This window comes from Colletotrichum higginsianum, chromosome 4 (assembly GCF_001672515.1).
Source record: "Colletotrichum higginsianum IMI 349063 chromosome 4, whole genome shotgun sequence".
In the NCBI taxonomy this organism is placed as follows: domain Eukaryota; kingdom Fungi; phylum Ascomycota; class Sordariomycetes; order Glomerellales; family Glomerellaceae; genus Colletotrichum; species Colletotrichum higginsianum.
Genome location: NC_030957.1, coordinates 1,710,907 through 1,924,321, shown reverse-complemented (window position 1 = coordinate 1,924,321; position 213,415 = coordinate 1,710,907). Strand labels below are relative to the sequence as shown.

The 213,415-nt window shown below is 55.0% G+C and overlaps 65 protein-coding genes across 65 annotated transcripts; 30 read left to right on the top strand and 35 right to left on the bottom strand.

Moving 5' to 3' along the window:
* Window positions 1-837: 837 nt before the first annotated feature.
* Window positions 838-4,073, top strand: CH63R_05885 (uncharacterized protein; the record flags this gene model as incomplete). The annotated part of the gene is made up of 2 exons (XM_018300860.1): window positions 838-942; window positions 1,044-4,073. The coding sequence occupies 2 exons, from the start codon at window positions 838-840 to the stop codon at window positions 4,071-4,073; spliced, it is 3,135 nt and encodes a 1,044-aa protein (XP_018158710.1).
* A 1,127-nt stretch (window positions 4,074-5,200) lies between these two features.
* CH63R_05884 (uncharacterized protein) lies at window positions 5,201-5,908 on the top strand (the record flags this gene model as incomplete). Its single annotated transcript, XM_018300859.1, has 3 exons — window positions 5,201-5,213; window positions 5,528-5,668; window positions 5,694-5,908. 3 exons carry the CDS (start codon window positions 5,201-5,203, stop codon window positions 5,906-5,908), a joined length of 369 nt encoding a protein of 122 aa, XP_018158709.1.
* A 229-nt stretch (window positions 5,909-6,137) lies between these two features.
* Window positions 6,138-10,260, bottom strand: CH63R_05883 (Glycosyltransferase family 28 domain-containing protein; the record flags this gene model as incomplete). Its single annotated transcript, XM_018300858.1, has 4 exons — window positions 6,138-7,312; window positions 7,362-8,212; window positions 8,268-9,942; window positions 10,020-10,260. The coding sequence occupies 4 exons, from the start codon at window positions 10,258-10,260 to the stop codon at window positions 6,138-6,140; spliced, it is 3,942 nt and encodes a 1,313-aa protein (XP_018158708.1).
* A 3,310-nt stretch (window positions 10,261-13,570) lies between these two features.
* CH63R_05882 (Sec61beta family protein) lies at window positions 13,571-14,308 on the bottom strand (the record flags this gene model as incomplete). The annotated part of the gene is made up of 4 exons (XM_018300857.1): window positions 13,571-13,605; window positions 13,678-13,773; window positions 13,907-14,117; window positions 14,306-14,308. The coding sequence occupies 4 exons, from the start codon at window positions 14,306-14,308 to the stop codon at window positions 13,571-13,573; spliced, it is 345 nt and encodes a 114-aa protein (XP_018158707.1).
* A 1,795-nt stretch (window positions 14,309-16,103) lies between these two features.
* Window positions 16,104-17,767, bottom strand: CH63R_05881 (NLI interacting factor-like phosphatase; the record flags this gene model as incomplete). The annotated part of the gene is made up of 3 exons (XM_018300856.1): window positions 16,104-16,415; window positions 16,466-16,615; window positions 16,670-17,767. 3 exons carry the CDS (start codon window positions 17,765-17,767, stop codon window positions 16,104-16,106), a joined length of 1,560 nt encoding a protein of 519 aa, XP_018158706.1.
* A 5,493-nt stretch (window positions 17,768-23,260) lies between these two features.
* CH63R_05880 (uncharacterized protein) lies at window positions 23,261-24,304 on the bottom strand (the record flags this gene model as incomplete). Its single annotated transcript, XM_018300855.1, has 2 exons — window positions 23,261-23,832; window positions 24,157-24,304. The coding sequence occupies 2 exons, from the start codon at window positions 24,302-24,304 to the stop codon at window positions 23,261-23,263; spliced, it is 720 nt and encodes a 239-aa protein (XP_018158705.1).
* A 1,341-nt stretch (window positions 24,305-25,645) lies between these two features.
* Window positions 25,646-28,279, top strand: CH63R_05879 (ABC transporter transmembrane region 2; the record flags this gene model as incomplete). The annotated part of the gene is made up of 4 exons (XM_018300854.1): window positions 25,646-26,275; window positions 26,329-27,384; window positions 27,435-27,888; window positions 27,939-28,279. 4 exons carry the CDS (start codon window positions 25,646-25,648, stop codon window positions 28,277-28,279), a joined length of 2,481 nt encoding a protein of 826 aa, XP_018158704.1.
* A 1,801-nt stretch (window positions 28,280-30,080) lies between these two features.
* On the top strand, window positions 30,081-31,470 carry CH63R_05878 (tat pathway signal sequence; the record flags this gene model as incomplete). The annotated part of the gene is made up of 3 exons (XM_018300853.1): window positions 30,081-30,598; window positions 30,662-31,329; window positions 31,442-31,470. The coding sequence occupies 3 exons, from the start codon at window positions 30,081-30,083 to the stop codon at window positions 31,468-31,470; spliced, it is 1,215 nt and encodes a 404-aa protein (XP_018158703.1).
* A 463-nt stretch (window positions 31,471-31,933) lies between these two features.
* CH63R_05877 (uncharacterized protein) lies at window positions 31,934-34,432 on the bottom strand (the record flags this gene model as incomplete). Its single annotated transcript, XM_018300852.1, has 8 exons — window positions 31,934-32,863; window positions 32,919-33,071; window positions 33,132-33,186; window positions 33,254-33,315; window positions 33,371-33,417; window positions 33,476-33,646; window positions 33,715-34,015; window positions 34,070-34,432. The coding sequence occupies 8 exons, from the start codon at window positions 34,430-34,432 to the stop codon at window positions 31,934-31,936; spliced, it is 2,082 nt and encodes a 693-aa protein (XP_018158702.1).
* A 2,652-nt stretch (window positions 34,433-37,084) lies between these two features.
* On the top strand, window positions 37,085-38,694 carry CH63R_05876 (NAD(P)H-dependent D-xylose reductase xyl1; the record flags this gene model as incomplete). Its single annotated transcript, XM_018300851.1, has 3 exons — window positions 37,085-37,229; window positions 37,785-38,575; window positions 38,659-38,694. The coding sequence occupies 3 exons, from the start codon at window positions 37,085-37,087 to the stop codon at window positions 38,692-38,694; spliced, it is 972 nt and encodes a 323-aa protein (XP_018158701.1).
* A 547-nt stretch (window positions 38,695-39,241) lies between these two features.
* On the bottom strand, window positions 39,242-40,526 carry CH63R_05875 (Protein phosphatase 1 regulatory subunit SDS22; the record flags this gene model as incomplete). The annotated part of the gene is made up of 3 exons (XM_018300850.1): window positions 39,242-39,258; window positions 39,316-40,194; window positions 40,271-40,526. The coding sequence occupies 3 exons, from the start codon at window positions 40,524-40,526 to the stop codon at window positions 39,242-39,244; spliced, it is 1,152 nt and encodes a 383-aa protein (XP_018158700.1).
* A 1,474-nt stretch (window positions 40,527-42,000) lies between these two features.
* On the top strand, window positions 42,001-43,282 carry CH63R_05874 (Alpha beta superfamily; the record flags this gene model as incomplete). Its single annotated transcript, XM_018300849.1, has 2 exons — window positions 42,001-42,475; window positions 42,579-43,282. 2 exons carry the CDS (start codon window positions 42,001-42,003, stop codon window positions 43,280-43,282), a joined length of 1,179 nt encoding a protein of 392 aa, XP_018158699.1.
* Window positions 43,283-44,810: 1,528 nt separating this feature from the next.
* Window positions 44,811-45,809, top strand: CH63R_05873 (Btb poz-like protein; the record flags this gene model as incomplete). The annotated part of the gene is made up of 3 exons (XM_018300848.1): window positions 44,811-45,004; window positions 45,095-45,516; window positions 45,577-45,809. 3 exons carry the CDS (start codon window positions 44,811-44,813, stop codon window positions 45,807-45,809), a joined length of 849 nt encoding a protein of 282 aa, XP_018158698.1.
* Window positions 45,810-47,743: 1,934 nt separating this feature from the next.
* Window positions 47,744-49,677, bottom strand: CH63R_05872 (PCI domain-containing protein; the record flags this gene model as incomplete). Its single annotated transcript, XM_018300847.1, is given in 6 exon segments — window positions 47,744-47,827; window positions 47,914-48,057; window positions 48,143-48,630; window positions 48,647-48,951; window positions 49,014-49,303; window positions 49,372-49,677. 6 exon segments carry the CDS (start codon window positions 49,675-49,677, stop codon window positions 47,744-47,746), a joined length of 1,617 nt encoding a protein of 538 aa, XP_018158697.1.
* A 648-nt stretch (window positions 49,678-50,325) lies between these two features.
* On the top strand, window positions 50,326-51,412 carry CH63R_05871 (60S ribosomal protein L20; the record flags this gene model as incomplete). Its single annotated transcript, XM_018300846.1, has 4 exons — window positions 50,326-50,329; window positions 50,760-50,944; window positions 51,009-51,185; window positions 51,254-51,412. 4 exons carry the CDS (start codon window positions 50,326-50,328, stop codon window positions 51,410-51,412), a joined length of 525 nt encoding a protein of 174 aa, XP_018158696.1.
* An 875-nt stretch (window positions 51,413-52,287) lies between these two features.
* CH63R_05870 (fungal specific transcription factor domain-containing protein) lies at window positions 52,288-54,958 on the bottom strand (the record flags this gene model as incomplete). The annotated part of the gene is made up of 3 exons (XM_018300845.1): window positions 52,288-53,010; window positions 53,031-53,861; window positions 53,948-54,958. 3 exons carry the CDS (start codon window positions 54,956-54,958, stop codon window positions 52,288-52,290), a joined length of 2,565 nt encoding a protein of 854 aa, XP_018158695.1.
* Window positions 54,959-56,003: 1,045 nt separating this feature from the next.
* Window positions 56,004-56,681, top strand: CH63R_05869 (Acetyltransferase; the record flags this gene model as incomplete). The annotated part of the gene is made up of 1 exon (XM_018300844.1): window positions 56,004-56,681. The coding sequence occupies one exon, from the start codon at window positions 56,004-56,006 to the stop codon at window positions 56,679-56,681; it is 678 nt and encodes a 225-aa protein (XP_018158694.1).
* Window positions 56,682-57,251: 570 nt separating this feature from the next.
* Window positions 57,252-57,838, top strand: CH63R_05868 (putative N-acetyltransferase, GNAT family; the record flags this gene model as incomplete). Its single annotated transcript, XM_018300843.1, has 2 exons — window positions 57,252-57,321; window positions 57,420-57,838. The coding sequence occupies 2 exons, from the start codon at window positions 57,252-57,254 to the stop codon at window positions 57,836-57,838; spliced, it is 489 nt and encodes a 162-aa protein (XP_018158693.1).
* A 2,523-nt stretch (window positions 57,839-60,361) lies between these two features.
* CH63R_05867 (uncharacterized protein) lies at window positions 60,362-62,375 on the top strand (the record flags this gene model as incomplete). The annotated part of the gene is made up of 3 exons (XM_018300842.1): window positions 60,362-60,538; window positions 60,623-60,710; window positions 60,778-62,375. 3 exons carry the CDS (start codon window positions 60,362-60,364, stop codon window positions 62,373-62,375), a joined length of 1,863 nt encoding a protein of 620 aa, XP_018158692.1.
* Window positions 62,376-62,730: 355 nt separating this feature from the next.
* CH63R_05866 (uncharacterized protein) lies at window positions 62,731-63,345 on the bottom strand (the record flags this gene model as incomplete). The annotated part of the gene is made up of 1 exon (XM_018300841.1): window positions 62,731-63,345. The coding sequence occupies one exon, from the start codon at window positions 63,343-63,345 to the stop codon at window positions 62,731-62,733; it is 615 nt and encodes a 204-aa protein (XP_018158691.1).
* A 1,213-nt stretch (window positions 63,346-64,558) lies between these two features.
* On the bottom strand, window positions 64,559-66,317 carry CH63R_05865 (Major facilitator superfamily transporter; the record flags this gene model as incomplete). The annotated part of the gene is made up of 2 exons (XM_018300840.1): window positions 64,559-65,274; window positions 65,354-66,317. The coding sequence occupies 2 exons, from the start codon at window positions 66,315-66,317 to the stop codon at window positions 64,559-64,561; spliced, it is 1,680 nt and encodes a 559-aa protein (XP_018158690.1).
* Window positions 66,318-70,030: 3,713 nt separating this feature from the next.
* Window positions 70,031-71,804, top strand: CH63R_05864 (Negative acting factor; the record flags this gene model as incomplete). Its single annotated transcript, XM_018300839.1, has 2 exons — window positions 70,031-70,726; window positions 70,794-71,804. The coding sequence occupies 2 exons, from the start codon at window positions 70,031-70,033 to the stop codon at window positions 71,802-71,804; spliced, it is 1,707 nt and encodes a 568-aa protein (XP_018158689.1).
* Window positions 71,805-72,664: 860 nt separating this feature from the next.
* On the bottom strand, window positions 72,665-73,198 carry CH63R_05863 (uncharacterized protein; the record flags this gene model as incomplete). The annotated part of the gene is made up of 1 exon (XM_018300838.1): window positions 72,665-73,198. The coding sequence occupies one exon, from the start codon at window positions 73,196-73,198 to the stop codon at window positions 72,665-72,667; it is 534 nt and encodes a 177-aa protein (XP_018158688.1).
* A 1,037-nt stretch (window positions 73,199-74,235) lies between these two features.
* CH63R_05862 (uncharacterized protein) lies at window positions 74,236-76,437 on the bottom strand (the record flags this gene model as incomplete). The annotated part of the gene is made up of 1 exon (XM_018300837.1): window positions 74,236-76,437. One exon carries the CDS (start codon window positions 76,435-76,437, stop codon window positions 74,236-74,238), a length of 2,202 nt encoding a protein of 733 aa, XP_018158687.1.
* Window positions 76,438-78,939: 2,502 nt separating this feature from the next.
* On the top strand, window positions 78,940-79,502 carry CH63R_05861 (uncharacterized protein; the record flags this gene model as incomplete). The annotated part of the gene is made up of 3 exons (XM_018300836.1): window positions 78,940-78,956; window positions 79,021-79,119; window positions 79,397-79,502. 3 exons carry the CDS (start codon window positions 78,940-78,942, stop codon window positions 79,500-79,502), a joined length of 222 nt encoding a protein of 73 aa, XP_018158686.1.
* Window positions 79,503-80,293: 791 nt separating this feature from the next.
* Window positions 80,294-80,638, bottom strand: CH63R_05860 (uncharacterized protein; the record flags this gene model as incomplete). Its single annotated transcript, XM_018300835.1, has 1 exon — window positions 80,294-80,638. One exon carries the CDS (start codon window positions 80,636-80,638, stop codon window positions 80,294-80,296), a length of 345 nt encoding a protein of 114 aa, XP_018158685.1.
* Window positions 80,639-81,773: 1,135 nt separating this feature from the next.
* On the bottom strand, window positions 81,774-82,795 carry CH63R_05859 (Repair protein Rad1/Rec1/Rad17; the record flags this gene model as incomplete). Its single annotated transcript, XM_018300834.1, has 2 exons — window positions 81,774-82,564; window positions 82,618-82,795. The coding sequence occupies 2 exons, from the start codon at window positions 82,793-82,795 to the stop codon at window positions 81,774-81,776; spliced, it is 969 nt and encodes a 322-aa protein (XP_018158684.1).
* A 231-nt stretch (window positions 82,796-83,026) lies between these two features.
* CH63R_05858 (DNA repair protein) lies at window positions 83,027-83,279 on the bottom strand (the record flags this gene model as incomplete). The annotated part of the gene is made up of 2 exons (XM_018300833.1): window positions 83,027-83,085; window positions 83,141-83,279. The coding sequence occupies 2 exons, from the start codon at window positions 83,277-83,279 to the stop codon at window positions 83,027-83,029; spliced, it is 198 nt and encodes a 65-aa protein (XP_018158683.1).
* Window positions 83,280-83,703: 424 nt separating this feature from the next.
* CH63R_05857 (Histone acetyltransferase GCN5) lies at window positions 83,704-85,059 on the top strand (the record flags this gene model as incomplete). Its single annotated transcript, XM_018300832.1, has 3 exons — window positions 83,704-83,716; window positions 83,778-83,899; window positions 84,013-85,059. The coding sequence occupies 3 exons, from the start codon at window positions 83,704-83,706 to the stop codon at window positions 85,057-85,059; spliced, it is 1,182 nt and encodes a 393-aa protein (XP_018158682.1).
* A 1,064-nt stretch (window positions 85,060-86,123) lies between these two features.
* Window positions 86,124-87,134, bottom strand: CH63R_05856 (uncharacterized protein; the record flags this gene model as incomplete). The annotated part of the gene is made up of 1 exon (XM_018300831.1): window positions 86,124-87,134. One exon carries the CDS (start codon window positions 87,132-87,134, stop codon window positions 86,124-86,126), a length of 1,011 nt encoding a protein of 336 aa, XP_018158681.1.
* Window positions 87,135-88,366: 1,232 nt separating this feature from the next.
* On the top strand, window positions 88,367-89,119 carry CH63R_05855 (uncharacterized protein; the record flags this gene model as incomplete). Its single annotated transcript, XM_018300830.1, has 1 exon — window positions 88,367-89,119. One exon carries the CDS (start codon window positions 88,367-88,369, stop codon window positions 89,117-89,119), a length of 753 nt encoding a protein of 250 aa, XP_018158680.1.
* Window positions 89,120-91,581: 2,462 nt separating this feature from the next.
* CH63R_05854 (YSIRK family gram-positive signal peptide) lies at window positions 91,582-94,188 on the bottom strand (the record flags this gene model as incomplete). The annotated part of the gene is made up of 1 exon (XM_018300829.1): window positions 91,582-94,188. The coding sequence occupies one exon, from the start codon at window positions 94,186-94,188 to the stop codon at window positions 91,582-91,584; it is 2,607 nt and encodes an 868-aa protein (XP_018158679.1).
* A 665-nt stretch (window positions 94,189-94,853) lies between these two features.
* CH63R_05853 (Noc2p family protein) lies at window positions 94,854-97,214 on the bottom strand (the record flags this gene model as incomplete). Its single annotated transcript, XM_018300828.1, has 1 exon — window positions 94,854-97,214. The coding sequence occupies one exon, from the start codon at window positions 97,212-97,214 to the stop codon at window positions 94,854-94,856; it is 2,361 nt and encodes a 786-aa protein (XP_018158678.1).
* Window positions 97,215-97,580: 366 nt separating this feature from the next.
* CH63R_05852 (VPS28 protein) lies at window positions 97,581-98,495 on the top strand (the record flags this gene model as incomplete). Its single annotated transcript, XM_018300827.1, has 2 exons — window positions 97,581-97,664; window positions 97,794-98,495. The coding sequence occupies 2 exons, from the start codon at window positions 97,581-97,583 to the stop codon at window positions 98,493-98,495; spliced, it is 786 nt and encodes a 261-aa protein (XP_018158677.1).
* Window positions 98,496-98,705: 210 nt separating this feature from the next.
* Window positions 98,706-99,959, bottom strand: CH63R_05851 (Mitochondrial distribution and morphology protein 12; the record flags this gene model as incomplete). Its single annotated transcript, XM_018300826.1, has 1 exon — window positions 98,706-99,959. One exon carries the CDS (start codon window positions 99,957-99,959, stop codon window positions 98,706-98,708), a length of 1,254 nt encoding a protein of 417 aa, XP_018158676.1.
* A 614-nt stretch (window positions 99,960-100,573) lies between these two features.
* CH63R_05850 (phosphatidylinositol-4-phosphate 5-Kinase) lies at window positions 100,574-108,283 on the bottom strand (the record flags this gene model as incomplete). The annotated part of the gene is made up of 4 exons (XM_018300825.1): window positions 100,574-100,673; window positions 100,731-100,972; window positions 101,025-101,387; window positions 101,471-108,283. The coding sequence occupies 4 exons, from the start codon at window positions 108,281-108,283 to the stop codon at window positions 100,574-100,576; spliced, it is 7,518 nt and encodes a 2,505-aa protein (XP_018158675.1).
* A 2,865-nt stretch (window positions 108,284-111,148) lies between these two features.
* CH63R_05849 (uncharacterized protein) lies at window positions 111,149-112,774 on the top strand (the record flags this gene model as incomplete). The annotated part of the gene is made up of 1 exon (XM_018300824.1): window positions 111,149-112,774. The coding sequence occupies one exon, from the start codon at window positions 111,149-111,151 to the stop codon at window positions 112,772-112,774; it is 1,626 nt and encodes a 541-aa protein (XP_018158674.1).
* Window positions 112,775-113,586: 812 nt separating this feature from the next.
* CH63R_05848 (BolA-like protein) lies at window positions 113,587-114,197 on the bottom strand (the record flags this gene model as incomplete). Its single annotated transcript, XM_018300823.1, has 3 exons — window positions 113,587-113,785; window positions 113,849-113,955; window positions 114,024-114,197. 3 exons carry the CDS (start codon window positions 114,195-114,197, stop codon window positions 113,587-113,589), a joined length of 480 nt encoding a protein of 159 aa, XP_018158673.1.
* Window positions 114,198-116,413: 2,216 nt separating this feature from the next.
* On the top strand, window positions 116,414-118,536 carry CH63R_05847 (AMP-binding enzyme; the record flags this gene model as incomplete). Its single annotated transcript, XM_018300822.1, has 3 exons — window positions 116,414-116,834; window positions 116,936-117,231; window positions 117,289-118,536. The coding sequence occupies 3 exons, from the start codon at window positions 116,414-116,416 to the stop codon at window positions 118,534-118,536; spliced, it is 1,965 nt and encodes a 654-aa protein (XP_018158672.1).
* Window positions 118,537-119,105: 569 nt separating this feature from the next.
* On the bottom strand, window positions 119,106-119,988 carry CH63R_05846 (Eukaryotic initiation factor 4E; the record flags this gene model as incomplete). Its single annotated transcript, XM_018300821.1, has 3 exons — window positions 119,106-119,594; window positions 119,651-119,722; window positions 119,776-119,988. 3 exons carry the CDS (start codon window positions 119,986-119,988, stop codon window positions 119,106-119,108), a joined length of 774 nt encoding a protein of 257 aa, XP_018158671.1.
* A 2,458-nt stretch (window positions 119,989-122,446) lies between these two features.
* Window positions 122,447-123,861, top strand: CH63R_05845 (uncharacterized protein; the record flags this gene model as incomplete). Its single annotated transcript, XM_018300820.1, has 2 exons — window positions 122,447-123,002; window positions 123,062-123,861. 2 exons carry the CDS (start codon window positions 122,447-122,449, stop codon window positions 123,859-123,861), a joined length of 1,356 nt encoding a protein of 451 aa, XP_018158670.1.
* Window positions 123,862-125,430: 1,569 nt separating this feature from the next.
* Window positions 125,431-128,049, top strand: CH63R_05844 (Hsp70-like protein; the record flags this gene model as incomplete). The annotated part of the gene is made up of 6 exons (XM_018300819.1): window positions 125,431-125,473; window positions 125,703-125,880; window positions 126,052-126,217; window positions 126,309-127,208; window positions 127,436-127,724; window positions 127,781-128,049. The coding sequence occupies 6 exons, from the start codon at window positions 125,431-125,433 to the stop codon at window positions 128,047-128,049; spliced, it is 1,845 nt and encodes a 614-aa protein (XP_018158669.1).
* Window positions 128,050-129,972: 1,923 nt separating this feature from the next.
* On the top strand, window positions 129,973-130,722 carry CH63R_05843 (uncharacterized protein; the record flags this gene model as incomplete). Its single annotated transcript, XM_018300818.1, has 1 exon — window positions 129,973-130,722. The coding sequence occupies one exon, from the start codon at window positions 129,973-129,975 to the stop codon at window positions 130,720-130,722; it is 750 nt and encodes a 249-aa protein (XP_018158668.1).
* A 322-nt stretch (window positions 130,723-131,044) lies between these two features.
* Window positions 131,045-131,487, top strand: CH63R_05842 (uncharacterized protein; the record flags this gene model as incomplete). Its single annotated transcript, XM_018300817.1, has 2 exons — window positions 131,045-131,222; window positions 131,294-131,487. 2 exons carry the CDS (start codon window positions 131,045-131,047, stop codon window positions 131,485-131,487), a joined length of 372 nt encoding a protein of 123 aa, XP_018158667.1.
* Window positions 131,488-135,461: 3,974 nt separating this feature from the next.
* Window positions 135,462-135,734, bottom strand: CH63R_05841 (uncharacterized protein; the record flags this gene model as incomplete). The annotated part of the gene is made up of 1 exon (XM_018300816.1): window positions 135,462-135,734. The coding sequence occupies one exon, from the start codon at window positions 135,732-135,734 to the stop codon at window positions 135,462-135,464; it is 273 nt and encodes a 90-aa protein (XP_018158666.1).
* Window positions 135,735-137,469: 1,735 nt separating this feature from the next.
* CH63R_05840 (uncharacterized protein) lies at window positions 137,470-137,820 on the top strand (the record flags this gene model as incomplete). Its single annotated transcript, XM_018300815.1, has 1 exon — window positions 137,470-137,820. The coding sequence occupies one exon, from the start codon at window positions 137,470-137,472 to the stop codon at window positions 137,818-137,820; it is 351 nt and encodes a 116-aa protein (XP_018158665.1).
* A 3,481-nt stretch (window positions 137,821-141,301) lies between these two features.
* On the bottom strand, window positions 141,302-141,632 carry CH63R_05839 (uncharacterized protein; the record flags this gene model as incomplete). The annotated part of the gene is made up of 2 exons (XM_018300814.1): window positions 141,302-141,458; window positions 141,559-141,632. 2 exons carry the CDS (start codon window positions 141,630-141,632, stop codon window positions 141,302-141,304), a joined length of 231 nt encoding a protein of 76 aa, XP_018158664.1.
* A 6,215-nt stretch (window positions 141,633-147,847) lies between these two features.
* CH63R_05838 (uncharacterized protein) lies at window positions 147,848-148,278 on the top strand (the record flags this gene model as incomplete). Its single annotated transcript, XM_018300813.1, has 3 exons — window positions 147,848-147,899; window positions 148,020-148,099; window positions 148,159-148,278. 3 exons carry the CDS (start codon window positions 147,848-147,850, stop codon window positions 148,276-148,278), a joined length of 252 nt encoding a protein of 83 aa, XP_018158663.1.
* Window positions 148,279-153,880: 5,602 nt separating this feature from the next.
* On the bottom strand, window positions 153,881-159,256 carry CH63R_05837 (DNA-directed RNA polymerase II subunit RPB1; the record flags this gene model as incomplete). The annotated part of the gene is made up of 3 exons (XM_018300812.1): window positions 153,881-153,931; window positions 153,983-158,836; window positions 158,900-159,256. 3 exons carry the CDS (start codon window positions 159,254-159,256, stop codon window positions 153,881-153,883), a joined length of 5,262 nt encoding a protein of 1,753 aa, XP_018158662.1.
* Window positions 159,257-160,300: 1,044 nt separating this feature from the next.
* On the bottom strand, window positions 160,301-161,782 carry CH63R_05836 (WD repeat domain-containing protein; the record flags this gene model as incomplete). The annotated part of the gene is made up of 2 exons (XM_018300811.1): window positions 160,301-161,351; window positions 161,406-161,782. 2 exons carry the CDS (start codon window positions 161,780-161,782, stop codon window positions 160,301-160,303), a joined length of 1,428 nt encoding a protein of 475 aa, XP_018158661.1.
* A 645-nt stretch (window positions 161,783-162,427) lies between these two features.
* CH63R_05835 (tRNA(His) guanylyltransferase) lies at window positions 162,428-163,682 on the top strand (the record flags this gene model as incomplete). The annotated part of the gene is made up of 7 exons (XM_018300810.1): window positions 162,428-162,441; window positions 162,496-162,585; window positions 162,640-162,816; window positions 162,875-163,047; window positions 163,110-163,211; window positions 163,234-163,358; window positions 163,464-163,682. 7 exons carry the CDS (start codon window positions 162,428-162,430, stop codon window positions 163,680-163,682), a joined length of 900 nt encoding a protein of 299 aa, XP_018158660.1.
* A 488-nt stretch (window positions 163,683-164,170) lies between these two features.
* Window positions 164,171-164,863, bottom strand: CH63R_05834 (DNA-directed RNA polymerase ii subunit rpb1; the record flags this gene model as incomplete). Its single annotated transcript, XM_018300809.1, has 1 exon — window positions 164,171-164,863. One exon carries the CDS (start codon window positions 164,861-164,863, stop codon window positions 164,171-164,173), a length of 693 nt encoding a protein of 230 aa, XP_018158659.1.
* A 673-nt stretch (window positions 164,864-165,536) lies between these two features.
* Window positions 165,537-167,395, bottom strand: CH63R_05833 (Homocitrate synthase; the record flags this gene model as incomplete). The annotated part of the gene is made up of 8 exons (XM_018300808.1): window positions 165,537-165,910; window positions 165,967-166,224; window positions 166,282-166,348; window positions 166,399-166,749; window positions 166,803-167,011; window positions 167,068-167,140; window positions 167,208-167,233; window positions 167,296-167,395. The coding sequence occupies 8 exons, from the start codon at window positions 167,393-167,395 to the stop codon at window positions 165,537-165,539; spliced, it is 1,458 nt and encodes a 485-aa protein (XP_018158658.1).
* A 3,113-nt stretch (window positions 167,396-170,508) lies between these two features.
* CH63R_05832 (Bromodomain containing protein) lies at window positions 170,509-173,183 on the bottom strand (the record flags this gene model as incomplete). The annotated part of the gene is made up of 6 exons (XM_018300807.1): window positions 170,509-170,936; window positions 170,988-171,540; window positions 171,598-171,859; window positions 171,911-172,648; window positions 172,721-172,812; window positions 173,100-173,183. The coding sequence occupies 6 exons, from the start codon at window positions 173,181-173,183 to the stop codon at window positions 170,509-170,511; spliced, it is 2,157 nt and encodes a 718-aa protein (XP_018158657.1).
* Window positions 173,184-174,629: 1,446 nt separating this feature from the next.
* Window positions 174,630-175,165, top strand: CH63R_05831 (Cyclin-dependent kinases regulatory subunit; the record flags this gene model as incomplete). The annotated part of the gene is made up of 3 exons (XM_018300806.1): window positions 174,630-174,962; window positions 175,018-175,076; window positions 175,135-175,165. 3 exons carry the CDS (start codon window positions 174,630-174,632, stop codon window positions 175,163-175,165), a joined length of 423 nt encoding a protein of 140 aa, XP_018158656.1.
* Window positions 175,166-177,407: 2,242 nt separating this feature from the next.
* On the top strand, window positions 177,408-179,306 carry CH63R_05830 (Endoplasmic oxidoreductin-1; the record flags this gene model as incomplete). Its single annotated transcript, XM_018300805.1, has 2 exons — window positions 177,408-179,131; window positions 179,198-179,306. 2 exons carry the CDS (start codon window positions 177,408-177,410, stop codon window positions 179,304-179,306), a joined length of 1,833 nt encoding a protein of 610 aa, XP_018158655.1.
* A 287-nt stretch (window positions 179,307-179,593) lies between these two features.
* On the bottom strand, window positions 179,594-180,658 carry CH63R_05829 (U6 snRNA phosphodiesterase; the record flags this gene model as incomplete). Its single annotated transcript, XM_018300804.1, has 2 exons — window positions 179,594-180,258; window positions 180,316-180,658. The coding sequence occupies 2 exons, from the start codon at window positions 180,656-180,658 to the stop codon at window positions 179,594-179,596; spliced, it is 1,008 nt and encodes a 335-aa protein (XP_018158654.1).
* A 3,948-nt stretch (window positions 180,659-184,606) lies between these two features.
* Window positions 184,607-185,417, top strand: CH63R_05828 (Protein kinase; the record flags this gene model as incomplete). The annotated part of the gene is made up of 2 exons (XM_018300803.1): window positions 184,607-185,020; window positions 185,073-185,417. 2 exons carry the CDS (start codon window positions 184,607-184,609, stop codon window positions 185,415-185,417), a joined length of 759 nt encoding a protein of 252 aa, XP_018158653.1.
* Window positions 185,418-186,146: 729 nt separating this feature from the next.
* CH63R_05827 (CPSF A subunit region) lies at window positions 186,147-190,692 on the bottom strand (the record flags this gene model as incomplete). The annotated part of the gene is made up of 5 exons (XM_018300802.1): window positions 186,147-186,634; window positions 186,700-187,945; window positions 188,002-188,175; window positions 188,226-188,542; window positions 188,598-190,692. 5 exons carry the CDS (start codon window positions 190,690-190,692, stop codon window positions 186,147-186,149), a joined length of 4,320 nt encoding a protein of 1,439 aa, XP_018158652.1.
* Window positions 190,693-191,307: 615 nt separating this feature from the next.
* On the top strand, window positions 191,308-193,095 carry CH63R_05826 (LMBR1 domain containing 1; the record flags this gene model as incomplete). Its single annotated transcript, XM_018300801.1, has 1 exon — window positions 191,308-193,095. One exon carries the CDS (start codon window positions 191,308-191,310, stop codon window positions 193,093-193,095), a length of 1,788 nt encoding a protein of 595 aa, XP_018158651.1.
* A 214-nt stretch (window positions 193,096-193,309) lies between these two features.
* CH63R_05825 (Zinc fyve domain containing protein) lies at window positions 193,310-194,723 on the bottom strand (the record flags this gene model as incomplete). Its single annotated transcript, XM_018300800.1, has 2 exons — window positions 193,310-194,549; window positions 194,632-194,723. The coding sequence occupies 2 exons, from the start codon at window positions 194,721-194,723 to the stop codon at window positions 193,310-193,312; spliced, it is 1,332 nt and encodes a 443-aa protein (XP_018158650.1).
* Window positions 194,724-196,667: 1,944 nt separating this feature from the next.
* CH63R_05824 (glycine-rich protein) lies at window positions 196,668-197,672 on the top strand (the record flags this gene model as incomplete). Its single annotated transcript, XM_018300799.1, has 1 exon — window positions 196,668-197,672. One exon carries the CDS (start codon window positions 196,668-196,670, stop codon window positions 197,670-197,672), a length of 1,005 nt encoding a protein of 334 aa, XP_018158649.1.
* A 333-nt stretch (window positions 197,673-198,005) lies between these two features.
* Window positions 198,006-199,121, bottom strand: CH63R_05823 (Mismatch-specific thymine-DNA glycosylate; the record flags this gene model as incomplete). Its single annotated transcript, XM_018300798.1, has 1 exon — window positions 198,006-199,121. One exon carries the CDS (start codon window positions 199,119-199,121, stop codon window positions 198,006-198,008), a length of 1,116 nt encoding a protein of 371 aa, XP_018158648.1.
* An 875-nt stretch (window positions 199,122-199,996) lies between these two features.
* CH63R_05822 (alpha-1,2-Mannosidase) lies at window positions 199,997-203,257 on the bottom strand (the record flags this gene model as incomplete). The annotated part of the gene is made up of 2 exons (XM_018300797.1): window positions 199,997-203,038; window positions 203,096-203,257. 2 exons carry the CDS (start codon window positions 203,255-203,257, stop codon window positions 199,997-199,999), a joined length of 3,204 nt encoding a protein of 1,067 aa, XP_018158647.1.
* A 6,682-nt stretch (window positions 203,258-209,939) lies between these two features.
* CH63R_05821 (uncharacterized protein) lies at window positions 209,940-211,978 on the bottom strand (the record flags this gene model as incomplete). The annotated part of the gene is made up of 2 exons (XM_018300796.1): window positions 209,940-211,649; window positions 211,715-211,978. The coding sequence occupies 2 exons, from the start codon at window positions 211,976-211,978 to the stop codon at window positions 209,940-209,942; spliced, it is 1,974 nt and encodes a 657-aa protein (XP_018158646.1).
* Window positions 211,979-213,415: the final 1,437 nt, after the last annotated feature.

The window sequence follows — 213,415 nt, the reverse complement described above, 5'->3', positions numbered from 1 at the left end:
CTCCTCTCGCCTTGCCTTGTAATAAGCTCTGTCCTCTGCATGTGGTCAATGTTGTACACAACTACCTACAACTGCAGGCGCAAAGACAGAAGGGCCAGTAGGTAGATCCATTTTCCAGGTACGAAGCTGCATCCCCATCTGTGGTTCCTTCCCTCGTTCGAGAGTTCTTCTTAGTCTCGCCGGACCCCAGTCCCAATTCCCAACCTGCCTTACTTACTACCTGTTTCCCTGCTTGCTCTTCCCTCTCTTCGAAATCGCTTCCCCCTCCTCTTTCCTTCACCAAGACTGCTGCAGCCGTTCTCATTGACCATTGTACTCTTTTTTTCTTCTTCCTTTCTTTTTTTTCTTCCTCCTCCTATTGTTTTTCTCTCCATTCCACAGCCACGTTGCCTACCTCTACCTGCCTTACCTGCTCTGTCTTACTTTCACTCACTCGTTGGCTCTTGCTCCGCCAACAGGTAACTAATTCGACTCGTCGTCTCTGTGTGGCCCTTTTCATTCACCGTCTTTTCCCGTCGCACCTCTCGCTATTCATTCACCCACTACGAAGAAACTCGCAACGCCCCCGATTCACCATTCCCTGCCACGTTCTGCTGGCCGCCATCACTGCTCTGTTCACAAACTGTTTATGCCGCCACTATTGAGCCACCTTCTCTTAGCAAACGCCTTACGAAACTCCCAGCATCAAGATTATGACAATACAAGGACGGCTTTCTTAGCATCGCCCCCTCCTCTTTCCACACTTAGGACCGCTGATCGGCCGTTATCCCCCGTTCTGGACGCCACTACCCCACCCACGACATCACCAATCCCTCTCCGAGAGCTCAATACCCGACAATGACGGCCACCGCTGCCGCTCAGCATGACTCTAACTCGCCGCAAAGGGGAAGACCACGGTCTGACAGCCTTCAGAAGATGTTGGATCTGGAACACGCCCGGAAGGTACGCCCATCCCACCCTAACCTGACGCCTCCGCCCCGCGTAGCATCCACCTCAATTTGACTACCGTACCTTCCCACCCACTAACACGCTTCATCTTCCAGCTCGAGCGTCTTCAGGGGCACCACCAGTCCATGCCCGTCTACACCCATCCCTCTCACCTGGCGTTTCAGCAAGTTCTTCAACGACATTCAAATCAGCCCCGTCTGCCCCAGTCTCCCCCGAGACTGAGCCCTTTTCCCACCGTCCATCCTCCGCCCCAGGTGAAGCCCACCGTCCCGTTGCAGTCTCGCCGAAGGGAGTCATCTGTTCAACTTCCCGTCAAGAAGACAGACCTGCTGCCTTCTGCCATGAAATCCGCGCGCCGAGCCACTGCCTTGCCTTCTCTCTCCATCTCCGTGCCGCCTCCCCCATCCAACACAAAAGCCCAAATCGACCGCGAAGTCGAGCGCAACGAGTCTGCCGAGCACGACCACAAGCATAAGACGGTCACCTTTTTGGACGTCGACGTCTGCGAGGAGCCGACCGCCGACGACGCCTCTTCCATCTGTCACTCTCCAAGCTGGGAGTCATTTGGCCAGAACAAGAAGAGGGATAAGAAGAACGAGGCCAAGATGCGCAAGAAGGAGAAGGAACTTTTGGAGAAGCAGACTGAGAAGGAGGCCAAGTCTGTAAAAAAGATGCTGGCAGCCAAACTCAGCAAAGCTCCCCCGACGAGACCCCCGAACGCCTCGAGATCCATCTCCAGTCCGACCGTGTTGGCCGATGACAGGCTGAGGTCGAACAGTGCTCAAGCCTTCTATGACCCGCCTCCGCCAATCCGTCCCCACCACATCAGGCAGCGATCCGACTCGGTCGCGATGCAGCTCAAGGCCGCCTTGACGGGTAACAAGACACCCAGTCACCATCAGCTCAATGATGAGCAGGGCTTCATCGGCGGATTGAAACTTGAGAAGAAGAGACAGGAGGCTGCCGGCATGCCTTTCAGAAAGCCTGTTCCCCCGCCCTCTCTGACAAACCAGCGGGCGAATTCATTTGGGCCCGACGTGACGGTTACGCCACCAGCATTCACGCCTCCGGGTCTCCCGCGATCGTCCTCGTTCAGCCCGCAGCTCGAAGCATACAATGATCGGGCGGGTACCGCCCTTGACCCAAGACCACCACGGGTCGCTTCTATGCATGTTCCGTCATGGTGCCAGCCCTTGGTGTCTCCGACCGCACCGCCCGTGCCGGATATCAGCAACCTAAAGCAGTGGAAAAACAACGCCTCAAAACAGCGCGACGATGCTGTCGATGACGATTTGTTGGAACCTCCCAACGCCTTGAGCGAGTTTGTGCTAGAACAAGAGAGAGGCCGGCGTAGGGAGAGCTACGTACACCAATCCCGCCAGCAAAGCAGAGAACGATCGATCCACGGCTTCAAGGACGAGGTTCGTGTCTCATCTGCCAAGTCACATTACCCTCCCCAGGCCAACCGACAGCATCAATCTCGAGCGCAACCGTCGTCTTCCGAGAGCAGTCCTCTGGGTGGCAACTTCCAGCTGCGTAATGGCTCTCTCAGTAGCCTCAACGTCCATGACGATCAGCCGCCCCACGGCGACGACTTTACTCTCACCTTTCGTCTTCCCTACACGCCTCCGGCACATGGCAGTCCCCTCCAAGGCTCGTTTGACCGTTCGACCTCCCAGGGACCACCGGCATCCAGGATGACACCCAGGGAGATACCTCTCCCCGCCGAAAGGTCAACATCGCGTGACAGGCTTCCGCCCACTCCTGGGGCCGCACTTAAGAGCTTCAGGGATGCTGCCAAAGCAGCTTTCTACAAGGTTTCATCGCCAAGTTCTTCCAAGCCTCCGGTCTCGAGCTATTTCACGCGGCCCGCACGAGACACAACCATGACACCTGACTCGGCAACAAGCTCTCGGTATTCAACTGACGAGCCTTTACATTTCTCAGGCGTGGCTGTACGGCCATTTGCCGAGTCTGCCGAGTCCGGCATGCCGTCAAGGGAATCGTCGGCTCGTCCAACCAATAGGTCATCCATGTCTTCGTGTGAAGAGGGCTTGCCTTCTCCGTCGCCAGCCACCACTCCTGATTCATCGAGACCCCAGTCGGAGAAGGGACTGCCATCGGTTGATGGAGAGATTGGAAGAGTGGACAACGAGACTGTGGTCGTCTCGGACGATACGAGATCGTATAGGCAATCCCACACGGCGATGCTGACATCTTCGCCGACCATCATAAACCCAAGGATCAGTCTCCCACCTCAGATTCCGGTCCAAAACCACGAGTCCCATCTAAATGAGCTAGAAGCCCTTGTGACGGAAAGGTTCGGTAGGAAAGCTAGCGTTGCCGACGCCGAGGACAGCGACTCGTCCCAGAGCTACCCCACTCCCACGCACACGGAGAGTTCCAAAACGTCGACTATGGCCTCGCCGCTGACGTCGGCATCTCTCACCAGTCCTCAGGAGTACGGACAGAAGCAACAGAGCCAGGCCGGTAACGCCCCTTTGCCGGCACCGGCGTCGGTGCTGGATGAGTCTTCGTGCATAGCCCAGCGTCGCCTGAGCTTGACTAAGAGTCGCTCAAGCCCAGACCTCGCCTTAGATACCAGTTTCCTCCCCAAGCTCAAGCACCAACCTCTGGTTCCCCGACCTCTCGTTCCGCAGCCCCCGCCGCGCTCGTCTAAGCGTGGATCTGTTAGCAATCTAGCCTCCAAGGCAGCGGCACAGGCTTCGCAGCCGCCCGACATGTCGGCGAGGAAGTCGATCGTGTCTCTCAAGACGCCGGCGAGCCCATCGAGCTACCTCGAGGAGGCTCGCAAGTCTATGCAAGGCCCTCTAGGCCCGCGATCCAATCGCTTGTCGCGCCCGTCCATCGTTCCACCCAACGGCACCCCTGAACCGGTTGCCAAGATGCTGGTGGAGTGCTGCAGCTGCAAGTTTTTGCATGACATGCCGAGCAAGGTCTACGAGTGCATGGCCAATCCGGACGCCAAAGTCGAGGACCGAAGGCTAGGGGTCAGTGGTGTTATTTCAACGGCGGTGAAGTGCCCGTGGTGCTCTCACGGAATGACGACGCGATGCTGCGCAGGATACGCGGCAGTTATCTATCTCAAGGAGAAGCTGCACTAGGCTGGAGAGAGAACAGAGCCCAAAGCAAAGCAAGATTCATGGGGATGATAGCACAGTTTGCGATCTTGGCTCTGAGATTTGAGCTTTAGTTTTTGAGCTCTCGTTTGGCTTGTCAAAATAACGAAAATGAACGAACGAAATGGTACAATACAACAAAACTGGTTACGCCGCTCACACGGCGGCGTTGCGTGTATAAACATGTATTAGTAGTAGCATACATATCAACTGACTGACTATTTGGATGCAGACTTGGCCAAGAAACAACGCATTCACCAGCTATTGAGACTGCTTGCAATGAGCAATTTGATCACAGGGGGAGAATGGTGATGGCCAACCCGACGGTAAGGAGGTTGATCCCTGCCCCTGCTTCCCCGGACCAACGAGCCAATCACGTTTATCAATTGTCAACTTTGGCTTCCCGATTGGGCGCTGCCCCCAGTGAACAAAGTATTTCGCACGGTAGAGGTAGAGGGTTCCTCCTGCGGGGCTTTGGGCTTGTATGTCGGAAAGAATATGTCTCCCTTGAAGCTGACTCTGGCGTCTTTGATCGTCAAAGATGAAAAGTGGCGAGTTTCAATGGATCCAGGAAGTTTGGCATAGCTAAGCTCCGCGCGCGAAGAGGTGCGGTTGGCGGTGTTTAGCGACCCGGAGTTTAGCGTCTCGCAGAAGGTGGGAGTTGTGGGAGTGAGATTCATCTTTCGTTTAGTTGTTTTCCTGTGTTCCTTCGCGGCTTGACGGGAGTTTACTAGGAGAGGAGGGCTCCGGAGACCATGATGGCGAGTTTCTCGTCGGATCTGGTAGAACGAGACGTCGTCTGCAGGCGAGGAAGAAGGCGGTTTCTTTGAAAGCTGGTCTCGACCTTGGCGGTGGATGCGTGGGCGCGTGTTTGTAAGTCGACTGAGCTACGATGTGCTAAGATTATTCAGCCCGGCGGCGGCAGTCTGACGCAGCACCAGAGACCCCGAAGTCAAGATGGGACCGCGAGAGAGAGAGAGAGAGAGAGAGAGAGAGAGAGGGACAACGGCAAAGTCACATCATCGTCTCACACACCCAGAAGCTGCCCGACGCCCGACAAGCCGTACGACGTCCAGACGTACCTACTCGACAGAGCCAACAATCATAACACCATGGTCAAGCTCGGTAGCAATAAACATCACTCTTCTGACCCCTATCTTCTCTCTTTCTCTCTTTCTCTCTTTCTCTCTTTCTCTCTTTCTCTCTTTCTCTCTTTCTCTCTTTCTCTCTTTCTCTCTTTCTCTCTTTCTCTCTTTCTCTCTTTCTCTCTTTCTCTCTTTCTCTCTTTCTCTCTTTCTCTCTTTCTCTCTTTCTCTCTTTCTCTCTTTCTCTCTTTCTCTCTTTCTCTCTTTCTCTCTTTCTCTCTTTCTCTCTTTCTCTCTTTCTCTCTTTCTCTCTTTCTCTCTACTTACCCTTTGCCCCAACGCTTACCCTACCAGTAATCACAAACTACAGTGCCACGCCTACGAACACGTCCTCCGCCGCGACCCTCACCTCCGAAGTCTATGCCCCGGAGGTCAAGCTCGACTACGCCGCCTTTTCCGACCCGGAAGGCCCTGCGTGGTCCCTCCCTCTCTGTCGTCGATGTTCTCCGATCCATGACAGCGACACAGCACCTTCTCGCCGGCGTCATCGTCGACTCCTTTCACCACCCCGGCTGCTGCAACGCCGTTGTCACTGTCTTCGCCTCCCTCGTCCGCGTCGCCGCCCTCGAGGACGAGGACCGTAACCCCTGCCGCATCCGGTCTTACATCACCATCTTCTACCCGCCTGACTTCTCCCGCCCATTGTCACAGAGGAGAAGAAACAAACAGCGGTGACGGAGTAGGTTTCGGCGCTTCCTTCTTCAATAACATTCATGCACGCGGCGTCACGCAGAACACACCCTGGATTGGCAAAGAATATCAACGGTTTTGGGATACGGGAAAAGAGGTAAGATCAGATTATAATATCAAAAAGCTTAAAAAAAAAAAAAAAGGAAAGGAAAGATGTGAAAAACTCAAATGGTATCTCGGATGTGCCATCTATCCCGTGGTCCTCTTGCTGAAATCATTGAAAAGAGCTCGATCCCCCCTGCCGCCCGGTCAGCTTCAAACTCTCCTCCATTGCCTTTTTGAGATCTTCGTCTTCGTCTTCGTCTTCGTCCGTAACCTCTCGCTCCTTCCCCTTGGACGCGCTCCGCCGAAACTCCTCCTCCGCTAGGCTCTGCTTCTTCACGTACTCCATCACAATGTCTTCCTCCGACCGCGCTGCCGCGGCCTTGCTCAGCTGCTCCCGGTGCGCGACCTCAGAAGCCTCGATCGCCCTCTTCAGTTCCTCCTCGTCATCCGCCGGGCCCTTAGTATGGTATTGCTTTGATTCCTCCAGTATGCGCTTCAGCTCCTCATCATCTTCGGGTGCCCGGTGCTGAGCAATCTTGGATTGCTCGAGAGCACGCTGGAATTCTTCGTCGTCCCCTTGCGAGCCTTGTCCCGGGTGCACACCGGCAGCCTGCAGCGACATACTCTGCTGGATCGCCTTCTCGATAAGCTGCTGGTACTCCTCGTCCGTAATTTCCAATTCGGCACTTGAAAAGGGGTCCTGGTCATGGTTCTTCGCGTCTCTGTCGTTCGACATGGGCTTCTCACGCTGAACGTCCGGGATCCCTGTGCCGCTGCTACGAAAGTGGTTGACACTGGCCCTGATGGCCTGCTCGACCGCGACGTCTTCTTCTGGATTGCCACGTGAGGTCTCGGCAACAGACGCGCGGATAGCGCGCTCGAATTCCTCGTCTTCGGCAACACTGGTCGTGGTGCTCTCGGGAAGTGACAGATCAGACCTCGACGCAGGTACGAGAGCCTCAACGTGTCCCTTCTTCCACGCCTCTTTACGCGCGTGCAGCTGCTTCCTGTCCTCAAAGGACAGCTTTCTTGTGTGAGACCAACCGGTAACTGGGGGCGTGAGGCTCTTTTCTGATTGGCCCTGCATGTAAGGGTTTTCACCGTCTGCTCTCTGCTTCTCGCGCTGCTCCTTCAGCTTCATGGCCTGGAAGTTCTTCAAATCGAACTTGACGTTATTCCACCGAGCAACGACGTCTTCACGTTCGGCCATGCCTGCGGCTTCCATTTCCATCTGTCCCTGCTTCATGCGGGATGCAATTATATAGTTCTGGACGCTGGTAGAGAACGCATTGCGCAGCGTCGCGTGGACGCCTTGCATGGTGTACGCCGGCACAGACCATACAGCTGTGAGAGTTAGATATCGTTCCAGTCGCCTGTCAATTGGAGCACTCACCGGATGCGGGCTTGAAGATCAAACCACCGATGCCCTTGCCGAATCCTTTGATGAGACCTGGGACACCCTCCTTCTCGGCCCCCTTCAGAGGCTGCGTCACCAGCCCACCAATTCCATCGAACATGCCATAGCCAAATTCCTTTGCCGCGATTCTGACGCCGCTGGCAAAGTCTGTCACTTTCTCGGGCGGCCGAACTGTGTCGTCGTTGTACAGGCGAGGAGCATTCCGGAAGCCCCTGGCCAGGCCGAGACAAACGTTCATCGGCGTCTTCACGCCGGTGGTAACGATGCGGCTGACGCTGGTGCCAGCTGCCACGGCGGCATCGACCCCTACGACTGCAGGTGAGGAGTCTCTGAAGGACCGTTTCCCTGGGTTGTTGGGCGGCCTCGCAGACTGCGCTGTCGATGGGTTTTCTGACGGTGCCGTCTCACTAGGAGCTATCGACCCGGCGTCTGCCGGGCTGAAAGTCATCGAGAGCGAGGTGGAATTCGTGTGTGAAGGCGCAAAGGATGATGTGTCGGGTTGCGGTGAAAGCGGAAGCGTCGGCGTAGAGCCGCCCGTTTCCATGAAGCCCAGCTGTGTGGACGACTCCGAAGCGTGCGTGCTCGGGGCGAGCGATGCGCCGTCACTTTCATGAATTGACTTCTTACTAGAACTCGATCCGCCCGGAAACGATGGCGTCGCAGGAGGTTCGGGCGTCTTGTCCCCTTTGCTTCGGGCTTTAAACAGCTCTCGAGGAAAATCCGCCACGGCCATGCCAATGTTGCTGAGGTCTGCCACAAGAGAGGTTGCCACCGCGGAAACGGGATCCCACGGTTGGCCCTCCGTGATGTACTCTTTGGGTCGGTAACTGCAAAGCATCAGTTAGACGACTTGTCACTCGTTTCATCGGCGAGAGAACTTACAGCTTGAGGTCAGAGTATTTGATGAGACCCCTGTCTACGAGAACTGCAGCGGCCATGGGACTCAGTCGAACTTTCGTCCGCCTGACGCGCCAAGCGGCTGCTCGACTGGGTTCGATGGAGCATCTTAGCTCATCAGTGTCCAAATGATCGTGAAAACTCTTTCCACCCAAATCAGTTCCCTTCTCCTCGCGGATCTTGTGACCGAGCTCTTGCGCCCTTGCCTGGGTTTCGGGCTTAATGGCAAAGTTGATGGCCTCGGCAAGCTTGTCTCCCGTGAGTTCCTTGTAGGGAATCGGATCCGGCCCAGCGCCAGCCCTCGAAACCATGGCTCCCCAGAATGGCTGATCGCCAAAGAAGGGTACGATGATGGTGGGCTTGCCAGCTTGGATACCCGCTGCCGTCGTGCCGGCGCCGCCGTGGTGACATACGGCCGACACATGCTTGAAAAGCCAGTCATGCGGTACATTGCCCAGCATAAAGACGCCTTCGGGGAGTCCAACATCCTCAGCGCCGAGACCGCCCCAGCCCTTGGACACCAGTGCCCGTACACTAGTGCGATGCACGGCGTCGAAGATCATACGGGTCAGAGCATTCGGGTCGTCCACCACGATGGAGCCGAACCCGATGTAAACAGGAGGAGGGCCGGCGGCCAAAAAAGCAGCCAGATCAGGGTCAGGTGTGAACGCCGAGGCCAGGTTCAAGAAGTAGAAGCCGGAAATGTCAATCTCACGCCCCCAATCGTTGGGCTTCGGAATGAGTGCCGGCGACCAGCAGTATGTGTACGGAATTCTGAGTCTCGTCAACACGCCAGGGGCCCAGATCAGCGACATGGGCTCCAAGTCCAGCGCCTTCTCTCGGAAGCGGTTGATGACGTCGCCCAGGCCCTGCCAGGTCATCATCTCGACCAAGGCGTACGAAACGTAATTGGTCATGACGGTATCAGTGTTTGTTGACTGAATGTTGGCCAGAGGGTGCGGGAAAGCGCGCGTCGGCGTCCAAGGCATGGTGAACATAAGATGCAGCGGGATGCCCATCTTCTCGGCGATGTGTATGTGCGCAAAACTCGGGGGGTTCGCAATGATGGCATCCGCCACGAAGGGTTTTTGGGCCGGGTCTCCAGGTATCCCATACTGCTCATCCAGGGGCTCGTTCTTAGCATGCGGCTTCGGCGGCGGTCCAAGCCCGTTACCAGCCTCGATACACGATCGCCAGCATCCGAGGAGGATCTCCTGGATGCCCCTCCGACGCTTGCTGACCTCGCCGCTCTTGAGCGTATCGAAGCCGGGCATCAATCCCGGGTTTTTGACCATGAAGGCCATAAGCTCGGCGGGATCACCGCCGATGCAGAAGAACTCAAGACCGTTCTCTTCAACGAAATTTTGGAATGTGGCGTGCGTGGCTATGCGCACGCGATGGCCGTAAGTGTCTTTGAGGACCTTGCCAAGAGCGACGAAGGGCTGTACATCGCCGCGCGAGCCAACGATTTGTATGACGAGATTGAGCTGTGGCGGAGGGGTCTGACCCGGCTGGCCTCCCAGACTCGGGGGAATGTAGGCGGGTGGGAGGGGGCCTTGGGGGCGCTTGTCGTCGAGGAGCTGGCTGCGTAGCGTCGGGGCGAGGATCTCGGCGAGGCGGCTGCCGCTTTGATTGATGTTGATATTGACTCGACCGTCCCCTAGCATTATATATTAGCGAGTTCTGAGGTCTAGGTGTCGGCAGAGGATGTGGTGGGTGCAGTGGGTGTGCATATACCGGTGACGTTGGCGCCAGCTTCAAAGCCGGCCTGGTTGAACTGCAGCTGGTTGGGAAGATCGCCATAGGCAGGCGGAGCCATGGTCTCGGACTCCAAAGAAGGCAGACTGAAGCCATCGGACACGAGGGCGTCGGGAACCTCCTGGCTGTCGACTTGATCGAGGTTCAGATCGCTGTGTCGCGGAGGCGGGGGAGGGGCAGAGAAGCTGGCGCCCGCTTCCGCATTCTTGACGACCGTCATTGCTGGGGAACCCGGTTTGTTGACTCGTTAACTCGTTAAGTGAGGGTGAAAAAACCAGCGACGGCGTCAGAATACTAGTGAGATGGTCAAGAAGATCAGGTCATCACGATAAGTTGTTGCAAGTGGTGACGGCGTCGCGGGAGTGAGTGTCCGAGAAGAAGCTGGGGAAAGTTGGTGTGCAAATAGGCTGGGGGAAGACACCGTCCGAAGACCGCACGAAGCTTCGTTGTACGGACGAGCAAACAACAATGGCGAAGCAAAGGATGCGCTCTTTAGTGACGTGGCCAAGAGGGGGGTAGTCAATCCGATGATCAAATTTGGGAAGCCCAGAGTGAATGGTGTTGTAGAGATGCATGAAAGAGAGAAACGACCGTCCTAAGTATTCAGCCCCCGTTTCATCATCGGAGGAAGAAGTTCAAAGCTCAAGGTGCAAGACCCTGGAGCTACAGTGGAGGGACGGAATGACGAGTGGTGGGGAGGGGGTAAGGATAAGGGGCCACAGGCGTGGAGGATCCCTATCCGTACAGAGTCTTCAAAGCACCGCCGCGAATCAATCTGTACCGCAGCAGCAGCAGGCTTGGGCGAGCACACTGGGGAGGGCAAGTTATGACGTCCACCTCCTCGACAGGTCGTCCAATAGAACGGAGGAAGCGATGGAAGGGGGCTGCCTTATTGGGCCAAATTGACAATGATGGGGTGTGTCAATGGGACGATTCAAGGGCCGCTGCCGCACAGCCACAGACGAGGAGCGAACGGGAACCAAGGACTGGGGCAGAGTAGAGAGGTCCGCCAATACGCGTCTCAGACACTTGACGATGGAGCTTTTATTTAACGACTTCAAGGCAACAACAAAAGCCAAACGTTGGTTGGTTCGCTGTCGTTGTCTTGTCACTTTTATTTTTAGGATGCCACCACTCAGAGCCGCGTGGAGCCTTAATATGCCCCTCGATTAGCAGTGCTGACGGTGTATCTCGTCACGGCAACCAGGACGGACAGTATCGCCAAGGACCGACGGGGGTTTATCAAAAATGGCCGACTAGAAGCTAGTTGTCGAGAACCTTCATCAAATTGTGACAAGTGAGTCCTCCGTATGTTGCAGTTACGGCTACCAGCAACTCCACCAGGTATGGTCACAGCAACTGCCCGCTGTTTGATTGAAACTCTCTTCTCTATCTATGAAGTGCCACCAAAACTGTTCCTCTTGCAAGGAAGGTAGACCAAACGACCGAGTCTCAAGATGACTTCGATACCATCGGAACGAGAGGCAGCTTTGCTTCTGCTTGGAGCACTAGAAGCGAAGATTGAGGACAAGAAGTAAAACTAAGAATAAAGAAGCTTATCTATAAAAATACTTATATGCTTAATTGCATATATCTCTATAACTAAAAGAGATATAAGTAAACGGGTTTTATATTTAGAATCCTTATAATTTTAGCTATAGAATGGTGTATAATTTATCTGCATATCTTGTATATAAGGATTTACAGACATACTAGTCTACATACAGACTAGTAGAAGCATTCCAGGCCAGCCCTTCATACCAAGGACTTCAGCCCTACATACCAGATAAATACACTATACTATAAGCGTATTTTTACATATAATAATATGTATTAATAATCTAGGATTTTATCCCTTAGGCAGAATTATAAATAGAGGGAATTTCCCCCTCTATTTACCTTAGACTTTAGACCTTATGCATGCAAGTAATATACAACCTTTCTGCCTACTTTTTATCTTATCCTTATTTAAGATATTCTATCTTATATTCCTACCCTAATCTTAATGTAAACACATGCAGCAGTAGAAACAAGACAATGAAAATGAGAAGTTGGGATTACTTCTGATGTTGGGGAATGGGGGGAGGGGGCTGGAGCCTCAAAATCTTAGAAATAGACGAGCACAGGAAACAGAGGAACAGAAGCACCAGGTATGGCAGCAACCTATAAGCAGACACAAAGATGGGCAACGGCAAGGAAAAGCATACGTGGGTTTCAAAACACCAAAAAGACTGTGAAAGCAAAAGATGAAGACCTCTCCCCTTCCAGAATCGAACTAGAGACCTTTCGATGACAACGTAACCATTACAGTCGAACGTGATGAACCAACTACACCAAGGGGAGATAAGACAGCTAAGCTGCTCTCGGTGGATTGTTGAGATGACGTGGGGAATAGGTAAATATGAATGATCAATCCCCTGCAGGTTTGTGTGAGGGGGTGGTCGGACGAGGCGGGACTTTGCAATGATTGGCCAAACAAAACAGGAACAGAATAGGGGAAGCCATTTTATGGATACCCAATATTCCGCCAATAGCAAAGCACGGCGCGAGTGCCATGGGCTTACCTTGCCGCTCTTCAATTCAATCGTCTGCCACACTTGGCTTCGTTTTTTGTCGGCTACGAACGGAAGCTCATTTGGGTCATTTGTGAAGGGAGGTAAATTTCTATTGTCTCCGGTTGAGGGTTGGTTGTCCCAGCTCTCAGTGCCTGTTACCAAAAAAAAGCTCTGATTGTATGTTGCCTGCGCGCCTGAGTTCGCGGAATGAACCAACCCTGATGAGAACCCCACATTGTCAAATGGTGCCACCGTTGTGTGGGACTGTGGAACACTTCTTAAGCACCTTCCTATTAAGCAGCCCAGGGTTGCCACAGGGGTCGTGAGCTTCCAGGCCATCGAGGTGTTCGGGGTTTGACGCGGATAGCTACCCTCGTTTTTTTACTCGATAGGCACCTGAACAACTTTGGAACGGTGAGTTATACAGCTACTTGACCAGGGCCCACGTGCCTCGCAATGGGATTGTAGTCTGTGCATTCTGGCTCTTGAGTTATGCACCCAGCGTCAGACCTAAGCTGTCATATGCCAAGGTAATGTCACATCAACAACAAAGACGCAAAAACGAGCCATATCTTGGTCTCCAAAAGTCGCATTCGACAGCATAGAACTAGAGCTGTAATAGAAAAAGGAGGTATAATACAGCGGCGCACATCAGTCATGCTCTTCTCTTTCTCTCTCTTCCTCTCCTCAATCAGGCGCCCGCGTCCCTCGAGTAAAAGCACGCGCCTACAGTCCATTATCGTCAAAAGTTGCTTTTGTGTTGGTTTGATTACAGATGCCACACTTCCACGCGTTCAAAGAGCAGATCTGTGTCTACGGACACAAGCTTCATGTCCGTGGCAATGCTCGACCAGTCTCGGTTCAACAAGGTGCAAGCATCACGTATTTCCCTTCTTCATCTCTGGGCTTCGTCGAGCATTCATGCCCCGAAGCTGGGTTTCGTAACCACCTTTCTCGGTCCTTTCCATTTGCTTTTTAAGACGAGAACTTGCGGGTAATCTTGGCAATGACTGCGACGGATGTGTCAGATCATTGGGCGCCCTCGAGGATAAAAAGTGCTGGATAAGAAGAGGACGACTTACTGTGAAGAGCAACAACGCTGAAAATGAAAACAAGGGAAAGAACCAGAACAACGACGGGGTCGACCTTGAGACCAGGAGACTCGTCGGTGTAGAGTCCTACATCGCCAACACGTTAGCGACCAAATCCGAATAAAACTGGGTGTCTTTAATCGAGACGCCTGTCTCCTCATCTCCCACAACTGCTCCGATTCTCTTCCTTCTGCCATAAGACGCCAGGGGGCAAACGTACTCAGCATGGTGCTGCTGCTGCCACCGGCACCGGCAGCTCTCGTGCTGTTCGGCCGCGCATTCGCAATCTTCTCCTTCTGATCGGCGGCGGCGCGGCGACGAATGGCAGTGCGGGGGCCACCGGGGGGAGTAGGTGACGAAGGGCGCGCAACGCTCGCGCCGGAGGCGGCGGCGCCGGGCGCGTTAACGGGCGAGGAAGGGCGAGGGGAAGACTGTCGCGTAGAGTCACCGTCAGCAGTTGTTCCATCATAGTATTCCGATGAGTTTGATGGACCAGCGCAAGAGAGTCGCAGCAAATTCAATTGGCAAAAGTGATTCATATGTGACACAAAGCCATAGGTAATGCGATGGAAGCTCGAGCAGCTGTCACAAGGGGGAGGAGGCAGAACCAGCTACGAACCATTGTAAAGGAGTGTGACGAGAAACAGATCCAAGAATCACTGCAGGATTACTTAGAGATTGGCGGTTGAACCGTGAAGAAGCGGCGCGGAGAGAAGGATCGAGATTCGGGAGTTTGTTGGTGGTCGGAGGGCGTGATGGGAAACTCGGGCTTCTGGATGGTGCACCTGCGCTCAAAAGTGGCAGAGTTGAGGCCACAGTTTTGGAAAGGGGACCGCGCTGCCGAGCCGCGGTGGCCAGTGGCCAGTGGGATTATCCGACCCGACGTTCCAGTCCCGTCCCTGGGCAGCCTAGCGGGGCGGCGAACCTCCTTGAACAGGCCTGTCACTCAGCACCCAGCGGGGATAACGCCTATCCAAGAGCAAACTCCACAAGCTCGCCTATCCCGGGGTGAGTGACCACTCAGGTTCACGGTACGCAGACATGGTCATCCTGTCATGTAATGCCACCAGTTCATCATGCACATGCTTTTTGGCACCAGGCAAGACAAATAACGTACACGCATAGCGAGTCGGCCAACATAGCGAGCCGGCCACTCCTTATCGCTAGAAAAAGCCCCTTTTCTAACTATTTATTAAAAAGTAGATTCTTAACTAATAAAGACCTAGTTTTTAGTATTAGATAACGATAAGAGTTAGATTTTAAGAAATAATATTGTAGAAATTATTGTCTCTTCCTAACCCTAGGTTCTTAGTAATCCTCTTATCTAGAGGCCTAGATAAGAGGTAAGCTTAGTAATATAGGCTAGAAAGAGATAATAATTTTAATACTATTATTTCTTAAAATCTAACTCTTATCGTTATCTAATGCTAAAAACTAGGTCTTTATTAGTTAAGAATCTACTTTTTAATAAATAGTTAGAAAAGGGGCTTTTTCTAGCGATAAGGAGTGGCCGGCTCGCTATGTTGGCCGACTCGCTATGCGTGTACGTTAACCTTTTTTGAACCATTTCAATTGAATTTGGGGATACTGTATGTATATCTACGAAGTCGCCGCTTTCTGCAGCAGAGCCCTTGCACCTGATCGCGCCAGCTCATGCACCATTTTGGGAAAACCAGCACACAACGCGAAGCTGTTCCACAATTGTGCTCGGCTCTCTTGCTCGCTCGCTCGCTCGCTTTCTTTCTCTTCCCGCTCAACGGTTGCCTACTATACTGGCAGTGAAATAAAACGTCTGCTTGCAGACTTCAAGGGATGGGTAAGAAGGTGATGATGGTGATGGTGATGGCGGCGGTGGTGTGGTGTGGTGTGTACGATTCAAACAACATAGAGAATAAACAAAGGGAAATCAATAGCCTGCCACGTAGAGGGCATCCCCTTCCAATTCCAACACATGGACCCATGGTATCCCTAGCCGCCTTTTGTTTTCATGATGACCGGTCCTCGACAGACAGGTATCTTTCGTTGTTGGGGTCTTCGAGCGCATGTCCTAAGCAATGTCGTCGAGGAAATACCCAGTGAACGGACGAGCGCAGCAGCAGCTCCTCGACCGACCGTTCCAACCTCCAAGATGCCCTGCTTTCCTTCCCCTTTCGATCCCAGGTTCCTTGATGAACTTGTCATCCTTGCGGTCCTTTGAATGCGGCCTTGAAGCATGCTGCGTGATAGCCGCCGTGAGCTGACTCAGTGGTCTGGTACCTCCGCCAGTGCTCATTATAAGGTATGATTAGACAGTGATACATCTACACCTGCTGGAAACGAATCATCGCAACCTAAACGCCTTCCGCTATGATGGGACCGCGGTCCTGCAAATTTCTTCGGAGGTGATGAACGAAGAAAAGAAATTGGTATCTTCAGTTTCAAAGTGTAACATCGAGGACCAGGCTGACGTCCTGGACATCCGACTTTGCGAGGTCTTCTAGAACGGGAATCAAGTCCAGCAGCTCGTTGTCGTGCGCGTCCGAGAACCAACTACTGATGGGAACGGCGTGCTGGGGGTGGAAAATGTACGAAGTGGGAGAGTTGTCGATGATGATGGTGTCCTTCAAGTCTCTCCCCACCTGGGAAAGATCCTTGACGTAGTTCCCTTGATGGTTGTAGCAACTCTCGCGGAAGAGTCTGTGGTGAACGACCTTGTGGATGTCGAGTTGATCCAGCAGGGGATCTCCATACTTTGGTCCGTGAGCATGCATTCGGGAGGAAAGGATGATAGATAACATACCTTGGATACGGACGCGGTGAACACTACCACTTCATAAAGCTCACCCACGCGCTTCATGAACTGATCGACGCCCGGTCGCTTGATAACATACACATTATGATAATTGCCCTCGATTTCTACGGGGATGGTGAAATCGGCTTGATGAAGGATCTGCAGGCCAATCAGCGATGTTACTCGTGAAGATTCACGAGGCATTATTGTTACCTTGAAAGAACTATGGACCAGCGTCTCGTCCAGGTCGAGAACAAGACACTTTTTGCCCTTGAACTCGGGGGCGATTGGGGGCAGCAGGAACTTCTGCTCGGGTTCGGAGGCGGTATCGATGGGTGCCGAGGCATTTGGGGCTGGTCCAGGTGGAGGCGGCGGCAGTTGTTGACTCGTCGGCGCATCTTCGACAGGCGGCGGGATTTGCTGCCTGTCTTCAGGCTCTGGCGTCGCATCCGGCATCGTCTCGTCTCCCTCCGCGTCCTTACTGCCCGTCTCCGGGATTGGTGCCTCCTCGGTCTTCTGGCCGGTGGTGGATTCAACGGTGATGGCCGGCGCGGCAGCACTACCAGTGGCAGCGCTAGTGGTGACAGGGCTGATGATAGCAGCGGCGTGTTTGGAATCTCCAGCATCGCCGCCAACGATGGTGTCGTCAGCTGTGGTTGCGCCGGAGACACGCTTGCCTTTTGCCTCGGTTATGGTCATCGGCTGCTCGGGCTGAGGTTGTTTTTCCTGGATTTGGGGTTTGTTGGATGATGACGGCTGCTGTTGCTCCTGTGGGGTCGGCTGTCGGGACTTGGCAGTGGTCGGCCTCGCAGGCAGCTTGTCGAGCTTGTGCACGGCGTCGTCGCCGTTCTCAATTGCGTTGGCGTTGTCGGGGACACCGCAACACCCAAGTAGCGCAAAGAGCCCGCCCTTCTTCTTCTTCTGCGGGGGGTTCACGGGAGAGTTCGGTTGGGTGTTGCCGGGGGTGTTGGTGGGTTCGGTTTCGATGCCGGATCGATGGCTTCCGACACTGCCATTTCGATGCCGTCCCAGAATGCTACCCTTGGACTCCTTGGAGCGTCCGCCGATGCTGTTTCTCGAGTCGCTGACTGTTGCTCCGCTCAGCCCCGTTGACGTGGGAGAGGATTGATTGCGCTGCGAGGAAGACCGGGACGGCACATGCAGCAGGCTCCTACCCTTCTTTGAGTTACCACCCTCCTCTGGTGCCAGGAGCACCTTTTCCTTGGACATTTCTTGGCTTGACTGGCCGTTCTCTCGGACTTCGGGTGTGATTTCGTCGGCTTGGTTAGATGATTGTGGCCTCTCGGACATGATGCTGTCGAACTGAGTAGGTCGCAGGCCGTTAGCTAAGGCGTCCAGGCGAGGGCGAGGCAGATGAATGCAAACGTCGAGCGGCGATGCTCAGGAGGGGCTGGCACAAGTACCAGTGGGCACATCTAGATCATCCGTGACACCGCCGCCTCCTTGCCCTCATTCCAAGGTCTCAGACATAACCGAGGTGGTATTGGTGGTCCTGAGGCCCTCGACACAACCAACGTCGGTAGCGCGTGCAAATGAGCCAGACCAATCGTTGGGCATGCCGCCTGCCTCTCCTCCAGCAAGGCAGTATCGCGCAAGCACGGGACAAATGAACGATGCGTGCGGGTATGCTGAAAGCCAAAATACAGACGGGAGTTAGGAAAAGACCATCATCACTCACCTCCTTTCTTGATGGGTCCGGCAAGCCTTCCCAGAATCCTCAACCCCTAAGCTCGGCTGATGTCGGCCGTAGGAGGCCGATTCGCAGTGCTCGTTGCGCGGTCCAGGGTGAAGACAATTGTCGGGAATCAAGCAATCGACGCGGTGAACGATGGAATGAATGAGGTGGGAGGGGAGAGAAAGAGAGAAAAGGCGGCGACGGGTCCTGTGAGGTTGTTGGTCGAACGCGGAGAATGGGAGATGGTTTGGGCTCTCGGTCGCGCAGGAAGCGGCGCCAATGGAATGACTGAGTGGGCGAGGCGAAAGTGGCTGGGCCTCTCTGGGGGGGGGAGGATGTATGGTTACGGCGGTCAAGCTCAGTTATTGGAGTCAAGTCAGTTCCCCCAGGTCGTACTATGGTTAGCTAGGTACGTAGGTAGTGGTTGACTGGTGGTCGAATCAAACGGGAAGAAAAGTGGGTGGGAAAAGAGCGAGCGGTTACAGGGGACAGCAACTATAGGCGTCGGCGTGGGGGAAAATTAAGGTTGGCAGTGATAACAAATGAGTGGTTTTGTTTTCAAAGGTATCGAGAATTGCTCGAATATTGTTTTTTGAGACGAGGCCGCGGCCGAGGCGGTTGACGTCGAGGTCGAGACTTGTGCGTGAAAGAGAACAACGGGAAGTAAGAAATGGAGCAGCGACGGGCGTGCAACAAGATTGATAATGGGGTGGGATGAGAGGGGGATGGGGGGGGACCACAGTTGAAAGACAGAAACGCAACCAAGGCCAGTGAAAGACAAGGCGCAAATGAGGAAGAGAGCCAGAGAGAGAGAGAAGAAGCAGCAGGAGAGAGACCTAGAGGGGAGAGTGAGAGGCTTGAGAGAATAGGAAGAAGGGCAGGACGGCAGGACGACGACGTATGAGAGGCTGAAAGACCGTGAAAGGCGCAAGCGAGATGATTTGCCTTTGAAAGCAACACTTGGATGGGCGGGGGACATTCAGGAGCCAGGGGCTGATCCGTGTACCCAGACAGATAGGTGCATAGAACCGGGGTGTTCGTAGCCGGGTTGGGCGAACGGGGACAGACTGCTTGGTAGACATGAGCGAAACGGGGGGGCACAAGGCAGCCAGGCGACAGAAAGAAGAGACAGAACCCAGGGCTGCGAGAGCGTAGACTTGAAATGGGTGTGGGTGGATTTCCCGGTGAGATTAGCCCGTCCCGTCCTGGTTAAGCAAAAGGCCGAGCTCGTGAGATGGGGCGCGGTAGGGGGGCTGTCCATGATCACAGTTGGTAGAAGGAAGTTTGTACTGTCTAACCTTGTGCAGCGGGTAGTGTAAAATAATGCAATTTCCCCAAGGGCAGCATTGGCAAGCGTCCTGTCTCTCTGCAGGTGCAGACATCGATATCTCAAGTGGAGCCCTGTCAGCACGGACGAGGCGGAAGAGAGTGCGCACTGTGCCCGACACCAGACGACTATCGCGCCGCATCAGACGCCATGTCTCATCTCCTATTTCTCAATCTCGTGGGCTTGTTCCCGCCAAGCTCATATTACAGAAATCTCCATGGTGGGAACACATGAGAGGTTGCATCCTGGTCGCCCATCAGTGCCATCACACCCTTTGCAGAGCAACAGAAGAGCTAGACCCCGAATCGGCCCAGTTGGTAAGAGTGCGATGGACGACACAATGCTGACGAGCTACGAGGAGGCGGGCAGCTTGGCTGTGTGTGGCCTGTGGAAGCTATCCGCACAGAGTACAGTATCCGGCTCGACAACCGGATTAGTCGAGCTCACTCAGAATCAACGGCAGTGGAAAATGGGACTGGATGGATGGTCCATTACTTGCGGCGACGAGATGCGTTCCTGTCCTGGGAACACCCAGGCTGTCAAATAGCTGCGCGAATGTGTCCGGAGAATGAGATTGCCTCGTGTGTCCTAGCTCTTTGTTGAGCCCATCACTCGGCATCCCGGTTCCGTCATTTCCTTTTCCTTCTGGTTTTCTATTCTTCAACCCGCCCCGCCCTTCGTATCAATTCCAACGACGAAGGGCAAGACAACAAAGACAGCCACCGCCCACAACCCGGCCGGTCCAGTCTAGAGGGAGCTGGAGAGGGGGGGAGGGACAGAGAGACATTCTGAGGCGGAGTTGTCTGAGTCTGCATTCGACCCGAGTCTGGTGCCTGCTATGCTGTCCAGAATCCAAAATGAACGAAGGCGCACCCGTCGTCGTATCCGATGCCCTCCCCGTCCCAAATTCAATGTACCCTCTAGCTGGTTCCAAGAGTAAGCCCGCGAGGCGTGAGAGTGGATGCTGTCGCTGCCGCCGCCCCTCTTCTGTCTGTGTACAGGTGAGCTTTCTAGGTCTGACGTTGCGTCAGAATGGCAGAAACAGGCGCTTTCTCCTTGAATGCGCTACGGGCCCCCATAACAAGAGTCTCGTCCCGGCCGCGGCGATAATAATTGGCAACCCTGGCCAGCTTGCCGTTTTTTTGTTATTGGTTTTTTAAAAAGGGGGGGGGGGGGGGGGGGGGGGGGGTTGAAGTGGTGACGACTCGGGCGGGTAAGAGATGAAGGGCACCCCTACTTGCTACGCTAGAGGAGTGATCGAGGATCGGGATAGCGCATGAGATGTTGGGCGGTTCGGATTTGCCTCATCCATGTCCGTCGTGTCACGGTTGCTCTCAATCTCACTCAATCTCGCCATCATCCTTCGTCTACGGATACGCGGCCGAGTGTGTGAGTTTGTACTCCTCCCCATTGTCGGTTCTCTCACAACACCTCATACCACACTCAATTCCTATCGAACTTCGACAGCCTCGGTTTCGGGCGACCACTCGAACCGCTCATCCCAAGTCCACAGGAACTTCACCCTCCCCAGAAGCCGCAAGAGACAACGGCGCCCTCCCGATCCCCTGTCGACCAACCAGCGGACAGGTGGGACAGGCTCAAACTCTCGCAACCAGTGGGGATCCCTGCCACCCTTCCTCATTGGCCATGTTACCGCCCGGGTGAGTGACGGGGTCTGGTTGGGCAACACTCGCACACACACACTCTCTCTCTCACTCATACTCTCCCATGCAACACTCAATCAATCCCCCATCCCATTTACCTTGCAAAGAAACCAATTGAGAGAGAGCTACACTCGGGGACGCGCACCCGACAAGTATAGGGGCAAAAGTCAACCGCCCGCCCGTCATGCAAAAGGAAACTATCACCGCAGTCGAAGACCCTCCCGATCCCGCACCCCAGGAATTGTCCAGGATGGTGGCCCAAAACACGTTTGCCCAACGTGGATGTCTTGCATCGGTTCCTGTTCATGGGGAGGGTTGTTTTTCTTCTTTTCCATACCACAATCGGAACAGCTTTCTTCATCCCGTCGTGCGAGGACACCCACAGCGAATGAATGTGGCCTTGCTGTGATGTACGACTCCCCCCAGCGGCTGGGAGAGTCAAGTGAACCGTTGGACAGTCTAGAGGGGGGGAAAAGGCCTAACCAAGCAACGGGGGGTGGCATATGGCTTTGGCGGAATGCAGTCTCGGGCCTGCATATCCGGGCCGCCACCTTGCGCAACATTGGATGACAGACCAGCTTCCCCCCTCTCAAGCTCCAAAAATTCAGGCACAATACCTGGGGGCGTCATGGTTATAGGGTGTTCCCGAAAACTCTCCAGAAACTAGAAACTCCAAGGGCGGTGATACCCTGCCTCCGCCTCTGGCTAATCTGCCGCCAAATGTGGCTGGGATCCTCCACCGACTCCGATCCCGTACTTTCGCTGCTGGCAAGTCCACCCCAACATTCGGATTTCGCGTCTGCTGCCAACTCTCGCGTACACGCATGCCTATTACTATTATCCTTGTCGTCGCCGTCGTTAATTGAAGCTATTCACAAGATGTCGCAAGATACCTGTACGCCTATGCCTAATTACGTCGAAAATACTCGAGTGCCTTACGCCTGTCCACTTATTGGCAAGATCTTTCCGACTCTTGAGGCTGCTGAAAAGGCACTTGCTGCCTCCTGCTACAACGACGGCTTTAATATTTGCACCTGTTGAAAAAGGCCTTTAGCTGCTAACCTAACGGCTGTTATATTTGAGTGTACGCAAGGGCTGCATTAAGATGCAGTACGCTAATAAGTAATTGCAGATACTTATAAGTTAAAGTAATAGTAATGCTTAAGTTTTGCATACAGCTGTTGCTAGAGAATTGCTGCTAACTAAAGTCTTAAAGGATAGGTCTTTTGTAGTATTAGAGGCGTAAATTGCGTTTGCTGTAATTACCTTCTTAAGTATGCAATAGCCTTTGCTTAATATTACTATAAGGTGCTTAAGGGTAAGGCTAAAGCTATTGTTGATGCATAGAACAGCAGTATTTGACTACACTAAATTCTTATAGACCTTTACTCTGAAGGCAGCGAGTACGAGGTTATCACCATTTGCGATATCCTTAATTTACTTGCTGTTCATCGAACAGAACAACTTGGCGACAATCTAGAGCACGCACCCGAGAGAGAGAGAGAGAGAGAGAGAGAGAGAGAGAGGGGAAGAGAGAGCAGCCACTGTGCCCTGTTCCCTGATCGCACGAGCATCGTGGCCGAACTGATCCGCAACCGTTAGGCCGGGTCGCCAATCAGACGCACTACTCATCTCGACGTCTCCATATGAGTAAACTGTTTCTCTCCTCTGACAATGTCATCCGGGTCTCCGAAAACAAACGGTAAACGCCAAGCCGTGTAACGATTCCATATTACTCTCGAGCCCACCACACTCACCGCCTTCTGTCTCTCCTAGAGTTTCTGGTCTGGTCTACTTCTGTTGTAGAATACTTCCCATTCAAAGCTCTGGGGAACAACCCCTCCCCAGCTGTTTCGAGACACCGAAAAGTGCAAACAAAGTTTGAACCGCCTCCATCCCTCGCATTTGCGGGAAACCACCTCACAACACCCGAGGCTTGTCACTTATCCTCGCTCAACGACTTTCCGAGAAGAATTTGAATATTATCTAAAGCCTCCAAGCACTCCACGAGAAAGTGACAAGACGTGCATTCCTCCTGTTTCATTCTCCGTGTGCATGTTGAATCGATCTCATTACACCAGGGGCTGTGTGCCACTCTGTCAGCTCATACTCTGGATTCAGTTCGTGGGCAATATGAAATATACCCATGTTTCGTTGTCACCGTGCTTCACAAGAACCCAACCCCGTCCCCCATCCCTAGGCAACATAGTGACCCAGATGGTAATGGCCGCCCTAGCCAGGTCCGCAATGATTTGCTTGACGGGTATGCCTGAAGAGACACTAAAGACCAGCGTCAAATCGTCGGCATCGATAAACCCCTGTGAGTCATTAATGGCCACGATTATTGCGGCTCCTGAGAGATTTGATGGTGTCTTGTGTTCTGACTGGGGCTTGCAGGTAGCAGCGAACTTCCCAACCAGTCGCTCTTTAAGGACTCGTGCCATCGTCAAGACGGCTTCGTGCTGGTTTCGGTTTCGCCTGTCATCTTGACACTGTTCAAATTTGGCATGTTCGTCATCAGAGAGGTCGCCCAGACCGAAGGAGACGATCTTGTTCATCCCGCTGGCGGTCGGGGCGAGGACAGAATATTTTTGAGTGTCCCAGATTGCAGACTTGCCTCCTACGCCGTCTTTTGCCCCTCGAAACCCGCACGTGTCTTCACAACGTCCACGGCGTCTTGGGCTGAGGTCTGTGGACAAGGCAGTACTGCGAGCTCCAAGTCGACAGAGCAAGAGAGTTTCGGAAGGCTATATGTACCAGCCGACGGGGGTTAGAGGACAAGGCGCTGTATTGGTGAAGGTTTCGCTGTCAAACAACAGCCCTTAGTCACCAAGTCGCGACCTGGGTCTATTTCACATTCATGTTCAAGTTGCTCCCTAAAACACTACTTTAGATCATCATAGTCCTCGGTCATCTTGCTATTCATAATCATGATCCGACAAGGTGTGGTCTTGTTGGCTATCTGCTTCATCAGACTGGTCAGTTGCTCCTTGGTATAAAGAGCTTGTTTGACCGGCACCGTAGCGTTCTTGGATCTTCTCCGAGAGCTCAATACGCTCCTGTTTCCCAAGTGAGTTTTCCCTGCTCTGTATCTGCTCCAATAGTGCGGGAGTGTTATTGGTTTCCTGTTGACACTGTTCGGAGTCGTCTAGCTCCGGCATCTTTGTCATCAGACTTGCGACGTCCTAAGTCGTCACGGTGATTACAGTTGAGCATCCAAGCCAAGTATCCGCCTCTCCTTCGCCTCTCCTTCGCCTCTCCTTCGCCTCTCCTTCGCCTCTCCTGTCTCGCATAAGTCCATTCCGACCCTGTTCTTCAAAGACGAAATACAGGGGCACACTAGTTTGTATTTACGGGCCAAAACTCTTGAGGCCTTTGTAAGTGACCATTTTATCAACCTCTCTTTACTGTCCACGGTGTTTGGCAACTGCTAGCCAATGTTCACATTCGATACTCGGAACCAGCCATTCGGTCATGGTAGTTACAGCACAGATGCGTTGCTAAAAAAAAGACGGTTCTTCCACACCTTTTCAACAAGCGGCTTCAGCTTCTAGCGAGCTATTACCGTGTCGTTGAGTTGTGGCCCCTCCGTCCTCATTGAAACGTCGCCCGATTACACCGGGTCGCTCGCCATACAGACAGCTACGTCGCTGGATGATCACTCACACCCTTGGTTTTAGGGTCGCAGAACCCTATTATCGCTCACATGGCGAACGATAGACATCAACAGTTCGTCCAGAAAATGTCTACTGATCAGTAATAGGTAGGGCACGGTTCATCAGAATGGCCGCCGTTGTATGCCGCAAGTGATCGGTCCATACATTTAGGTAGGTAGGTACCCCGGACCCTTTGAGTTCGGGCCAAAGACGCCATCATGTGACCAACCAGACTCACCGCCGCAGTCCTTCCCCCCACACACTCTGGGGTCGTCGTCTTGCATGCCATTCGTCCAAATTCCCAAGATCCTGGCGAAGTTAGCGTCATGGCCACCGGAAACAGCCACTCAAGGCTTCGGCTCCCGGCGGGCGGCTGGGGCCCCCTCTTTTCTCTTCCAGTGCTTCCTTCAGTGGGGACTCGGGGTGCCCAAAGCAACCTGTCCGCCCAGCGTTTCCCCAAGTTATCCACCGGTTCGGGTGCTGCGCAGTGCCTCGGAACTCCACTGCCCACCCGGCATTCACATGTCGTAATGCGATCACGAGCCAGCGGCCACCCCAACTGTTCTCTTCTCCAACAACAATCGACTCGGACTGCCATTGCGACCACGTGCTGCTTAGCTGAACCTTTCTCACCCATCCACCGCCCTGGTCATCAGCAACCAAGAAACGAGAAGCAGAACATCCTCCACCCGTCCGTCGGCAATAGAGCCGCGTATCCTGCAGAGTCGAATTGCCATCCGGTGATGGCTGCGCATTCGTAACAGCATCATACCCGCGGCCAGCCTGCGCGACTCGGTCCCCAGCATCACCTGCCACGTATCGTAACCACTGTCATCGTCGTTCGCAATGGCCGAACAATCAACGCTGCGCCAATCGGCCGCAGAAGAGGCCATCGCTGCCTTCTTCGAGAAATACTCGACCCTTATTCGTACCCGCCTCCGGAATACGTCCCGCACAACCCGTCTGCTCGGCACCCTCGCCTTCGCCGCCTCCATCATTCTCAGCGCTGCGGGAGGCAGACGCTGGTGGAGGCAGCGCCGGGAGGAGAAGGAACAGGGCCGCAAACTCGTCCGCACGAACTCGTGGTTGCACAACAAAGATGGCTCGCGCACGATATACGTCCCTTATAAAGACGGCACCTCCAAAGTTGTCATCCAGACGACAAAGCCGCTGACTTTCGAGGCGCATCGCCGACTCTTCCTTAACCCGCCGCGGGTGTCCGGGCTCGGCGATGGCACCGTGCCCTCGGCGCAGACGAAACCCGGGCTGAACCTGGCCTTCCTGCACCAGTTCCTTAGTTTGATGAGCATCATGATCCCGAGATGGTCGAGCAAGGAGGCCGGCCTGCTTTTGAGTCACAGTGTATTCTTGATGCTCCGGACATATCTGTCCCTTGTCGTCGCCCGGCTTGATGGTGAGATCGTGCGCGACCTTGTCGCTGGGCAGGGGAGGGCGTTCCTCTGGGGACTCGTAAAGGTGAGTGATGGCAAAGGCTTCCAAGTATCTACCCGCACTAATCATAACCCCAGTGGTGCGGTCTCGGCGGGTTTGCATCATACACCAATGCGATGATCAAGTTCCTCGAGTCCAAGGTGTCCATCGCTTTCAGGACCCGCCTCACCCGGTACATCCACGACCTCTACTTGAATAACAATCTGAACTATTACAAGCTGTCTAATTTGGACGGCGGCGTCGGCCAGGGCGCTGATCAGTTCATCACGCAAGATCTGACACTGTTTTGCGCTGCGGCCGCGAACCTGTACTCGTCGCTGGGCAAGCCGTTTGTCGACCTTTGCGTGTTCAACTACCAGCTCTTCCGCTCCCTCGGTCCGCTGGCTCTCACCGGCCTGCTGAGCAACTATTTCCTGACAGCGAGCATTCTGCGTCGGCTTTCGCCGCCCTTCGGCAAGCTCAAGGCGGTGGAGGGCCGTAAGGAGGGTGACTTCAGGAGCCTGCACGCGCGCCTGATCGCCAATGCCGAGGAGATTGCGTTTTACGGTGGTGCCGACATGGAGAAGCAATTCCTCAACAAGGAATTCAAGTCTCTCAAGAACTGGATGGAGGGCATCTACATGCTCAAGATCCGCTATAACATGCTCGAGGACTTCATCCTCAAATACAGCTGGAGTGCCTACGGTTACCTGCTGTCGTCGCTGCCGGTGTTCCTTCCGGCGTGGGGTGGCCTGGGTGGCGCTGCCGAGCTGGCACAGAATGCCCCCAAGGGCAGCCGAGAGCGCGGTCGTATGAAGGAGTTCATCACCAACAAACGTCTCATGCTCTCGCTGGCAGATGCCGGCGGCAGGATGATGTACTCCATCAAGGACCTGTCCGAGCTGGCCGGCTACACCAGCCGAGTCTACACGCTGATCTCGACGCTTCACAGAGTTCACGCCGATGCCTACTTCCTTCGTGGACAACAAAATGAGCTGTACTCGCTTTCGGATGTTCAGGGAACTATCCAGAAGGGATTTGACGGCGTCCGGTTCGAAAATGTGCCTGTTGTTGCTCCAGCGCTGTGGCCCACGGGCGGCGAGGAGCTGATGGAGTCGCTCTCTATGGTGGTCAGGAGAGGAGAGCACCTTCTCGTAAGCTTCTCCGAGCGGTAGAAAAGCATACAGCACGCTGACATTCTTAGATCTCCGGCCCCAATGGTGTGGGAAAGACGGCAATTGCTCGCATTCTTGCAGGGCTGTGGCCAGTGTATCGGGGTCTTGTCAGTCGGCCCAAGGACATCGGCCAGGACGGCATCATGTTCTTGCCGCAAAGACCATACCTCAGTATTGGTACGCTCCGTGACCAGGTCATCTACCCAGATGGCCATCACGACATGCGTGAGAAGCGGAAGTCCGAAGACGACCTCAAGCGCATCTTGGAGGACGCTCGCCTCGGCTACCTCCCTGATCGCGAAGGCGGCTGGGACACCCGCAAGGAGTGGAAAGACGTCCTTAGTGGTGGCGAGAAGCAGCGCATGGGCTTTGCTCGTGTGCTGTACCACGAGCCACAGTTTGCCATTCTCGACGAGGGAACCAGCGCCGTGTCTCAGGACGTCGAGGGCTTGCTTTACGAGGTGTGCAAGGAGAAGGGCATCAGTAAGTTTGGCCGTTGCCCGTCACACTTTGCATTTTCTAACACGGGACAGCCCTCATCACCATATCGACACGCGCTTCGCTCAAAAAGTACCACACGTACAACCTTATCCTCGGAGGGGGCGAGCGCGGTGACGAGTGGGAGTTTGAGAGAATCGGAACGGAGCGAGAGAAGATGCAAGTCGAGAAGGAGCTCCAGGATCTCCGAGAACGCCTCGAGCAGGTGGAGACGTGGAAGGCAAGACGGCAGGAAATTGAGGAAGAGCTCTCTCGTGTGTGGGTGGCTGGCGGCGACGATTTGGACCCCCCTTCATATGCCGCCAGTGAGAGCGACTCGGCGAAGAGCAAGGGTAAGGAGACGGCATCGCTACAAGACTTGCAGGGTGATGCTTGAAGCGAGAGGTCCGGTTGATGCTGCATCTGTACGACTACCATATGCACTCTATCTATCTGGCTTTCTGGGAAGGGTGTGGTTTGCATCCGGATTTTTAACGCGAGAGACACAGAGAGAGAAGGAGAGAGAGAGAGAGAGAGAGAGCCAAATGTCAGCAATGTGTTCATAGAAATCTGCCATGTCAGTTCTGGGCTTCTGCACCAAATACGCCTCCACACAAGTACATCTCGCCGCCACGAATCAATTTGCACAACTGCACGCCGTGTAGATCTCCATTTCGACATCATGATGGTAACCAAGCCTCGCCATCAGCCCCCCACGACATTCATCCTCTCCCGCTCGGGCTTCCGGGCACCACCCGGATAACGGCTCTCTCTCTTTCTCTCTTCTCTCTCTATCTACAGTTGCTGCTGAGTCGTCAAACGCATACCATCGACAGCCCCCACCCCAGTTTGACTAAAGATTCGGAGGCTTTGCGCCACCGAGTGGTTCCTGAGAGTTTCCTTGTCCCTCACAGCTCAAAGCGGTTAGCAGTGTCTCACTCTCTCTATGTCGACCAATGAAGGCCCCGGCCAGATCTGACGCTATCGTCTAGGCTATTTGCTCGGCCGCCGCGGGCTTGACTTGCCCCGACGTCAAGCATTTTCCCATTTCCTTTCGTCTGTTGCTGAATATCCCAGACTTTGACTGCCGTAGTGCCGGCCTGCAAACCCCTCATCTAGGCTCCTCGGCCTGCTTCATCCTAGCGTCAGGTTGTCTATGGAAGCTCGAAACTCTTTCCGATTGTTGATGGCCGCCGACATATTCCATTTCGAGGTGCCCTGTTACATCGCGCCCCGTCGTCGCCCTTACTAAGTATGATTCTCTTCCCGTCTCCAACCCTAGTATGGCGTAATGCTCCAGACCTGTTAGCCTGGCGAGTGCGGGCGGGGGACTCAGCTGAAGGGACAACACGTGGCATCGCCATACGTCGTGCGCCCATTCCGCATGTACAGCACTCGTCCTCCAAGCCAGCCATGTGAAGGAGGAACCGCCAGACGGTGTCCCCGTTTCCGAGGGAGTCTAAACGGCGTGGTTTATCGTCCGCAGAACAAAGTGGCCCCCGCCACGGCGAAAAGAGGCTCCTTATCAGGGCCATGCTAAAGCGAGCTTAACACGAGGCACGAAAACCTCAAACGCAGCCTTCCTTTGGCCTTTCACTGCCTCTCGGACCACTGGTCCTTTGTCTGTGTAAGCTGGGCCGCGAGTCGCCGACCATCACCCCGTAAACCGCCCGGCATCCTTTGTTCGTCGACGTTTGGCCGAGGTGAGGAATAAACAACGACTCCCGCCTCGCCGCGTGGTCGGGGCCTCGCGATCCGAGACTCTTCGAGGGTTTATATCAAGCTTGATGTCTGAGATATCTGCATTGAAACCCCTCCCCGCAAATCCAGACCTCGACAGCTACTGCGAACCCAAGGCCCAGCCCGCCACCTCGGTATTGACACCCGCCCGCCCGCCAGCCCATTTCGCCAACCTCGATAGACAAGAGTCCGTGTGTTATTGATTCTACATACTTATGCTTGGATTCGAACGGCCCATTCACCCTCATTTAGCAGCAAGGCGGCCAAGACGGAAGTGACGACATTGTAATCTTTACTTGGGTCCTGCCCCCCTATTCCGGTATAGACGGGATTCTGTAGGACCTCGGATCATAGAAACCGCCCTCTCCCACTCGCCGGTTTATCAACTCTACGGGGCTGCTGCAGACACAAAAAACAGTCGCCTCATCGCACTTCGCTCATATTCAGATCTTGACACGATGCCCAAATCCCCCTCCGGCCGCACCACCCTGACGACGGTCGGCCGCATGCCCGTCATCGCGGAAGACGACTCTCTCCCAGCCTTCACGCACCCATCCGTCGCCTTACTCCCTCCGCCACCGCCGCCATGCCGAAGCACAAAACCAAAGAACTACGGTCGCTCGCCCTTGGCACGACCTGTTCACCCGCACCCGTCCTATCCGCCTCCCGCCTACTCCCGCAGCTCATCACGGGACAGCACCCTGAGCACCATCAGCACCCGCAGTCTCCTCAGCGTCAATGAGAACGGCAGCCGCCCGGGCTCGGGTGCCTCAAATTCTCGGGGGCCACACAAGGAAAAGTCCCGGCTCCTGCCCATCACCACACCCATGACCCCGCCTTCGGAGGCGGGGGAAAGGAAGGGTTCCATGCGGGTCGCCCGCCGTAGAAGCTGGTACCGTATCTTCCTCATCGGCATCCTCGTCATCGGCCTCTCCGTGGGCTTGTCGGTCGGTCTCACGGTCGGAGCACGAAAGTCGTACGTCTCACATCCTCCTCCTCCCGCCCTCGTCCCACTTACACGAGACTGACACCGCGCCAGATACCCCGCAGCGCCCGCCGACGCCTCCAACTACACAAACCTCTTCCCTTCGGGCTCCTTCGCCTTCAACACGGCTCTCCTGGTATCCGACGCCGGGTGCACCTCGGAGCCCTCGACCTGGCGCTGCTTCCCCGACCAGACCTACCAGCAGTCCCCCAACGGCTCCCTCGCGACCTTCTTCTGGACCATCGCGGCGAGCAACTCGTACACCTACCAGATCTCGTCGTCGCCGAACCCCTTCGCGCCGCAATTCACCAACGAGACCATGGTCCTGCTCGAGGGCAACTCGTATAACGAGCGCCTCGTCTTCGACTTCTCCCTGCCCAAGACCGTGGTCCCGTCCGAGCCAGTCGCGGCGGACGGCCGCGCGGTGACGTGCACGTTCCGGGACACGGAGTTCCGCGCGACGTTGTGGACGCGACGTCACGCCATGGTGGCGCTCGCGAGGTCGGGAGCCGCGAACGCAACGGCGATGGCGACGATTGCTGCGGACGCCGACGCCGGTGTCAAGTGGGGACAGTGGCCCGGGCAGGTGGAGATTGTGCAGACCAAGCAGGGAGGGCCGATGTGCAAGGACTCCGCGGGGAACGCGGTCGAGGTCGCGGCGGGCAACAACCAGTGCAGTTGCCAATACGCCAACTTCGACCTCGTCGTGCAGGAGAAACGAAGTAGGGAATGGCAGGCATGACGGGGAAGGAGTCGATCGCGATGAACACGCTGGGGGTTGGGGAGGGGGGGTGTCATGGTATTGGGCCGGGGATTTTGCATATGAGTTCGGAGTTATCAAGGACGCCATGGGTGTAGCGTAGCATCAACCCGGAAGAGTGATACCCTTAGTTGTGGAAGAATTGAAAAGTCGATTGATTGTTCACATCATCAATTCCATCGATAGCTTCGAACATCCCTCCACAAAGGTATTGGGGGGAAAGAGACATGGGATGTGGCTCGGCAAATGCTCTGCGACGATGAATTGAATCAACTGGCATGATCGTTAATTGATATAGACGTCTAACCCCAGCCTAACGTGGTCGTATTGAAATGTTTCTGCAAAGGAAATCCCAGGAGCGTCGCCGAACCTATCTATTACGCAAACAATGAAACAGGATACCTTTTCTTCCTTGCATGGCCTGACAAATCCACATGAGTTTTGATCCGAGATCGTAGGCTTCGTGAGCCAGCAGCAGTACCAGTCCGCAGTCGCTCTTCGTCAAGTTCCTGTGTCAGACAGGCGCCCTCGGCGGTTGGCCATCACCTCCGCCGCGTCTACACATATTACCAAAGATCACCTTCGGGCAGCCCTTGGTTTTGATCCGCCCCAAAGGACTGCTGTTGCTGTGGTTGCAGCCTAAGCTGTTGCGGTTGATTCTGTTGGGGTTGGATCGGCTGGTTGAAAGGGACCATGTACAGCATCGGGTCAAACAGCATCGGCTGTTGTTGCATCTGTTGTTGTGGTTGTTGTTGCTGCATCGGCGGCTGGAAGGGATTTTCCCCATACTGTGCGTTCACGTTGAAGTATCCGCCCGGCTGGAAATTTGCCGCAGTCATGTTCTGCTGCATCTGGTTACCCCCGAAGGTGAAGGTATCAACCTGCTGCACGCCGAACGCCGGAATCGGTGGTGGCATATGTCTCCTCGGAGAGATCTGGAGGATCCTGGGATCGATGGCGGGGGTATTGTTCACAACAAAAGGGCCCGGGTAGTCAGCCGCCGCGGGCTGCAGGGTCACTGCGCCTTGCTGGGTACCGACGGGCTGGTTGAGCAGGCTGAGCGCGTGCGCGGGCTCCTGGAATACGTTTTGATTCATGGGCTGGGCTTCGGTCCTGGGCCGGGGTGCGTATCTCTTGGCATCCTCCTCGTCGCCGTCCCCATCGCCGCCAGGAAACTCCCTCTTCAGCCCGCTGTTTCTGGCAGACTGGGGCGAGGAGAAGAAATTATGCGCCCAGTAGGCCACGGCCACTTCGGACTCAAGGTCGTTGCCACCAAGCCGGTCCTCGATGGTGCGCATGAGCACGCCGAGGGAGGGACGGTTGGCGGGTTCTTCTGCCATACAGTGCTGCACGAGACATTTGAGCTGCTTATCGACGTTGTTGAACCGCTCGTGCTGGAGGGCTCCCCCCCAGGTAACGACTTCACGGCCGTTGGGCAAGGTGAACGTCGTGGCCGTGAGGGGTTGGAACGCGCAGAGAGTAATGGCGCACCATATCTGTTATTGCGGTCAGCTTACATGGAAGATATAGCAAGACTATGTTGATACTTACAATCACACCGACCTGGAAGACGTTTGAGTGCATGCCGTAGTTACCTGCGAGTGGAGGTTTGGTCCCGTCTTCAGCCACGAACGGGTTGGGGGCATTATCGTCAGCCAGGTGTGTTTGCACATTCAAGAAGTCCCACTGCCTAGTGAATTGTTCCTGCGAAATGTCAGCTATGAAACAGGCGATGTAATAGTCCCAAAATGGCGGTTCACTTACAGGAGCGAAGTAGTTGCCCTTCCCGCTGAAGCGACATTTCCAGAAGAGCTCCTTGCTGTAAGGAGACTACGAGTCAGTTTGGCGGTCACATATAAAAGATGAAAGGGTAGAGAAAGACTTACTCAAAGTACTGCTTATGCATCGCAATCTGGCTGAAGAACTGCACGGATCCGAAATCGGCGATCTGTGTTGGTTTAGTATGAAGGACTCGGGCGGGTGAGAGGGGATGCCACACATACCTTGAAGACTGGCATACTGCCGTTTATCATACTGCTGCTTGCCAGGACTATTGTACCAGTTAGCCTTCTGCGACATGGTTGAAAACGGACAACATGCAGGCTTACCATTTCTCGGCTCGAGATCGAAGTGAGTCGTCGATTGGGGCTGATACATCTCGCTCATGGGGAAGTCGTCCGGGAGGTTCTCTTCGATGCTATCGTTAGGGTCCCATTCCGAGCGGGATCCGTCGAAGCTTTCTTGCAGAGGATATCCCATTCCGGCGAGTCCCTGTGCAACTGTAGGAAGGTCAGGTCAGCAGAATCAACGGCAGAAGGTGTTTCTAAAAGCTTGCTCGGCGACTTACGGCTCTTGAAAAGCATCCAGATCGCTCTTACGGGCCAGCGAGTCCCGCTACGGCTGGCTTTACTCAGCCACATGTTCAGATCTCCCTGAGCCGCATGCTCGACAAAGATGAAGTTACGAATGGGCTGATGCGCGAAGTTCTCGAGGTGCCACACCTTGTCCCGTTCCTCGTCACCGGGTCCGCGCCCTGATTGCCGGCCAACCTGGCCTGCCGCGTACAGCTTGGAGTCATCGAATCTCTCCTCCTTGACTTTCTCCGTGAGGTCCAAGATTTTCAGAATGTGCTTTGCGCCTTTGAATTTCTGTGATTGTTAGCAAATGGGCTCAGCATGGCATGTCGATGCAGGGACCCTTACCTTTAGGGCAAACTCCTCCCGTGCAAGTGTCCCGTGGACATGATGCCTGTGTTTTTCCAGCTTCAACACGCACGGAACTATGGTCCCACCCTCTCTGAGGCAGTGTACGAGGGCAATGATTCCGAAACGACCTGCTCCGATGATCTTCTGCACCACGACACCGTAGCCTTTGTAGGGAGTTTCTCCCCATTGACCATATTTTCTTATGGCAGCGTCAAGATCGGCGGCGCTGAAATTCTGTGACTCATATGGCTGCGCCAATCCGTGAGGTTCTGTGTCCAAGACGACGCTCCCAAAACGCTTGTCGGTCATTCTTCCGTTGTCTTTGACCTTGTTGTATTTCTCTCCTCTCACCGCGGCCATTCTGGCTGAGCTCTCATTTCTCAGCCGGCGCCTATACGTCAATAGATCCTCCCCTGGCCCCCGACAAGGACAGTCGGGCTGGTGAGGGCCATTTTGGTGCTCTAGCTGTTGTTGAAAGACGGAACGTGACATGTTGATGAAGTTGACCCCTGCTGGAAGTTAGTGCACCAGCTGGTTGTTTGGTTTCGACTAGTGAGTGTCCTGAGAGTTGGTTTTTGGTGTTGTTGGCGAAAGCGATGTACAGCGTGGGATCTATTTCAAATCTGAGTGTTGAATTCTTGTTTGCAATTATGCTGCTTCAATTGTTGTCTTGCTTTGGGGAAATCTTAATCCAAGCGACACACCGGCGGAAATGGCGCATATTAATGTACTTCACGATAAGTCTAGATGTTCAAGACACAAAGAACACTCTAATACCAAAAGCAACCGACTATTGGTAAAGGCACTCTATTTCGAGGGTAGCATCGGAAGCAAAGCAGGGTGGCTCGTCGAGATATGACGCCTTTGAGGGCTCGCGAGAGCAAAGGGGTGCCTCTTTTGTCACATTGTTGCTTGGCGTAGCAATGATCGAAAGCCTTTGGCCCATTGTGTCCTCGACGTGGTCTCGTTAAACAAAACCTTCTCGAGTTGAGCAGGAACATTGGTGTTGGTGAGTGTTTTACCCAGGTCAGAGGTCGAATAAAACTACCTGACCTAGGTCCCGGTAGGCGATAAACGCTGTGGCGTCCAAAGGGTCAATGTTCTCGACTGTCCTGGTTACAAAGCCACTGAATACTCGGACAATAGTCATTGATTTGTGAAGCAAAATCAGGGCGTTGTTCGAGGTTCCTGTAGAGCGTATCGTCGCCAGTCACCGCTTGGTGACAGGAGGAAGAACTCGAGCGGAGTCTAGCTGTCTAACTTGAGGTGTAGAGTGAGGTTTGGTTGGTCCACCCGGATGAAGTGTAAGGGTAGGTGGTGACCCATGCAGCGGTCCACGTGGGGCGAGTTGCCCCGGTCAATGCGCCGGCGATGCATCTATGGGATGGGAGACTGTGGGATGTGCGACATTCCGCGTGAAGATTCGAACCGGCGTCCGAACTACCGAGTGTTGCCTGACTGACTTTCATTTCATGCCTGGGCGAACCAGAAATACAATGCCGAGGCCTGCTGCGTTGGCGAAGGGGGATGCGTGCGAGGTGCCCGCCCATTGTAACTCAAGCATATGCACATGAACATGTTCTAATCCCTCTCGCTCGGAGAGACCTGCGTGCATGCGTGCGTGCGTGCCGGTCTTAATGAATCGAAGTCCCTCAGAGAAAGAAGCATTGATGTTGGCGATGGAAGCCAATTAACCGCGCGAGATGGTATTTAGGCTAAATGTGAATAAAGCGGGTATTTGGCAAAATCCCTTCCCCCTACGGCTGGTAATCTGGAGGTACGTGCCTGCTACAGTACCTAGGTACCTAGGTAGGTAGTTAGGTACTGACAAAACGCTGACCGAAACAACCAGACGAGGAGCAAGTGGTTACGCGGTTGACACAAGAAGAGAGGAAGAGGAGGAAGTTAACAAAGAAAGACAAGGAAACAGGGAAATCTTCATTCATCCATGTAGGGAAACGGACTTTTCCACGTACTGCAATCTGCCTGTGCCAAAGTGATTACCCCACGCCATCTTTCCGACAGGTCTTGGTCTCTGTTGGACAGCACTCACCAGACACCCTTCCTGGCATCAAAAGAGCCAGTAACAGAGCACGAAAGCCGCCCACGGCCAACCCAAAAGGTCAGTCGCCAAGCGCATCGCCGACGCTGCGAAGAGAAACTCCATGGCTTGCTTACCTAATGTTTGACTTCTTCACCACCTCGTCGCTTCCACGAAACCATCGCTGAAGCCATAACGGCAAAGAGTAGCAGTAAACTCCAAATACTCGTACCTACCTACCCCAAGTAGCGGGTTTCTTCCGAGCCCTCAGTCTGATTTAAACGCACAAATGGGCGTGTCGCGTTCTGCGGCTGACACACACACACACACACACACACACACACACACCCCACTCTCCACCACACCCCTCCAGTACTTAGGTATAGCTACCTGGCTATCATCGCTTTCACCTATCCATCTCATTTTTGCCCGTGGCATATTACCCGGTCGTCTCATGTCGATGCACCGTTGGGTTCCCTCCAATTGTCCAATGTTGAGTGGCCTGTCCAAGCTAGCACTCCCTACTCCAGCGGCCACCCCTGGCCGGTTGGTCGGCTTTCGGGTAGACGATTCTGTGTGTCCCTTTTTCCCAACGGGTCCCTTTCACCCCGCTGCCGCCTGAGCTGTATTGTGACGGCACCATGGACTGTCTGGATCTGTAAAGCCGGCAGGTGGAGGTTGTCGTCGCGCCGGGTCAGAGAATGACCAGGAAGGCGTGTCTTCTTCGCTATCCATGTCCTTTACCCTTCCTTTCCATCTGGACGGGAGGGCAGCTGCCTGTTCGAGCAGACCTGGCGTACGACTGCTATAAATACCTACATCGTCCCCCGACTTGCTTCCAAGCAACACTTCTCTCTGCCCTTTTCTCCTTCTCCCTCTCCCTCCCTCTCTTCCCTCCACAAGTCTCGCATTGACCTTTGATACCCCAATCTTCTCTTTCTTGTGCGCAAAAAACACACAGAGTCGTCAACATGGCTGTCCCCAACATCAAGCTGAATAGCGGCTTCGACATGCCCCAAGTGGGCTTCGGTCTGTGGAAGGTCGACAACGCCATCGCTGCCGACACTGTTTACGAGGCCATCAAGGCCGGCTACCGTCTGTTTGACGGCGCCTGCGGTAAGTGAACCGAACACCCCGCAACCACAGCACCCAGCCGAAGCGGGCTCCAGAGACGGGGAGAGCGAGGGAGCGGCTACGAGCAGAGTTTCGATGACGACGGCGACGGTGACAATGGCAGCGGTCATACAACGGCGAAAAATAAATTGACGGCATGACTTTCTCTCGGGAAACAACGCTGCCCGCTGCCATCGGCCCTGTGTGTCTGTTGGAGGTCTGTTTGGCCTCTCGCCCCCTCGACGGCTTCTGGACGGCTTGAACTACCCCTCCTAACCCCACCATGCATGAGGGATGGATGCGACTTTCTGGAGAGCATCGATTTTCCACATGCGCTGCCATTTCACCCGGAAAGCTCTCCACAACCATACCCCCTGCTCATCCAATCGGGCCTCGCACATCCCCCCTACCCCCTGTCACTTGCTCACTTACACTCGGGGCCGCGCTCCCTTCATCCCCGATCACACACACACTCATCTTTCGCCATGTGTTATACATGCTCATGGTTATACCGCTCTGTCGCTAGAGCTTGATACTGACGTCGCATCTCCTATCTAGACTACGGCAACGAGGTCGAGTGTGGCGAGGGCGTCGCCCGCGCCATCAAGGAGGGCATCGTCAAGCGCGAGGAGCTCTTCATCGTCTCTAAGCTCTGGAACACCTTCCACGATGGCCCCCGCGTAGAGCCCATCGTCAAGAAGCAGCTCGCCGACTGGGGCGTCGACTACTTCGACCTTTACCTCATCCACTTCCCGGTCGCCCTCGAGTACGTCGACCCCTCGGTCCGATACCCTCCCGGCTGGCACTACGACGGCAAGTCCGAGATCCGCCCCTCTAAGGCTTCCATCCAGGAGACCTGGACCGCCTTCGAGAGCCTTGTCGAGAAGGGCCTCACCAGGAGCATCGGCGTCTCCAACTTCCAGGGCCAGCTGCTCTATGACCTCCTCCGCTACGCCAAGATCCCCCCCGCCACCCTTCAGATCGAGCACCACCCCTACCTCGTCCAGCCTGACCTGGTCAAGCTGGCCGCCAACGAGGGTATCGCCGTCACAGCCTACTCCTCCTTTGGCCCCGCTTCCTTCAAGGAGTTCAACATGGAGCACGCCACCGACTTCGTCCCCCTCTTCGAAGAGCCTACCATCACCGCTATTGCCAAGAAGCACAACAAGGAGCCTTCTCAGGTCCTCCTCCGCTGGGCCACCCAGCGCGGCCTCGCCGTCATCCCTAAGACCAGCCGCAAGAACATCCTGGCCCAGAACCTGGCCGTCACCGACTTCGACCTCGAGCAGACCGACATTGATAAGATCAGCGCCCTCGACAGGAAGACTCGCTTCAACCAGCCCGCCAACGTAAGCCCTTTCCTCTATGTCTGTCCCTGACGCAAGGTAGTGAAAGGTGAGGAAGAAAGAAACAAAGCTGACACTCGTCCTAGTACTTCTCCACTGAGAAGCTTTGGATCTTTGGTTAAATGGTTCGCCCATGACGTATTGTCAATTTTGCCTCGTTTTCTGTACCTGCAAACGTAACAACAACCCCCCTCGCCTGCGAAAGTGACCTTGTTGTACGCCCGCAGCCGGTGGGGTGATAAACGGGAGGAATGTCCGACGTGTGCCAAACAGCTTACGACGCAAACCGATTGTATCTAGATACCCTCTCCCTCGGCAAGACTGCGATCTGCCGCTAAAATACAACCAAGAGCCATGACCCATGACAAGATGTTGTTGAGCCCGCTCGCACAGGCATGCAGTGTATTTTCCTTTTTCGTTGAAAGCCAGAAGAGCCGCCCGCCCATTGAACAATGCTTCCTACCACGTCCCCCGTGCTCCCCGAACGAGCGCGGCTACGTCGTGCTGAAGAGGTATCCCGAGTATTGAAAATTCCCATATATGTCCGCCGATTTCAGTTCACCCACCTCGCCAGACCCGCGCCCTAATATAAAATCCGTGTAACGCCATGCCAGCCTCGTAAGGCCAGGCTCGTAAGAATCATGCCAGAGTGCAGACTTTCCATAATCATCATGTCTTGACGTAGGCTGCGAAGGGATCATTAGCAATCGTTCTAAGCGGTCCAGGGCTGGGAATCCACTCACTTGCGTCAATCTGGGATAGTTGAGGCAGGGCCAGACGGACTTTGTTTCGGTACACGGCGGGGCCTCTGAGTTGCAGCGGGTTGCCTTCGAAGTAGACGGTCGTGAGGTGCTCCTTGTCGCGCAGCTCCTTCTCGACCTCGTTAAAGTCGGCAATCTGGTTGTAGCTTGCCCAGAGCTCCTCCAGGTTCTTGAGGGGGCCGAGGCCTTTGATGCTGGTGACAGCGTTGTTGGAAATGTCCACGACGCGCAGCTTCTCGTTGCGCTCGATGCCGGCGAGGGAGGTGAGGGCGTTGTGGGACATGTAGAGTTCTTCGAGGCTGGGGACGTCAGCGAGCGGGGCGAGGTCGCGGATGCGGTTTGACTGAATGCTGAGGATGCGCAGGTTTGAGAGGCCACCGAGACCGGTGAGCTCGGTGATCTTGTTCTTGGCAACCCAGAGCTCCTCGAGGTTCTTGAGAGAGTCGAGGTTCTGCAGAACTCGGATGCGGTTGGAGCCGAGCTCGAGGGAAGTGAGGTTGTCGAGGCCCTCCAGGTTCTCGATAGTGCTGATCTTGTTGGCGACGAGGAAAAGCTCCTTGAGCTTCGTCAGGTGATTAACGCGCTTGATGTGCTTGATCTTGTTGAAGCTGAGGTCGAGCGAGGTGAGGTTGACGAGGTCGTCGAGGCCGCGGATGTGGGAGATGAGGTTGTCGTAGAAGTCGAGGTCCTCGAGAGTTGAGGCGAGGGGCGAGAGGCCATCGATGGACTGGATCGAGTTCTGGCGGAGACAAAGGCGGACGACCTTTTGGAAGCGCTCCAGGCGGAGGGCGGTGATGGAGGAGACGCGGGCATGGGAAACAATGAGCTCGTCGGTTTCTGGGTCTTCACCGTCGAGGAGATCTGCGACGTGGGCGGCGGGTTAGTCTCGATGTTCACTGAGAAGGGAGGAGTCTGCACCGAGTGCGGGCTTGCTTACCTTCGTCGGCGGGGAGCTCCTCGCCGGGGATGACATTCTCGTCATCCGATTCAGGATCCGAGAGGACCTCGGGGTTGGCGAGTACGGCGGTGCGCTGGACTCTTAGCTTTCCGTCCCATCCTTTACTGTTCCTTAACCCGGGGCTGGTCTGGCCGTCCGTCCGCAGGGAGGTCTCTTCTTCCTCGGGGAGTTCGATGCGAGGCGATTGCCTCGGCGAGGATTCTGTCGGCGTCTTTGGGTCTACGGGGCCAGGCATGGTGGGCTATTGTTGTGGAGTGTGAGGACTCGTGGGCGGCGGCAGTGGTGGTGGTTAGGTTCGCAGCCGTATGTGATGTCGATTGTTCGATTTTCAAATTGGCGGGGATGCGAATAACAAGGCGGTCGGTCGGTCGGTCGAATTTGGTGTTGATTCCTCAGCGGGATTGCGGGGCGGGCTGGATTAGAATGGTGGGATGTCGAAGGGAAGAACGGAGACTTTGGGGTTCTACAAGTTGGAGGGGGTCGTTGCGAGAAGATCAAGATCGCGTGTTGCACATGCCAGGATACGGGGGAGGGGGTTATAGATATCTTGGGCTGCTGATTCTTTATTTATCATGGCGGCGCTTACACTCGACATTTCTCTCGTCGGGCCTGCTTGCCTGCAGAGAGGGGTAACAATCAGAAGGGGAACAACACACGCACACACACCCGTGGCACATGTTCCCCAGAGCCAAACCTGCAAACCGCAAACCGCAGGGAGGTAAGGTGAGAAGTGACGGAATGGCTGGACCGTCGGGCTGTCCCTCCTGAACTGGCGGGACTGGGTAGGTACAGTAGAGGTTTGGAGGCACAGGATTGGCGGATTGGTTCCAGAACCCTTCAAGGACCGTTTGACGCTAGAGTATGACGTCCCAATGGGTCGGTCGCCCACAATCGGCCAGGTTCTTCTCCCGTCCTGCAGCGAGAAACACGCCGTGGAATGAGCTCGCCTTCCATCTCAATGAATGGAAGCATCCGAACCGAAGGCAGCATCATCTTGGTCATTACAGAGTTGTGTAGTCGTAACTCACTGATACGCCGCTAAAAACCCATTGTCGCAGACTGACTTCAGCGCCATCAAAGAAGCTCTGCGCCGTCTTGGTGTCACAGAGTGTCTCATCTCAGCGCATGTCTTTCCCAGAGAGAGAAAGAGGCAAGAGCACTCAATGACACGCCGCCACGGTCAATCTGTCACGGGCTTGATGACGGTAACGCAGCACCGGGATTGCCGGCTGGCGAGAGTACAATGCCGAACACTCTCCCAACATCGAGAAAACGGCACATCCCATATCGATGAATGCAGACCGCCAGCGATTGGGCTGGAATCCTGCGCAATTTCACAAGTCCGTCTTCGTTGCTGTCCACGCCGAATTCGAACCTTCCTCCCGAGAATCCTCTGCATGGGGATAGATCCGGCCGCATGCCGGCCACAACGAGCCCAGTAGCGTTCGAACACATGCGCGCCCGCCATGTCATGACCCCCCCGTCGGTCCACGAGAAATCGAGAGCGCTGGTTGTTGTTGTTTTTTTATTTGTGGTTTTTGATCCCAGTCTCTCCCGCGTCTGTTATCAGAAATGGAAGTTAGAGTACAGAGTACTCCGTCTTCTCCTTCCCCCGTGACAGTCCCAGGGTCCTCCGTTAACCTAACACCACCCAACTCACCCCCTCCAAAAGGCTCATCTCACGCCTCCATGTTTCGCACACAATTGTAATGCATGCTATCCGCGCAAACTCGATTGGGCAGTCCCTGTGTCGTTCTCGCCGTCTGCAAGCGCTTCCCGCTGCAGCAACATGGCGAGCCACGTCTCCGCGACCGCTGCCGCACCTCGGCCTCTTCCTCAAGAGGCAGTTCCAAGCCGAGGCGCTGTATCTGCCGCCGCTGTTCTTCGCGGGCCTTCTGATCGCTCTGTGGACGCAGAAATGCATCGCAATGGTCCTCTTCCAGAACAAGATCATCTACATGCCTGGCCTGCCACCCAACGCGCGCAGAGAGCGCATCCAAGACTACGCGAAGCAGTGCTGGGGCATGCAGTGGGAGGAGAAAAGGACCCAGGCCGCCGACGGGACGAATCTAGCCCTCTGCGTGGCCTCGGCGACATCGACTGGTGGCAAGAAGACCACGTCGCGCGACGACGCCGACGATGACACTCTATCGATGCCGGCCGTCTACGTCCTCTACTTCCAGGGTCCGCCCCATTCCCCCGCCCCCGCCCTCGCAGGCGCATAGCCTTTTCTCTACTTCTCCTTCTGGCCAACCCGACGAACACAAGCTCACGCCTGGGAGAACAGGAAACGCCTCGTCCATTCCCCCACGATTGCCCGACCTATCATGGGTCCTTCGATCGCTGCAGCAGGGCAAGCGGCCTGCGCGATACACAATCGTGTGCCTGAGCTATCGCGGCTACTGGACCTCGAGGGGCCGCCCCTCCGAGAAGGGTATCAACCTGGACGCGCAAGCGGCTCTACACTGGATTGAGCGGGTGCACGGGGAGCACGACGCTCACAGGCACCAGCCACTGCCGGAGGTGATCCTCTGGGGTCAGAGCATCGGCGCTGGGGTGGCCACCAACCTCGCGGCCTGGGAGGCGTTCCCCTCCACGGTGCGGCTTCGGTCGCTGATCCTCGAGACGCCCTTCACATCCATCAAGGACATGCTGGCGGTGCTGTACCCCCAGAGATGGGTGCCGTACCGTCATCTCTGGCCGTTCCTCCGGAACCAACTGGACAGCTGGACGAACCTAGAGGCGGTTGCCAGGAATCGGTCTGGGCCGGGTGCGCATGGAAAGCCTCATGTTACGATCATCGAAGCCGGCAGGGACGAGCTAGTGCCGGCCCAACACGGCGCGAAGCTGGTCCAGCGCTGCGAGGAGGTCGGATTGACGGTCGAGAAGTTGACGGTGCGCGGTGCGTTCCATAACGATGCCGTCATCAAACTAGAGGGGCGCAAAGCTGTTGCCGACGCTATCGCGCAAGTTGCAGCTGAAATGCAATAGTAGAGATGACATCAGGTGAAGTCTAGCAATTCATCTACGAGACTAGACTAGGCCAACATCATGGACGTGGGCGTGCGCAACCAAAAGAGGGCAGCTGTAATTGGCGAATTGAAAAGAAGCGTGAGGGTCTGCCGAGAGCTGCCTCGGCGTTCAAGTTCGCAGCCAACTTAACTTCAGGACCCTTGGGGCCTCGGAACGGTTCCCCGGCATACTGGTGCAAGCTTTGCAGCAATAAGTGATTGCCAGGGGCTGGTGAAATGCCGTGACTCTTGGTTGGAACCAAACCTGGCTGACGGTGGCATCTATTGCGGACAACCCCCTTATGTATGCATTATTGGGATGCTCAAAAGTCAGGCTTGTAGGATCAAGCAAAGCGACTCCTTGATGATATACGAATTAACATCGTCTCATTCAATGAGATCAAAAATGCCAACAGCTGGACTCGCAACTTCACACAATTGCACCCGTTTGCTTCCGTGGAATATCGCAGTTCTGTGTGACAGGATCCAAGCCCCGCGTAAAGTGGTTGCTCCTGCATTTCTTCTTCCGGTCTGGTAGTGGCAGAGCTTGGGCGCCACGCCGCCTTAACATGCACCTCTTTTCCCATCCTCCCTACCTACCAACAGATACCAACAGACAGCTTCGTGAATACTCGGGCCACCATGCTGTGGCTTGGCTGTCAGCGAGCTCTCATACAGAGGTACTTTCGCGCACCAGCACCACCTTATAGGTACCTGCCTAGCGGAGTGAGGGAACACCGACCCCCCTGGATTCATCACCATGGAACTAAACCAACTTCACCTGTCGACGGACACACACGGTCTCACACTGACTCGGCCGTGTTTTTATCCCTGCGGATGGTTGTGGTCAAGTTTGGTCTTTGACCAGACTTGGCCGGGTCCCACCTGGCACTCAGTGCCTGCCAGTGGCCCACACGGGCGCCTCAGAAGCAAATGAAGGAGGCAACCAAAAAGTCATACGGTGCGCCAACTCTCTCGCCGTACTGAAGGGAGGGAACCCCCTGCTGGACTCGCACGTGACACCGCTCATCATTCGTGTTTGGGTTCTTGGTGGGTCCAGTCGCGTCCCTGGTGCCGACGCGTCCAATTAACGACGCTCTCACCATCTTTTTCACCCCAGCACACTCTCAATCTGGTGCAAAGGCAGCGAGGCCCAAGGCAATCACTCCAGCACGGGTGATGTATGCTTTTTTTTTTTTCACGCGGGGCCGTGCAAGGTTTAATCACGTTGTATATAATGGTCCTAACTCCCTGACCCAACTGGCAGTTCCAGCTTCCCTCTCTTTTTTGTATTCATGCATCTCGGGACGGCGCCTTAGGTAGGTCAAGCGAACTTCTTCATAGATACTTGCTTTTCATCCATCGAAGCGACAGCCAACCGATTGCTAAACCCATCTCTTTTCATCAATTAAACATTCCCAAACGCAGGGCAAACCGAGCTGTGATCTTTCTGTTTCATCTGGCTATTCCTTCTTTTCATCCCCACCAGCACCCAGCAAGCCGCCACAATGTTCAGTCGACGCTTCGAACCCCCTCAAACAGCGAACAAGAGCTTTTCGAAAAGCCACAAGGCATCCAAGTCCAGCTCGTCATTCAGCAAATCCAGCGGCGTTTCGAAACATCGTCATGAGTCCCGCCACAGCCGCCGGCCGACGACCGCCACCACCTCAAGCACAGCAACTGAGGACACATCGATGAGCAAGTAAGTGTTCTTATCATTTTAGAACCACGCATCATCTGATAAAGTGTCGCCCTTGCAACCCATGATCGCTGACTTGCTCGTTTCCGATAGCAACCTCACCTCCGCTATTGTAACCCTCGTCGTCGGCACCGAACAGCGGCTCTTCGCTGCCCACGAAGATGTTCTTTGCGCTTCTCCCTTTTTTCAGCATGCTCTCCGCGGCATTTATTCCCCCGACTGTGGCGCCGCGGCCAAGCGCGTCGCCCTTCCCGACGAGGAGCCTGAGATATTCTCTTCAGTGCTCGAGTATCTCTACAAGGGTGACTACTACCCGCGCCTTGTGCACAACAAGCGCCGCAACTCCTGGGAGATTGAGGCGCTCAACGCAGACAACGGTCGCGGCGGCGTCGAATCGACGGTGTATCATCACGGCGTCGACGGTGAATTGCTCAAGGACACCGTCATCTATTGTGCCGCAGAGAAGTACGGACTCGACGAGTTGAAGCGGGTTTCTTTGCGGAAGCAAGGTCTTCGTGAGTTCATTCACTCTTCGACCCTCTCTTTTCGTCACCTTTACTGACAGCCAAAAACAGAATCCGGTATCCAGTGCAGCACGATTCTGGCTTCGGCCCGGTACGCCTATGCAAACACCCCCGATAGCGATTCCAAGCTGCGGGCTCACTACCTCGCCCTCATCATCCGCAGCCGGAGCACCTTCAAACGCAGCGGCACCATGCAGCTTGAGATGTACAACGGCGGCACCCAGCTCTTCTTCGACCTCTTTGTCGCCCTCTGCAACCATGTCGACGATATTTCGACTGTGTAAGTCGTCCACACTCGAACGTTTGTGGTCGTCCTTAATTCCAACCATCAACAGAAACTCCCCTCGCACTCCTCGCGGAAGCCGTCCTTTCTAGGGATTGCCGGTCTCATTCTCGCACTCGTCACCACTTACCGACTCGGTCGAGGACGAAATATACGTCTTATATCTAACGACTTGACGTTCTCACGCAATCATCTTCTCATCCCATCTCCTGTTTCCTTCTCCTTAATCATGAATTGGTTGGGGCAGCTTCTACTTTGGATTTGCAAAAAAACGCAAAATACCATAAACATCTGGCGTTTTAGATCCCCAAGGGTTGGGGCGGTTTTGGCGTTCAGGAGTCATATGTATTATCTCTATTATCCCTCTTGCGGCTTCGTTGTCTTTCTTTTGATTCAACCTCTTAACTTCTCATGAGAAATCCTTGTATTTTTACATCTGCGTTTCATTTAATAACACCATCGTTCCCCGGGAGTGGAGACTCTGGGGACTGTTTCTTCCCAGACGCTCGGAGAACGGCCCGTATGTAGGCCATCAAGCCTCGTTTTCCGGTCACACTCAAGCGGCAAAGAGAAGAATGAGAAAACAAGAACAAATGGCAACTTCATTTGTTTTTCCGCCTCAAGGAAACGAATCAAAGTTGTAATATTACCATTCTATACTCTCGCTCTGACACGTTCAAATTTACAGGAGTTGCTGTTGTAATTCAAAGTCTTTGTATTTTTTACCGGACGAGGCTATTCGCACACCAGAACTGGGTTGATCATCTTGATGAAGCTACATCTGCCGTTGACTTTCCCCGTTTTCTCCCAACACTTGAGACTGAACCCCCGGGCCCAATATCAAACCCGACCGCGCGGGAACAGGTCTTCGTGAACAAACGTGAATGCCAAGGGCACGCCGACCCGCAAGACCAGACCCGGCGAACACTACTTATCCTGTCTACCCCTTGTCCGCCCTTCCGCCTGCCTCCTCTGCCCGCGGAACAGCCTCCCGGTTCCTGGTCTGCCGCACCAACAGCTCGCCCCGAGCGGAGGCGGCCGTAATTCCCTATGTAGTGTGGAATGGTTTCGCCCAAACACGCTAGATTGTCGCTGGCATGCAACCCCCCCCCCTGACCCCCGTTGCCTCGCGCAATGTGAGTCATATGGTAGTGTCACCGAGTCCGACTCATAGCCAAGACTACCACCCATTCACCACATACCACTGTCTCTTGATGACTACTCAACCGCACACACCCCGGAAGCAGCCCCGCTGTTTTACCGGACGCCACGGCTGCACACACTTTAATCCACCTCACCATGCAAGCCTTGGGAGAGGAGCGATGGCCTGGTGAAACGTTAGTCGTTATGTGCGGTTACGTACCGGCTGAATGGTTGAGTCGTGCGGGATGAAGTTCCAGAGAGGGAAAAGTCTGGGTTTGCTTTTTCGTTATCCTTGACTTGGAAAAGGGGACATAAGCTTCATTTGTGTTCAAGGTTCTTGCTGGGCAAGCTCAGGTTCTCGTAAATCTATTGCGATTGTCTCGGAGCTGCCTTGCTTCACTTGTGTTCTAGGCATCACTTGATGACGACGTCGAGGATCAGGAGGGCGGAGTCATGGACGGGTACAAGTTATGAACAATATGTATTCACCTGCCGGCGCGAGCAACCAGTGTCGAGTTAGACTTTATGAGTCTGATAACGCGCACCCACACCACCGATGTGTGAGCCGAAGTGCATACCTCTCTATGCACGACGGCGCGACGCCGAGCACCTTCTCTCGAACAAGTCCGCCCGCTGACCATGCAAGATGTGCGATCGATGTCCCCAGTAAGAGAACCGTCGCTGCTTCACGCTCCTATCACTGTGTGGTATCGAGGTAGTATCTTAATTCTGCCGGTAAAAATGTCACGCAGTGAAGTGATTGGTTTTGTGGTATCTCCACACCACCACTTTCTATACCCCTGTTCCGGGGAACGCTCCGTTCTTGGACAGGACGACAATCCCGCGTTCGCGGGCGATATAGCCTTTCATGAGGTTCTGCGTGAGAAGACAACGTTAGTGAGTTGGCTTCAATGATGAAGATGGCCTTCTGCCAATCACATGGTCTTTGAAGAAGTCAAGACGATGCTCAGCTGCCCAAGTTGCACTTCATCATCCTCGTAATGATGTTGCCTAAATGGCAGCTGAAGAAATTCATGACGGCATGAAATGCGGACAGAATGTGAATTCCCAAGCCCCCTTTTCGCCCGACTGGCCGCGCGAGGCGACTGGTATCGGCTGCGGACGGCAGGCTGCCACCATTCCGGCACACAAGCTCAATATCAAGACAGCGAAAGAAATGGCGCCACGTACCTTGTAAATCATGTTGGCAAGCAGACACTCGACCTCGTCCGGATCCACGCTCTCCTGGCTGCCTAGGCTAATCGCAGCCGCAAACTCGGCGACAGGGACTCTGGTCCGACGGACTGGGGCCGCGCCGGCCTCTTTGGCCTCTTCGAAGCCGCCGGCGATGAAGACCTTGCGCAAGAGGTTGCGCAGGGCGATGTCACGACCGCGTTCTAGGGTGAGATAGATCCTGCGGCGTACGAACTCTTCCTCGCCTTCCTGGAGAGCCAGGTCGAAATTGCGCAGGTCGCCCGTGCGGATACAACGCGACAGCGGAAGGAAGAGCTTCTGCAGGCGAGGGAAAGGTTCCAGGAGTTTGCTGCTCGGGAGGGTGTGAGTGGTGAGAAGATGGCAGGGGATCAAGTAGGTGAGGATTCTCCTGCGGCGGGTGTTAGTGATTGTCTTAGTGATACGGGAATCATCTGGATGACTAGCTCTTGATTGCTCTTGGCGTCCTTGTGGCAGAGAGACCATGCCTCGGTGAGATGTTTCTCAGCCTGTACATTGTCAGATTTCTATTTGAGAGGGCCTGGTCACTTGGTAACATCACCTCGACGTAGTTCTCCTCAAGAAAGAAAAGCACGCCTTCGTAAAACTTGAACGTAACCCGCTGGGACTTGGGAAACGCCTCCAACGGGGGCATGTCCCCGCGGTTGGTAGACAAAGCCTTGAGAATCGTCCGGCTAAGACTGGCGGAGTTGAGTTTGAAGTATGTCTTGAACAGAAGGTTGATGACGAAGTAGATGGCCCACTTTCTCGAATCTTCAAGAGGTGCTCTGGTGATGGTTAGCCCCTGTATTTCTCTGAGGGGGGGGGAGGGGTGCAGGTGCCAAAATACCTGTCACTCAAGCACAATGTGAAAATGCGCTTGAGTTGTTGCTCGCAGTCACGGAGCTGCTTCTGCTTCTCCAGATCTGGGTCGAAGTCGTCACCCAGCTCCATAGCATTGGCGGCAGCGTCCGTCGTGTTGCGCTCCTCGTCCGAGCTGATGGCGAAAAGTCGCAGGTGCTTGCCTGCAGTGTAGAGACAAGGGATGGTCCAGGCCTCGAATCCATAGTTCGTGTAGCCCCGGATGAGAGCAGTGGTGAGCTCTTTCCACGCCTCATACACTTTTGTCCATGATGATGACTGCATTGAGTGTTAGCGGCGAAAAACCACGTGCGGAGCGAAGCAAAGCATATTGCGCATGAGCTCACCCTACCTCCAGCACTGGAGTCGCCTTCCACTTTAAGGATCTCGCCAATGGCCTTCCAGTACGCCGTGTAGACTTCCACCCAGCCGTTGGTCTCCTCGTGGTCGAGCTTGAGTTTCTTAGACCCTGAGCCGCGACCCAAGAGCATGTACTTGACGTCCGCCTTGGCTTCTTGGATGTTGGTGCTCAGGTAGATGGACCGAAGCTTGTCGGGCTTGTTGACTGGGCTGAAGGGCTGGAGCGTTTGTGCAAGAGAGTAGCCAGACCTGGCTTTGTAGGCATTGCGGAACTCCTCGAAAAGACCTTCCATTATGACTGCCACCAGGTGCTATTGGAAGAATGAGGCGTGATGAGGGTAAAACCGGGCGGTTGGTTCACCACTGCGAATGTCCGTGGCCGACAAATCGTGTGACTTGATCAATTGGCGTTGTGGTCAAGATAGGCATATGAGCATTTCTAATTGGTTGAAGATGCTCAACAAAGTGTCATCCCTCTCGCTCTGTCTCCTTCTGGGATGCGTCGTCTTCTCTGTGATGCTGGTTGTCTGGGGTTTGGGCTACAATGTGATTGGCCCGAATACAACAACCACCAGCATCGGTTTCCGTCAGGCACCAATAGTTTAAGCCATCATCCTCAGGCATCATTGCATCGGGTCCTTTCTTGAGTTTCCAGTATTGACAGGTAAGTGGGGCATTCATCAGCCACAACACCAGCCCCGAGTGGCTCGACCGGGTGCGCTTAGCAAAAAGCCCCACCCACAGGTCCCAGCCCTGGAAACCGTTCCCTCGTCTCACACAGAATCCTTTTTGCTCCTGGCGCGCCAAATTCTTCTCGTTTTTCGACCGCGCAACCACCACGATATCGGATAATCGACGACCATCGGCCAGCTCTTCACAGTAAGTCAACAGCCTTACGCGCCAACACACGACAGTATCATTTGTTTCTAACAGTCTTTCAGATGGGTAAGCACAATTTCCCCTTCCCTCTACTGGACCTTGGATGCGAATGCGGCGACTTGGACGAATTCCTGCGACCCCCGACGACAAAACTTTTTCTTTTCGATCATGACGTGTGATCTACCGACGGCGACTACGGCGAGACAAGATGGCAGTCAAACGCCATGAACCACGATCTGATTGGAACCTGGCCTATCAGTATGCCTGGCCAGAAGTGTTAAATTGAACATCAAGAGGGATCACTTTTGTTTGCACTGAGGGGGGAAACGAGGGCTAGACCACTCGTGCACCGCGACTACGATAGTAGCAAACGATGGATATCTACCGAAAGGTCCCGAACGCTCCGGAGACTATCGAACCGAAACGACGATTCGCATCCATGGACTGGGAACTTGTGTGGCATTGGGACGACGCATAACTAACAGACTCTGTTCAGGTCGTCTCACGGAATACGAGGTCATTGGGCGCCACTTGCCCACCGAGTCCAACCCGACTCCCGCCCTGTACCGCATGACCATCTTCGCTCCCAATGTCACGGTTGCGAAGTCCCGTTACTGGTACTTCTTGCGTGGCCTGAAGAAGGTCAAGAAGGCCACCGGTGAGATCGTCAGCGTCAAGGAGGTACGTCGTCTTGGTCTGAGAAACTTGGAGAAGAGAGCCGAGAAACTGACCCTGTACGCTACAGATCCACGAGAAGCACCCCCTCAAGGTCAAGAACTTCGGTGTCTGGCTCCGCTACGACTCTCGCTCCGGTACCCACAACATGTACAAGGAGTACCGCGAGATGTCCCGCACCGACGCCGTCGAGGCCCTCTACTCCGACATGGCCGCCCGTCACCGTGCCCGCTTCAGGTCCATCCACGTACGTGCCTCCCACGAACAAACGCTGTGCAGCTGCCCAGACCGGTCCACTAACCAACGAGCAAATAGATCCTCAAGGTCGTCGAGCTCGAGAAGGGCGACGATGTCAAGCGTCCCTACATCAAGCAGCTCATCTCCAAGAACCTGAGCTTCCCCCTCCCCCACCGCGTCGCCAAGATCAACAACCAGAAGATCTTCAGCGCGAAGCGCCCTACCACCTTCGCATAGAGCGGTTGTTGGACGCGGCGTTGTTTCTCTGGTTTTCGACAAATGGAGGGGCGGGCTACTACTACTGGCAGGTGTTCATTAGGTCTCATTGAACTATCACGTGCATTTGCTCTCTGAAAGGCAGGCGGGAAGGCCGAACCAAAAAGAAATGGAATTCAATTCAAAACATCTTTCGAGCATGGCCAGCATTGGAGAAAGAAAAGGCACCAATCCTTCTTGGTAGACGAGGAGGGGGGGTGGGCGAATGATGACCTGCGTACGAAGCCTGTGAATTATGACTTCTTGATGAGACGATGCGCGGTACAGCAACCCCTTGGAATCAGCTCGGCCAGAAGAGGGATGTCATGACGTCCGGCGCCGTCTAGGTAGACAGACCAATGCCAACCCAACCTCCTTTAGTCGTCGATTACGAGTTTTTTCTGTGCTTGTTCCATGACGGAGTGGCTTCGGAAGTTGTTGCTTCGTGATTCAGATACCTGAAAACATCTGTTCCTTATGCGAGAACCATACTGAGTTTCGGCAAGTCTATGGGTAGAGACGGTGACAAGGCGCCTACGTCTTCAGCCTCCACAACTCTAGAAAGTGACATGCTGGCCGCAACTTGAAAAAAAATCCGGGTCTCTGGTGGCTGCAAATGCAACCTCGGTCCATTCTCGCCCCGGTTTTACGTTTTGGGTGGCTCTGGAAATCGGAGCAGATATCAAGCGGCATCATAGTCGACGCCTGTTCGCAGACATTAGCATCACACGCCCTCCACCGGTAGCCAGAGTCAAGATTGTGTGTCTCATTCGAGTATCAAAGACTGATCGGCGTGATTCATCAGGTATATCGTACATTCATCCACCGTCACAACCCCCCCTATCTCGTCGAGGTCGTCAATCGTCCCCTGGCGACCTCTCCAAGTTCGCGTCGGTGACAAAATCGTTCCACGTGCTCGTGTCCCAAGAGAAATCCCCGGCGTTCATCTGGATCCCGAAGTGGTTGATTAGGTACTGCGGGTGGTCCCACAGCGGCGGGCCACTTGCGAACATGTCCATGTCCTCGGGCACCAGCCCGTACGGCACGCTCGGCATGTTCGCATGGCCCGCCGGCGGCAGCGACGGCGGCGATTGTTCATCGATCGTCATCGGTGTTCCCTGGCCGATGGCGTTTGTGGTCGTCGTCATGAAGGTGGTCTGGGGGTCCGTGTTCGGGCCGGGACCGACCATGCTGCCGCCACCGTCGTCGACGCTTCCGATGCCGATGCAGTCCGTTCGGAGGGCCGGATGCAGCACCGGCCCATTCGAACCCTGCTGAAAGCCACCGCCGATATGTCCATGTCCATCTCCATCTCCATGTCCGTCTTTGTTGTTACCGTCAACATCGACGTCAGCATCCTCATCTTCCCTGCCATCGTCCATCTCCTCCTCCTCCTCCTCCTCCTCCTCCTCCTCATCTTCCCCTCTTTTGTCCTTCCAACAGCCGGCGGTGCGGAAGGCTTCTCCAACTTCATATCCCCCATCAACGCCTCGGCCCTCGCCGCCCTTGCCTTCCTCAGCAACTTTCTCAACGGCCTCCACAGTGTGCCCCTTCTCGTATCCGCTATCCGCTCTCTCATGCTATGAAAGTTGCGGTCTACAACCTTCCACGCCCTGTCCACCAGCTCCCCGCGCGTCTGGACGCACAACTCTGCCAGAGCGACCGCGAGCGGGTGCCACTGCACGTAACTGTCGATCCACCACCCGAAGCGCTCGCTGTACGTCGCCGTGCTAAGCTCAACGAGCTCGATCGTGTTGACGGCCGTGCGGAGCATCGTCTCTCGCGCAACGCGAGGCTTCGCCGCCGCCGTCGACGCCCGCGGCGTGAAGGGATACTGTGCCGAGAGCCACATCTTTAGGATGATGATGCGCACCGTCACTGCGGCGTGGCTAGCGGGGAGGTTGCGAACGTCTTCTTGTTGCTGCTCCTGGGACGGTGAGGCTGGAGTTTTGGGCGGTGCCGTGCCGAAGAGGGCCTCGAGGCGTTGCGCGTGCGCCATGATTTCGTCCTCCGACGTCGCCAGCTCCGAGGATCCGTCGGCATCCAAGGCGAGCTGCGGGTGCTTCGGCCGCAAGTTGGCGAAGATGCCCGACGACATGGACGTGCAGAGACAGAACGTCATCTCGGTGGGCCCCGTTCGGTCTTCGAGGGGTGTCGTCATTGACGGGTTTAAGTCGTCGTCGTTTAAATTGAATGGTAGCCTGGTGTTGTAAGATTGCCGGGGGATGGAGGCTTCGGTGCCGCGGTCCTCGGCGGCACGGATGTCGAGCACGACAATCATCCACCACAGGCGGCGCCGCATCTCGGCCTCAAAGGGCGGTAGTGGGGGCGAGGGGCCGTCGCGGTGGAGATGCAGAGCCTGAGCGAGGCGGACAACGAGTGGGATGAGGGCCCACGAGGCTCGGCTGGCATTGTGACTGCGTAGAAAACACTGTTGTCGGTCATGAGCTTTCTTTCTTTGTCTTCTTTACTTTTGGGGGGATAAATTTCGCGTGAGACGAGTGATGATAAACTTACAACATAATACGTCAGCGCCTGGAGAGTCCTGAGTTCGGTGCTGTTGAGAAAGTCCGCCTTTTGCAACGCCTTCTCGACGCCCTCCCTGTACCTCTGGGCGAGAACGCGTCTCTCCTCGCCCAGGTTGGCGAGGCAAGCCTCATGAGATAGCCCTGTGATGGCACCAAAATACATGGAAAAGAACAAGGCATCGGTGGCGACGTCGACGCGCTTGTTTGGCGAGTTGGCAAAGGCCTCCAGCTCGGCCGAGATGGTTGGCCGGTGGATGACCTTGAACGCCGGGTCGATGTTGGAGAAGAAGACGTTGCACATATACAGTATGTGCTCGCGCGGCGGGTGCTTCAACTCCTCGGTACTGTGGCAATCGATACTGGAGAGCAAGCCCGGCAGCGCTGGCGGGGTCTGACTCTGGCCCTGGCTCTGGCCTTGTGGTCTGACGGCAACAGAGCCGGGGCTCGCCGTCGACACCGGGTCCTCATCTTCGGATGCTTCGCTCTCCGAGGGCTGGTCCAGGGCTTGTCTCATACCTTCAACCTCCGAGCATAGGTTCTCCCAGAACTCAGCGCTCATGTAGTTGGTCGGCGGGGCCGGCTGAGGGTCCCACCCTTCCGAAGGCGACGGCGCGGCGTCGTTCATATCAACCACGGGGCCGGCGCTTCTCCTGCCGGTGGACGCGGCTCCAGCGACGGCCGGCTTGGAGGGCCTGGAGGGCCCATCGAGACTGCCCGATTCGACCTTACTAACGATGCTCTCCAGACGTGTGATGCGGTTCAGCAGCTCGTTCTGCCTGGCCTGGCGAGGCTTGCGGTTCCGCTTCCGCGAGGGGAAAACGCAGTCGAGGTCAGAGCGCTTGCACTGCTCGCAGCGCGGCTGCAGCTTGTCGCATTTGATTTTACGGTGGCGGCAGTTGGCGCAACTGAGTTGTTGTTTGCTGCCGCTGCCGATGCCGCTCCCGCTGCCGGGGTCGGGCTGCTGTCGGGCGGTCGTGGCCGAAGATGCCGGCGGCGTCATTGTTTGTTTAGTGAATTTGAGCGAGTGTGATGAGTGTTTGCTGACGTTGACGAATGTGGATATGTCTCCGCTGGCTAGCTCGGATTAGGTTCGCAAATTCCCCTCTCATCTACCTCTCTCACCTCTCAAGTGATGACAGCGAGGAGTCACTCCAGGGAAACCCAGCTGGGGTCGGTACAATGCATCGATAAAGTAGAACGGGTTTCCTGGACCGTGAGACAAGAAGCAAAGGAAGTAAATTAGAGTACGGACAACCAGGGCTGGTGGTGGCTTGGAAGAAGGTAGTCTGGAGGGTTGACTTTCTCTCGCTCAGTGTCATGAACAACTCTTGGCACAGTGTGAGACGAAGTGAATGGATTGGGGCATGTGTTGTGTGTTTGTTTGTGTGCATGTGTGTTCTGGGTAGGCTGTGAGGGTCCCAGAAGGCTGGAAATGGATGGTGGTCCGAGAGCTGCATTCGGCACACTGGGAACATTCCTAGGGGGGGAGGGGCACTGGTACAGCTAGTTACCTGCGCCGAAAACCCCACCTCAGCCTGTGCGGAAACCTCGACGATATTGACAGAAGAAAAGTTTAAACCCAGAGAATGGGGCTGCCCGGTATTCCTTTGCCACAGGCCTACATTAGAAGGGTAGATACATCCTCTGCGCAGCACTATAAACAGGTACATACAGTGAGCAGTGTAGTGGGTATGAAAATGCTGCTGGACGTTCGTCCCTCGGTCGTCCTCCGCTCCTACGACTCATTTGCGGAGCCTTTCTACAGTTTCGTCGCCGCTCAAGCGCCGAGGCTCTCAGTCAGCAATAGTCATGGGCGTTTTGGGGACCTTTGTCCGATGAGATGACTCAATGCCGATGACTTAATCCCAAGACCAGATAAAATAGGCAATGGGCATGGTGCTGGGACGAAGAAGAAAAGAGAAATGGGAAGGGGGGAAAAAACCACCTGCAGGTTCTGCAATCTAGAACAGTAAACAACCTCACAACACAGCCAACTCAACAGCATGACGGAAGAACACACGCCATGGGGGGAAACGAAAGTGAACATGACCGACGTCCAACCTCTCGACTTCGTGACGGTAAAAGCCGTCCTGCCGACGATACCCCTGCCGCCTCACGCCTCGCGGCAACCCATCGTCACCGAGCGTCTCGTCCTGCGGCCCATCTCCCCAGATGATTTGCAGCCGCTGCACGTCCTGCGCACGCAGCCAGAGGTCATGAGGTGGTCGGCGGCCGGCCGCGTTGACGCGGACGTGGACGAGACGTGGGCCAAGCTGGCCCAGTGCCTGCCACCAAACGACGCCGACAACTACGACTTCTCCATCTGCCTGCGGTCGACAGGCGAGTGGATCGGCATCGGCGGCTGCAAGCATCTCTCTGGCGGCGAGCTTGGCTGGCCCGAGATCGGTTACATGCTTCGTAAAGACTTCTGGGGCAGTGGCTACGCCACCGAGTTCGTCCAGGCCTTCCTCGACGCCTGGTGGTCTCTGCCCCGCTCGGAGCGCGAACTCAGCGTCGACCGGGCCACCGTCCGGGGGTGGAGCGGCGGCGAGGCTGCTGTGGACGAGATCATGACCGCCGTGACGGAGCCGGACAACGTTGCCAGCCAGAAGATCCTGGGCAAGTGGGGGTTCCGGAAGCTCAAGGTGTGGAAGGAAACTAGCGAAGACGGGGGAAAGGAGACGATACTCATTGGCCACGGCATCGGACGGCCGAAGCAATAGCCCAGAAATACCACAGTTTGTTGCGAACGGGGATGAGGGTAAGTTTCTCAACCTCAAACGAACGGCCAAACGAACGGGCTCATCCCGGACTTTTGAACCTCGCCCCCTTCCCGCCCTCCGGAGCTTGTACGACCGACATGGAAGGCAGGTGTGGTAATTGGGTCCCGAACACATTGAGGGCAGGCTCAAGAAGTTACTCTCGGCTGGCCATGCTCGGCCTTTTCTGAATGTTCCAAGCCGCTTAAGAAGGGGTGCCGCAGACGGCGGCAGCGGTGCCACCGGACCGGGGCAGACGGCGATATTCGGACATTTCGCATCGTCCGCCATTTCCCCGACATGGTCGGCGAGGGCTCCCGAAGGGCCCCAAGTGACCTTTAAGGGAACGAATGCAGAACATAGAAGAGATAAACAATCGTCCTAAAAAGCAGAACTTGACACATTCCCGTGAAGACCCTATCGCATGAAAGTTTGGTTGACTCCGAGTTCTGTACTGGTCACCGCATCAGCCGTTAAATCGTTACCCCCTTCGGCGTTCACAGCCTGCCTAACAAACATCCTATCGAGACCAACATGTCGCAACTCGGTTTAGCCAACACAATCACGACTGCAACCGGCATCCTTGGGTGTGCCTGGTATGCTGGTAAGCAGGCTGCCTCCCCCCTCCCCCCTCCAGGTCGCTATTCGTAGCCCTTGCTTATGTCATTGGGGGCCAACGCTGGTTGCTGACGTCGAGTCCAGGCGTAACGGCATCGTTATCCATTTTCAGCGTCCCCGCCATCCTCCAAACCGGCTCGGAGCCAGCCCATGCACTGAGGCTGTGGCAACACCTCTTTCTGACCGGCCACTCGACCGGCCCCAAAGTAGCGCTCGTTACCTTTCTGTCATTGGCCTACTCGGCGTATGACCGTTTCCACCAGAGTGTCGCGTGGAAGCCGTACGCCGCCGCCGGAGCCCTGAGCCTCGCCATCGTGCCCTTCACCCTCACCGTCATGTCGTCGACGAACAACGCACTCTTGGCTGGTGCGCAGGGCGCCAGTACGCTTGGGCTGTCCGAGACCACAGAGCTGCTGACGAGGTGGCGGGCGCTCAACGTCGTCAGGAGCTTCATCTCTCTCGCCGCCGCCGCCGTCGGGTTTTGGTATGCGGCTTTTCAATAAGCACGCGGCAGGTCTGCTTCTCGTCGAAGCATGTCGATCGTCACCGTGATGGGGGGGGGGGGGGGGGGGGGGGGCGATAGCCCGGAGGGGGGTAAGGCGAAGGAAGGCACGGAACCAGATTCACGTTCGATCAAGATGGCGCTGAAGACGAGCCTATGTGCAGTCCGTAATGTTCGAATACTGCCATCGTGTGTCACCAAGCGGTGCCAATAGAAATGATTATACATGGCAGACGTAATGTACAACAGGGGTTTCCTCCCTGCAAGCCTTGTTCGTTCATCTTTGCTCATCTTGCTCACCGCCAGATGAGCCTGTCCCAAAACCCTGGCTCCGACTGCATCTTACGCGGCTGCCACAGTGGCTAGGACGGAGACGTGGGGTTGCCAGAGTGAAGCACAGTTGCAGTGCTATGTTGTGTCAGGCCTCGTGCAAAATGCGCCGTCGTAGCTCACTATCCGGTAGCCAGCAGTTCCTCCGGAGCATGGGGGCGAGGGTTGTCAACAGACCGGATGTACCTTGAATTCATTCCCTCGGCTTCCTGGGAAGAATTGGAATGGAATGAAAGCAGTCTTCCACTGCGTGCTCAGCGTTGAATCCTTTGGGTCATCGTCTGCAAGTCGATCCTTTTGGCCTGTCGGCTTGTTCGGGCGACCTCAGTCGAGGATATGTTGTGCGCTGTTAGGGTTGTTGTTCTCTACAGAGACTTTCCGCTGCTGCGATTCTCGCGTCGCCGTCCAGGCAATCCCCGTAACGGCGGCTGAGCGGCCAGCAGCCTCGGCAACGAGGCACATTGCGGCAGACCGTCTCCCAGTAGACGGCTTGGCCTGGGCAGACTTCCAGGCTGCATCCCAGGGGTTGGCCGGGCTGGGCACCCATCGTCGACCGGCGTCTTCGGCCCTCTACCGTGCGTATGGATACACGCAAGTACATCTCGGGGTCTTGGTTGCTGCCCAGCCTCATTTTGCCTCACTTTTCAATTCTTTCGTGGGGTACTGTAGAATTGTCCAAAGTCAAGGGTGGCAGAGACCGAACCGAGTCGATTTATGGGTTAATTGGTTGGGGCTGCAAGTCAAACTTCTCTAAAAGTGTCATTTGTGTGTAGACACTATGAACCCAAGACAAGATAATCAGTCAAATGTTGGGCAAGCCGAGTTGCCAGTAAGGATGCCGGCATGCAAGTCAGAGGGCAATTGAGAGCAGTGAGATTGCCATGAAGGAGAAGATACTAATTACTGGAGGTACCTACCCACTACCTAGGTACCTAATGTACTATGTTGGTAAGGTGGTAGAGTGGGTTCTTAGGAGTACTTGGAGATTGCGTACAGATTCAGCGCAGATAGAAGTACCCAGACGCAACTATGGGCACGATTATGTCCGTCAGGGAAGCTGCTGCGCCAGGGTGCACGTGTCAATCCAACAGCCAAACGTTTTTTTCCCTGTTTAATCGCTATTCTTACACACACAGGTACCTACCTACCTAGGTAGGCGTTACATGCCTTGCCTGCCACCCACCGCTGACGCTGCCCTGCCCTGTCAGTCTGCCTGTCACTAGATACCTATGTGCGAGTATTGTGTTCCTTCCCGTTTCTTTCCCTACCTTTCTTTGCCTGCATCCTGCGCGTCTGCATGGGGCAGGGAGAGAAGTCAAAAGTGCTGCCGCTCTTTTAACTTCTGCCTGACGGGAACTCGTCCAACAGTCCTCCACACCAACCCCAAAAGCCCCATCGTGTGTACACTATCCATCCATCTCTTGAGTCTGACCCCCCCAACCTCCAGGTGAGTCGTCCAAACAACAAGGCGCAGGTACCCTGCCTGCCCAGAGTTGTAGTCCGAGTACTTCAGTTACATCATCAGCTCCCGCCCGTCGCATCCTCATCAACCAGTCGCATCCTCATCACCCTTCGTCTTCCGCTCCTTCATTCGCCCACTCATCATCCGCCAATCCTCCTCACCACCACCACCACCAGAAACATATCAGCCGTCTCCTAGCGTACACCCCTCCCCCCCCCGGCGCGCTTTCTTTCGGTCTCTCTCTCTCTCTCTCTCTCTCTTGCGTATCCATCCGGCCTTGACTCACGCCTTGGCTTCAGCAGCCTAGATCTTTCTGCCTTGAGTCTCGTTCTCGTATGATGATGTTTTGGCGGCGGCTCGCACCCAAGATACCCTAGAGTATTAGTAGTTGTCGATACCCCCCAACCCGACCGCTGCTTTGCATCCCAGCGCTAGCCAGCCATCTGTCTGAACCCTTACTTTGGGCCACACGACAGACTCTCTTCAACGGCCGCAGCTTGCCATTTGGCCATCCATCCATTCAACCCATCCATCTGTTACCTGTCTGGCCTTGCCGTTCGCATTACCCACCGAGTCGATGCTCACCGTGCTCGACACAACACGCCTGTTGTCCGTCAGCACGCGCCACATCCGTTATACTTCTCCGACCCATCCCATCTCCACACTGTCGTCCCGGAACCTTCCTGCCCACAAAAACACCCCCGTTGGATGTAGTGTAGACTTCGGCTCCGAATGGCGACGGCGACCGCAGAGGCCGACTCGAAAGAGTCCTCTGCTCGACCTCAACCCCAGCCCCAGACTCGGCCTTCCGACCCGAAACCCTCAAACTACTATGGCTATCTGTTTAGCCCAGAAAAGGCACCGACGCCCATACTCGACTCGCTCCTGCGCGCCATCGCCCTCCATATTGTACGTCTGCCGCCCTCGCCCCGTCCTCGCCCACCCCGCTTTCCCCTTCTCTGGCTGGATACACACTGACATCCCCCCGTCTAGATCACCGACATTGGCGACAAACATGTCCAGGCCTTAACACCTCAGAAGCTGGCTGCCTTCTACAAGGCCGTTGGCGGCGACTATGACTGTGAGCAGGCACCGCCACTCCCATCTCCCTGCGCAATGGATTGCGTGCTAACCGCATGTTATCGTAGCCCTTTTCATCGAAATGCCCCACCCCGCCATATCATACATCTGGCAGGTTACAGGCTGTCAACACTCGATGCAGCCCTCCGACAACGACTTCGATGCCCCTTCCGTCCCGGCGTTGACATTGCGTGGCTTCGTTCGATGGGAGTCGATAGAGATTCTGCTGAGCCCCGAGGAGCATGTGCCTTTCATCCAGCAAGCCGTCAGGAGCTGGAACTTGAAGCATCCCGAAACTGGCGAGCCCTTCCCTCCGGATCTACCTGCAGAGGCTCTTCCTAGCCTGCCGGATGCTGGGATAGAGAAATGGCACAAGGAATGTGCCGAAAAGTTGAGGAAGGCTGCGTCGCCAAAGGACGAGCCTGCATCTCCCAAGACTGCACCCGCCCGCCCTGTAGAGAGAGACGAGCCGAGGTTCAAGTCAGCCTATGTGCACGTCCGCAACCCCTATCCCAAGGCATCACCTAAGCCGTCGCCCCCTCCTCGCGGCCCGCAGACAGACTATTTTGCACCGCCCACTCGGCCTCCTGTAGCTTACAGCCATGTCCCAGGCCATCCTGCGAATAGGTACCCCCCTTCGCGCCTAAACATCCCGAGGACCCCCGAGCAAGATCGATCCCGCGGCCAGAACTCTCCGGACGACCGTCGTCGCCGTAGCTTCTCTGACTTCCCATCTCCTCCGCAGGAAGCCGCCCACGCCGCCTCCGAGCACCTGCATCCCAGCAGGCCCTCTATGCAGCCCCGCAGACATAGCCAGCCTCGACACTACTCGTCATCGTCGACGTCCGATTCCGACGAGCCGGCGAGTCCTCGAAGCAAGCGGAGGCCTCACACGCATCATTCCAACGAGCCGCCGCCGCCGAGCTTCCGGCGCATGGGTCCAGCGTCGGTGCCCCAGCCGCCACCAGCACCGCATGGTCCGCCCCCAGGAACTCGTATTCATCGTGCCGATCTAAGACCAGAGGATGCGCGTCGTCGTAGCATACCCATCGTGGATGGCCTGAGGGAAAAGATCACCGAAAAAGTGACGTCCATCCTTCCCAATGGCCGGTCACCGGAACGTCACCGAAGCACCTCTGGTCGCCGAAGCGACCCGCCGTCGCGCCGTAGCAAGGAGAATCTTCCATCATCCAAGCTCCACCGTAGTTGGCCTGACATCGGGTCGGATGACTCTCAAGCGTCGGATTCCGAGGAGGAGCGGCGGCGTCGGTTCAAAGCTCGAGAACGTAAAGAGATGGAAGAGAGAGAACAGAGAGAGAGAGAAAGAGCACGTGAGAGAGACCGTGAGAGAGATCGTGGCCGAGATCGAGATCGCAGGCGCGACCGGGAGCGAGACAGAGACCGAGAACGCGTTGTGAACTGGGAGAGGGAAGAGGACATTGAAGCACGCCGACGGAGGGAGCGACACCTTGTGCGGCCCGAGGCGCAACGCCGAACAAGCAGCCATGCTGACGTGGACCGGATGCGAGGAAGGGGCGAGCCCCCATGGGACGCTCGTGACCGTGAGTTTAGGGATGATAGACAGCGGTGGAAGGAACGCGGGAGCAGCCCCGTCATCTCTGGTGTAGGGGGACGACAATACCCAACCGGGCCGATTCGGAGCTAAGCTCGGCATGAAGCGGCGTATCGACCATAGTGAGTGGGTGATTTTTAGTGATTTGGCCAACATGGGCTTGAATATACGGCTGGGCGTGAGGGCGTTTACATTCCATAGGTAGGTAGGTTTATATGGGGGAGGGGGGTTGGAAAACTGCACATAAGAGTTGAGGCACAAGAAGCACACGTCTACAACACTAAATCCAGCATTCATGATTTGAATTGGGGTATCAACGCTAGCCTGTGGAATAAATAAAGCCATGTCCCAAATGCCACGGTCAACCAAATGCTGAGAGGTCCAACCCATCTTGATGGCTGACCCCTGAGCAACGCAACCAATTGTTTGTATCGATAACCCTCGGCCATTATCTGGTAGAAGTGTGATTATGTCGGAAGCCGGTCATGTACTTGAGCTTCGCTGTCCATTCGACACCCGTAGGCGGCCAAATTTCCTCATTCTGCGACGAGTCCTCCTTGTTTGCGCCACCAGAATTGTCGTCGTCCTCGGCTTGCCCCATGCCACCACCCTGGTCCACCCCGTCTACGTCCATGGCATCGCTTGCTCCCCCTATCGCCTCCGAAGGCACTATCGGCTCTGCTCCCTCGCTGTAGAAAGTGGTCTCCATGGCGTCAGGGTCCGCCTCGCTGGTCTCGGCGCACAGATTGTCGTCATCCCACGCGGAACTCAGGGACTCGTCGCTTGGATCGAAGAGGGCTTCCTTCTGGACGGTGGTGAGAAAGTCGTCACGTAGACGGGCTCGTGCTTTCTGCTGAGCTATGTCTCCCTCCGTCAAGTCGGTGTTCTCGCCGGGGTGGTGGCCCATAAACTCCGTTCCGTCAAACTGTCTTGAAAACACCACAGCTCCGCCTCTAGGCACCGGCTTGGGATCACCTCGGTAGGAGCCTTTGATGCCCTTGGCTTTGAAGTGATCGAGACGCTCCTGCATGTCAAGATTTCGAAGATAGTCCAGCTTTGCCATGGCTATTTCCTTGTCTGTGACACCTGGACCGGAAGGCTGACGGAAGCGCGGCTTGCGAGACTGGTCAGGAGCATGGCGATTCTGCTTAGTGAGGTGGGTATGGTAGAGACACTCCTCGCCCTGGCGTTTGACAATTCCGACTTTATGGTGAGGGCCACATAGGGGCGAAGCTGGACCATGGCTGCACTTGTGAAGGGAAGTTTGGGTTGCAAGGAGGCAGCCGCATACAGTGTAGTGTCGGTAGACTCGGATACACATTTTGTTGCCGGTCGGAGTACGTATGCTGGATAGCTATTATTAGAGTTGACCTTTCAACCTTTCTTCCTTTGATAGGTTATGGTTTCTGTTCACAATCCTTTCAGGAAGTGGCGTTCTTGTGTGATGTGCTTTATTTTAGATAGGGAATGTGGATGAGTATGATGCTGTTTAGACACGCTCAAAGTCAGTAGGTACAGAGCTGGCTAGAGGTTTATTTCAATAAAGGGTTGAGTTTTTACGCAAGACTGGACTCACCTTGTCCACAAAGGGGTGAGGGCATGAGGGAATAGTGAGCAAAGTGAACTTGAGTTGAGTTTTGTGTGAATTGAAACTGGTGAGGTAGATTGCCTGATTGGCAAGGTAGGAAAGGCTGGTGGTTGTTTTGAGGTTGAGGTTAACTGGAGGTTGTTAGTGAGAAGAAGCAAAGATAGTGCTCATTTAAGAAGAGTCCGGCGGAGGCAGGAGTGTTATATTCACAGAAGACAGCGGAGGTGATGAGAGAGATGCTTTAAGATTGAGGTTGACTGGAGCAAGCTGATGAGTGAGAGGAAGCTTAGGTAGGGAAAGTTCGATGGAAAGAATTCGGCGGCAGGGGTTCTGTAGGCAGGGAAAATAAAGGAAGGCACAGATATGATATGAGTACTCATTACGCCAGGAGCGAGTCGGATTCAATACAGAATCCAGTCAAAGGAGGAAACCGCGAATGAGAACTCTTGCCGGAGTGCATTTATAAGAGAAAAGAGGCAAAATGTCACAGTTATCTGCGGCCATACATATTTAAATTCGAGACTTTTTTTGGAAGTCTTGATATTTCTAGTAAATGTCGTTAATCCAAACTCCATGCCCAGCTTAAGGTACCCAACACTCAAAAAATGGTCCCAGCCGCTAGAGAAATATCATCGGACTCTTTCCTTCTGGCAGAAACTTCTACTTTACATCTCAACACCACACCGCCTCAATGCCCGTTCCGGACCCCCTTTTCCACATCCTCTCTGCTCGTACCGTCGCTTGTTGCGAGTCCTTGCTTGGTGACATGCTCCTGATCCAAGCTGTATTTCTTTACCGTGACGCTGATGAGCAAAGAGAACCCGGCGAACGCAATCAAGCTAATCCAGATCGCCCGCAGTGCGTCGGAGTACGCCTCCACCAGCTCCGCACGCGTTGCGTCCCCTTCCGGCATCCGTTTGATGACGTCCACGACGATGGTTGCGTCGCGCGAGTACTCCTCGGCCGCGTGCGCGAGGGCTGGGATCTTCTCCAATCTTATCCGGAACGCGTTTTGGAAAATGACACCCGAGACGGCGACGCCTACCGACTGTCCGAACGTGCGGAGGAACGAATAGAACGCCGCGGCCTGCCCGTTGAGCGCCGGCTCGCAGGCCGCCTGTATCGAGAGTGCCATGGCAGGAAAGAGCATGCCCGTGCCAATCCCGATCGGAATGTTAAGCCATATCCATTGGGGAATGGTGGTGGATGGCCGCATGAGGCACATGAGTCCGGCACCGAGAGTGGTAATGACCCAACCGGACCAGAGGGACCAGCGATAACGGCCCGTGACGCCCGAGACGAGGCCGACAGCCATGGCAGCAGGCGCGACGGTAAGGGACTCTGGGAGGGAAGCCACAGCAGATGTAATTACGGAGTAGTCCTTGACGGCTTGGTAGTAGAGTACTTTTGAGAATGTCAGCTCCAATCGTGGTAAAAGAAGGTTGAAATGGGAAACGGGGAGGGGGGGTGCTAGGTGTCTTACCGAGGAAGTACAGAATGGACCAAAGAATCATGCCGTGAAACACCGTCATGATGTAATTGGCGATCATGGTCCAGTTGTTGAATATCCCCTTGTCGATAAGGGGCTCGTCTGCAAACTTGAGCTCCCAGAATCCAAACCCGACGATGATAAAGACCCCCAAAATCATCGGCAGCAGACATCTGAAGGAGGACCACTCGTACATGACGCCGCCCGTCGACATGCCAAACAAGAAGCTCGTTGAGCCCGTCGTGAACAGGAAGCTGCCGAGCCAGTCGAACCTCTTGAGCTTAGCGCCGACGCCGCCGGGGACACTGACCTGCTTGAGGAAGAAGAATATCATGACGACGCCCAACGCAATGATTGGTAAATTGATCCAAAAGATCCAGCGCCACGAGACATTCTGGGCGAAGCCGGCGCCAATCAGGGGGCCCGTGACGGTGCCTACGGACCACACGGCCGAGAGTAGCGAAAACCACTGGCCGCGCACGGCGAGCGGGACGAGATCGGTGATGATGACCTCGGTGAGTGCCAGGATCCCGCCGCCGCCGATGCCCTGGATCGTCCGGCCGGCGATCACGACGGCGAAGTTGTTTGCGATGGCGCCGACGATGGAGCCCACGGCAAAAAGGAGCGCCGAGGCGTAAACCAGCGGCTTGCGCCCGAATATGCCGCTAAGCCCGGCGACGGTAGGCTGCAGCACCGTGCTGGCTAGCAGGAAGCTGGTGCCGGACCAGAAGGCCTCGAGGGCGGTGCCGCCAAGTGCCAGTGACATTGTCGGCAGGGCGACGGAGAGGGTCGTGGCGTCGAGGGCAACGGCCAGGGCGATGGTGCAGAGGGCGCTGAAGGCGAGGAGGAATTCTCGCGAGGGCTTGAAGACGGCTGTGCCATGTTGGTCTACGTGCGTGGTTTGTTTATCTAGCACGGTCATTGGTGGCCTTTTCGGTTCTGTTTCGCTGACAGACATTACGCACGATAATCGGGGTGTGTATGTATGCCAGAATAGAATGGCTGCTTGCTTATTGCCTTCTATTGATCTCCAGCGTCGATGGCGTTATGTATTGTTTTGGACCAGGCTTTGATGTAGAGATGGGATGGCTAAAGTCTTATACTTGGTCTCTGACAAAAACTTTTTAAGTATAGGTTGCTGGGAACCGCATGCAACCTCAGCCCGCTTCGATATGGGAAGATGAATGCTGATGTGCGCTTCATCACCATCAAGCCTCGTAATGAAGCAGCCTAGTGAACAACAAACAACATGGCATTACGACCGGGCGAAGGTGATTCATGTTGCCGACGGAGCTTACAACCTACAAGCCGCCCTCCCTCCCTCCAGGAGCGGAGCTGAGCCCTGGTTGTTGGCAAACGGCATCGTGAACAACAAACCCCGAATCGGGCGGTACATGGATGAACGATGATTCATCGAGGCACTGAGCGGGCTTTGCTACGATGCTGCAGCGCTGTCTATGGGCTACTGCCCGTAAGCGTTGGTCGGAGCATACTTAGGCAGAGTGAGTACTGCTACTGATGCAGCAGTTGGCCTTATGTCTTACTCCGAGACGTTGGGCTATCGAGGCCCAGCGGACAGGTCGGACGAACTGTCGTGCCGAAGGAAGCGGCCTGACGGGCCTGCGTCTCGGGGTATTGTGGAGCCCTTTCCGGCCGATCCTTCGGCCCCATCGTCGCATTTTAAGCGAGTGCGGGCCTAGGTACACAAACGGCGGTCCAGGAGCCAAAACTTGGCAATTTTGAAAACGCCGTTGACGAGTCGATTTTCGTGAGGGGCCACCAACCAGCGTTATGGAAATGAACAGAATGTCTTGGAGGGTTCGTACCCATGACCCAGCTAATAGCGAATTCGGGTGATGACATCCCGCTTCAGCTTTTTTTCTTCTTTGCGGGGCCACCCGAGTTGTTGCTCAAGAAAAACCATGGCGTTGGTTCAGGCATACGTGGATAAGCGGCGGTGATCGTCGTTCCGTTCAGGCTACCTGGCCATCCAAGAAAACATATGAGGCCCAAGAACAAAAAAGACAAAACGAGGGAGAGAAGTAAGGAAAAGAAGAGCGATACTCGGCGGCCATCCGTATCTCAAACATACTTAGCGTCGCCGTGTAGTGCGACTGGGGCCGGCTTGTCTCCCTCTAACCCTGTGCTTGCGTGCAGTTAGATTGGTTCAGAAGATCAATGACAAGCTTGGGGTTTAGGTGGGGCTTGACCGAGCGTCCGAAAGCCACTTCAGAGCAATGGTTCCTGTCTAACGGAAAGTTTCTGGATTTGGAAACGTCGGCCAGGGATCTCGACAACAACAAAAAGCTACCATATTACCGGTATAAGAAATGGCAGCCATCCCGCCATACCCAACCGGCCCTAAAGTTCGAGAGAACACACTCTAAGCGGCCATATCAAACGCAGCAGCGCTAATTCCCGCAAAATCTGGTAGTATTTCGTAGGCTGACGCTGGTAGTCAACACTGGTAGCTTGGATAGCGGACAAGAAGACCGTAATCTTTTGCCGTCGCATAAAGTTACAGAGGCTTTTCCCTCTTGTTCTGCGTAGCATTAATAGTCCTGATCATATGGGTGTGGGGAACAACCGTAACAAACCTCAGCTGTGGTCACAGTCAAGACCGGCGGTTCCTTGCGCTTCTGACAGACGCCGACAGAACCGTACCGTAAACCCTATCTGCAATTAATATTATCGTGCGCGAGCAAAGTATTTGCGATCCTCATGGCCTCGCGCTGAAAACCAAGAGTGTGGCGTTGGTGTCTGGCCGGGCGGGGCGTGCCTCCTAACTACGGTCGTGAACGGGAACCAGACAACATTCTGCTGCTTACGTGCACCCAAGAATTTCTGTGTGTAGCTAACTCGTAAGAGCGAGTGGATGCCTTGCAATCCTGTCTGACTCATGTCATAATCAGTAGGATACAGAGTAGACAAACGCCAGGTTTGATGAAGTCGAAGTTAAGCTCGCTTCCGTGCGGATAATGTTGAATACGAGTGGGCCCAATGGCGATCAGTACCGTATATCGTACGCAGGTCCACTCAAAACAAGCGGACAGGTGGTACGATGAGTAAGCAAGAACCCCACTTCCTATATTCGCAATTCACATCCGTGACACTGTCCAAAACACAGCACTCGATAAACTACTAGCCCAAAGCATGGCAACGCCGAAACGCTCCTGACATTTCACCTCTAACCATGCGCTGCGACGCAAAACACGGTTCTGTATGCTCAACAGACCTAGGCACGCTAGGCTGTCATGTGGCTGTGTACTGTGAGAACGACTCTCACGATCTGATTCCTCGACTGAGAAAGGAAATAATGGGATGAAACGGGTTTAACGGCCGTGATGACGTACGAAAAGAGCTGATCTATGCCATCTAGTGTCTCATGTGTGCGGGCGAGCACCCAGCACTACATGTGTAGCAACTGACCGTTGGGAGCTGGCAAATCAGCAAACGCCATCTCCCTCCAAGGAATGTGACTTAATCGCAACGACCTTGCTGGCTGACGAAGAGTGCATCATTTTGCGCCTGCTTACTTCTTTTATGAACCGTTAAAGAGAGCAACCTGCAAATCAAATTCGAGCCCTGCTGGCATAACTTCCTGTTCAGCAACGGGAATATGAACGATCCGACAGACTCCATGTTGGCGATGTACTGTTTTTTTTACCTTGTGTTTTTCTCCCCCTGTCGTTCCCCAGGCCTGGGGGCCAGAAGCTGAACCGAAAAACAGGTACCAAAGTCTGCCGATTCTGCAGAACAGTGCGCGCTGATATGATCCAACGGCATGCACCTTGTGGCCAGATTGGCGACCCTTCGATTTCAACCAAACGCCTGTGTTCGGCTGCGAGCCGGGGTTGTTTGATTTGTAGACTTTTTGTGGACGGCCGACGAAGCCTCGAAGGGGCCCGTGGCACAAGGCCACCACCACCACAGAACACACTTACACATAGCTGTACATACGGCTGACACCTGTCTGAGTCGAGTTGCCATTTGACGATCGGCTAGTTAAAGAGCCGGGTTGTTCCCTCTAGAGTTTTAGCCAGGATTCTACCTGTTGCCTTCCTCCCCCACCCCCGTGAAATTTGTTTGCCATCTCAAACGATATGCGCACGAGCCGAGAGGACCACCACCCTTGATCACCACGGCCGGCGGGATGTCACGGTTCAGCGGCGCATGAAACAAACCTTCGGAAATACCAGACTGCATGGGCTACATACTGCCCAATGACAAGGCCATCTGAGATAGTCACTAAGCAACAGCAAGATCCCTTATGGTTATTCGAGCCCCTCCTATTTGCTCACACAGCGTCTCACGGTAGTTGCGACAGAGTTCTTCACAGGCGTCCCATCTGTGACGCGACCCTTTCGTTCTCGCGCGATCGCCGAGCTATGGAGCTTGTCAACTCAGCCCAGGCGTCGGTTTCCCACCACAACGCATGTGGTTCATCGCTATGACTCGGAAGTCTGGCCCCCTCCATCCTGTTTGGTTCCTCGGCCGCCGTCTCTGGGTAGACTAGGTGGGACTCGATGGACAGCCTCGGAACCCAACGCTTGCGCTGTGAATGCTTCTGAAAAGGAGCCCGGTCCCTCCCACCTTTCCGGAGCCTCCTGTTGCGTTCCATTCCATGGTTCTGCTCCACGACATCATCGGCCCCTTACCCTCACAGCAACAATGGTGAACACAGGGAAGCCATCGGGTGGCTGTAAGTTGTGCAGAGCACGAAGAATCAAGTGCGACGAGGGCAAGCCGTTCTGCATGCGATGCAGGAAGTCGCGGCGGCAGTGTCCTGGCTACCGCGATCCATTCGAGGCCAACATACGTGACGAAACCGAGGCCACCATCAAGAGATTCAAGAAATCCAGGGGAGAAGACGACTCGGAGGACGAAGGCAAGGATATCGTGCCCATTTGCAACAAGCAGTGCCTGAAGACCGTTGCCGGCCCGAAGTACAAAACGCTCGACTACTCGAACCCCGCTGCCTTCCCCTATCATGACGATGATGATACCACCGACGAGGATAAAGACATCCCCGCGTCCATGTTCGACTCGCTAGACGAACAGGCCTCCTGTTACTTCCTGTCAGAGTTCATTATTGTTCCTTGTACGCCGGCGGCCCGGGGTTACTACCGGTTCCTCCCTCGATTTTTGAGCGGACCAAAGGTCTCCAAGTGTCTCTCCCAAGCTTACAAGGCCGTCTCGCTCGCAGCCCTGGCAAGTCGCCGTTCTGTCGACGCCGGTGCCGCCATGTTCCACGCCCAAGGGCACTACGTCCGTGCTGTCCGGGCCGTCAACAAAGCGATCATGGACCCACAGGAGGTGCTGAACGACCAGACTCTCGGAGCGGTGCTGATGCTGGCGTTTTACGAGGTGGGTTGTCCAACGGATTTTGTTCCGGGAAACCTCGGCTAACACCAAAAAAAACCAAAAACTCCAGATGTTGACGTCGTCCCGAGATTCCATTACCGAATACATAAACCACATGAAAGGCGCTGCCATCATGGTCAAGCTCAGAGGCCAAAACGGACTCGAGACGCCCGAAGGCGAGGAAATGTTTGCGATAACCCGAAACCAGTGCCTCTCCATCCACTGCCTTCCCAACTCCCCCGAGGTGTCCGAGTTCACCTGGCTCCTACACCACGAGTGCCGCGGCCGCATGCAGCACGCGATAGCCAGTATGGATATCCAGAGCAGCAAGATCAGGCAGGACGTCGATCGCCTTCTGAAAGCCGGGGACCGCAAGCCCGAAACGACCCAGAAGGTTCTCAACGCTCTCAGGCGCGCCCAGGCCCTGGAGGCCAAGTTCCGCAGGCTCAACAACGACCCCAGCCCGCAGTGGAAGGTTGACACGATTGAGCTGATTCCCGAACTGTCCGAAGAGAAGCTCGACGCGGCGGAGTGCTTTACCGGCCCCGTGTACGGGTTCTTCAATCTTCCTCTGGCCATCCTCCACGTGGCCACCTGGTGCTGCCATCTCATGCTCACGACCACGATCCTCCGATGTATGGCCTGGCTCGTGTCGCCCAACGACTATCGCCTCGGCGAGGAATACGAAGAGCTCAAGCGCTCGGCCCAACTGCGCATCCAGGACACTATCGCGTCGACGCCCTACTTCTGCAAGTGGAACGGCTATGGTGTCGTCGTCGCACAGTTTCCGGTCGGCACCACCAGGCCCGACGATCCTCTGAAGGGTGCCGCCGGCTTGATGATCTTGTGCCCGTTGTTCACTGCGTGCAGCAGCGATTTCGCGACCCACCAACAAAGACGCTTCCTGAGAGGCCGCCTCAAGTACCTGGCCGAGCTGGCCGGCATCAAGCAGGCCAATGTTTTCTACAACGTCAGTGCCCGGATACAGCTTACCCCCCTCCCCCAAATCTGGCCCTTGACTCCTGGAGACGCTGACACCGGTCTAGATGAAAGACGTATCGTCCCCGTCTCGGGAGATTGAACGAGATCGCATGCAGGATGCCAGCTCGCCAACATATCCCTTCTGATCGAGGCTGCTTACTTTTCGTTCGTTCGCATTTCCTTGGGGCCCAGACAACGGCGGATGGTTGATCGCCCCTCCCCTTTCTTATACTATACTTTGGTTTTTATCCTCTCGAGTCATACATTTCTCAGCGTCTAGCGATCTCCACGCTTTCTGGTTTGCTTGTATAGAACTGCCGTGACTTCTGTGTACGAACCACCGACCTGGATGCAGGCTTTAGTGTGGCGCGTATACCGAGAGACGTTCTCTGGAAGCCCCCCCGTCTCCCGCGTGATGCCACGAGCCCAGCGAGCCATGTCGGCCGTTGCTTTTGGACAAGCAGGTGTCTCATCACAACAAAGTGCTCATTTATACGCCCATTTCTCTTTCTTTCGGGGGGGGGGGGGGGGGGGGGCTTAGCTTGCGGTTGGGGTTGGGTTTGCTTGTTGATATCTTCTGGCAAAGTTAGTTGGCCGAGCGAGAAAATCAATGTCATTTAGACGATTCGGGCACGACGTTAAGACCGACATGGATCTGGAGGGTGCGAGTATTTGGCCCCTGTTCAGGATGACTGAGGTTCCTCGGGAGAATACAGACGACTGGTTTGGCTGAGGGCCATACCCGACACGGGAGGAGAGGAGACTTGATTAAGCGTGGTCCAACGTAGCTAGCAAGAATGAGATGTAAAAACCCAGCCAAAAAAGGATTCCGAGATTCCATGTGACCCCCGCGCGGAAGAGCAACCCAAGAGCCAGAATTCTATTTTGGTCAAGATACTCAACCCCGCCCTAAAAAGAAAAGTAAAGAAGAAGAAAAAAACCCCCCATCATCTGAGATCTTCACCTCCCGCGTCGCCCGACGCCAATCCTCTCCTCCCTCGTCCGCCCTCCTCGTCCGCCGTCACCCGGCGTGGGCGTCGTCTGTAGACCGCCGATTCTCCCGTGCTGCTGCTGCCCCCTCTGCGCCCTCATCATCTCTTGCTGCCGCCTCAGCAGCTCGTACTCATCCAGGCTCTCGTCCTCGTCATCGCCCTCGGCGGTGAGCATGCTCTCGTCTTCGAGCTGTTGCTGCTGCTGCTGAAGCCTCTGCATCTGTTGAAGCTGCGCTTGTGTGTACCGTTGCTGCTGCTGCTGCGGCTGCTGATGAAGCGGTTGCGGCGAAGAGAAGGGTTGCTGTTGTGATTGGGGTTGCTGCCGGAGGATCCGCTGCTGCTGAGCGGCGAGGGCGGCTTGTTGCTGTTGCTGTTGCTGCTGCTGCTGGGCCTGCACGAGGACCTGACGCTCACGTAGCATGGACTCACGCGCGCGGCGGTCCTCGTAGGCGGCGATGTCCTCGGCCGTGATGCCGAGGGTTGTCGCGGGGCGACGGAGCATGGTTTCGAGAGGTCGTGTGGAGAAGGGCGAAGGGTGGACCTCGATGGGGGTTGCCTAGAGGATGCGTCGTCGATCAAGACGGTGATTCGAGTTCGAGCAGGGATGAGTTTTGGGCGGCCTGATGAGACAGAGTGGGATGGGGGGGTGATGAGGGTTGAGACGAGGTGAGGAGGCGAGGCTCGATGAGTGAGCGAGTTGTAACCTGGATAGGAGGGGCCCGCTTCTCTTCCGCCCGGGCTGAAGGCAACAAGATAAAAGAATCAAGGCTGAGTGAGGGTGATGAGACGATATCCCTCAGGGGGCAGTCCGTTGGGGGCGATGGCAAGAGGCGCGATGCTCGCTCGCGTAATGAGTGCTGGTGTCGTTGCCCTAGCGCGGCACAGCAGCTGAAGACAGAAAAGAATGAAGGCAATCGCAGGAACCGGGCACGAATCGCTGCGGCGTGATGCGAGTACGGTTTTCTTCAAGGAAATGGGTGGCTGTGTTGATTGATATCTGGAAGATCGCGCGGGGGGCGGAGCTGAACTTCGGTCGGGACGGTTCCTGTCGAGTTGTTGGTTCATGGGCCTGGGTTAGGTGCCTACCTACCTACCTTACTTCAGGTAGTCTGCACAAGAAAAGACATAAGAAGAACAGAAAAAGAAATAAAACCATTCCGCACATGGATGGTGCATGTGGGTCTTGCCGGGGCGATCCGTGACGGGGTTCATTGTGTGGAGGGGGGGGCGGCTAGCGGGGCGTTGAACGGCCATGTGAGTTGGTGGGCGGCGGCCACATCATACGGGAAGTCAGTCAGCCCTAGCCGATGCAACGGATGCATAGTGATCCCACCGTCCACATCGAGGTTGCAGTTGGGCATGGTCAATAGGAATTTGCTTTATGGTATTGCTGCTGTTGACTCAACGTTCAAATACCCATGGGCTTTGAACATCATTGGCCGCTAAAATCATCATTTCTTTCCATTCACTCGATATAGCTACACCATTGATCCATGGCCCCAGGCGCATACCCGATCGTGAAAGCACCCCACTCCCCTGTCAGCTCAGTGTACCCCCCGCAGCGTAGACATTTTCCGCCTCCCACTTCAGAAAGTCCCCGAGGTCGTGTCCCAGATTGTATCCCATCGGCACCACCTCGGGCTTGCCATCGGAGCCCTTCATCATGACGAGGTCCATCATCGGGCTGGGGGGCAGACTCTCGACGCTCTCGCGGTTGTACCGCTTGGGATGCCCCTCCATCGTCCACCGCCGGATGCCGCACCCCGTCGTCAGGAACTTGGATGCGTTGACGGTGCCCTCGTTCCAGAACCCTGTGGGATGTTCGGCCCCTACAGGTATGGGAAGATCACTGTCCGCAGGGGCCCTAACATACGGCCTGAGGGGGGGATTTGGGGGAGTGGCGGGATAATTCTCCGGTAGGTGCTTTGGTTTGTCGCCGGTGGCGAGGATGCCGTGACTGTCAAAGCCGAAGCCATCGAACCAGGCGGCCAGACCGTCAATCTCTTCGGCCTCTGATAGCTGCGAGAAGTCCGTAGTGTCCGAGAATAGATCCCCCGCACCGCCGAGGATGGCCATCTGGAAGGCGGTCCAGTCAAGCGTGTCGTCGGGGTCGAACTTCAATCCCTTGACGACTTTCGACTTGTCAAAGCGGACCGGCCCATGTCGGAAGGTGGGTTGGCTAAAAGTGTAGTTTGTGGACTGGAAAAAGATGAAGTCCTCGTCATCCACAGGTGTGAAGCATCGTCCCACCGTTCCGTTGCTTCTGCGAGTCGGGGTTCCCCCGATTTCTGGTGTCGTGACGACGACTTCAGGTATTGTCGGCAAAAGAGGTGCTTGAGGACGGACTAGAAACCTTGCCGGGTTTTTCGCCGGCGGAGGTGGCACGTTGACCTCCCCGTTTGCCGAGGGGTCTTCGGCTTCGTACTCTTCCTTTGTAACCGGCTTTTTCCTCCGAGGTGACTTCTCCTTAAAGAAGCTTTTCGATCGCACCGTCGGGTCCACCGTGTTGGGTGGCACCACCTTGTCAGCAGACGACGCCGCCGTCTGGACCCCCGCCGCTCCTATCCGAGAGGGGAGGTCTTGGAGGTGGAATGGCTCCACAGGCGTCTCGCTACCGTCGGTGCTAATGGTCCTGAGAGTGTCGCTCGACCGGCGTGGTTGCGGCTGAGACTCTCTCTCAGTTCGTAACGCACGGAGACGATCCGGCGTCAGAAGCTCTTCAACTTCCACTCTGCGGAAGAATTGCCCGCTGATGATATTGGCAACGTCCCCCCCCAGTTGCCAACGGGTTGCCTTCTTCGCCCTTGTCCTAAACCTCTGAGATTTCTTTGACTTCCTTCTTGGCTTGGATGCTGGCGACATTGGAGCGTCGAATACCGGAGGAGGAAGCGCCGGGGTGCTGTTCCGAATCTGCAGCCTTATGAGAGGAAGGCTTGGCGAGTTCGACTGAAGCGGAGTAGGAGCTGAAGATGTGGACGAGCGACCGGCATTGGAAGGCGAAGGGAAGATCGATACGGCCATCTTGGCCTCTTCGATGGCTGTCCGTACAGCTTTGAACGCGTCGTCTGTCTCTTGCATGAGCTGTTGGAAGTCAAGTGACCAGCGGCCCAGGGAGTCTTCTTCTTTTTCTTCTTTTCTCTCTTCTTCCTCGCCCTCTTCGTCTCCTTCCTCAGAAGATGGTGGAGGGGTTGATCTATTTCTGAGCGCGGGGTGACACGACAAGTCTATCTCACCAGCTTCAAAAGCTCTGATCTCAGCCTCTGTCGGGCTAGACGTAGACATACCATCACCTGACAGCGGCAGAGGAGAGACGTAAAGACATCTGCGTTCTGCAAGACGTTTTGGCGCCACAGATTGAGAGAGTCTCCCATGTGTTTGAGTGGGACAAATGGCGCCATCGTTATTGGCGGCCGAGGCTGTGTCTGTATGACACTTGCAACTACACAAAGAACTTGAGGATGAATGCGGTGATCCCCGGGGGCAGAAAGACTCCTCGACCTGGGCCCTATTGATGCTTTGTGATCTTCGTACGAGGGCCTCCTCCCTCGAAGGTCTCCTTGGTGTAGGATTGGATGGGCGTCTAACCGGCGTCCAAGACTTTGATGTGTGCTGCTTCCGTCGGGGCTTGAAAAGAAAAAGGTCATCGCTCCTGGTAGAGTCTCCCGAGCGACGGCGCTCTCCGGTAGTCTGTGATCGGCGAGGGGAGATAAGCCTCCGTATGCTGAAGCCCGACCGAGACATCCTGTTGAAGAGTTGGGCGCACAGTAGGGACCACGCGAAATCAAGGAAGATATCATGTACGGACCAACAAGGCTGATACAAGAGATTAATGGGGATACGATTGGGAGGCGGGACCTCTTGGAGTCCCTAACGAATGGAAGGATTGAGAGGGAGAAGCACAACCGGGTAGGACAACACACGAACAAAAGGCAAGGGGAAGGAATAGGTGCCATCTGGGATGCTGGCCAAAGTTCGAGAGATGGCTGTATGTATGTTGTTCTGGGGTTGCTTGTAGCACAAATAAAAGCAAGCGGGCTGGGGCCATCTTGGACCAGCTGATAGTGGTGTCCGTAGGAGATACAGTTCCTAGCGAGATGGTTTGGGGGTGTTGGTCAGGGAGACCATCGGCTTGGATGGGCAGATCCGGCCACCCATTGACAATCGCTGATGGAGGGTGGTCATGGAAGCCGTCGCGTGTCTGCTGGTGCGGTGCGGTTCTGTGTATACAAATTGCGGCGGTGCAAAAAGCCAACAGAATCCCTGCTGGTCGTGCAGGCAAACAAGCTACTGCGTGAGGGCGGAGGCCATAGAGTCATATCTCATCAGTCCGGCATGAGGGTGGTCAACTGCCTAGCTTTGTCGTTCTGGTATATGCTCATTGGCTACCCTCTGCAGTTGCTATTACTGGCTTCCTGTGCGATTCGAATGGCCCCTTTCTTTCGCCGAAGAGGGGGCGGGAGACATCTTTGGGGTGGTTTTGGGGTGGGCAGCCCCAATGGGGAGGGTGACATTGCATGCGTTCATCGCCCGCCATGCCCCATATGGGATACGATTGTTACGAACAGATTAAATCCACACTTCTCTTCGATGATGTTTGGAACCCCCCCCTCGGTTTGATTGCCCTCGCTGATGTTTCCTTCCAGTTCCATAAGGTCTTGTGCATTCGGCCTTATGAATTGATGGACGCCGTAGCTGTCCAGGAAACATGGAATTTGATGGCCGGTGTGGATGATGGGTTCTGACAGAATTCGCTCCATCCGACTATTGGAGCTGGAAGTTGCACCTCACGGGAGACCATCGGCCAGCCACAGACGCGAGCGAGATGCGACTCGATAGAAGTCGTTGTGCGACGACGCAGGCGGCGACGTGCAGAGGCGCGCGACCAGTTGGATTCAACCCGGCCCGTCTCGCTGGCACCGAACTCGCCAGCCACGGGCGCGGACTTGCGATAGTGTCGGGGAGGGGCGGTCCATGTTGGGTCACGACATTTCGCCCGGCAGAGAATGCCCAAAAGAAGAAAGCCCCATAAAGATCACGGAGCCAGGAAGCACCCTTAAACTGTCCGGCATTGGTCGACAATGCTGCCGATGCTGAGAATGATTGCCTACCGCCGGTGTGCACAATGACCGGTGACGGACTCGTCTCCGAGATAGGGCTCCTAGTTGCCGAATCTCACTCTCAACAAGCGGTCAACACTTGTTTGACCTCCGTTGAGACAAAAGAAGCCTCTTCAAGTCAGTCGATGGGGTTTCCTGTGTCCTCCTGGTTGATGCAACCAAGGAAGCCCTCGGGAGCAAGCTGCAGGGGATGGTGCAATGCCTGACTTGGGCCTTGGTGAAAGAGCCTTAGGGTCCGAACGAAAAGCTAGACGGGAGATAGACCCAGGCGTGTGCATCTCGAGCATCCGGCACTATCCGGACCCATCAGTCCTGGGAAGCGATGCAGAGCTTCTAGTACCGAACGAGGGGTAGGAAGCTAGCCAACTTTGTTGCGATACGCCCCGGGAGCAGAGAACCGGACAACCGGCCACGTTCTCCTGCGTGTTGCCGCCGGCACACATGTACTAGAATTGTGGAGAGCGGTGCTTGTTTCATTTACCGTACTCGAAGCATGAATAGAGGGCAGAGACTTTACCTATGGCCAGGTTGACCAGTGACGAGGGGGATGGCCGGAAGACTGCATCCTCTCCCCCGCCGGCCGTAAAACGGCTGGGCAGAAGATCGCCCGATGACGTTCATAATCTGCAGTGCGTCGTCGGCTGTTGTTCGTATCCAAGACTGTCGGTAAGTTGTTGGTGGTGTGGTATTGTTGAAGAAGAAGCAATGTGTGTTCGTGTTCGATGTGTGCCCCAGATGTGTGCCCCAGATGTGTGCTCAGGAAGTTGTTACAAAGTTGAATGTGGCTAAGATTCGGGGCTGATGTGGATAAGTTGAGCCTGGCCACCCAGCGGCCCGCCGATTGTTAGCTGCTGACTTGCCCCCACAGTTGCCCGCCAGTTGACACTCCCAGGCTGGCTCGGCTCTGCCAGGCTCAGCGACTCGGTCAGCGTGCATGGCCCTTGCATGAACAGCGACTTTTCCATTCTTGCCCGTATTGGCACGTGGGGTTGGGCTGAAGCGGGCTGAAGCGGGCTGAGAGGCATGATGGCATCGATCATTGGCGTTGAACCGTCATTGGAATTAATTACACCTCTCAACACAGTATCCGCACAAGGCGTCTACCTCCCCAACCCAGACAACCTCTATGTGCACTTACCTTAGGTGAGTACTTGATCCTTCGTGAATCAGGCAGGCAATCCCATTGACTCTTCAACTAATCAACCAGTCACTGCAACATGTTTGAACAAAGGACCGGCTACACAGTTTGCTTGCTTCTTCATCTCATCTCAACCTCATCCTTCCTTCCAGATATTATAAACCCCGGGTACGTACCGAACTTATGTGTTTCCTCCCTATTTGAACCGTTTCTCTCCCTCCCTGATCTTCGTCAGAGTGACCCTATTAGCGCTGAAATTGCTCAATAAACACTCCCATTCAGCTACACCAAAGTACCTTGGCCGTATCCCAATTTCTCTAATTTTCTATTAACTGGGACTGGTTTCCCAGGACAGCCTTCCGGCGCTGGTCGTTCTATTTTGGACCTCGCGAATGCCACCTTAGCCCTGCCGCCGCACTAAATCCCTGACTGTCGCCTGCAACAGCGTTACATCAACATTGCCCCAACGGTCTTGCGGTTCGCATCCACTGTTCTTTCAGGCCGGTGCATCCGGCTTGTCAGTTATGGAGTCTCGGTCTGTACGCACGTGAAAGCACAATCTTTCATAGCCAAATCTAACATCAATGTTTACCGCACCCCTGGACATTACAGAGCGTGCCGAGGGAGGCCCACGATAAGCCGTCGTCATAAGGCACCTGCCACTCCTACCAAGTATCTCGGTATACCTCATTCATAATCGATGCTGGTCAGCCAGTCGTGCATCAATGGTATCTTGGGCCAAGTATGGAAATGTTGTTCTCTTAAGCCATTGGTATTGGGTTAATATTAGTTCGATTAACTTAGGCTGTAGGGCCTATTTTTGCTTTTATACCTAGTGTAAAAGGTTGCGCTCCCAAAATCCATCCTTTGCCATTTGTACCAACCAAATGACTTATAACCACGCCTTTACTGGCGGATATAATGGTTTTTTTCGCTACAAAAGAGATACCGCCCCTCGAAGATCCATTCCTGGGAAGTCCTTCCTCGCCCGGTTTCCTGCCAAATGTCAAGCTATGTGGGCGAGCAGGCGCTGAGATGACAGCATCTGAGGTGCGCCGACGATCCCCATCGGCGATGGTGCTGTGTTGAGGGCTCGTCTATTTGTGTGAAGGTTTGAATATTTTGAGCTCGAAGGGACAAGCGTAATGGCTGTCAATGGCGGGGTGGTATTGTCGTAGTTGTTTCGGCGGGCTCTGTTTGGTCTTCATGGACTGAGGGGTGGTTTGTTGGCCCTGAACGGAGCCAATTGATGAGAGCGAGTTTTCCGGGTTTCGATGAATTTTCCGGGGGATGGGGGTTTCTCTCTTTATTTTGCCGCTTCGTTGCAGAGACCCGAGAAACTTCACAGGATCTCACCGTTCTTGCGAATTTCTTTGGAAGTCGCCGTCTTCATGAAGGACTTGGCCGCGTGCTGCGGCACGTATGCGGGCCTTTTTGGCTGCTCAGCCATGAGGTGCTCCTGCTCCTCTACCGTGCCCATCGACATCAGGGAAGCCAAGGAGCCATTCCGGCTGCTGGGACCTGACCGCGAGGACGTGGAAAATGAAGAGGTTCGGGATGATGATGTCGAAGAAGAAGAGGTTGACGAGCGGCGGGGCTTAAAGGCGTCGAGCCACGAGCCGACGTGCTTCTTGGACCACATTGGGAAAGAGTAATCGACGATTCCGAAAGATCCAGGAGTGTTCATTGGATGGAGGAGGAAGTTAAAAAAGCTTCCCTAGTGCTGCTTTATGTCGTGTGCTTTGTGTGATGAGAGCGTTGGGTCGCCGAGAACAGGAATGGGAAGGGATAGACCACGAGGTTTTAAGGGAAAGGAAGCAAAGAGAAACAATCGTTGGCTTTTGGGATGGGTTATCGGTCAGAGAAAGAAAACCACGCGAGTTTGTAATAGTCCGTCGATGGACACGAGATCGGAGCCAAGATGCCGGGGCTTTGGAAGGCGTTCAGAAACCAAGGTGGTATAATTGTGATATGGAAAGATTGAGTTCGAGCTATAAAGTCTACAAACCAGAGAATAGGAAAGTTGAGTTTCGTTAAGTTGGGTGGCGGTTCGCAATAATACGTCGGCAGAGCCAGAGTCTTCCGCAAACAGACGACTGATGCATCATTCTCAGCGGGGGTCCAACTGCCAGAGGCGTGATGGGGAGGTGACTGTCAGCACAGTCTAGCAAGAAGACAAAGATTCCAGCCGATGTAGCTTCGCAATCTCTTCGCGTTCTCTCTTCTCGACCGAGACATCAACAAGTCCTTTCGAACGCCTCGGCAACAACGCCCTTGCCGTTTGCGAACAAATTCCTAATCGAGCCGCGCCGCCCCTCCTGTCAGCCCACCCGTGTAAGCACCAGGCCCCACCGACCCGGGAAGAGCGCGGTCCAGTCAGCTCTCTCGGAGGCTTGACCCGATGGCGTTGGAATGTTGCCTTAGGAATGGGCGCTCACTAAACACCAGCCGCCTAGACCCATTTTCCCCCTTCCTCTTCGTCTCGTTGACGGCCGCCTCTCATTCTCTAGAGTTTGGGTTGCGGAAGCCTCCGTGCCAGCTCGGGTTCTGCTAAATGTCGAGCCGTCGTTCCTAGGGAGGTGACGAGGCGCTCTGCGGCCTCGAAGCCAAATTCTCCAGAGAGAAGCTAGCGGGCTACATTGTTCGCTCTTACTTCGGGAATGGTACACGGTTCACGGTCAGACTCGACGCAAGCGGAAGGCATACCAGGGGCACAGGTAATGCATTGATCAGACGTAGTATCCTTCTTCTTCCAAGGTTGAAGAAGAGCCTTCCTAGCGGGACTCGCCAACATACCATATGGAACCTCGAACCATTTCGCATCATCTATCCTCATCTTGACCCTCTTCATCCTCGTCATCCTCGTGGGTAATGTAAGGCACGAACCGGAAGTCTAAAAAGCTTACCCCGCCACCCTCCACCTCCACCATAAACTGCAAGCTCAGAACGCCCTGGTCATCGCCGCGAAAACTAATTTTGCTAGCGATCCGCATTGCCTCGCTCGAAGACTTGATGAGATCGAACTTGTAGCTCTGGGTCCAACGATCCTGGATCGCGAAGGTCTCCAGCAACTCGCGGCCCTTGGCGAAGTCCACACTGGACAAGCCGAGGTCGCCAACGCCGGAAAGGGTAAGGTAAGGCTGTGTTTTTGACGCTGTAATGGTAAGGCGGCTGGGACCGATGGGCGCTAACTCCGCCAGCGCGTCAAGAAGGTAGCGCGCCTGCATGATGATTTTGAAAGACAGGTTCTCTCGGTCAAAGGGTATCTCCTCTGGGATTTCCGGCAGATATGTTGTGAGGCTGGCGGTGGTTTTGACACCGCTTTCCTCGATGACGACATTGAAGTGGCCGCCCTCCTCGGTATAGACCAGGCTACAGGTCCCACCAATTCCCAGAGTTTGATTACTAAATGCATCTGGTCGGTAATTACGGAGGTTGCTGCGATACGGGTCCTGCTCGGCCTTTTGTGTGCGTGTTGCGACGTCGACGGCGCCGAAGATTTGGAGTGTTTCCAGAAGCGCCGGTAGGGTGATCTGAAAATTTGGCAGAGCCTCGCCTTCGTCGAGATTCAAAGAGTACGAGGTGAAGAGCTTCTTGTCGAGGAAGGCAGTGCCTGATCGACGGTCAATTCTCTATCACGTGCTCACCAGCCGCCGTCGTACTCACCTTGCATAACTCTCGATAGGTCGGCCGCGAATCTAATGCCATCATCTTGAAGTTGTACATGGACCTTGTTGGAAAAGTTGATGGTCCTCAGCAGCTGGTACAGGGGTCTTGTCGAGCTGGCGACGGCGCGAAATAGCGGTTGCGGCGCCGTTCCGGGCTGAGGAAGAGTATCCGACATGGCTCCTAGTGACGCTACAGCTCTTTGTATGAGAATGGTCACCTGGTATTGAGAGAATGGTGATATGGATGGTCTTCTTGGTTGCTTCTAAAGTACAAGGTAGCCGCCGACTTGGAAAAACTTCTTGGGGTATCTTAGACGTAGACTCCGACCGCGCAGAACATGTAAACCGTGCCGAATCTGTAGTTTCCATCAGTAATCGTCTTCGTAGAAAGCGAGAAGTGGGTTGGCTTACGCGATCGTGGCAGAGGCAGGTATACCTAGCGCCAAGATATTGGTGATGGATCGGTCTGTATCGAAGGTCAGCTGTCATATCTGGCTGTAGAATGCTACCTCATAGCTTACTCAGAGCGAAGACACCGGTGATACCGACACCAATGAGCAGAAGAAGGAAGGCAATAAAGAACTGGGAGTCTTTGCCGACAGCAGGGTTGAAAGGCGTGCTAGCAGCAGCTTGCCAGACCTCAAGCAACGAGGAGTCCATCTGCTGATCGAAGGGAAACAATTGGTTCTTTGGATAGGTATGATAAAATGGACTGTATCGGTTGCGAAGAAATGGCCCCAACGGTTGAAAGTGTGTGCGCAAGGAATCGTGAATTCCCAATAGGTCCTAGAGAGGTGCTGGCCGGCCGTTGCTTGGGGAGAATCGCGAAGTGTAAGGTTAAGGCTGTAGCTTCCCCAAACGTGTTCTGAGCTCCAAAAGGGTCCACCGTGAACTGTGGCCTGAGCCAAAAGAGGGACTAGTGTCTTCCCGCTTCCCCCCTGCTTTGCCCCACTCGGCGTCATCCGGCGACGGAGAAACGGCAGAGCCTAGCGCGGCATGTCATCAACCTCCCAGGAACCACGACAACATCCATCGACAAGGTTCATCGAAAATAGGCCTGCAAAGGCTCGCGATCGAGGACAACATGAAGGAAGAGAGTGAGTCGCATAGTTTTAATGATTCTAGCGGTACAATATTTGATCTAACTCGATGGTGTAGCCGCGAAGCGCAAGGCTGAGGAGGAGCCGTCCTCGCCGACCGCGACAAAACGGGTCAAGCACAATGAATCGGCCGAGCCAGAGAAGAAACCTGCGATGAAGCCTATCCCCTTCCCCGAAAAGGTGAGTTTTTACATTAAAGAGATCTAGGGACACTGCGCGCACCTGAAGCTGTCACACAACTCCCCCCTTCCCCCCCTTATCGTCCACTCCCAAGCTAACGTCCACTTGCGCAGCCCGCCGTCATCGAAGAGCGCACCGGCGAGATCGAGTTCCGAGTGGTCAACAACGACAACGAGCGCGAATCCCTCATCATTCTTACCGGCCTCAAATGCATCTTCCAGAAACAGCTTCCTAAGATGCCGAAGGACTACATCGCGCGTCTCGTCTACGACCGGACCCACTTATCGATAGCAATCGTCAAAAAGCCCCTCGAAGTCGTTGGCGGTATTACGTACCGCCCCTTCAAGGGCCGTCAATTTGCAGAAATCGTATTCTGTGCCATCAGCTCCGACCAGCAGGTCAAGGGATATGGTGCGCATCTTATGTCCCATCTGAAGGACTATGTCAAGGCCACCAGTGACGTGATGCACTTCCTCACCTACGCCGACAATTACGCCATCGGATATTTTAAGAAGCAAGGGTTCACTAAGGAGATCACACTTGACAAGAGCGTATGGATGGGTTACATAAAGGACTACGAGGGCGGAACAATCATGCAATGCTCGATGCTGCCACGGATCCGATATCTTGAAATGGGCCGCATGCTGCTCAAACAAAAGGAGTGCGTCCAGGCCAAGATCCGCGCGTACTCAAAATCGCACATCGTCCATACCCCTCCCAGAGAGTGGAAATCCGGCGCGAAGCCCATTGATCCGCTGAGCATAGACGCCATCCGCGCATCGGGCTGGTCCCCGGACATGGACGAGCTCGCGCGACAGCCCCGCCACGGGCCCAACTACAACCAGCTCCTCCACCTGCTCAACGACCTTCAGAACCACCAGTCAGCATGGCCTTTTCTTGTGCCTGTCAACAAGGATGATGTTGCCGACTACTACGAGGTCATCAAGGAACCCATGGACCTCAGCACCATGGAGACCAAACTCGAGGCGGACCAGTACTCCACGCCCGAGGACTTCATCCGCGATGCCAAGCTCGTCTTCGACAACTGCCGCAAGTACAATAACGAGTCTACGCCGTACGCGAAGAGCGCAAACAAGCTGGAGAAGTACATGTGGCAGCAGATCAAGGCCATCCCCGAGTGGTCTCACCTCGAGCCGTAGAAGGGCAACAGGAGAGGCGACAAGAGTGGACCGAGGAAGACGTGGCCGACGGAGGGTCCAAAGAAAAGAGTGTCACGACGGCGGTCGTCTAGAGCGCGCGGAATGTCGTAGACTTGTTTTGGTCACGAAGTTTTTGACGAAAATCCAGGGTTGGATGGGCTTCGGGCCCCATGAGAATTGGCGTTGGTTGGCGACTGTTTTCCTTTCTACCCGAGGGGGGTTATTACATGGTGCTATGGGAAGGTTATCAACATCAACAGTGCGTAGGTCGTCGGGATGTACAGTCGCGGAGTTCTAAGGGGATCGGCGCTCCCCTTGTTATGGTATGGTATGGCGGAGGCTGGAAAATTGCAACAAAATGAAAAACACCCTTTTCACGCAGTATTACTTGAAACATGGCATGTTGGTCACTTTGTCAGGGGGAAGAAGTACATGCCACGTCCTCATGGACCCGACGATCAGACATATAAAATTAGCACTTTTGTGGCTAAGGGCTCTCGACTAGATACAGGTGGTCGCTCGTTGGAAGCGAGCCCTGAAATGCGTAGAGTTCTCGTTTCCTCGTAATCCCTTGTACTCGCTGATCCAGTACTTGCAAAAACTGCCAAAAAGGAAAGAGAAATGAAAATCCCGAAAAAGGAATCCGTCTGACGCCGTGTGTAGGGTAATAACTGAGTTATGCGAAGAGTCTGCCGCGCTGTTGGTGTTTTTGGAGCGAACCTCCCTTCTCGTGCCCAGCAAAATCAAACAGGAAGTAGGAAAAGGGAGGGAGAAGAGAGTCTAGTTTTTTATTTTAGAAATCGAACCAGACCAGAAGATTCCGTAGCCGACAACCTAGCGAGCGACAAAGCGGGACAGACTTGGGCCGAGACGTGTTCGTGATCGTCTGTACTCTAGGAAGCCGATAATGAGATGTCCCAGGGGTCATCGGGAAGGAGACCCGGGGGGTAGGCGAAGGTTATGTTATGGGGAGTTAGTATGCCTCTAAGCGCAAAAGCTTCTAGCTCCAGGGAGGTCGAAAGAAGCCGATCAACAACGGAGAGGGTGTCAGGTGGCCGAACCTCCTAGGCGCCGGGTGCCTGTGCTGTCCGCTGCAACGTCGAGCTTGTCGCGCTGTCGCCGACTGGGAGACGCAGGTCCGAATACGTGCGCCGCCAGTTTGTGATGCCGCCAATGTGGTGCTCGTCAGTGCCTCTTCGCTCTCGTGCTACATTGGAGCTGGCAAGAGTGGGCAGACGAGCAGGTGGCACAACAACCTCCCCTATGCTCGATCCAGTCTCAAGAGTGCGGCGAATGATGTCGTGGAGAAAATCGGGAATGTCCTGCCACTGGCCGGCTTGAGCAGCAATCAGCATACGAGGAGGGAAAAGTGCCTGCGGCACAACAGCATCCGGGGTGTCAGTTGTTGATGTTGCGATTCCGTTGGAAATGTACGGCAGTTCGCCGCTCTCGATGACATTCTTCAGCCATTGCTCCCATTCCTCGTCCAGCACTGTCGACATGTCTCCGGCCTCTCGTCGGGCAGCCCTTTCTCTGAGACGCTGGTTCAGAGCCACCCCCACACTCTCGAGTTCTTCTTCGCTCTCTTCGCCGTCCATGTCCTCGTCGGCAGGGTCTGTTGCGTCGTCCGTCTCGACAGAGCGTGATCTGGCGGTCCGAACCGGGGGCGTGGGACGGTCTTCGGGTTCGACCCAATCGGGGAAGCCATCACCAGCAGTGTCCCGAATGATGATGCCCTGCTCCTTTTCGTAGCGCTCCTTGGCCCATCTTGTGCCCTCCCATTTGGTCAAGCCGGCGATCTCGTTGGGAGTAAGGCGAAGGTTGTCAAACGCTCGGAACAGACGACGGTGCCAAGTCCAACGGCTCAGGCGAATGCGGTGGATGGGGTTGCAGTAATCCAACCCGGGGTATTTTGCTTCTTGTGTGTCGAGGTGGCCGTAGAAGGAGTGAACCTCTTGTCGAACCTCGAGGATCAGGCTGCGTTGCAGAAGGGCGTGGAAGTTCTGGGGATCGCTGGCGCGAGGTTTGGGGAACATATGCTCGTAAACGAGCTGGTCGATGGGACGGCCCTTCATGATGGGAATCGCAGTCAGGTGTGAGACAGTCGCTAGACCTTACGCACGAGGCGTAGCACTGAGAGAAGGGGGATTGTGGCTGTCCACGACGAGGACACAGAGCGTTGGTGACACAGTCTTGATCAAGTGTCGCTGGTTTGTTTAGGTTAACTACGATGTGCAAGGCGAATTAAGCTGCGATGTCGGCCGTGGAGACAAGAAGAGTCGTTTCGAGACGAGCTGGGAGAGATGGTCGAAATTCCTAGCAATCAGTCTCCCAGGCAGGTGTCAGGACCAGAGGAAGAGGGGGTTCGGGGAGGAGCTAGGGGCCGATATGCCGCTATGCCGCTATGTCGTCCGAAGAAGCGGGTTTGAAAGGTAGGGCGGCGGTCTGCGCTTTTTGTCGCTTTCCCTTTTGGTCGTCGGTCGTCGTCGCGTTTGTGGAAAGGTTAAGACGACAGGAGGTTGAAGGGGACGGTTAGAGGGGAAGTCGGTGGTGAACGAACGAGGCCAGGGAGGAGTCGGAAGACAGCGGCAAGAGGAGGGCGGGAAGAAAGGTAAGGGTGTCAGGTGTGGGTGTTGGTGTTGGTGTTGGTGAGTTGTGATGGGGAACCCAGGCGCACAGGGTGTGGATATTTGATCGTGGACCGCCCTGTAGGTTGGGTGTGGACGGAGATTCGGACCCCTTCTCAAGGCTCGGAGGGGAAGTACCTGGGTAGGGAGGTACCTTTGTTGTTGACGGAGGGTTTATTCTCTCATACACAACACAATACAACACAATACATCGTGCACACACAGTCCCTCTCTCTCTCTCTCTCTCTGTTGTAGGGCGTGCACGCGTTGAAAATGGGACAGGATGGGGAATGCCTTGGCCAACCAAGATAAAACAGGAGGGGCCACCCTTCTCACCCATCTCACCTATCGGACCAAAACGACCAGCACCTTCCATCCTCTGACTCTGACGGATTGATCACTCGATACTACTGGGCCGCACTAGTTAGATACTGTGCCTTCCCACCGTGCGTCCTAGATACAATGTACGATGGTACCTTTCTTTGCCGTCGCGCTTCTGCTCTTAGATTCCTAATTACCGGATTAGCCTAATCTGAACCTAACCTACATCGTATTACTACCCAGCTATCTACCTACTGTAAGGAACAAGATGTAGTGCCTGAACGCACGTACCTTACCTTCTCCTCCCCGGTTAGCAGCTTCGTTGATTGACTTCTCAAGATGCCCTCAGACGTCTTCGAATGTCCAAGCTCGGGGTGTCGAAGCATCACGGACTGGAAGACAGCCCCGCACTCCCGACTGACGCCTGCCTGGCCTCCCACCCTAGCGCAGGCCAGCATCAGTCCAGAAGTCAGAAGTCAGAAGTGCAGCCGCAACGTGCTCTCGGTACTTGGACCCCTACACTACAGGGCTTCCTACTTTTCCTCCTGCCGCCTTTCCTCCAAAGAGGTACCTACCTAACCTACCTTTACGCTGCTCTAGCGCCGGGCGATGTACATCTTGTCCCGACTCGAGTAAAATACTCTAATCCAGAATCAAACAATTGCTGCAAACCTCCCAGACCTTCCTCCGCCTTGCAGGGCCTGGAACACACCATCGTCGAGCTCAATTCCGCTCTTGAGCTGTCGTGCACCACCTCTCCTCGTCCTCGGCCGCGTCTCCCAAGTTTCACACCGTCTATCCCGTCAAATATCGAGGAGAAAGAAAGTCAAAACAAGGCAATCCGTCCCCTCTCCATTTGCCCTGGGGCCTTCGAACAGGGGCAACCCGAGTCAGTCCCATCGCCCGCTTCAGCGGCCAACCTTGGCTTACGACATCCGGCTGACCCTGAAGACGTCAATCTGACCGGCCGAGATGACGGAATGGCCATCTCGGGCGGTTACTATACTTTGGCAATTCGCCATTGCCCCTCTTCAAGACTGTCTTCTCCTACGCGTGTCCGTGTGCGTGAACACCCAGACCAGAAGACCCTGACTTGGTCCTGCGGAGCCTGAAGCGATGGAGGGGCAAACGACGGCTAAGAAGAATGCAAGCCAACAGCGGCCTCTGCATCCATCCGTCGCAAACAAGTCTGTTCAACGACCAGCGGCCAGCCCGTTTCCGACATTCCTAAGCCTCTTTGTAAGGCCGCTTGCCTCATGGTCAAACCCCCTCCGACCCTGAGCTCATCTGACCTCGACTGACCGCCTCAACTGCTCAACCCGACAGCCGCCCTACAGCCCCATACCCTGCCGTCTCAGGAACAGGGGTCTTTTTCGTCGGAGCCAATCAGACTACGAAATCCGCCCATCCTTGCGAACATCCCGCCTCTTCCCTGTCTCTGCCTTCATGCACCAAGTCCAAAATCTTCTCCTCAGCCCCATTCGCGACCATCCGTAATCTTAAAAGGTCCATTCTTTCTTCAACGTGCCCGCGACTCTTGGGTCATGGTATGTTCGGCGCAGTCCGATGCACAACCGCACAGTTAGCCATGTTTGGGCAACAACGAAGCCAAATCATATCCGTCAGTGCCTGCATCGCGGAGTCAGCCCCGTTCAGCTGCATGTCACTTCCGAACGACGAATGACGAATGACGCTACATCTCCGAACGGGGTTCCCGCTTGCCGGCAGAGGTTCTCGGCTTTGGCAGCACGCAGCACGGTCCGGATCTGATCTCGGCCACTTCAGCATTCACTTGCACTTGCTAAGGTGCCCATCCTTTTCGGGATAGTACGATGTAGACCTGGTCAAGTCTCAAAAGGAGTCTCAAGATCCAATTAACTGCCTCCTTTCAAAAAGCCTCTGCCCCTTCAACTTCTCCGATCCTTGATCCAAGCACAGACTCCGGAAGGCAACAAACCATAGTGCCATGACGTTTGGCAGCGAACCCTTCGGTCGGAACCGTTTCTTCGACTGCGATCCGCACATGTCATACGAGGTGGCTTCGTCGGAACTTCAGAGGGGAAGCAGCAGGCGAACCCGGAGGTTGAGATCCAATCGCGTTGCGAGAAGGCGTCTCGATCGCCAGAGTGCCGACCTACTCAACTAAGGTTCACATGCTGTGAACCGTAAACCGTTCAATGCAGGTTTCGCCTCGGGCTTGACATGCCAGCATGGCTTATCTACACACGATCACACTGGCCTTTGTCTGGTGTGGGTGCTGTTCTCTACCGGGCCGGTATATCTCATTCGTTACGCGATGGCGTTGAATATCGTACCCTGCCTATTGCTGGTTGTTCCTGGCTGATTGCTCGGCTTAGCGCCAGCTTACCTACACTGCCAACATGTACATACGACCTCAGACTTCTGAGCGTCTGGTTCGTATAAAGTGGTTGTTGATGTGTCGGTCTAGCTTAATGCGCTGGATTGCCCATGTGCATTTCGTGTCTCATGTTCACTCGATCCGGCTATGCGCATCATCGAGATCGTGCTGGATTCGGTCTCTACGAGACCGTGCTCGCCCGTTTGTTATTTAGCGCGGCAACCACACGAACCGGAAGTAAAGCCGCGTCACGGTAGGTGGTCTCAGTGATCAGACGAACCAGAAGTTGGACGACATGGTAGGGTGCATTCGTGAACCGGCCAGCCAGCCGTGCTCGCGCGTTTCCATTCTGCTATTTTGCTGAGCATGACGCCCTATCTGTGTCCACCGTCTGTGGGGTTATCTCAAATATCAACTTGGAGAAGAATACAAGCGTGCTTGTGCGGTTTCGGTTCATGGGTTATGCGGGTGGGTAGTAACCCAGTTGAAACCGTGCGAGTACCAAGAATTTGCAATTGGATTCTCCAGGTAGATCCTAAAATCTTTGTGCTGCGTCGCGAAGACAGACCATGCCCCTAGATGATAGACGCCTGCCTTTAGAAGTATTGGGATTAAACGCAATACGAAAGTCATGAATGCATTTAGGCTGAAGTCTGGATATCTTTGTGTACAGGGGAAGCCATCTCAGTTCCTATGAGCCTGAATTGTGTATTGTTTTATCAATTTGTACCCTGTGGAGGAAACCTAACGAAACAAGGCTGATGTCATCTTTGAGGCCAGATTCTTAGTGTTGGTAGTCTAAATCACAAGCCAAAAGGTGGTACACCAGTCTCTATAATCGAAAACATCAGGGTTGACCCACGTACGTCAACAATCTATATATTCCAACCAGAGTATACCGAGGAGTATGACGTAGCGCATCGGACGACCACCGTCGTTGCTGTGAAGATTCGGTTCATAAAAAGGGAGATGGCCTTGATGCTCTGAACGAGGGAGAGAGAGAGAGAGAGAGACAGAGAGAGAGAAAGAGAGAGAGAAAGAGAGAGAGAAAGCAACAGCTCGAGTCTGGCAGTCAGGGTCTGAATACATCTTCAGAAAGTGTCTAGGCACGTTTCTAGGCATACACAGCAACAGTTAGAACAACTGTATCCTGAAGCTGGTCATGTTCTAGGACCTAGACACCGCCATCAGCGCGCACATGCTCTGCAATCTACTCTAGGCATCGGCCCTCGGCGGCTCCGAACAACTCGTTGAGTCTCCCGGGCCTTCGTTATCGATCAACTGAATCCCCTTGAAACTCTCGTCGTCGCTATCAGAATCCTCCTGGACTGGGACCGGGAACGTTTTGGGTCTAATAGGTAGCTCTGGACGACGGTGGTGTGGATCGAGGGCGCCGTCGCTTTGGAATGAATGAATTGCAGTAGGGCGAGGAGGGAGTTCCGGCTTCTTCTGTGGCCCCTCGTCCTTGCCGCCAGCTGCAGAAATGAAACATGCATCGTTCCTCTGGCTAAGGGAGCCCAGGTTTAGGGGATCAGCTACCTTGGGGCTACTCGGCTCCTCCTTCTTCAGAGGCGGAGAGCTCAGACTAAGGAGATCCTCGTGATGAGGCGAAGCTGTCTTCTGCCTGCTCTGGCCCAGAGAGCCTAGTTTCAACGGGTCACTCCCAGCAGCCCCCAAAGGATCAAAAGACTGCGAGACTGAAGTCGTGTCGTCCCTCGACACCTTGTTACGAGTTTGCACCTTCTTCCGCAGGGGCGGGTCAGGATGCAACGGATGACGCAGCTCGTTCGGAAACCTCGCTGTCTGCTTGGACTTGATCGGCTGCGGTTCTGCCTCGGGATCCGGCTGGGCCTCCAGCTGAATAAGCTCGCCCATCTGCGATCCTGCCTCCTGGTCAGTAATCTTGATGTCTTCGTCCTTCTCGATAGCACCGTCGCCGCCCTTAACGTTGGGGAAGCCGCATCGCGTCAGGATCTTGGCGATCAAGCTAGGATAGCGGAGATGACCGCTGACTTCCGAGCTCAGGTTCAGGTTCTCGACTCTTTCGATGTCTTTCACCTCTTGGAGACCCGCGATTCCCAGCTGGAGGGATGTTGCGCGATACAAGAACCCGAGAATGTAGTCCGTCTCTGAGTACACGTTCACAATGCGACCAGATACGACGGACCGTAGAACCTGCCAGTGCTCCCTATTGGAGGGCACAGGGGCGCCGATGAGGACCACAGTATCCACCAAGCCAAAGGCCTGGCGCTCAGCTAGAGAACGTAGGCACGAATAGATGACGCGCGCACCGAGCGAGTAGCCGACCAGCGTGACGGGTCGTTCTCCCTGCACTTTGGCGATGAGAGCATCAGCAAGCACTCGGCCAGCCTTGTCGGAGCGATTGCGGGCTAGGTTGAAGGGATTGTCGATCTGTGAAGCAGCTTTGATGAGATAGGCGGGCCAAAGTGCAGCCCAGAGAGAAGCCAGGACGGTTCGCTTGAGGATTTCCACCTTGACAAAGCTCCAGGCGTACGACGAAACAAGACTGTCCAGCTCTCGACCGAGGGCGAGTAAGGATTTCATCTCGTAGCGCAAAGCAAAGACCTCGGACTCGTCACCGAGGCTGCGCCAAGGCTTCGTCACATCACTCTCCTCATTCAGCCATCCGTTGATACCGATGGTCACACGAAGCCGTGCCCCTTGCTTGCCGTCGGGGTCGGCTCGTTTATAGTCTTGGCCCCATTCGTCCTTGAGTGGGAGAAAGCGGAAATCTTCGACCTCCTTGGCGTAGGTGTCCATCATTTCGCCCGTCATCTTGGCCCCGAAGGCGCCGAAGAGCGTGCCAACGAGAGCGCCGTTCATCCAGAAGACGCCTAAAAAACTGGCAACGCCACCAAGCCCGACGCTTCCCATGATGCCGCCGATCGCCCCAGCAACGACCGGAGCTGCCAGGCCACCCGTGATTCCAATCACAGCGGCGCCAGCCACCGAAGCCAGACCGACCTTCCAAAATCGGCTCTTCTGGTTCTCCTGGCGCCGTTTCGCGGCCTCGGCCTCGGCTGACATGCTAGCCTTCTGGCCCTCGGTCGAAGTCGAGGATTCGACGAGAGACTTGGCAATCTCCGTCTCCTCTGTGATGAGGGCCGAAAGGGGAAGCTCAAACGCGGATGTGAGGTACAGAGCCAAAACCCTGGAGTGCGCAGAGTAACTCCCGGTAGACAGAATGAGGACTAAAAGGCAGCTGAGCACCTCCTTCCGGTCCTCCGCCGGGATGGTGGTGAATCTGTTCGGAATCGGATGATAGTGCTCTTGCAGAATGGCCACCTCCTTTTCGACACCAGTCGACGCAGCATTTGGCGCGTCTCCAAAATTGATCAAATCCTCACCCACACCCGGAGACTCATGTTTTAGTTTCTCCATCTCATCATGCCGCTTCTTCCGGGCCTCGAGGATCTTGTCGTCGTCTCTCACAGAGGCAACCTCCTTGACTTTCTCCAGGACGTCCTTTCGCCACTCATCAAAGTGCTTCAGCGCCGCCCTCCTCAAGGCGCGGAGCTGAGCGCTGTACACGCCAGAGCCCCCGCGATCTGGGTGGCTGGGGCTGCTGCTGCGTCCGCCATGGCCCTGACCGGCGTCAGGGACGAAGAGCGGGGCGTTACGGTCTTGGATCGGTGGCGAGGTCGGGTTGGTGGTTGACGAGATAATCTGGTCGCCGTCTTTGAGCTCAAGCTGGGATCGCATGTAGCCTGTGATGTCGTGCAGAAGGGTGTATAGCACTTTGCGGCGGGCAGGGTTGAGCACCACCACGAGCTGGCGGGGATCTGCCGCAAGGGGAGCCATAGCTGGAATTGGCTCACCGCATCCAATACGATCTCGTGAGTAGGATGTCCGAACTCTGAAGATGTTCCGATACAGCAATATGTGTGGTGTTTTTTAGGGAGAAAAAAAGATCTGACGAGCGAGGATGAGTGAAACAAGTCGTGGTTGAGTCACGGGGTGAGATGGATGTTGATCAGGTGGTGTTGGATGTTGTTCAGGCAGACGTTTGCCGGAAGGATCACCAGGGGACGAGGTTCAGCGGCGTGGGTGCGTGCATTAACAGAACCCCTGTAAACTTCTGCTCCCGAACTACCTAGGTAGGTAGGTGCTGATATACCTAAGCTCCCTCTACCAGGTAGTCTCCGTTAGCAGGCCGTGCCACACCTCAGTCTTCATCTTGCATTATTGCCCTCCTCTGCAAACGGCATCAACATGCTCGAACGCCGTAGCGTAACAGGCAGCCGACTAACGACACCATTTCGGCACAGGCAAGAAACTCGGACAGCATTTGTTCACCTATCGAAACGCCACCTATCACAATGAAGAAGCTTGTATTGAGGGCTGCAGCTTCCAGAAATTATGTCGCATCAGCCTCCATGATATATACCTGAACACCAGCATACTCGGACGACGCCGTAAAAAACACTTTTTATATATCTTGATCATCTCTCCACGGCCGCACGATTCTACTCGTCATCGTCTTCCACATCATCGTCCTCTTCTTCGTCATCATCTTCCTCCGCCTCCTCCGCCTCGTCATCCATCAGCTCGTCGGCGTACTCCTCCTCAGAGTCGTCTTCGGCATTCGCGGCGAGCGCATCCTTCTCCTCCTCCTTTCGCTTCTTCTCGTCTTCCTTCCTCGCGTCCTCGAGCGCCTTGGCCTTCTGCTCCCTAATCTTGCGCTGCACGACGACGAAGGCGCCGAGAGGCGTTTTCTCCCAGTCAAAGTCACGCAGGAACGCGTCCACCTGCGCGCGGTCCTTGGGCGCAAAGTCGACCTTGGCACGCTTCTCCTCAATAAACTTGGCGTTAGCCTCGAGCTTCTGCACCAGCAGCACGATCTGCGAGATGACTTTGTTGTTCTTGTTGCCCGTGCTGATCTTGCGCGCCTGCTTGACCCAGCGCTTCAGCTGGATGAGAACAGGCAGCGTGAACTCGGGGAACGCGATGTTCTTGGCCCATATGGTGAAGTACTCGCTGAAGAGCTCAACAACCTGCTCGCCAACGCCGTCTTGGTAAACACGCGTACGGAGGTACGACTTGGGCGCCTTGTACGCAACGTTGAAGTCGAGGGGCTTGATCGACGACGCCTTGGGGAAACGTCTCATGTCGGCTGACTCGAGGACCTCGATGAGAGCGGATGCGAGAGGGATGTAGGTGTTGGTCGCACGAGACAAGCGGAGGATGGAGCGGATCAGGTGGAAGCGGAGGGGGAAGAATGTGGGCGAGGGAATGAGGCGCATCGCACCCAGCGTGACTTGCACCAGCGGGTAGATCAGGAGCTTCAGCTGGCTTTCCTTGCCCGCCTCCGCCTCCTTCAAGGAGCTGCAGTGCTCGGAAAGCACGCATGACCAGAAGTCGAGCGAGTGGGTGTACTGCCAATTGTAGACGATCTTGTGGGCGTCCTTTTCCTTCTTGACAATGCTGTTTCTAAGGTGGATGGCCAGTTGGCGGATGAACGTGAAGGCGGTGGTGTAGCCAACGGTTTGGTCGATACCCCACAACTCTGCGGCCGAGTTCTTCATCAGATTGATACCCTGGATGGTATTGATGTTTGTTGCTCTGCAGCTAGAGACGAGCCCTTGGTACACAGCCTTGAGAACTGTCTCGCGGATACCCTTGTCACCGATGACGACGAGTCTCCGCAAGACAAGGAAGGACGTGATCTTGGTGGTTTCTGAGCTGGCCGGTCTGGCCCAGTAGTTGACAACAGTTTTGATGAGGGCCTTGAGGAGCTTCCGGAAAGACATCAGGTAGGGAACCAAGGGCTCTAGTGAACCGATGGTGAGCTTGAGGGTCGAGTCGTCGGACAGCGTGCTGAGAAGGTGGATAATAGAGGCGGTAAAGGTCTTGATCATGATGGACAGCGTGTGGAACTTCTTCGAGTCGGTAGGCACGTAGATTTTGCCGGACGCCGATTCTTTGATGGGAAGGTGGTGCGAGATAATCTCGGGGATCTGCTTGAGGGCAACGATCAGGATGTCGTGGAAGACCTCGGGGCTGGAGATGGTGTATCTCTGCGTCTTCTCGTCATCGGCGTCGTCCTCGTTGAGGTGAGCCGCACAGCGGAAGGCCAGAACAACCTGTCTCGCGGCGCGCAAGCTCTGCTTCTCCTCAATCAGCTTCTTCCACTTGGCCACCATCTCGCGCGTTAGCTCGTTGTCGACGAGGACTTCTTCCTCCTCCGGAGCGGCCTTCTTCTTGGCGTCCTTCTTGCGCTTCTTTTTCGGTTGCTCGTCGTCGTCCGAGTGGTCGCTACCGGCGCTGAGCTCGTCTACCTCGGCAAGGTCGGCGTTCTCGTCAAAGTCAAGGGCTTCCGGATCGTTCTCCTTGAGGAACTTGTAGAATTCGGGGTCGTTCTGGGCGAGCTTGTCCATGGCCTCCTTGGTCATACCGAGGTTCTCGTCATCGTCGCTACCACCGTCCTCGCTATCGCTGGCGACGGGCTCATCCTCGCCGGAGAAGTCGCCCGCGTCCGAGTCCGATCCCTCCTCTCCCGCGGGCGCATCGCGCTTCCGCTTGCCAAGCTTCTTCGCCGACTTCTTGTCCTTCTTGTCGATGATGTCCTCGAAGCCGCCCTGGAAGAAGTCGTCGACGCTCATGGCGCTGACCTTGGCGTCCTTCTGGTGGCCATTGGCCTTTGCCTTGGCAGCGGCCTCATCCTTCTTGAAGAATTCGGAATCCTTAGTGTTCTTGGACTGCTTCTTGGCCTTGACCTGCATGCGCTGCTTGACCTTTGCCGTCTCCTTCCTCTTGTCCAGAACACCCTTCAGGTGGTTCTTCTCGAACTTCTTCGTCGCCTTGAGGTTTTTCTTCTGGGAACCCATGGTGAACGGTATGAAGGGGGAGGTTCCGTTCTGTTGAGGGGGTCTCCTGCGGTGGATGATGGAGGAAGATTTGGCTGCAGGGACCGTAACTTTCAAACTTTCCCTCCACGCAGAGAACCGCTTGCTCTCGCCCAAAAATTTTCTGGCTTATCGGTGCTTATCGATACAGGCGCTAATCCCGGTTTGGACTGGTTTCTCGAAAGCTGCCCCATTTCTTAGTGGGGGGGCTGCTGGAAGCACCGCTGCGGCCGCCCATACCGTCAAACGTTCCTTGGCTCTAAGCGATACGCGTTCACTGGAAGCTCGACAGCTCGGAAGCTGCTGATCGACCATGACGCCGGCCGCGATCCCAACACAGTCGCGAAGATGATGCCCCGGCAACCCTATGCGCCTACACCGCATAGCTATATTCCAAATACGACGCTCTCAGCGACCATCAATCTCGATGAGGTATGCCATTCAAAGTCCCGAGTCCTCTGGGGAACGCCTGTCGCATCATCAGTCCCTCCTCCCTCCAGCTGCCCCGCCCCCCACAACACCGACTACCAGCCCAGCTAACAAGATGATGCATCGCGACAGGAGGTAAAGTTAGCCGACACTCGCGCCGAGCGCGACCTGCAGGATTCTCTCGCCGAGATCTTCAGCATCATCGTCACTCTCGACGAGCTCGAAAAGGCCTTCCTCAAAGACGCCATCCCCGAAGCCGACTACACCGAGATTTGCGAGCGGTCCCTAAAGCAGTACAAGTCTATCCTGGCCGACGAGACTGTGGCCAAGGCATTTCGTGGCCTAGAGGAATTCAAGGCAGAGTGGGATGTTCGTATTGTCGTTTTTCTACCATCACCCCCCGCTTTACTCTCGAGACTGATCTCGTTACCAAAACAACAACAGCTCGAAGTCCCCCGCGCAACGGAGCGCATCCGAGTCGGCATGCCTTCAACAACCGTCACCGCCTCCTCGAGCGCCGCCCCGGCCCCGTCAGCCGCCGGTAACACGAGCGGCACGCTTATCCTAGAGGCGACGCAGGAGTTCATCACCTTCCTCGATGCCGTCAAGCTGGGCCTACTTTCTAAGGACCAGCTGCACCCCCTGCTATCCGACGTCATCCAGTCGGTCAACAAGGTGACGGACCGTGACTTCGACAGCAGGGGCAAGATCGTGCAGTGGCTCATCACGCTAAACCAGATGAAGGCCACGGACGAGCTGAGTGAGCAACAGGCTCGCGAGCTCGAGATGGATATCCAGCAGGCCTACCAGGGGTTCAAGAGTACTCTGACGTAGGAAGACGGAGCTATCGAGCGGGAATGTTTTGTTGCTCTGTTGAGATGGGGATGAATGTCAAAGTAAAGCGAATTCGCATCATCTGCTTTCCTTACTTTTGTTTTCTTTTCCCTGCCGTATTTGCCTGCCCTTGAAGCCCCTAATGACCAACCATGCTTTTCATGCCTCGTGAAGTGTACCGCAGTGAAGCCCAGAGCATTCGTCGGCTTCTCAGACCAAAAATGTCCAGAAGCTGGGATACACGAACTCGTTCTCGAATATCCTCCTCACCTGCTCCAGCACGAACCTCTCCACCTTGCCCACGTTCTTAAGACTCTGCTTCCCGCCATCTCTGAGCCCAATCTCGCTCTCGACCTGGATCTCCTGCAACAGCCCGCCAAACCTTTTCCCCGGCTCGCTGGGACCCGCGTCGTCCGCGCCCACCGCCGTGGCCGCGTCCTCGGGGCTCAAGAAGCAGAAGTGTACCCTCTTGCGAATGTGTGCCATCACCCCAACCCCGTCGAACGTCAGACCCGTAACACTCAGCTGTACCGGGATCCCCACAAAGCTCGGCATCGGATAGTCCAGTAAAATCTCCGCCGTCAGCCGCAGCCGTACATCCCCGGCATATCGGATCCGAAACACCGCCTGCAAGTCCTCCGGCCTCGGCTCCCTGAACCGCGGCGCGTCCCCTTCCTCCTCCCCCTCCCCGTGCTCCTGCCCATCTTCGTCCTCCTCCTGGATCGCCGACCCGGCTAGGTGCGTATCCCTAGTTGGTGGCCTCGAGGCCCCTGCCGATGTCGGGGCCAGCGTCGACACGCTCGACTTCTCGCGCAGCTGCGCCAGTGTCGGGTTGAAATCGCTCACGGAGATGGAGCTCTGCGAGGGGTTCCGGCTGTGGCTCGGCGGCGGCGGTGAACCCGCGGGCGACATGATGGCCGACGAGTCGAGCCTGCTGCCCATGTGCGCCCCGGCCACCGCCGCGAGTGGTGTCTGCGTTCCCGACCACCCCGTGCCGAGGTGCGACTGGAAATAGTGGAGGTTCGACGTGCCACCCAAGATGCCCGGCGTAGAGACACCCAGGAACGGGCTGGGAAAGTCCCCGGACTGGCCCCTGAGGGCGTGCATGCTGAGCCTCGGCGGCATCGACGCTTCCTCGCGCTGTCTCCTCCTCTCACCGGCGCTCAGCTCGCTCTTGGGGAAGTGTTGCAACTGAGGCGGCTCGTCGAGAGCCTGCTCTTCGTCCTCGTCATCCTCAATGTCGGAGTTGTCTTCGTAAAAGTCCGGCAAGGGGTCGGTGATGTCTTTAAGCTCCAGCTCCGGAGCGATAGCGCCGAACTCGAAGTCGTGTACTTTGACCGACTTGATGAAGCGCGGCAAGGGTACGGCCTGAAACTTTGTGTGGATGAAATCGCGGATACGGAGAGCCAGGGCCTCCCCATCTGGCCCGGTCGTGAGCGTCTCCCAGTTTAGGTCTATTGACATTACAACTGTGTTGTGTGAGTGAAGAAAATGTACGTAAAGTTCAAACCCCGTCGAGTTGGTGTAAGGCGGACAGGGTTGAGTGAGTGTCGAATCTAAGCAAGTTCAGTACCGAGCAGAAGAGGTACCTACCTAGGTAGGTTGGTAGGTGCCGGTCCGGTAGGTATTCAATAGGCTGGCCCTGAGGACCACTTCCAAGTGGGCCATTGCTCCGTGCACACCTGCTGTGTAAGGTACCTACCTACCTTATCTACGTTTACCAAGCGAGACAGCTGTTGATGATGGTGTACGGTTCTCGAGGCAACCAAGCTTCATCTCGGATCAGTTCCATCACACAACTAGTGTATTTCAGCGGTCATTGATTCATTACCGGGTATCTGAAATCCAAGGCCGTTATTCGTCAACGTCGCACGCTAATATACTTTGTTACGGTGACATTCAATGAGCCAACCGTTGCTGAAACTCGACCTACTCCATGCATGCCTAATCCATACCCATCCGGTTTATTCTGTGTCAAACGCCAGCAATGCAATGTAACTCTCCTTCCTTGCTATATCCAGCAGCTGTCAGGCTTGAACACATCTTGTGGCTTTCGCTGCCAGTGGGCAGTGGCGCGACTACTCAGCCTTCGCATCTGATTCGAACCGCGTCCTCATAGTGTTGTTGAGTTGGGGCACGCCGAACTGGTGCCAGCAATTTGGCGCCTGGAGAATGTATCTGACATCGTGTTAGCTGATACTCCTCGGGACGCAAGTAAGTCCCGTAGATACATACCTGGCCATCGCCTCCCGGAAACGTGACTTGTACTCCTTGGGACTCGTCACCGTCGGACGATTTCTGCCACCGCCCGCAAACCCACGATCCTTGATCCAGCTTTCGAGCTTCTTGTCCCATGTGTACGTCCGGATACAATCGATAATACCAACGACCAGCTCCTTTCTGGCCTCGTCTACAGCAATCATCAAGGAGTAATCCATGACGTTCTGCCTTGCGAGGAACAGAGTATCGTTCCAGACCTGGACAAACGTCAGTATTTTTGTTGCCCGCATTTTGATACTAGCGACTTACGGATGCTCTCAGAAGCTTTTTGGAATGCTCGCGAGCAAACAAAGGAGATTCGTAGATGAACTCCACCATGTTTTCATCCAGGAGAACCTCGTTCTGCTCGCCCGTGGACTGAATCTTGCGATTGCGCATAGAACCCTTAAGGTCAAAGAGCCGTGTCGGGCCGCGATCATAGAATAGGTTTTCCATGAGTAGCAGGTCCAGCTTAATCTCGACGCCGGTGACTGGGTTCTTGATAATTAGCTGGAAGAAACCCAGCATCTTGGCAATGACAGAGGGCAAGTCATGAAACAGAGCCTCTGCCATGATGCTAAAGTAAGCTGGTGCAAATCGCAGGAAAGCCGATGTCTCAATCGGTGATAGGCCCTGCGTTGATGGTCAGTTATCAATTATAGATTAGACAGGACACACGGGACTTGGTAGGGACCAAATAGGACATTACGTCTCACCTTGAGAACTAAGCGGTCGTCGAGGGTCTTGAGGAAGACCGACTTTGTCTTACCGCCCTTGGAGTCCCACTTCAAACACCGAGAGAGGGATTCGACGATTCGATCTGCAACGCCGCATTTGCGACGCAGCGCATCAAACTGTTCGGCATAGAAGATCTTGCAGAGCATGGTTGCAGACCCTTCCTTGAACTGGTATTTCAGATGTGTGCCTGTTGCTCTGAGCAGACTCTTCTCCAGCTCGCCCTCTTCCATCATGAATTCGCCACCAGTGTCAGACAGCCCTGAAGACCTGCCGTCAAAGTTGGGCTCGTAATCCTTTTGCATCGCCATGCGTTCTTGGCGGCGGATGTCGGTCAACTTTGTGCGGTAGTCATCGGAACTTAGGGCGAATGCGATCACGGAGCTAGGTTCGTCCTCCCTGACAATCACATCGGAATCCAGGAAGATGTGATCGCTTGCGTTGACTGGATAGTCCAGCTGGGGCCAACCACTCGCAGACCGTTCAGCCCAGAAGTTGGTGAGCATCTTCATCAAGCTGGTCTTTTGATGCTTTGGCAGCTCCAGGGGAATTTCCGTGCTGGGCTCAAGAGAGTCGGCCAATTCTTTGACGTCGGGCAGCAGATCATCCAGAATGGACTGCTCAGTATCGCTCTGCCCCTCGTCATCGGATCCACCGTGGCTAGCAGTGACGGTCGCGGTATCGTCAGTCTCCCCGCCGACATGATGCTCTTCAGTCAGAGGAGGAGCCTCTGGTGCGGGGTGCGACTCTTCCATGGGTGGCATCATGTCGGGTTCCGTTTGCACAGTCCCCAAAGGTGCTGGGGTGACTGGCGCTGTCTTGGGCTCGAGAATCTTGATCTCGCTGCTATTCGACGGCCCAGGTTCTTGTACGGCATTGTCGATATTGTGGTAGACTTCCACAATGGCCTTGGTGGCTGAGCGTGGCAAACCTGCACGAGGTTGATGGCCCTTGGCAAGGCGCTTCCTGCGGTCCTCCCGTTGCCTTTCTTTCTCAAACTCGCGACTCAACTGTTCAAAATGCCGTGCGATCCGAGATACCTGAGACGACACGTGGGTATCTTTCTTCTTGGTGATAAGCCGAGGGATGGAAGAGGGGCCAGCCTTCCTATGACTTTTCATTCCCAATGCCAACCGGTCAAACGGTTTTTTATCTACCTTGAATGACGTTTCACTCGAGGCATCGTTGGCTCCCATAGTATCCTTCGGCACGATTGATTTGGCAAAGCTAGACTGGGACCTCGGTAACGTTTGCGCCGGCTGCGATAGGGTCCTAACCATCGGAGCCCTGCGAGCCAAAGCTCGTTCCAGATTTGCTTTTGACGCCTCAGATGGCTCACCGCCTTGGGATGTTTCGGCACCCATGATCTGTTGCTCACGGCGAAGTTGCTCGACCTTCTCGGAAAGGGAGATGTTGGTTGATGCTGTCGAAAGCGGTGGCCTAGCCACGATAGGGGACGTCGGCTCGGCATTGCTAGCAGTTGCTGACGTCTCCCCAACCGGGTTGATGGGGGCCAAGGGAAAGAGCCCCTTGGCTTTCGGCGAATTCGGAGTGGTGGCCAAGTCTAGGGATTCCACTCTGTGCAGCGCAGTGTCGTTCGGTGTGTCACTTTTGCTAGCTTCCGAAGACAATTCAGGAACCTCCCTGCCAGCGGTGTCCTCCTTTGTTTCGACTTGCTCAGCTTCCTTTTCAGGCTCTGACGACAGACAGGCTTCTTTTTCTTCCAGACCCTCCTGCCCGGGCTCTACCTGTTTCCCATGCTCTTCCTCGGCTGGCCCTGTAGCCCCTTCTTGGTTCGGCTCTGTTGGATCCGTGGGTTGGGTTGAAACTTTCTCGTCTGCGTCAGAGAATGTCTGAGAGGGGGGCTCCCCGGAATCAACAGTTGAGTTGCCATCTATTGAGGGAAGAGACTCCCTCGACTCATTGTCGGTAAAGATTTTCTTAAGTTGAATCATCGTCAACTGCCGCAAGTCCTTGTCGGGCAGGAAATCAGTCTCGAACTTTGTGAACGAGGCGTCCCAGTCACCAGCCTTCTCCAGCATCTCCCTCACAATGGCATTGAACGGGATGACCTCGTAGTACTTGGAATTGACGTATGTCTCCTGAAGTTTGCGTATCAAGGCGACTTGATCGTCATGTGCCTTTTTGGCGAGTCTGTCGACCTCGGCTTTACACGCATCCGCCTTCTCGGGCAAGACGCTGTCAATGCGTATGCTCTTGAGTCTAAGTTTGACGGAATTAATGAAACGAGCCCAACGCTCCTCAATCTTGTTGAAAATCTCGTTTTTGAGCTTGAGATCGTTCTCAACCTTCCAGGTGATACGAGCTCTTGGGACGATGATTTCGAGGAGATCGATAGGGTCGTAGTGGATCCGGACCCAAGTGTCGCGGAAGTGAAAGTATCGAATGTGGTCGCGATGATGATCATGAGGGCAGCCAGTGATCTCATGGAGCCGCAGGCCCCTGCTCCAAAAGAGGAGCTCGAGGTATTTGCCAAAAGAGTACTTCCACGTGCTGTCAGACATGCCCATCTCAGGAGAGTCCTTTTTACACGTTTTGCAGTAGCTCCACATTGTGATGCCGTCCAAGTTGCGCCTTTTGGCTGCTGGCTCAACGAATATAGTGACTCGCGACTCATCGTGCACATAAGTACGATGATGCCCTGTCATCTTTCGGTCGCACCCGTTGGAGGTACAGATCGAGTCCTTGCTAATGCACAAGTCTTCGATATATTGGCCGAGAGTGCAGTCCGGATCCATGCTGCCGCTTTCGTCAACGTGCTCATCGTAAAATGCGATTGCAATTAGCCCTGGTTCGGAGCAGGGGATCTTTGTCTCTGAGCAGATGACCGAATACAGCACGACGATATTCTGGTGGGAATAGGGATCGAACAGATCAAGGTTGCCCTGAATGTAGTTCTCCCACTGCCTTGTTTGGGTCTGGTAATTGTACAGAGCCTTGTCGTATTCGGCATCGTGGACGGCATGTAAGATCTCCATGACCTGCCGTGGCGCCTTCTGACCAATGGCGTGGACCATTTCAGGTTTGATGAGCTGGAACTTCTGCGACTTGGACTTTTCAGCGTCGATCTGCTCTTCTACTACGTCCTGGTCCCGCAAACGCTTCAGGTAAACGAGCCTCCGCTCCTGCTCTCTTGCCTTCATGAGCAAGTAAGGCTGAGCGAACTTGACGAACGGGGACGCCGACAAAATCTTTGTCTCGTATCTCGCCACCATATCGCTATAGTATGTCGGCATCGGCACGTCTTCTGGCACTTGAGACTCGGGAGACGTGGGCGGAACATGAGACGCGTGAAGAGATAAAAGAGTGGGCCGTTCCTCCGTCGCTGGCTCCTCGGTTTGATCGGACGACACGGTCCCTTCAGCAGTGACCAAAGATGTGCCGTCACTCGTTTGAGACGGGAGCTCAGAGTCGGTGGGTGATGTTTTGGTGATCTGCGGACCATTCTTTCCAATCTCCGTTGACGCGCTAAGAGAGCGAGGGGCATCTTCTGGGTGCTGGCGAAGGGATGATGCCAGTGATGGCGACTCTTCTGGTTCAGCGGGTAGTTGGATATACTCATCTCTCATCAGGCATGTCTCCAACTTCAAGTTGTAGACGACATAGACCATGAACTCGGTGATCTTTTTCATCTTCGAAAGAACCTCCGTCGAGTCTCCGCGGAGAGCGATGGTGCACCCCAATTTCTCAGAACATCCGGATAGAAAGATGTACGTCTTTTTCTTCCCGGGGTAGTTCTTGTTAACATAGGTCTTGACTTCGAAACCACCAGACCGACCGACTTGAACCTGTAGAGCCAGCATGTCGAGAGAGGAGATGATGTCAGTCTCTGCACAGCGTGATACTGCTTCGATGACTGAAGGCTTGACGTTGTAGGCAACAGCAATGTTAGCCTCTGACAGATACTGCAACGCAACACCCGAAACGGACTTTTCGCAAAGAAGTAGTTGGGGACGAAGGTTGATGATGCGGTTGACGACAATCCGCAAAAACTCTTTCTCCTGTTCGATGACTGGCTGTAGGCTCATGAAGTGTTGCTGGTGCCGCTGATATTCGATCGGGAAGGAAACGATGACTATGCGGGGATTGAGAATGCGCCGGGGCATGCTCTTGAGGGCGAGGTTTTTTGTGAAAATGACACCCGAAACGTAGCTTGTATCGCCTGGTTTACCTCCCGGGATTTTCTTAAGCTTGACGTAGTGCCGTATGTCCATGTCGTCTCCCACCCTGATGTCAGGGGTCACATCGTCAGTGCACTGGAGCAGGATGGGAACCAAAGCCCTTTCCCATGCAGGCACGTTCGGTATGCCCGAGTCCTCGAGTAGCTGATGCAACAACCTCTTCACATGCAGCATGCTAGATGGGTTGAGCTCCACCTGCGGCTGTTTGTCTGCTTGCATCGATTCGCTTCTCGTCAGCTTCGTAGCCTCAATCGCTGGGTTTTCGATTGCAAACATGTTCTCGTTTGATACCGAAGGGCCCTTGTTGAAGATGCCGGACTTGGGGCGCGGGGAACGCATCTGGTGGCTCACGTTGCTCAGGTTGCGTCTCCTCCCTGGGCGGTTGTGACCAATGATGCTTCCGGAACCAGCGTTGTCATCCATCCCACGGCTTGTGAAGCTCAACCCACTGACACTCTTTTCACCGCGGCCAAGGCGGTGCCTTCGCCCTGTGCTGAGAAACGGTCCAAAACTCGATTTTTCATGGTCGTAGCTAGACGGCTGTAAGTCGGCGTTTGACATGGTGGCAAATATGCTCATCTGTTCATCACCGCTGGACTCGTCTGACATATAGGCAGCCAACTCAGGGTCGATGATGTTGTCGTCGTGGAAGGCAGGATACTTTGGTTTTTTGGCCATCTCCTCCGTAATCCCTTTGCGGAACGGTGCCCTGTCGTCCGGCATTGGCTTGAACCTCGCCATGAAATTATTGTGATGCTTTGAGTGATGCCGCCTATGTCCTGATGACTGGGGCCGATTCGCCGACGTTAGTGATCTCAAAGACCGAGAGGAGCTGGGACGGCTGAGTTGTGGAGCGTCAATCTCCAGAATTGCCGAGTTTCGATTGGAATCGTTGATTCTCCTGGTCGCAGGGATTGCCATCATGGGTGTTTGGACAGATCTGGAGTCGCCCAAATCTTCCATTCGGTCAGCAAAGCTGGGCTCTTCGGGCTCGGCCTCCGCCTGCGTGACCTTTGGGGTTGCCTTGGTTTGGCGAAAGAATGCTGGTAGGAACGAGTCGTCTCCAGAGTCGTCAGAGCCGCTTCCTTCATAAAGTCGCTGGTTGATGACCTTCAAGCAAGTTTTGCACACTCTCAGCGTCCCAGTCATTCCAAATTTTGAAGCTGGAATGATCGATGTGCATTTGGAATCGAAGATGCAGCCGCAGGTCCGGCAGTGATGCTTTCTTCTAAAGGCCGAGAATGGCTGGCCGCATATGAAACATTCTTTGCACGTTTCATCAGCCATCCAGAACTCTTTGCTCAACACCTGCCTCCGCATCCTATCAAGCCTGGCGTTCACCTGATCAGGCGCGCCCTCATTAGTCGTCGTGCCCGGAATACGCAGGGCACCGGTTCTTCCATGCTTGGGCTGGGAGTCGTGGGCGAAGGAGTCGTGATAAACAGAGTCGTGAGCAGTCGTACTGATCGGACTAGGCTCGGCGGTGACATGCTCCATTGACGACGACCTTGACGGCGCGTAGCCCGGCGACCTGGAGCGACTAATGCGGTCAATGACAGCCGGCCTCTTGGGCGCAAGCATCATAGACGCAGTGGAGGACACGGGAGAACGCGGGTCTGTCGTTTGCAACTTGGGCAACTGGGGTGCATTGGTCTTGATCGGACTCAAGGCCTTGTCCGCAGGGCCATCCACAGCGACGTCTTCGCGTCTCGGCCGGCCGCTCGTATAGCTTCGATCGGTGCCTCCACCGTGTTTGGGCTCCAGAACGTCGAACTTGTGCAAGCTCTCGGCACCGATGACGAGCGGCCGGGGATCAGGCTGTTTACTGATACTTCGTCTTCCGGATGACCGGCCTGGCCCATCATCCATTCGCGCCACGCTTCTCGGTGCTGTAGCCGGGGCAACCTCGGGATTGATGGCAGTGACGGCGGAGGCCTTTGCTACACTAGGTATGGTCTGTCGGCTAGAAGCACTCGACTTGGAGGCTGTCATGGCGGAAATGGAGGTGGCCTTGGACGACTGTGGTGGGTGTGGCTGACTATCAGACATGGCAGTGTTGATTCCCGACGACGTGGCGGTCATGGGGCTGTCGTGGGTCGTTCCCGAGTTGAACGACGAGCCCGTAGCAGCGGTTTCGGCTCGAGCGAGCGAGGCGATCGGTATCTTCGGGGTGGTGGCCGAGGTGCTGGTGCTGCGTTTTGAAGCAGCGTCGAAGCTATCACCATCGTCCGCGTCTTGCTGTCTGGCACCGACGGCACCAACGGCCTCCTTCAGGCGGCTGTAGAGCCCGCTGAGCCCATTCTGGACCAATTCTCCCGCCAGGACCTTTGTTTCTGCCGCCGGAAGAGACACGGGCGGAGGAGCGAAGTCGTTGAACGTTGTCAAGGAGTCGGACTGGCTTGCTGACGTATGGATCCTGTTGAGAGTATGTGCCAGCTGATCTTTGTCGGCCTGCGAAGCCGTAGATATTGAATTGATGGAATCATGGCGACTCCTGAAGCTCGGGGGCGTCGAAAGAACGGCGGGAGAATTTGGTTTGGGGATGTTGTTGCTCGCCATCTTGTGTGAGCACGGATGCGACGACTGGGCCATAGAGGGGCTCTTGGAGTTCCTATATCGTGTACAGCGCTGGCATCTTGCAGTGTCAAGATGCCATAGCGAGTGCGGATGGCAGAATTATTCGTGAGACGCCTCCTAGTCTAGCAGCCCCTTCTCTTCGTCGATAAGTCCTGGCCAGCAGTAGGACCCAGTCTATGTTGTGTAATCGCGATTCGTTGCAGCGAGCGGTATGGAATCTTCGAGAGGGGGTCCTTCGTCGGCAGCGATTTGAGAGGTTCCTCGGGCGTCGTAGTGTAGAAATCGGTGGGGGTTTCGACCGGGCCGTAGGCAAGCTCAAGGGTCCAAGAGGGGCGCGGGTGACGAAGAGGAGAAACGACGTGGCAAAGGTCAGGCAGGCTATGGGTGCGTGTGTGTGAGAGAGGTGTTTGGGCGAAGGAGAGAAAAGGTGTGGTAAGTCGTCTTGGTTCCCCACGCGTCTTCTGCGACGGTGCAGGGCGGGCTGATGTCTTCAAGACTGTGCCGGATGCTTTTTCAGAGGCGGACTATCCGCAGACTACTGGAAGCCTGGCAGCGCTATCCCTCAAAGGTGTAGGCGCGTGAGGTTCGGATATCTGCAGGTTGATACAATCACCAAACAGGTGAGATGACGCAGCATCAGCAGCGACGTTCAGTTGCGCTGACAGTTGGCAAGCGCTGGCAGCCTTCCTCCTAAGTCTCCGACACTTTCCAGAAGGTGGCGTTAGTGCGCCTATGAGTCTTGGAATGGTTGGTTCTGGCAGCTTGGGTGCAGTCCAAAAAGCCGTTGCAGCGGCCTGGGCAAAGCAAGGTAGGTAGGTACCTTGGCTCTCTCGCTCTTTCATACCTGGTTGCAGCTGTTACAGCGCATGTGGATGGACTTTACCCGGTATCCGTTGCCGTCCCCCGGCGCCAGGCGGAACACCAGTCACAGTCGGGCTGTAACCGGCTGACCCACATCCAAGACTTGATGCAAAGATACCTAGGTACCTTGGCATATGTACCTGTAAGCGGTATGGATGGATATCTTGCTACTCAGGTATGTGCATATTCAAAAGCTCGGGCCACAACGACAGACCCTCCGCCCCAGTCAAGGTCAAGCCAGCATTTCTCCACTCTCCGAACCCATCTTGGAGACCAACCAGAAAAGAACCCCGCAACTGCTTCCACTTTGTCTGTGTTCAGGCGGGTGGGACAGCCTTCATCCCCTGCAACACCAAAAAACGCGTCAGAGCGACCTTGGTTTCTACTCAGGCGCGTCGCTATGATTAACCTTTCAACATTCACAATTCACAGAAATCTCTACAGCCCCAACACAGCTGCAATATCTAACCAAAGGACTTGGCCTGTGTGCCTGTTCCTTTCGGCATCGCCCTTTGGTTTTGTGAGCTACTGAACATCAAGCCTATCAACTTCAACTCCACTTTCCTGCGATTCCAGTTACACCAGCAACCAGCCAGCCTTGAATGCAGGAATTTACAGAGCTCGCTCACAGCTGCGGCCCTTGTTGTTGCCATCATGGCTAGTTCAACAAGCAGCCCAGGCTCGTCTAACCCATCAGCCCCTTTTGGTCTTGCCAACGGAACCCCTATACCTGAGAAATTCACAAGAATACCAAAGGACCAGCAAACACTCCTAGATCGTGAGGATTCATGGATCTCGGTTATGAAACGTCATCCTCGCCAGGGAACTGTCAACTTGCCACCGAAAGCCCTCGAGAACGTCACATATCTACACACCTCCCGCACACTACCGCCTGCTGCCCAGAAGCCGAACACACTTGGCTCCAATGGACTAGCTGAGGCAGAACATGCAGCTCTGACAGCACCAAGTCATGAACAAGAGAATGGAAATCACTCAAGCTCTAACCCTGAAACGCCCATTAGCTCCTGGTCAGAGTCTCCTCAGAGGTCTCCTTGTACTCCAAGACGACAGCATGTTACACCATCACCAGCACCGTCTATCAGGTCACAGGTTGCAACTGAACGCCCGTCTGGAGCATCCAAATTTCCTTCCCGGTCTCCTCCGCCAGACCGCCCGAGCAGCCCTCAGATAGCGTCTTCGCCGCCCATACAGTCAGCCCCTAAACGGCACATTCCGCCTGTTGTTGGGTCCAAGCGTCGCCCGATCGAGGCTTTTCCTTCAAGCAGCGCCGGTGTGGAAGAGGAGCTGGAAACAGCTATTCCTGATGCTCTCCTCGAGGCCACGCCGCCTGTCAACCGTATGGCTGCACGCTTGGCTACGACATCACAAGCTGTCACAAGCCCACCCTGTGGTCAGGGAAGCATGGTTCCATCCACTTATAAGGACGCTAAGAGCCCCGAAGTTAAGGCGGAAGGTCCCAATAAGAAGCGGCGCATGAAATCGATCAAGTTTGATTCAAGTCCGCAGGATCGACCGGCGGAGAGTGGTTTTCCCGTCAAGACTTCTACTCGACCGACGGTGCTACTTTCGGCTTCCCAAGAAGAGTCATTGCCGACATCTTCGGCCTCACTAATCGCTTCCACGCTTCCTATCACTGATGCTCGGCCGTCTCTGGTAACCCACCGGGTTGCGAGAGATATCTCAGGCCTTGGCCGAGCCGCTGCCAACGACCAACAAGCCGGTACCACTTCGCGTCCTAGCCTATCAACCCCAAAACCGGCTCACGTCTCTGAAGACGAGGTAATGACAGGAGCCAGAATTTTGTCAGGGACGCGCCAGGCTGGGGCAGACGACGGTAGCTTCAACCAATCGACACGGAATGCACGTTGCCAGCAGATACTCACATATCTAGACAGCGAGTGGAACAGAGAGGGTCTCGACTGGCTTCCGCCAACGCTGAACCATTTCCGGTCGACTCTGACATATCGCAGCCTCGAGACCTTGCAGAAAATCACCAGCATGGCCATCAAAAATGGCACCAGGCTTTCACGACTGTGGTCTGAACCTGATGGTCTTCTCCATCGCGCAACCCTACACCAAACGAACGGCAAACTCGTATTTCCCGAGGAACTCATCCACATGACATTTGATCTCTACGGGACGGAGATTGCAGGAACAACGAGCCATCGGGCAAGAACGACAGAGGAAGTCTCCAGGGGATCATCTCGGCCAGCGAGTCGGCGTGAAAGCCTGACCCAGGCGAGAGTTCCGAATCCCTCGCCACCCGAGTCACCGGCTGCAGTTCAAGCCGCACAAGAGGCACTCGTCAGTCAGGTCGTTCGCACCCACCAAAGACGTGTCGAGAGGATTCCTCAACCGCCACTGGAGGTGACGGGCAAGACCTTTGCGCAGGCTCCTTTGGAGGCTTTCCGTAGCGCATACCCTTCCTATTCTGGGAGCATTGACGACTTCGTAAAAGCTTGTCTGACCATCAAAGACCTACGCCGAAAACTTCTGCTTCCCAAGTGGCTCTACGATGATTTTATTCGAGCTTTTGTGGATGGCTTCGTCCCTTACATCGAAACTCTGGACGACGACGAACCCCCACTTTCGGCCTATCAGTGGTACGTTGAGCATGTCGACCGGCCGACATTTGAAGGCGGCATTGTGACGCGGGAGAACCTCCACCAAGTCTTCAAGGTGTACCACAGCGAATTCAAATCCGCAAAAGAGTCTGTTTTAGTAAAGACATCTCCGAATCTGGGAGCCGGACAGATGCCTTCCTTCGACAAGGCCGAGCTGCAACTTGAGAAGGGTCCTCAAGCGACAGTTGCCCAGACATTTGAGCCCACAGAGGCTCGACCAGAAAATCATGAGGCGAGAAGAACATCCGCCGCTCTCTCCCTTTTGCCAAATCAGCCTTCGTCTGTCACTGCTCAAGAGGCAAACAAGGGACCTGCAATTGGACCACATGCCAGCATCAAAGTCAAAGACCACGGCCTCATGTCTATGGCATCGCGTACTCCCCTCCCTGAAGGGGACAAGGGCAAACAAAGATTGCCAATCAAAGAGCATCCAATCTTGTGGGACGCTCCAGCATCAGCTCCGGCCATCCAGCGTCACAGGAACGCTCTCCCGAGGGACGGGGACATCACCTTCGTTTCCAGTACCCCGCGACCTCGGACGGCGAACTCAAACGACGCCAGTTCCTTCAACAACAACAACGACCGAACCCACGACGATCGCTTTCTCGTCACTATCCCGACCACGCAGACGACCGTTCGTAAACCAATGCTGTCGGAGTGGAAGGATGCCATTCCTGCGAGACTTGACAGGAACGACATCGTCGCAGAAACGCCTGCTCGGGGTTCGGCGGCTCCTGTCAAGACCCCGACTCAACACCCCGCGGTGCGCCGAAGCCTGCCCATCTCATTCACCCCCACCACGCCCTCGGCCTCCTTACCGAGCGTAGAATCGCTGCGGGGTGGCACGCCGAAAAGGACGCTTTCGGACAACCGTATCAAAAAGCCCAAGAACGAAACGGAGGAGGAGAGAAAGAAGCGGAAAATGAGGGCCAAGCTTGAGAAGATGGCCAAGGAGGGGCGCCTGGCGCCGCCGCCCAGTTCCATGGCTCCCAAGTCGTAGAGGCTTGATTGGGGAGACAACCATGCCACTTTCCCTCCGAGTGGCATAGTAGCAAGGTGCAGAGAGAGCATGGACGAGGCCGGTTATATTCGTTACGTTGCATCTGGGAAAGACTGCTGTGCCGTAGGCCGTGCAGAAAGTCGCCCGCGCTGGGCTGGTGGAGGATGCGTTTTGAAAACTTATGTATGATACCCCTATTTCCGTGCCAAGAACGGATCGATATTCAGTGCGTTACGCTGCAAGTGGGAATGCACTGTGTGACGCTGATGCCACGGTGAACTCGTGATACAAAAAGGCTGTGCCGAAATATATTGCACTGCCGCAGCCGAGGCTTACATCTCACAGCGGAAACTGAAAATGAGGAACGAAATTTCAAATTGCGCAAGCAATCGACTTGTATCTAGCAAGACTGGATCTATTTGTGCGTTTTTTTTCCATGGCCGGCTCTCTGGAGAGTCTTTGAAGGTATCTAATGTTGCCTAAGAAAACATGTTGCCATTTTTAATGACCTTACGTCGTATCCGAGTCGTCAATAAGATGTGAAGATAGATCCCAAGATGATAGGGTTTGGTTTTCCGTGTCGCAGCAGCAAAAGCATGGCCCGACTCCGTTACTATGACCTAAACACCCTTCCCCCCTCTCTCAAGTGATCCCGTAAGTTGCCCTGTTGGTTTCCTAGTGTTCCGTCATGTCTTTCTTTCCTGGTGGAAAAGGTCGTATCTCTCGTGTCGTAATGCCCTCCGGGAGGGTTATATTTCCTCTCGAGGGGGTTTGTTGGGTATATTGGTTGTGTGGTATTTTATTGGTAGGTTTCAAGCTGAGTCTTCGGAAGACTGGGCCTCGGCGGCCTTCTTGGCCTTTTGTCGCTCCTCCTCCTCGGGAGTAAGGGTCTTGAGCTGAAGGGCGTGGATGCCGCCCTCGCGGGCCATTTCCTCACGGAGGAGGGCGTAGACCATGCGGTGGCGGGCGGACTGCATCTTAGACTTGAAGGCCTCGGACGTGATAACGAGTCTGTAAAGCAATGGAGTTAGTGGACGGCTCCAATTTAACGAACATCGGACTTGGGGGTCGTACCTGAAATGGGTTTCCTTGGAGGTGCTGCCGGCCATGGCCTTGTGGTGGCTGTGGAGGTGGGAGTCGTTGTAGATTTCGAGGGTTGTGGGGGAGAAGGCGGCGGCCACCTAATGGTCGTCGTGTTAGCTGCGTGTGCTCGTGCTTGCGTCACCGTACATCTCAAAGAGCATCGCACCTTAGACCGGATGGCATCCTCGACGGGGGTGGCGGACGACATGGTTCCGAGGGGTCTGGCAGCGCCCGCTGAGAAGCCGAGGGCGTATCTTCGCAACATTGGTGTGTGTAGTTTGGTTATTCCTCCGGTCAAGCTACTCCCAATTCTGCCAGCGACGGGGCGGAATGTGTTCATGGGGGAGTAGGAAAGGGGAGGAAGGAGGAAAGAAGGTGAAGAGGGAAGGGGCACGTAGAAGTAGGTACGCGGCGGCGGCTTGCGGGCTGCAATGCGGTGCGGCGGTAAAGGAGTCTGGACGGAGGACGGTGTACGAAGCCGGACAGGGGAGAATAAGCAAAGCTGTCCTTGCTTCAGCTGCGTGGACCGTGGTTTGGTTGCGTGGTGCGGTATGGATGGGTAGCCCAACAACTTTTTTTGGTTTAGGTAGAGAGAGGAGAGTAGAATGACTGGAGCTGCGGCTGCATGCGCGCGAAAGGTACGGTGTGCAAAAGTGTGACCCTGGAACTTGGGACCTGGAGGCGAGCATGGATGATGTGGGAGGATGGAGAAACGAGCAGCAGATTTTCCCTCGCACACACAGGCCCGATACAATACAGAGAAGGTTCGGTGTGTCGGTGAGGGAAATGAAGAGCAGGCATGCGGGATGGGCTTGGCAGGCAACATGGCACATGCGACTACCCCTCGCGCGGCCAATCAGCGGGCGGGGGGGGACGTTACTTCTGTCCTTCCGGTTGGTAACCGGGGGCCCCACGGGCCACCAACGAGCAATTCCAGCGGTGCAGTCACTCAGTGGTGGCCACTGGCAGGTCTCACAGGAGGACCAGACCAGACCTCTTTTCTCGTCTCGTCTCGTTTGTTTCTGCTATTACGCCGTGGGTCGCAACCCTCTTGTCGTTCTTTTTGCGTTGTCACAAATCTATAAAAAAAATCAGATTGTCCTCTCCTTGCCAGGTCTGTTTTGGCATCCCCTCCCCTCCGCCCTCCGGGCTATCCCCCGGTCTTGCCCTCTCATGTATCGTGTGAGCAGGAGGTGCCGAGGTGGTGGTCGCTCGCTCGCTCGCTCACTGGCCGACTAAGCTAGCTTTGCTTTTGCAGTCCGAGAAGTCTGTTAAGCCCACCGCCCTTCTTTGCTTCTTCTTCGAAAAGCCCAAACCCGTGCATCCCCATGTCTTGACGCTAGCGCCTTATTGGACGTTGTGGACCAACTGGAACACATAGCAGAACAACTGGAGAACACACGCAGGCGGCAGCAACAGCAAGCACATGGACAACCCCGACACGCACCTCTCACTTTCTTCGATGACTCCTCCTCCACCCAGTCCCACATTACCAATTCTCCATTTCTGCTCACCGCGTCTTTCCCGAACGCTGGCTGGCCCCCAAACCCCCGTCACCGCGCATCACAAGAAAAGGTGTACACGAGAGAGAGGTTTTGCAGCACTGCAGAAGAGCTCCGCTTTGCCCTCTTCTCTAAACACCTTGAACTTCCCGCCCAAAGCACTACTTGGGCACCTGATCACCAAGATTCCCGGTTCCAGAATATCCAGCTGTTCATTCACAATGTCGCCAATGCATGCGGGCGGGGGAGCTTTCCCAATCACAGGCACCTTGCATGGATGATCAAATGGAGTGACGTGTGGTACGGTAACATCAACGTTCGGCAGCGGCAGAGGATGCAGCAGAAGCACCAGCGGCGGCGGCAGCACCAGCACCAGCACCAGCAGATGTAGCAAGACAGCTAAGATCCTTCCCTCCAACTATCCGTCCCTCCATTGCATAGCGCCTGGGTGGGACAGGGAGGAGGAGAAGGAGTTGGCGTTCAACCGGTCCCCGCCACTACCTAATGGTCGGGTGGTGTACGTACTTTAGGGCGTGTGGACCGTGGAGCGAGATGGGCTTTCAAACCCAAGACGCCGGATCCAAAACCGCAACTGGGCATCCATGATCTGAATTCCCACCCGCACTTCTGCTCGTTTCACTGTGTGTTGTGGTACTGGTACAGAGTCAGAGCTTCTTGCCAGTAGCTCCGTAGTGAAGCCTCAACTACCTCGATAGTGTAGCCCGGGCAAGCCACATACCCACAACTCAAGTTTTCCGTCCGGTCTTCGGCAGATCCTACCGGCGGCCCTGCAGGGAGAAGTCCGATCCGGGACCTGACAGTGACACCAACCAAAAAGAATTACCACCCGTACGCACTCCTACACACACGCGCGCCGCGCTCGCCCACCACCACCAACATCCGAGGGCAATCATCGAAGCCCAGGGTCCGTCCCCTCCCCCAATATCCACTCCGTCCAACAACTCCGTGGTCCGATCCGTTTCCATCATAACGCCATTGATAACGACGCATATCAACCCCCTTCCCCCCTCCCCCCCCTCTCCCCCACACTTCCATGTTGCCCTCCGGTTTACGGAATGTAGCTCGACGGCCCGGCTGCTGCTGCTGCTGCCGAATATCCCCTTTCTCAGCCGCCCCCGTCATCCTCGCCGCCGCCGTCGCCGCCGGTGCTACAGCTCCCGCAAGCAACTCCTTCCGACCGATATCCCGATTCTTCGCTGCCGCCTGCGCATCGCGATCCGCAAGAATGGCTTCTACGACCTCTCTCCCAAGACTTCCCCTCTTCGAGGCCATCTCCCAGCACGACCCCGAGTCCACCGCCGTCGTCCACTCGCTCTCTGGCCGCCGCTTCAAGTACGGGGAGCTGCTCGGCGACGTGCGCCGCGCCCGAGACAAGCTGCTGGACTCGGCCGGCAAGCCGGACCTTAGCGGCGAGCGCATCGCCTTCCTGGTAGAGAACAGCTACGACTATGTAGGTAAGCCAAGTCGCGTGCCCCCGATATGCCTTCCACAGCTTCCCCTTGCTGTGAGTCGAGTAGTGCGCTGCGGTCCTGACATGTGCTTGCTTGCCTCCTAGTGACTCTCCTCGCCGCATTTGCTGCGCGCTCCATCGCCGTGCCCCTCTCTCCAGCCTTCCCCGCGGCGGAGCTCCAATACATCCTGAACCAGAGCGAGGCGTCGCTGCTCGTATCCTCTGCCAAGTTTGCTGCCAAGGCGAGAGAGGTCCTCGCGACGGAACTCATCTCGAACCCTACACAGGTCGAGCTGCAGAAACACCTCGGCGGCGGTGCGCATGAGCGAGTCGAACTCGAAGCCGCCGACGTAGACAGCGCCGGCATGATGCTGTACACCTCGGGCACCACAAACAGGCCGGTCCGTACCCATTGAACCTCCCTCTGCCAACACCAGGCGATACTAACACCCTCCGAGAAAGGCGTGTTGCTCCCCCAGTCCGTCTTGACGGCACAGTCCCAGTCTCTGATTGAGGCATGGAACTACACACCTACGGACCACCTCCTCCACGTCCTCCCCCTCCACCACATTCACGGCACCGTCAACGCTGTCCTCACGCCCCTCCTCTCCGGCTCCACGATCGAGTTCATGTTCCCCTTCAACGCCGACGCCGTCTGGAGGCGTCTCGCCGCACCCTTCATCCAGAGCAACGGCGTCGCCAACGGTGTGACTAACGGCGCCAACGGCACCAATGGCGTCAACGGCACGCACGCCATCCCCCGGGAGAAGATCACGTTCTTCACCGTCGTCCCAACGGTCTACTCCCGCCTCCTCGCAGTCCACAAGAACCTGCCTCTCGACCCCGCTGAACCGACGCGCGAGGCCGTCTCCCCGCGGCACATGCGCCTCGCCATCTCCGGCTCCGCCGCCCTGCCGACACCCATCAAGGAATCGTGGAAGACCCTGTCCAAGGGCAACGTCCTCCTCGAGCGCTACGGCATGACAGAGGTGGGCATGGCCCTCTCCTGCGGCCTCGACTTCGCCGACCGCGTCGACGGCAGTGTCGGCTGGCCCCTCCCCGGCGTCGAGGCCCGCCTCGTCGACATGGATACCGGCCTCGTCATCCCCCCCGGCGAGGACGTCGACCCGGACACCGGCCGTGAGCGGTCCGGCGAGATCCAGCTCCGCGGCCCCACCGTCTTTAAGGAGTACTGGCGCAACCCTGAGGCCACGGCTAAGGAGTTCGTCCAAGGGGAGGACGGCAAGGGCAGGTGGTTCAAGACGGGCGACGTCGCCGTCCGCAGGCCCGTCCCCAACGCCGGCTCCAACCCGGCCCAGTCCTCCTGGGCCAGGGGCGACTTGTACTTCATCCAGGGCCGCAAGAGCGCCGACATCATCAAGACGGGTGGCGAAAAAGTCAGTGCCCTTGAGGTTGAGCGCGAGCTGCTCTCGCTGCCCGAAGTCGCCGAGGCGGCTGTCGTCGCCGTTCCTTCGGGCAAGTGGGGTTCCAAGGTCGGCGCCGTCGTCATCCTCAACAAGGACGTTGTCCCCCACTGGTCCCCGATGGCCATGCGGAGGGCTCTCCGCGACCGCCTTGTCAATTACAAGATCCCCCAGGTCCTCAAGGTTGTCGATCACATCCCTCGCAACGCCATGGGTAAAATCAACAAGAAACAGCTGGTCCAGGCCGTTTTCGAGGACCAGTTCAGTGGTGACGAAATGTAATGATAGTATTGTAGACAGGAGAAGAAAGTTTGTGTATAGCAAGCCGTGAATAATTGCGAGCACGTTTTTGAGTAGAAGAGAAATCTTGGATAGAGTCGAGGGTAGTAGAAGCCTGCACGAAATGGAAAAAAGTCACTTCCCTCACTTCGGCTGGTCGTGTGTGCACGCGCACCAAGGCGATTCGGCCTAAACCTAGGTATCTATTCCGGATATTTGTATCCGCCTATGTACTGTCGATCATGGCCGTCTAGAAGTTCCAAAAAAAAACCCATTGATCTCTTTTTTCTCTTCACAGCAACGCCTTCGTCAAGAGCTCCAAAGACTATCATGAGAGAACCCTTTCCGCCCCAGAGATGCGTGATCATCGATGCATTAGCATTGCCCCGTTATCATCCTCCACTGGCATAGGGTCAAAAAGATTGGGGACGGTGTCGGCTGAGAAATGCGACGGGGAGTGATATCATGCAGACGCGAGTTGACCTCCTCGACGGGATGAGGGGCCAACCAAGTCCGATAAAATGCAGTGGTGTGTCATGTATTGTGTTATTCCAGATGTTCGGGCGATTGTATTAGACGGTGTGCTTGGCCTTCGCACGGCTGCTTCCGCTATGCGCGCTGTCGGTGTGGCCCGAGAACTCGACGACCTCGGTGGGCGGGAGGTTCAAGATGTCCTTGAAGCGCTTGCCGATGCTCAAGAGGATATCACGGCCCTTATCCTGGGAACGGCCCTTGCCACCGGCCACATCGCCATCGCCACGGCCAGGAATGCTCTTTCCGATGGTACGAGTCCAGACACCAATACGGAAGAAAGCCTTGCGTACGTTGACAACAACGCCCATAACCTCTCCGTCGTCCTCACCCTCGAGGGTCTCGCCAATAGCGGCCAACATGACGTGGAGCCAGAGGTCATCAATGGGGATGCTGCGCTTCTCCTTGAACTGGTAGGACCACTTGCCACCATGCTTGTTCTGAGCATCCTCCCATTCGGGGCGGACACCGGCCTTGAAGAGGTGGTAGTCGGACTTGAGGGCCAGCTCGGAGACGGGAGCGATGTTGTTCTGAAGGCCAATTAGTAAGTGAATAGAGGGGTCGTGGGGAAGGAAGGTGCACATACATAGACACCCCAGAATTCCTCAACCGAGTTGAAGGTGATGACCTCCTTCAAAAGGTCGTTCCAGTTGTCACCCTGGGCCATATCAGTATGCGATTGTTTGCGAGTCTCCAACAAGGCGAACTGACCTTGCCACTGGGGGGCTTGGTGAACCACAGAGTCCACTTGTTCTGCAAAGGGTGCTTGACGTTGAAGTTCTCCTTGTCGTGGAAGACAGTGACGGGCTTCTCGGCATCGTTCTCCTTGGTCTCGCTCTTCTCAGCACCCTCGGGGGAGATGGGAATGGTGGAGAGGTCGACCTGCTGGTCGGGGTTCGTGGGTGTTTGCACAGTGGTCGCCATCGTGACGGGGTTGTTGTGGTATCGAAGGTGCAGTGTTGGTTCAAGATCGGACCGATGAGGGGTAGAAGTGATAGAGACGCTGGGGGAAGCAGACTCTATGGAGGGAAAGACGAGGAGATGTATCTCGACCGAATGCGGGCGGCCAAAATGAATAGGATGGTGGTCGCGAATGAAGTTGGAAGAGTTGGTAAGTGGGAGGGTTCCGCTCGAGAGTGGCTGGACAATATAGGTTGTGGTGGTGGTGACGACGGTTACTCGCTTCACTGTTGAAAAGGCACTGGGGGGCGGCGATTGCTTCCTTCCAGAGACTTGAATGTGGCGGAGGTTCCGACGTTGCGCCAGGCAAAGTCAGTGAGATTTCGGAGAAGGCGGGTTAGAGGAAGGCAAGAACGGGCGACGACGTTCTTCTTCGTAGAGTTGACGATGAGGTCCGGATAGGAAATTGCGATGGGTTTGCACTTTGGCAAAGGATTGCGCTCGGCAGCACAGCAGAGTAGAGAGAGAGCGTGCACCAAGAGGGCCTTGCCGGTCGCAAAAAAATGCCCAAGCGGGAGACCCTTGATCCGCCAACCGGAGGGCAAGAAGACATCGAAAAAGTGGGTTCCATTTTGGACCTCAGTGAAAGGTGAAGCCCTTTTTTTGCGCAATTACGACCTTAGCTCAGCACGTAAGGCAGGTACCGCCCGCCGTCCACCCACCGAGTTGGTCCCAGGGTGTGGTTAGGGCGAAGGAAAGCCCCGATGACAGCGAGCCCCAGGTGAAAGGTGAGAGGTGAGAGGTGAGAGCGGAGGTGAGTCCAGCCTGACGGCACTAATGCCGATGTGGTCACCTCGAGAGAGACTAGGTTTGCGGAAGTTTAAGCAGTCCCGGTGGAGGTTTGTTGTCAACGTGCTCCAATGGCTGCACGTACCGGCTGGCAAACCTTGCAGACTGGCCTATCGTTTGTTGTTTGCCAGGAGGTATTCCATACCTCCCTCATTGTCTACAGTACGATGTAGGTACCTGGGTAGTATCATGACTCCATCAGCTAATCCGCTTTGCTGCTTTGTCAACTGGCGGTCTAGTCACTCTGTACCCTGTTGTACTTGGGAAAGTCACTTAGTCGAAGCTCCATGCCCTTCCGAATTAGATACATCCAAGGAAGCTAAACTCACGTATCTCTCGTGTCTCAAGGGGTCTGCATGTCAGTGCCATCCATTTATCAGACAATGCTCCTGTCATCGGTGTCGTTGTTCGCGTGTGCTTCCCTCGATCTTTAGCTCCCTCTCTCTCTGCCTCTTTCTGGTCGTTCAGAAAATTATCGGCCTGGCCCGAGGGTCCTCTCCTGACCCCGTCTACTGCCCCTTCCTACGCCAAAGGCCACATCCTTGTTTCGAGATCACACCCTTTTCCCACCCCCGAGGTACAAAGTTCGTATGTTTTCGGTTCAGTCCTTGAAGTTTTTATTTTATTTTATCCGGTCTGTTCAAATGACCTCTATCTTACGCCGCTCCCCGTCTCCGTCCCCCATTCCTTACAGTGTCCCTTTGTCCGACCATGTCCCATTGGTCCCGAGTCAAACACTTCAGCGTCACCCAGCACCCTCTTCTTATGCATTCTAAAAGTCAACTATGGTGTGACTCGAGGTCAGCCTCGAGTGAAATGGCTTTGGGGACTTGTTTGAACCAGGTTACCCTACTTGTTCTAGCCTGTGGACCCTCGGCATGCCTCGATTATCGCCCGGAACTCTGTCGACCAGCCTACGATGTACTATGCCTTTGTATCAAGGTCATCATTTCTCTTTTCGATTTGTACAACATTTCAAACAGAAATAGCATCGTCCCTTCCAAGTCTCCCTGCTTCACTAATGAAAGCAGATCGGAACCGCAGGGGGAAGGACCAAGCGGTCTTTGATTGTATGTTCTACTGCCCAGTGGTTGAATCTCTGTGCGCTCGTCGAGTCCATTATCTGCCCTGCGTGACACCGCAAGCAACGTACATCAATTGATGCTCGATAGGAATTCATGGAACATCTTTCTTTTCTTTATGCCTCAGTTCATGGTACCGAGGTCCGTGTCGTCTTCGGGCGATTGGCTCGTGAGAAGACGGCGACAAAACCTGCGTACCAGCGAAGAACTCATCGAGCCTCTTATACTGTGTGCCTTTCCAGGCGTTACACTTTGCCCTTACTAAAAAGGACAAGGAGCGTACTGTGTCTAAAAGAACTCATTGTCGGGACCACCAGCGTATCCCACTTTGACAGGCGTTGCCCAACCGAGACAACATATATAAGTTCCAGCAAGCGCCATGGACGTCGACAATGATATGTCAATATTGCCATTCCGGAGCACAAAGGCCACATTTGAGTAAGGAAACGCCCATCGCTGGACTTGCCATCTCTTGGAGGCAAACGTGATTCATCTCATCTTCTTTTCTTTCCCCCCTCGTTTGCACTTCAGAGAGCACCACGATATTCGAGATGTCGCCCTCCAAACATGGTCAAGGCAGTCAGGCGACCAGACAACGTAGGCAAGGCGCAGCCAACATCAGTCAGCGATCGATACCCTCGGCAACCAAGCCATCGACGGCCAAAACAATCATGGCCGAAGACATGAAGGAACTGGAAGGCTTCCTCCCCAATCGTCTTCCTCTTCAATGGAGCCTCCCCGAAAGCCAGCTCACAGACGACTTCTTTGCAAAGCATTATACCGCCATTGTGTCCAATGTAATGCTCCACGTTGGTGATATGTTTAGAGTTGGCGACATCCCGCCACAAGGTTCCATCTGGACCATTGATGCTGGACGCAAAGACGGTGACTTGGAGTCTATTGTACGACCAATCGCACGGCCGAGCCCTTCGGACCCAAACCCATGGGATGATTTGATGGCATGCAGCACGAAGCGCCCAGCTGTGATGCTGGCGGTCTTCATGGAGATATACTCGAGACAGTTGTTCTCCGTACAGCTTTTCGGGGCAGACGATAAGCAAAGGCAGACACTTATGCGTCAGGATGAACAGTTTATCGGGCACGAAGGTGAGTGACCCCCTTGGCTTGAGTGATGCGTCCAAGACCCTGTAACTCACTTCATCCAGGTTTCCGTCGTTCAAAACTGAGAGCGACGACAGTGAGAATGTTTCTTGCCGAGACACAGGGTCTTCCGCCACACTTCTGGGCACACGTGGACCAATTTGCCTCAAGAGTGTTTAAGCTCCTTCATCCCGCCCTGACATGGGTTCGGATGACATGGCCTAAGAACGGCAACAACCCCTCGATCCGATCTGTCTTCCAGAGAATACACCAAGACACTGCATATGCGGCATGGTTCGCCGTCAACGTCCGAATGTCGCCCGCTGTCCTCGAGTTCGACTGGCGGCTTCCGGGCGAACGCTACCTCCCGGACCAAGCCGAGCTCTATCCGGAGGTGTACAGGAAGCATCAACGCGAGGTAATGGAGCGAGAGCGCAACAAAACGCTTACTGGTGGGGTATCTCGTCGAGGGCGTGATGACCGCAAGCCTCCAAAAAGGACTGCCAGGGTTATGATTTCGGTGGTGCCTCGTGTCCAACGGCTCACGCTCATCGCCGGCGCCGAGGGCGAGAAACCCCTTGGCTTTCACAAGACGACTTTGTTACCCCCGCAAGTTGTCTACTATCAGGGGCTCGACAATGACCAAGATGACGCGGCCCAGTTTAGACAAGGGCCTCCCAAACACTTGTCAAGGAGGAACTTGTTGATGCGGGCACTGTACATCCTCTCAATCATCTGTTTCGTAATATCGATTGTACTCCTTGCGGGCCGGTTGCCCTGGTTTCGAATTTTCAGATATGGTGTAGCAGTTTGTCAAGCCGCTCTGGGTGGGAGTCAGCTTCCGCCGAGCCGGACGTCTGTTTAGCTTGCTCCGTGGTACATTGTCATACACTATGTAGCGAAAGGCCATTCGGCATCTAACAGTTCTGAGGCTTCTGCAGCTTGTTGGCGTTGGGTGAATGGAATTCATCTTGTAGAGTGGGGGGACAAGTACAATTAGATACACGATGTTATAACAGCCGATTGCTCCTTCATGACTTTGTGTGAAAGGGAGCATTAAAAAAGGACACCAAAAAGTTTCGATGCGCCGAGGGGGAATCGAACCCCCGGCTCCCCGACGCTGCTGAATGGCAACGGAGAATTTTACCACTAAACCATCGGCGCAGGGTGATGATATGACGGTCACTGACCGACAAATAGAATTGAGGAACTCCGAAGGTTGAGATAGATATATTGGCAATCAGTGTGGTTGTGTGCATGAAGGCGGGGGATGAGGGCTGCAAGTCTTGTTCCCAGGACAAATTTACTAGCGTATCTAGGTACCAGTCGCCAGTGGTGCACCCCCACCCGTCCCGTGGCAAGCTCAGACTGCTCAGTCAATTTGAGATTGCCGTAGTCATCAAGCCCGCGGTTATAGGACATGCCTCTGAAAGTCCACTCTCAGTTTGCGATGTTGGGGTGTGTTTCTGAGAGACGTTGCCGGTTCATCTGAAGAGGGACGGCGTGACAACCTAGCCAATTGTTAAGCAGGCATTGACAGGTTAGGAAGGACCCCTTGAACGGTCAAGACTGCTGGAGAGGGGACAGGTGACATATGTGCATGAGAATCTCAGAGAGCAGGAAATGGTCAAATTTTGAAAGGGATCCTGGGTCCTTTGGCAAGGCAACCGACTTCGGGGAGCCCGATATATCTGCATAAAGGCCTTGGGCTGAACAGCCCAGGCCAACATCAGTTGAGACCGGTTTGCCGCTGGAAGGAAGGGTCTCCCGTGGTTTTGCCACAAAAGGTTGGGAACCCACTGCCAGGCATCTAGGTTGCTTTTCCAGGTCGAGTCAGGCGGTGAGAGAAGCAATGTCAAGCAAGGTCGGGAGGGCTGAGCAGTGAGTAACCTGCAATGGTGTTAAGCGCCGGCAGCGAGGAGTATCGGAACGTTGGCCTGTACAGAGTACGGATACAGATAGACGACAGTGAAATCCGGTTACAATATTAGGAGGCGAAGCGAAAAAGTAGCGAGCCGGGGTCCGATAAGATAAAATGGAATCCCACCAGCAAGGCAAGCAAGGGGCTCCAAGGCGGGGGCCACAGCGGGAAAAGGGCAAAAAAATTCCTTTCGCCGCTTTCGAATCTCGAGATTTGTGGCATGGTGGTATGGCGCTAACCCGGTCTGAGCGCTGAGGGGGATTGTGTGGGGCTAGGGGAGGGACCCAGAAAAAAAGTCGAAATTGATTTTTTTTTTCGGCCTTCACAAAAAAATCCTGTGTTGAGTGAGAGACCTGGAGCGAGAGAAATTCTTCTTGAAAGGACCCCACGTCGCCCGCTCGCCCTCCTCATTCACATATCTTTCCCCTCCGCGCAAACCTCCCAATCTTCAATCCTCCCCTCCCCCATTCACACAGGTCGTTTTTTTGTCTTGTGCAATCCAAATCTTTCAAAATGGCGGACGAGGTTTACGATGGTGCCATTGGCATCGACTTGGGTATGTTTGATTTCCCCTCCCATCGATGGTCGATGGTTTGAACGGTGTCGGGTTCGGTCGTGGTCGTCGATGTCTCCCCTCTCCGGGATGGCTCTCGCAACACCATGGGCTGCTACCTTGGCCCGACTCACCATCATCAACCATCAATTGTCGACAAGACATTGTCGAAGAAGCTCATAGCTCTCTTCGCAAATAAAAGAATCGAGCTAACGGTGCCTCTCCTTTGCAGGAACTACCTACTCTTGCGTTGCGACGTACGAGGGCACCAATGTCGAGATCATTGCCAACGAGCAGGGTTCTTTCACCACCCCTTCTTTCGTTTCCTTCACCGACAAGGAGCGTCTGATTGGTGAGGCCGCCAAGAACCAGGCTGCTATGAACCCCATCAACACCGTCTTCGATGTCAAGTGAGTGACCTTGCCTCTATCGTCGCCGCTCCGCGATCTTTGCCTTCCCCTCCCGGACTGAGTGAGAATTTTCCCCGCCCTGGGAGGGGTAACCTGGCACTATTTACTCCTACGATTGCGGAGAATTTTTATCTTCACTACAGTCGCTAATCATCATCCACTTGTACACAGGCGTCTCATCGGTCGCCGCTTCGATGACCCCACCGTCAAGAAGGACATCGAGTCCTGGCCCTTCAAGGTTGTCGACGAGGGTGGCAACCCCAAGGTCCAGGTCGAGTACCTCGGCGAGACCAAGACCTTCTCCCCCCAGGAGGTCTCCTCCATGGTCCTCCTCAAGGTGCGTCTGCTTCGGAAATGTCCACCGGAGATATACCGGCGGACAAAGGAAAATCTAGACCACACTGAAAAAATGCTGACCCCCACAACAGATGAAGGAGATTGCCGAGGTCAAGATCGGCAAGAAGGTTGAGAAGGCTGTCATCACCGTCCCCGCCTACTTCAACGACAACCAGCGTCAGGCCACCAAGGATGCCGGTGCCATCGCTGGCCTCAACGTCCTCCGTATCATCAACGAGCCCACCGCTGCCGCCATTGCCTACGGTCTTGGTGCTGGCAAGTCTGACAAGGAGCGCAACGTCCTTATCTACGACTTGGGTGGTGGTACTTTCGATGTTTCCCTCCTCAACATCCAGGGTGGTGTCTTCACCGTTAAGGCTACTGCCGGTGACACCCACTTGGGAGGTCAGGACTTCGACACCAACCTCTTGGACCACTGCAAGAAGGACTTCCAGCGCAAGACCAAGAAGGACCTCTCCGGCGACCCCCGTGCCCTCCGCCGTCTCCGCACTGCTTGCGAGCGTGCCAAGCGTACCCTCTCCAGCGGTGCCCAGACCACCATCGAGATCGACTCTCTCTTCGATGGCGAGGACTACACCACTCAGATCACCCGTGCCCGTTTCGAGGACCTGAACGCCAAGGCTTTCAACGGTACCCTGGACCCCGTTGCCCAGGTTCTCAAGGACGCCTCCATCGAGAAGTCTGGCGTTGACGAGATCGTCCTCGTTGGTGGTTCTACCCGTATCCCCCGTATCCAGAAGCTCCTGTCCGAGTTCTTCGACGGCAAGAAGCTCGAGAAGAGCATCAACCCCGACGAGGCCGTTGCCTACGGTGCTGCCGTTCAGGCCGGTATCCTCTCCGGCAAGGCCACCTCCGCCGAGACCGCCGACCTTCTCCTGCTCGACGTCGTTCCCCTCTCCCTTGGTGTCGCCATGGAGGGTAACATCTTCGCTCCTGTCGTCACTCGCGGGCAGTCAGTCCCAACTATTAAGGTCAGATTTTGGTCTTTTCCTTTGCCTCTAATTTTCCTCGATTTTTTTTTGGAGTTTTCCCTCCTGAAGCAATTTTTTTGCTAGGGTGTACATCACAACGTTGCCCGAAGTTGCTCCTTCCCTGTTCTGCCTAACTCCTTCCCCCTTCCCAAATCATTTCCTTCCCTGTTCCTTCCTTCCTACTTCCGTCTCAACTTTTACCGTCCCTAGTCTAACGTGAACACTAGAAACGCACCTTCACCACTGTTGCCGACAACCAGCAGACCGTTCAGTTCCCCGTCTTCCAGGGTGAGCGTGTCAACTGCGAGGACAACACCTCCCTGGGTGAATTCACCCTTGCTCCTATTCCTCCCATGAGGGCTGGTGAGGCCGTCCTCGAGGTCGTCTTCGAGGTCGACGTCAACGGTATCCTTAAGGTCACCGCCACCGAGAAGACCTCTGGTCGCTCCGCCAACATCACCATTTCCAACTCTGTTGGCAAGCTCTCTTCCCACGAGATCGAGAACATGATCTCCGGTACGTGCAGTTCGATAGTCCACACATGATGGCCTTGGACACTAACTCTTTAACAGACGCCGAGAAGTTCAAGACCAACGACGAGGCTTTCTCCAAGCGCTTCGAGGCCAAGCAGCAGCTCGAGTCCTACATCAGCCGTGTTGAGGAGATCATCTCCGACCCGACTCTGTCCCTCAAGCTCAAGCGTGGCCACAAGGACAAGATCGAGCAGCAGGTCTCCGAGGCCATGGCTTCTCTCGAGATCACTGACGCTGGTGCCGATGACCTCAAGAAGCAGGAGCTTGCTCTCAAGCGCCTCGTGACCAAGGCCATGTCCTCCCGCTAAGTGTTGAAACAAACAAGAAGACATCTTGTGTTTTGACGCGCGGAGAATATTCACGGCTCTGACAAGGCCGCTTTATTGCGGTGTATCTGGTTCAACTTTCTTGCGTTTGGGTGGCCGAGCAGATTACGGCCAGGCAGGATGCGAATAATTTGGGTCAGGTGATATCAAAAGGCACTTAAAAGTTCCTCCTTTCTTCCAGCCGCCTCCCCCTCACCATATACCTCCACAACCCCCCCCCACACACACACGACACGACTCTGGCATGACTCTCGGGCGAGTAGGAATGCCTTCCGGTGCCGTCTTCTACGGCTTTCATAGATACTGTAGAAAGGATCAGGGCGACATGAAATGAAATTACGTCTACTTCAATTTTGCCCCTTTACGCTCCATGTGATGGACTGTATGGCCCCTTCTAAAGAGTCTTCGTGTCTGGCAAATCGTGGGAAACAGTCAACCGTCAGCAATACAAATCTCAATGGCTTCGGCTAGCTGGGGTCGCTATGGTTGGTCTTGAGGAGAAATTGCGTCACCACGCTGGTCACCCACCATCTGCATAAAATAGAGCCAGATTTCAGTGGATAAGGTGATATAAGAACGCGGCAAGTTTTAAAAGTTGGCAATGTCGAGGATTTCTGGAGTGATGTGGTCACTCAGCAATAGACAGGCAAGTCAAAGAACGTGGATCGGCTGCGCAGTCATATTGATGAGCATTAGAGAAGCAGATGATGTGTGTTGTGTGTTTGTTTCTTGGGGGATGTTAGCGGTAAATGGAGGCTAATGAAGTCAGGACAACGCAATGCGGCGAGCGTCTCAGGGAAGGTCATGGGGAAGCAGACTGATGAAAACCCGAGAGACAACATGATTCACTCTAGACCGTGATTTTAAGCTTCTGTCAAGGCTGTACCCTCCTTCTACAGTCATGGGCTTGTCTCGTTTCTACACACGCTGTGCTTGAGATCCAAACATAAGATGGAAGTGTTAAACCAAATAATAGAAAAGTTCGGGTTTCAGACGACAAACGAAATTGTTTGCTGCTCAGCTGTGGCTAAGGTCGTCTCCGTGATTGAACTGCATCTTCTAGTTTAATAAGTGAGAATTGTTTGTGTTGATGCCAGCTGTCGCCTTCTCGCCGGCTCGACCCCGGGTTGACTGGGAAAGGCAACATTTGGCGCCAAATGGCATCAAAAAGGACTTTGATCACCTGTTGCTTTCTTGCTGGCACATTGATTCTGCAGCGTGTACAGGCGGACGAAACGGCAAGGAGGGTATACCACAGCTCGTCATCTCCCTTACCTGTGTACTTTCATTCCTGGAAGAGGGCTGGTGCTTCTGATCTGGTCACGGCTGCTCACTCTTAATGGATGAATGGCCTCTACGAAAGGATTCTCTTAGGCAATGTTGTCGTGTGTGACATCTCTCCATCATATGCTAAAGATCGCCGACTACCAGCGACGACACTGTACAGGATCTTTGTTCATCTCTCACTTGACATTCGAGTGTTTCTTTACGTTCCATCCGTCCTCCAAGGTGTATCTCTTCCTCGGAAGCTTCTAGAACTATAAAACTTCGTAGGAAATTTCTAGAATGCTAAATAATACCTCTCCTACGGGATCGACAACCTTGGCGATGGCTCGAGGTGAAGTCGAAATAGAACTGACGAGGGCAGAAGAACGGTGTGAAAATGCAGTCGCCACAGCGGGACACAGCAATGCCCTGGCCAATTAGGTAACCGGATGCCCCACACTCTTTATCTCAGAAGCTGTCGCTCTCGATTACTCATTCTCTCTCACTCACGAAGCCACTTCTTAGCTCGTGTTGTCGGCTTCTTAATCAACACCAAAGATCTTTTGGATATCCCTTGAAACCAGAAGACGGGCAAAGACTTGATTGACCTCCGACATCAGGTGTGCAACAGTCGCCAGGATGGCAAACCGCACTTTTGGCAAGTTCTTTGACCTCCCCCTCGAGATCCGGGACCAAATCATAGCATATCTCTGCCTGCTCCCGAACCCCATTCAAATCGGCCCCACCGAGGCCGCAGAGATCCCATTCCCGCACCACCTGCTACTCTCACATCCGCTCCTCTACTCTGCCGGCTCTACCCTCTTCTACGAGCAGAACCGCTTTGTCCTCAACCTTCAGACTGGGCCGCGCGCCGCCGTCGAGCGCGCCATCTGCGACACCAGCGTGCCCTGGCTCCTCGGCAACGAAAGGGCCCGCCGCCGCCTCCGGTACCTCGAGCTCTCGCCGGGCCGCCTGGGTAACGTCTTCCTGGCCCATGTCTCGCCGGCCATCGCGGACATGATCCTCAACGGCGCCCTGCGCCACCTCAAGCTCGTACTGTACCCGACAAGCGCCGACAAGGTGGTCTTCAATCAGAACGCCGCTGACGCGCAGTCACGGAGGGCCGCTATTACGCGGCGGGACGACGCGTTTGCGCGCTCGCAGCCGTTCAAGGCGCTCTTGCGGCTGCTGGCTGACCCAGATCTGGACACGGCTGAGCTCTACGTCGATCCGATTCACCGCGACTTCTGGTGTGAGTTTCATGAGGGTGTTGCTTGTTGCAAGGGACACCGGAAGGGGCCGTGGCAGCTGATTCCCATCGACTGGAGGAGGCTGGCTGCTAGTTACGGCCAGGATCACGAACTCAGCATCGTTCGGGTGGGATACTGAGTGCTTCGTGGTCTTCGATGCCTCAAATTCATCCTTGACATCAATTATCCGTGTCATGCGAGTAATTTTTAAACTCCGAAATGGCTACTGAGTACAAGAGTAGTTGCCCGATGAGGTGCACTTCGTTGTTCAGTCAGTAGCCTAAGAAGACAACTATCAGCCGGGTTGTAATGGCGGCGGCCTGCCCGCGCATATTCACGTGGGTTGGGACTAGCCAGGTTCCTTCGACAAAGCGACATAAGGTTCTTTGAAGCCAAATCCGGAGCGTCTTCAGGAGGAAGTTGGCGGACTCCGCCTACGGCACCGAGAGCTCGGTGAGTGCATGTGGCTACAAATCAAACCCAAACAATGTGAATCCCGGAGATGGGGGATTCAATCTGGGCAAGACCGGAAGACTCGAGACACTGAAGAAATTGACAGGAAGTCTGACAGTCTCTTCACTGTTTCTATCAGTTTGAGGCCGTCGGCCAGGTCCGGTAACCTCCGTCATGGCATTAAAGGTCAGCACCTTGTGGCCTACAGCTGACTTTCCAAAATATATTAGTCGAGGCAGCTGACTTCGATGTAACAGTTTTTCGTTGGAAGGAAATGGTCGTGTCCCTTTCCATGTGCGGGCGGGTTGAGGGATGCCGTACAACAGCTCCAGGCCCCAGAAAGACTGGGGCTCTGAATAAGAAACATTCGATGAATCTATTTTGGGGGAATACCATAACTTCTCAGCCACGCTGTTGCTACTGGGGAAGGTTTTTACTAAATGTTGACTGAATAAATGTAGGAGACGTCAGTACTATGCAAGCCAGACACAATTTTGCCCCAATCAAGGATATACACCACACGTCATGCCGGGGTCTTTATCGACACCACCACTACTATGCTAATGTCTTCAATCGAGGTCCACAATTGACTCGCAGCTGTATTCCAAATTGCTCGAAGAACTTCATGGACCTTCAATCGACGATTGACTCGAAAGGACATCCTGCTAGGCTTTCTTAGCACAACGGAGAAGCTTGTACTGTCCGAGAATTGCACCGAAGACTTGAACAAGCCTTGCCACGGGGTAGAGCCATGTCCGGTCCTATGGCTGAGGCTCGTCTTTGAATGCCCGTTATTAGTAAAAAACTACGGCCTCGGTAACGGCGAGGAGCGCAGCCGTCTCCGGGCCCCCTTGGGCCTGGCGAATCGTGCCAAATGTTGAGGTATCTCAACGGATGGACTCAACCGGAAAAAAGCGAACCTTTGGTTGAGAGTGATTGCTTTAGCGATGGCTGTTTTGGTAGGTGAAGACGTTCTGTGATCGATGAGAGCGAGCCAGATAGGTAGTATGAAGCAAAGCATGGGTTGTAAGTCATAGTTTGGGTAGTTTACCTTGGTGTGACTGGAAACTTCTCAGTAGTCAGTTCCGTTCCAGAACTAGAGCGTCATGGAACCACGGGTTTCACAGAAACGTGTCGGTTGTTCGAAAAGCCTGCAGCATGTTGTTACTTATTTCAGCTCCATGGCATCATTTTGGTGCTGGTTGGACCTCTGCTGCTGAGCTCGCATTCTGACATTCTTTTGTATCAAGACAAGTCAATCAGAAATGGCGCAAACAACGGTGACCATCCACTTGGAAACTGGAACTGATTGGGATATATGTCGTGCCCCGGACCTCTCTTTCGCGCCGTTCCCTGCGGTGGGCTTACCTCCGTGCAACCTTGTTATCGCATGCACAATTGTCGCAACTGTACATGATACGGCACGGAACCTGTCTCAACTGGAATTGAGATATAATCAGACCTCGCCAACACCTCGAAGCACGGCATTTGTCAGCCACATCCACCTCCACTGTATATCTGCAAGGCCGCGAACCGACGGTGGCGGGCACCGACCCTAAACTTGGGATTCCCGCGGCAGGGTGGGGCCGTACCCAGTCCCCCCTCCTGTTTCCTATCACTGTGCTTTGACGCGGCGCTAAGAATGGCATGTTCGAAACGATGGTTGAGCCTCACATCAAGTCCGGATGCGACGTCACCAGGACGATCGTCTTTACATAGAAACAAATCCCTCCGCGCCAGGGAGGGGGGGGCCTCATGGAACAGCACATCAAAACTGCCCAGCGGATGGGACGCTTCCAAGTTCCCGTGGGTAAGGAACAAGATCTTTCCCCTTCCCCTAACGCTCTCTCTCTGTTACTATTCCAGAACCCCTAGAAAGGCGGCCATTCCCACCGGTTTACTCACCGGGAGTGGGGGTCTTCGAGACTTGGGACGACCAGGGCGGCGGCATCGCACATTCTCGTCCCGTCCAATCTTGGCGCGTGTCGGAGGGTAGGGCCCGGCCCGCCCGCCGCCCGAATTTGTTCGCCTTGCTTGGTGCTGCAGCTGCAGAGAGGTCTCGGATCGATTCCCTTGGTTCAGAACAGACCAGACAGGACCGCCCTATCCATCAGCACAAACCGTCTCGTATCCCTTGCCTGAGGCTGTGACGTCAACGGAGGCTGAAGTAGTGTCATCGACGGGACCACTCTGGGGGGGGTATTGCGCTTTTCGTCGTCAGTTCCTGTCTTGACTCTCCTCATAAGATATGCGCTCCTCGACTCAGACGCCGCATGTCGGATCTGCGAATGAAGCCCGAGGATCTTCCAGATTTGGCAACTGCAGGGCAGGGTGTCAGTTTGCCAAGTGCTCTCGGCCGGCAGAGCGGTTGGTCACATGCCAGATGCAGCCCCGTCGATCTTTTGCCGCGTCTCCCCATCTCTCATCTATCTGACAAGGGGCCGACGGTCAGAGATTGACATCTGGGAAGCAATAGGGGATTCCGGGAGTCGCCTCAGTGCAAGGGACTCCTGAGCTCCCGTTCACACATGACATCCGAATACACACATCACACACATGTACATGGGCAAACCAACTCGCAGATTTCGCAGCAGATCGTTACGTCCTGCATAGTTCTTAGCTCCGGGCTCCCTTCCACGGGACTCTCGGCAACTCGCAAAACGTGGGAACAAAAAAAATTATTTTAAACCTCCCCCAGAAAAAGGAGGGTTTGCGAACTAAATCCGACGACTGCGATTAACTCCAGCGACTGCCCAGAGGCTCGAGACAAACAGCGTTTGCGCCAAGCACACGTCACAATCACCCACTCTCACCACACAAACATACCCAAATGGAAGAGACGAGACATGACGGCAAACGAGATCAATCAGGAGGGAGGAGAGACTAGTCGAAACTATCGAAACTCGCTCAGCCTCGGCATTGGAACCCCCCCCCCCCCTTTTGGTCGCGGCGACGTCCAGTCTCTACCCCACGTGTCTCGTCGAAGAAGTAGTGGAATCGAACCCCTCGGCGCCCCCTCGATACATTCCAGCCCGTCTGTTCACGACTTCGCCGTGTACATACACAAGAGGGGCAGGGAAAGGGTGACGGGGAAGAGGAACACATCAATCCACGCAAGTGGCAGCAGACAATAACAGCAGACAAACACATCAACGCGAGGCAGCTTACTCCAATCGGCCCCGTCACCCCACACCATCAGATTTTGCAGAAACGGAAGAGGGTGGTGGTGGTGAGCTGTCTTCGCATCCCCAGCAGCCAGACCTGCACTACTCTCACATATATACATACATACGCACCATACGTACATGCCCGTACGCGATCGGTCAGAAAAGTCTCGGTCCCAATCCGCCGACCCAGATTAACTAGGCGAGGCAAAAGATACGACGCGCGCCGCGGGTGCTGTGCAACACCCCCCCCAAAATCTCCCTTTACCCCATGTCACTTTGATCAGCGGGGTCAGATGTCAGATCGTTGCATGACTGGCCCACCCCATGGAAGCTTGGTCTTCCCATTCTTCTTCCTCCTTCTCTGTTGTAAGCAGCCGGACGGGCGGGCAACAATAGCAAGTAAGTTGATAAGCAGGCATGCAAGAAGAGGCCCCCTCAAGGTGCCATTGCGCTCCCTCTGCCTCTGTCTCTCTCTGTCTGACTTCTTCCCCCCGGGCTTTTGGCACATGCGCTTGTCTCTCTCTCTCTCTCTCTCTCGTCTTCTCACACCGTTCCACTTGTCTTCCCTTGGTCCGCGCAGTCCCGGCTATGGGACCGTAACGCCGTCCATCAAACCCCAAACGCGGCATAGCCGACGTTCCCATGCCCGCCGCCACTCCTACTCGTGTAGGACGACCTTTCTTCTCCCTCTCTCCCTCCATCACTCTCTTCTCTCTCTTAGCTCGCGATTCGTCTGTTGGTTGGGGCCATCGTCCCAGAAAGACAAAAGCGAGATTCACAGCTGATGCACGAGGAATTCATCATCAGGTCAAGAGGCCATGTCAATTGACAAGTGCCATCGAATCTTCGTTGAGGTTCTCTTTCTTTTTCCTCTGTGATGGTTCTCCGCCCCCTTGTTCCCCGAGCTTACTCCTGACGAATCGCCCGGTTCCATTTCTATGTTTGTAACAATCTTGCCCGGCTTTCGTCGGGGTCTTCTCTGGCTGGTAAGAGAATGGTCGATGCCGCGCCCGCATGAGACAGAAAACAACAAGGGAAAATCAAAATAAACAACTTGGTACGATGAATTCCCTGCGCCAACCAAAATAAAATTCAAATGAAGGTCCCCAAGTGTTTCTCCCAAATTTTAATCGCTTGCTGGTTACAAAAATCTGCTTCGGTTTCCTGCTCTTTTGTAGACGAAACTGGCTGTGACAAAACCATGATGCTTTCCCCCGTCAGTGGAGGCTTTCTCTAAGCATGTCAAGAGCAACCATCATCAGCCCAGGAGGGCGGGGTGCCAATCCGACTTGTGCTCGTCGGGGTGCTCGCCATAGTGAACGGGCCCGAGCTTGAGGAAGCGCAGACCGCCGGCGGCGCCGTTTTTGCTGCTGTCACTGCTCAAGCTCGAGGTGCGACGCTTGAGGGGAGCCGGCTCGGTGACAACGGCGGCGGCGGCGGCTGCTGCTGTCTGCTGGGCCTTGAAAGGGTATGATGAGGAGGTGGTGGGGGCGAGGGAGAGGAAGACGGAGCTGTCGATGGGAGAAGACATTTTGGCGGGTGGTGTATTGTTTCTATCCGGGGGAATGGCGATGTTATTTGTTGCCGTGTGCTTGGAGTTTATTGGAGCGGGACACAGCAGGTCTAGTGCTCGGGGGTTGCGACGGGAGACGAGAAGACTGATGCAATGGAGTTTGAGAGCGTTGTGGAAGTGAGAGACAAAAGGTAAGATGGAATGGGGGAGGGGAAGCCCGTCCAATTTTATATGCTCTGTGTTCCGGTCGACATGGAGGAGGAAGCTGGCTGACCTGACAATGCCCCTCCCCCTCCTTCGGCCCCCGGCCCATGGGCACGTCAAGAGGAAGGTGGCAGGTTCTCGTCGGTCACACGGTGCCGTCTCAAGCCGGACACTGGGAGAGAGAGGGAGAGAGAGTGAAAGAGAGAGAAGGGCACATAGCATCGGGGTGGTGGTCGACGATCGGTGGTTGCGAGAAATGCACTGGCATCATCGTATTACCCATTGTGGCCTGGGGTCTGGGGAATCGTGAATGGCGCACGTTGCACTGGGTGTGCATACCGTCCTTGAGGTTGCGCGCGCCCGAAACGCCATCGTTTTCTTTTGCTCTGAACAACATGTTTTACGCATGCTACTGCGGTGATGCAACGGGGTACCGATTGGAGGCAGCAAGGCAAGCCAGAACAACGGGTGGAAAAGCTGAGCCGGGATGGGCTGTGTTGCTGTGCTGGCTTTGCGTCTGCCTGCCTCTGTCTCGGTCTCCCCTCTCCGAGAATACACGAGCAAATAATGTGTCGTGTACTGCTGCTCTGCCAGTGCGAAGAGTGCTTGTCTCGGCTCTCCCACTCTTAGACGGTCTTCATCGAACGGTGCGGCGGGTGGGGTGGCTATTGCAACAGGAACTGTTTTACGGATACTGACTGTACTGTGATCCAAACGAGCCACGGCCAAGAGGATCTAAATTTCGATATGCTTCCCTCCCCGCTCTCTTGTCTCTGATTCCGAGTCGCTCTCTTCCCCCCTGTGTTTTGCACAACTGGGGTACCGGGGCGTTTCAATTGATGGCAATGCAACTTTGCCTGCGCATCTGGATATAGAGGCCAAACTTGCCAAGAATCCACAGAGTACAAATTGGAAAATTGGGAGGGCAGAGTAGAGAACTCGGTGTTTCTGAAACCCTTATCGCAGCCGACCCCGTCTATTTGAGTATCCTGTGACTCTTCAGACGCTAGGCCAGTCTGTTTACACATGGTTCGATTCCAGCTCTCAATGGGGACGTGTGCACGTGGGCCCCCTCAATTTATCAGGTCTGCACCGGACGATAATAAAGTAGATGGACTGGATAAGGGCCCGCGGGAAGGGGGAACCCCCAGAAAAAGAAACAGTGGGTTTCGAAAAGGATGGACCAGAGTGTGCGAGGATTCACTCGAGTGGAAGAATGGATGAGATGCATGAGAAGAACGGTGGGAAAAACTGGAGGGGAAAGCGTTGAAGTCTCTGCCTCTCACTCCTGCAGTCGGGGCGCGGGGCTGGTGCGCTTGCAAGCGAGACATCTGCCGGGGAAAGTTGGAAGAAAAGAGGAAGAGAAGAAAGAAAAAAAATATCAAAATCCAAAATAGGTATGTACATACAGGGTTTTGTGGTGAGTGGACGAAGGATTCATTTTGCACACTCGAGAGTTGTCGCAAGGACATGAAGTTCTTCGCAGCAACCGCGACCAGATCTGATATCACGACAACGGTCCGAGAGACCGGAACTGACTTGTGGAGACATGACCGGCCTTGGGGTTCTTGGAAAGTCAAACCAGAGCCCAGAAGCCGAAAGCCAAGTTGCCGGGCGCCGGAACGCTGGGATGGCCCCATTGGGCACTTCGGAGGGCCGAAGAGGATTTCTCGGAACGACGAGAATCGGCACTGGGGCCGTACTGGGGCCGTACTGGGGCCCATACTACCTCCACCGCCGGGGGGCATCGGGTGCGCAATGGGTCGACTTGGCGAGGACCGCCGGCTCTGAAGGCGCCGTAACTTTCCTCGCTCTTCCGCCTTCCATGAACCTTCGGCCACATCCACCCAAAACTCTCATTCTGCATCTGCTCATCATGGCTCTTCACGGCCGCGAGTGAACGCCCGTGTGTAGCAGGCCGTTACGCCGGCGTCATAAGTGGTCGCTTGACCGAGAGATTGGGGGGGGGAGGGGTTTGTCTACCTGCTGTGCCCGCGCGCCCGCGCCCGCGCGCGGGAGCTATGCGATGGAACGGCACGTCTCATCCTTCCTGCTCTTCGTCATGCGGTGGTGCGGCTCGTAGGATTCTGGAATCACTCCCGATCTTCTTTGCTTGCATGAAATCCTCTGCGGGGTGCCATGCCAACAGCTGGCGAATGTTTGGTTTCCTCCTCCCCGTGTTTTTGCTTCCGTGCTCTTTGACAACTTGGACGAAGTCGAGACACACTTGCGTAAAGCTCGGATGCAGCAAAAATCCAGGAGACGTTGACGAAGCCTTCAACCTCAATATCCTAGACGCGGGCGAAAGCAAACGGGTCGACCGACACGCCTTGTCCGCACATCCATTCCAGCTAGCATCGAGCGAGGCATCGCCGGCCAACTGCGTATCCTTCACCACCAACACTGGTTGGTCTCATCTCTCGGAACATGGCGGGCAAACCCGCAGTATAGAAAACATGAAAGCCCGACGGTATCTTGCCTCTTCTTCGGCCTGAGCGCGAATAACACCCCAAAAACCAACAATGACTGACTTTTGGCTTTAGGCTCAAGAACATTTGAGGTGGCCTGTTGTTTTCTTCCCTAATCGATCAACAACGCCGTTAGCCCTTTTCGGCAAGCAATCGCTTGCTCCTCCCGCCTTGTTTGGAAAACCACTTCCCCATTACATGATATCAAGTATGAGCGCCAAGGCAGATACCGAGCCCTGCGATGCTTCCAACCAGTCAATGGTGATGAGGCAATTTTGTCAAGGCTTTCTTCGAGAGGGGGTGAGCCCGCCTCGCATGCGACCCGCGGGCCGCGCGCAGGCTGATCGTGAGCCCCGGCCAAGGTCTTCCGCTGTACGCTGGGTGGCGGCACGACATGACCATGTGTGCAAGGAGCGGTGAAATGACAGCAGAGTTTCATCACCAACATGGCAAGCCTTTGCTGAAAGTTGCTTTCGAACCTTCGTCACAAGTACGACGCAGCTTTGGTGACTGGCACTTGCATTAGCGGACACACGACGCGCGAAGCTGTTTGTGGATGGCTCAAGTACTGTACGAAAAGAGACCTTGGGGAGTTCTTCCAACAACTAGATGACTGCCCGAGCTAGCTGTCCCACACTCCACAGGTATGTGATGTTCGAGAATGTGATATCCTGCCAGGGGGGGCGCGGGGAAGGGGGGAAGGGGGAGACATCCATCCATCCAGCAGTGACTGCAATATCCACCTCCTTTCATGGTTGGGCCCATGCTAATGGAGTCTTGGTACGGATAGGGACCATCGCAAGCTAGGTGGTTCCAACGGTGTTCCAACAGGATCAAAGATTCAATGAACTTATTGACCGCCAGTGGTTCCGCAATCTGATGTTCGCGGAATGGTCGGTCCGTATACGGCCCTTCGACGCTAGCCCCCTGATGCCCGAGAGGTGGACTGTTGGTGACAGGCAATGATCAGCTGCAGATGCTGCCTCGGCCATGTCTATATGCCTCGTCAAGAATGACGAGGTCTTGGGCCTTGTCTGATGCTCCCCCACCATGTACAAGAAGTCAATGTGTGCGATCCGTTCAAACACCCTTGCCCAGTGGCTGCTTCCGAAGTGAGCAAGACGGTTGTCCTATGCCCCGAGGAGGAGAAACGTCGCGCAAAACTCGGTGTCAGACGTTTTGTGTCTGTGTACACGCCGAATTGCGCCGATTCCTTTGTGCGGTCCAAGTCGTATAAGCCCCGCCGAATTTCAACGGCGATTGAGCCGCCGTCATAGGCGGCTACCGGAAGCACGAGTGGTCGTTGGCAGAGCAGGTCCGGGTCGTATGCCCAACGAGGCGCTTATAGCAGCCAAAACGGGGCTATGATTGGCTGACGGCACCGCGCAATGCGACTCAATCACACCTCGCCCGCTTTGACGAGATCATTCCAACAATCAAACGTCTGCGCCATGGTCAACTCTATTGGGTGTTCTGCTGATTTTCCCGCGATGACCTTGCTTGAAAGGCGACAAGGGCGCCTGGCGGCGGCCTCGTGTTTCCATGCCGCGATACTCGCGTCGGGTGTTGGTGATGACATCCGCAACCCCGGGCGTAACCACGGCCAGCCGCCATCCGCCATCCACCATGCGTGAGCGCGCACTTGCGCAAGGGTGCTGTCGTAGCCTGCCAACACTCAACTCGACACACAAGTCTTGGATGAGTGCGGGTAATAAAGGTGCAGACGGGCAAGAATTTGCAGTTTATCCCTGTAGTCCCTGTCCACGTCCAAAAGAAGAAGCTACGAAGACGGGCTGCGAGGTGATGAGATGGCCCCATTCCCCTTTCCTGTTGTTGCCAGGGATGCGTCTGTGAACTATCGATCTTGTCGATGGGTTGACATGGCGGTCTGGCATCAACGCCAGCATTGAGATATGCATGCCCCTCATCGGTAAGAACGCAGGCCAAGAGTCTTCGTAATGACTGTAAGATTGTTTTGTCTAGATTTTCACTCAGGTTATGGCTAAAGAGGGCCCGCATCCAAGCAGTCCCCTAGCCTGTCGTCTAAGATGGACACATCCAGAACAGGTCCGGGACAGAGGTTTGCCTTAGCACAGTGTGCTCAGAGACGGACTCGGTTTGCGAGACGATGGGAACTTTGCCATTCAACCGAGACTTTGACCCAAGACGCTGTCACGGCGGCTGGCGGCGAAGAAAAGGGGGCAAGTGCGGCTTTGAGCTGGCGGCGGTGCTAAAGAAGCTCGCACGTCTTTGACATACAGCCATCATGGGGTAAACCCATCATGTACATCTTCTCGTCTGGGAGGCAAATGATGTCCATAGAATGCCGATGGAAGTGAGGTGGCCAGGGTTCAGGGGCTGCTGTACCCCATCATCCGGGATGATTGGTTGACCAGGTGGCCATGTGAGGTGTGCTGCGGGCAAGAGAAGTGTTGGGGGTGCTCGAAGAAGCTTGCCTGCAAGGACTGCCGGCAAGGATAGGCCGCACTCAAGGCCGCATGAGGGCTATACGGTGTGTTGGATACCAGGACGGCGCGGTGGAAAGGTGTCTGGCTCTTGACCCGGCAGCAGGACCAACCCAACACAGCGCCGCAGTGGTGTGCCAGACGGCGATGCGGTGACCAGGTCTTGTTTGTCATTCATCAGAGCCGGCAGTGCAAATACATGGAACGAGCCCGTGAGCTCGTTGCCGACCTCTAGGGTCTGGCTGGTGAAGATGTTCGCCCCTTTTTACCAGGTAGAGCACTAGGTGCTTAGGCGCACCCCCCTCACCTCGGTCTGGCCGTGGTGCAGGACCAGGCATTAATGGATCGAATTACGAGATTATGGCGTGGCTTGAGAAGTTCGAGGCACTTTGACAGCTCGGACTCGAGGGTGGGAGGCGCCACCGTTGTGACTATGTCGCATCGTGCCTTAGGGTCGGACGCCGTTGACGATGAGGATCTGAGGCCATCGGTACGCCACACCGATAAAGAATTCTTCTGCGCCTTCCGCGATGCATAGGAGGTGGTTGTGTGAAGTAGTGCGGATGTTTTGGGTAAGCATGTTGAACAAGAGGGGGGTCATCGGTCTTGGGATTGCAGTGATGAATGGTTGAACAACCAAGGATGTCCACGTCGGCCTCCCCCTAACAAGTTCGAATGGTCGAGGCCGTGCGTCAACGGCCGTACCTAGTGGCTGAACGAAAGCCCTCGAGCATGAGGTTGAGTCGGACTCGAGAAGATAACTGAGGATTGAAGGGCATGGCGAAGCAACTTGGCTTGTGGACGGAGGCGGTCGATTTAGCATACGGACGTATCAAAGTATACTAAAGTAGCGTGTCCAGCTAATCCGACTAGTCGGTGACCTTAATCGACATTGAAAGACGTGGAGAAGCGGGAAAGCAGCCTCTAGCTTAGGTAGGCAAACAAGGCGCCCTGCCTATTTCTTTTTCTGTCGGTGGCTTTCATCCATTCCCCGGCGCAAGGGACCTTGTCTCAAGGCATACAAAGGTTTGATAGGGTACGTACTAGCTCGTCTAAGTTGACGACCAGGCACAGACGAAAAAGCAGGACGAGTGAAAAGGAGATGGAGTGAAGAGGGACAAGGAGAACCTTGAAAAGAGAGGTAGATGTAGGAGAATGATTCGAGCCAACAGCCAGTAGCCAAGAAGGGATACCTCCCTTTGACTTATCTTGGTGGTTACGAGGCGGGAAATGCCCGGAAACCAGCGCCCGCCGGCCGTCTGCTATGGAAGAATTTGTGGACCATTGCGGCATGACATGGTGAGTTTTATCTCGACGCAACATGGTGGTAATGGAAGCGGGCGGAGAGCGAGCTTGGTGGTATGAGGACTGTTGGGAGGAGAATCCACACGACAACGACAACTTAGGGGGGAGGTAGGGGTGTTCTGAGGACTCAGGGAATAGCATGATAACATCAGAATAAATGAACAGGTGAAAGAAATGAGCAAAAGTACCCTACCACATACCTACCTTAGGGAAGTAAAAAGGCAATTGCCCTGGAGTTGCCGTTTACCTTATTCGGTCTGAGACATTCTGATCGCATTGACACTGTGTAGCAGCATGCCTCGCAAGCACTTCCATACAGTGCCAATATTTTGAGTCAGGACGGTACCACTAGCTTCCTCCCTCGTCTCCCACGTAGACGGATACCAACCACGACATCCCATCTTGTCCCAATCCACACAAGACCATGGTCCCCAGTACACGGGACGTCTCTTTTCCCCGACAGACCGGCCGGGTCCCTATGCATATTGCTGTTGAGTGCTGACCGCGTTGATGGCCTGGCTTGGCTCTGTCAGCTCTGACTTCTCCATCCGCGCACCCTACCTTCTTCTTCACATCTGATAGCCATCCCTCACGGGCATGGGTGACAGCCTCCATCTCCTCTATTCATCCTCCCACACTGCCCCTGTACCTACGTCCACAAAGCATGCCCCCCTTCCTAACCGCACCCGACTTTGCTCGTCACTCTTTTCGTACTAACCTCAGCCGGCCCGTCCTTGGACTTCGATGGACTGCACAAACCTTGGTTAGAGCTCGATGCGCCGCATCAATCTCTCCGCCATGTGTCTAAAAGAAAGCTGCCTCTTGTCTGATGAAGGACGTGACGACCTTTCCTCTTTTCGTCTCCGTTTCAGAGAGCCACGCCTCAGTCGAGTCGTCGACTCCACTCTTTAGGCGACCCCCTGGTCGATGATGTCGCTCCCCGACTGTCACCAGCGATCCCAACGCCCGCTCTGCTCCGGGGGGCACGCTGTGCTTTCACAATACGGGATTTCAGTGTACAAATGTGGCCAAACTCTTGTGGACATGAGAAAGTACTGGCCCGGCCCGACCTGAGAACACCCATCACATCATCTCTAGACCAGGACGTTAACCTGGACCTGGACCTAGATCTGGACTTGGGTTCGGCCAAGACAGGGCTAGCAGTCTGGCTGGGGACATTGCTGTGGATGTCGATGAGGGCGTGGACCAACCGGCCGACCAACCGTCTGCTTGACTGCTTTGGTCTCTTGTTCGGTCCATTTTTTCAACTTGGAGAGACGGGGGCACAATCAAACAAGACGCATGGGAGTCTAGGACCGGGTGGTCGCTGTTCTGTTGCAACTATATGCTCATGGTGCTCTCATCACCCCACCCCCGGTCTGTTTTGTCGACCTGCTCGACACGATTCTGAATCTTGCGGTCCGCCCATCTGGCTCGGAGTCGAGAGAGCGCATACCGAAGACCCCAACTCCGTCTCGTCGTGTTTGGTAGCATATTAGCAGCGAATGCGCATACTCGAGATATCTGCAGTTCACTGTAGCAAGCAAGCTCATGCCACAGGCCTGTTCCCGGTTGGTTATGTACAGCAGGCTGTGTGGGATGGGCACAGAGGCAGATCGGCGACAGGCTTGCTCGTCCGAGCTTCTCAGGACGCTGGAAACACGGTAAAGGTTGATGACTCCAGATGGGACATGTTAGTTACGTTACTGCTTCGATAGATAAAAAGTACATCAAGCAACGGTCTTGCCCCGAACGGGACTAACAAACAGGGCTTGACGCGGATCCCCCATGTGCGACATCGTTGGACGATCCACTCAACACGGCGGCCCATCTCAACGCTTGACAGTCGGTTTGGGATGCACTAAGACCAGCCCACGAGGGGGTTTCTCGACGCCATCTGTTCATGTACACTACGGCTAGCATCGTAGACCCGGCATGGGTCAGCCATCCTCTGCAGTCATTTTGTGCGCTCTCTCTGCCCGGGCACATCGCATTACCCAGGTACCTAGGTAGGTACGCTGGAAGGGCCGACCTTACTGAACTGCACGACGGCATGGTCCAGCAATGCGCCACACTGCGTGCCCTTCCTACCGACTTTACCTACCCACGCCAAGCTATCCCCGTCCAGAATCACAATCGTTCTGTGTTCCCACGTTTCCATAATGGGACGTGTGTTCAGCAGGTGCCATACGATAATGGGGACACACGAGAGGTGCACCTACCTACCTACCTATCTAAGTACCTACACCCTACCTTGCCCCGACTACCCGTCACCAGTCACTCGAGCGGGCGGGGCGGCTTTGGGCATTTGTTCTCATCTTCCACTGTTCTGGACCCTTCTTCTACTTCTTTTTATTCTCCTCCTCCTTCTCCTCCTCCTTCTCTCAAAACCCCTTTCGGAGCCCCCCTCCCTCCCTGTTAGGACCGCCTCGCCTCGACAGCCACCCCCCCAAAACTGGAGACTCTTGAAGAAAATCTCGTCCAACGTTGGCTCAACTCCCGTGCCGACAAAACCAACTCGTTGGGTCACGCGTCGTGCACACAGTTCTCGTTCCGGAACACCCAGAGAACAAGACATTGCGTCAACAGACCCATATACGCCCCCAAGGTGCATATTGGGGGCCCTACTGTCTCGGTGGATATTCCGTCCAAGTTCCAACAGCCATTGTCCTCCAAGGTCTCCTGCGTAAGACCCCGGTCTCACCAACACAACGCGGCAGCACCCTGGCATCACATCTCGTTTTGAACTAGCGCACAACTTGCCGAAAAGGCAGGCCAAAACTTCGTCGGCGCAGCCAACCATTCATCGTCCGTTGTATTTGGAAGCACACGCGGGTCATCGTTGGATTTGTACGGGAGACAGAGAGCCAACGGTCTGGGCTGAGTCGGATTAGGCTGCTTTCTCCACGGTCGCCAATTTCATCTCCACAATCCAGGCAGCTCGTCAACCCTCCTGCAAAGGGGCGGATCGAAAAACCATTTGCCCGGTCCGCACCTGCAGCCAGCTTCTCTCGCAAGTACCTCGACTTACGAGGTACAAGTGATTGTCATGACCCGTTGCATCTTCCACATTATATCCCTCCACCAAGTCACGGCCTTCCCTGCGGCAACTTCTGCATTGCCAGACGCTTGACGCACCAACACCTCCCGCCTTAGACCTCCCCAACACCAAAAACGCGGATAGATGGGCAAACAACCAACAGCCAAGCTGCGTCTATTTCCATTTGGCATCACCGGTGTGATAGTGTTTTGTTGGACCTCATTTCTTCGCTTTGGGTGGCAGGTTTGACGATGGCAAACAAGTCAGGCCCCCGACAGTCGATTTCAAGCCAATAACCACAGTCTTGGGTTCGTGTCACGAAGAGGTATAAGACGGACGACATCTCCCGCCCTCAAACTCCCTAAAGAAACACTCTTCATCCAGCCAGGACATCATCATCAGTAGCAACAACAATACCGACAACAAGAACAACTCTACGCCAGGCACAAAACGAAATCTCAACCACAACTGTCACAGCCACCGTCACCTCAAAGCCTACTCGTTATCTCTCTTCCTCTTTGCTCTTTGCTCTGGAAGGACCAAATCGCCCACCAGATTCGGATATCCTGTCCAGCAGTTTACAAGCAACTCTTCACGCCGAAGACACCAACACTAGCTCTACCACACTCTCCAGAACCGATCTCCTTTCCGCTTTTGCCTCCCAAGACTTCCCTATCCTCAGTCACCATGTGCAGCAGACCCATCATCACCTATGCGTGCGGCCACGTCGAGGTGGGAGCACCGTGGGCTTGCGCAAGCGCCAAGACAAGGAGTCCATGCCCGGGAGTGGTCGACAGGCCAGAGTACAAGTCTATGCCGTGTTATACATGCCAGGCAAATGGGCAATCGTAGGTTAGTGATAATCCCCATCCTCCAAGATGTATCAACTGACTGGGTTTTTGGTCCTAGATTCGACGGGCCGCGGAAAGTAGACGAGGAGCCAAGGCAGAGGCTATGAATAGATCTCGCCAGACTTCTCGGAATCACTAGGCCCACGCCTTCCAGTTCAATTCTCTTCTACGACAGCACGATTCCGACGAACGCAGCAGAATGCAGCTCGCTGGGAGCGGATTCTAGGCTTCAACATTCTGTTTCGTCTGTATGCTGTTTTTTTTTCTGGGTTGTTTGTTTGCTTTGTGACATTGGACGATCAGGGATATCAAACACGGGGTTTCTTAGATTTCTTAGGGCAGTCTTCGAGTTTGCCGGCCGACACTCATTGCGGACAAAGTTTTATCTGCCTGTAGCTTTGCTTTTCGAGTGGACGAATCCAATCATTTGAAAATTTCAATCTCCTAATGCACTGTTCCCATTTCCACAGGTGGACTTCAGCAGACTCGTCCAGCGGGGGCTGAATGACCAGGCCGTTCATGTGCCCCCCAATGGCGCAAACACACATGACAGCAAGCTGGGAGGAAGCATACGATAGGTAGGTTTCGTAACGGCGTCAGCGAAGGCCCGGGGCTAGCTGCATCTCCCTGTCGGGTCGCATCCAACATGGCTCGAGCTTCTGGACCCCAAAGAAACGGTTTCGAAATGGGGCTGGGGGCTGCAGCCACAAGAATGCTGCCGAGACGGGGGCCATTGGAGGCGATGAGTCGCACCTGTCAGAATTGAGAGGCAACACGGCAGTGAAGACACGGGAACGGTCCGCATGCAGAAGCACGCTGCCTCGTCCAACGGTCAACGGCATGTGTCATGGAGCCGACGTTGGACCTGTATTTAGCAGAGCCGTGCCCCTTATCCCTGTCATATTGTGCGCAAGACGGAGCCAACGAGAGAAGACGGGAGGGGGGAAAACCCCCCCATGAAAACACGGAAACGGGAACGAAACAAGAATAAACGAGACTCGAGTGTGGAAGCACGTATCTAAGCTCTCAGCCCCCGGAGAGAAAAGGGGAAGGGAGAAGAGAATAGAAGGGCTGTGCCCATCAACGATATGAACCTCCTTCGATTCCCCCCTTTTCCTTCGGCGTCTTCTTCAGCGGCAGCCCGTCATGTGGTCCGGAGGCAAGCCACACGAAGGAAGGAGGGACGGCGCGGCGGCGTGAGGCTGCAAGCAAGCAGCCGTGAGTATGGCGCGTGCGCACGGCGCGTAGGATTTCCTACGACCCAGCATAGGCATTGCGTCATGTGATGGCAAGCGAGACAGGTATGTTTGAGCGACCGGGGCGCAAAATCATTAATGCGAGGCGGCATGCGCGACAAGAGAGGATAAGCAGAGCTGGCGCTGGCGGCACACACGCACACGCGCACGCGCACGCACACGCACATAAATCGCGTGATTGCGCAAACGCCGTTTCTTGTGGACCGAAAGGCAAAGAAACTCGCCAGCAGACCTTCGGACTTGCTTGCTCTTGTCGCAACCACGATGGTCCCGGCCCCTTAGGACCGGAGCAACCCGAGAGTACAAGCAACTGATTCGGGTGAAAAGAATGGGCGAGCAATGAGCAAGACACTTTGAACGAAGGTGACGAAGGTGATGGAAAGGAAAAGGAAGAGAGATACGAACGACGACGGGTCGACAAGCGAGAGCCGCTCGAGACGACGGGTCGACAATTTAAGCCAACCAAGCAAACTGGGGCGCAGCTGTCAGATTTCACACCTCCGTCTCCGTAGGGCGGGCAAGGCAAGAAGACGAGCCACACCATGTCACCAAACACTCTGGTCGATGCTACGCTAGGATATACAACAGTACTAGGTACGTTAGCGTAACGGCGGGGACTAACGACAACCTTGTGACACCAAGGGAAGAGAGACACGGGAGACATGAGAAACAGGAGAGACAGACAGACAGAGGGATGAGATGCGTAATACCTAGGGAGCTGTGCTTTCCTTTCCCTCTCCTTCCCTTCCCACCTCAGGTCATGGTCAGGACTCAAGGCAAGGGGTGTCAACCTTGTACGTGTGTCTTCGTAGGTGTGCATGCGTACATCGTGCTTGTGCTTGTGGTTGTGCAGCGTATGCCGAATGAACGAAGCCCTGGAAGAAGTCGAACCGGGCCTGAGGAGGAGGCCGACGACGACAAGCAAGTCGACGCGGGAGGAGCCGGGATCAGCGGACGGTTTGACAAGACATGAATGAGCAAGAGGAACGAACAATGGGTTCATCGGCAAGACCTTAAGCCTTGGAGGCATTTGCGCACGGTGTCCATGAATGATCCCAGGGTACGACAGGGCAGCGGCGCGCAGGACATGACAGGATAGGACACGGCGGCCGGAAGTGACCCGCCCCACCCCCCCTCCTTTGCCTCAATTCTTCCAATTCTTCCCCATCAAAAAGGACCCCCCCCCCCCCCCCCTGGAAAAGACGAACGACGGACAACCAAGGCAAGGCCACCTAAGGTAAGGGACGTGCGTTCAACCCCCGTCCAACCCTGGTTTGTGAGGTGGGCCGGGAGATTGACAGACGGACGGCATGGGTACAGGAAGGGGGGGGGGGGAGGATGTTCCTTCTTGCTGCTTGCACGGCATGCGACAACTGGATACTCCGTGCTGCATATAACACAACGTACAGTACCTACGCTACCTACGTTACCTTAGGCAGGTACGGATATTTACCTTGGGTACCTAGATGGCAGATGCACAGCAGCAGAAACGGAGTGCCGTGCCTTTCCTCTTCTTCACCCTCCTTCCTTGCCGGGCCACCTGCCTTGCTCATCTTTCCCTAGTTTCGACGACGGATACTCCGTCAGCTCGCTGCAACCTTCCTCACATTGGCCAGCACTGTATGACAGGGGACAATGACCCTCTCACCCTAACCCGGTCTCTGTTCTCGGAGAGGCTTTTGGATGAAGTCACATTAACTTCCCACCGGTGACCCGGAAACTCGAGAGCATCAACTCAACCCCCCTTCACCCTCTTAGACTCTACCATGTCAACGCCGCTCCAGGTACCTGGCTTTGAAAGGGCACGGCGACCAGGTTTTTGGTTTTTGAACGCTCACATGAAGACTAGCCTGGCCAGCCCTTTCTCTCCTTCGAGTCCTTCGTGTCCATCCCTCCAAGAAGATGACTTTCACCTGCGACCCTCACCTCACCCTCGCATTTGACTCAAACCGTCTTTACCCGTGACAGGTGGATAGCGAGGTGTCCAGCCAGCCAGGTGAGAGGAGAGATGGGAGAAAATTCGACCGGCGTGTGGTGGGCGGCCAACCGTCCGTCTCCATCCGTTCATCCCACCAACACAGCCGCCCGTATCGTGCCTCATCTCTACGACGAGGTGGGAGAGGGGGTGTTCACGGCTAAGATGAAGAAGGTCACGCATGCACAAACTCTACTTTATGCTTGTATCCTAGTGGCACCGCACCGTATTGCACGGGATCGCATAGTCTGCCTGTCTGACAATGCGCCGCACCTCAATCGGACGGACGTCGACCGGACACACAAACACGAAAACACTCAATACATTCGCTCCATCACAAAATGGACGCGCACTTCTTCATACACCCACCCAGCCATACACACACACACACCTATGAATGCTCTTCTCTCACAACTTCCCCTCGTTGTGACAGTCTGCCACGCTGTCTTTCCGGGCCAAGACACGCGACATTGTCGTCCAGAGCGGCTCGGCTTTCTCTACTGTAGGCAACCTTGTGCGACCACTCCCCTTTAAAAGGAGAAGCCCTGTTAAGCGTCGAGTGGTCTCATTCCCACGTCATACCCACGCAGCATCGCCATACCGATGTAAGTTTTCGGCCTTTCTTATTTTTATTTTCCCACGCCAAGCAATCATTGTTCCCTGTCCACCTCTTGCTCTAAGGGTACTGGCAGTTGAGCTTCGTCCAGGGAAGGGGCCCCAAGCAAGCTCGGTAAGATGGATCAAGGGCGTGCAGGGGGGTGGCTGACGCCGGCTGAGCTGGCTGCAAGGGCACAATGACTGAACGTAATGCGAGCGGGTTTCCCTATCTGTTTCGTTCGTCAAATCAAGGACTTTTGCGCCCAAACGCGGAGCAACCGACAGGCGGAGGGAAGAGAAGGGAAGAGGCACAGAGTGAGAATGGGTGATGGACGACGCCTCCCTCCCCCCCCTCCTTGAGGAGCGGACGCTAAGACGACGGGAACATTAATCCGCCTCGCACTGATCAACTCGCGGCGGGCGCGCATAAGGCGAGTGGGTTTGGGTCGTTTCTTTGGACTAACATGTATCAAAATGCTGATGTTTGGCAGACGGGAAACGACAGCCGCAATGTTTGTCCAGCAGTCCCAAACCACAACAGTCCACGAGAATAGCAATTGCAACATCTGCTGTCTTTGTCGTTATCTCTGGGCTTCTCTGAATCAGTTCATCCTTGCCTTCTTCGGCCCGCCAGCTCGGTCATGGTGCGTAAGAAGCATAGGCACAAACACAATACACATTTTATTCTGTGACGGTCGAGCAGTGTTACCGCCACTGATCCCCGCAGCCGAGCGAGGGCTGTGCCCATCTTCAACAACCTACCCAGCGCCTTTTCGCCCGTTGCGGATCGTCGGCCGCCATCAGCACCCCCGTGCGTCTTGGGGGTTGCAGAGCAGGCATGCTGACAGGCCCATCGCGCCCGCCCGCCCGGTCGGCGGCTATGCACATCGCTTCAAAATCTGCATAACACCAATCATGGGCGTCGACAGAGTTCACAAACCTCCTTGAGTGTGCCACAATACTGCGCTTTCGTCTTCGCCTTGCGCCCTTATTCAACCTGATTGAACCGCGCCCGCGACTTGCAGAAGTATGGTTCGCGACGCCGCCACACTCCCATTTTTCTCCTCCCGTGTCTTTTGCAGTTTCTCCTTCTCACCAGTTCATGAAACCCCGGTACCAAAAGGCCAAGCAAGCCAATCAATCCCCCAGCACACCTCGCCAGACCGAACCCAAACCAGCGACGGGAAGCGGAATGCAGCCCGCAGCCCGGCCGCTAGTGGTTGACCGAGGAGCAAGGGTGGCACGGTTTTCCGTCTCTATTCCCTTGCCCAAGCATTCCCCTTCTCGCCGTCTTTCCCTTCCTCTTCGCATGGGGCCTATCTATGCCACCAAAATAGATGGCAGAAGGATAAAGAACACAAGAAGGCTTCGGGTGCTCGAAAATAATACCGGGCCGCGGCAATCCCAAGCCCCCATATGCGAACCTCCCTAATACTGCACTTCTGGCTTAACGCTCCCCTCACCATCTATGTCAGGGGCAGGGTTCGCCCCTGCGTGGGATCGATCTTTGCGGCCCATGGTTCGAGCTTTTAGCGCTCTGTCCACGTCCCGCGACGACAGCTCAGAGTACCCACCCCAATGTGACTGAATGATGATGAGTTATCAAGAGCAAACGAACGAGAACCGCCTCATGGCGGGCCTTTTGCGCTCGAGATCTATTCTGCTGTCTGCGTATCTTTCCAACCCTACTGTTTCGAGCCGGCCAGGCAGACAAATCCCTGCTTCCATGGACCTATTTTCTTTTGTTGCCTCTCGTTAGGGATCCTTGCTCGCCGGCTCCGGCTCCCCGTGGCCCGTTGACCGGGTACATGTATGACCCGAGACCAACGCGCACAGCAACGACGGCCAGCCCCTATTTCCCCACAGATTTGAGCACACGGTTGGCTCTACATGTACATGCGAATAAAGACGCCTGAGCCAAACTGTCTGTCGGTCGGTCGTCAAAGTCAATGAAGAGACGACTGGAAAAGTAAATTAAAAGGCGCAGGGCTCTCTGTGTCCGTCCATTGATCTTGGCCGCGGCCGCGGCCTGGGTCGTGGTTGTACTGGCCCACCGACCCAAGCAACCAGTTCGGCGGGACATTTCGTCTTCCTTCCCCTCGGCAACCTCGTCGACTCAACGGTCCATGTACCTGGTTGTGTCGGACCTCGGGGGAAACGGCACGCCTACCATGGGCCGCGACCCCGTAAGGCAGTTTTCCCTCATTTCGTTTTTTCTCATTTAACCCAGACTTGAACTGACGGTGCCGTACGCCTATGCATGTGTGCGTGCGCATGTTGGGACCAGTTAGTCACTTCCCAAGAGGCGCGGCTTGGCGTCTTGACGCGCCCAGCGCGAGGAACGCGCGAATCATAAACGACTTCACGACGTGTTGGTGCGGCCTTGCAAGCGAGCGAGCGAGCAACCATTCACCCACCCGTCGCCATTATCATCGCCGTCATCGTCAGATTTTGCGCGTCCCAGAAACCAACACGAACTCTTTGCTTTCCTGGTCCATCGATCCAACAACGACGCGAACCATGCGACGACCCATAACCAAATCGAACCAGGTAAGGGTGATGACTCGTAACATGATGAGACTGGGGTCGGAAGGCAAGATGGAGACCGAGGACAAAGAAAGGTTAAGTCGCCCGGAAAGACGCGTCCCGGGCGCGTCCAAGATACCCAAGGACCATGATTCACACCGGGAATTTCCAACCCTTCCGGGATCTCTAGAATGGCCCAAAGTCCCTCTCCTCCGCCTTTGCATCACTTGCTCCTCATCCAGCGGACCACTTACTACCCATCCTGGCCCATCGCGGACTAGATCCACCTGAGGCCTCGGCTGCCTATCCGCCGCATCGCAAGGAAAGGAGGAACAACAAGCCCTTGCTTTACGTATGAATGAGAGAGAAACCGGGGAGGAACGACCACTGGTTCGATGGGACGCCTTGGGCGCGGGTGGCGCCGCTGTCGCTCGCACCGTCCACTCCCTGCCTACGTTGTAACCCCTTCCCCTTCCTTTTCCCTTCGAGAGAGCTTTCAAAGGCCCATCGCGTCTTGGCGTTTCCGGGGGTTGGATAATCCCGGCCTTTCTTGTGCCTCGTTGCCTACCCTCCCACCCCTTCCTTCCTTGGATTCCCATTTTTTGCTGCGTATCGGGGCATCACTGGTGCAGCCCAGCCCCTCTTGACGTATTCAGTTGGTAGGCGTCCAGGCCCATCGAGATTGGAAGAACTGGGCCCTAGGCAGCAGCGGCAGTGGACATCATATGATGGCGAGAATGAACGGAGCAGATGGGACATGTGATGAGGGCGTGTGAGTGAGTGTTTACAGGCAGCAAGCCGAGAACGAACCGAAGGGACAGATATGCGATAAAACAGCCTGGTCCATTTCAAGGGGTCATTGGATATAAGGGGGAATGAGAGACTAACTATCTCCTCATCGCGAGAAAATTCCAATCTGTGTTTTGTGTCTCCGTCGTCTCAGATTTAACCCTTAGTGGTGGGGTATGGGTTCTTCTGCCTCGTTTCCATTTCCTTCACACATCAAACCGCGTCCGAAGAGTCCAACGAACCCCCCTAGCGTGCTTCCTCTTCTTCCCAAATTCTCCCTCACCCCGATCGCCTTATTGTACAAAAGTCAGCTTTTTACAGAAACCACCACGAGCCTTTTTGCTTCTTTCGAGAGTGTTTTTCTTCTTTTTTTCCATGTTGATTTTGGTGTGTGTATGAAAGGTGTGTTGCTGTCTGCCCGGCGTCCCCAGTGCCGAAACATCTAAGCCATCTCGTTGCGTGTTGTGTTGTCTCTGAGAGCACTTCTATGATGCATATACCATGAGCCTCCACACGAATGAAAGAAAAGAGAAAATCTCAGTGACAGCCTGCGTCTGTGATGAGATGCGATATTCCAATCGACCAGAACCAGTTAAGCCGTATAATCATTAGTCGGCGTATTAGGAAAGTGAGACAAAGTGGCGAACCGAGGACGCGATTGGTTGCATCATCGTAAGTCGACGCACTATCAGTTGCCAGAACCGCCCGGCCCGGGAGTTCGGGGAGACCAGGAAGGCGACTACAACAGGTTAGACTTCAGGCTACACCATTAAACAAGACCATGACTTACTGTTGGTGAGTAGCTGGGGCTGGTCGGCGACTGCTGCGCTCCTGGAGTCTGCTGGAAGCTCGGACTCGTAGGGGAGTACTGAGCCGGTGAAGTTGGAGACCATGTCGGTGACGCAGGAGAGTACGACGGCGACGTTGGGCCAGCCCCGTGAAGATTGGGAGATGCCGGGCTGTAGTTAGGACTGGCCGGCGAATAGCTCGGGGAGGTGGGCGAGGCATACTGAGCCGGCGATGTCGGCGAGTAGTGTCTGGGCGAAGAGGGGGATGCCGGCGAGTAGCTCGGCGACGTCGGGCTGTAGTTGGGGCTCGCGGGGCTGGTAGGCCGCAGCATAGGCGACGTCGGCGAGAAGGACGGCGACGAAGGGCTGAACTGGGGCGAAGTGGCGCCGTAGCGGCCAGCAGCACCGTCGATGAGGGGCGAAGTCGGAGAGTAGCCAGCGTTAGGCGACGATGGTGAGTATCCGCCGTATCCACTGCTGAAAGGCGAGGTTGGAGACGTGCTGAAGGGGCTGGTCGGCCGTCCCGGGCTGGCGCCCGAGTAATGGCTGACGGAGCCGATGCCACCAAAACCACCACTACCACCGTACTCGGTGCCAAAGCCGGTGGGAGAATCGGAGCCCGCGCCAACAATGGGAGAGAAGTTGCCGGCAGCGGGTGAGCTGAGAGACATGTACCCAGAGTCGGCCATGGGTGATCCGGAGTCGTAGGGGGTGGCGGCCCCGCCCGCCTCGCCGCCCTTGACTGGCATGCCAGGCATAAGACCCATCCGTGAGTTGTCGCTGATGACAGTCTCCAGCATCTTCGGATCGAGGAGAACGTCAAAGTGACCAGTACCCATGGGTGCCATCTGACCAAGCATGACGTTCTCGGAGATGCCACGGCAGTCGTCCAACTCGCCCACGGCTGCAGCCTCGAGGAGAATTTCGACAGTCTCTTCGAAGGAACAACGCATGAGGGCACCGGTGTCGGCACGGTTGATGCCGTGACGAGTTACAGCAGAGATTGTACCTCTGTAGGTCATGACATCGCAAAGAAGAGCAAGATGTCTGTGGTTGACGTAGGAACCGTCAAAGGCAAGCACTTGGGTCAACTCACGGACCAGAGCTGCTCTGGCCGCCTCGATACCGAAAACTTCAACAATCTGCCACAAGTGGTTGGTGTAGGTACGGTTGGAATCGACGCCGTCGACGGCCAAGACCTGGCGGAGAGCAGTTCCGGATGTGTCCAAGTACCACTCCGAACAGCGCTCATCAGCCTTGGCGGCCAACAACGCTCCGTCATCGGTCTCGATGAGTTTGGTCTCCTTGTTCAAGAAAGCTCTCTCGATGCCCTTGACACCACGGAGGGAGAGAGTGTCGAGCAGATGAGTCTCCAGTCTCTTCAGCATGACATCATCTTCAATTTTCTTCTCGCCATCTTCGTCCTTGTCGTTGCCGGCGTGCATGGGGCGGATACGAATGATTTGCTCTTCAGCGTTGTTATCACTGAAAATGACTGCAAGATCGTTGGGGTACTCCTCCTTGATGCGTCTAGCAACATCTTCGACTGTAAGCTCCTTGTCGAGAAGCTTCTGGCGGTCTAAAGTGAGACGCAGCAACCATCTGGACTGGTCTTCAGTCTTGTCGTGGGATTCGTCGGGAATGAGGTAGTAAGACTCGACCATGTCCAGATCATCAGGGATGTTGGTCGACGTAATCTCGGGGTCGTAGTAAATCTCAGTGACCGCGGTAACTGAGCGCAGCGTCGTGTGCTCGACTGTGCTGCGAAGAGCCTTGGCAGCTTCTTGACTAGCGTTGTCCTCGCCGCTCAAGTACACTACCATGGAAGGAGTTTTGATGTTCTGGGCCAAGTTGAGGATTTCTTTGAGACGAGGAACACCAAGCGTCACGTTCTTGGAAGAAACACCAGCAAAATGGAAGGTGTTCAGCGTCATCTGCGTGGCAGGCTCACCGATAGACTGGGCCGCGATGACACCAACCATTTCACCAGGACTGACAAAGGCTCGGTCCCACCGAGCCTCCAACTCTCCCAGGACGTGCTCGAAAGCCATCTTGTTCAGGCGCTGCTGGCAAGCAATGCGCTTGAAGGCAAGGCGTGAGCGAATCTGTGCCTTGAAGAGAATCGTGGCGCTGCGGTCAGCCTCCTTGGAGATGTCATCGTTACCACGGACGATGGTCATTCTGTTAAGCATGGCCTGAACCGCCGGAATAACGTCTTGTGGACGCAAGTCGCTTCTCTGGAAATCCTCGACAGCGAAGAGCTTCTTGGAGGTTTCCATAAGACGAACGATGTTCAACGGAAGCTGCATCGATTCATCATCCTTCCTCTTGAAGTTGATCTGGCGAACCTGCTTGCGGTCGGCGGTGAGTGCCTCAAATTCTTCGTCCAAGAGCTGCTGAACCGCCGGGTCGCCCGCGATTTCGTTGCCGTACTCAAGCCACTCAAGCTCTTCAGGTCTGTTCTCGGCCATGACATCGAGCCGGAAACGGTCGGCGAACTTTTTGTTGGACATGTTGAGGTGATCCATGCGTTGCTTCTCGATATAGATGGCGTCCAGGCCGTCTTCACCATACAGGAACTGCAGAATATCGCCAAGAGAGTTTCTGACGGTACCGTCATACTTGGCGCTGACGTCCTCAAGCGCTTTGACGAGACGACGCTGGATGTAACCAGTTTCGGCGGTCTTGACAGCAGTATCGATCAAACCCTCTCTACCAGCCATGGCGTGGAAGAAGAATTCACTCGGCGTAAGACCACGGAGGTAGGAGTTCTCGACGAAACCGCGAGCCTCGGGAGAGTAGTCGTCCTTGGTGAAATGGGGGAGCGTGCGGTACTTGAAGCCGAAGGGAATTCGCTTACCCTCGACGATCTGCTGTCCGACGAGGGCAGTCATTTGGGAAATGTTGATGGATGACCCCTTGGAACCAGACGAGGCCATGGTGACAGCGTTGTTCAAATCCTTCAAACTCTTCTGCGTAGTAGTACCGGCCTTGTCACGGGCTGTGTTAAGAGCCTTGGAAACCTTGCTCTCGAAGGTCTCACGGATGTTCATACCGGGCAGAGGCTCCAGCTCGTTAGCAGTAGCTTGTCGTGTGAACTCCTCGACCTCAGCCTTGTGCTCGTCAATGTGCACCTGCACCTTCTCAATGGTAACCTTATCGGGAATCGTATCACCAATACCGATACTGAAACCGTTGTGTAGAAGCCAGTAGTTGACGGTTTGCTGAACCCCGTTAAGGAACTTCATAGCCGCCTCTGGCCCGTGCTCGTTGTATACGATGTGGACGATACCACCACTGGCGGCACCGATGTTCTTCTTGGAGAGCAAACCGTACATGATCTGTCCCGACTGAATGAGGAGACCCTCGTCCTTAAGGGGGTTGTCCTCCTTCGAATCTGGAGCGCTGTGCAAGCTGACAATATTGGGAACTGCCATGCTCATGATCTGCTTGCCCGTCCATCTTGGTCTGGGCCGCACGATGGCTGGCGGGGGAATGATACCATCCCAGTTTGGGACCCACAACATGATGTTCATAACCTGCTCCTTGTTGAGGAACACGTCACGACGGCAAAGCTTGTAGGCGCCGGCAAGGGTGTCTTGCACGATACCCATTAGAGGGCCGTTTCTTTGCGGAGAAACAATGTTGATGGGAACCAGGCAGAGTTCCTTGACCTCAGCTCTGGTCTCTTCGCTTTGAGGGACGTGAAGATTCATTTCGTCACCGTCGAAATCGGCATTGTACGGCGACGTGACTGACAGGTTGAGACGGAAAGTCGAGTAAGGCATAACGCGGACTCTGTGACCCATCATGGACTCCTTGTGAAGAGATGGCTGGCGGTTGAAGATGATATAATCGCCGGTGATCAAGTGACGCTCAACCTTCCAGCCGTACTCGAGAGAAATCTGTCCGGCGCGGCGGTGGTGACGAAGGTCAATCCTCGTACCGTCGGTGCGGATGACGTATTTAGCACCTGGGTGCTCGTTCGGACCATTCTGTACCAGCTCGTGCAATCTTCCAATGTTGTAAGGAGTGACCGTCTCGGGGTAGGTCAACGTTCTTGCGATGCTTCGGGGCACACCGACCTCGTCGAGGGAAAGGTTGGCGTCACCAGTGATGACAGTACGTGCTGAGAAGTCGACACGTTTTCCCATCAAGTTACCGCGAAGGCGACCCTCCTTTCCCTTGAGGCGGGCACGGATGGCCTTCACTGGGCGGCCACTCTTCTGCAAAGCGCGAGGCTGCCCAGCAATATCATTATCCATGTAAGTGGCGACATGGTACTGCAGCAGCTGCTCAAAATCTTGGGCGATGTGAGCAGGTGAGCCTTCGCGAATGGCTTGCTTGACGTTGCTGTTGGCTCGGATGATATCGCCCAGTTTGTATGTCAAATCATCTTCGTTCCTCAACCCTTGGCCAGTACCGTCCATGGAAATACTGGGCCGTACCGGTGGAGGTGGGACGGGAAGGACGGTAACAATCATCCACTCTGGACGGGCGTACTCGAGGTTGAGGCCCATGTCTCTCAGGTCGTCGTCGCTGATGCGGCGCAGAATGTTATGAGCCATCTCCGGGGTGATGGGGGGCTCTTCCTTCTTCTTAACGCCATCCTCGCCTTGGGCCTCGAACTTTGCAATCAGCTGCAAGGCTTTGTGCCGCACCCTAGGCTGAATGTTGCCACAGCCGCCGTGGTTGACAGGAGCCTGCTTCATGTTCAGGCCGTACTCTCCGTCGTCAGGTTTCTGTTCCTTGACTTCATTTTCGCAGCGAGTCTTCTTCTTGCAGATATTCCAGACGCGGTTGAAGCGAACCTTGGGGTCTCTTGTGTTCACAGCTTGGAGAAATTCAGGATCGCTCTGAAAAGCCAGGTTAGCACAATCGAGTCAAGGCGATTGTCAAACATCGTAGAGTAGACTAACTCTATCGGCCAAGACCTTGCTGCAATTATGGCAGACAATCTCCAGAACCTTCTTGACTTTCTTGATAAAGCCAGGATGGTAGACGGGCTTAGCCAGCTCGATGTGGCCAAAATGACCTGGGCATTCGCCCATCGCCTGGGAGCAGGTCTTGCACTTAAACTGCCGATCGATGGAACCGAGAAGCGGGTCATTCAGACCGCCATCACGAGGCTTCGTCCGGGTCTCGTCCATGGTTTCGGGGTAGACACAGTGGCAGACACTCATATTCTTGATATCCTCGGGAGCCATGAGGCCGAACTGAATCTCCTCGACCGTCTTGATCGGCGCACTCGAGTGCGTGAAGTAAAGGTTCGCCATGTTGAGGTAGTTTTCGTGGTGTTTGGTGAGGAAAGTGTCGACGGGGTTTTCACAAGGTGAGGTAGGTCGAAAAAAAGGGCAAGGGCCGATAATCGGTAAGCGATGCGCAGGCGTCGCAAACAAGGCGCAGAAAAATCGGGAAGCGAGAATCTATCGCGCGAAACGCTTTTCGAGATGCAAGAAGTCGGCAACGGTCGTCCTACGATGGCGTTCTTGACCACGCCAGTCCCCGGCCAGCGGCCCAGGAGAAGGTTCCACGGATCCTCCTAATCGCTGCCACCTTCAGAAGCGTCGATGAGTTGAAGGGAAATTCGCGGTCGTGCCGTGTCGTGTATCAAGTCGGAAATGAGCGTGCGGTCCAGGGGCGCGATTTCCGACGCGCGTGGTGATGGGTGATGCGTGAGTTGACGGAGTTGTAGATGTGAAGACCGCGGAGGCGAAGGTGAGGAGCGAGGTCAGAAACAAATCTTGCCTTGAGGCGGCTGGCGCAGCCTGGAGAAATACGCTAGCCTAATCGGGCAGTCGCACTCCTTTACCTTCCTCAGGCCGACAAGGTACAGTCTACGGGTTCCCAAGGTACAGGTACCCACATTTTCCACAAGAACGTGCTATCATCAATACGGAGCAAAGGTATCTGTACCTTGACTCACTTCTCCCCTATCCGGTGAAAAAGTATCGCTGTGTGGGTGTCCGTATCGTCGTCTCGAGGACTGGGACTTCGCTCACGAGTCAAATGTTTTAGGTGAATCAAAAATCGAGGCACGTAACGTCGGCTTGAGGCGCACTGGCACCTACTCTGAAGACTCGGAATTATTAAGCAGCTTTTGAAGCTCTGTAGGCGTAGGCATGTATCACAATCACTGCAAGCCCCGTCGCGCTAATCCCCCCAACAGGGGTCCGCATACGAACAAAGCTCGTCCCATTGCTACGCAATCCAAAGCGCAATCCAAAGGTCTCATCACAGACTTTTTTTCTTCCTCGATCAAAGTGCAAGTTCGCAATTGCCTTGCACATTGCATGGCGACAATGATATTCTTAATTATATCATCTTCTTCTGCCTCTACCCGCCCTTCCCTTTCTTGATGGGATCTTGTCCTCGACGACTTCGCTGTCTGGTATCTCTCCATCCGCACCTGGACTCCTTCTCCGCATGGTTCCGGTAGATATCGTAACGAACTCCTCCTCGCTGTCGCTCTCCCCTAGATCATAGAGAATCGGCATGCGGAAGTCCCCTGTTCCGCCAGAATGCCCGTTGACGATGGTCGAGGTGACGACGTCCACATCCTCGTCTTCTGCGTCCAGTCGTCTCTTCTGCAGCTCCTCCTGGCCGTAGATGTCGAACTCGTCCTCCATCTCCTCATACTCCTGGTTCTCCTCGACCTGCGCAAAGTCGGGCGCGAGCCTAGACCACTTCTGCTCGGGTATGACAGACCATATGTATACCCTTCCAGTCTCGAGGCCACAAGTGGCGATGAACGGCCGCTCTGGGTGCCACTCCACAACTCCCTGTTCTTCCTTAGGGCCGTCCAGAATTCTAATGAGACCTGTGCTGCCCATGCCCCTATCCCAGACATAAATCTCGTGATTGTTGTATGTTGACGCCGCAACGTACTCTGACGCCGAGCTGAACGTAACGTGGTTCCACGATAACCTGTTGACTTGATCCGAAAATTTGTGCTCCTCCGTAAAGTGTATCGTGTCAAGGTCGAGGTCCTCAGCGGCAAGATTCGGTATGTGGAAGGTTCGGACAATGCGGTCTTGCGCATTGATCAACAGCACTCGTCCCGAGTTGTTGAGGCGCAACGTCGTGATGACGCCACTGCAGGGCTTCTCTGAGTATATTGTCTTTCTGGTCTTGACGTCAATGACGTTGATCCACCCCTTATTTGTTCCCGCCAGAATGTGCTCTCCTGTAGAGGTAAAAATCGTGACGGTCGTCATTTGTTTCGCGTCCTCCTTCAGCTGCTTCTCGGTGGGCTCTCCATCTATGTCGGGTCGTTTCGGCGCCGAGCTGAGGGGGTATTTGACATCGGTTACATCTGACACATCAACGAGGATCGGCTGCTCCTCGAATATGGAGGCGACAAACTGGTGGCTTGGCGCGTTAGCGAGGCTGCGTTGCTTGAAACATGGGCGGTCGTTGGCTCACTGATTAAAGGGATTGAGTTCCGCGATGTACGCCGGGGCTCGAAAGCGAACCTCACGGTACCGCCTGCCGTCTTTCAGATCCCACAAGACGGCCTTCCAACCTTGACACGCCGACAGCAGGTAGCGGCCGCATCTCGACCAACTCAGAGACGTGATGCTTCTATGATGACCTCGCATCTTCCTTGCCACGCCCATCGTCTCAATGTCCCAGATAACCACCGTGCCGTCCACTCTACCAGAGGCTAGGAGGTCACCTGTCCGGTTGAAGCGCAAACATGTTGAGTGACCAGATCGGATTGTATTTGTGTTGTTGATGGCATTGATAGCTTCGACGGCGGCAATGGCCTCGTTCTCTTCGTTACTGAGAAGGAAATTCATGTCGCTGCTGCTTCCTGGGTTGAAGAGTCAGAGTTTGAAGGGACAGAAGCCTAGCCCTGGCTCGAGTTAGGTAGTTTTGTTTGCGCAGAACGCAAGCTCAAGGTTCGCGAGATGTCAGCCGTGCGCATAGGACACACTTTCTTGCGCCTGCAAGGCTGAGGCGTTACTGGGGTTGTTCCCTTAGTTTCGGGTGTATTGCCGCAGCTTTCAGCGACTGGCCCCACTGGACAAACAGCTAAAAGAGTGCACAGTGTAAAGTCGGTATCACACCCAAATGTAGTCAAGTTGGCTCAAACAAGGTATCTAGCTACAGCCTTGCGTTTTCGACCCCTCTATTAACTAGCAGCTTTTTGAAATGCAAAGATATGGGCCTATATCGCAAATGGATTCGTGAATCATTGGGTGTTGGCGTGACTTCAGAAGTCTGTGACTGCTCCAGGCTTCGTCCATGGCCACTTCTTGTTCCTCCCTGCCTACCACCAATACCAACGAAAGCACTGGCACTGGGTATTGTGTAGCGAACTACCCCTCCCCCACCATTCCACCTACCACGGGAATTCATCTAGGTAGAGACAGAGAGTCACATCCAAGAATCTACCTACCTACCTAGCACCTTGAACAAGTTTGATCTCGCCGTCATTCACAATGGCGAATTCCAAGTATGACCTTGGCTTTTCATAACGAGCGTGCTTCCGTTTCTAACGCCTACTCAGATTTGAATACGTCAAGAGCTTTGAGCAACCCGATTTCTTGCTACCAAACACTTGGATCGTTGTCCGCGTAGACGGGAGAGGATTCACCAAGTAAGAGAATCTACAATTCGGATCTTGACGAGTAACCGTCTGATTACCGTACAGACTCTGCGCCAAGTATAATCTCGAGAAGCCCAACGATAAGAGGGCGCTCGACCTCATGAACGCCGCTGCCAGGGTAGTCGTTACGGAGCTCCCAGACATCACCGTCGCATATGGCGTAAGCGACGAGTACAGCTTCGTCTTTCACAAGTCATGTACACTGTTCGAGAGGAGAGCGAGGTGAGACTCGGCTTATGCTTCTCGGTACTGCCTAGTTCTCATTCCTAACATGGCCCAGTAAAATCGTGAGCACAGTGGTCTCGACGTTCACAGCTAACTACGTCCACCTGTGGTCAACGTACTTCACTAACACCCCGCTCTCGCCGCCCCTGCCGAGCTTTGACGGCCGGGCGGTATGCTATCCCACGGTCATGAATCTGAGGGATTATATGAGCTGGCGGCAAGTTGACTGTGAGTCCCATAAGCCCAGTTCTACCTCTCATTTGTGTTTCAACATTAGCTGACCTGCCAAGGCCACATCAACAACCTTTACAACACAACTTTCTGGACTCTTATCAAGCTAGGCGGCCTTGACAACAGAGAAGCAGAGAAGCTCCTGGCGGCAAGCCCCCTTCGTTCTGATCACCCAAACCCCAGCTCCTCTAACACACATGCAGGGTACCGTCTCCGGAGACAAGAACGAAATCCTCTTTTCACAGTTCAAGATAAACTATAACAACGAGCCGGAGATGTACAAAAAAGGCAGCGTCGTCTTCCGCGACGTAAGTTGCTCTTATTATTCTCTCCCATCGCATATTTTTCTTCTTCCTGTCCGAGAGGGGGGTTACGGGGCAAAGAGAGTAAATCGCGTCCTGACCACCGAGCAGTACGAACTCGTCGAGCCGGGGACCCACAACGCCGCTGAGGCGGCCGACGCTCTGGCCGAGCCAGAGCAGCAGAGCAAGACGCAGGCGGAGAAAGACAAGAAAAAGAGAAGCAAGGCCAGAGTCGTCATTGAACACCTCGACATCATCAAAGACGACTTCTGGGACCGGCGGCCGTGGCTTCTCTCCAACAAGCCCGGCAAGACGCCCAAAGAACCCTGAACGATGGGCGAGGCGTGTGCATTACAGAGCCACGAGAGGAAGGAAGACGCTGTCAGTCCGACAGTTGCAAGACACGAGCCTTGTTCTGTAGAGGGTTTGCGAGGTAGAATACGTCACATCTGGTGCTAGGCGGCTCTATTGAAGTTGATGGGCGTGAAAGGGCGAGATTGAAACAGCCGTACAGCAGGAATTTTTCTGTTGTTACGGCAGACAGTCCAGCTTAAGATCGCGAGCTCCCCAAGCCGTCGTTTTTAAACTCACATCTATTCATAGTTCTGAAATCCTTGCGCCGTAAAGAAGCCCAATACCGATGATCGTCTGTCGCCATGCCGTGTGATGTGAACCTCTATGGTCCGAAAGCATGAGCGGCTGCTCCTTGATATGGAATGTCGGTGAACGGTTGGCGAGATGATGTGCTAGCCAAGCCGTGGGTATCTGTGGTCGACCGTCGACCATTGCGTCGAAAGATCAAGATGGGTTTCTTTCTCTCATCCGGACCCCCCCTTCTTCGCTTTCCTCGCTTTCCTCGCTTCCCTCTTGGCCTTCTTGGCCTCCCTTCTCGCCCTCTTCTCTTCCTTAGACTCTTTGCGATCTTTCGAAGAAGTCTTGGACGCCTTCTTTGCGGTTCTAGCTTGTCTCCTCGCCTCCCTCGCTGCTTTCCTCGCATTCTTCGCAACCCTCCTCGCCCTCCTTTCTGCCTTCGTCTCCCCCCTCTGCCTCTTCTCCTTATTATTCGTTACGCCCGCCCCAGAACCTGCATCACTTTCCGAGCTCGTCGTGGTCTCTTCGCTCTCAGGTGTGGACGCACCACTCGCCTCATCCTCCTCTTTTATCCTCCTCTCGTGTTCTTGAATTGTCCCCTCCAGAAACCCACCCCGCACGAAGCTCGCATACAGCATCCATTTGCCGCCTGACACCTTTTCGATCTGGTTCAGCCGACCCTGCGTCACCGTCTGTGTCACCTGGCCTTTCTTTGAGGTGTCCAGGCCCTGGAGCTGTTCGTCGAACGCGTTCATCCACCACGTGTCGCTCGTGAAGTGTGCCTTGGTGCCCAACCCTTTCGTATTGTCCTTGCGATTCAAGAGAAGTGGCTTCGCAAGCCCGATCGAGTCGTCCGTCGCATGGAGCGAGTGGCCTTTGCCGCGCCACCCTTGCGCGGAGAGGAGAGCATGTGCGTTCATCCTTGGGAGGAGGGATGGGAGGGTTGTTTGGCGTAAGTGGTTTCGGTTCGACCGATTTTATGTCGATGGGAAGAAAGTGGGGGAACAGAGTCCCGGAATAACCATTTGTCGATGGGATCTAACACGTCATAAAGAAGTGGGAGTAGTTGTTATGGCTGAGGTTCCTTGTTGGGCTGCCAGCGAAGGAAGGGAGGATTGATTGCGACAAGGTCCCTGAGCGATGGACTCGAGATTTTTTTTTTGGCGCTTATCTTATCTCACCTAGCTCGGTTCCCCAACTCCACCAACGCTGTAGACCAAATGCAACTCAAAGCAGAGCTTGAGTCTCGCATCTTTTTGCTTTGCGAGCAACAAGCGTAGACTAACTTACACAGTGTCTTGGTGTGGCCTCGAACCACACAAAAGAGGAGCAGGGCCACCACATCACCAAAATGTGATCCAAGCAAAGCCTGCTCTCATAACCCAATATACTGGAGACGACTACACAACACCGGCAGGAGCAGCAGTCAACCATGCGCTCCATGGTAGCAGGTTTCCGACTGACGACAAAGCGAATTTGAACGTTTCTTCGTTGATGAGGTATCTGAACTAAACACTTTTGTAGCTCTCCCTCTATGATTGTACAAGCAGATGTCCCATTTTTGGTGTCCCATATGCATCCCGAAAACATGATTTACGCCTTAACCTTCTTGGCAGCGGGCTCCGCCGCGGCATCATCCAAAGCACGCTTCTCCGGCTCGCCAGCAAGCTCTCTCTCCGCCTTCTCGAACTTGGCCTGCTCCTCAGCAGTAAGGTTCGGCAGCAACGGCTTCTCCTCACCCTCCGTAATGTTCAGGTGGAAAGTCCGGATAATCGAGTCGGCGTCGTCGATGGCGATCGGCCTGACATCGGCGAGAGCCTTGATCTTCTGGGTGACGACCTTGACTTGGGCGTCGGTCATGGTGAGGCCGAGCTGCTCAACACGGCTCTTGATAGCGTTCCATCCCGTCAGTCTTGAGGCGAAGTGAACATATCTGCTCATACCAAAGTCGGCAGGATTAATGATCTCTGCAAGGCACGTTAGCTCTGTTACTAGCTGCAAATAGCGCATCAAATTCACGTACCATATGTGCTAGGGTTGTTCAGGATGGCCTTGGCATGAATACCAGCCTTGTGGGTGAAAGCGCAAAAGCCAGTGATGTAGTTGTTGAAGGGGATGTTGATCTCGACGGCCTCGGCAACAAGGTCCTCAATCTCCTTGAGCTTGTGCAGCTTGTACTTGGACTTGGTGTACTCGGGAGCAGCGACGATCATGCGAGCCATCAGGCCACCGAGGGGAGTGATACCGTTGCGTTCTCCGATACCAATGACGGAGGTGTCAACTGAAAATGTGCCGTTAGCAACGACGATGGCAAGAAACTACTCTGTTAATGACTCACTGTGTGTAGCACCGGCCTCGAGGGCGCAGTAAGCATTGGCGATGGCGCAGCCGGTGTCGTTGTGGAACTGAATCATGTGTTAGCCAGGTCTACCAGTGTTCGAGTGTGGAAACTTACATGAGTCTCGATATCGCAGCTGACTACGCCTCTAAGAGTGCGGACAAGATCATAGACCTGTCTGGGGCTGGCGCAGCCAACGGTGTCGGCGATTCCAACTCTGTGAACGCCAACTTTGTCGACGGCGCTGTAGACAGAGAGCAGGTCGACAAGATCAGAGCGGAAAGAGTCCTCAGACGAGAAGCGAATCTCGAGACCCTTAGACTTGACAAACTGGATAACCTCGATGGCGGTGTTGATGATGTAGGTCATGTCCTTGCCGTGAGAGTGCTCGCGAAGGTAGGAAGAAGTGCCAATGACGACATCGACACCGTCAACACCAGTCTCGACAGCAAGACGGGCATCGTCCATCTGCTCGTGTCAGTACTCTGGGCTTCTGTCGTCGCGGTCAAAGGGATTCTTACGTGGCAGCGAACGTGGGTAAGGATCTTAGACTTGAGACCAAGCTTGCAAATGGCCTCGCAGTCCTTGCGAGACTGCTCTGATGCGGCAGGCGACGTTAACTCGATGTAATCAACGCCAAAATCATCGAGGGCCTTTGCGATCTTGATCTTGGTTTCAGTATCGAAGAAAGCGTTGGCGAACTGCTCGCCCTCTCTCAGAGTGGACTCGACTATACGTCACACGTCAGTGAGTGCGACTGAAAGGAGCCCTGGTGGCTTAACACACTGATCTTGTATCGGTCGACATTGCTGAGGAAGTCGCCGACCGGCTGGTAGGGATTGCTATGCTTCTGCTTGGTCTTTGCCGCCGAGTGTCAGAAAATATCGTCATGGTCGAGGCGGTGCTCGGAGTCAGTTGTTTCTTACGGGGATAGCAGTGTAGCCAGGGTGATCTGGACGTGGAAGAGTCAGCCATGCTGTCAACAACAAGATCGAACGAGCCTCAGGTACGCACCGGCCTTGTTGCCGTTGGCGACGCCATTGGAGCCATTCGTGTGACCATTGGAGCCATTCGTGTCGCCATTGGAGGCCGAGACGTCAGGAGTAGGACACATCGTATATGATCATGCACCGTATGCTGTAGTGGTAGGTAGAGGTGTTTGTTCGAGGGCTTGTCCCAAAGTTTAGATGACGGCGGGGTTTATAACAGAATATTGGGGAAGGTTGTTGAGTCACAAAATTGAAAAGGTAATCGAGAGGATTGACGGCCGACCTGGATATGTAAGAAAAACGGGAAGCAGAAAAAAAAATAAAAAAAAATAGCAGGCCGGGTGAGGCGAAGCGGTACCTACGCAACAAGGTGTGGATTGGGCGGGATGGCCAGTGACGACCGAGGACGGCGTTCACTGCTCCCAAGGTCAGCCAGTCGCTGGGCAAAGAAAAGATTTTTTCCCACTCTTTAGCCCCGCTCAAGGCACACCCCCGACCACGCTACAGCAACCTGCACCGTGTGTGCCATTGATTCTCAATCACCAAATTTCCCTGGCCGGCCCTTACGTCTTGTCCTGTCTGTACCCCGCTAGATGCCACCTGAGTGGGCAACATTGAGTACATATGATTGGCGGAGCCGTCCTCCACACCTTGCAGCGGCCAATCAGTCCCCCGTTATCGGAAGATCGATCTCCCAGCGAGCAGAGGCGCTAGGCTTTACACGGTGGTAACACATGCTGCAGCTCGCCCGGATTCTGATCCGTGCCCGGGGTTGTACCATCAGCAATGGATGTGGGAGACACCGCCTTTCCCTCTTCCCTTATAGGTCCCTACTTAGGTACCGACGGCTAAGGATGATGATGTGACCTGTCTACCTCTGCACCCATTGCTGGACGACTTGAGAGCGCCAAGAGGGCCTGGGCTGCCTATTTCAACATGGTCCCTGGAGCTACAAAGGCCAACTAACTGAGCGTCGCCGCCCTCCTGGAACAGAAATACGGGAGCATTGCATCTGTTGCCGAAAAACCAGGTTCAGACAAGAAATTGTACATTAATTCGTCACCCTGGATAAGAACACCGGAGAAAGTTTGACAAAATCGAGACGGTCCCGCAGCGCGCTCTCTTCTACCGTACCAGAGGTGCTATCAGACGGACGGCACCTGAAGAGTTGGGAAGAAGGCAGAATGCTCGATGTTTTGCGAATTAAACATCAGACCAATTGCCGCCGGCCCGGTTAGTACTAGTGATAAAAGGCGCCGCGCTACACCAAATACTAGCCAACGATTTCTCTAGTCAACTTCCAAAGAGCCGAGGAAAAGAGAAACTACTTCATGCTCACAGGCTGTTGAAAAACCACACGATGCGAAGCCGGACCGGTAGTCGCGAGACCACTGAGTAGCGTGCTTTGTCGGACCCTCCGACGGGCCCCCGCCCGCATTGCCGACGTCCCTCAAGATATCATTGGGATGCCAGTTGCTAGGGTCGACGCTGCTCCATTTTCAAAGGATCCATAATTTAATAACGGATCCCCAGACGACGTCATGCAGGTGTGACTCCAACGCTAAGCAGTATCTCTTCACGTCAGTGTGTTACAGCAGACAGTAGCCGCTGGTTGAATTCGTGAAAAAAGGGTGACATTTCGCCGATGACTCGGACCGTTAGTAGGGTTCCATAAAGGTCAAGCGCATCTCTTCACTTCGCCCGAAGGAGTCGTTAGTCAACCGCTGAGATGAGGTCCTTATGTGCCTTCACATGGACGTCTGTTGAACGTATTGAGTAACGCAATGTGTCACGCTGTTCGCTTAGCTATCATCCCTCAACTGGACGCGGTTCGTCACAAGCCCACTTATCCAGTTCATGTTCTTAAAGATGATATACGGCTTTTATACAATTTTTATTTACTGTACAACGTAGAATCTATGGTCCCATATAGTCGTCTTAAAGCTACCCCTTACCAGAATCGGGAAAGCATGCCATACCCACAGTCAGGGTACTACAACGAATGGAGCGCAATTGTGCAGTGGCTAGGAAACAAATTTCAACTGGCGACCGCCCCATGTTTCCTCCATACATTGCTCATGCCTTTCAACCGGATCGAAACGCTTGCGCGAAACGAAGCGACTGCGGCCAGCGTTTGAGACCGCCTTCAACAAATGTGTGTATATTCACCCTCGAGACCTTCGTTGCCGTTGGCGGTCTTGTCCTGAACAGCGGAATAGGCCAATAATCCACCAAACTGCTGGGCAGTAAGCTCAGCGCTTAGAAGTATGGCGCCCATGTAACCGTAATCCTATTTTTCGACTGCATTTCGCATGACAGGATAGAAACTACCCTTAGCCCCCTGACCGTGCTGCTGCTGCTGAGGATGGTTCGGCTGTTCGTACAAAAGAGAGCGCTGCGGCTGCATCGGCTGACCGAGCTCCAGTTGTCGCCGGTGTAGTTACTTGCGCAGCTGTTGGGCACGATAATTGGAATGCCCTGCGGAAGACTCCGTGTGTTGGAGCAGCGTTGTCGAAATACCAGATCTAGAACTGACCTGGTCATTTGCCTGGGGTGCCATATGCTGCTGAGAAAACCAATCCGCTGTCTGCTGGCTCTGAATTTTACGAGCTGACCAAATCCCACGTCGACCCTGCTCCGTAGGCTAGAGCTGTTGGTCCGGAACCTTCCTCTGAAGACGAGCCTGAGAAGTCAGAAGCATTTCTCGAATAAGTGGTGAAGCCATGTTAGGCTGGTTCGTCTGCCGTAGATTCGGGAGCTGAGAATATTCCGAGGTAAAGAACTTGCGGGGTCTCGACTGAGATGAGGGCGGCCGATAGTCGATCCAAGGAGGATCAGCACGAAGGGGTTGATGTTCGTCAGAGCGGTACGTCGACGACGCTGGCTCATTTGGAACAACCTTCAACGGCCCCTCGTCTACATAGATAGGGGGTCCCCGTGGAGGGTCAATGGGGGGATAAACGGTGAGAGTCCCCTCTTCGATAAGGTGCAGCGGTGGCTGATTGAACGGATGCATCGGGTGGGACTGCAGGGCTCTTCTGAGTTCAGCTTGGTCCCAGATATCTTGTAAGGTCACTGGAGTGTCACATACAGCCAAGGCAGATGTACCGCCGTTGACCTGATGGTCTCTCCAACGCACTTCGTCGATAATTCGAGGGCCTGAATGACACTCGTCGACCTCATTGAGGTGGGAGGTGCCATGAAGTTCGACAGGTCGGCTTGTGATGGCGGAAAACTCCTAGTTCTTGGCCACGTGAGCAAACACCGTCATCTGCTCCACTTCGAAATCAGCGCCGCTGGACAGCTTTTGACCCTTGGGCAAAGCAGCCGCAATGGAGACCTCAATATTGTTAACAGCTCCAGCCTGAAGCTGGGCTTCAAAGACGCGGGCGCCGAGAGGCAGCACCTGACCGGGAACAGGGTGAGCCTGGTGGGCCATCTGGCGGTTAACCGATACAAAAAGTCTCCACTGACGTCCTTCTTTCTCCAGGAACGAGGGCACGACCAGGATGAGCTGGACTCTCAAGTGGCTGGGCTGCATGTGAACCGTCACGGACTGTTGTGCCTCTTTCTCGAGAGGTAGCATAGTAATCTCGAAGCGCCGCTCAACATTGATCATTGGGTGCGTCTGGACTCTGAGGCTGCTGATCAATGCATCTGCAGCTCCTGCGGGTCTTGTCAGCAACCATTGATCTCATGCTTTGGTTTAAGACGTACCTTTGCCTGGAGCGCGTCTCGTCTGGTCCCACAGAGGTTTCTGCTGCTGCTGCGGCTGCTGCTGTATGCCATTTGTCTGCGGCTGATGCTGCGCAACACCTATAGGCTGAAAGGTCGCATTAGATAGATTTGTAGCCGATCCAGTAGCGGGCGGCGGAAAGGCTGAGGGCGTGCTAGTATGACCGGGTGTCACTGTTGGGGAGGGGCGGGCTGCATCCTCTCGCTTGACATTGTTGACAATCGAGGGGCTTGGCGAGGCGACGGAGACGCTGTGAATCCTGTCCATCGCAGCCGGAACAGCTGGAGTTCCACTCTGGCGCGTGATGCCGTTGGCGATAGACGCATGATCGCCGACCTGGTGTCCAGCTGACTGGGAGATCGGGGGTGCAGGCGACTCTCCCGAGTCGCTCTTGCCGCCCACGTGGATTGTGATCCTTTTCGATGAAGGTGCGGGCTGCTCAGGCGCCGGTTGCTGGACTTTGAGCTTGATCTTAGGCTGTGCCGGCTCTTGAACAGCGCCTTTGGCTTGTTTCAACTCATTCTTGAAGAACTCCTGTACAACAATCAGCACACAAGACTGGTGACTCGGTCTTGGCAACTTGGCACGTACCTCGAGTTCTTGGCCCAGCTCGTAGATCTCGCTCCCCTCCTCATTGTAGAAGAAAGCGTTCTTCCAGAGCAAGCTAGCCGTCTCCTCGAATGCTGCCCAGGTCTTGAATTCGCTGGTGCCGGTAGCCTCATTGCGGCCCTTGACACCTTTCACAGACTTCTGGAGCTTTTTCAGTGAGATAGGCTCCTTCACAATTCTGTAGTAATCTTTCAAGACGCGGGGAGGAAGGTTGACGAAAGGTTCGAAATAGGGCTCTTGACCGCTGCCAAGTCACGTTAGCAAAGCCGAAAGCATAGGAAGGTTGATTGCCTACCCATCCTCCTTGCTCCGGATCATCTCCTCCACGATCTTCTCCTGAGCAGCCTGAAAACTGAGGCCCTTGTAGGGGATGCCCTCATACTCGCAGTCAGGGCGGCTGGGCGTGACGGTCCGTGCCTTTGTCTTGCGTGGCGTTGTCCCTTTGGTAGGTCTGCCTGGTCCTCGACGACGAATGAGGATAGTCGCGGGCCTGGATGTCTGACTTCCTTCGTCATCGTCCTCTTCGCCCTCGGCGTCGTCGTCTTCCTCTTCCTCTTCGTCCTCTCCATCGTCGACTTCGGCAGTGTCTTCTTGCTCATCGCCATCAGCATCGTCCTGTTGCTCAGGAGACTTGGCTACAGCTTGAGACTTGCGACGGCCACTTGTAGAGTGAGAAACAGGCTCGCCATCTTCCTCTACGTCGTCCGCAGTGCCATCGGCAGGCAGGGGGGTGGGAACGGCCGTATAACCACCTCTCGCGTAAGCAGGGTTGTACTTGGTCATGAAGTTACTCAGGGCCTTCCGGACCCGTTCTGCATCTTCGAAGAGCTGACTCCCGCGAGGGTAGAACTCCTTGGCATTTGATACCATGCGCTTGCAGTAACTTTCAAGTTCGGTGAGGGTGGGAAAGTCTCCTTGGTCGAGCTTCTTCTCGATCATTGCGAGTGAGATAGGCATTCTCGTCTTCTTGTAGTATTCGGGGTTGCTATCCTTATCGGGCAGCGACTCGAAGTAACCAGAGACCTTGCGTCCACTAGGATAGTTGCAAGGTTAGCTACCTCCAGGCGGTCTCTTCGAGAGGACTAATCTCGGGGAATATACTCACTTTTTGTCAGCGGTTCGGCGGATTTGCTCGAGAAAGAAATGGCCATATTCAGTGGTGGACTCGACTGTCTCTTGCTCCTTAAGGTTGTATTTCTGTGAGGTGGCAACGTCAGCTTGGCTCTGTGACAGTACAGCTGTGCATGAGCATGTAGGTGGAGGAACGTTGCTGGAGAGTGGAGTGAGTGATGGTAGGAAGATGGAATATCCAAATGAAGACACGCTCAAATAGAGAGCGGGAGGGATGTGACTGAATTATCTGGACTCGGAGAAGCCAGTAAGGCATGCACAGCTACCGCCCAGGACGCATGGCAATAAAGCCTTCTGCAGACAGGGCAAGAAGTATGGAGGGACCAGAGGGTGCAACTATAAAAACCACTTACCGCAGCAAGCTTCTGCTTCTTTGCGTTGGGCTCTTGAGCATCTGTCGCGCCGTTCATGGCCGACGACCTGCGTTTGTTGTCCATTAGAAAGTTAAGGATGAGGGTCGCAGGCGCATGCACTATTAGTCAAGTACGCAACAAAGGGTTGCCGAAAAATATTGCGCCCGCAATGGCTGGTAGCAGTATGCGACTTGGAGTGGAAGGGCGATGGTGATGTTGCGATTGCGACAGGTTTGCAAAGACAAGACGCGTCGGTTTGGAGTTGGCAAGGTTGGCTGCGTAAGGTTGTTTGCAGCAGGGCTGTAGGCTATGGTCGCTAGTACAGAAGGAGCTAAGGTACCCAGGTAGGCAGGCACCCTGGAAATAGTATTGCAGCTCTCCCCACGTTTCTCAAGCTGGGATGGGGGTAGTTTTGAATATGCCGGAAGCCCAAACACTGATCAAGGTGGGAAAAATTGGGTGCAGGACTATTGCGCGATGGTAGTGGTCTCTTGGATACTGGGGAGGGAGGATTTCAATGGAAATGGGCCAAAGGCGCTGAATTTTGGTTGGATTCTGGCTTGGAACAGTTTGGTCGGACCTTCGGAAGGTGATGGAGCCAAGGAACAGTACGTACTGTGGACAGAGAGGTGCCTCAGGTCTCGCGCGCTGCTTTGACAAGGCCGCCATTCAATTGTAGCATAAAACAATACTGTGGGAACAGAAGGTGAAGAAACAGCAGTCACTGCCGCACAATTTGAAGCTGCTGCCAGGTGGCAGTGGTCTAAGTGGGGCCAAATCTTCGACGTCAATGGTCGGTGGGAGAGTGATGGAGGAGATTGGGAAGAACAGGACAATTTGGCAGGAAAGCTCCACCGCTCTCTCGGTGTGTGATTTTGTGCGGTGGGTGGAAGCAGCGAGGGGCTGTCTCTGAAATTGCAGTGCAGCACTTACTACCTTACCTTAAATACCTAGGTACGTGACAAGCCAGGCTGGGCCGCCGACGGAGGTTGCCGGCAAAAACGCCTCGGACGGACCCTGGGGGCCAGAAGATGATGGCAGCGCTGGGGCGGGATCAAGTTACTGAGATCCATCCGACTTTTGTTTACTACTCCGTATCTTTTCCCACTCTTTGAATAATAACCCCTCGCTCTTGCGCGCCAGCTTCCCTCGAACATCATATTTCCTGGCATTCAAGCCCCCTCGCTACTTCCTGATTCCCCGAATCACCGGTGCAGAGAACCCGTTGTTTCAGCGCCAATTCCTGCATACCCCGCCTACTTCGTTGTTTACCTTTTTTACTTTTTTTTTTTTTTTGTAACATCGTTCGACTTGGGTGATATCGCCCGACCTCTGGAATTGGACCCTTCGCGGCCTCAGACTCCCTTCGCGTCCGAGAGCACACTATATCGCCAGTTTCCGACAGTCTCGTCCGTCACTTGACCTTCCGCCTCCAAACGAGCCACCCTGCCAGTCGCCTTCGCGGTAAGGAACCGAGACTCGACGCCACCGTACTTCCCACAGACACCAGGGCAGACAACCGCCTTCGCCATGGATATCGACATGAGCCGCCGCAACAAGGTCCCACGACCTCTGTCGGAATCGGAAAGAACCCGGTTAGATGAATTCATAGAGAGCATTCACTACTCGGCGCGGTATGTTTGTCCCCTAGCTCCCGCCTCTATCCATGCACTCCGATCAAGGCGCAAACAACAGACTGATCTGTTTGCTCTCGATAGATACTCTGACAGCGAGTACGAATACCGCCACGTGCAACTTCCCAAGGCCATGCTCAAAGCCATTCCCAAAGACTACCACGACTCTTCCCACGGAACACTGAAGTTGCTATGGGAGGAGGAATGGCGAGCACTCGGCATCACTCAGGTATGCTTTGCTGTGGCCCCCGGGCCATTGGAGCCAGCGCTGACGTTGTATCCAGAGCTTGGGTTGGGAACACTACGAAGTGCATGAGCCGGAGCCGCACATTCTACTGTTCAAGTCAGTCTACCCTCCCCACGAACCCATGGCCATCTGTCGTTGACATCGAACACAATAGGCGCCCCCTTAACTACCAGCCTCCCCAGTGATGCGCCCAGCGAGGAGAAATGCCTCGTTATTTTGCAGTTGCAGTGCGCATTCCCGCTTCCCGCCCCTGCAGGCTGCTGCCTGGGCGATACTCTCGACGACACGAATGACGGCCAATGATGATGGAAGCTACTCTTTAGAAATTCAGAAGAGGTTGAGAGAGGTTGATTCCTCGTCTTTGCAGACCACGACGAATGGTGTAAAGACGGCGCATACCACCAGGGTTATTGCATTTACTTGGGCGGTTTGAGGCATTGGGGATCTGTTAGTGTGGGACTGTTTGCTGTCTGTTACATGTCTTTGGAAGTTGAGGGGTTCTGATAAGGTCTAATATCCAGCGTCCCCAGCCATGGTTAATGTCACTGCTGCTGAACCTCGCCAAAGGCGGGGAGAATTGCGACAAGCCATCGACGGGCGTACGCTATGTCTGGAAAAGAGGAAGGGACAGCGCGTCGGTTTTGTAGACTGTCGCTGTTGGCTAGTGCGGTAGTGCCTGCTTAAGGGACAAACGGCAGCATTGGCCAGAGTTTAGAAACCAAGGGCAAGATACATGAAGCTAATGTCGTCCTGCAAGAGTCACAGAGGCTCGCAACGTGCTCTTGGACGAACCAGTGTCCTAGTCTTACAGACAAGCGTTGTGAAGCGTGTGCGTCGACTTGACATGAGACACAACAAGACGGTGCTTGGGCACGCGAGTATGACCGGACAGAGACCATATCAATTTCAACGGCTGGGGGTGATTACACTCTCCGAGACATGCACCGAATCTTTGTATATTCCCCATGACGTGCTGAAGGCATCAAAACCAATCAGTTCTTGATTTCGCGGCTGACGGCGCTGGCGTGAGCAGCGCGAGACGTAGCTTTGCCTCAGATACCTGGTCCGATCAAGGGACACGATCTTATGCTCTCTCCCTCCCTCACGGTCACTTTTTTTGTGTGCCTTGCACCTGATGTAGACATGTGCAAGGCGACAGGGAGTAGAAGGTTATACAGGGAATACAGGAAATAAGTGCAGGTCAGGCGTATGACAGACACTCTGAGGTCTGCAATTGGCAAGTCAGCGAAATGCACCAAGCCGGAACGAGCTGGATGACGGCGGCATCCGAAAGGCGATCTGGAACGGCCAAAACTTAATTTGGCACCAGGGTGGTCCCAATCGGCGCCTGTATCTGCTGATGTTCCACCATAAGGAGGACACCTTTCAACAAAACGCCCTCACCTCACCCTGTCGCTTTATTGACCTTCGCCCCTCCAGTATGACAGGACGGCTGGAGCCAAGTTCGGTCAGCGGTGGGATGTGCACACTCACTCACGCTGTGCCCAAGCGTGCCAGGCTGCTGCAAGGATGCTATTGATGTGCTGGTCGGATTGCAGCATCAGCCAATCCTCGCCAGATAAAGTAACACGATACTCGGGGAGGTGGTCCATCAGCTGTAAATTAATCAGCTCGGAAGGGGTTCCGTTGTTGCTTTCATGCTTGCCTACCAGCCTACCTACCCAGTTTTGTTATCGAGAGAGGAGTTGAGGACAGATTCGCATGACTCTCTGTCAGCTTGCTTAGAGCCGGGAAACGCCCCAAAAGGCCCGGCGATCCCTCGCTCTTGCAGGGCATTCTGTCCTTCTTTTTTCTCCGTTGCACTAATTCCATCATTCATCTGCTATGCTTACCTCACCGTGATTTTCATCCTGCTTAAGATATCTTTTTACTTACATTTTGCTACTGCCAAGACCTGCATTCTGAAGACTACAAAGTAGCAGCTTCGCTGATCAACCGACGCCACTTTCGTCCATCAACTCGCGCCGCCAGTGGGAGAATCTGAGACAAGACTGGACCCCCATTTTACCTTCCAATTAACCTCCAACGCCCCCGGCCGTTTCTCCGAAACGAACCTCGTCGAACCTTACCCGGCCTTGCTTGAACATTTAAAGCAGCAATTACACGCATCCTCCACACGAACAGCGTCCGCAGCATAGACAGCCTCGGATACACGCTGCTGAGCCTGGACACCTGAAGCGTTTCAGCTGGACCTTTGGAAACTTGTCAACTTCCCCGTCCTCCGTCCGAGTTGACAACACTCTCCTTGTGACCATCGGTTCTTGCTCTCTTACAACATATTAAACTTACCAATCGGCCCCCTCTCCGCAAGGAGTCCTTTATCAACCATGAAGTCTGCTAGCAGACTTTTCTTCCTCTCTGTATTTGCGCTTTGGGGATCTCCAATCCAATGCGAGCGCGTCCAAGATGATTGTGCGGTATGCCGCCGTTTTCTTTCCCCTTCTATTCTCTCTTTCGGGGGCCCACGCCGAGGTGTCCGACTCCCACATCTCCCTATCTAACTCGACATACCAGATCTCCCCCAAGGCTATCGTTTCCGACGCATGCGCCTCGTACTCGACTCTCGACAGACTGAATACCAAGGTCAAGCCCCTCGTTGATGACCTTACGAGATCGACCGACTTCTTCTCCCACTATCGACTGAATCTCTTCCACAAGAAGTGCCCCTTCTGGAACGACGAAAATGGCATGTGCGGCAACATCGCTTGCGCCGTCGAGACGCTCGACAACGAGGAGGACATCCCCGAGGTCTGGAGGGCGAGTGAGCTGGGCAAGCTGGAGGGCCCGCTTGCGAAACACCCCCCGAGAAGGGTACAGCATGAGCGCCCTGAGCGGCCCCTGCAGGGAAAGCTGGGTGAGGAGGTCGGTGAGAGCTGCGTGGTGGAATACGACGACGAGTGTGACGAGCGAGACTACTGTGTGCCCGAGGACGAGAGCGCGAGCTCCAAGGGCGACTACGTGAGCCTCCTCCGCAACCCCGAGCGCTTCACCGGATACGGTGGCTTCGGTGCCGCTCAGGTCTGGGACGCCATCTACCGCGAGAACTGTTTCCAGAAGAGCTCTTTTCCGCACTCGGCGTCTCTTGGACAGTCGCAGGTCGGTCACAAGGGCCCCGCGGCTCAAGACTTTCGCCAGGTCCTCGAGGCAGTAGGGCGGCAGCAGGCACTTGAGCAAATGAGGGAGACGCAGCCGAACGCCCCATTCGTGGCTCAGACCGGCCTCGAGGTCGAGGACGAGTGCCTCGAGAAGCGTGTTTTCTACCGCGTCATCTCGGGCATGCACGCAAGCATCAGCACCCACCTTTGCTGGGATTTCCTCAACCAGACCACCGGTCAGTGGCAGCCCAATGTAGCCTGTTACCGGACCCGACTGCATACCCACCCGGAGCGCATTAGCAACCTATACTTTAACTACGCGCTCGTCACCCGCGCTGTCGCCAAGCTGGGCCCCTACCTTCAGGGCCGCGACTACACCTTCTGCTCCGGTGACATCGACCAGGACGCCTCGACAAGGGCCAAGGTCCTCGAGGTGACAGAAGGCGCCGCTAGCGTGCCCCAAATCTTCGACGAGAGCCTCATGTTTAAGAACGGCGAGGGCCCGTCGCTGAAGGAGGATTTTCGCAACCGCTTCCGCAACATCAGCCGTGTCATGGACTGTGTTGGATGCGACAAGTGCCGCCTTTGGGGCAAGCTGCAGACCGCCGGCTATGGCACCGCGCTCAAAGTTCTGTTCGAATTCGACAACGCCAGCGAAGACATACCTGTGCTGAAGCGTACCGAGCTTGTCGCCCTTTTCAACACGTACGCCCGAATTAGCAGCTCCCTCGATGCCATTACCAAGTTCCGCGCGATGATCGATACAGAGGATGCACTCACTGCTGCGTCTGCCACTGCCCCCAAGTTGCCCAAATCCGCCTCAGAAGACATCCCCGACCGGGCAAAGAAGCCTCACCACGTGGTGACATCGCCCGAGACGGGGTCCATGGAGAAGAAGGACCCGGAGGACGAATACGCTGAGGATGAGCCACGACGCGAGGAGACCCTGTCTGACGCTTTAGGGGAAGAGTTTGATCGCGTCATCAAGGCCTTCAACTTCGTCCTGCGCCGTTGGCTCTCATTCCCCAAAACCTTGTGAGTGAACCCCCGTCCCCAATTTCGTCTTGATTCACAGCCAGTAAAACTAACAAGCCACATTAGTTTTAACGTCGCCGTTGTTGAGCTGATCCGATTCTACCAGTTCTTTGTCGGCCTCCCAGTGAGCGAAAGGAACTGGAGCTTCGAGCGACCTGTCGTAGATGAGTTGTAAATAAGTTGAAGCGACCTGTATCTGTTCAAGCCTTGGTTACCACATGTTAGCATCGCACTTTCTTCTTCTACTCTTGCATTGCTCGTGGTCGGGGCAAACGGCGTTTCTTCGTTTTTTGTGACACATGCAAATCAGTGTCTTGACCGAGTTGTACATATCAAACGATTCTAGCGTCTCACACTCGTCGGTGCTACCAAACGTTCCATCACTTGCCATGGGGGTCATGTCTTGTTTCGTAGAACAGCGGTGCAAGATCGTACGGATCCATCTAACAATATCGGAACCCTCTACTCATACAACCCTTCCTCAACAATACTGTTCTTCCTAGCCCTCGAGTCGTCAGTCAAAGGCACATGCGTGATAATGTTTCCAATCTTGATCTTGACCCCCGACACCCCAATTTCCCACTGCCCAACGTCGCGGAAGTCGGGCTGCTTCAGCAGAGCACGCGTCCGCAAGCACGCGTCCTCCGGCGGTAGCCCGAATGTCCAACCGATGCTCATGTGAAACGCGTCGTCGACGAGCTCGGTGGCGTCGGTCTGGTACAAGGGTGGGTGGTTGAGGCGCAAGGCAACAGCGTTACACTTTGTCAGCAGTGCCTGCAGCTGCGGGTTCTTGCCGCTCGTGTTGGTAGTGTCCTGCGAGACGGCCGAATCCGCGACGCGGAGGACAAGGAAGGCTCGGTCCGAGTCGGGGGACTTGAAGAAGCCGATACCTCGAGGGGAGATGTGGAACCCCCCCGTAGCGGCGGACAGCGAGTGTGTTAGAGCCGAGAGAAAGTGGTCCTTCTGTGCCGTGGGCAGGGACAGCGGGCGTGAGAGGGAGATATGGAGGGGTAGAGGGGCGTTGAGGTCGGAGGTGAGGAGCGGGTACAGCTTCTGCGAGTTGAGAATGGGCTTGATGTTGTCCAGAAGGGCGACGAGGAGGGAATGCTGGTCGGCAGTTGGGTGCCCTTCGATAAGTCAGGTGAGGTGCAGAAAAAAGAGAAAAGACCAGCACCAACACCCACATTCAATGTATACGTGTGACGGCCAGTTGCCAGCAATGTGCGGAATGGTCCTCTTCCGACCTTGGTGCAGGTTTGGGTCATCGGCTGTGCTGGCTCGGACAGTGGAGGCGTAAAGATCATGGAATTGGGCAGGAAGAGGGGGCAACCCCTCCGAGTTGCTGGCTTTGCCCATGACATCGACAGAACCGGATTTTGTTTCGCTATCATGACATTCGACGGCGCCGGTAGCGTCGCTGTCCGGCATGGGGCCGTGGGTCCCGGAGCCCGACGCTTTGCGACGCTTGACCGGAGGCGAGCCCGGTTCAGAAGCAGAGTCGGACGAGGAATAGTCCACTAGAGCCATTGCCCAGTGTGTGGCACGCGGTCATCAGTGACGGGAGAACTCGGAGAGAAATATCCGAAGTGATAGTTGCTTTTGAGCAAGATGTCGAACCCCAGAGTTTTGGGCGGCAGTTCAATGCGTATTCCTAATCAAAGATAATGGGTATTGAGACCATACGACCGACATCTGCGTGGTCTGGTCGCTCAGCTCAGGAGTGGGTCGATGAATTCTGGCAGAGGCGGAGGACGACGGGGCATCAGCCACGCAAAGGCGGCGGTGGTCTGCGCGTGTCCAGCAAGACCTCCATCGGGATACACGCAACCCGTCTACCCACTGACATCGACAAATACCTCATCCCACAACGAGATAGAAGAGGTACCTTGATATATACGTTGCATTGCAATCAGTAGACGTCTCGGGCCTATCTATCAAGGCCGATTGAGTATGCGTCTCGCCTTGTGGCGACTTTCGGCACATGAGACGTGTACTACTGCTCGTCTTTGCTCACACCGGGGGGGCCTAATTTTAAGCTTATGACTCTCTATGGTCGCCGGCCCGGCGGTGAGCGGCCGTACGCGGCACAGCGCAGGTCTGCTTGGGCGACGTGTTCCCGGGTCAAGTACCAGGGCTAGCATTGCCCTGACGAGAGGGACATCGAGAGGTGGACCGGACCCTTCCCGTAGACCCCGTAAATGCGGCGCAAGAAACCACGAGACCATACAGAGTACATTCTGCCATAGCGTAAAAGGCGGAGCTGGCGCATACGTGGACAAGCCGAGTCTCGGCGCGGAGCCTCCTAAAGCTAAATTGTGAGTATCCGCACTGGCAGTGCTCGTACTGCAGCTTAGCTTGGTCGGCGGGGTATCGGTCTAGCAACCGAGGGTGTCGCTGTCGCGGCTTTCCACCTTGACCCTGTAGAGTAGTCGGCATTGTTTCCCTCCAAACCTTTTCGTTACTTACGTACCTACCTAAGTATGCAGTGTGGTAGGACTTATGACGTGGGGGGCGGCTGGACTGGACGGTGCCTGAAAGTCCCGCGTATCACGTCGTTGGGCGCCTGTGGCTGAGCCAAGTTAGCGAGCCTGTGGCGGGTCAATGTTTCGTTTCTCGTTATGTCCTGCAATACTGTACCCCTCGAAGATGCCCGGACAACGTTGTTGGACCCTGGAGTGATCACGTCCGTCCGAGCGGAGCCGCTGGGGAGAGGGGTGGAAGTGGACTATCACACGCACGTGAGGGCACGTCGGAGGGGCTGGGAGAAAGACGTTCACCGAAGCGCCGATCATGTGCTGGATCAGGGACACACAGCGAGGTCTGGACGCTCGAAGGCAGACGATGGGGATGGACATATTCAAGAACACGGGAACAGGCGAGATGGGGTAACCTGATGAGGAAGGCGAAATAAAAGACGTCGCTTACTCAGGGGTCGGACGAGGGGCGGCTTGCAGTTGTCTTCCATGTGCATCTCACTGCGTGCTTGCCTCTCCCTCAAAGCCACGCCTTCCGAGACGAATCGAGCACAGCAAAATGGGGTACCCAGGTAGGTAGAAAGCACCGTCTAGACACTTGCTAATACCAACCCCAGTCTTAGCGTTGTTTGCCCACACCACCATCTGGCATCTGGTCATGCGCTCCCGTCCAGACCCTTCATTCCCCTCCCACTCCTCCCCTCCTTCCCTGCATGTCACATACAACCTGCCTCTCGTCCCTGCGCACCGTTGTTCCGTCGCCCCCTCTTCCCCTCCAAACTCCAGGTCGTGACCGTTGCGGCTTAAGAAATGAAAAGAAGGAACAAATAAACAAAAATCCAGAACACCACACGCCATCTCACCAATGGACCGCTTGGCCAGCCCAGTCATCGCAGGTCCCATGATGGTTGCTTCCAACCCATCCTGGCATGTTCCTGGAACGCCCACGCATTGTGCAGAATTCTCTGCCCTTTCCGCATTGCGCCCATCACAGCATGCGCTTGACCTGACAAGGACGGGGTCTCGAGAATCCAGGAAGGGTCTGGACTGGCTGTGCCTGTCATCGGCATATTCGTCCACCCTCATATGCTCATGCTCATGACTCTCTCGCTCTTTGTTGCACTTTGCGGCCCTTGGAGGAGGGGCCATGCATATCACTCCTCCCTCATCCCACCAAACGGATCGACGGGCGAAACCACGAACCTGAAAGTCATCAAAAGGGCACTCCCACCTGCTTTCCTGTTCCCCGGTTATCCGTGTCCTCTCAACTCTTGTCTTTCTCCTGCATTGCATCGCTTCGCTTTGCATCGCCCAGTCTATTGTGACACACTAGACACGCCATCTAACCCTCGTCCACAAGTTTGACTACACCGTCGGTGTGCGTCACGCTCTGCCTACCTACTTACCCGCCCGCACACCGTGTGGCTTTGCTCCTTGACCGAGAACTCCGCCGAAACCCTCGAGGGAAACGTCGCAACACTAGTCAGGGTCCTGGAGAAAACGGAACACCGCCTCCAATCACCAGTCTACTTGCCAGGCAAGACGTAGCTGTGCGACTGTCTCCCCTGCCAGCCGACGAACCATCTCGCGGTTCAATTCGTACACACCGGTGTTGTTGCGTCCACGTCAACAGCCAGCCATGGACAGGTCCGATAAGCAGTGGGTAAGTCGTTGGGCCGATTTCCCTTCTCACCTTATCTTATCCGCTTGCGTTCCTTGCGCTGCCAGTGCCAGTCGTGGTTTCCTTATCCCACCTCCATCGTATGCTCGTTCCCCCTACTACTGCCACCATCGTCATCGCCCAGGTTTGGCCTGTTCCCTTACACTCTCCACATTTCCGACCCCGTCACCGTCATATCTGCCGCCTTATCACCACCCGTTGAACCTGTCTCCAAAGTTCCATATTCCGTCACTGCCGGGCCCCCAAGCGAACCATTCGCTATGGCCAGCCAGTGCACAGGGATGGTCGAAGCCGATCGTCCCATCTTGCCCATCCTTTGTCTGCTGTCAGAACACCAGGACGGCCCCCGGCTATTCAAACGCGTATGAATACACCCTACCTACTGGGTCTTCAAAGCCTCCCAAGTGTGTCCAAGTCTATCCAAGCTACCCCTGTCAGCCCGACCGAGTTGGCCGGCAAGGTACAGACGGGACCCCTGCACGGCACGGTTTAAGCCACCAAGTTACGCCGTCTCGGAGTCCCTTCTTGCGTCACTGCCCATCCAATCTGCTGGGTTTCCAAGAACAGCTCCAAGCTCTTTACCTCACATCATTAGTACTGCAGCTAAGCCTTTGACGACGTAAATAATACGGGTCCTTCCACTTAAGCATGCGCGTCCTCTGTTTGCTCAAAGATCCGTTGTCTCCTCATATTACTCGAACGTCTGCCACTTTCGTTTCATAGTTCCATTGACTCCATCAATTGACTCGATTACCGTAGGCCAAAGCGTATTTGCTCGACCCTCTCACAGCACCCGAACCTAGCCAGGAAACAGGTCCTGGAAGCTCCTTCATCAACCCCGATCCCTTGCTTCGAACATTCTCCCAGAACAAGAAGAAGGGCAAAGAACCAGTTAAGAACAGCGACAAAAGCCATAGCAGTCATAGCCGCGTTTCATCGTACCCCACCCCGCCTACATCCGCGAGTCCAACCCGCTCTAGCTTTCATTCATCCAACCCTTTCTCGCCAACTTACAAACACGTTTCTCTGCCTCCAAGCCGAGAACTTGCCTCGCCCGCATCGCCTTCCTCACCACACGTACCCTTGGGACGTAGCAGCAGCGTCCGCAGTAACGGACTTCGAAGCCCCTCTTCTTCGAGAGACCGGTTCCCACCGAGCACGAGCGTTACTCGGAGCTACAGCGCCCGCACTCGGTCCATTGCTGAGGAGAACGGGCCTAACGCAGACTCATCTGTCCAACGTAGCAAGAGCGTAAACACTCACACCGGCCCTAGCGGTCTTCATCGATCCGGTTCTTTGAATCAGAGGTATCCCGGCGACATGTCTCATCGGCCTCTCGACATGATCAAGCGGGAGCAGCGCGCTGCAGACCGCGCACCTCACCTGCGGACACGCAAGAACGGACCCATGACGGACACCATTGACTCGCTCGACAGCATCGGCGGCGTTTATCATCATGGCGGTCCCTATGACGCCACTTTGGCTTCCCGCAACCGCAACAAGATGTACGCCCCCGTTGAAGCCGTGAGGGAATCCAACATGGAGGCCCTGAGAGCGACGCCTCGCGAGTACATTCAAGACTCTCTGGACAAGCATGTCCCTCTACAAGGAACCGGTCTTATTCCCGCAGGCTGTACTGATATGAGCGGGAACGTTATGAACTACGAGGAAGGGGCTGATTTGATGCGCGAGCCTGACGCGAAGGGCGGTGCCTACAAGAGATGGGATGGGATTGTGAGTTGACCTCAGTCCGCAACGTGCCAAACCCCGCACTGACCATCGACAGCCTTACCATCCTGATGACCTCAAGGGAAAAGGAGAACCTTCCTACACTTACGAGAGAGACCTCAAGGAGAAGAAGCGAATGCGCAAGGCATCACTGGGCAACAACCCTGCGGAATTCGAGATGCGCTCTGGAGTCAACGCCCATTCACGTCAGAAAAATGGGGCGATGATTCGCCAGCGCAGCGTCAGCAATGCCGCCGATGGAAGACCCGGACCTTCTGAATCTCGTAACGGGCAGTCGAACAGTGCCGACGTCAACCGCCACAACAGCACTGGCAAGCGTCTGAGCGAAGGTCTCAAGCGTCGCTTTGGAAGCATCCGACGAAAGAGCAATACGGCGGCTTAAGTGTTCACTTGCACGTTACCAAGCTCCGCAAATTTCAATATAATACAAAGGCGTTTATAACATGATATTTCAAAGACGCCCACACGACGTGCGCTATGGTATAATCAATAGTTGATCAGTATGGTCTTTTTGGCGAGTGTACGAGTACAGGGGTGGGGGTCTTACGCTGCCATGGCCCGTAGGAGTTGTCGTTTGACGGGAAAGTACCAGATTGATGGGTCTGGCCTGTATTGCGTAGACAGATCGCGGGGAAAGGAGTCTGGCCGCGAATGAGAGACGATATTTGACATGAGACTTGAGTATTGGTCCTTTTAAGAATAAAGAGCTTTCAGTTACCAGTCCAGCCATTCTCCATGAAATAATGAGAGGTTCCAGTGCCATGAATGCACATATATTTGTATAGATGCATGCACTGGACATTCCCAAGATACGTCTTCGCTTTCATAAGGCAGTGACCAGGCAGGCCTCTTGACGACACTTAGATCAGACGGCCGGGTGAGGATGGGTAAGCCCACACAAGCCAGGAATGGGCATGCTCATAGATACCTTGATTTGCTCTATCTAGCTTACTTCGGCAGCGCCTGGGAATAGCCCCCGACAAATCAACAGATTCGAAACTATCTCGCTGAAGGTCAAAGGATCAACGAAACTATCAACTCTTTTTCTTCTTTACCATGTTCCCCATCCGTTCTTCACCATTCTCTGATTCGTTCCAAAACTCAGCAGTCTCTAGAAATAGGCCATGCCACTCCATCCGAGGACACCTTCCAACTCGCTCCGGACCTCGTGGACGTCGCCATAGCCACCCTTACCGGCAACCTCGGACCGACGACCGGCGCCGAGTTCGTTCCAACGTGCGAGCAACGCGCCGTCGACGATGCTGCGCCCCGCGCTGGTGTCGACACCCGGGGTGCGCGCGTCGAGGGGCTGGAGGCGGTGGCCCTTCGGGTTCGTAGCCGCCGCGTGGGGGAGGGCGCCGGCGATGCTGTTGGCAAGGGACGTCAAGCGACGGTAGGCCTGCTCCGAGAGGGGCGTGAGGGAGGCGAGGGCGCCAGTTGGGGAGGCGAGGAGGAGGGTCGTCGGCGGATTTTTGGAGACGGATGTCGCGGATGGGGAGATGGGGGTTCGCGGGAGAGAAAGGGTGATGGTTGGGTGGTTGGGCGCCGCGGAGAACGAGGCGCGGTTGAGGAGAAGGTGGCCCTGGAGCGACTTAGGGTCTGGAGGATGTCAGCAACTTGCTACTCTAGAGGAGAGGATCAGGGGCGAAGGGGGGCGGGCTCACGCTCAGGGTCGAATTGCATCACGTGGATCACGCCGTCCTTGTCGCATACAACGATGTGCAGCTCATCCCCGGCGACGACGAAGTCGGCCGTCAAGACCTCGAAGTTTCCCATGCTCTTACCGAATAGCATCATCTTATAGGGCTCCTCGGCGTAACCCACAAACCACACGCCCTTGAAGGCATCCGTCATGAGGCAGTAGCCCGTGCCGCGGACCTCGCGTACGGCGGTGACGTAGCAGTTCATGTCCATGAAGGCAACAGGCAGGAGAGTCCCATCCTCCTTGAGGCCGCGCACCATGCACTTCTGGCCTTGGGCGACAAGCATGAGGCCCTGGGATCCCACCTCACAGAGGCCGGTGACGGCGCCGCGGGGGATTTCCTCCTTGGCGACGAGCTTGAGCTTCTTATTCGTCTCGGGGCGGCCGGGTTGCGGCACGACGGGGACGACGTCGTATACGAGAATGCGGCCACGGATGGGCAGGTCTTCACCGCGGTTGATGGCCGTGCCAATGGTGATGAGCATGCGACGCTCCTTGGTCTCCTCCGACACTTCCAGATGGAGTGTCTTCATGCACATGGCGACCTCATGGGGCTCGAGCTCGACGGTGTCAATGACGGACCAGGTTGTCGGGCTCATAAGCTTGACGATGCCCCGCTCCGTCAGAGGGTAGCTGGTGGTCGTCTCCTTGGCCCATTCCTTGTGATAGTCGTCGTCCTTGGGGAGCTCGAAGTGCTCCGAGATGCTACAGGCGACGGCGTACGTTTCCATAGGCGGGTGGTAGGCGATCAAGCCGACGGCATCACCAATCGGGATCTTGCGTACCGATACACCCAGTTCGGCAAAGTTGGAATCGGCTGGCAACTGTGTGACGCGCGTTTGGCCCTCCGAGTCGGCGTAGATGAAGCCGCGCTCGCAACCCTCGGTGTGGAACGAGCTCATGCCTCGCACGCCGATGCCTTGCAGCCCAACAACCTTCGGGCTGCTCTTGGCTGACTTGACGATTAAGGATGGCGAAGCGCCGGGCAAGAAGACAGTGCTGTACCCGTTGATGTTGGCGCAAGGCCGCAGCGGGACGAATCGGGGCTGCTCGTTGGCCTCATCGTCGGCAACTTCGACAGGACTCTTTGCAAGGGCGGGATTTGTGATCTTTTGGAAGTGGAGAGTTTTTGCCAGGCCCAGAGTTTTATCTTGAGATTCAAGACGGATGGGCTCGTAAATTGTGAGGTCGTCATTCGCATGACGGACCTTGTGAAGAACCGAGTCAGCCGATGACGCGAGATACCTCGGAGGAAGAAACTTACGATGAGGTATGGTGAAGTAGCAGTAGTGTCTCCGAGATCAGCCACCAGGAGCTCAGTCAAAGTCTCCTGAACGGTGCCTCGTCTGACAGCATAATCGGCGGACAAGAATGGAGGAACGTAGGTCAATCCTGCTGCAACGTAAACAGGCTTGGAGAGGTTCGGAAGAGCGTATATCTGGAGGTTGTGAGTGAGCACGTGCATCAGTCGAGGAACAATCGACTTACATAGAGCGCTCCCGCAGCGCTCAGCAGAAACATAAAGGTATTTTGGCCTTCCGGCGTACCCTTATCCGTTTGCATAGGGGCAAACAGGCCTGTGGTGTCGGTGTACAAGCAACCCGCAAGCCATTTTGTCGACAGAATGGTGTCATCCTGTTTTTCAACCTCTTCTAGCTCGCAGTTGTTATCTATTTGAGCCACCATTATGCTCGAGTCGTCCCGAACCAGAAGAAGGTAGGGATCCGTGATGCTGGCACTGATGACCCTCGGCTCAGCACCCGTCTCTTCGTCAAGCATTGGCAGAATTTGACTCAGTCCCAAATCTGTGCCACAATTAGCGATGGCGCTTCCAGAACAAGGCATGGAAGGGAAGCCAACCTCCATCATAGCACCGCACCTCCGACTTGAGCACTTGAATGATGCGCATGTGCTTTCCCATCGTGCCAGCCTCGACCGTGAAGCCAGCCGCTGGGTCAAACTCGGTCCCTGTCAGTGCTTCAAACCCAGCGCCTGTCAGAGCATAAACGTCTGACGTCTCGTAACCGTCTAAATCAACCTTCGAAACAATCATGAACTTGTCGTATTTAGATGAGGCATCAAATTCGCTGGCAACTGCCGCGTTGGCTCCCTTGTCACCCTGCAGAGACTTCGGTACGGGCTTCTGGACGCACATGGTCCAAAAACCCCTTGCCTCTGGGAACTCGAATTTCCCGATCACCTTGGGCTGGATATTCTGATTCACAATGGCGACGGCGCCAGCATTGCCTCTCCCCACCACGCATGCGAGCTGGAGATCGGCCACAACACCAACCGAGTTCTTCTCTTCCTCGCTATCTGGGATGAAGGCCTGTTTGCCCGATGTCATGTCCTTGACCGGGGCAATGCTTAGCAAGGAATCATGGACCCGAAAGGTCAAATCTCCTCCCTTGGAAACTCCGTTGGCTGTCGCTCCAGGCTGAATCATTGTCGTCGTCGTCTCGCCGTAGAGGTCGTCATCGTCGTCGTCTTCCATATCTTCGTCCTCGAGGTCGTACTCGAAGGAGTCGTCAACCAATCGTGTCTTCTTCCGTGCGTTCTGCGCCTGTTTCCGCGTCCAGCCAAGAACGAGGGAATCACTACCCGTAGTCCCAACGAAGAAGACGTTCCTGCTAAGTCTCGAAATGGTGGACACGCTGCACTGCACAATGCCGCCGCCAACTTCCGTAGGCACTAGCTTCACGCCGACGCCTGAGACCGTCCGTCCATCAATTTTGAAAGTGATGATAGCTAGCCGACCGTCGCTGAGTATCATGAGTAGCTCTCCGTTCTCGGCGGACATGAGCTCAATGTAGCAATGCTCGAGCCTCAGATCCAGATCGGACTGGTCCGCGAGAGGAAAGTTGGTGGTCTCCTTGGTGAAGGGATTGACAGCCACGCCGTTGGGCTTCCCGGACTGGTCGATGTGAATCAATTCGTTTGTACCGACGAGAAGTGCACCTCCGACAGGGCCAGGAAGAGCAATGACTTTGAAAAGATCTTGCGGGAGGTTGTTGACGGAGAGAATAGCAGTCGAGGCCCTCTGCTGCAAGTCGAGAGTGAAGACTTTGTAGGAGAAGTGGTCCTTTCGAGGTAAGGTGTTGGAGCGCCGCTGCGTCGAGGAGATGATACCAAAGGTGGGCTCTCTGTACTCATGCAGGAAGGCGAGGTGCACAGGATGAAGGAGACTGGGATCAAGCTGCGGTAGAGGGAGGACGTATGATGTTGAGTATGGTACATCTGCTATGTTGCTAGTTCCATTTGTGGCCGCTGTTGCTGACGGCTCTTTTGCCGGCCGAGGTCCATCCACATCTTCATCCCAGTCATCCATATCTATGTCCTCATCGGCTTGCTTGAAAGGGAGAAAGGCGATGTATCTGGGGCCAAACCTGAGGGCCGCGCATCGCGAGCCAGGATCGGCAGCCAGGTGTGTTCGGTAATTGTTCAATGGACCGTCGAAAGGTGAGCCTTCAAGTTCTTCTTTCTCGTAGTAGTGGATGGAGATGTCCTCGAGTGCGTGTTTCTCGGGATCCCACTGGACCAGACTCAGTCTGGCAACTCTTGTAGCAATGAGAAGAGCCTCGCCTCCCGATTTCGAGTATTGAAGTTTGATCTTTGCGAGGCCCGTCACGATACCAAAAATCGGGTATTCGGCGACGAGGACGAGCTTGGTGTTGATGGCGCGATCGGCGCGGACCAGCATGCCGTCGCCGCCCAGGAAGGAGGACTCGAGGCCATCATCGTCGTTCAATCGGTGGTCGTACGGATTTTCAGCTCTGGAAGTCTGTTGCTCTCGAGCTTGCGAAGTGTCGATCTCGGAAGAAATCGTCTTTGTAGTGAAGATCTGTAGCAGAGAGCCCTTTGCGACGACCAGATTGTTGCTTTGCGCTGAGAGGAATGGCAGGCTGAGACTGTGTTGCACACCAGTCGGCGGCGTGAGCTCTGTATAGCACTGCATCTTGACAGTCTCAGGCAAGTGCCCTTGGGCCGCCCGCTGTCATTAGTTTGAAAAGTATAGAACTGTAGATTGTTGTTGTAGCTGCGTGTGAATGTGTAGTAAAGATTATCGCAAAGCTCACAGCTCCTTCCACATCGGCAAGGAGCTCAGGTAGTGGGTAGCGATGGCAGAAAGCCCATTGCGCGCGTCAAGGGGTCTGATTGGCAGAAACTGGAATTTCGGAATAATAGATAGACCGAAGCTCTGATGCGATTGAAGCGCGGAAGTGTACATAGTACTACCCAAGCGAGATCCAAAACCACGGCGACAAGCATCCGGGCGCCGCAGCGCATATGCGCAGCTGGGGGCCTCTCAGACCCCCTAAACTTGTCGCCACGGCAGGGTGTTATCAGCTAATTGTTCGGCGCGAGCTACGTCACCTGGCGCAACCCGTGCAGACCTAAGCTAAGGCACGCTAAACTGGAGCTTTCCCAGCACCGAGCATTCAAGCTGTGAAACAATGACGACTGCTAGAGATCCCATCCATGTCTAATTCTTCGAAAAACAACAACAGAGGCAGAGTCAGGCCAAAGAATTGGGATTTACTGCACGAACACCGCAAACCCGCAACTCATCATGGCTAACGCAGGCCTCCTCCAGACCAGCCTTATCTGGGTGGCGTACGCTGTAGCTGTCGTTCTCTGCCTCCTGGCCGCCATCATCACCACCTTCACCTGGCAAACGCCCCGCGAGCGATCCGCTATAGTCAGTATTGTCGCCATCATCAGTCTCACATCACTTCTGGCAACAGTTCTTCTTCTTCCTGTTGATATCGCCCTTATTTCCTCGACCACACACGCATCGCTTGGCGTGAAGAAGGACTGGGCCACGGAGGAGCGAGTCCACGATATCCTGCACACTTTGCGCATCGTTTACTACTCCCTGTACAGCTTCGACGCTCTGCTGTGTCTCTTAATCATCCCATTCGCCTACTTCTGGCACGAGGAATACGATGAGATCGAAGTTGAGGAGGGTCGATCATTCTCCAGCCGTCTCATCAGTGCGCTGAAATACACCTTGGTGTTCGTCATCCTGGTCGTGATCCTCTTCTTAGTCGGCTTCTTTGTACCCGCTGCTGGGGATCACAACGGCGCCAACTGGGATTTGGACTACTTCAAGCGCGTTCTTGTTCAGAACAATGGACAGAAGGCGCTCTCCTTCGCATTAGGTCTGCTCGTTACCCTCGGGGTTCTTCTTTACGTCATCTACACAGCGGCTGGGCTGGCGCTGCTTCCCATGGCCTTCATCAAGTCCGCGCCTTCGATTTCCGCACCCCAGCTCACAGAAAGCACCGCATCGGCATTGGAGCAGAACCGAGAACGCCAACGCCAGTTGGAAATGCGCAATGCCGGTCGTCCCGAAGGCATGTCGTCCAAGGACAGACGGGAGCTCGAGGCCCTCGTGCGCGAGGAGAGGACTTTGACGCGTCGAGAGAGACTGGCGGCCGAAGCCTCTGGAGAAGGTCGGAGCACTATCTACAAAGTTTGGCTCAAGATCTGCGCCATTTTCCGGCCCGTCAAGCTTCTCGGTGGTGTCCTGCTTCTCTTGCTTTCCGTCTTGATATGGGTCTCGATGTTGATTACTGGAATCGACAAGGCGAAAAACTCGTTCTGTAAGGGGAGGTGTGGTTACATCCTGGGTCACATCAACATTTTCCAGCCCATCAATTGGGTCTTCACGCAATCAGCCAAAGCGTTCCCGGTTGACTACATTCTCATGGCTCTTCTTGTCTTGTTCTTTTTCAGCAGTTCGATCTCAGGCATTGCCACAGTCGGCATCCGGTTTCTCTGGGTTCGCATCTTCCAGATCCGCAAAGGACGTACAGCGCCTCAAGCCCTGCTGGTCGCAACGGTCATGCTGGCTCTTATCATTCTGGCCATCAACTATGCTATCGCGAATATGGTGGCTCCCCAATACTCGATATTCGGTACGCAGACATTCTGTACGGCCCCTACCCACAACGCTGGCGAGACGCCCAACTGTAAGGGCAGGCCTGAATATCTGGTCCAATGTTCCGAGGCGCTGGACCCCGAGGCTCTGAAGGTCTGCACACCCTCAATTATGACCGAGTTCCTCAACCGCATTGCCATCACCTGGCCCTTCTTTGGCGCTCTGGACTTCTGGGCCCAGTTCGCATTCCTCGGCATCTTCCTCGTCGTCTTCGTGACTGGACTGTTCCGGGCGCCCAAGCTCAATGTCTCCGAACTTGACGAGGATGCCGAAGAGGACGAGGAGGAGGGTCTGCTCGCCAGCACCGGACGGAGATTCGGCGCGACGTGGCAGGACATCACTGGCCGCACGAAGTCCAAGAGTACCTACGGTACGCAGGAGGGTAACACCGGAGCCGGCTCGTCTGATGTTTAGTTTTCAGCACTAGGCCACTGGAGGTCGGAAGGAAACCCCGGCGAACACACGGGTTTGAAAACAAGCACAACCGCATGCAAGGAAATGGTTTAAGGAAGGAAGCGTGGGACTTGTATTTGATCACTATTTTGTCACCCGGCGACGGAAGGGCCCGGGTTTGTAATATTTGTTAACGACACAGAATGCTTTGAAATTTTATTTCGTCTCGTCTCCTTCATGAAGCCCCCAGCATAACTCCCCTCTGGTTGTCCTTTTTGGGCTTGACGAACCTGACTGCCTTGTGCGTTCGATCGTCGAAGGCTGCGGCGGGGCCGGCATGCATCTCGTGCCAGCATCTCGCGCAGTACACATCCTCACAGCCCAGGCACTGCAGCGTGGCATCCTCCAGACACACCGTACACCACGTCTCGGCGTCCTCGTCGGTGTATCCCGTCTTGGAGGTCAGCCGCTTCACCGCGCGATCAGCAGGCTGGAACGTAGGGGCCGAAGGCAACCCCATGGCATTGGATGAGGAACCCAGACCGCCCAGGGCAGCCATACGTGCGGTGATGTCGTTGTCGAAATCAGATTCGGCGTCGTGTTTTGGCGCGCCCAAGGGTACAGAGGGAAGAGAGAGGCCGCCTGGGCCGTCGTCGTCTGCCTTTGGCGCCGCGAAGGTCGAGGGCACAGACGGGAGAGAGAGCCCCAAATCACCGTCGCCGTCACCCTCATTGTCGTCCTGCGAGAACCTGTGGTTCCCATGACCTGGAGCAGATTGACTTCTGCCTGGGCTAGGCGGACCAGGTATTTTCTCGGATTGGGAATTCAACTTCGCATCATCAAGAGCCTGGGAGAGTAGATTCTCCACCTCACGGCTCATCACTTCGCCGTCGGATTCATCGTCACTATGGGCATCACGCGCCCCTTCGCACTCGCCGGCAGAACCCTTCCAAGACAGGACCCGCTGATCCACAGAAGTCTTGGAGAGCTCGTCCAGAAGAGAAGTCACCTTGGCGGACTCAGACTTGGGGTCGAAACGCCATCGGCTTTGCGGACCAGACACATCAAGGAGATCTTCGTCGCTAAGAAGATCTTCAAGTGTCTTGTCGTCCGTCCGCAGAAGGGGATCGACATCGTCCTCTGATCCCGCGTGGACGGCTGGCAGGGCCGGCGCGGGCGACGGCGCGGGCGATCTGGAGGATGTCTGGGGCGGTGCAGCCGTCGCAGGCTCCGTGTGAGGCAGCCGGGCGGAGTCTGGAGACGTGGATGACAAGCTTGCGGGTTCTCTGCGGGTGAGGTAGGTCTTTTGGTGACCGAGACGAGAGTTTGCGGTGACCTTTGCGGCCTGTGGCTGCGCAGTAAGAGACTCCTCGCGCTCTGGAGTGTTCCTCAGAGACCGCAGTCTAGCTGCCAGTGCATCTTCTTTCGAGGCCGGCTTTGCTGGCTCGATGCCCGTGAGTGAGACGTTCAGTGCACTTGAAGAAACCTTAGCGTTTGTGTTCTAGCCGTGGTTCCCGAAGTCACCGAGAAAGTGTTTTTCTTTTTGGTATTATTTACTTTGATGATCGGTTGAATGACACTCCGGAACCTGTCCCGCCCTTCAGCGCGCTCAGGCGGTCTAGTAGGCTGTTATCGTTGGGGCTGGTCATGCTTAGAAGGGGAAAGGGGGATATTTGCAATATGTAGGTAGTTGATTGAGACGAAAGAGCGGGGTTGGTAGTAGGATTTGATCAGATGCTGGGTGAGTTGATGAGTGGTTCAGTTCGAAGGGTCGCCAGAAGGTCTCGGCAGTCGCCCGATCACTGAGGAAACAGTTTGAATAGTGGCGCAAGGCAGCTCGCAAGGCATCCAGGGGACCAAGGGTCTGTTGGTGGCTGCAGAATCAATCTGCGATGGGGCCGGCCGCATGAATTTGTCGATGTTCCCACGAGACAACAAGGCTCTCGTCCCTCGTGAGATAGGCTGCACAGACGAGCAGTCGACGGTCGGGCGAGGACTCAAAGGGCTTTGACTGGTGCGTCAGCAAATGATGAGCGAGACACGGAGGAGTATGTGGAGATACGATCATTGTCTGACCACTACAACGTTGACTTCCATTGGCACAATCGCGTTGTGATAGGCTATACAGAGCTGCACAGCCTCAGAAGCCTATCCGTCCACCGCGATTTTGGCCACCGATTAAGCTTGAATAAGCGAGGAGATGTAGACTTCACAATCCCTGGGCCTCCATTAGGCAGAGACCTGCTTCCCAGCTATGGCGTGGCTGTGTCCCAAAGGTACCTTGCAAGCCTAGGGTGTAGTCTGCCAAAGTCACTAGACAGACAGGTAATTCCCTACCTCTACCCAGGCTAGGCTCTAGGTGGGTGTCGCCCGATTGTGCCTAACAGCTGCCGCTCAACCTCCCTGTTACTCTTACCAATCTAGCAGTCGCCGTCATCTCTGGGAAAGGCGCACCGGCTGAAGCGCTCGTCGCCCACATCTAGATTTTGCCGCTTCTTTCCACATCGCCGCGGAGGTCACGCCTACCCGCAAACGGTCTAAATGGTTGCACGGCTTCCCCATGGGATTGCTGGTTGACCGCCACAAACGGACCGACGTGAATCCTCGTGCATGACTGCGGATTCCATTTACGCCCCCCCATTGAGAAGAGTAAGGCGCAGCCATCCTTGGCCCCTTGTGGATTGCAAGCTTTTCGATGAACACGGTCTCGATGGAGGCTGCCGCCTGATCCTAGGAGGCTACCTTTGCTCCTTCTCTTCATCACCTTTGGGTCATGTCGTTCGAAACTGAAGACCCAGCATACAATCTGGATATTTAATCCCAACGCGTCGTCCCCTCCGTCATCCTTCTTTCCGCCTTCGAGAACATCATCTCGCGGTGTTCACACCTATCACCTCTAAGAAAACAGATCAGGGCCCCCTTGCTTGCATCATCATCATAGACTTGGCCATTCTCTACCCGTCGGCCTTACCAAAAACCAGCACCTCAATACGTTCCGGACAAGGTCGCAGCACCACCACACCCATAGACCCTTTCCCCCCTCTCGACTGGGTGACTTCATTGCGCATTCATCCAATCGTAAACCCCCTTACAGAGCCAAGAAATTGAGCCAAGGGCGGGAACACAAGCACGAGAGCGACTGTTAACGCTGCACTCACACGTCAACGGGCCTGGAAGTTTTCCCGGCCATCCGTCATAGTCTGACTTAGTCGGTGGCAACCATTCAGTCGATTACACATCGACTTACGGGGTCCCTCGTCAGTCCGAAGAAACCATCCCTGTTTGGTGGGCGGGCAGGCACACACAGCACGGCGCATCTCTTGGCACCTGACACGCCCGACCTTTCTTTGAAACGGGAAAGAGACAAAATCACCCTCGTTCCCGCTCCGCCGACGCATCGCGACGCTATTTTTCTGCACTTTTCTTACCATCGGAAATCTTACGTACCTTATCCACTTCCCCAAAACCAACTCTTGTCCCTCCGTATCTGAAGTCATACGAGGGCTCCTCATCATCAAACACCCGTATTGGTTGGAAACCATTAGCCGACGATCCTCTACATACGTTATCGAACAATCCAAAAAACAAGCGAGATGAGACTGGACATTGCAGTCGTCGCGCTGACGCTATTCGCGCCTGCCTGGGCTGCAGCCATCGATTCCGGTGTCCACGGATCAAACGTCGCTGTCCTCGCCCCTAAAGCAGAGCGTGACAACTCCAAGCAAGATGAGAAGCTGTGGAAGCGCAAGGGTGGCGGCGGAGGCGGCGGCGGTCGCGGAGGAGGGTCATCAGGTGGGTCCCGCTCGGGAGGTGGTAGTCGCACTGGCGGTTCTTCTGGCGGTTCCCGTTCAGGCGGCTCCAGCTCCGGCTCTGGCTCGGGCTCAAGCTCATCTCAAGGTGGTTCAGGTTCAGGTTCAAGTTCTGGAGGTTCTCGAAGCAGTGGCTCCGGCGGTGGCTCCAGGTACGGGTTCCCTGGACATTCCCAGTCCGGCTCTTCAGGCAACAGGCAAACTAACGGTGCATCAAGTACATCAAGAGGCGGTTCTCGCGACAACGCTGGTGGAGCTACGAGGACGGGTAGCGGACCGGCTCCAGCCTACGGCGGCGGCAAATACTACGGTGGTGGTGCGACGGTTCCTTATCGGGCCGGTGCATCGAGAGGCAGCATGGTGCCGTTCTTCCTTGTTGGAGGTGCTGCCCTGGCCTTCTGGCCCGGCCTCTGGCTTGCTGGCGCACACATGTACCCTTACAGCCATCCTTACCGCTACTACAACCAGACGGCGCGCGAGAACCAGACGAAGGCAGTCCTCTGCGGCTGTGCCGAAGATTTGCCCTGTGGTTGCGAGGAAAACAACGCTACCGATTACATGAACTCGCTCCTCGGCAACGGAAGCTACGATGGGCTGAACAAGTCCGTCGTCAACATCGGCTTGGTCAACGGCACAGAGACCATTCTTATCAACGGTACTCTGCCCTACGGCACGACTGCCGCCGGCGGTGACGAGGAGGTTGGTTCCGCCGCCTTCAGGAACGCCGTGGAGGCTCTTGGTTTCTGGCCCGTCGCGGCGGTTGTTCTGGCGACGGTGTTCGTTGCCTAATGATGCTGATGGCAAAAGCTGACGATCATGGATGGTGTACATTATGACGGAATATATCGCGAGTATGGGTCGGCTGTATGACTTTTAGAGTTTTTGGAGTTGAGCGTGATACCCAACTGAAGTTCGATGGGTCTTAATGAGTAAAAAACGACTCTTCAACAGTAATTCAGGAAACATCAAATTTGAAAACATGAGCAAGAAACCTGTGGTGCAGCTGTAAGTTGACTTTGCAACGGACATCTACGTTATACAGTCGTTCATTCGCGCCGAGTGGTGAACCTAAAACACATGGTCCCATAGTTTAGCAGTCGATTCATGCATTGTAAAGAGTCTTCATCCACCCGTTGTGCTCTTCTGAGCCCGTCTCATCTCACACCACTCTCCCAACTCTCTCCAAATTCTCTCCTTTTCTGCCGGACGAAGCGTAGCAGCCAGCCCGCTCGTGCTCGTAGCAACAAACACCCTCGCTCCAGCCCATGCCTCGTTTGGCGCATCACTGCCACCTTCCTCCTCATCCCGCTTGACGACAACGCCCATGCTCTCCCCCTCGTCCTGCCAACCGTACCGGAACTCCTCCTTCCGGATTCCCCTCCCGTGCCTGACGCGCCAGATGCTCTCCCAGATCCCCTTGCCAACGATGCAGACCACCTCGGGGCGGCAGCCTCTGATCTTGTCCTCTAACACGTCGACGCCCTCGTCCATCTCCGCCTTGGACAGCTCGGCGCCATTGCGGCTCGGGCGGGAGACGATGTTGGTGTTGCCCAGGCCGTAGAGGCGCGGCAGTTCGCGGTCCTCTGTGGGCGAGCACAGGCGAGGCGTGATGCCCGAGGAGTGGAGGAGCTTCCAGAAGAGGTTGGAGGGGTGCGCGTAGGCGTGCCCGAGGGCGGCGGTGCGCAGGCCCGGGTTCAGCCCCACGAATAGGACCAGGAGTCCGGGGGCGAGGATATCCGTCAGCGGCGGGAGGTGGGCGTAAGTCGACGGCGGGGCGTAGCCTGTTGCTTTGCGCTTGCGTTTCGGCCTCGCCCCGGGCGCTTGGGCGGCCGGTGTCACGGTGCTTGAATATGGGACGAGGCCGAGGCCGTCGGAGTCCCAATCCAAGGGTTCGGGTTTCGGCGTGAGGATACCGGGGGCCGACGCGGACGAGGACGCCAGGGGTTCCGGCGTCAACACCCGCGCGTGCCTGGCGCAATTGCTGCCGGCGGCGGTGCGATGTCTGGTGACGCGGTTCGGGGACGAGACGGGGCCGAGTGGGGTTGACTTACGGGGACTGCGACGGAGCGGCGCGGGGGACGATGGGGGTCGGAGGCTTGGTATCGCGGGCAGCACAGGTGAGCCCCCTCCGGGCGGTGGGGGCGCCGTCGGGCTGAACATGTACTCCTGAAGCTGCAGGCGCCCCTGGAAGCTTGCGGCTTTTGGCTCCGGTTCTTGGCCAAAGAATGGGGACTCCATGGCTTCCCACGTCTTGGCTTGGTTCCTCGAGATTGCCTGGTTTCGGTTGTGTTGCGACGAACGGAACGGACCACCCGACTTTGAAGCAGCTGGAAGCCCCCCCTTCGCCGTCTGGTGGAACACGCCGTAACGGGATTTATGACCTGCTTGCTCCAGGCAGCGAAGCAGCCGCTCTGGAAAAAGAGGCGAAGTTGTTGGGAAAAGAGGCTGGCGTTAGGGCGGCGTGGCGTTGGAGGATGGACTGAGAGCGAGCAAGCCGTGAACAAAATAGTAGGTCGGCGATGTAGCTGGGCTGAGGAATGGCTTTCCGCCACCAGCCAAAGTTGCCACTGTGCTAGAGTTTAGTTCAGGGGAAAGATTCTCATTACCAAAGCAGATTCAACGTCCTACATGAGATGACATTTAGGACCCACAAAATGTGACCTTGATAGAGTTGCTCGACTCGGTACCTATCGAAGTGACACAGAAGCACCTCTCAGCCTCTTGGACCTCTCTTCCGGGGCCACAGCGTCCACGGGTAGCGTTTTGGTTTGGTTTGGTTTAGTTTAACATTTCCCTCTTACACTGATTAAGGCCAGAGGAGAGGATGTCTTCGCTTTACACCAGCGCCTGAATGTGCAAGTCACACTTCCACATAATTCACCTGGCACTGGATGGATCGGCAACGAAGCAGTCGCCACGGAGACCTTGAGATGAAATTGCAATTCTATATTCAAGGCGAGATGCGGCTCAGAAACTCCTCCACAAGTGGTATCTATCATGCACCCCGATTCCAGACCCCATATATACATTGTTACGCTATGCCCCTGGAAAACTCCATGAACCCTCAATGAGAAACAACTGCACCCTGGCACACGGCACACTCCCGGCTCCTCTCATAGAACTATGATGTTGTCCACCCTCCGTCCTTGCGTCTCGATAAAGTACTTTCTGCGGACGCCCACCCCCAGAGCGTTTCCAAACTTCTCGTATGCCTCAGGTCCACCACCGCGAATCATCACCATGGCAATGGGATGCGGCCGCCGCAGTCCCGCCGGAGTGATTTGCTCGACATCGAGATGAGGTTTGATCATGTCGTACTCCCACAAGTCTGGGGCGCTCAAGATATAGTTGGTCTCGAGCTCATCCTCGTCGACGATAATGACGAGCTGCAGGGAGCGTGCCGATGGGGTGTAGGAGGGGATATTAGCCATCTTCTCGCTGAACGAGCAGCCCCCCCGGCGCATGACGATGACTTGGTGATGACGGGGCGCCTCATCCGGTAGGCGGCCGTCGCAGGCAAGGCCGGCGCGGTACACTGTCTGCCACGGAAGGCTCGGCGGGGTGTCGTCGGCGGGAATGGACGCGTCGGGGATATCGGGGAGCGGAACCGCTCCCTTGCCCACGGCCAAGGCACCCATGTAACTTTCGACATGAAACTCTGCCTGATCCCCTGCGGGGTGAGGCGCCGGCGTATTGGTGGGGTCGAAGACAGATGTGACAGCGCGGATCATGGACTTCAGCATAGACCTGTAGGCAGTGTTCATGCTCTTGCCCGCAACTTGATCCTCCGCAAGTTCAGATCTGGCCTCTTCGGTGAGCTGAACCTGGTCGTCGAGATCGCCAATGTCAACTTCTAATCCCTCAGCGGGCACGGGAGCGCTGGCGTTACGCTCCTCCGGTTCTCCGTGCATCATGACGAGCTCAACGAATCCGTTGTACCGAACGCGGTTAAAGAGAGGGTCGGTGATACCCTTCAGAAGATCTGCGTCGATGTGGACTGGTTCGTCTCGTCCTAGAGGCATGTGGTTAACCTGCGTAACCCGCCAGGTATGATCATAGGCAGAGTCGAAGGAGTCCTCTTGTACAAAATGGACTTTCAGCCCGCTCAGAGCAGATATCCTGACGCCCACAGGTGTTTTGAAGGCGGCAGTGTTTGCGAAAAGGTTATTGAAGGCGCTGCCAACACTGCCTTGTTGGATGCTTGACGGGAATTCGATGATGAGCGTAGGCTTGAAAGGCAACGCCGCGCAGGTGCCGTTGTCTGGAATGAGAGATCGCGGCAACGTCCAAGGGAAGAAGGCATGGTTTGCCTTGTATCTGGAAATGGACCCATTGCTTCCTTTGCCTGCAGAGACGAACTCTACACCACTCCGCGGGTTAGAGATAGTGTGGAGGTTGACAAAGCTTGCCGCGTGAAAGACGTCGCGCCGCGCGGCAAGAACCGACCCTGTCAAGGGGACTTGTTTTGTGGGAGCAGGGCAGGTGTTTGTAAAGTTCTCGTCATAGTAAACATTGACGCTCGTGGCCTGCTGGCGGTAATTCGGCTTCTTCTTCGGCTTCGTCCTTCGTCGAGGGATAATTAGAGGATGCGCCTCGGTTGTGAAAACATAAGCAGCATCGAGCTTGTTCAGCGGGTGCTCTGGGTCGAAAAGCAAGTATAGGTACTTGGTTGTTTCGCCCAAGAAAAAGCTCTGCATGCGGTCGGCCTTCTCCCCTGTGTCGACGTTCTGCAGCCCGGACCAACCGCACTTTGTGTAACACAACCTCTTGATGTCACTTAGAACCATCTCTCCGACGTGTACATACCACGGGTCATTCGTAGCACGGTACAGGTAGTAGTTCGACTCGATGAACTCGGGTCGACCAGGCCACCAGCCGATGCCGGAATCAACCTGTCGGTCGCGTACCGACCATCGTTCGGGTAAAGCACCATAGCGAGTCCAGAGCGCTGTGTATAGCAAGTTGGCTTCTTCGGCCTCCTCAACTTCGCCGGCCATAGCAAGCAGGCCAGGATAAAATGCGGCGAGGCTGTCAATCCAGCTCGTGAAAGCGTATCCACGGGTACGGTGGCCCGTCATGTAGTATGGGTGATGCGCGTCATTATATAAGTGACGCTTGATGGCCGCATGTGCATGGTGCCAGGCCTCCAGAAACGCCCCTGCGGAGTTTTCCTCCGGCGTCAACGGCGTATCGTGCAGCGTGTTGGGATCGAGCCACTGTCGGTCCGTGGGTGGCTCTGATATCGTGACGTTCGGGAGCTCATGACCAGACAGCAGGATATGGCTTTTTAGGGCATATTCGAAGAAACTGTCAATGCCAGCACCTATTCCCGCGTCGAAACTGACCCATTCGCCTTTTTCAGGGTCGATAGCGTTTCCAATAAGACCTATCTCGCTCTTGGCTTTCCAGACGGCCCAAAACGCTCGCTTGGCCAACTGCTCGAATCTTGGATCGCCCGTAAGCCGGCTGAGGACAGTGAACTCCAAAACGAGACTTCCTGCGCCGGCACTGCACGTGTCCGTTTTCTCGTTCGTAGCTCGAGGCGAGTCTGGGTCATCTCGGGAGACTTTATGGAGCGGGGAGTTGACGTAGAACGGAATGCCGTGTCGCAAGTTGACCCTCGGGTACGGTAGACCTGTCTTTGTGTAGAACGCCGGCAGAAGTCGCTCCGCGAGATCCATCGCCAGCCTTAGAAGTTGGCCGTCATACTTGAAACCGTTCGGCCAGGATACCGGATGCAGCTCCAACGGGTCCGACTCCTCGTCCTCGTTGAAAACGTGGCCTGGGTTGTAACCCGGTATGGGTAATTCTCCGACAGCGAACAGGTGTGCGCTCAGCAAGCCGCCTACCCCTCTGATGACCGTCTCGAAGACCTGTACTTTGCTGTCAAGATCGAACCCTCGTGCTCTTCGTCCTTTCCCAGAAGGGCCTCGTCTGCCGTCTCCGTAGTATTCCACGAAAGCCGTCACGCTCTGCTGGAATTCCTGCAAGGCCCATACAGCGGTGTTTTGATCAGACGGAGTGCCGGCAAGTATTGCCAAGGTCGATAGGCTGTCGATGAGGGTAAGGGAGTAGTTCCCGAGGACATCATTGAGATCGTAGTTTCCGGGATTCGCGGGATCGCGCGTCAGTGGGGTGCAAGAGATCGGTCGCAGCTGTGACAAAGGGTTAGGCTGGTACGGATATGCTTGTGACACCTTGCGAAGACGTACCTCGTCTTCCGGAAACGCAATGCGCATGTAGTTGTCCCAGCCATGGTGGAAGACCTGTGTGGTCGCGTTTCGAAGTTCGGCGAGGCGGGCAGGGCTGATCGCGGACACGGCTAGGGGCCATAGAAGACACAGGTGAGCCAGAACAAGTAGTTGCGATAGCATGGTGATGCTATCTGCTTGGAACCTAGGCACTGAGCAGGGTTCCCATCAATGAGCGGGCTGCCAGCGGCAGGTGCCTCTCGATTTATGCGCGACTGAAGACGACGGTCGTCATGGAGATTTAGGCCATTCAACAAGCGGCGATTCAAGGAAATAGCATGGATATCACCGAGGGTTAAATCGACAGTGCAAAAAGAAGAAGAGAAAGAAGAGAAAGACGGCTGAATTGAAAAGTATGGCTTCCGTTGGTAGGTCTCGAGCCTCCTTTGACGTGGAATTTCGAAATGGGATGCGATGTCTGTCATCTTCCTCCAATTGGTGGGGCTGCTGACTCAGCACCGAGCCGCCGGATGGACGCTGCACCTCAACTTCTGACGTTCGCCATGTTCTGAGACTGGACGAACGTGTCTTGAGTCAGGCATCGTATAAATCGTGGCCTTCTAGAAGGCAAACTCGGGGAGGCCGGTGGGAAGGTTTTTTCCCCTTTCGCTTTGGTCGCTGTTATACCAATGTCTGATCCCAGAGGGTAGGTTGCCTCTGATTTCCCAGTGCAATGATGGCAGCCACCAATTGCTGAAGAATATGGAAACGTAGGATGAACACAAACACGATGTCGTCGTAAGGTATGATGCTACTGCTTAGATGCATTCTTCCAGCTTCTGTCGCAGAGCGAGAGCGGTTGCCAGACACCCAGTCTTTGGATAAAGTTCGATAAGCTGGTTTTCGCCCGAGTTCTGCATCCTTAGTCTTGATGTACGCTTGGTAGCTAAATCAGAGATGCAAACCGCAAGTCGATTGCCGTACAGTCACTTTTCATAACCAAATCATGATTGGCCCACTTTGGGGAGGGGGCAGGGAGTTGAGCCAGACGGGGTGCTGAATACGATGTAGGGGGCATTTGAGTAGCACTAAGGTTAGGTTTGTCGAGAAAGTATACTACTGAAGATCAAGGATCCAAGATACATCTTTCTCACCACTACTGTACCTACCTGTGAAAGAAGAGCTGCTACTTATCTTCCTTATCGTTCAACTTTAATAACTCACCGTACTTAGAACAAGGTGCGGCCAGTGCGCCCGGGCGCTAGTTGGAGCTTCCCTTCCAACTCCACAGCGCCAAAATCCTTCGATTTCAACCTCATCGAAAACCATCATGTCAGTAGGCGCTTACAACCACGAGCTTTAGGCGCGCCGCATAAGCGCAAACAACCTTTTTCGATGCTACCTTTCATCGATTTTATGCTTCCGGGCAGTGTTCAGGAGAACATCTACGCAAAGTACACTGACTTCGCACCCCCTGGGCACAATGCTGGTCTTGGCCGCAGTGGCCTCCACATCATCAAGTCACTTTGATCACAGCCGTTTCCTCGCCAGTTTCAGGCAGCATCGGAAGAGAACCCTCTTTGACATGGAAATTCCTCGGCAGCGTGATATTTCAAACCAGGGTTGTGTCCGGCTGTGACGTCCATCCTGTTCGCTTGAGTCACAGCTGGGGGCGTTTGCGCTTCAACTGGAGGTGGCCGCCCAAACTGGTCGCGCAATGCCTGCGCACACTGCAAGGCCAGTTCGGGCGTCCATGGCTCAAGGCTCCAACACTCGGAAACCCGCCACTCGCAACGAGTTTTCGAACAATGCATTGTCCTCAACCAGCTCTTCTGCAGCCCCAAGGACTGCGACGTCGAGACTAGAAAGCGGCAGTGGGGTGGAACACTGCTCTCGTCGACGGGATCGCTCTCAGTTGCCAGGAAACGAACAACAGACAACTTGGCACTAGCTCTGATACGTGGTTGAAGCGATGCCGGCTGAACTCCGAGGTTGCAGCAAGAGTCCCCTGACAACCCAGATCATCACTTCGCCGTTTAACGCCCGCAATACAGGATCTTCCATCACGTACACGACTTCTCGTCCCCCCTGGCTATTCTGATGACACACCCGTGACCCAACACCAGACCTTCTTGTCATTGTCTCGTGCGGGGCAAGGCCCCAAGCCTTCGCGGTGGAGAGTCGGAGATCATGAATCCCCTGGTCGGTGGCGCAGAATCAGAACTTCTTGCGCTTCCCAATTTTCCAGGTAATCAGTAGAGCATCCCCTTTCCACTTGTCACAGCGGCGGGGCGTGCCGTGAGTGCCGGGAGGCAGAAACGCAGAAACCTCAACTGCGGGCGCACTGCTTTCTCCAGCACCCATTGCCTTTTGGGGGTGGGGTCTACATCGTTCGATATCGACTGCGAGAAGGCGAACCAGTCATTTGGGCACCGGGGCTGTTTGGAGTATTCCAAAAGAGGCAGGAGAAAGGCGACTTGGATACCATAGCGGAACAAGAGCGGTTTCGTCTTCACCGACTTTGAACCCGATACTCTGGATCCGAGCCTGCAGAGAAGCAAAAATAATGGGGGAAAAAGGAGGTAGGTGCTGCAAGAGCTCTGAGACAAAGAGCGTGTTTTCCGTCACTCCATTGGCAGTCAACGTGGAGAAAGGTGAGCGCCTACTGGTGGGAAAAGAAGAGAAGCGATGGGGTCTGCTGGCGCTGCTGACGCAGTGGTTGAGCACGAGTCCACAACCGGCTTACTTGCTGGCCTCGCTGAATGGAACGCTGCAACCCGGCCTGTGAGAGAGAAGATATACCCGGCCGGCGGTTCCATCCTGCGATTCTCATTCGTCCCAAGAAGACGGATGACGATGTTACTGGTCGGCTTTCGCATGTGTAGTGGCTTAGCCGCTGCGGGTGTGAATTACCGGCCACTTCTTCGCTGGCCTGCGATGATCTGGCATCACATTCCGGATGCAATGCCTGGCAGGCGGAGGTGATGGATGGCATGATTGCCTTTTTAGCCTGGCATACGCGCTTCGCGCTTCGCCGTTGGAACGAAGTCGAAAGACTGCTTGAGTAGGCGCAGAGTCGGTTGAACGTCGTTGACAAGCCAATCCCGTGGCCGGCACTCCACGGCTGCAGTCGACAAAGACGTTGGACTTGTGGGAAGGGGATCATGCATACACGTTATACAGGGGGAGCAAAACTCCACGAAAAGGCGGCGGCCGACAATGGTGTGAGGTGACAAACAAACCCGCAGTCTGGACAGATCGCCGAGAAAGCAGTGTGGACGACGACAAGGTTAGCCTGCCTAGGCGTGAGACAGGTTGCAGGAGAGGGCTACAACGCTCTGGCAATGGCAGCTCAACCCAGTCCCAAAATTCCCATTGCGGTCGATCAACACCTTCGGCTCAATCGCTCCTAGAATCGTTCTCCATCCCACCCCTCTCCCGGTCTCTTGGGGGCGGCTCTTGGGAAGACCCGGCTATCAGAGACCGCGGCCGCTGTCTCTGGTATGTAGCATAGGAAACGACGGGGAGCCTCCGAAGCAATCTCGTGGTTTACGAGAAAGCAAAGTCAAGCCAAATTTTCTCTAGCGTCGAGCCCGACTCCGCGGGGACCCGTTTGAAGGACGTGGGCGACTTTCCCCTCCACAGTCCACAAACGCACACAAACACACCCGATCTCCTTCCCTCCGGCTCGCAAAGACAGATGACGAAATGAGCGTTTGCTGGTATATCGCGCGCTGCCCACAGCTCATTTACCGACAGTCTGGAACCGCTGATGAAGTGTCTCTGCAGACCGGATCAGACGTGGACTCGAAAGGTGGGGACTCGCTGTGGTGTACCTAGACTGTATGAATAGCTCGCTTCTCCCTTGGATGCACCGCTCCACATAAGGCGCACGAACAAGAACAAGGAGATGGCGCAGACTCCGCGATACTTGGTCCGCGCGAAGGGCAGAGGAGCGCGCGCTATTAACCAAACACCCCGAAGGCCCCCCGGTGACATCTCGCAGGTACGTGCCTTTCGCCATATCTCATTGTGGTCGGTGTCTCTAGTCCTCCCATCTTTCCCGTTCGTGATATCTCTGACGTCCTTCGTCGTCGTCGTCGTCGCCGTCGGAATGTCACCTAGTACATAAATAATACCAGAGGAAGGGTGGTAGAGGGGAGTAGAGTAAAACAAGGCGCGTCGCAGGACCGATGGCCAAGCTTACATCCGTCCGGCCTATTTTCTTCCCTTTCTTCTCTCTCTTTCCTCTTCTTTTCTGGTAGTGGCATGCCTGGAAGAGGGACCGGGGAACCGGAGGAGTATCGGGGATACGCACGCACCACCAGTAACGTATCACACCGAAAGCCCTTCAGGGTTCATGGTGTTCTCGTCAGTTGTGATTTGCAAAACAGGGGTTCATCACATCTTTTGTCACTCTCACTCTCTCCCTCTCTCCCCCTCTCCCCTCCCCATTTTTCCGGCCCCCGGCTGTGATTGTGCCTCCTATTCCCTCTCCCTCTCGCTCGCCGAGTCCTTCTTCCCGGAATCTGGGAAGCAGAGGGATCAATCACTGGCCCACGAAGCTATCCCGTCACCACACCGGTCAAGGCCACCCTCAAGGATACTTGGTGACGGGTGACAGGGGTTTGCTACCCTCCCGATCCGACCGCCGTTCCCCAGCAACTTCCCGTCAAAAGGACTCACCCGTTGCCATCAAAATGAGGCGATGGCATGCATGCACGCAGAATGCTATTGAGGGAGGGGTTGTGATATGATGCGCAACATGACGATCGACCCGTTCGAGACTGGAAATAACAAGCGAGTCGAAGTTTCGAAGTCTCGAAACGACACGACTTGCACAAGTCTCGAAGTCGCCGACGCCCAAGAGATCCTCTTCCCTCCCAGTATGACGTTCGTCTTGGCCTTGGAATGGACAACTCCCAAGTTGCAACACAGGTATCTTGTTGTTTTACCGAAGCTTTCAGCAATAAGGCGGCTCTTCAAATCGTCGTCTTAAGACGGCCATATCCGCAGCGCCCCGGTGGCGCCGGCGGCACGAGGCCAGAAATGCTCCGCAAAACACGCCCTCTTGACTCCTCAGGTACTCGCGTATACTATTGTGTACACCACCCGTGTACATCCGTCTTCCTCATCGGTCATCTCAGCAATCGCGGCGCCCCAGAAATCTCTCACAGGCTTCCCACTTCACGTGAGTAAAATGGCAGCAGTGTGCGAGAGACACCCCGGGTAGCCGACGTCTGGCTTGGCGGCAAGCGACAATCACAGTGCGCGGAAGCCGCTCTGCGGGGCCGTCGGCTTGTGAATCCACCATACTCGCTCCACCCAAGACCCCTCCGTCTCTTTTTTTCTCATCACAGGGGGGGGGGGGAGAGAGAGAAAGAGAAGACAAGTTAATGTGCGGACACCACACGGGGATGCCCCGGGGAAACAAGAGGGACTACATGCCTTAGTGCAGCCACCCCCATCACCTTCGTCAACCCATCTCCCACTCTTTTGCCTGGCGCCGCCGCCTTGCCTGTCCATGTCTTTGGCCCTGTCCAGTTCGTGCTGGAGAAGTGACCCCTGCATTGCCCTTTTTCGGCTGCTGCTTGTCTCCTCACTCTCCCTTCCACTCCCATGATGGTCTCTTTTATCAACATCGTTCATCTGCCCCCCCCCCCCCCCCCCCCTCCTCTCACCCCTTGCCCCGGCTTGCCTTGCCATGTGTCCACTAATTCGAGTTAAAAAAGGGTAAAAGATTCGGGTTGCGGAAAAGCAGCATGTCGCATCCGGGCCAGAAGGGCCGCAGACACGGTCTGGCTGTGGATGACAGCAGGACTTCGCAGTGCAGGTTTGGCGAGGTATGATCCAGTACCGTTGAAAGTAACAGCCGCAGGACGTACCCTCCAATTCCTCTCTCTGCTGTCCGTCTTTCCTGGTCTCTGGATCCATCGAATCCGCCTTGTCCACTGCTCGGCGACGGGGGAGAGAAAGCACGGACGGAGCGCCCGTTAAAGAGGGCTGGGGGCTAGGGGTGTTGCCCAGTATGGAGCATTGGCGAGGTGAACGAAGGAGGAGCGCTGCTCGCCCTCGCCTTCGCCCTCGTTCCTTCAATTGCGGCGTAGCATTAGAAGGTAAATGGGGGTCTCTGTCTCTTGCCACCCCCCCCCCCTTCCAATGATGATGAATAAGCGGGCAAAGTGACAGAGCGATCCGTATGCCATGCCTTCCAATTCTGTGCTGCTGCCTTGTCGTTATGAGATTCTGTTAGGGTCGTTATATTGGGCGCGTCGGTGAGTGTTAATGCTGCCTCGGTCCCGAATACTCGGGAAATCTGCCTGAAGACAGGTGGGGATGGGTCCTTTTGCTCCAGACGAGGCATTACTGAGGGAGCCGATAGACATTACGATGGGTCTTCGGCTCTGTGGACCGGTGGATGGTGCAAGTAAGATGACTTCTAGCGCAGAGCCGAACAGGGTGGGAGCCTCTGTGTGTGCGTAAAGATAAACCATACATGCTTGTATATCTGTGATGGATAATTCGAAAAAATGCCAAACAATATGTACAGAGAAGTATAAATGTGTATGCGTGTAGATGACGATGTGCGGAATCCCAATAAGCCCTCGCAGTTCAGACCAGGCTCCCCCTCCACCACCAGTGAAGCTCAACGAAATAAGTGGTATGTTTCCTCCAAGAAAAAAACAAGATGACGGAATTCTGCAGAGTGTGAAGAACCGACAATCTATGCGTCATGTCGGAGCTGATTTGGCTCGAGTAGCATGGCCCAACCTCGGGACCGTGAAGAGTAAGCAAAGGAAAAAGAGAATCGAAAGGCTGTTGTAGCTTGTGTGTGCTCAGCACATCATTTTGTTGGCAAAACTCCTCAGGAAGTCCTGGACTTTGGTGCGAGACGTCCCTTGGCTCTGGGCTTTGCTGGTGCCCTGGGCTTCGCCGGCGCCCTGGGCTTTGCTGGTGCCCTGGGCTTCGCCGGCGCCTTGGGCTTCGCGGGTGCCTTTCTTGGCCTGGCGATCTTGCCGGTGCTGGCGGCCTTACCAGAGGTAGTTCCCACGCTCTGATTGTCGTCTTCGGTCTTGATTCCCAATCCACTTCCATTTGAGCTAGTTTGGGAAATCATGTCGAGCATGGCCTCATGATCTTCCTCCTCCTCTTCGGCATCATCGCCCCTGTACTCGAATATTTCATCCGTAACCTGGTCATGGAGCTCTGGGTTCTGCTCAAAAAGCCCGCCGCCGTTTTCCGCTACCTCTTGGAGGACAGCATTGGCGTAGGCGCCGGATCGCAATCGGCTGCTGACTTTCTTCAACCTGCGTGTTTTCACCTGGGGATCTTTCGGCATGGGCACAAAGCGCTCTTCCACCAGACCCATGTCGACCGCGAATTCTTCGAGGTCACTCTGACCCCACGGCGTAGTCTGACCGCCGCCAAACTCCCTGAATTTGAGTACAGCCATCTTATGAAATTGTTGGCAGACAAACCCATATGCCTTCAACGCAAGATGTTGCTGGCTTTCTGTCAGTCTGTTGTCTCGGCTTGTCATATCGTCGAGGAACCGGGACGGACTTACATCTCTCGGTGACATCTCTAGGAACTTGTATCTTCCTCTTGAAACCAGCATCTGAAGACGAGAAGTTTTGGATTCCACGTCGAACAAGGCATTGAACTCGGGCGTTATAACATCCCACATGCCGAGCCCATTGTAGCCCGCCAACGTCATCTCCCGTTGCTTTTCGAAGAGATACCGATGTTCGGGGGGGCAAACTTCTTTGATAACGAAGTTATCGGGAAGATCAGGGACATTCTCCTCGAGTTGCACCTGGACAATGTTGTCTGTCTCTGTCGATTCTCTCAAGGGTGGTGTGGTCCGACCCCTCATACGAGGTTGCCTCGCCACCCGTCCTACTGACTCAGAGCTGCTGGGCCTTGAAGGACCGGGTGCCTGCACAGTGGGCTCCTGACGAGCAAATTGTGTGCTTGGAAGGTGATATCCGAGCTGGCGTCTTCTGGTAGCCGTGTCCCTGAAGTGGGCAATGTCGGGTTGTTCCACACAAGCATGAGGGTTATGTTGGGGATAGTATGGCGCTTGGGCAGAAAGGGCAGCGTGTTGTGGCATGGGCAGCTCGGAAGACATATGTTCCACCATCGGCTGCGGCTGCATGGCGTGCTGTCCGTTGTGAGACATGTAGTACTCAGGAGGCATTTGGGGAGATAGAGAGCCTTGCTCCGGCTCCGACTGCTCGGAAACCAAGTAATTGCCCCAATAGTAGTCTGCGGGTGGCTTGGGGACATCGTCGTTTTCTGCCGGGATATAGCTCATCTCAAACTGGCCTTCGGAGGTTGTCGGGTTGATGGACATTGGAGAGCCGACTTGACTTTGGGTTGTGTCCATGCTGACCGCGTGATGCCACGGCATCCCTGAGGGACCAGCAGGGCTGGTTTGCGACTGCATTGGCGTCATTGCGGAGGGGTACTGGGGCAGATTGACGGTCTGCTGGATACAAGGCGAGCCGGTAGCGGAGACGGGTGTCAACAAATGTTGTTCGTTAATCTGGTGTTGCTGGCTGAAAGTTGTAACCTTTGTATTGTTAGATTCGACTTTAAAGATAGTGCTGTGGCCTCCGGCCACGTGTGTCGACTTACAGAGTAAGGGGGGCTTTCAAGCTCCGGATAGGCCGTAACATGAGGCTGGGTCATGGACGAGCGTCTGCTATCCATATGGTCTGACAGTCCGCCTGAACGGACGGGTCTCTGGTCGACGTAGTTTTGGTTTGCCATGGTGATGCGAATGTCGATGGAGAGGTCCTGACAGTTGAGAAAGGGAAAGCAGGCCGATTGTCCAGTGGCGGGGTTGGGCGACGGATATTGCTGGCTACGAGGCAGTCCTTGCGAGTCTTGAAGGCGCATCTAACTTGATGGTTTGATGCGGTGAAGGATTACTCGGCGGGAAGACCTGAGGAGAGCGGCGGGCACAGTAATATAGAGCAGAAGGAAACGAACCGAGTCAGCCCTTCCGATGAAAACGTTTACAGTGGAGGGAATGAGAAGAGAGCCTCGTGAGGTCGGGAGACGGCCGCGGCCTATTAATGACGAGCGAAGTGGACAGGCATTGCCGATCAAAGGGTTGTATTTTTTTGGCAAGGAAAGCCTGCCAGTTGAGACTGAGACGACTTGAGCAAGTGCCACTCTCCAGGGTGGTTGAAGGCAGCGGGGGCCTTGGCCAGGGCTTGAAGGGTGACCGGGAAGGAGGTACGGGAGGTACAAGTGAAAGTTGTACCTATCTCGCTCGGCACGCACACGGGCCAGGCGAGAAAGGAGGGGAGGGAAAGAGGAGGAAGAGAGAGAGAGAGAGTGTGTGTGTGAGCCAGCGAGGAGAGAGAGCCTGAGAGGCAGGACCGGTCCCCACTCTCCAGAGAGGGAAAGACGCACACAACCTCAACCTCGCATGCGGGAGGAAGCAAGGGCATGCAGTTCCTCGCAGTAGGCGATAGCCGCCCGGGGCTGTCACAAACGGTTAGTGCCACTCTGCAAGTGCGGGTCGATGGGCAGCCGAAGAGCCCTGGGGGGCGTGCGCGGGAAGGAGGGGAGGAGGGAGGGAGGAGGCCAAATGGATTATGGAGCCTGGAGTGGCAGCGAAGGAGAACGAGCTGGGCGTGTATCCACAACTTGATGGACGGGGAAAGAAAAGAGGGAGGAGGAGCAGCCGAGCAAGGGCAGGAGCAGGGGATAGAACGAGAGATTCTGAGAGGTCACCGATGCTAGCAGAACGACGCAGAGTCACATTCGCAGCAAGTGCAGCCCGCCCAGCCCAGTGTGTTCCATTTCCCGCACGTTTACCTACCTACTTACGGATATCCTAGATAAATGGCTTCTGTCTCTGATGCAGGCCGCCACAGAGCGCTTACACTACTTTGCCTACAATGACACAATTACACAGTTGACAGGTGTGGGACGGGGTGGGGAAAAAAGGAACGATTGTTGAACAAACGAGGCTCAGCACCGTCGACTTGGCCCCAAGTCCGAGCCTTAGCGTCCCTACTGTCTCTATCTTGATCATTTGTACATTGGTACAGTAGTGTAAGGCTTGGAGGGGTGGCGAGGTGCGGCAGAGCGGGTGCATCGCAGTGAGCAGTAGGACTTGAAAACCGACCTGATTCATCAAAGAACGACTCCCCGTCTCTGCTTTATGCGTTTCGCGTCTTGCTGCTTCATATGCAGTAGTAGTAATCTGTCCATCCAATTTGCTCCTCGCCTATGCCTTATGAAGCCCACACTCAGGGTACACAATAACGTCGTTCGCAGCTGGACGAATGGCGAAGACGAGTAAGCAGACACGGTTGAGGG